Source organism: Dasypus novemcinctus, chromosome 23 (genome assembly GCF_030445035.2).
Source record: "Dasypus novemcinctus isolate mDasNov1 chromosome 23, mDasNov1.1.hap2, whole genome shotgun sequence".
Lineage (NCBI taxonomy): Eukaryota > Metazoa > Chordata > Mammalia > Cingulata > Dasypodidae > Dasypus > Dasypus novemcinctus.
In genome coordinates this window covers 19,728,539-20,016,896 of record NC_080695.1, presented here as the reverse complement: position 1 = coordinate 20,016,896, position 288,358 = coordinate 19,728,539, and the positions used below count along the sequence as shown (strand labels likewise).

The 288,358-nt window shown below is 47.9% G+C and overlaps 1 pseudogene; it reads left to right on the top strand.

Annotated features, from left to right (window-relative positions):
• Nucleotides 1–114,480: 114,480 nt before the first annotated feature.
• LOC101425844 (target of rapamycin complex 2 subunit MAPKAP1-like) lies at nt 114,481–281,919 on the top strand (annotated as a pseudogene).
• Nucleotides 281,920–288,358: the final 6,439 nt, after the last annotated feature.

The window sequence follows — 288,358 nt, the reverse complement described above, 5'->3', positions numbered from 1 at the left end:
GGTTTTGAGGTGAGAAGTCCAAATCAAGGTATCATCGAAGTGATGCTTTCTTCCTGAAAACCATTGTATTCTGGGGATGTCTGTCAGTAACCCTTTTTCCTTGGCCCCTCTGTCACATAGCAATGTACATGGCCAGCCTCTCTTGACCTCTCCCTTCTCTTCCGAGTGCCTCGATATGAGAAATAAGCATGTGAGTCATTAGGAGAAAATATTGGAAAATAAATTTATGATCTACTACAGGCAAGGATTTTTACAAAAAAATTTAAAATAGAAAAAATCCATAGGTTGAATAGTAAACATTTTAAGAATTTGGACAAAATTAAAAGCAATAGATTGGGAGAAAATATTTGCTGTCCATATAACCAATGAGGCTATATGATTCTACAAATCATTAAGAAAAGATAAACAGACCAAATACAAATATGAGCAAAGATAGAAAGATGCAATTCACAAAAGAGGAATAATCCTGAATAGCTAATAAACATAGGGAGCATCCTCATCTTCACTAGTGATCAGGGAATACAGATTAAAACAATGAGCTAAAACTGCACAATAGCAAACATTGCTGAGAATGTGGTGAAAGTTTACATGGAAAATTGAAATCCTGCTGGGGGAGCTGCAATATAATACAGCCCTTTGGAGAGCAGTTTGGCAATGTCTAGTAAATTTTAAACCTAATAATTTACTTCTAGATTCATACTAGAGAATATTTCTTATGGGAACACAGGGAGATATGCACAAGGGCTTTTTTAGCAGTCCTGTTAATAATAGCAATAAGTTAGAAAGAACCTAAATGCTCATCAAAAATGGAACGTCTGAATGAATTTGGCATGTCCATACACTGAATTACTACTAAACTTGTTCAAATGAATTTACTAAATTAAAAAATATTAATATAGACAGCTGCCAAAACCCAATCCATGAGTGAAAAGGAGTTTCAGAAAGATATATGAAATATGTACATCATAAAAGCATCGATGTAAATGTAAAAATATGCAAAATGTATTATAGAAGTAGGAGAATACCCTCCAAATTATGACAGTTTCTTTCTGAGGAAAGAGGAAAATGATATTAGGGTGGGATACAGATAGGACTTTAAACTTACCTCTATATTTTAATATCTAAAACAATTACGATAAGATCAATATTTGTTTATTATGGATGGTGGGTACATTGATGTTTGTTAAAGTATCCTCTGTATTTTCTTAATACTTGATTTTATTTTCGAAACTTAAAAATAGCAGGAGGGAAAGTTTATAAAATACATTTAGCTATTTTAAATGTATTTTCTAAAACATTTGCTTTCTGAGATTCACAAAGATAGAATCACTACAAAGATGCCAAAGAACTGAATCCCTTCTATACCTGTCAATTAAATGCTCAGCTTTTTTTTTTTTTAATCAAAATAAATCATGTTACTCAACTTTTCTTATTAGGAATTCAGGACATTGCTTACGAAAACCTGCCGCCGCTGCAAGAGCAATTTCATAAGCAAAAACTGGATATGTGAGAGGAGACAGGATGGACCTGGGGAAATGACAAGTTAAGATGTTCTGATGAATTGCAGTTTCATCTGGTGAGCTCACTCAGCTCTTGTTTTTGTGTTAGAAAGGGATTTCTAATAAATTATTCAGGATAAAGCATCTCTCCTTTCCAAAAAGGCTGCATGTTGGAGCCAGTCCATGCACTTAATCGTATGTAGTCTTAGGAAGGGGCATCAGAGTGAACAACTAATTGGTGCCTTGGCCAGACCCAGGGCAAAAAGCCTGTTTAAATGCAATCAATAGTCACGAAGTGGAAGACATGGGTTGCACAGAGTAGAACTAGGCAAAGTATAGATTTCCACTTACAAGTGAGCACGGAGCTAATAATTCACCCCAGATCGACCGGCGAGGTGAAGAGAGCCCTGGACTTTTCCATCAGACCCCCAAGAGGACTTTCTGTCGAACAACTCGTGTGTCCTCTCCTGCCGCACGCACACCCGAGGGGACCCAGAAAGAGGAAATGGACCTGGAGAAGAGATTCACCCGAGGCTGGGGGATGTGGTCAATTAGCACAGGTCAAGAGAGGATAGAGCCTGCCAGAACTGGAAGCAAATAGACAATCTGTTGTGTTTTTCTAAGTTGATGCTCACAAAGATTTCTCTGCTCTTTGTCTACTGCAAATAGCCAGTAGTGAAGTTTCCAAGGCATTTCCAAGCCCTCAGAACCTTATATAATATTGAAATGGTGTAGCAAAGCCCTGCGCCATCTATGGCCTTAGTGTCCGGAGACCCGAGTCCCAGCCCCAGCTCTGCCACCAATGAGCCTGGGGTATCTCTCTGGGATTCAGTCTTCTCACACTTAAAATGAGATGAAAATACCCAGCCTGCTTTCTCTAGTCTGTACCTCTTAAAGGGCCTTCAAAAATCTAAAGCAAGTATAGTGCAGTAAGTATTTTTTTTTAAATCCATTAAATGGCAAAAGCATTCTTCTTGCTTTAAAATTCTGGAGGGTTGAGACAAAAACAAAAACTCAAACATGCTTTCTCAAAATATAATATTTTAAAATATAAACCACCTGACCAGCAAAGCCATAGATCCATGACCAAATGCCCTGATCAAAGAAGAAGTTGGGGTGACTTGGGGGATGAGGTTTGCACAAAAGCAAATTAAATCTTTTTGACAAGTTGAGATCTTTACCAGACAATGAAAAATTTCCAAGCTGTTGCAACTGAGAACAGACATGAAACACTAGGCCCCATTCTAAACCAGCCATTAATAAATAGAATTGCTTTAGCGTGGAACTGGTTGGGATTGTCCTAAAGATGCTTAATAAACAGTGGTCAGATCAGAATTGAGGAACGCCTACTGAAGCAGAGAATGGATTAAAGGAAGGCTCAGTAGAACCTCCAGTAAAGCACAGGACTGCCTTTTCCACCTGACTTCCATCCTCACCACTGACGGGAACAATTTCAAACAGTGATGGATTTGTTCCTGAAAGTTAATGTATATTGGAGATTAGAGGACCATACGGTCCTGCAGTCACAGTTCAGTTCTATCCTTCTTGAACCATCTCCAGCCTCCTCCAAGGCCACGTTTGTGGTTTAGTGGATAGGGCTGGGACGTTCCTTTCTTTCTCTTACCTGCTTGTCCTCCCCTCTACACCCTGGGTGAGAAGTGTGCCTCCACCCTGCCGCGTGGCTGGACGCCGCGGTCTTTGACTCACCCGCCTCCCGAGCCCTGCCCCTGCCTTAACGTAGCACATCACCCGCCAGACACTGTCAGGCCTCAGAAGAGACAAGGAAAGCAAAACCCCAGCATGGGTCACGCCTAAAAGTAGGATCTCACCTCCGGGCGTGGGAGCCCCGAGTGCCATATTCCTGCCACATGGAGTTCTTTGGAAGACGGAGTTTTTCAAGGTGACTCTGCTTGGGTGACTGTATGTCCGTCTGTCTGCCGTCTCAGCCTGTTCTTTGTGGCTGCCCACAAGACGCACTCAGCTGCTCCAAGCGGAGCAGCCTGGTGACAGCATTCCTGGGAACCAAAGCCTGGGAGGTGACGACGCCGCAAAGATTCCCGCAGCCCCACCTGGCTGGGAATGCTACTTAGTGAATCTGAATCAGCGTCCATTTCAGGTACCAGGCAAATGGGGCTGAAGCTCAGGCTCCGTCCCCCAAATAGCACAGACCCGTCCTCAACGGTTACTGAGCACCCACAGGCGCTGGCCGTCTTGCAAGAAACAAACCTGGGGTCTGCAATTTCTACAGAAACTGAGGAATGATATATTATAGATGGGGATTTGTTTGCTGCTTTATTTATTTGAGTGTTTATTATTTATGCCTACCCTTTTTCTTGACAGTCTCTCAGGCACCTTTAAAAATATAAAAATAATGCCAAAGGAGAGAAAAACGGGGCGGAGGTGATGAATACACCTGAGGGATAGGACAGATATAAGGTTGTCTCACTAGCTATGAAGAGACAATGAATTTCATAAATAATGCGAAAGGGGAAGCCTAACCAGTTAACAATGTCTGTAAAAACAACAAACCGATTACTCGAGTAAAACGCTATTTTTTTCTTTATCCTGAAGTAAAGCGGACACTGTGCCACGTAATGAAACACAACCTCAACAGCTTCTTTACACTGGAAACTCCAAGGTGCTTCCTGGGGAGCGGGATCCTCCTGAGGGTCCATGGAAACCTTGGGGTCTCATTAGGAGTAAATGCAGTTCATGGGACAGCACAGCAAGGGGGCAACCGAAGCAGAAAGAGAATGAGTCTCTGGACTCCCAGTCCAGTGCTCTTCTCAAGTTGGGAACAAGGCTAGGACGAGCAGAACAAAGACAAGGGAAATAGTTCTTGAAGGGCAATGACTTTCTCACTGTGACCAGTCAAGGTCTGAGAAGGGAGAAGGGTTGAAACTCCAGCATCAAGGCCACAGTATTTAAGGAAAGACTCAAAAAGTGTTCTCAGCTGAAAAACTGAAGAGGCACAACTTTAAACTGCAACACGTGATTCCAAGCTGAATCCTTTGGCTAGGATGGGCATCATTGGGACATTTAGTGACACTTGAATGGGATGTGAGGATGAGACGTGTATCAATGTCAATTTCTGGTTTTAATGGGTGTATTGTGGTTCTTTGGAGAATGTCCTTGGTAGAGGAATATTCTGGAGCGATGGAGCATTGCTCTCAATTGTTCTAAATAAAAATACCACTTTTATTGTACTTCCACCTTTTCTGTATGTTTAAGATTTGTTTCAAAAAAATTTTAACAAAAAACCTCAGCTCAAAAATATTCATGAAATATTTTTTATTATGACCAAAAGATGGTGTCTTATAAGTGTTGGAGCTGGTGATGGAGAAGAAGCATCAGAAACACTGCAGGGGGAACGGCTGCTCACAGAGGTCTGTTTTAATCATGTAGAGGAGGATGGAGGCAGGAAGCCAATGCTAGTCCCCATTATTTTAATAAGTCCTGAGTCTAACAAACATAAAGTGGGTCAGTCCCTGCAAGCAGGAGAGCATTGTATCCCCCAGACTGCACAGATTTAAGTCAAGATTGATAGTAGACAGTCTAGCCAAAAACTACATGAACAGCTCCCATGTCCAGCACTTTCTATTCTGAAGATGTCCACAGCTTCACTGTGGCTATCTATCATCAAGGCCTGCTCTTTTTAGAGCAGAAGATGGAAGAGGCAGACATAGCTAACTCTGTTCTACCTCCTCCCCACCACCACCACTCTTCTTCCTGCCTTGAATGTAGATGATGGCTAGTGCTGCAGCAGCTACTCTGTACCTGGAGGGCAAAGCATAACAAATGGCACTGAGCTGAGCCTTGATATGGATGAGCCACAGAGCCAGCAGCCTTGGCTCTGGACTTCTTACTTGTGAAAATGGTGAAATGTTTATGCCTGAGACACCATAGTTAGGTTTTCTGTTACTTGCAGCTGAATGCATTCCTGGAACAGAAGAGTATGCATAAAGAAAAAATTTTTTAAAATAGTTTACATTCCTGTAGAGCGATTTTTTTTCCAAAATCAAAACCCTAACAAAATCACCACTTGCTTGAAAACCCTTCAGCGGCTCCCCTCATCTTCAAGAATGTGCCAAATGCTCCCATTGCTTGACCCTCCCCACCCAAGCACCTTCATATATCCCAGCCTCACCAAAGAACTTGTGTTTCCTTAATAGCCCATATATACCTTATTTTTTATTCTTCCAAAGTTCCTGCAGCACACAACCTTCTCTGCCTCTGGTAGCTTTGAAATTCTTATAGGTCCCTAAGACCCAGGTGAAGGGTAACTTCCTCCATGAAAACTTTCCTGCATTCTCAGGAATGTGTGCCACTCCATTCCCGGGCGGCACCGAGGCTGGCTTGCCCCAAGGCTGCAGACGCCTCACTGAACTGTGGTATTTCATTTGCCTGCCTGCCTCTCTTCCTAGGCAGTGGCTTTGCTTTACTCATCTTGGAATCCCCAGCACCTCTTAGAGGATCAAGCAGTGGCTATGCAGGGACTATTTGTTGAATGAATAAACAAACTAGTAAAAAATGTCTAAATACACCAAGACCCTGAAGCCAAGGCACTCTGTTTCGTGTGGGAGGAACCAAGGGCTAGATTACAGTTTGGAAACAAGCACATTTGGACATAAAGAAGATAACAGTTAAATGTCTGGGGTGATCACAGCTGGCTTCCTGGAGCCCTTCCTATTCTTCCCTCAGTACTTTTCAATTAAAATATAATTCATATATCATTTAAATCATGATTTCAAAATGTACAACTTAGTATTTTCACAAGGTTGGCAACCATCCACATTATCTAAGTCCTGAACATATTCATCACCCCCCAAAAAAATCTTGCACCTATTAGTAGCCACTCTTCATTCCTCCACCCCCACCCCCAGGCACTGATAACACCAATCTACTTTCTGTCACTTATGGATTTGTTTATTCTGGACATTTCCTATAGAATTATACAATGTATCTAGTTTTGTGCCTGACTTCCTTCACTCAGCATGTTTTCATGCTTCATCCACACTGCAGCATGTGACAGTACTTCATTCCTTCTTATGGCTGAACATTTTTCCAATGTATACCACAGTTTGCTTAACCATCCATCAGTTGATGGACATTTGGTTTGTTTCCACTTTGGGGTGGTTACAAATCATGCTTCTAGGGGAGTGGATTAGGCATTTATGGATTGGTGGGATAATTTGGGCCCTCTAAACTCCACTTTTCCTTTCAGAATTCTGAAAGTGTGGTAGTTTGACGTTCTGTGAGTCTTAGAAAAGATCATGTGCTTTGAACTAATCCATTCCTGTGTTTGTGGGATGCTTTGATTGCAGTAGATTCAGTTAAGGGACATTTTGATTAGATTGCTTTAGGGCCTTTGATTGGACTACGTCAGTGAGGTGTGACCCAGGTTAGGTCTCCACCCTCTTGCTGGAGTCTTACATAAACTGAGAACTGAAAGCAGAAACATGCAGAGAAAGGCAACTGCCATTTTTGCCCTGCCATGTGAGAAATTACTCCAGGATTGCCTATAGTCGCAGAAAGACAAAGAAGTCTCAAAAGGCTGAGAGAGAGGTCCCAGAGGCCAGAGACTGGAATCAGTGGAACACAGAGAGAGGCCCCCCGGAAGCTAAGCCCTAGGAGTGGCTTGAGGCTGACAGGGAAAGAGGCCTGGAGGAGAAGGTAGAGACCCGGATATGAGGCCGCCGTTTTATCTTGCCACATGACAGGAGTCCAGGATTAGCCTGCTGTCAGCCTTTGGCCAGAAAACATCTCTGATAATGCCTTGATTTGGCCTCAGAACTGTAAGCTTGGGAAGCAGACTTGGCCCAATGATAGGGCATCCGCCCACCACATGGGATGTCCGCAGTTCAAACCCCGGGCCTCCTTGACCCGTGTGGAGCTGGCCCATGCGCAGTGCTGATGCGTGCAAGGAGTGCCGTGCCACGCAGGGGTGTCCCCCATGTAGGGGAGCCCCATGCGCAAGGAGTGTGCCCTGTAAGGAGAGCCACCCAGTGTGAAAGAAAGTGCAGCCTGCCCAAGAAAGGAGCCACGCACACGGAGAGCTGACACAGCAAGATGATGCAACAGAAAGAAACACAGATTCCCGGTGCCGCTGATAAGGATAGAAGCAGTCACAGAAGAACACACAGTGAATGAACACAGAGAGCAGACAGCTGGGGGGGGAGGCAGAAAAAGGGGAGAGAAATAAATAAAATAATAATAATAATAATGCTTCTGTGAACACTTGCATATACGTTTTTCTTTTCTCCCTAGTTTCAGAGAGGTTGAGTTTCAAATTGTCTCTGAAATGTAAAACAAAGGTCCCAGCTTGAGTGTCAGCCCCAAGACATGAGGTACATGCAGCATTGGTGGGGTGGCCCTTCTCAGGGCAGTTGGAAGGTAGAAGCCACCTGGGAAAGAATAGCAGAATCTGGTCCCAGTGCAAGATCAGCTCAGAGAAGGAGGAGAAATAATGAACAGAGTCAGCCTTTGGCCACAGGCAGGCCCTGGCCAGGCCCCCGTTGGCTCTTCCCTGTGTCCCAGGGAGGGAGGTTGTCAGCATGGCTTTGCCTGGCATCAGGCAAGTCCACCTGGTGCTATGCTGTCCACCTAGAAGTCATCAGTGACAAAACTAAGTCCACTTCTCCCAAGTTGACATGTGAGACATGTGTAACTCTCGGTGTTTTCTGACTGTTGCTACAGGCATGGGGAAGGGTCAAATATGTAAGAGTCAAGCTGAGTGTCTCATAATCCAACTACTCACAAGGAGAAGAGAGAAGAGCCTTCCCAGGCTGTGTCAGTTAAAAGTGAGGGTCTCAGGCAGGGTAACTCCTCTCTTTCCTGATAATGTCTGATTAGCTGACTAGGAAGTGGATTGCAAGACCTTCAAAGCAGAAAGCAATCGCACATTGAGGACAGAGTTTTCCTCTTCCTTGCATGAGCCCTGTTGGGAATGTTCCCTCTTTTTCTCTCCGGGAATATTCACGCTCCACCTTTCATCATGCTTGGCCTGGCTTTCTTGATCAGTAAAAATGAACTAATCATCTGTTAGCCAAAATGGTCTTCTGTGAAGTTAACAAGGAACCATGCCTACCCAAAACACATTCTAGCACAGATATTAAAAATAAAAGGGTTCTGTGATCCTCTTTATGGAGGGTTCAGTAGGTCAGTACAGGGTGCCAGCAGCTTCCACCGGGAGAGTAGATGACCCTTCAGCACACATAACGAATCATCAATTCCAGGCGCTGGCTGCCCTGCGGCAGGTGTCAAGCCCGGGCCAGGTCTTCAGGAGCAATGGTTGTGATGTGAGATGTCAGCATCTGTGCACTCAGCTCAGACGTGGGCAAAACTCACCGCTGGGCGGTTGCCAGAACGGAGAAGACTTTGGCCCATAATAGCCACGTACCTGCCACCTTTGATAGCAGCAAATCCTGGAGACTTTGCCAGAGTGAGCCAAAGCCGAAAGAAGCAAACTGGCAGCTGACAGGTGGCTCTCCACATGTAGGACACCCTCTGTGGTTTCATACTTCTGCTTGGAAGCAACTCGAGAGTAGATAGGTTTCCTGCAACGGGTGAGGGAATGGCAGAGAATTGACTATTTGGGGCTATTGTTAGCATGACCTTCTTCATTCCTCCAGGCTGATGTGGTCCCAGAGAGGACAATTAGGGACCAATAAACTCAAGCCTCTGATCTTTATGTTTGTTTCTTCGTCATATATTAAGTTCTTGGCAAGGGCAAGACCACATCTCCGGTGGTTGACTATTAACATAACCCTATGTCTCAGCCCCCTCCTCCCTAAAACGAGCAGCCGGTAGGATGTTCTGGAACTTTAGATTCACACCCCACTTGAATTTCAAAATGTGTTTTGAAGCTCATGTCACATTGCCAACTCTTCCTATGGCCTTGTAGCAGGAAATATCACCATCATTTCATGAAAGTAAGGTCTTTTGGGCCCTAAATTGTCAGAAAACCAAAGTCTCTGAACACTTAGTAAATGTCCAAGGTCAAATATGCAGATATTGTAGTGGGACCTTGTGACAGAGGTACTTTTTGTTCGGGTCTGTGGGAAGCAGGTGCTGGAGCAAGGCTTTGGAGGACAGGGGTGGTGGTTCTGTCCCAGTGAAAGGGGCACCAGGAAATCTCCTTGGTTTCTCAAGGAAAGCCTAAATCCCAGCCACTGGAGAAGGTTCTCGCTATCCCTTGCAAGTGGAGTCCTCTCCATCACCTCTCCTCTCCTGCTATCCCCTTTCTACCTGCTCCCCTGTCCACTTAGACACAGTCCCCCAGAGGACAATAAGGTTAGTTGTAGGTCAGGCAACAAGTTTTATCTCACCAGGGAAGGGGGTGGGGTGCAATCGACCCATTTGTTAAGATCTAAAATTGTTCCCAAAATGCCAGGTGAGCACAAGTCTGGGAAGGTGGATGAGGCTCCGTCATGACAGATGACCCTTGAGCCCAGGATCAGCTTGGATGTGGGAGGTAGTGGGCAGGTGAGCAGGTGCTGAACTGCAGCAAACAAGCACCACAGCCAAGGCAGGAAACGCAGCCCAGCACCCCATTCCCAAACAGGGCCTGCTGGATGGGGCTCAGGTGCAGCATGATACACCCTCATTGCTCTCCCTGGCTGCTGTGGAAGTCAGAAACCAGAAGCCTGAAGTCCAGACTCCAGGGGTGGACTGAGACATAGCAATGAGCACCAAGATGAGGACCTGAGAAAAAAAGGCGGGGGCACTGTAAGTGCATAATATAATATATAGTCAACACCATAATCACAGATAGAATCATGTGTAATAAGAATTAAATTAGCATATATTTTTGAGCACTTTCTATTGTATTTTTTTGAAGATACATAGATCACAAAAAATGTTACATTAAAAAATACAAGAGGGGGCGGCAGACTTGGCCCAGTGGTTAGGGTGTCCATCTACCACATGGGAGGTCCACGGTTCAAACCCTGGGTCTCCTTGACCCGTGTGGAGCTGGCCCATGCGCAGTGCTGATGCACACAAGGAGTGCTGTGCCATGCAGGGGTGTCTCCCGCGTAGGGGAGCCCCACGCACAATGAGTGCGCCCCGTAAGGAGAGCCGCCCAGCGCGAAAGAAAGTGCAGCCTGCCCAGGAATGGTGCTGCACACACGGAGAACTGACACAACAAGATGATGCAACAAAAAGAAACACAGATTCCCAATGCCGCTGACAACAACAGAAGCAGACAAAAGAAGAAAATGCAGCAAATGGACACAGAGAACAGACAACTGGGGCGGGGTGGGGGGATAGAAACAAATAAAAAATAAATCTTTAAAAAGAAAATACAAGAGGTTCCCACATTCCCCACACCCCACCTCACCCCACTCCTCCCACATCAACAACCTCTTCCATCATTGTGGCACATTCATTGCATTTCGTGAATACATTTTGGGGCATTGCTGCACCGCATGGATTATATTTACATTGTAGTTTACACTCTCCCTCAGTTCATTCAGTGGGTTATGGCAGCATATATAATGTCCAGCATCTGTCCCTGCAATATCATTTAGGACAATTCCAAGTCCCAAAAATGCCTCCACATCACATCTCTTCTTCCCTCTTCCTGCCTGCAGCATCTACCGTGGCCACTTTCTCCAGATCAGTGCTACAGTTTCTTCCATTACTAGTCACAGTAGTTCTATAGTAGAATACCAGTAAGTCCACTCTAATCCATATTTTATTCCTCCATCCTGTGGGCCCTGGGATAATGATGTCCACTCCACATCTATATCGAGAGGGGTCTTAGATCCCATATGGCTGATGGAGGCGATTCTCCTGCTTGGAGTTGTAGGCACTCTCAGTTCCCTGGTGTGGTAGTTGACCATCTTCACCTCCCTGTTAGCTGACCTGGGTAAGATCAATGAACCAGAGAGTAGGAGATGCAACTCTGCTGAGGCTCAGGGCCAAGCTGGCACATGGACAGTCCAGAGATTCAAGTCTCCTGGGTATACACCAACCCCAGCACCAACCACAGGTTCAGTGGCTGAAGAGGCATGTGTAGAAAGGTGACATCTGAGTCCAACTTCATCATGCTCAGGAACACAAATTCCAAAGTAGGGCCCACTGACAAGGTACTGAACTTCAGAGCCATCTGCCATGACCTTAGAACCTGTGTGTCTCCATAACCCTCAGAAGCACCAGTACATGGGGTTGTATGTACTTTGGCTGTCACTGGGATCCTGCTGAGGCATGCGTATGCACAACCCCTCTGATGACCTCCCAACTCTTTTTTTGAAGACTCTTAACCATATAATCTCATTTGCCTTCACCATTTCCCCCTTTTTTATCTTACCATGGACCAGTTTTTAAAAAAAAGAAAAGAAGTGCTCACCTGCCAACATTTATGAACAATTGAACTAATGATTGCTCTTGTGCCCTCCCAATGCCACACTGTGATGCCATGAATCCTCCCCTTGGTAAGATCAAAGCTGTATGTGATTAAGCCTGTTTTGGCTGATTGCCTCCTCATTGAGGTACTTTGTGCCATCAAAGGGATCATTAGTCACCCATTCAAAATGAGCTTGAAGCCAGATGCTTGCACCATTTCTGCCAAAGCCCCCTGCCACCCTCACTGGCTTCTCTGCCTCCTAGGAGAATTGAGAGAGGCTATTCAGACAACATCACCTCCTTGCTGGGATGCTCTCAAGAAACCTCCAAATCAAAGTTTTGTTGGTTAAAGGGCACAGCCTTGAATACCACAGAAGGAATTATATGAGGACTCCACCAAGAAGGCAGCCGCACCCTGACATCATGGTCCAGCAGGAGCAGGTGTGGACAGCAAAGGTCCCTCATCTCCTAAGCAGCTGCCCTCCCCAAGCCTCCCTGCCTTTGGTCCACTCATCTGCTTATAATTGTTGGATGGCTTCTCCCTAGATGAGGTGACATCCAAGCTCACAATCCTTTACAATTTGACTCCATCTCTTCTTCTCCCACCTCTATCTGCACCATGACCTTTCCTCCATGATATCGAACCAATCTCCATTCCCCCAAACACACCCACTCTTAGGTCTCTTGGCCTTTGCAATGCTGTTCCTTTTGCCAAAGTCTATTTGACCTGCAAGACCAAGACCAAATAGCACCTCCTTTCTGCATTCCCAATGCACATCAGTCATGCTTCTATGACAGCATTAACCACTGTGGATTATCATTCATTTTCATGTCGGTTCCTGAGCCCCTCAAGGGAAGGGCTAGGTCTCATGTTTCTAGATTCTTCAGAAAAGCCTGGCACCAGGTCAAGTACAAATCCAATCAATGAATACTTGGACATAAACTGGATTTTGAGGGGTACATTATGGTTTACAAAGGGCGTCTGCACACAGCCCGTTGTGTAGCTGAGATGAATAGGTAGATGACACCTATCCCAGTGCTTCTAATCCCAAGACAGTCACTGTTTAGTTTGCTAAAGTTGTTAGAAGCAAAATACTAAAAATGGGTTGGCTTTTATAAAGAGAATTTATTAGGGTAAAAGCTTACAGTTCTTTTTTTTTTTTTAGATTTATTTATTTCTCTCCCCTCCCCCTCCCCCCCAGTTGTCTGCTCTCTGTGTCCATTCACTGTGTGCTCTCCTGTGACTGCTTCTATCCTTATCAGCAGCACCTGGAATCTGTGTTTCTTTTTGTTGCATCATCTTGTGTGTCAGCTCTCCGTGTGTGCAGCACATTTCCTGGGCAGGCTGCACTTTCTTTCACGCTGGGCGGCTCTCCTTGTGGGGCGCACTCCTTGTGCATGGGGCTCCCCTATGCGGGGGACACCCTTGCATGGCAGGGCACTCCTTTTGTGCATCAGCACTGTGCGTGGCCAGCTCCACATGAGTCAAGGAGGCCCAGGGTTTTAACTGCGGACATCCCATGCGGAAGGCAGACGTCCTATCATTGGGCCAAGTCTGCTTTCCAAGCTTACAGTTCTGAGGCCACCAAAATATCCAAATCAAGGCATTATCAGAGATGTTTTCTGGCCAAAGGCTGACAGCAGGCTAATCCTGGACTCCTGTCATGTGGCAAGATAAATCGGCGGCCTCATATCCGGGTCTCTACCTTCTCCTCCAGGCCTCTTTCCCTGTCAGCCTCAAGCCACTCCTAGGGCTTAGCTTCCGGGGGGCCTCTCTCTGTGTTCCACTGATTCCAGTCTCTGGCCTCTGGGACCTCTCTCTCAGCCTTTTGAGACTTCTTTGTCTTTCTGCGACTATAGGCAATCCTGGAGTAATTTCTCACATGGCAGGGTAAAAATGGCAGTTGCCTTCCTCTGTGTGTTTCTGCTTTCAGTTCTCAGTTTATGTAAGACTCCAGCAAGAGGGTGGAGACCTAACCTGGGTCACACCTCACTGACGTAGTCCAATCAAAGGCCCTAAAGCAATCTAATCAAAATGTCCCTTAACTGAATCTACTGCAATCAAAGCAACCCACAAACACAGGAATGGATTAGTTCAAAGCACATGATCTTTTCTAAGACTCACAGAACTTCAAACTATCACAGTTTCAGAATTCTGAAAGGAAAAGTGGAGTTTAGAGGGCCCAAATGGTCCCACCAATCAATAAATGCTTAATCTCTTACCAAATAAAAAGATGAGCTCAAAATGGACCAAGGAGCTAAATATGAGAGCTCCAACCACAAACTATTAGAAGAAAACAGAGGAGAGTCTTCATGACCTTGGATATGAAAAGACAAAAGTAAAAATAGATATAAATAAATAAATAAATAAATAAATAAATAAATAAATAAATAAATTTCTTCTCTGTGTTACCCTGCTGTGTGCTTTAGACTGAGCTAGGTAGTATGGGGAATTCAAGCAAGAACTTGCCTGTGAAAAGTTTACTTTCCATGACTAACATAAGCAAAACACTCCCAGATAAATATTTGGTAAATCACTTTTAACTTTTCTAAAGTTAAAAATAGTAGGAGAAGCTCTTTGCAAATTCTAAGTCCTAATACATTAGTGGATTGTGAAATCAGTGAAGTGAGTCATAACTAAAATTTTTAATGAAATGGCAGGTAATGAGATGGGCTAGAATAAGATAGGTTAGTGCACAGAAAACATCAGACTTAATGCAACAGAAGTAGTTGATATTGCATGAGTGTTTGGGATCTTAGGGTACTAAGTGCTTCTTACTATGGGGCTATGGCCAAAAACTTTGAAAGTCACTGTCCTAGAATTTGGAGATTAGTCACAGAATAATGTAATGGGAAAATTGGCCAAAATATCTTATATTAAAAATTTGTTCCCAAAGGGAATGGAGAAGAAAGGGAAAAAAAAAGAGAGAAAGTCAAGAGTGACCTATAATCAATGGTTAGAAAATTTTTCCTGCAATGGGTTGTCAGACATTTTAAGAACGAGATGCCTAATGCTCAGTTAGAGGTTGTTTTGCAGAAACAAGGAAGTCTTTTGATGTCTACTCACAACATACTCAGCCCATTGTTGACCAAAACCACATGTAAATCCACTCTGCAAATAAAACATAATCTATGTGCTTAAGCAACTTTCTATTGATTCAGGTGCATTATTTGTAGAACACAGACAAGACAACCTGAAAAGTAATCCAGTCACTATACAAAGGAAAAGGTGCTCACAGTTCTTCTAAGAATTTGCAAAGATCTTCAAGGATTTCGTGTAGTCATAGGGAGCTGACAGGAGTCTGAGCCAGTCTTTTCTAGGTCTCAAGAGTCTGGAGACCCCAGTCAATATCCAAGTCATCTGTGAGTGTTCACACTGCGTGGTAGTGGGGAGTGTGACTCTTAGTTTACAGGGACAGAAAGCTAAATGACATGTCACAGCCAGTCTTCCTTCTATCAGAGCCCCCTGAAGCCATCCAGACATCACCATTTACATTTGCAAAGGTGGAGGTGGTTCTGTGTCCTGTGGCTGCCATCTTCTCATCAGTTCTAGTCTTGAGGCCACACAGAATAAGTCTGATATGATACCCCTCTGTCTTAGTTTGCCAGGGCTGCTATGACAAATACACACTGGTTGGCTTTAAAAAAGGGAATATATTGGCTTGCAGTTTTGAAGGCTAGAAGTCCCAAATCAAGGAATCACCAGTCCATACTTTCTCCGGAGCCTGTAGCATTCTAGCACTGGCTTGTCTACAATCCTTGGGGTTCCTTGACTTGTAGGTACATCTCTGCTTCTGTCAATGGTAATCTCCTCTGGCTTCTCCTACTTCTGGCTTCTCCTTCCATGTCCAATTTCTTTCGCTTATAGGAAATTTGGCCCTTCTGGATTAAGGCCCATTCTCATCAGTTTGGCTGCATCTTAATATAATAATAGCATCTTCAAAGAGTCTATATACAAATGGGTTCTTCACCCATAGGACCATGTCTTTTGTAGGGCACGTGATTCAATCCCCAATCACCATCTCAGTGCTGAGTGCTCACTATTTGTCCCCTGCCCTGAGTCTTCTCTTTCCCTTACTAACAACCTCAATTCCCCCAAGCTCTTCTCAGAGAACATGGTTTTCATTCTCCTTCACCAACTGGATCATCCTTATCTAAACACCTCATCCATGGTTGCCTTGGTTGCCCTAAATTGACCATAACCCTCCAGTTATGGGTGGCTGCACACAGGAAACAGGAGCCCCAGCTGCCCCTGCTTTAGATGCTGTATTAAGGCAACCTGAGGTCTTAGGGATCATTGGGGCTGTTGGCAAGCATTGAGTTTGTCTAATTAAGCTTGTAGGAATTAAGAGGTTTATGCACGTTTCATCCAGCTGTGCACTGCTTTCAAAGCAAGAGATCCTCTTGCTAATTCAATATAAAGAGTCTGTATTTCCTCTGCAGATCCTAACAACAGAAAATGTGATTTCCTGTAGCTTATCCATTATAACAAAATTCCACCACAACAAAACAATTCAATGTTCCTGTGGCTATAATTGCGTTTTTGCTATTTTCACCCAATAACCAGTCTCATGGAACTTACTCCCTGGTCTGGGTTTTTGAGATTGTGATATTGATTGATATTCAGCTTCGTGAAACAGAATGGGCTGTAAGTCAGTCTGCCTGGGTTCAAAGCCTGGCTCCAGGTTTTACCAGCTCCATGATGTTTGGCAATTTACTTGACTTTGACCTTGATCTCTTGGTGCCTCTGTTTCTTCATCTATTAAGAAAGGACAATAAAATTAACTATTGAGTGCTGTGTGGTTTGAACGCAATAGTACACAGAACATGTTCAGTACAGAGCCTGGCCCCTGTGACTGGGCCATATGCAGGGTGACCATTTAATCTATTGCACAGACTGGGGTATTTGTGAGATTGAAAAGGAGCACTATTAAAAATCCCATAGAGAGACAGCATAAACTGAGAGGTATGGCTTCCCCACTTACATCTGTGGGCTGTAGTGAAGAAGAAAAGAGGAGGAGGAGGAGGAGGAGGAGAAGGAGGAGGCAGAGAGGACATTCTAGGTATCTGAGCTTTCATTTCCCAGTTATTAAAAGAAGATAATAATACCTACATTATATGGGTATTGAGAGGATTAGAGATAATCAACATAAATTGCCTAGTGCAGAGTTGTCGATAAACAGTAGGTATTTTAATATTATTTTTATGGTTTCCAGTCCAAAGCTCATTTCCTCCATGGTGCGCCCCTTCTGACATCATAAATGGGGGTGGGGATCCTGGTTCACCTCAGCACCACATCCACAGGCAACCAGTTAATAACCAAAGAGGAAAGAACAGCCAAGCAGAGAGAGTCAATCTGAGCCCTTTCTCAGCTCCAGTTGATGAATATAAACGATTTGAAAATTAAAAAGCCATTAGGCTATTAAAAATAGCTTCTAAGAACAATCTCTCAATAAATTATTTTCATGCTTAAAAACCCAACTGGAAAGAATATAAATGGTAATATAGGCCATCTGAAAAGTCAATAACCAGATATAATGGTCAATTTCCCTGATATTATTGTCTCATTAAGCAATTTTGCTTTAGTTGAAATTGCATTTAACTAAGTCAGTATCGTCTAAAAGTGATGTAAAACCAATTTTTTTGAGGTAAGGAGGAAAAAAAATAAAACTTTAGTACAAAGAAGAAGAGATTCTGATTTATGTTTTGTGCCACCTGGCTGAATTCCCCAAGTGCAATTTCAAGAACTACAAGGAAACACATCAAATGAGCTGGATGTTCAGGACCCAAGGGCCTTCTGGGGGGCAGCAGCTCTCTGCAGGCTTGTGTCCCTGGGAGACAGGGAAGTCCCTTTCTAATGCTCTGTCTTCTCAACATCTTACCCATGAAGTAAATGCCAGGGTCAGAGTGATCCTCTTTCGGTTCAGTCATTCTCAGGCTTTGAAAAGTTTTTAAAAATCCCAGTGCACAGGCCACCACTCCCCAGACCCATCAATTCAGAATCTTTGGGAGTGGGACACAAACTTCAGTCATTTTTAAAGCTCCCCAGGAGATTCCAGCATACTAATCATTTATGGAACTGACATTCAGCCAACCTTATACCCCTCCTGAGCTTAGCATCCCAAACTTACCATATCCAAACAGAACTCTCAATTCTCTCTCTGCAGCAGACACTCTTAATGCCTAACATCCACCCCCTTGCTAGTGGAATCCTGATTTTAGTTGGTCATCGACTCTTCCCTCAAGTGACTCAGGAATAAGTCCTGATGAAGAAATCGCATTCCCCTTGACAGTGATTGACTTAGAAAGAGTCACGTGACCCAATCCCAGCCAATGGGATAGGAGAGACAGCCTGCCAAAGGGCTGCTGGGAAAGGGATCCTCACTGGACAATAGAGATGCTCAGGAAGAAATGACCAATCTACTTATCGGTGCGTGATGTGCTTGCCAGTAAGGCCTGAAATGTTAACATCCATTTTGATAGGGTGTATATGTAGAAGGTATGGTCCAAATAAGTAGGGACACATTAAAGAAAGAAGTCGGAGCCATTGTTCATATTCCAGTTGCAAACAACAGGTATAAACCAGGACTTCCCAGGCAGCCAGAATAATTGGTGAACCTCACCTTATGGCCAGAAGGGGACCGAGTCTGAAGATCACAGAGAAAAAGCCAAAAAAACTAGGGTCCTAGATAACAGCATTGAGATGCTGAATTAGCCAACTCTGGGGCTTCCCTTTATCGAGTGAAGAAACAAATTACTGTTTAAACCAAATTGCATTGGGCTTTTATTACTTGCAATCCTGCAAACCTCCTCCTCTCCTCAGTTGCCCCATTTCAGCAAATGGCATCACCCCTACCTGGCTCTCTAAGCCCAGCCCCCACAGCAGCTAGTCCTGCCAACCTTGGATCCACCCATTCTTTTGCATTGCCTCAGGCACAGCCTAGCTGGTTTGCCAGCGCTACTATGACAAATTCCACACACTGATTGGCCTAACCAATGGAAATGTATCTCTTCATAGTTTCAAAGCTAGAGGTCCAAAATCCAGTCCGTGAGGCTGCACTCTGTCTCGGAAGTCTGTTGGGTTCTGGTGCTGGCTAACTTCAATCCTTGGAATTCCTTGGCTTGCCTCTTTGCCTCCCGCCACCTGGCAACCTCTCTGTTCTTGTGGCTTCTCTTCCAATTTCCACTGACTTCTGGTTTCTTCCTTACTGTGCCCAAATTTCTCCTTCTTATATAGGACTATAGTAACACAGCTTAAGAACCACCCTGGATTGGTTGGGCAACACCTAAACGGGATCTTAGAAGACCCTTTTCACAAATGAGTCCACACCGTAACTGATAATCTGTACTCAAAGAGGCCTATGTACAAATGGGTTCATACCCATAGGAATGCGGATTAAGATGCAGGGCTTGGCTTTGTTAGGGTACTCCATGCAATCCACTACAGCACCCTAGTTCAAACCAGAGGAATGTCTTACTAGGTCTCCTGACTCGTCTCCCTGCTTCCATCTTTGTGCTGTTCTAACTCTTCTCCTTGCAACAGCCAGAATGAACTTTAAAATAGAGGTTATCTCAGAGGCTCCAAAATTTTCTCAGTTCATGTCACTTTTAGTGTCCCAATAATATTTTTTTTTAAGATTTATTTTTTATTTATTTCTCTCCCTTCCACCAACCCCCCGCCCAAGTTGTCTGCTCTCTGTGTCCATTTGCTGTGTGTTCTTCTGTGACCGCTTCTATCCTTACCAGAGGCACCGGGAATCTGTGTTTCTTTCTGTTGCATCATCTTGTTGTGTCAGCTCTTCATGTGCGCGCCTCCTTTCTTGGGCAGGCTGTACTTTCTTTCGCACTGGGCGGCTCTCATTATGGGGCACACTCCTTGTGCGTGGGGCTCCCCTACACGGGGGACACTCCTGTGTGGCAGGGCACTCCTTGCGCCCATCAGCACTGCGCATGGGCCAGCTCCACACGGGTCAAGGAGGCCCAGGGTTTGACCCGCGGACCTCCCATGTGGTAGGCCGACGCCCTAGCCATTGGACTAAGTCCGCTTCCCCCAATGATGTTTTTACAGCACCCCTTAGCCAAAAGAAATACCTAATGGCTCCTTTTATTAAGTAGTTAGGACTAAATTTATGTCCTAACAATTTCATAGTAGCCCTTTGAAAAAAATAATACTCAAAAATGGAAAGGAAGAGTTAATATATTTATATCATTCCTAAATAACCACAATTACTTGCTAACAGGATTGTGTACCTGGTGGGCACTGCACAACGACTTTGACCTCAGATCAGTTTGGACCCCACCACTCTCATTTCCTAGACAATGTTGAGTTTTGCTTTATATTCCAGCAACTGCCAACCCTAATGACAGGCTCTCATTTATTTCCCTTGGGTGTAATCATAGCATGCAATTCTGCAGTGAATAATATTTACATAATCATCCCACTGTAAATGCTATTAGGTCTCAGTTTTTGTTTTTTTGTAATCAACCCATGGTCAAAATCTAGAAGGCTTATTTATGGTTTCAGAAGAAATACAAGGATTATAAAATAAACCCACATGTGCAAAAACGATGTAGGGAGAGGCGAGGGAAGGCAGCAGCATTAACCAACTAAATTGTTAGATCAAAAAATAGTTGTATACAACAGGAGGTGATAGTGGTAGGGTGATGTACAGGAATTCTGCACATTGTGCATGATTGTTTGTAAGCTCACAACTTCTCTAATTTTTAAAAAATGGGGAAAATAGTTGTGTAGGATTTCGTTGAAGGGTATGGCAAAAACCAATACTAAAAACTGGAAGCCAGATGAGCCTGGGTTTTGAGGCTAAGGATGGAAATGGGAAAAGATTTCCACTTTTCATTTCATATGTACTATTTTCTGTCCTTCGGAACTGCTTTTTTTTTTAACCAAAAGAATGTTATTTTTGTAAGGAAAATAAAATCATTTTTTTCCTTCCAGGTAGGCTTTTAATGCCTCCCTCCATAGGCCTGCTTTCCTTCCATCCTTCCTCCTGACAATCCAGTTTAGTGATGTTTTACTTTTGTTCTTGGCATGGTGCTTGGCAGCCAGGTCCCTGGGAAGAAAATATCGTAGGGTTTGTTCCCTACTGGTGCCACATGTCGTATGCTTCCTTTATGCAGGTCTCTGAAAATGTGGCTTCTAACTCCTCTAGCAACACCTTAGCTTCTGGAAGTCAGCCTGTGTCTTAAATCATATTTATACAGTTATTCGCCTCCATGCCCAGATTATGGCCACTCATAGAAGATACCCTATAAATATTTGTTTTCTGGCCCCAAGTCCATTTGGCTACCAACAGAGAGACTGAATGTTAGTGTCAGGGAACACAGATTTATTTATTTGTCTTCTCCACTAAACTGTACTCTCCTTGAAGGGCAGTGCTTGAATTTCATACATTCTTTAGTCTTTAGAGACCAACACATGCTAACCGACAAAACCATTTAATAATGGTTAGAATGAATAAATGAATGAGTGAACGGGTTTAGCAAGTTGGACAAAGAGCCATCTACAACCAAAACTCCTTGCTTCTGCTGCAGAAATTATCCACTGAACCATTTTATCTGTATTTACCACGTATTTAAAACCTACTGTATTTAAAGGAGAACTTTGCTAGAGACTTCCACCCCAAAGTCATGAAAAGCCTTCATTTAGATTTAAATGTGTCCAAAAAAAGAGAGAGACAGAGACAGAGAGAAAGAGAGAGAGGTTCTTAGTTTCTTTTGTTCTTTTGTTTTGATTGTATGTGGTCTTGTTTTTTCTCTGTTTCGCTTGCCTCAGTAACAATACTCACAATTTCAGGAGCAGCCAGGATGGCGCTCTCTCTCTCTCTCTCTCTCTCTCTTTCTCTCTCTCTCTCTCTCTGCCTCCCTCTCCCTGTTATGTTTCTTTCTCTCTCTGACACACATGTACACACATACACAATCCAAACACTCCATATCCATAACCAAAGCATCACTCGGCCTCTTGAATCCCATTCAAAGCCCCGAGGATCCATGAAGCTTCATTAAAGATTTCCTTTTTGCTGCACAGCTACAAGGTCTTCTCCGAGATGACCCCAAAACCCTTGAAATACTTCAGGCAGAAAGCTATTACCTGTTGAGTGCAGCACTGTCTACCTCTTAAAGGTCCTTCGACTTCCCAAGAGGGAGTATTCCACGTTGCCGCAGGAGTGACGGAAACTCGCAGTTACTGATGGACTCTATTAGCATATGGCCGTGAGCACGCTCCATCAGCTTTTTACACTCAAGTACGTCTCCTCAGCCAGGCCCGGGGCTTGCAGCAACATCCACCCTTTAGCTGTCAGATGCTGCCCCCTCATAAGCTCAGCTGAAGGGCTGGGAGGAGGGTCACTGGCAACCACCATTTCTCAAATGTGAGCTCTGCCAGGAGCTGCCCTGCAAGTCAAAGGAAGCTGAGGCTGTGCCCACACGCACAAAAGTGACCCAGAAAGCTGGGCCTGGCCCCTCGACAAGTCTGTGGAGGGGGCTCCTCATCAGTTCTGGCCGCCTCCTCATCTCCCACATTGGAGGAATTGGGAGTCCAGGGTCCCCTGTCTGTTCAGGGCCAAGTTTGGGGATGGTGGGGGGTGGTAGCTTAATCCATCCCTCAGCCAAGCAAACGATCATGTGAATTCAGAAGAAAAATGGTTGGCTTTGTCTCTTCTCCACTGCAGGTCCCAGCAACTAAATACAGTTCATAGGGTCTATGTGCAAAAAAGGAATGAGGCATAGGATCCCCACGATGTTAACCTACTCCTGGGACTCCTCCTCCCTGTGCACCCCCAGACTCCCAGGGTGCTGCAAATGACCATTCCCTTTGCCTGGCAGAGAGCATCCGCCCTTTCCCACAGTGCTTCCATCCTTGTGTCCCCTTCGCTTCCTCCAAATTTCCTACCTCTTCTTCTGTTATGGATGTCATCACTTCTGCCCTGCTTGATAGAGAGAGAACTCTGAGAGTTGGGGAAAAAGAAGAAGAGAAAAGAAGAGAAGAACCTCAGAGGTCCTTCCTTCCTGTGATTAAGCCTACAGGTTAAATACCTTAAAAATAGTCAGATGAGTTGCTTTGTGAAGATTTATCTTTTACAAACACATCCTTGAGCAGGCACAATACAGAGAGATGATGGGCAGAGAAATCACACCCAAACATATAAGCACTCAACTTATTATTATTATTATTCAAGTTTCAGCTATCTAATTATTTTTTAAAGATTTATTTATTTATATATTTCTCACCCCTTCCCTTCCCCCACCCCCGTCTTGTCTGCTCTCTGTGTCCATTCGCTGTGTGTGTTCTTCTGTGTCTGCTTGGGTTCTTGTCAGCAGCACTGGGAATCTATGTCTCTTTTTGTTGCGTCATCTTGCTGCATCAGCTCTTTGTGTGTGCAGCGCCACTCCTGGGCAGGCTGCACTTTTTTCACACGGGGCAGCTCTCCTTACGGGGTGCACTCCTTGCATGAGGAGTTCCCCTATGTGGGGGACACCCCTGCGTGGCACGGCACTCCTTTCGCACATCAGCACTGCACATGGGCCAGCTCACCACATGGGTCAGGAGACCCTGGGTTTGAACCCTGGACCTCCCATATAGCAGGCAGATGCTCTATCAGTTGAGCCAAATCTGCTTCCCATTATCTATCTAATTTTAATCCACAAAACAACTCTGCATTATCATCCCTATTTCAGAGATGAAGAAATAATACAGAGTGGACTGCAGTGTTCTATTGTCAATTATGGTAAACTGAGAACTAGCTTTCCCATAATCCCTTTTCTTACAGTTCTGAGCTAGAGATAGACAAAAGAAGAAGGTTTAGTAGAGAGTGAGGGGAGGAGGCATAAATGAAGTGAAGCAGGGGCCCTTGCTTCCAAGGGCCTTCAAGGTCAGACACAGTGACACCGAGATGCCCAGCAGGGTCCAGCTTTGTCTCACTCTCTTCCTGTCCATGTCCAGCTTTTCTTCCAAAAACCTGGCCCTGCTAACTACAGTGGCCCTGGTCCACCCCCAGATGCTTGGCTGCATACCACAGTGGTGGCAGCTCCCCATAAACCTCTCCATCAACTCCCCTTTGCTGGCCCACTTCAGCAGCTGAAGATGCCTGGCTTCCCCCCACCAGGGCTTCAGGACAGTTGGTTAATGACTTCTCAGATCCTCCAAATCCCTTTCTGGGTCTAAAATCTAATTCCTATAATATTCCCTTATTCCCAATATACCTAGTTCTACTTCCCACCTGACTGATAGAGAGAGATAAATTAGTATCCAAAGGCCACAGACCTAAGAAGTAGTAGAACCAGAAGTCAGGCATGCATGAAATCAGTGTCAAAGCAAAGGGTGGGACCAGGAACCACAAGACTCATATGGCCCTAGGGGCAGGTCAAAGAGAGCCCCTGGGGCTCCAGGCATGATGTCCAAATCTATGCCAACCTTCAGCTTGGGCACTGAAGGCCCTGGGTCTGAAGTGGCCTATCCAGTGGTAGCATCTAGTGGCCAGAGCCAGGGTGTGAGAGCCTTGAGTCTTGTCTGTGGACAATCATCCTATCTACCAGAAGACACTGCCCATGTCCAGGTCACAAGGTGCATCCTTCCTCTCACTCCATTTCCAGGGAAAGGGGCAGATCAGTTGTCAGAATCCAACCATGCAGGGCCACCATCTTCAGCTGAAATATGAAACACAGGAACTGAGCTTTGGAAAGCAGCAGCAGCTTCACATCAGGTCTGGGCAGCATGAGTCTTTCCAAACCCCACCCCACAGCTGTCAGTGAGCTGCCTGCCCTGATGAACATCACCTCAGGAACCAAGTTGAACCTTTGGGAGGAAACCTTAGTGACGCGCTTTGGAAGGGTGGGTGTGGGAAAGGTGGAGATGAAACCCTTGGTTTTTCAAAATCAGCGTCTTCTGAGCAGTACAGCACTATAATTAAAAGCTCAGATTCCTGAGACAAACAGAGCACAGTAGAAGGAAGACATGCATTGCTCACATGCATGGGCCTCCAGGCTTGCTTAGAGGTTCTCCTGGGTGGGTGTGGACCAGAGTGGATGTGAAGCTAGTCTCTATCAGGAATTCTAAGCAGGCACCTGCTTTTGCAAGCAAAACCCTTGAAAGTTGATGGCCTCCCTGTCTACCCAAGCTAGAAGGCCCCTACTCATCCCTCAGACCTGGGCTCAATCCAGTCTTGAGGATAAGAGAGTGCACTCTGGCACCTCTCTCACTGGCTTAGGAGCCCAGCTCAGCCTCTTCCTCTTGAGCCTATTTCCCCTCTTATAAAATGGTGACAGAAATAGTGTGGACCTCAGAGCTGTCCTGAGGATTAAGTAACTTAATAGTATTATAGGCTTAGAATATATGGGGCTTACTGTAAGGGTTTAATAAATGTTCGCTCTTACTAAGCACTTACTACTTTCCAGGCAAAGCTATATCAAACATAATCTTTGACCTGGAGTAACCCAAGGGCCAGTGTGGATGCCATCGGATGCACAGCAGTGGCTCTGGGGAAGGGCTGCATAGCCAGGCAGTCTATCTGCCCAGCTGGTCACCCAATGGCCACACTGTGCCAGCAGCCATGGCTGGACTCTGGCTCTGAGCCTTGGCCAGAGCTGATTGGACTCTGGTGGGCACCCATCTCATGCCAGTCATGGTGATAGGGAAGTAGAGAAAGCCAATCCACAAAAAGAGTGAAAAGAAGAAAACACAAGAACTGAGAACAGAAAGACACAGAGAAAGCCAGTCCTGACAGCTGTTCAATTTCCTCTTTGGTCTCTTCTTGGGGGCTGACTGAATTCCTGCTCTGAACTCTACTTGCACCTATATGTCTTTATAATAAAATTAGCTTTAGGTCTTAATCTAGCTCACGGGGGTTCCTACCACTTGAAACAAAAGACACCTAAAAAATGTACAGAAAAAAATGCAATGGCCAGGTGGCCTGGATACTATGTCTAAGACATAGTGGACAAAGCTTGAATGCTGTGGAGGTACAGAGGATGGGCCTTCCTTCACCTGACAAGGGAAGGAGGCTTTCTATTAATGTGACCACCCTACTGGGCTTTGTAGGATGCCTAGGAGTTGTCCAGCAGAAGGCACTTTCCAGGAGCAGGGACCAAGTTTTTAGCTTCTTTTGTCTCAGCAGATAAGAATGAGTTGACCAACAATGGGAAGGTTTTATCATTCTTGGGTTGAAACAAAAAACAATATGGTTAGACACAAAACCTACACCCAGTTGTCATGTTAAATTGAGCCAGGAATTTAGAGATGTCACTGTCCCTTTTTCAAAAGGAGTCCTCTAGTTTACTGCCAGTCGAGACCACATCTATTGATCCCAAAGCAAATCAACTCCACTGGCCTGTGCATCTTAATTCAGACACAGATACTGAAGGACTTTACCTCCTAATCATGACAATAGCATTTTGAGCTGCACAAATATTTGCTTTCTTCCTCCACACTCCACCAATTAATTCAAAGTAGAGAGGAACATTGCAATGCAGCAGGTTGAGTGAGCAAAATGTTATGTCTAGTGGGAGCTTCCAAGGGATGCCTGGAATTAAGAGATAGGTCTCATGGCCTGAAAATAGGGTGTTTTCCTCATATCCCAGGATGAGATAATGGTGAATCTTTCTTTAAAGTCAACAGTATATCATGATCCAATTTATCCTTGATACAAGAATCCCATAAATAATAATCATTTTCTCAGCCTAGCCCAAATCTCATCAGTCCATTGTGCCCTCTCTTGAGTTTCTTTTCTTTCTAATTTCCTCTGTTTTGCATTCTTCTTTCTCTGCTTTTGTTTTTCTTTTGCTCCAGCTCAGCTGGGGATCTAGTGGGAAAGCAACCTCCTGCCAAAAAAGAGGGAAAGGAAAACAGTGAAAGCACCCTCCATCTGCTGGTGACATCAGGGGAAGAGAGGATGAAAATAATAATAATGAGATAAAATTCCATTCCAGAATTGGTCTTGCTGCTGACAGTCCTCCTGGCTGGGTCAGGAAGCCCCATGTCCTCACCATGCTGAGCCAGGCACACGTGTGAGAAAGGCAGCCCAGCCTGGAAACACCGCCCTGGCAGTCAGCAGCTTGTATTAGTGTCGTCTGCAGGAAAATTACCCCTTCCGTCTGTATGTGCAATGAGGAATCTCAAAATATCCTCCCCAGAGAGAAGAGGAGTAGCAGCCCTTCAGGAAGATCACTGCTCCCTGCAGCCTGGAGCACCTCACTGGACACCACCAGAGTGCTCTGATCTTGGTCAGATGGTCTCCTATGATATCTGCTCTGTGCCAGGCCCTGGAGCAGTAGAGATGAGCAAGTCATGCCTTGGCCTGTGGACATAGGTTTGCAGAGAGGGCCTGTGAGGACACAGAATGGGGGTAGAGCATGCCATGCCATGGTCTGGGTCAGAAAATGCCTAGGAATGCAGCAAGTGAAGAAGGAGAGGAAGGATTCCAGGCAGAAGAAACCACCTGAGAAAAGTAAGGAGGCAAGACTACAACATGGTGTGCTGGAAAAAAGCAAGGCAATCAGAGAGTATCACCTGGCCCGGTGAGCCTGAAATGGAGTGGCCTGGAAGAGAATGGGGCCAGGCCCTATCCAATGTCCTTACAACACTTTATTCCCAAGCTGTTTAAAAATTAATCATGGGTTAGCGTGTGTGCATGATAAAATATAGACAACATAAAAATTCCCATTTTAACCACGTTCAAGTATACAATTCTTTGGTGTTAATTACATTGCAGGGCTGTGCTACCATCAGTGCCATCCGTTACCAAAATGTTTCCATCACCAAAAATAGAAACTCTGAACACATTAATCATTAAGACCATGGATTTTTTTTAACCTAGGCCTTGTGGTAGGAGCTGGGCATAGAGTAAGGAATAAGATATGGCCCCTGCCCTCATGCTAGGAAATCACCTGCTAGAGGAGGTTCAGAGCCTCCACAAAAACACCAGATGTCAATGGAGATTGCAAGGTATGTGCTAGATAGGTGCTGGAGGCTGATATTACTCCAGAGATTCAGAACCAAGAGGAAGTTCAGGACGTCATTGGCTGTTTCCAAGACAAACTCAACCTTGAAGTGCGGCTGAAGGACCAGAAGAGAAAGCCATATAGGGGCCCCCTTAGATGGAGGACAGTGAGAATAAAGATGCAGAGGTGAAAATGAGCGTGAAAATGAGCAGTGGCAAGACAATTCTGACTTCTTGAACCCACCTATGAAGCTTGGACTTGGAAAAGCTCAAAGTGGTTTAAGGGAAAGGCCTCAGGCCAGAGCAAAATAAGCGTCCATCCCTAGCCCTGCAGGCAGGAGTCAGATGCTTTAGCTAGCAGCCAAGTCAGCCTAGGAGGCCCTCCCCCTTGAGCAGCTCTATGTGCACAATACATAGAGGTGGCCACATAGAGGTGGTCGCTAATAAAATCAAGACGTGGCAGATAGCATTGGGGACACACAAAGTCACCTCAAGAGACAAAAGTTGCTTAGGCCAAAGGTAGAACAGGATGGCTTATCTGAAGCCCAATCAAGGATATTAGCATGGCCTATGAAAGAATGTCTCAATAAATACTGGTGTTCAGTATGGAAACAGGATGACCTTGCTCTCCAACCCTGTCCACTGGGAGGACATCCCAAAGTCAAGGACGTAATTAACATGATGAAATGGTCTGTGGGACATAATTTCCAAGATAGATGCATCAGACTGTCTATTCTTACACCATCCAAACATGGAGATGGCCTGGCCAAATCCCTCCTAAGGAGATGACTTCCTATGTAGGTCAGTTAGGAATTTTTTGTTCCCTGTAACAGAGAACTCAGGCCAAATTGGCTGAAGTGGCAAACGGGAATCTTTTGGCCCAGTGACTGTGAAGTCCAGGACAGGGCGGCCTCAGGCATGGCTGGGAGCAAGGGCTCACAGCTTTGTCATCAGGACCAGACCTAGCATGTGCCAGTGCCATGCCGGGGACTGGGGACAGAGGGGGGTTGAGGGCAAGCACAGTCTTGGCCCTAACAGAGCCTGATCTTTGCTTCCCAATATGCACTCTCTGTGCTGAGCTCAGCCTGGTCCTGGGGGTCCATCTTCACACAGGGCCCCTACTAACTGGAATCAGCCTGTGGGTTAAGCCAACCTGCCCTTCCTCCCTGAGATCCTACACTTAAATAGTTCTCACAGTGTGTTCTGGGCTGTATCAGTCAGGGTGAATGGAATTGCACACCCCAATTCATACACGGGCTTAATCTCAATCTGCATTCCTTTAGGTATGAATCCATCATACACAGGCTCCCTGGAAGATGTTCTTTTTAGTTGAGGTTTGACTCAACTGAATGAGAGTGGGTCTGAATCTGGGTTACTGGAGGCCTTCTAAAGAGGACCCAGAAGCAAGCAAGGAGAGGACATCGCCACGTGACAAGAGGAGGAATTCGAGCCAAGGGGCCCTAAGGATGGCAGCATGCAGGCCCCAGAGGTCTAAGCACCCTGAGAGGAAACCAGCCTTCTGGTCTCCAAAACCATGTGGCAATAGCTTCGCTGTTCAAGCCAGCCCATTGTGTGGAGCCTGTCGCAGCAGCCTGCCACTCATCCCACCCTCAGAATAGCCCCCCGGGAGCAGGGCCTGCAGCACCAACACCAGTTTACAAAGGAGGAAACAGAGGCAAGTTCACAACAAGCAGCAGATTGTTGATCTGGATTTGAACCCAGGCTGGCGGCTCCAGAGTTCTCTGTGCTGGATCCTTTAGCCAGTGTGTTCTCAGGGAGCCAGCCCAGCCCCACTGCTGAGTCCCCATCCCGTGTCTTCCAGCCACCACAGAAATATGGAACACAATAACAGGATTTTAGAGAAAATTACAGCGTTTTCTAAAGTGCTTTAGCTTTTTATCCAAACTCAAAGAGAAGAGCTAAAATGAATTAAATTATAATTGGACAATATGGCTTTTTGACTTGTAATTGTTATAATTAATTTACCATCGATATAATGCAAGGAGTTAAAAATAATGGATTGAAAATGGTTGAAAACCCATTGAAATGTAATGTGTACAAGTGAAATACTCATATTACATATAAAGTACTTAACCAAATATGACATACTCTAATAAATCTCTCTCTCTTATTCATTATGGGTTGCATGCCTTACAGTTCACAGTCAAGCTTATCAGTCAAGCATAAGAGCTGGCGCAATTGCTCTAGAAGTCCCTCTCAAGATCCTCTTTCGGCGTTAGAATGAATTTCACAACAAGTTGCTCTTTGAAAGCCTCTGCTCCTCATGCTTGGATGCCCATTCTCCCAGGCATGTTCTGTTCAGAGGGCATCAGAGGCTTTGGGCTCATTAGCCATGCACAGAAGTAACAGGGAGTCAGTGTGGTTGAGAAGTCTGTCTGGCATCAAACAGAGGTGGGTTCAAATCTCAGCACGGACTCCTGTAGCTGAATGACTTCTAGCCTCTCTAAACTGTAGTTTCTTGATTTAAATAAAAAATAGATAAGCGTATTATCTACTTAAATGTTGTGCAACTTTAGTGAAATAGGTAAAGCATTACACAGTGCTTGGTACATAGGAAACATTGTAATTCATTTTAAACGATTGGATGGATGGATGGATGGAAATAGATATAGATTTACAGATAAAGATACAAATAAATACTTGGTAGATTCCCAAACAAAATAAATGTTCTTAATCTTTTTTTTTTTTTTTTTTTTTTTTTGTCTTGAGCTATCACTTTTCTTGTCACGCTCTTTCCGGATCGATGTCCAGCAGCCTCCTGCTTTGTGGGTTCCCAAAACAGCTCACTCAGGAAGGATTTTGTCCCTACTCAGCCAGTTTTTTTGTTGCTATGTTTTGTTTTGTTTTGTTTTGTTGGTTTTTATAAAGAGTATTTATTTGGGATAGGAGCTTATAGATACCAGGCCATAAAGCATAAGTTTCTTCCCTCACCACAGTCTATTTTCACATGTTGGAGTAAGATGTCTGTACGGGTTCAGGCTTCCTGGGTACCTCTGGGCTCAGCTCCTATTTCCTCCACAAAGTCCGCTGTAGACTATGGGGCTCTCTAGGCTTTGCGTCTCTCCACAAGGTCAGCTGTAGACTATCAGGCAAACAGCACTGTCTCTTTCCCTGGGGCTCCAGCTTCAGCATCAAACTCCAACATTAAAAGCCCTCCAGCCATTTTTTTTTTTTGTAAGAGCAATGATATGGGTGCTCTGACTCTGCCGCGGTCTGGCCCGGTCTCTCTAAATGTTCTTAATCTTAATCCATGTTCCTGGGGATAAGAAGATGCTATTGTTAGTTAAGGTGTGGCCCCATTGAATCAGGGTGGGTCTTAATCTATCACTGGAGGATCTATAAAGAGAGTATGTTTGAATGCAGTCAGTCAGAGAAAGCCACCAGGGACCAAGGATGTCACACTGTGGCAGGAGACTGCCAGCACCAGAAAGCTACCAACTCCAGAGAAAGTACAGACTTGCTGACATCTTGATTTTGGACTCCTACCTCCCAAACTGTAAGCCAATAAATTCTATGGTTAAACCAACCCTTGAGTGGTATTTGTCATAGCAGCCTTGGCAAACAAAGACATTATATTATAATCTCCATCAATATCTACTAGAACTAAATTGCAAAATCTTTGCACATTTTTAGGAGTCCCAGCATTCTTCCCTCCCCAAAGGCTTCATGCTGGGAAACTCTGAGCCACTTCCTTCACCCTAAGCAACCCTTCCCCCCATGCCCTTTCACCCATTCTTCCCCCGCTTATACCTCTTCAACGTCCTCGGCCAGACATTCCAGTCCAGCTAGACCACAGTAGAAAGCTGGACTCATGGGGCACAGGGTGCAAGGAGCAAGATGGCACCTTGGAGAAACCATCCAGCAGGCTGGTTTAGGGCAGGCCTCCCTAAGGAAGCCAGAGAACAGAACAGAACACTGGGTGGATGGACTGGACTCTGGGCAAACGAAAATCAACATTTGGTGGGGAAAAGGAAAGTCAGGGCTGAATGGGAAAGCCATTCCTGATTTCCCAGGCATTCCAAACACAAGGCTGACAGCTGCCAAACTAGCTGCAGGCCCCATCTGCTGGGACTCAAATATGGCCTGCTGAGGCCCCAAAACGGAGGCCACAGCAAGAGGCGCTCTCTGCTGCTAACGGCCCAAAATAAATCCATCTGCCCCAGGTGGAGACTGAAAAAGGGGAAGCTCAGCCCCATGCTCTGTCCTAAAGGAGGGAGAGAGGGAAAGGAGGGATGGAGGGAAGGAACCAGCATAAATACAAGGCTGTTTCAAGAGCATGTGAGGACCACATTACCCTGGGAGCTGCGCAGTTAAGAGCTGCTGGAGGCTGTTATTTTTTGTTTAGGATTTACCATCAGCCAGGGAGATGCTGTTTTGCTCTGAACAAATCCACATTAAGATGAGAGAGATGTCTAGACACACTTAATCCAGAGAAATCCCTCTTTCTGAAAGGAAATCGCTCTCTGCTTGGTAAGGATATTGAGAGGCAGTTGTAAGGTAACATAAAAAGCATGGATTTCGGCATGACACAGGTCTATGCTCAAAACCCAGTTCCAGCACTTACTGGTTAACTTGTTCCAGGCAAGTTAGAATCTCTCTGAGTTAAGGTACTCTTATTATCAATGGGACTAGTCATATCAATCTCTCATGATTGGAGTTGGGATTATAATTATCTGTCAATATTCACTGAGATCCTACTGGGTGCCAGGAACATGCTGGAAACTCACACAAGGCAGTAAGATGAGGTTCTTGCCTTCAAAGAGTTCATAGTGTGGCATGGGACGGACAACTGGAAGTGTGCAAGTACCACCATGAGACATGTCAGGTACGTTAGTACATGTATCATCTACATGTATCTACATGTACAATACAGAGTCAATAAACACAGGCTGAGCCTGGAAGGACAGGCGAAAGCTCCTAGGGGAAGAAGCATCGAAAGGATTAAAGGATGAGTTGGCGTTTTCCTGGTAGACGAGGTGCCACAGGTCAACAAGATAGAAGGTCATTTCTCTCCTCTGTAACAGTCCAGGAAGGGTAGGCGGGATCTGTGCCCTGAGGTCCAGCAGGGTCCCAGGCCGTCACCTTCATCCTCGGGTTTGCAGGTGGTGAATCTCTACCTCTGCATTGGAGCCACGGGAGAGGGAGGCGGAAGAAGTCCAGGGCAAATGGCTTTAGGTTGGCGTCACTTCCACTCCTTACCCTACGGAGCTTAGTGACCACACGTAGGTTTACTCTGAGGTGGGCCAAGAGAAAGCTGGAAATGTGGGACTTGAGCTCGAGAGCCTGCAGGGGGAGAGGGATGGGTTTCTCTCGAGTTTCTTGAGCCTGACACACCAGCATCTCAGAATGGGGCTTCAGACCCTACCTGAGCACCAGGTCTGCAGAACCCCGGGCTTCTCGCGCAGTGCCATGGTGGCTGGTAAAGGCAGCAGTGACAAACAATGACAACAAAAAGGCATCCCTGGGTAAACCTCTGCTTGGATGCTTCCTAGTTATAAGACCTTGGATAAGTCACTGACTTGTCCTCTCTGAGACTTTGCCCCGCTCTGTAAAAACAGGTTGCGATGATGACGGAGACATAAATACACTATGCCAAGCGCTTGCTCATGATGAGTGTAATGAACGCTGCCTTCCCTTCCTTGTGACCGGGAGGGATCAAACTGGAATGTCTGAGTGAGACTAGGGTTCATAGAAAAGGCTCTGGGAGCCAATAGAGGCTCTCGCTCAGGGAGAAGGACACCGCAGCCAGAAGTTAGACTAGAAGGTCAAAACCACAAGCAGGCAGAAGTAACAAAAGCCAACGAGACTCTCCTTCTTTCAGCCAACATCACAGAGCACAGCAGCCAGACCTGGGCTTGGCACAGGAAACTGTGGGCTGGAGGACAAAGTGCCAGCACTGGAAAGGAAAAGTTCTGGGTTAGGTTCTAATTCTGTCCCCCATGGCTGGGCCACCTTTGAAGAGGCACTGGACCTCTCTGACCTTCAGTTTCTTTTTTAGTAAAATGTGAATAACGATACCTTAACTTGCTGGTTGATGAAAAATTTAAAAAAGGGCCTAAGTCTGAGCTGGCCACACAGTAGGTGCTCAATGTGTAGTAAGGATTATTACCATCATCGTTTTTATCACACAGCCCTTGTCTTCAGGGAGCTCACAGTCTGGTAGCAGAACCAGATACAAAAAAAAAATGTTTGAGACACAATGATAGGGGCAGGCCACAGACTTCAGATGCCCAGAGGGTCTGCTTCCTGACACTAAAGCTGGACTCACTAAGAGCCACTTGGACTCTTCTGCCACCCCAGGCACCTCAGAGTGTCCCCGCCTGGAGCCGGGAGCCCCAGGCAGGGTGGGGGCTGAGGAGCACCCGCTGCGCCCCACCCCCCAGCCTCGGACTGAGCTGAGCACAGCTCCCGGCACACGCGGGGGGGCCGGGAGCTGCTCCGAGCTGAGGTGCAGGATGCGGGCACCTCCTTGGCATGCAAGCTGTCCCCTTCGCCGGTGCCAGCAGCATCGCGGTGGCAGTGTCATATGGAACGGCGTTCGCCTCCTCCTCCCTCCTCCCTCCTCCCTCCCTAACGCCTGGCAAAAAGTTAACTGAGCTGCATTTCATTTTTCGTCCATATGCGCCTCAATTTCTGGTCAGAGGTATTACAAATCGCAGTCTGTCTCCACAGACCATTAAAGCAGACTCATTTCTCCTTCACTGTCAACACATTAGTTTCAATTGTTTGAGAGAATGTGCTAGGTGGTGTTCTCTTTTCATTCGAAAATAATTTCTTTTCTCGACTCTCCAATGACAGGATTCTCGGGTTAAAATGCTTCCTTCCGCCGCCCCCCGCCTCCCCACGCCCTCCTTCCAAGCGATTTAATCTGCCCAGGGAGGCGGGTGAGTTGTTTTGTAATCAAAGTTTGCAATCTAACAATTGGAAGAGAGATTAATTAAGGAAGAAAGGACTTGCTTTTTTTCTTGCGGGTTCAAATGCTTCTTTAATAAGAGGAATCAATGGAAATCAAAACAAGGGCTCGGGATCCCCGCGGCAGCCCACCCCAGCCCCCAGGCCTCTGCGATCGTGCCTCGCTGCTCAAGAGTGCTTGGCAATCTCTCCTCCGTAGCTTGCATCAGATGCCCTCCGAGAAATCAATCACCGCGTCCCAGCAGGGAGGAGATGGACAGAAGGAAGTTTAAACAGGATTTTTATAAATTTCATCAATACCAGCACAAAACAGAAGCAGGACAGCTTTATTGATTTAAACATTAAAATAACATGTGCTTTCTTTGCATTTTCCCAGAGGTGATAATGTTTCTTATTTTTAATCTAGATTGAAATCTCAGAGACTTTCCGCAAGCCCCTTGAGGTGATTACCAAAGATTAGTAATAACATGTCTAATTAGTGTAGAAAGACATAAAAATCAATGGCAGTGGGAAACGTTAGACTGACTGACAGCGCTCGGAGAAGAGCTCCGGGTCTCGGGGGAGGAGGCAGCTGCCTGGGCGCCCCCCAGGTCAGCTGACGCCCCCGGAAGGAAGCCAAGGGATTGTCAGAGGCTTGCCCGGTTCCCCGATGCCCTCTCCCTGAGCCTCTGATGTCTTTGTTGGAGGAATAATTTAAAAGACCCTGGCAGGAGGGCGGAGTCAGGCCCGCCGGCGCCCGCTCCTGGGGTCACTGGGCACCCAGGTTGCCCAGCCCTGGAGCGGCCGGAGGAGGCGCCCGGCCCCCGGCCCCCGGGAGGCCCTGACCCACCCAGGGAGAGCGGGTGGAGGTGAGGGCGGCCCTCGGCAGGAATCGATCGCTTCTGTTCCACCCACCCGGGAGGCGAGGGTGCCCTGCCTCTGCTCGGTGCCCCGCTCCTGCCCAGCCTCCACCCACTGCGCAGGGCCTTACAGGTGGGGAGAGGCAGGGGAGCCCCCCACACTCAAGACGGCACAGCCCCGAGGCTCTGCCCCCACTCTCAAGTCCTCCCTCCCCAAAGTCCACGGTGACTTCAAGGCCAGCCCCGCAAAGCCCCGAGGGAGAGTCTTCGTCCCATGCCCAAGAAGGCATTTTCTTAGAGCCTGTTTCCGCTTCGCTGGATGGAGAGGAGAGGGTGGCCCTGGGGGGAGGAGGGAGAGAGGAAAAGGAAGGGGGAGACACGGGGCACCCAAGGACAGTGCCACGCTGTAGCGCGCCCCGCGGGTTCTGCTGGTCAACAGCGCAGCACGATGCCCAGAGGAGGGAAGACGTCGTTCCGCCCAGGAGGCGGCGTGTGGAGAGGAGGTGGGCTTCCAGCTGGCCCTGGCACGATGGAGGCAGACCGTGCAAAGGTGAGGCGAGCGGGGTGGGGGCAGGCGGAAGAGTGGGGGGCCCGCGTGGCTAGAACAGGGCCGCCTCCCCGCCCTCCCCCTGCTCCCCGGCCCGCCCCACTGCCAGCCCGCCTCCAAGGCACGCCCCTCCCAGCGCGGCCCCCGCCGAGATCGCGGCCAATGGCAGTGCCCAGTCTTCATCTATGCGCTCTTGCTGCTGCACTTGACCCTGATGACCAGGCGCTCCACCTAGAAACTTCCTCCTTGATTTCTGTAACACCACAGTCTCTTGGACTCCCTTGCTTCTCTTGGTTTCCTCTCTGGAATTGTCTTCCTCGCTCCTGGGCATTCCCCAGGACCCCATCCTCAGCCAGCAGTGCCACTCTATCTGCGTAGTGCCTCTCAGACCCATTGCTTTGCCTCTATCTGTATCCGGATAAGTCCCTGTATTAGTTGGCCAAATGGGTGCTGATGCAAAGCACTGGAAATCTGTTGGCTTTTAGGAAAGGTACTTGTTTGGGTAAAAGCTTACAGTTACTAGGTTCTGAGGAGTCCAACTCAAGGTTGCTTTCACCAAAGTCAGTTGCCACATGTTTTGTTTTGTTTTTAAGATTTATTTTTATTTCTCTCCCCCCACCCCAGTTGCCTGTTCTCTGTGTCCATTTGCTGCGTGTCCTTGTTTTTGTCTGCTTCTGTTGTTGTCAGTGGCATGAATATCTGTGTTTCTTTTTGTTGCGTCATCTTGTTGTGTCAGCTCTCCATGTGTGGCAGCGCCATTCCTGGGCAGGCTGCACTCTCTTTCACACTGGGCGGCTCTCCTTACGGGGCGCACTCCTTGCACGTGGGGCTCCCCTACACGGGCGACACCCCTGCGTGGCATGGCATTCCTTGTGTGCATCAGCACTGTGCGTGGGCCAGCTCCACATGGGTCAAGGAGGCCCTGGGTTTGAACCGCAGACCTCCCATGTGGTAGGCGGATGCCCTATCCATTGGGCCAAGTCAGCTTCCCTGAGTTATATCTTACTGGCATAGCCCAATCAGAAGTCCTAAATTAATTTTATCAAATAAATTTAATCAGTGGCCCCTCAACTGTATTTAGCACAATCAAAGGGTATCGCACCCAGAGGAATAGATTAGTTTACAAATAATCTTTCTTTTTGGGGAATTCACAAAAATAATCTCAAAGCGGCACAGTCCCCCAAATCCCTTCACCAGCTCACGCCTCCCCCTTCCTCTCCAGACCCAGGTGCCAATGCTTCCTGGCATCTCTTCCAGGAGGTCCCACTGCAGGCACCAGCCACTCCAAGGGTCAAAGCCAAACTCATCTCTAGGCCGTATAAGCCCCTCCTCTGCTCAGGCGGCCTGCATCCAGCCCTTCACCCCTGCAGCATCCTGCATGTGTGCCCTCCGTGGGGCTCGTCACGGGTCCTTCTCTGCACCCCCACCCCAGCCTTGCTATTTGCCTACCACAGTGAAAGCCTCCGGTCCTCACCGCCTCTCCATCAGCCCCTCCAGGGTGGCTTCCATGGTGCTGAAGGTTCATCCTGAAACACAGGCCCGCTTGGGTTACTTTCCTCTTCGGTGTAAGTCGAGGCTCCCCGTTGCCTCCAAGATAAAGTCAAAACCCCGGAGGTTAGCACGCCGGGTTCCACGGGGCTCACCTCTGCCAGCTGCCACCACCTCAGCAGTCGCTGCTTCCCCAGACATATCCCAGCAGGTGGCCCACTCCTTGTACTGCTACAACATATTAAGCTGTTTCACTAATTCCTTTTTTATTTTTATTTTTAATGGAGAACCGACTGTGCCCTGGGCACTGGGAATATTGTCAACCTTGCAGATAAGTTCCTTGCCCTCTTGCAGCTCACAGACCAGTGTGGAGAAATGCAGATAAATAAAACGGAAAATAAAATATAGTGAGGTAAAATGCATCAGAGGTGCTGGAGAGACAGTTCCGGAAGCAAGTTAGAGGATCCTAATTCAGACCTGGGGCTGGCATCGCCAGAGCTTCAGGCTTGTGCTCCCTCTGAGAGAAACGCCTTCCTCTTCTCCCAGGTCAGCTGGTCCTTGCGGTCTCGAGGACACGCCTCAAAGGCTGGCCTCCAGGAGCCGTAGGAGCAGGTGAGGGAACCTCTTCCCCTGCTGTGCTTGTGACACCGGATACTCAGTTCCAGCACAGCCCGCGTCTCTCTCGCCCTCCTGCCCGGCCTCTGCCGCTAAACTTGCAACCAAGCACCCTGTCCTCCTTCTTTATTGTTCCTTAGAACCCAGCACAGAGCCCAGCACAAAGCAGGCACTTGATAAACATTTGCTGGAGAAGTGAATAAATCAAGTGTCATGGGACACAGTTGTTTTTCCTCTTTCTAAGAGAGTCAGGTCGGAATGTCATACTGGAAAAGTAGGTGTAGACGAAATGGCCCCGGGGATCTCTCTCCAGGGACGAGGCACAAGGGGCCCCATGGTCCAGCAGTTTGAAGGGTGGAGGGCCCAGGAACCGTCAGCCTGCAGGCACTGATCCTGACCAAAGCTTCCTGGGCAAACTGGGCCCCAGCAGGAGCTATGTGTGTGACCCGAAAAAGCCGAGCTCTAAGAACTACAACCCCAGGGAAGCAGGGTTGGAACGTCTTCTGCCAAATTGGGAACTGAGGGAGCGAATCCCCAGGGGTCTCCTGCTTGGAGCTGGACCGGCCTAACCTGTAAGGGAAGAAAGCCTGAGTGCCAACAGCGACACCATGTGGCCATGAGAAGCAACAGCAGGATCTGATCGGCTCCATGTTGGACTGTGATTCTCAAAACAGTCAGGAAAGGGACAAGCCTCAGGAGGGAGAGATTGACTTCCCGCAAACAAGGCATGGTGGTTCCTGGGGAAATAGGCCATATGTCTGTATTTGCACTTGGGGTTTGGGCACCGTGCGGCCAGGTTAACGTGTAGGACCTGTGGCTATGGGGCCATAGGAGGTGAGCAAAGGGCAGTGAAGATCCCTATATAGAGTTTAACTTTTGTTGTTTGTTTTTGACCCTTTAGCTTTAAATTAAATTCAGAATTATTGAAAAGTTGCAACAGTTGCAAGTAAATCCCATATGCCCTTACCCACTCTTCCCAAATAGTAACATCTTACACAACTTCAAAACGATCATCTAAATCGGGAATTCCAAATCATTACCATACTATGAGTTCATGCTACAGCCCTTATTCCAACATCTACTGTTGTTCCACGAGTGTTCTTCTTTTCCAGGATCCAGGCCAGACTCTCACATTTCATTTAGTCATTGTGTCCTAAGCCTCTTCCCAACTAGAACAACTTGCTAGGTTTTTCTTTGTCTTTCATACCTTGACGTTTTTCAAGAGTCCTGGCCGACTATTTGGAAGAATATCTCCAAGACTGGATTTGTATGACATTTACTCAGGTCTAAATTTAAGTCCTCAATCTTTAGGGCAAGAATATCTCAGAAGTTATGTTGCTCCCTTCTTATCATATCAGCAGCCACTTGGCATCAATGTCACTGTCACTGCAACTCAGAGCAGGGGATCTTAACGCTGCTCACTTGATAAAAGTGGTGACTGCTGGGTTTCTCCACTGCAATGTCACTATTTTTCCCTTCATAATTAAAAAGCTCAGGAAGGGTGAGGGAGACAAGACAGTTTGAGATTATATAAATATCATGTTTCTCATCATTCTTTCGCCTGCTAATTTCAGTGCTGATTTTTGTCTGAAACAGTTATTCCTGCTGTGTTTGCTTTATTTCTATCACTCGTTCTACATTTTATCACTGGAATTCTGCAATAAGGAAGAACTCTCTCTTGACCTGGGTTCATTTACTTATTTACTAGTTTATACCTGTGTGGACTCACAGATATTTCTGTTTATTCTATGTGTTATAATCCACCACTATCATGATTGATTGTTTTCCTCAACTTACCCCAGATTTGGTCACTGGGAGCTCCCTCAGACTGGCTCCTTCAACAGGCTTCCACCGTTTTTTTAAAGCTCTTTCTTACTATTTGGCATCACAAGATATTCTAGACTCATCTGTGCTTTCCCCACTCCAGCCCTCCAATCAGCCATCCCCAGAACATGTTTCCGTCCAATAACCCAGCCATCATAACGAGTGCAGAAGCACTTTGAAAGACCCTGTTTTGCATGTTTGTAATTGCTCCATCTGCACCACACAGTGTTCCACATTTGGTAACTGCTCAATAAATTGCCAGTTGTTTGATGAAAGAGCATCCGTGGCATTTATTTGTGGCAGTTACTCATTGGTTCCGTAAGACTCCTCCAAGCTCTAATCACATGCTAGGCTCTGTGCCAGTGGCTGAAGATAGAGATTCAACAAGCCTGCATCTCCCCTCCAAGAGCTCAGAAGAGGTGGAAAACAAGGAAGTCAGCATAATCCAAGCACCACTGAAAGGAAGACGCCAGAGGCCGTGGCGTCCAAAGGAGATCCAGACTACGTGCAGAGCTACCTAAAAGTGAGTTAAGCAACTCCAAAACTTCTCACCCATACCGAGGGTGAGAGTTAGAAATTAGGGAAAGATTTCTGAAGATAGTTTCTTTGGAGAGAGCCCTGATGTCAGTCCCAACCTCCTGCCTGCCAAGCGGAAAGCAGGCTGCCACTCAACCCTGTGCTAGTGTCAGGAGCATCGAGGAAAAGATTAGGAAAGGGCTTGAAGACTAACTGTCAACGTGTTGAGAATTCCACACCCTACAAAAGGCAGGAGTGTGAGGGGCTGTCCCCATCCTGAGCTTAGAATGGGGGACTTTGGGACTTCAACGGGATCTAGAAAAATGCTTAATATGTATGGTGGTTGGAAACTACATGTACCCCAGAAAAACATGTTCTTAAATGTAAGCCCTTCCTGTGGGTGGGAACCCATCGTAAGCAGGACCTTCTGATGAGGTGATTTCAGGTAAGGTGTGACCCACCTCGATCAAGAGGGGACAGAATCCTATTCCTGGGGTCCTTTGTAAGTGACTGAAATTCAGACAGAAAGAGAGAAAGTCATTGGAAAAAGAGGCTGGACATTGACAGAGCCTGGAAGAGAAGGGGACAGAGCAGGAGATGCTACCGTGTGCCTTGCCCTGTGCCAGCGGCCCGTCTTCAGGAAGAAAGTGACGCCTTGATGATGCCTTGATTTGGTCTTTTTCACAGGCTGAAACCACGAGTGAATCCATTCCCATTCTCTAACTCAAGTGGTCTCATGGTATTTGCTTGAGCAGCCTGGAAAGCTAAAACAATATATGTGTCCCCTAAATCGGAAGGCATAAAGGGCTGGTGTCCGTTTACTACCTGAGAAATAGAAAGGGTGAGTGATGCTGAGAGAAAACCAAGCCCCACGTGTGTCAGAACAAAGCACACCTGGGTGTTTCCCGTGGGCCAGGTGTGGTTTTCAGATCCTACCCCAGGGGGCCACGTGCAGAGGCCTCTTCTGAGAGAAGCTAGAGGCGTCCCTGGACGTACAGGGCCAGACCGAGTGCACAATAAGTCCAAGAAAATGGCACCACTCGTAGCCAGGGGACATGAGAGGTCTTTGGAAATGGGGTGAGGGTCTCTGGAGAATGAGAGAGCCCCCCAAAGGGTCCCCGAGAGAGAGAGCCCTTTAGACTCCATCAGGGAAGAGATGGTGACGCCACAGCCCAAGAGGGTCGCGCTACTGCCCCGTCACCTCCTCTCCCTTCTCAGGCCCTAGCCCCAAAGGGGTCGAAACTCTAGCTTAGTTAACGTCAGGGAGGAGGAAGAGAAGGAGCCAGAAGATGGGAGAAAGAGAACAAACGCCCCCTTCTCCGAACTTCCCGTCTGCCCGAGGCTGCGCGTGGGAACATGTAGCTTCGTGAACTTGAAGTCAGGCTGAGAGTGTCGACTCTTCCAGGGGACTGGGACTCTGTTTTCCAACTTAAAGCAACCCTGGGAACTTTTCTTCCCTATGAGCCACCTGCGGACCCAAGGCCTCCCCAGTGTTCATCCGTGGTCAGGGAAAGAGCTGGCCCCGCCTGCAGATTTCAGGGCGCAGTGGGGAGCTAAACATACAGTTGTTTTATGGACACCATCCATGACCGCTGTTACTTAAGCAAAGGCTGCTGCAGATACATGAGCAAAGGCACCGTGAGTGTGCAAAGGGAAGGACTTGAAACAAATCCCCTCATTTCCGGATGCCTCGGTGTCCTCATCTGAGAGCAGGACGAATTAAGGAGCCTGTATTTCTTAAAAACCCTTAAGAGGGTAACAAGTGAGAAGTGGAGCTAAGTTCTGGACTCTGGGCTAGGTCTCTTACCTATGTCACTTTATTTCATCTCTAGCTGAAAACAGAGAAATGTGGTTAGGTGCCAGCTAAAGCCGGATGAAAGGAAACCACTTGTCGCAGCAGATGCCTCCAGATCCGAAATCTCCATTTGTTGCTCAGCTGATGGGAAAGGAAGAACAAAAGACACAGAACTCCTGGATTCAAGCAGATTTCTCATAAATATATATATTCCCCCTTTCAGGAGCATTTCGTACCACCTGGCACTATTTCTCCTTTTAAACTTGGAAGTGTGCTTTTAAAGCTTTGAAAAACGTGTGGCTCGTGCTTGATTCCTTGGCAGGAAGGCAGTCCCGGGGCCCACCGTCTCCTGCAGCAGTTCTCTCCGGCTGAGGCAGCGCCGTAGCCCCCCTCATACACGTTCCCTTGCAAACCAAACCAGCAAAAGGCTCCCGACGAGCAGATGTTTCTGTTTAAGGCTGGTAGGAACGGCAGGGACCATTTTTCTCTCCACTGCTTTTCAAGTGCAGGAGGCAGCTGTTTGCCAGGTTCACGGACGGGATCCTAATGAGGTTCGTGGCTGAACTTGGCTTGGGAGCCAAGGGCCTGATGGACACCAGAATGAGGGAAAAGCTGGGGACGGGCCAGTCTGAAAGAGTCCGGACAAACGTCTCGTTTTCTGGGCTGGTGTTGGGGGTTTTTTAAAAAGCCTTCGATGGGAATTGCTCTCTTCTGATTTCTGCCAGGGGGTGTGGGTGCTGAGCAGAAAGGGAGGGCTGCCGCGTCTTTCCGGGTATTGTTTCCAGTCCAGAGCCATCGTCCCTTCCCAGCCAGGATGCTGCCCCGCGGCTCCTGGTGAGAATGAGCAGGAAAAGACCCGTCTGCAGCTGGGCACATGCTGCCTGCAGTTCCAGAACGTGGAGGGAGACCGGGACCCCGCCCGCCCCACGACCACCGCCCACCCCACGACCACCGCCCCCTCCACGACCACCGCCCCCTCCACGACCACCGCCCGCCCCACGACCACCGCCCCCTCCACGACCACCGCCCGCCCCACGACCACCGCCCCCTCCACGACCACCGCCCGCCCCACGACCACCGCCCCCTCCACGACCACCGCCCGCCCCACGACCACCGCCCCCTCCACGACCACCGCCCCCGCGCAGGGACGCCGCCCGGATCCCGCTCGGGCAGGGCTGCGCCAGCACGTCCCCCTGGCAGAGCCCTGGGAGATGAAGGCGCCCTGCGCGGAAAGCCGCCTCTGCGCCAATCCCCGAGTGTGGCCTTGTGCTCGGGCGGACTCGCGTTGGTAGCCTGCCTGCTCTGACCATTACGGTAACAGGAGACAAATGCTTAAGAACGAGTGTCTGATGTGGTTTCGGAGTGGGAAGATTAAAATGGGGAAAATTCCTGACCACTGACTTCAATTTTTCTAGAAACTGGAGAACGACTGCGATTTTCCTTTACACAGAAAGTTAAAGAAACAGACCTTTTCATTTTATAAGGAAAACCCCACAGGCTTGGAATAAAATCCATCTGTGACAAAAGGCACAGTAAATCCACTGTACAATCAAACAGCTTAATATTCGAGCCTTTCCGATGTGCACGTTTCGATAAGGGAGAGAGAGGGAATCAAAGAAAATAAAGAGCATTGCGTTTATTGGGTGACTAATACGGAACAGGCGCTTTGGCCCACACTACCCCGTTTCATGTGCACCACGATTCTAAGAGGGGATTTTATTACATGAATCTTGCAGATGTGAAAACGGAGGCTCAGAGAGGTTAAGAAACTTGCCTAAGATAATGCAGCTAATAAATAGTTGAGTTTGGGTTCTCCCTCTTTTTAATTAGATGACTTTTTCTAAATGTGCTTGTGTGAGTAATACCTATCAATGAAAAATACTGAATGCCCAGAAAAAAATTAAGTTACCCACCCTGCTCAAAGAGAACCCTCAAGAGCACCGCTCTGAACAATGCTGTCTTGTCCTGAGGTCAAAGGTCACCACATAAGTCCCAGCCATGCCCAGATCCAGGCTCCTGCGAGCCGAAGACTGTGCCCAGGTGACCCCATGTGGTTTAATTTCCAGATTTCTTCTTTGGTTCTTTGTGGACACTGTTAGTTAACTGAACCAACCCCCTGGATTTCTGGCCTTTTCCTAAGTCACCTTCCTTTGGCAGATCTAGGGGTGGTCATCTGATCCAATTCTGGTCAATGACATAGAAGTCCATGGGCAAGGCTCTAGTAAGTCTTATCTAAAAGGTCTGACTCAACTGGAACATGGGTATGGTGGTATAATCACAGCAGCTATCCTGTGATTATAAGGCAAAAAGAATGAGTACAAAAGGAGAGCCTGGATCCGTAATAACATTGCTGAGCTACCATAGCAGCCCTGAGCCACCTTACCCCAGAATGCTACGTGAGAAAAATACACTCCTATTTATTTGTGTTATACTTTATACACAATTTTCTGTTATTTGTGTAACCAAACCCATTCCTGATATGATCGTCATTTGGGGTCCTCATTCTGTAACAAGACTGGCTTTGCAGCATATAGGCCCCCCTTCCAGCACAGACTGGGGTGTGGCCTAATTCTTTTTTTCTTTTTTAATCGAAGTAAAATTCACCTAACAACAAATTAACCAGGAACCACTTTCAAGTGCACAATACAGTAGCATTTAGTAGATTCACAGTGTCACGCCACCATCACTTCCATCTAGCTCCAAGACATTTCTATCACCTCCAAAGGAAACCCCACACCCGTCAAGCAGCACCGCCCCATTCTCTCCTCTGCCCTCCCCCCGCCCCCGGAAACCATTACCCACTTTCTGTCTCTATGGATTTACTCTTCCGGAAGTTTCATATAAATGGAATCCTGCAATATGTGGCCTCTTGTGTCTGGCTTCTTTCATTTAGCCTGGTTTCAAGGTCCAACCATGTTGTGGCTTGGACCAGAACCTCATTCCTTTTCGTGGCTGCATGCTATTCCACTCTACGGAGGGACCACCGTTTATGTATCCACCCCTCTGCTGGCGGACCTTTGGGTTGTTTCTCCATTTGGGCTATGATGATTAATGCTGCTGTGACAATTTGTGTACAAGCAGTGGTGTGAAACACCCGTTTTCAATTATTTTATCCATCCGGGAATGGAATTGCTGGGGCAGGTGGAGACTCTTTAACATTTTGAGGAAAATGGCCTAACTCTCGGTAGCTCCTTTCCTTGAAATCCTGACACACGCCCTGAATGTCAAGCCTGGGACGAGGCCTCTGCTCCCCAGGAATGGGTGCCCCCGGGGGGGTTCTGGGGGGTCTGTGGTGGAGCTATCCCCCATCGCCATGCCCTCTCCCCAGTGTTCCCCAGGGCTTCCCCTCCAAGCCCAGGGGCTGGGCCTCGGTCGCTCTCTTGAGCAGCAGTCCCTGTTCTCCTGGAACCCAGCGTCCTTCAGGCTAAACCCCCTCTCCTGTTCCTCAGGGAACCGACAGAGCCCCGCAGACCAGAGAGGAAACGTCAGGGCAGCGAGGGAGGGCAGCACTCCCCACCCTCAGGGGTGGGGAGGCCAGTGGGGGTGTTAGGAGTTGGGGGGGGGGTCAGACAGGAGGTGGAGCCAGGGCAGGAGAGAGCCGGGTCCAGGGCGTGGCCCGGCTGATGAGCTCAGAGGAGCGCCGGCTTCCGGCTCACATGCTCTCAGCTGGACCAAGAGGCAGGAACCAGGACCGGGCAGAGGGGAGGACACGGGGACAAAGAGGAGGGTCAATGATGGGAGGCCCCGGTCAGCCACAGATGGACTTCCCGGGACACCGGGACCTTTCAGGGTGTCTTCAACTCCCCAGGGACGGGAAGAGTGCTTTATCACAACCAGAGATGTGAGTCCGGGCCTTGAGACGACTCTCCAGTCCCCCACCTGCAAACTGTGTTAGTACTCTGAGCAAGTTCGAACCCCAGCCCAGCTTTTAAACGAAAGAGCAATGAGAAGTTTCTGCTGCGAGTCAATACGCCAGGGCATTTTTCACAGCGTAGATGCCAGGGCTGCAGGCAGAGGTGTCCGCTTTACAGAATCCACGAGTGCTAGGAAAGAGTGTCACGATTCAGAAAAGGCTACCTGAGGGCAAGCATGCAAAAGTTTGGCTCTCAGACCTGGCCGCCTCTGAGGTCTGAGGTACGAAATACGCCTCCCTTGGTTGGCCCCTCGGGACGAGGTATGCACCTACGCCTCCCCGCAGGGGAAACTCACGCAAGCCCCCTCACACCACCTCCGTCTGGGCCAATCTCAGGGCCCCCTACCTCGTAAAGACACGCCTGCTCTCTTCCACCTATCAGCGAGCTATCCAGCTCAGCCCTCTCAAATTTACGCTCTCCCTAGTAACTACTGACCAGCCTAGTAGACGAGTTCTGCTTCTATGCCCTTATAAGGTAACGACAGCTAATCTAGCCTATCAGAACCCAATCACCCTCCACCAGTCCCCTCTCTTCATACTCTATAAAACTGCTTGTACTTCCTCAATAAAGTAGACCTGCGCCATCCGCCTCGTCTCCGCAGTTGTCCTTCGAGCCACTGTGCGTCCTCTCACGCCTGCGCCTCCCCACCCTGAGCCCCCTGTCTAGAGAAGCGGGGGCTCCTCACCTCAGCTACCCACATTTATGCATGAACTCAAATGGGCAAAAAATGAAAAACCCCCAGTTTCATCTTCTCTTTGTTTCCAAGGAGACTAGCAGTTTCGTCTCACTGTCATTTATTACTCTCAAGACCCCCAACCCCTCCTCCCAACCCCATAAAGAAATGTCGCTCCTCACTCCCTGGGAAGAGGCCTTGGAGCTCTGTTTTCCATTTCACAGAGTAGCAGAATCGCAGGCAGGAGGCCACCTGGCCCATCTCCCCCGCTGTGCAACTCATGAAGCTGTGCCCACAAGGTTAGGGGACTAGATCAAAGTCACATGGGAGGTGAGGATGGGCAAGGATCGGGCTTTTCCCACTGCATCTCGCTGCCTCTCTTCTTGCAGTTCAAAATGAGACTCCAAAGACAGGACTGGGTCACGGTGCACCCCAAAACCGGAGGCTCCTCCTTTGACCTTTGTTCACAGGACAACGACCAAAATTGTTCCCCAGTTTCCCACATGGTGCCGCATTCCCAGTCATGCTCCCCTCCACTGGCACACTGGTCTTTTCTCTCTCAGCGCCACCACCCACCTTATTCATTCCAGAAAGTCTGAAGCGGGAGGCGGGTCACTCCGAGCCTGGGGCCTGAAGCTGTAATTTAAAAGGTGCACATGAAGCTGTTGTGGTTCAACTGATAGAGCATCAGCTCACCATATGGAGTGTCCAGCGCTCAATATCCAGGGCCTCCTGGCTCGTGTGGTGAGCTGGCCCACGCACAGAGCTGCCGCATGCAAGGAGTACCGTGCCACGTGGGGTGTCCCCCACGTAGGGGTGCCCCATGCACAAGCAGTGTACCCCACAAGGAGAGCCGCCCACGCGAAAAAACCACAGCCCGCCCAGGAGTGGCACCGCTCAAGAGCTGACACAGCAAGGTGATGTAACAAAAAAAGCGACACAGTTTCCCGGTGCCGCATGACAAGAACGCAAGGAGACAAGGAAGAACACACAGTGAATGGACACAGAGAGCAGAAAATGGGGAAGTGCGGGGGAAGGGAATAAAAATAATAAATCTTTAAAAAAAAAAAAAAAAAGAAAGTATTTAGAGAGCACTGAGCTTGCCCCTGCCACGTGACACAAATGGCCGCACATAAAATCCTCCCGGGACCGCAGCGGTGGGTATGATGGGAGTGCCTGCTTGGTATTTGAGAAACTGAGGCACAGAGGTGGAAACACTTACCAACGTTCTCAGAGGTAAGCAGCAGCAGCACTCGAGCCCAGCCAGGCCCCCTGGGCCCAGGACTGCACACTGCCCACCACTCCAGAGCCCCGACACCACCCCTGCAGGAAAGAGGCTCGCCAGGTGAGGGAGGGGGGTGCAGTCACCCACCGCCATGTCCGCTTCCCACCACCCATTCTCAACTGCAGGGGAGCTGGCCCACTGAGCCCAGGGCCACTTCACAACCCCAAAAGGGTTCTTTGAGGACTTTTTAAAGACAAGAGAAAGATGGACTAAGAATGGGGGAACCCACAAAGGGAGGTGAGAATGACATTCGATGTCGCATTAAAGGCGTGTGCATGAGTCACCAGGACACTCTACCCCTCTCCCCACCCCTTCCCGATCTCAATGCCCGGTTAGTGGCTGGAACCAAGAGTCAGACAAATGTAGGTTCAAATCCGGCTCCAGCAACCAGTTATGAAGACAAAGCAGGCTAGGAGGGACATCGAGTGGGATTTGGGTATTAGCTTCCCATTCATTCCTCGGTCTAGAAGACATGAAAACCCTCAGCCAGCCGGGTCTCCTCTGTCCTCCCGCCTCATTTCATTGCATCGCCCACTTCTGCAGCTCCTTTACGAGGGCCCCAGGCTGTTCTCAGTCCACGCCAGGCCAGGCAGTGGGTTACTCTCTTGTATTAGGAATTTGTGACGATTGGCAGAAAAGTCTTACCACTTTGCTTTTCTGTGGGGTCCCACGTGCCCTACACACCCACTCCTTATCCCAGTGTTGCTAAGGAATTGCTTCTGCCCGAGGCACTCTGCGCAGGCCTCCTGCTAGTCCCTGCTCCAGCGCAAGCCGCTTTTCTCAAGGTGTGGCGCACTGGGCTTGCTTCCCGCACCCCCACAGCTCTGTGCTCTGCCCCAGCACCCCAGAGGGCCGTTTCCCCCCGCTATCCTAATCGGAGGTAAAAGCAGATGCCCTGACGTCGTTAGACAGGAGGACACGGTCATGCTTAGTATCACTACCGTCCTCCCTCCACACCCTATCAGTTCTAGAGGCATAAATAGTGAGTGACATCCTGCCCCATACTCTGAGGCCTCAACAACGTGTGCCCACGTACACTCCCGTGTGTGGGGCTAGACCACTGAGGAGTGAAAGGCCAAGTCAGCTCCCCCCGCTGAGAGCTCATCCAAGCCAACCCCCCGATCTGAAGCATGCCCGCAGAGACAAATAGCCAGGGTTGAGGGGAGCACCGGCTTCAGGCGCCGAATAAGTTTTACGAGGAAGAAACGATGATCCAGCGGTAGATCTCAAGTGAATGGGGCATGGCGCCTCCACGTGCTGGCAGTAATTGGCCAGGGAGCCTGCCCGATGCTCTCGAAACCCAGCAGAGGTGTTGCCAAGGCGATTCCTGGTTTTCATCTGTCCCTTGGAAGTATTAACAAGGTACACGGCTCGCAAACCCCTTTCCCTCCACAAAGACAGGTGCACGCATCTTCGCCCTTCCTACCCCCTCTCCCACCCCCCATCACGGCTCGCTCCCTGGCTCAGGCTCTTTCTCTTCAGCGTATTAACGCGCTCTTGACTCGCTCGTCTGAAATCCTCACTCTTAAGTAACTGTTAAGCTCAATTAACAATGAGTGAGAGTAGAAATCAACTCATGTGTTCTCCACTTGTTCCTGCAAACCCGGCTTCATCTATTACCCCCTCGTTCCTTCAAATCTCCGAGCAGTAGAAACTTTCCGCGGCGACGGGAAGGCTCCACCTCTGGGTGCTGGTTGCGATCCCACTGCTCAGCTGTCGCCCGTGGCCGCCATGTCGGTCCTGCCACCCCTGGTTGTCATCTCAGTCCTGCCCTATCACCGCGCTGCCACGTTCACGAACAGGACATCTCCTCTTGGTCACTCAAAGGGCTCGTCTGCTCTAATAACCAGGCGCTCGGGCTGGACCTTCTTCCAGCGGGCTCTGCGGAGGCTGGCAGTGAGGGGCAGTGCTCCCTGCGTCCCCTCCCTCCTCCTCCTCTCCTCACCGGCTACACTGTTCCTCCCTCCAGGGTCGGGAGGGAGCAGGCCGTGTAGACAAGCTCCCGCTGACCTGGCACGGCGGCCATCTCGGTGTGCCGCTGCCACCGGCTCTTCCTCTTCTGGATGTATTTGAACCCCCTCCTGTGGTCCCTCCTGCCAGCCTCCTGGAGCCTTTTAAGACAAACGCAGACAGACTTCGTGCCCCTGGGCAAGAGCTGGTCCTCAGAAACACAAGCCTTGGTGGAAAGGCGGCTCGCTGCCCCATCGCCAAGCTGCCACTCTTGCCCGCTGTGGTCTAGCAAGCTCAAGGGCACGTTCAAAGGTAAGGAGGTGACGTCCCGCCTCTCCAAACACTCCGTCTTGCCCACGGTAAAAGCAGAAATTCTTACAATGGCCCAAATACTGGTTCTCAGTCTTGGCTGCAGAGTGGACCCTCCTGGGAAATCTCTAAAATGCCGATTCCTGGATTCCAGACCCCAGACATTCTGACTCCATTAGTCTGAGGTGGGGCCTGAGCACCAGGATTTTAAAAGCTCGGGGTGGGGGGCTTAATGTGCCATGGAGGTTGAGGACCACTGGCTCACAGCCTGCCCTCTCTCGCTGCCCCATCTTCCCTGCCTCTTGCCCCTCTGCTCTCCCCTGGGCCAACTCTGCTCCAGCCACATGGCCTCTGTGCTCTGCTCAAGCCCTCCAGGCTTGCTTCAGCCACAGGACCTTTGAATGTGCTGTTCACTCGGCCTTGAATGCTGCTCCCGTAGTTCCGGCAGCTCCTTGTGGGCATGTTCCTCCTCACAGCGCCGTATTTAAACCAGAGCCCCCACCCACCCACTGACACCGCCCCTTCTCTGCTTTATTTACTGTAATTGACACAATTGATCCACAACATAGTTTGCTTATTTATATAGTTGGTTTTCTGCCTCCCTCCACTAGAATTCCACTAGAATTCTGTATCCTCCATACCTAGAACAGTATCACTACATAAGAGTAGTGCTCAACAGATCTTGCTCAAATAAATGATGGGAATACAAGAATGAATTTTCTCTAACAGAGACTACCATATTAATGATGGAATCCCAGCATCCAGCAAAATACCAAGGCCAGAGTAGACGAATGAATGAATGAATGAAGGGGCATGGTCCAGGCCTACCCTAGGGTTGCCAGGGACTGCCTTGGGTATGAAGGAGGTGATGGAGGGAAAGAGTGGTCCCACTGTAAGTCTTCAGAGAGCCAAATGGGTTCTGATGCAGTCCTTCATGCAACCCAACAAGCAAACACCCCAGGCAGCCCATCGGGCACAGGCAGTCAGCTGTCCCAAAGCTGATGAGTCTTGTTCAGTACCAGCCATGGCCCAACCACATGTCCTCTCATGGTCCCTGCAAGACATTCTTCATTGTCCCCTGGTGGCTACCCTTCCACCTATGTGGCTTCATCCTCTTGGTGAAACCTAATCAAAAGGTCCCACCTACAATATGTTCACACCAGGGAATGGAGTAGCTCTAAAGGCATGATTTTCTGGGATCCATAAAAGCCTCAAACTACCATATCCCCACCACCACCAGTTGAGAAGAAGAAACAGTTGAGAAGAAGAAACACCTAACACCTCTGAGATGGACGATGGCCCTAGGGACCCAGGAGCCGTTTGGGGCCAGCATTCATAGGTCTTGCAGGGATGGCTCCAGCACTTTTCTCCAATGATTTAGTTTGAAGTCTGAACTGCATCCCCCCAGGTTTTTAATAATCACCAATAGGGAAGTGGACTTGGCTCAATGCATAGGGCATCCACCTACAACATGGGAGGTCCAGGGTTCAAACCCAGGGCCTCCGGAACCATGTGGTGAGCTGGCCCACGCACAATGCTGATGCACGCAGAGGTGTCCCCCGTGTAGGGGAGCCCCACGCAAGGAGTGCACCCCATAAGGAGAGCCCCCCCACACACCATAAAAGCGCAGCCCGCCCAGGAGTGGCACCGCACACATGGAGAGCTGACGCAGCAAGATGATGCAACAAAAAGAGACACAGATTCCCGGTGCCACTGTCAAGAACACAAGCAGACACAGAAGAACACACAGTGAATGGACACAGACAGCAGACAACGGGGCGGGGGCGGGGGGGGGAAGGGAAATAAATAAATAAATCTTTAAAAATAATAATAATAATCCTTCTGAGGACATACTAAAGGAATGCACCCAGCAAACTGCTTTGCAAGGATGTCTCCATCTCTACACAGTTGCCCCAAGATAAATATTATTGCTGAAAACCCATTTACAAACAAAGACATGGTGTCTTGGAGAAGCCACAGAACACAGCTAGGCAGCTGCAGAGCTAATAAGAACGGAGCAGGGGTCTGAGCCTGCCATCTGATGCCAGGGCCTGAGCTCTTAAACACTGCACCCAGCATCCTGGAGGGGGGCCCTCAGCCCCTAGGAGCCAAACAATTAATTGTATAATGAAGGATTTAATCGCTGTCGGCCACTCCTTCCCCTAGAGGTCAAGAACCTCTTGTTCACTGCTGAATTTCCAGTATCTATTATTGAGCTGTTTACATAGTAAGTGCTCAGTAAATATTTAGGGAATGAATTCATTCAAAGGTAAATGGGAAAGAAGGTGGCTACACCTGGCACTTGCAGAGCTGAAGGGGCTCATTATCCCAGCTACCAGAGTTCAGCGTCTAGAACCAAGAGGAAGTGAAAACAGAAAAAGAAAAGAGGAAACCTGAAGACCACTGTCCAGCAGATGGCACAGGGCTGGCTAATTAGTTCCGGGACCTAAGGGAAACTGGGAGTTCCTGGGGCTGTCAGAGGAGTTCCTGGCCAGGCAAGTGGAATTCTGGAATGAGAGCAAGGGCCTTTCAAAGTGCAGAAAGGGCTGTGGCTCATGAGAAATGGAGCTTCATCCTCTTTAATTGTCCTGCTGCTTTTCCAGACAGAAAGAGGCCCCGGCTATGCCTTTCATAGGGTAAAATCTGTCTAATAACCTGTTACTGTACTCAGAAAATATCAGCTCTAAAGGCAACAGCATCCGTTCAATGTGGTTTTTATGAGACAGAGTTGAAAACTGGAAAGTCAGTGTCAGATCAATCGCATCCACAAAGCCCAAAGGTATGGTCGGGTATTTTGCCAATTAGGGAGAATGTAGCGGTGCAGGCTGCAAACACACAGAGACCCGTGTCCTTGCTGCCACACAGGGGCATCAGCTAACGTGAGCCGCGCCGCGTCTGCCACGCCTGCTGGGCCTGCCGCCTGCCTCCCCTTTATTTCCACCGAGGCGTCCAGCAAGCTTTCGGGTTGCAAGGGGCTTCCTGCACTGCTGTAAGTAAACGACCACGACCCTGTCCCTCGTTGTGGCCTGATGACAAGGAAAGCCAGACTGTGCTGGAGCCATATCCCCTCGGCTTCATCTAAGGAAAAGGGTGGTGAGTCACCACGTAATAGGGCATTATGATCCGGCAGAAATGAAGTGCACGTTTGTTCCCTCAGTCTTCTCTGAGCTTGGTCCTGGGGTCACAAAGATCAACCAAGCTGTCCCAAGAGTCTGGAGACAGACATACTCACAAACTTTGCAGGGCAGTTCAGTAAGAGTTATTTTTTGCCTGGTGTTGTGGGGATAACAGGAGAATTAGCGTCTGTCTCCACCTTCATGATTCTCCCTGGAGAAGGGGACATCTGAGTAGGGTCTTGCTGTGGGCAAGTGTGGGAAAGGGTATTCCAGGAAGAGGAATGGGATGAGTTCCTGGGACAGGGGTCCTCAGAGGAGATCCATGGTTTCTGTGTGGCTAGACCACTGAGGAGTGGAAAAGGACAGATGAAGATTTTCAAGGCGGGGGAGTGTTATGTGTTGAGGGACCTCCTTGGTCACATAAGCACAGTCACCAAGTTTGCCTGCTCATCAGATGAGCCATGACTCTGATTCTTATGAGAACTGCACTGTTCAGAATTCATAGCATTTTTAGAGCAGTGAGAGTCTTTTGAGATCATCCGAACAGCCCATGCATTTTATGGTTAAGGAAACTTAGGAACAGAGATGGTGAGTGACTTACTTACCAAAAGGTCACAAGCAATTTAGGATAGAGCCACCTCCCTTGATCCTGTGATGAGTCACTGAGTGTACAGACTACAGGGGAGGTTGCCAATTGGGAGCAAATTGTTGGACATGAAAATTATGCTCCAAATAAACCGTGATATCGCTAAGTGATACAATGGGAGGTTTTTATTACATTTTCATACTTTTCTATACGTTCAAAAGCAGTACAAATCGAGTTGAAAATATCTGTTTCCAGCAAAAATTTGACATCAACCAGAGTGGTAAGAAAAATTATTCCCCAGAGAAAATAATTGCTTCCTCTAAATTTGCTTCCAGCTGTCCCACCATGAACCTTTTCCATAGGTGGGAACACTCTGTGGGGACCTGTGTGGAGCCTGCTCTTCTAACGTCCCATGAGCATTTTCCCCATGCAGTCATCAGTTCTGTGCATTTCTTTGAATGCCTCCTGCATATCCCATGATCAGATGCTCCAGGGCTTACTTAAATATTCCTCCACCGTTGGGCACCTAGGTTGCTTCAAATGTCTCAAAATAAGTGCATTCATTTCCTAGAGCTGCCACAGCAAAGAACCACAAACAGGTGGCTTAAAACAATGGAAATGTATTCTCTCACAGTTCTGGAGGCAAGAAGTCCAAAACCAAAGTGTCAGCAAAGTGCTCCATCAGAAACCTACAGGGGAGACTCCTTCCCTGCCTCTTCCAGCGCCTGGTGTTTGCTGACCATCCGTGACCTTCCTTGGCTGCACCATTCCAAGCCCTGCCTCCCTTGTCCCATGGCCTTCTACCTGCAGACCTGTCTCTAGGGAGCTGCTCCTCTTCTCTTAAGGACACCAGTCATTGGATTTAGGGCCACCCTAGCCCAGAATGACCTCCTCTTAACTCAATCACATCTACAAAGACCCTCTTTCCAAATCAGTCACATTCACAGGTCCCAGGGGTAGTACCTGAGAACATCTTTTTGGGGAACACAAGTTCAATCTGCTACACTAAAGCTTCCGTGAACCTCTTTATATTTCTACTTATTTCCTTGGACTTAATTACTAGAGGTAATCTATGCTAAGGGTGAGTGGAATTATTCCCAAAGGAGTTAAAAGCATGGACAGTTTTAAGGCTCTTCATACGTATTGCCACGTTGATTTGGGGAGGGGGGTTTCCATGTATCTTCATTAAGGAACAGGGTTTCTCATCTGTCGCTCTTTTTTCTTGGCAACTGGTGTGGATTTTAGTTCCAGATCTGTTGACTTGAGGCAAGACCCCCTTCTCTGGCCCTCAATTTCCTCCACTGTGAGGGAGAGGAGGGGAGATGTTTTTTAGCTAAAATGTTTGATTCTATTCTCTATGACTAATATATTTGGAAGTCAAAGAGTCTATGCTATTATTTTGAGTCACTACACTTGAAAATGGCATTTGCCTCCGGTCTCCTCTCCTTCGACTCCCTTTTTATCAAGGTGAAGCCAGGTGCAAGAGGAAATCCACACATCTCTCCTCCACGCCCACACACAAATCGCATTTTCTGCCAGATTTAAAATGCGATAGTTACAGAGACATGCCTATTATTCGGGTTGAAGTGATGCTCTTACCCAGAAGTCTGGTCACCAATAGATAAAATTTATGAAGCCAAGCCAGAAACAAGGCAAAGAGAAAATGAGCATACACTCGAGGTGTCTGCAGTAATGAAATCACTTTTCAGTTTCACGTCCTTAAGAGTTCATGCTCATTTTCATCTCTCGATTTCTTCCCAAATCTGACACCCCAGTGACGGATGCTCCAATTACCATCTCCTTTCCCCCCTTGGCCCCATGTTATCTGATAAGTGCCAGGGCCTTTCTTTGCCCTGTGCACTTATTTTCCAATTACTGTGGGTAAACAGGAATGAGCAGGCAATTGAATTGGAGCTTTTAAATCATTTGATTTGGTCCCAAGCAAAATTTCAGAGATTGAGACATAAACTCTCATCCGCAGAAACGACTGGCATTGGGAGAGACTGCCTGAAAAAGCCCCCTTTTGCAAAGAGCAGTTTCTGCCGAGACATCTTTGCCCCAAGTGACTTCTCGTTCCATGTGTCTTGAGTCTGGCAGAGTGACGCCCTCATTTGTTTCAATTCTGAACTAGTGCCTATCAGCCTCTTTCAATCTCCATTAACAGGTTGGAAATTTATTTAGAAAGCCGACAGGTACTATTTGGGGGACTAATGACCACTGATTTATGAATATTGAGTAGCATTTCAATAATCGGAGGCAGAGTAATCGCTTGTGGCCGCCGCCAGTTCTCCCTGCCATTACAGTCTCCAGCAATCACTCAAAGCCTGTTAAATGGTTCTGATTTATGACCCTACCCTTTAGGGTCCACTCCATTTGCTCTCTCGGTGTGTAAATTCTAAAAATGCAATTCCCTCCACCTCCAGAGAGCCAATTTAAGTCAACATTATGCATGAGCCGAGAATGCGGGAATTCTCAGATCTCTTATTTCACTCATTAGATTTGCACCGAACATCTTGCAATTAAAATTTCATATAGATTTCTTCTTATGATTGGCATTTGGCCTTGATGAAATGAGTTCAAATTTGGTCTCTCAGAAGGTTTAGAAGGAGAGAGATGGGTCCAGACATTGTTTCGAGAGAGATGGTGATAGGGCACTAATACTTTGATTAGCATTTTGAAAGGACGCGTTGGCGAAGGGCCGTCTCTATGGCACAGATTAAAACATTGGGGAGCCAAGCCAAGAATGAGAAGCAATTCCAATCTGCTTTGAAAACTCTGCTCATGTGGTTTGGCAATCATGGTACAAGAGACCCGCAAACTCTTCAAGAAGCCTCACAACTCACGTGGCTCAAAGCCTCCGTGTCTCACACATGGAATCTGGTATCCAGAGAGGAGAGGACTTCCCCGGCATGGCCAAGGGGCGGTGCTGACAAATCATCTCTTCTTCCTTGGCTAATCTTGTGGCCAATGGAATATTAAAGAAAGTGGTGATCTGCCATCTCTATGGTGGCCTTCCGTATGCATTGACTGGATTGCTGTGTGAGTGAAAAATAAACAGATGGAGTTAAGCAACTGAAGCCCTGGGGCTGCTTTGGCAGTTAGGCTACCCTAACACCCCCAAAAGCACACAGTGGCTCAGTAAGACTACCCTTGACTAATGTATAATAGACTCAAGGACGCTCAGTGGGTCTGTTGGCCTACCCTTGACGAATATGTTACAGCCTCAAAGGCACACAGGGCTGTGCAGACTTTGCTGGAGGGAAATGGCAGTGTGTTAGAGGCTGCAGACCCGGTATTTCCTGGGTGGGGTTGGAGAGGTAGCTTAGCTTGGGCATGAAATTTTAAAATATCTTCCTCTTCACCCACAAGCTGCTGAGACCTAAGCCATTTTGAATACACAATAAAGGCAAAGCCGACATTCAGAACAGTTTTTCCCAGCCTAGCAGCCACTAATGTCTACCAGATAAAGAAGAAAAAAAATCAAGAAGAAAAAGCAGATAAAACACATTGCCTGGTAGAAAGAGCACTGAGATTCAAGTGAGAATGTCCAATTCTGGTCTCAGTCCTACCTCTTCGCATCTCGAATTGAGTTAATTCAACAGGAAAATAGGAATTTGAAAGCCCATTTCATGGGCCTCCCAAAAGAGTTCAATGAGATAGGACACGTGGAAGCATCTCCTCCACAGGGTCATCTCGCTGTCAATCAGAAAACATGAGTTGACCTGATTCTGCACCAGAACAACTGTCTCTTGTCTGGACTGAAGACATCAGCTAACCACAGAGCCAAGTTGGAGGCAAAACCGCATTTGGCTTCCTTACCTTCCTCCCCACTGGCCCAGGGGACACCCAAACCCAAACCCGCCTGTAGACAGCACTCAGTAGTTAGCCAACTGGCTTTACTGATTCATGGCCAACTGTTGTTTACTGTGTAGATTCCAAAAGCCAGGCAGAACTGCGCTGAGGACACAGGCAGAATTTTAATAGGCAAGGGCCCATCAGGCAGACAAAGCAGTGGGCAGACTCTCCAGCACTGACAGGTGGAGCCCTGCTCCCTGGGAAGAGGCGAAGGCTCAGCTTTCATGGGGCAAGCCTGTCTGCCTGAAACAGGAAACTTAAGTCCACGTATCCAGTAACAAAGCCAGCCCTGGGCAAGTCTGGGAAGGAAGCTGTGTATTTCCTTGGAGGATTTCTTCTCCATACCCAATGTCTCCTCTCTCTGGACCTCACCCATTCCTGACCTCTCCAAGCAAACTGGGATGTAATAACGGGGTAGAGGAGGAGGGCTGATTTATACATAAGGCAGGGCATACTGCTTACCACACCTCATTCATTCATTTCATTCAGTTGCTGATTCAGTGAGTGAGCATATGGTAGGTGCTTTCTGGGTGCCAGGCACATTTCTAGCCAGAGGAACATGGGATATATAGGGCAAATCCCTGCCCCCTGGTAGCTCAGTCTGGAAGGGGCAGCAGGCAGGGAGATAGACCTGCAAACAGATCAGAGTAATAAGATATTAAAGGTGGCAACTCACTATATGGACAGGGCCAGGTGGTCAGCCCCACCTGATGGGGGAAGCTCAAGGAGGGTCTCCTAAGAAACCTGTCTCTTAGGCTGAGTGGGAAGCAGTCACGAGGAAAGGGGTGCTGTGGGCAGAGGGAATAGTGCAAGTACAGGCACAGATGTGTGGAATGGTGTGGCCAGTTTGGGAAGCCACTGGTAACAATTCAGTAGGCCAGAGTGGTGGGGGGTGGGGGGAAGCTTCCATGAGAGACAAGGCCAGAGAGATGGGCAGAAGACAGGCCAGGGCTGGCTTCCTTTTGACCTTGGCTGGCAGCTGTACCCATGTTCCCCACCAGCATAGCTGTCGGCCCTGAATTAAAGAAGAACATATATCATGGCTTTGGAAAGAGGAGGCAAGGCAGAGCAGAACGTGTGTCACTAGGCTTTGGGGTCATGCAAAGATGCGCATCTTTGCAGGTTCCCTGTACCTTTGTAGGAAGAGAAGACACAAACACATTACATAGCCCTGGATGCCATTTACTCTGACCACAGCACTGTCCAGAATTATGATATGAAGGGCAAACATGGGTCTGGCTCCCAGGAAGCACCTTCAGGGGAGCTCTGGTTACTGGCTTACAGTTGGCAACATAGATGACCACAACCCATCAGCTCCATCAGCATGGTCTTGTAAAGCTGTGTTGTCCACATCAGCCTTCCTGTGACTAGCCTGCCCCACGTTAACCACGTGGCAAAATTCAGCAATTTGCATTGCATCAGCCTACCATGCTTTACGGAGCTATTCCATGCTGTCCTCCCAGTGACACTCATGAGCAGTTGAACTGGGGAACACAGAATTAAAAGGATAGTCATCTTCACCTGCATTCTGCAGCACCGTGGGCTCTTGGGTATTGTGTGGTGACATTCTCTCACTTGATTAAGCTCTGGTGGGCAGCTCACACATGCTCAAGTCATTCGTCTCCCAGTGGGGACTGTGAGAGCTCCCCTGGCCCACCTCCCTGTCTGTTGGTGATTCAGTCATGTCCCCATGAAGACATATTCAAGTCCTCATCTGCATTCCTGTGGGTGCAAACCCAAAAAATAGGACTTCTGAAGATGTTATTATTAAGTGCGCACTCATTTGCAAACAGGATCTTCAAAGATCGCAGTTAAATGAGGCCAAACCAATTCAGGCTGAGTCTTAATCCATATGGCTGCCATCCTTATAAAAGAGGAGATCTGGACAGACCTGCAGACATGGAGCTGGAGAAGAAGAAGCCAGAGAGAGTCCACCAAGAGAGGGAGCACTGCCACTACCCAAATGCTACGGACTTTGGAGAAAGCAAGGCCTTGCTGACACCTTGATTTCGGATTTCTAGCCTCCCAAATTGTAGGTGAATAAATTCCTATTTGTCATAGCAGCCCTGGCAGACTAAGACCCTGTCCATGACAGAGCTGTCTCTTCTCCATGTTATTAGTGCTTATCACCACCGTATGGACAGCTACTACTCTAATAATATTATTGCCATTGCAGCAATGATGTCTAGTGTTAACAAGTGCTGTGCTAAGCAGGTGAAGTGAGCAGGCATTGCCACCATTCCCATCTTACGGAAGAGGAAGCCGAGACTGAGAGAAGCTGCTCACCTGAAGCTCACAACCAGCGAGAGTCAGAGCTGAGACCCAACCTGGGCTTGTCGAATGCCAGCTCCCCCCAAAATCAGCACTGATGTGATAATTGCTAAATCCACCCTTGCAGACCCTCAGCAGAAGGAAGGCACGGCAGCATCCCCTACGTCGTCCACAAGAACTCCGTGTAAATGCCTGGGCTGAGAGAACCTCAGACAAGGCGCCCTCCTCGAGAGCGGGATCAGGCAGAGCTGGGCCTAAGCCACCCGCCTGCTGAGGAAACCTTCAGCAATTGTTTTCAAAGCTCAGTGGTCTTCCCTGTCTGGTTCCTTACGGACTCAAAGGAACAGTATGTGTGTGTTGTGTGTGTGTTAGAGAGAGAGAACAAGCGCAAGAGTGAGCAAACGAGAGAGAGAGAGAGAGAGAGAGAGAGAGAGAGAGAGAGAGAGGACACCCATTATTTCTATTTTTAAATAACATCTGGGGCCAGTTTTTAAAAATTGCAATGTGCCTCCCTCACTTATGGGGGTGTATTAGTCAGCCAAAGGGGTGCTGATGCAAAATACCAGAAATTGGTGGGTTTTTATAAAGGGTATTTATTTGGGGTAGGAGCTTACAGATACCAGGCCATGAAGCATAAATTACTTTCCTCACCAAAGTCCATTTCCATGTGTTGGAGCAAGATGGCTGCCAATGGCTGCCAGGGTTCAGGCTTCCTGGGTTCCTCTCTTCTCAGATCCTGCTTCTCTCTGGCCTCAGCTCCTCTAGTTTCTCCACAAGTTCAGCTGTAGACTATGAGGCCCTCTAAACTTTGCCTCCCTCCACAAGGCCAGCTGTAGACTATCAGGTAACCAGCTCTGTCTCTCTCCCTGGGGTTTCTGCCATGTCTAAGGAGCTGTCTCTATTCCTCTGTGTTCTTCTCCTGGCTCAGGTCCTCTCTTCCCGGGGCTAGTTTCTCTTTCCTCTATGTGCTGACTTCCTGGGGCTCCAGCTTAAGTCTCAGCATCAAACTCCAACATCAAAACTCCAACATCAGAAACCCTCAACTCTGTCCTTTGCCATGCCTTTTATCTGTGAGTCCCCACCCACCAAGGGGTGAGAACTCAATGCCCTAATGATATGACCCAATGAAAGCCCTAATCATAATTTAATCATGCTCAGGTACTGATGAGATTACAAACATAATCCAATATCTATTTTTGGAATTCATAGCCATATCAAACTGCTACAGGAGGACATACTCAGCTCTGAGCCACAAAATATTGGAGCATCTCAGAACATCTGTGATTATATTCCCCATCATGGGGTGCCACCCTTCACCCTTCATTGTGCCTTTAGCCCTGTTCATTCTAGATAATATCAAATCACATCATATCTTTACATACCAAGTACATACATAAATGTCAGGTACATACAAATATATCTCAGTGTCATATACATAATATCGGGTACACTGATCCACCAGGTACATATATCAGGTAGTTAGAATAATTATAAGTGCATTCCAAAAGGGCAGGGGTTCTAGCTTGTGCATCACTCTGTCCCCAGACCCCAGCAGAGTGCCAAATGCATAATAAATGCTCACCAAATATTTGTTGACTGAGATGCTCACATCCCAGAGGGGAGAGCTGGCATGCAAACAAGCAGTTCTGATGTGACCTGGTCCCTGCTATGAAAGAAGCACCAACAATGCATAAGATAAGAATGGACTACAGTGGAGAAGAATGAATTCACCTCAGGGCATCAGAAGGTGTTCTGGGAGGATGTGACAAGTGACTGTGGCTGTGGCTGTGGTGGTTTGAAACTGTATGTACCCCCAGAAAATCATGTTCTTACAGCTAATCCATTCCTGGGGGTGTAAACCTATTATAAGTAGGAACTTTTTTTTCTGCGGTATAAGGGCAGGGGAATGAACCCGGGACCCCCCATGTGGGAAGCCAGTGCTCAACCACTGAGCCACACCCACTCCCCTGAGTAGACCTTTTGATTTAGGTTACTTCAGTTGAGGCATAACCCAGGGTGGATCTTCATCTTCTTCCTGGATTCCTTTCTAAGAGAACGAAATTCAGAGAGAGCGAGAGAGAGAAAGCCACAGAAGCTAGAAGCTGAAGGCAACAAAATCCAGAAGAGAAGAGAGAGACCAGGAGGCACCGCCGTGTGACTTGCCGTGAGTCCAGGATGGCCCTCAGCTGGTCTCCGGGGAGAAAGTATTGCCTGATGATGCATTGGTTTGAACACTTTTCTCGGTCTCAAAACTGTAAGTTGTAAGCTAATCAATTCCCACTGTTAAAAGTCTACCCATTTTTGTGGCATCTGCTTTTGGCAGCCTGGCAGACTACAATGGACTGCCAAAGCATTTGCCTATGCAAAAGGGAAGGGGAGGCTACTCTGGGAAGGCACCCCACATGGAAAGGGTTTCCCTCCTGTAAATCTCGGGAGAGCTGGATCAGCATCGTCTGACCTGTGAAGCCCTAAGCAGTCCTTCCTTACACCACCAGGAGTGTCCTCTCCACTCCCACCACCTGCCCAGAACCTGCGAGCCTCAGGAGCTGTGAATTGCATGCTGCTCTGTAGGGCTTCCTAGTTTGGGGTTCTCAAAGTGGTTTACTGGACCCCCAGAAGGCTTCTGTGAACAAGTGATTCCATGGTCAAATGGTTTGGGGAAATGTAGCAAACAAGATCTCCTCTTGCAGCCGCCATGCACACCAGCTTAATAAGGAAGCTTCGGTTTGCCCAACGTGCTTTCCAAAATCATTTGTCGGCATGGCTTCTCCACTAACACTAATTCACATCTTGCTGTGCTCATGCTCCTTAGGATGCACAAAGGAAAATTCTGGCCTGATAGGTTCACAAACAACAAGAATGTAGGCTCGTGGAGGGTAGGATCTGCATTTGCAGTTTCTTCCATCCCATCCCCTCCCAGTGCCAAGAGCAGCACCAGATGGTGCAAACTGTTGCCTTGACAACCACCTCCAAGTTGCTATTTCAGGACTTTCTCTCCATCTTTGGAGCTGCAGGAAAGCAGCAAATGCCATAAGGCATTAGCCTGAGTGTGCAGGGTTTTTGGCATAGTGATGTTAATAACATTCAGCACATCTCATCAGCCAGGACTCCCCAAGACAGGTGAGACACAGATGCTGCCAGGGACACATCACCCGAGCTGTGCCCCCCAGAGCCCACTGCTAGCAGTAGTGCTCAATTCTCTTTTCTTCTTCCAGCTAATTTGGTAGGTGGGGGAGTGCCGACTCATTGTGTGTGGCCTGGTACTTCCAGATAGTACAACCTCTCTGGAGAGGACCTCGCATCTCCGCAGCACCATCTGCTTTGTCATTATGAACAGCTCCAGTGGGCTCACTGAGCACTTGGCACTGAAGCCCAAGGGTGGTGTGTGTGCGTCTCATTATAAGGAGAGCTCGATTTCCGCCGGGGCCCAAGGAAGGGAGGCATGGACGAGGCTTCCTCCCACCTGGGCTAAGTGCCAGAGGCAGTTCCCTCTGTCTGGAGCTTCACTGTCTCCTTCTGTGCCACAGTGAGCCCAAGGGCCTCACCTGGGGTGGAGAGAAGCCAAAATCTCTTCCCTAATAGCACCAACCTGCCAACAGTGCTAGAAGAAACAGACTTGGCCAATGAGAGAAGGGGGAATCTAGGGGCACATTGACTAGAAAGAGCCAGATTGTTGCCTTAGGACAGAGAATCAACGTCTGGACCAGATTTATCACAGGCCGCGTTTCTTTCTGCTGTGGTCTGCCTGGCATCTAGCACACAGTTGATGCCACGATGCGTGCTTGACACAGTTTTGCACTGCTTCATGACAAAGTGATCCCAAGACTTGGTGGCTTAAATGACAGCCATTTACTTTGCTCACAAATCTTCAATTTGGGAAGGGCATGGAGGGGTCATCTCTGCTCCATGGGCATAAACTGGAGCAGCTCCTCTGGGACTGGAGGTTCCACTTCCAAAATGGCGCCCAGTTATAGCCTGCAAATTGGCACTGGCTGTTGGCTGGTAGTTCAGCTGGGGGCTCAGATTCTTTCTAAAAGCGGGGAATGGAGACTGCCAGTCTCTTAAGACCTGGGCCCAGAAACTGGCACAACGTCACTTTCACACGGTCCACTGTTCAAGCCATCCCACAGCCCTCCTGGGCACAAATGGACGTGTCGCACTCAGCTACATCTTTCCATGGGAAAAGTTTCAAAGAATGTGTGTCATCTTTAAGCTACTACAAGGCTCGGCACTCAGGTGATTGATGGAAAAATCCCTTGCTTTGGTCCACGTGAGTACAAACTGTTCTGTCAGCAGTTAGCACCTCTCAGAAGGAAGGAAGGAAGAACTGACATTGACAAAAACCTGTTTGGGCCTTACACTATGGTTGGGTCTTTCAAAACATCATCTCCTTTACTTCTCTCAAGGACCCTGGGCAATAGAGATTTGCACCTTCATTTTACAGACGAGAAGACTGAGTTCAGAGAAGCTGAGAATCTCCAGGGCCACACAGCTAGTAATGGGTAGAGTCAGAACTTGAATGCAGCCTGCCTGGTTCCCAAAGCTCTGCCTATCCTACCTTGTTAGGGACATCACAATCTCACCAGAGTCAGAACACAGGTTTAGTTTATGTTGAGGCTGTCCACTCAGGACCCCTGGTAGCCCTTCTGAGAGGTGACTTCGACTATTCTGCAGGTATCGGGGCTTCTCTCTTCCCCTCACCCATGCTCCCCATTATTCTGGAGATACCTGCTGTGATTTCCTGTGCAAAAGCAAAAAATAGTTGCCACCTTTTCCCTGCTGGCCTCCAGGAATCAGGAAGCCTGCAGCAGCCTTGCTGTGCCCTTATACCCTCCCTGAGGCCTGCTGTACTAGCCTGGCTTCTGCTTCGGGGTCCCCGCTTGCCACTTCGGTTCTCATTCTCAGACTGGACCCTTTCCCTGAATGCCAACCTTCCTGCCCCAAGCCCCGAGACCCCTCCCAGCTCTTCCCAGCATCCTTCTGGGTTGGGGGTCTATTGTCTCAGCACCTGGCTAAGACCTCAAATGGACAGCATGCTGAAAGGATGCCTGCAGGCCTGGCATGCCACCTGCTGATGGAGGGACCCCACCATTTAGACTTACCTCCAGCTGAAGGCCTTTCCCAAAGATCCTCTGCCTCTGCCCATGTGTGTCAGCTCCCTCTGCCATACCTCTGCCCCTCCAGCCTCTTCTTCAAAGGTCTGCACTGCAGCCCTGTTAATGTCCCTAGGTTCCCCCCCCCCCCTGCCCCGCCATCAATCTAGACTCAGCATGCCTGCAGGGAGTGGCTAATGGGTAAGGGGAAGGAGGCAAACAACACATCCAAATGGAATGGTCAAAGCATTTCTGAGCTGCCGACACACAACCCCCAATCCCCACTCCACTCAATGCCCCCATCTCAGAGATTCCAATAGCTGCCTCATTGCACCAGCACTTCTTTCTCTCCTGAGTTTCCATCTTCTCCTTCTTAACGGCTCATCCTGCTTGGTTTATAGGCATCCTTAAGTCTACCTCATCTTACAGTCCCCTCCCTCTACTACATGTTCTCCTGCAACTTTCCCTTCAGAGCCCAAATTTTGGGAAGCATTATCTATGCTTGGAGTCCCCATTTCCAGCCTTGTCTTTCATCCTCAGGGCACTGCAGGCTGACCCCTCCACACGACTGAGGCCACTCACTTCAAATCACCAGAGACCACCCATTGCTTCACTCAACAGAGGAGCCTTTTTTTCTAGAACCCATGGACAGTGGTGACTGCCCTCCTTCACGAAAGCCCTCTTCCTTCCCTTCAATGCCAGGAATCTCATTCCAAAAGGTCAACCTGGTCACCCCATGCTGTGAGCCTTCTTCCCTTTGAGCCCCACGTTGGGCGCCAGTTGCTGCAATCAGCTCATAATAGGTTGTCTTGAAGGAAAGGCAATGCAGAACTTTACAAAAAAGGTCAGAGAGACACAAGAGAGGAGATAAAGAGAGGACCAGGGGACTCACAGCTTCTGGAACTGAGAGCCCCAACCCTAGTTTCCACCTCGTATTTATTGGAAACTACCAAGCAGCTGTTTGCTATTAGAACTGCAACATCATCTATAATAGGGCACGACTGCAGCATCTAACAACTGCAACATCTACAGAGAACAGGTGTAACATTTACAATAAGGAACAGGTAAGCCAGTTTCCCACAATCCCACTCCCAGTTTAACTCCATCTCTGGCTCCAGGGCAGACCATGGGAGAAATCCCTAGTTCTTCACAGCCTGGACCCTGGATTCCTCTCCAGCCTCATCTTTGCCCCCCACTCCTGGTGCATCTACCCTCCCTCACTCTTGCTGTGGCTTTTGCCTGGAAAGTCTTCCACCACCTCTCCAGCCCCTCTCCCCTGCCTTCACCTGGCTCGTCCTTACTCGTGTTCTCAGACTTGTTGCAATCTAGTAGCTGCCATATGCCTAGACACCTATCTCTCCCAGGACACCCAGACCCTCTGGGGCGGAAACAGCCCCTGGGTCCAGCCCTGCACTTGCTTGCATGGAGCAGACAGTCAATGAGGGTTTGGAAGTGTGAGTGGAAGGACTCCTGAGCGTGGAGAATCCCACGCAAATCCTGCAGGACCGGGGGCTTGCTGGGAAGACCCAGCAGCAAGAAAGAGAAATTGCTAGTGTCTCCCCCAATTCCAGCCACCTGAGGCTGACTGTCCCTTGATTTACTGTTGTCACACTGTCATTTTTCCTGGTACTATTGTGGGCTGGGAAGGGATCTAGCAGAAGATGTAGCAGAGAAAGTTGGTCAGCCCTGTCCTCTAGGGATGTCTGCTGAGTGGCCTTGTCACTCTGAGTTTGTTTTCTCTAGTCCAGCAACCCTGAGGAAAGCTGGGTGGCAGGAAAGGACAAAGCCTTCTCCCTGGGAGGGGACCAGGTGACTCTGTGCAAGTGCATCTCTCTCGGTCTCTCTCCCTCCTTCTCTTTCTTGCCCCAGCCATCTATCCCCGGGCCTGTTGGAGGCAGGGAGTCCATATGACTTGTGGGCCTTCATGGACAAGCCCAAGCTTGTCATACAATGACATACAATTGTTCATACAATGAGTCTTTAGTGTTTGTGGATTCTTAAAAGCAGGGACCCTTGGTCCCACTTTGCAATTGACCTGAGTTTCAAGGACATCCCCTCACTTCCTCAAAGTCACAGGGTTAATAAGTGGTAGGGAGGGGACCAGAACCAAGGTCATTTTGTTTCTAGAACCCCATACTCTCTCTAGTTCACCTCCTAAGCCATCCCTCATGTAACTGAAACAGCTCCGGTTTCTGCAGCCTCTGCCTTCAGTGAAGTCAGTTTAATAGCAATACTCAAATTACTAGTGCCCCTAATCTCCACTGGCTTACATGGACTCCCTTAAAGCGTTTTCCATCATATTCCTGAGGGGTTCCTCAGCAGTTTGGAGGGCTTAGAAGCAGATTACCACCAACCTCCTAATGAGTCATGTACTGCCACATCCAATTGTTCCATCACAACACCACAATTCTACTGGCCAAAGTGGACCTCTGGACAATCTTCCAAATCTAGGAGGAAGGAGGAAGGAGTACTTTGGAGTCAGACAGAGGAATATTTGAATCCCAGCTCTAACCATTCTCAGATGATGTTTTTTTCTTTTTATAAGCATTTGGTTTTATTACATGGAAGCAACTGAAAGTGGACTCCAGTGGAAAAGTGCACCCTGGCGTGATACAGTGGCCATTGCCCTGCCCCGCCTGCTCCAGCTCTGCCAGGATAGAGTGGCGACTTGGCCACTCCTTTGGAAAACAGAAGGCATTCAGGAATAGGTCAAGACATCTCAGGCATAATGTGTTTCTAACTGCTCATTCTTTATTGCGGTCATCTGCCAGTTGCACATGCAGGAAATAAATGCCCTTATTGGGAAGGAGGGGGGCAGTTTTTATAGCCAAGCATTCATGTGTGGCATTTGGCATATATCACATTCAAATAGAGAACTGTCATAGCATAGCTGTCCATTGCTAGGGAAGGGTTTGGGGTGTGGGGTCAGGGGACCCAGAGTCCCCTCTCTTGGTGAAGGAGGGCCCCATCCTCCTCACCAAGCTTCAGTTTCCTCTGTAAGATGGTTGGCTGTGACTGCAGTCATCACAGCTCCTTGCAGGACCAGCTCAAGGACTAAAGATCAGGCTTTCAAAGGACTGACACTGTGCCTTAGACTGGGTAGGCATTATGGAAACAAGAACTCTTCTTTTACGTTATTATTATTATTACCTTTATTGGTTCTGTTAAATGACAGGAAAGCAAACAGGGAGGCTTGGACTTTCTTCTTTTTTTAGCACATAACGTCGTCAGCCCAACAATGCATCGGGTATCAAGCCATCACGGCGCTATGCTGGCAGCTACTGCCCTGCATTTAGAACTGCAGTGTTCAGAAGCAGGAGGGATGGTGTGTACGCCTGTTAGGAGGTGTGAATGCCAGGAGCTGCTCCCACCCCTCGTGTCCCCGAAATCTGAGGCCCAAGAGTAGCTGTAAAGTACTGGCTGTGGATCCACTCCTGGCTCTTCCCCATCTGCAGTGATGACCAACTTCCAGCTCATCCCTGCCTTCCTCTCCTCTCTAGGGCAACTGATACCTGCGCCTTGCAGTTCTGCCTTTGGAACCCTCTGCTGATCACCTTTCTTTGCTCATGCCAATCCCACCCCACCACCACCACCGCCGCCACCCCCACTACCACCACCACCAGTATCCCCATTCTCCAAGTATTAGATACACTGGAGGAACATGAAAAATGAAGATTCCCATGCCTCCCAAAATGCAGATTGAATTAGAGTCTCCTGGGGTGCACCCTGGGGTCTGGTCTTAACAAGTTCCCTACGGCATGCTTAGGCACCCCAAAATTTAAGATCCACTTCTCTAAACCCTGTCTATCTTTCAAGACCTAGCTAAAATCTCACCTCCTTCAGGAAGCCCTCCCTGATTGCTCTAGTGATCTTTCCTTTCTCTGCATCAGAGAATAGGCAGTCTTAGTTGATAACAGGGCAGTAATCGACTACTTATGTCTGCCATGAGAGAAGGAATGGAAGAGTAATGTCTCCCAGGCCACACAGCTCTTATCCCCAGGCCAGGTGATCTCTATGGATCTTTCAGGCCTAACATTCTAGACGTCATGGGTGAGAGTCGAGGTGTGTGTGTGTGTGTGTGTGTGTGTGTGTGTGTGTGTGTGTGTGTCTCCCCTATGAGAATAGAGCATGAACTTACCTCTAGAGACCCATGCCCTATGTGTGTGTGTGTGTGTGTGTGTGTGTGTCCCCTATGAGAACAGAGAGAATAGAGCATGAACCTACCTCTAGAGACCCATGCCCTGGACCATCACTCTATCATTGTAGCATCATTTCTTCCTGTCTTACAGACTTTTTGGTTGTTTTGAATCTGATATGACAACACAAAATTTCCCCCAATATGTCATAATCAAATCCTTTCCCAGTTAGTGCTAGAGACAACCAGTTAAGTGAGGAATTCAACACATTAGCAAAGAAATATAAAAACCATTTTTATTTTTCCTCATTAGCGCAACAACTGTTACAGCCAAGCCACCCTTTTCCTCCTGGGTTGGAGGCTGTTTTTTAACAACTGTAATTCAATTCCGTCATTTTTGATCGGCTCCCCTTAATAGAACCACTGGGTGGCTGTTGTCAAGGCAGTCCTATTCATTATGCAGCTTTAACCTTGTATTTGAGGCTAAACTCTTCTCCTTCTCCCCGCCCACCCCTCTCGGTTCTCACTGAGATTGGAGACTCAAGTAATCGGGGGTGGGAAGGGTTTTGTTCTCTGGGTGGGCCACCACCACCCCCCTCTCTTGCTGCCAGGGTCCCCTTGCCAGCGGGCAGCCCTGGTGACCAGGTGGTGTTGGCATGATGGCCTAAGTGTGAGTACCCACTTGCCCGCCAGGCGCTGCGAAGCCAACAGCAGACAGTGGCCACCCTCCCACCCCAGCCCCAGGGGCTCCCTCCGCCCTCCCCCATTTCTCTACTTCCTCTCTCCCTCCTTGTCCAGGCAGCTCTGCCAGCCAGCAGCTGGTGGGGAGGAGAGACAAGTCCAGTCTCTGAATTAGCGGGGGCAGGTAGCTCCCATAGCCCTCACCACCCGGAAGGGCTACAGAAGGCAAGAACACCCACAAGACACATACCCCCCGGGGAAGTGGGTGCTCCTGGCCCAGGAACTCTCGGTTCTCCCAAAGGGCCCCTCCTTGTGGTTCTCATCCATTGTCCTGGGTGCCAGGGGATTGGGGAGGGGTAGAGCTGGTTCTGCTAACGGGAATTCTCAGCCACCTGCATGTGGGTAGCTGCCTCCACCTCTGCTCTCTGGATTTAGAATGCAGGGGCCTAATTAAGCACCTTTTGTTCTCATCTGTGACCTTAACAGCCAGTTCCAGGAAACAGGAAACCATCGCCCCTCTCCCACCCTCTTCCACCTGGTTAAGAGTTACCTCCCAGGTGATGAAGGGGGCAGGAGGAGCTGGAGGGGGAGGACGCTGCGGGAGGTCCAGGACAGCAGCTCGGAGCAGGCTGGGGCTGAAGCCAAAGGCGGCTCCCGGGGGATGGCTCATTTGCCGTGTCACCTGGGCCAGGGCATGGTGGGCAGCGGTTTGGCCTGCTTGTTAGTGTGGAGGGCTGTGGTGGATGGAATTAGCATCTCCAACCAGCTGGCTCTAAGGAGATGCCCCTCCACAGCATGGATGGACTCTTCCAACCACTTGGAGGTCTGAACAGCCAGAACTGAGGGTTTCAAGAATCAGGAGGATTTCTGCATCCACCCCGCACCTGCCTCCACCCTCCCGCTGGCGCCCCCTAGTGCTCAGCCTAAGGCTCAGCGTCACTCCTCCCAACACTTCCAGCCCCGCATCTGCCCGGCAGAAATCACACTGGCCAGCCCCATCAATCACATGAATCAATTCCTTATAATGAACCTCTTTCTGTGTATCCTGTTGTTTCTTTTCTCTTTGCTTGTTGACTGACACACCCTGTCAATTAGTCACAACCCACGGCAGCCTGGCCCAGGCGTCTCCCGGTTGCTACCCTGAGTCGGTGCCTATGGCGGAGAAGTGCAGACGTGAAGACGAAGCTCATAGGGAAGCAGACTTGGCCCAGTGGTTAGGGCGTCCGCCTACCACATGGGAGGTCCCTGGTTCAAATCCCGGGCCTCCTTGACCCAGGTGGAGCTGGCCCATGCGCAGTGCTGATGCGCGCAAGGAGTGCCCTGCCACGCAGGGGTGTCCCCCGCATAGGGGAGCCCCAAGTGCAAGGAGTGCGCCCCCATAAAGAGAGCCACCCAGCACTAAAGAAAGTGCAGCCTGCCCAGGAATGGTGCTGCACACAAGGAGAGCTGACACAGCAAGATGACGCAACAAAAAGAAACACAGATTCCCATGCCGCTGACAACAACAGAAGCGGACAAGAACACGCAGCAAATGGACACAGAGAACAGACAACTGAGGGGGGAAGGGGAGAGAAATAAATAAAATAAAATCTTTAAAAAAAAAAAAAAAGGACGAAGCTCATGTTCTTAACGTCCATGAATTAGCTGCTTCGGGGTTTGTCTCTCGCAGCCGCTTATAAAGTGGAAGTGCAGGAATAAAAAGCAGGCAGCCCACGAACCTGAGCCTGGCTTCTCTGGACAGTGACCTTGCTTCACCTGCTGTCCGTCAGTCCTGGAGAGTAGGTTGGGGTCCCCAGTTTCTTGAACCCAGAAGGCAGGCAGATCCTAACCTGGGCCTCCAGAAAGTTGAGAAGGGCTGAGCAGGTGCAAATGGCGATGAGAATGGCCAAGGCCAGGGGAACCCTGCAGTGAAGGCAGCAGGTGGTGCCTCCACAGGGCCACGGAAGCGGGGGGCTCTCACCGCCCCTTCCCTGACCGCCCCACACGCCCACCTGGACAGCGTGGCCATGACAGTGTTTGTGACCAGGACTTAAGTTCTCTCACGCACTCTCTCATCCTGTTGTGACAAACGCAGAGAGAGTGACCTCTCTCTTAACAGTCCTAAGTATTCATTCAGCAAAACCCCAGACACAACTCTCCTAAAGTTTATGTGAAGTTAGTAGGAATCCTATATCCCAAACGCATTGAACTTCTCTCCATTCCCTCAATTGTTCAGAAAGGTGGATTTAATCAAAATAAATGAACAAAAATCAATACATTTTCTTTATTCTCCCAAAAATCCTTTCACAATTGTATCAAAGCTATAAAATACATATGAATACATTTATGAAGAGAGGTACAGGACATATATGAGGAAAACTATAAATGTTTATTAAAATACATAAAAAAAATTTTGAACAAATGGAAATATATGGTATGTTCTTGGAATAGAAGGCTTTATATCATGAAATGTCAATGTTCCCAAAATTTAGTACATAATTTTAATGCAGTTCTACGTAGAATCCCCAACAAGGCGCTTTTGTTTGTTCATTTTAGTTTTTGGAATTGAATACATGTTTTAAAGAATAATCAATTGATTTTGGTCGAGGAATGAATAAATCAATGGAACACCATACAGAATTCACAATTAGATCCCTTTGTATATGAGAAGTTAATTTATGACAAGAATGACAGTTTAATTCAAAGGGAAATGAATGGATTAATTATAAATTGTGACGACAATCTCTTCAAGCTGGAAAAAAGGTTAAAATCGACATCCTGTATTATGTCCTATGCAAAAAACCTTCTAAATGTCTTTAAAACATAATTACAAAAACCAAAAATCTTGTAGAAAAATATAGGTGACCACATGTACAGTCTGGGAGTCAAAGTAAACCTCCTCACAACACTGGAAACCCCAAAACTATAAAATAAACACATACATATTTGACCTTATAAAATTAAAATCTTTGATGTGCAAGAAGAACCATAAGCAAATCAGGAGATGAAAAATAGATCTAGAAAAAGCATTTGTGATACAAATGCTAGACAAAGAGTTAATATCTACAACAAAGAACTCTTGGGAATTTATAAGAAAAAATAAACACAATATAAAAATGGAGTCAGTGACATACACCCAGACAATTCACAAACAAGTAAACCCACGTGGCTGGCAAATGATTGAAAAGAGGCTTGCTTTGGCTGCTAGTCAGAGAAATGCAAATTAAAGTTACAATGGGATATCACTTTACACCCATCAGAGTGGGTGAAACTAGAAAAACTAGTTTCTACTGCTGGCAGTGATGGTGTGTCCTCAGAGGTAAGGTGTTTCTAATTTTGGGAAAAGCAATCTGGTAACATCTATCACAAGATTTAAAATCCTATCTCCCTTGGGCAAGATTTCCACTCTGAGAAGGTAGGCCATGGAAATCAAAGCAGGTAATTGCTGCTTTCTTCACAAGAGCAAAAATCTGGACACAGAATGAAGGTCCTTAGAGGAGGCGCTAAATACAGTCAAGGTGAAGCGCAGCAGAGACCAGGAACTGAGGTGGCACGATTGACAGGGAGCCTCTCTCCACATCAGGGGGCCCCAGGATCGAATCCCGGTGAATCCTAGAGGAGAAAGATGAGAAGAGAAAACAAAAAGAGAAATAGATAGAGAAGATCATACAACGAAAGGACACAGACAGCAAAAAAAACAGTGGGGAGGGGGAAGGGGAATAAATACAAACATACATGCACCCATGACGGCCCAGCCACACCATGGAGCCGTTAAAAAGAGGTCAGAGTGGGAACTATTGTGATTAGCAAGGGAAGAAATTGTAGTATTGATATGGAGAAAGGGGCCACGGTCGCTGCTGATGGTAGGGAGATGGAAGAAGAGATATGATGCAGGTGCATTTTCAGGATTTGGAGTTGTCCTGGGTGATGCTGCAGGGACAGATGCTGAACATTGTGTGTCCTGCCATGGCCCACTGGGTGGAATGGGGGAGAGTGTAGACTACAATGTAGACCACTGTCCATGTGGTGCAGCTGTGCTCCAAAAGGTATTCACCAGGTGCAGTGAATGTCCCACAATGATGGAAGAGGTTGTTGTGGAAGAGGTGGGGTGTGGGGGGTGGGGGGTATATAGGGACCTCATATTTTTTAATGTAACATCTACAAGAAAATAAAGAAGAAGAAAAAAGAGCTCAGAGTAATTTCAGGTGGTTGGAGCAGTGCTTCTTCACTGTTTTTCTCATGATCACCTCCACCCAGGCTTCTTTTCCCTAATCACCCCCACTGCCCTATGACATGTTAATACCCCAAATATGCTGGAAACCCGTGTATGCTGTCAAGTAGGACTGCGCTTTGGAGGGCCACAGACCACTATAATATCTAAGATTTTTTCACCTCCCAAGAACCAATTTTTCCCCCTTCTTTACGTGCAATATTCACCCCATTAAGAAAGTGTGATCTGAACCAATCCAGTGTCCACATAGAAGAGGTGGCATTGGATTGGGAAAAGTGGACATAATGGACAAAGGGTATGGGGAAAGGCAGGAAGAGATGAGAGGTGGAGGCGTCTTAGGGACATGGAGCTGCCCTGGATGGTGCTTCAGAGGTAATCACCGGACATTGTAAATCCTCACAGGGCCTACATGATGGAATAGAGGAGAGTATGGGCCATGATGTGAACCAATGTATATGAGGTGCAGAGGTGCCCAAAGATGTACTTACCAAATCCAATGGATGTGTCATGATGATGGGAACGAGTGTTGTTGGGGGGGGGGGGGGAGAGGGGGGGGTGGGGGGGTGGGGTTGAATGGGACCTCACATATATATTTTTAATGTAATATTATTACAAAGTCAATAAAAAATAAAAAAATTAAAAAAAAAAAAAAAAAAAAAAAAAAAAAAAAGAAAGTGTGATCTGGAAGAATTTCCACAAGGAACTATAGCGTGATACAGAAAAGCATTTATAAAAAGATGCTATTGTTGGTAAAACAAGCAATGACTGGAAAAAGTCTATAAAGAATTAGCTAGATAGGAAAATATGGGAGCGTTTATAAGGGTTATAACATGGGGTTAGGGATGGGGGTGGGAGAAAAGGAATGATAGGATGGGGCAGGAGGAAAAAGGGGGTGAGGTAAGCAAGAAGGGGAGAGGGGCAAAGAGCTTAGGGGATTTTGAAGCATAGGCGTGATTACATTTGTGTCTTTTGCAAAGTTATGTGGCTATGCAAATAAAGAATGTAAATAAAAGTAATATATAATTTTTAAATGATGATGACTCATTTAAAATCCTTGACATTCCTTTAGAGAAATCCCACACATAGCTAACCTAAAGTCACTTACGGTCCCCCAGTGTCAATATCACTCCATTCCCAAGAGGCTGATCCTTTCAGACTCCATCCTTCTATGCAGCCTGTTTCCTTTGCCTCTGATCTGGATGGTGAACTCCTATACATCCTACAAGATCCATATAAAAGTTCATATCTTCAGTAAAGACTTCTTAAATTAATCACCTCTCCTCCTCTGGGTTCCGATGATATTTTTTGCATGTCCAGCCTCTAATAGTTACATATGTGGTTTAAATTATTTCTTTTCTTCTAGACTTCAGCCTCCCTTGAAGGCACAGGCTACATCTGATTTACCTTTTCATCCTCTCTAGCCTAGCCTCACCCAACTGTGACCACAAGGCAAGTGCTTAGCAAATATTTCCTCATTGGATGGGAAAATCCAAAATAAAGCTTCAACTCTACCACCTCAAAGCAGGAAGGGACAACCATGACAGCCTCCTCAGACGCTAACTCTTCCGCCTTCACAAGGCTCTTCAATGCTAACAAATTCACTTCATATTGAAAACGTCTTTAAAGGGGGTAATATGGCAAAACGTTATTAACTCCCTAATGGAAATCTAGAACTTTAAAGGTAATTAACAGGAGGGCCAAATGGCCCTTCCCAGCAAGTGTGCTGGAGCAAAGCAGCCGCGAAGGGACAGCTGGAGACTTAGCTTTGCAAGCAAAGTTGTCATCTGAGCACCTGGTGTAGCAAGGGGAGCACATCGAGTTGGCACAATGGGTGTCCTCCTCCACCAGCGTGGAGATGCCAGCAACCAGGGCTGGCAGATGCCACTCTGCCCTGCACGGAGAGCCCCCTTTTCAACAAGCAAACATTTCCATCACTATTTCATGCCCACATGCCACCCGGCGGGGGAGGAAGAGGTGCCCCTCTCAGGGTAAATGAACACGACCGAGGTGCCAGGCTGCACAGGAATCACTGGATCGTAGCCTTCCAGAGTCCAACCTGGTGGCGGGATTTTCTCTAGCTTCTGGCTGGCTGAGACCCTCGAGGGATGGCTGTGCACGAAGCCTCCCCTCCTTGCACAGGAGGAAGCAATTGTTAAGTGAGTACTCAGTGATAACATATGGTGTGGCAGCAGATGGCATCTATATTTAGAGGCCCTTTGGAGGGAGGATCCGTGCCACTTAGAACACAACACGGGCCAGGATAACAAGTCAAGTGAGCTGGCACCAACTACCTTCTCTGGCCCCTTTACCTGCCCCTCCTCCAGGCATGTGGCTCTTCTGGCTATTTTCCAAACACCCCAAGACCTCCATGCCACTAGACCTTCACACATGACCTTCTCTCTAAGGGGATAGCACTCTCACTCTCCTACTACTTCTTGTGCAAGCTCCTATTCACCTTCCAAACTCAATTCAAACACTACTTCTCAGAAAGTATCTACCCAAACTCTGGCCACAATAGAATGTGCCGCTTCCTGCAGTGTTGCTCTTACATTCTCTCCGTGCCTCTCATCTAGCTGGAGCTCCTTGGGCATCCAAACCGTGTCTTTCATTAGTTACCACCGTATTCCATCAAGTAGTCGTAGAGCCAGAGGGAAGAATCGCCAAGTGGCCAGGCTGCCTTTGCAACCTAAAACTGCACCAAAGATATAACAGATACAGACAAATATAATAACTGACTTAACAACAGAATGGCTTTATAAGCAAAGGGAAAGCTCTGGAGTCAGACTTAGGAATCCTGCGTTCTAGTCTTATTTCTGACACTAGCTTGTCATTTGACGTGGAGCAAATCACCTAACCTCTCCCTCAGTCTGAAGTTGGACCAGCTCACCTCTAGCTCTGAAAAGAAGCTAAGCCGTGGACAATACTTATGAAAAGAACTTTTGTGCTTCTACCCATACATTTATCCATACTCTAATTTATTGCACATTTCTTGAGTACCAATACCTTGCTAGGGAAATTAGAGGTTAGCATTTGAACAGGGTCTTGAACAAGGAGATTTAGAGATTAGAAAATAACACTTCCATAGAAATGGAATCCCTCAACTTCAAGGAATCTTCCCAACTCTTAAAATGTTATGATTTGCCATTCCAGACACAGAAAAGGACTTCCATGAAGCACATGTGGGTGGGAGAAGGAAAGAAGGAAGGCCCGGCAGTGGGTGCACAGTGGACAAAGGTCAGTGGTGGGAGAGCAAAGGGCTCACTGGGGAGGCATGGGTGAGTGTTCAATAAATCTTAGTGATTATTATCATCACTATCTCCTTTTTTTAAATTTAGAGAAACAACTCAGACTCTCACCCTAGTCTCTAAAAAAATGCTGGAGATAGTTTTACTTTCCATTCTAAGTATTTAAAAATATTTCGGGGAAGCGGATTTGGCTCAATGGATAGAGTGTCCACCTACCACATGGGTGGTCCAGGGTTCAAACCCAGGGCCTCCTGACCTGTGTGATGAGCTGGCCCACACGCAGTGCTGGTGCATGCAAGGAGTGCCGTGCCACACAGGGGTGTCCCCCATGTAGGGGAGCCCCATCCGGAAGGAGTGCGCCCCATAAGGAGAGCCGCCCAGCGTGAAAAAAGTGCAGCCTGCCCAGGAGTGGTGCCGCACACACGGAGAGCTGACACAACAAGATGATGCAACAACAAAAAAAGAGACACAGATTCCCACTCCGCTGACAGGAATATAAGCAGACACAGAAGAACACACAGCAAATGGACACAGAGAGCAGACAACTGGGGGTGGGGGACAGCGGGGAAGGGGAGAGAAATAAATAAAAATAAATAATCTTTAAAAAAATATATTTCAAATGAAAGCACAAGGTGCCTGCAGGGAAATGGAGGAAGATGGCACTTTGGCAGGGGTCGTGCATTCAAGGGGTTTTGTGGTTTTTTTTAAAGATTTATTTATTTATTTCTCTCCCCTTCCCTGCCCCCGGTTGTCTGTTCTCTGTGTCTATTTGCTGCGTCTTCTTTGTCCGCTTCTGTTGTTGTCAGCAGCACGGGAATCTGTGTTTTCTTTTTGTTGCATCATCTCGTGTCAGCTCTCCTTGTGTCAGCTCTCCATGTGTGCAGCGCCATTCTTGGGCAGACTGTACTTTCTTTTGCACTGGGTGACTCTCCTTACAGGGTGCACTCCTTGCATGTGGGGCTCCCCTAGTGGGGGACACCCCTGCATGGCACAGCACTCCTTGCGTGCATCAGCACTGTGCATGGGCCAGCTCTACACCGGTCAAGGAGGCCCGGGGTTTGAACCCTGGACCTCCTATGTGGTAGACGGACGCCCTAACCACTGGGCCAAGTCCGCCACCCCAAGGGGTTTAGATGTTATGCTGAGGAGTCTACTTAATTCAGTGGTGACGGGAAACCCGCAAAGCCTTCTGAGCAGATTTGTGTATGAAAGAACCTATTGGCTAATGCTTGGAACTGGACTGGAGTGGGTGATCCTGGAGGCAGAAATGTTTGGGAGGCCAAGGAAAGGGTCCTGGAGGCGAGCACCATGGTGGGATGGAGAGAAGGCAAGCGAAGTGTGTCCAGGGCTTGCTCAGCTCCCAGACACCTCAAGCCTAACCCCATTTCTATCTCTTTCTGAAATCACTGCATGCTAGGCCCAGCAGAAATACTGGTAATTTCTCTCTTTTTTTTTTTTTCTTTGTATGTGTGTGTTTTGTATGTGTGTGTTTTGATGATTTCATCAGATCCCAAATCCCAGGTAGAAATGAAAGAGCTTTAAATTCAATCATCAGGTGGACTGCGTCTCATCAGCCCCAATCTATTACCACCACCGCGGGAGCACATGTTCACACACACACACATGCACACGTGGCCTTTGTCTTTTCATGAGAAGCCAGAAAGTTGTGTAGCCTGTTATTTAGTTTAGAGAAGATCTATGGAGTTTAAATTGGAGGATTCAGACAAATTGCATTTGAAATTGAAAGAGGGTGAAGTAGTCAGATGTATCTTCAGTGTAGGAAGATAACTAGTGTATTCGATTGCTACCCTGCGCCTGTTTCATCCCTCGTTACTTAAAAGATCACAAGCTGGTTAACTCTAAATATCTCAATCTGGGCCACTGACAGGAAACTAAAGGATTCATCTGTAGAATTCTTTATTTTTCATTAAGATCCAGACTCTTTCCCAATGAATGACGATGATGTGTCTGAAAAGCAGGCTGAGCCCTCGTCCTCTTCCTACCCACTCAGCAGAGTCCATTCGGAAAACGGGCAGTTTAATTAGGTTTTGATGGGAGGGAAGCGAAGGGCAAGGATCTCAGAGAACAGCAAGTAAAGAGGATTTCCAGGCGACAGGCCTGCCCCGCTTAAAGAAGAAAAATAGAATGTCTGGGCATCTCTAAAAACTCTAGACTTGGAGTTCCTTGAGCATAGAAACAGGTTCCTAATGGCCTGCAATATCTGCAAGGATGTCTTGCTAACGATGAAACAGTTTATAAATATAAATATTATTGTTAGGTATATTATTACGATAAATATTATCAGGGATAGACCCTTAGAATGATAAGGCTCCAATTTTACCCAGGAAGCAGTCAAAAGGATTTCCTCCTATGGAATTTCACCATTTAACCCTAGACACCTACTTATAAATGACATGAATTTTAGACCTCCCAATATGTAAGATGTTCAAATATAAGCTTTACAGTACACTGAGACAACCCTGGGCTGGAATCCTGGCACAAACATTTCGTGGCTGTTTAACCTTTGCCAAGGGAGATAACCTCTCTGAGAGTTCTCATTTGCCAAGTGGTTTATTAATGGCAACTACATCCTCACTTGGTTATTCTGAGAATTAAATGAGATCATACATGTAAAATGTGGAACCTGGGTCCCAGCCTATAGTAAGTGTTCTACAAATCATAACAATTATTGCCATTACTATCTCCTTTTATTAAATTTAGAGAAACAACTCAGACTCTCTCCCTAGTCTCATAAAAAATAAAAGAAGCTGGAGATAGTTCTACTCTCAGTTCTAAGTGTTTAAAAATATTTCAAATGAGAGGGAGACTGATTGGAGGGGGTGGAGGAAGACTGCAGTATCTGGGAAGGAAAGATATCACAGATGGCCCATCAGGAACTTCACAGAGTGTCACATCCAGAGGTACCTGCCAGCTCAACCAGGGATGAATCTTCCATGAGGACCAGATGCTACTAATTGGCGAGGAATCCTGTGGCTGCCACCCAAAGAAGAGAACAAATTCTTTGTCACCACATGGTTGTTTTTTCCTTCCAAGTGGAATGTGTTAACTCTTTCAAGTAGTAGTACCAGCTTTGGTCTCCAAGAGCCCATCTCCACATTTAGAAAATTCTTGAGAAAGCTACTGGGGCATTTATTTAATTTATTCTGATTTGTTGTACAACAAGCACCTGCCACCTTATCTGACCTTTGAGACGCTGGTCCAGTGGGAGGCCTGCATTGATGACACCTTCCAAGTTGAACTTAAACTTGGCATTCCAGTGTAGAATTTGGAAGTCACTATTTCCACTTTCTGCCCATTGCTTCCCTATGTCGTTCTTCCTGTGTCCTTCTCTCCCTTCAAAACCGTAAGCACTTTCAAAGGCAAGGACTGGTCTTTGGCCCCTCTCAGGTGTTCCCAGGGCCTTGCCCAAGGCCTGCCACATGACTCAGCAACTAGATAAATATGATCTGGGCCCCCATTACATTTCCGGCATTTCCTGTCCCCTCAATTCCCATACCCCAAACTAATACCATCTGCTCCAACCTCATCAAACTATTTTTCATCTCTTAAATACATCATGCATTCCCACAAACTCATGCTTTTCTATACAGTCTTCTCTCTGTCTAGAGTCCTCTCCACAGCTTGGGCCAAACCACATAAAAGGAGAATGTTGTTGAGCAGGGGTGAGCAAACTATGGCCCATGAATCTGGCCCACTGCTTGTTTTTGTAAATAGCATTTTACTGGAATATATCCCAGTACATTTGTTTATGTATTGTCTATGGCTGCTTTCACATTGCAGTGGCAGAGTTGAGTAGTTACTACAGAGATTGTATGGTCCACCAAGTCGAAATTATTTACTTTCTGGCCCTTTATAGAAAAGGCTGCTACACCCTGTTGTAGAGGTGAAAGCACAGACTGAAGAGTGAGACAGGTTTCAATTTGAATTCTGACTCTGACAATGATACAAAGAGCAGTAGTGGGAAAATTTTTTAACCCCTCTGAATATTCCCTTTTAATAAAACCTATTTGTCAAGGTAATTACAGAGACAGAACAAAATAATAAGTGAAAAGTGTCCTCATGTAGTATATGGCAAAGGATATGTGGGCAACAAATATTTCCTCTTCTTTCCTTTTAAGTTTCTGATAACCTTCTTGAAAATCCACCTGCATTGGGGTGTGTTATTGGCCCCAATCCTTCACCACTCCTTATATCCACAACCTTTGCCATATGATTTTGAAGTTCCTCTCAATAAAATGGCACAATATATCTCCCCATCCCTTGCTTGGCATTGAGCTCAACCATGTGACTTGCTTGAGCCAACATAATAATGTAGAGGTGACAGTGTTGCAAGCCCAAGCCCTAGGACTCAAGAAACCTCATGAATTTCCAATTGGCCACCTGAGTCTCCAGCATATTCATGAGAACATACTCCAAGCCAACCGTTAGTCCCAGCAGGGCACAGCCATTTCACTTGAGCCCAGCCTAGATCAGCCAGGCCCCAGCCAACCCCAGGACACATAATTGAGCCCAGCCAAGATCATCAAAGCCACCCAGTCATGCTCAGCCCATGTCAACTAGCACCCAGCAGACCCACAGATCTTTGAGAATAAATGATTGTGTGCTTTAATCAGAAAGTTTGAGTACGTTGTTACATAGCAATTTTGTGTCAATGGCTAATTGATATACCAATATTCAATCTTCAAGACACAACTCAAATGCCACCTCATTTGGGTTCAGATCCTAACTTCTTTATTTACCAGCTATGATGCATTTGGCAAATTTTTTAACCTGAGTTTCTTTCTCTCTAAAATGAACAGGATAACACCACAGTATTGTTGTGAGACTAAGGTGAAGTCACTTAAGTAAGATGATACATCATAGATGCTCTGTCACTGTTGGGTATCTTTCCTCTTTCTCTTTTAAGAAGCCTACCTCGCAATGCTTCTCTTACCCCATTTCTTACTTCTCTCTCTGAAGAGCACTTATCACTAGATCTGCTACCCTCATTAATTTGTGTGGAGTTCTCAAAGAGTGGTAGCCATCAGAATAACCTGGAGACAATTTTAAGCGTTCCTATAAACACTCTCTGCTCCCATCCTGCTAAATCAGGATATCTATATCTTTGAATTCTCAAGGTTATTTTCACTCCCTGGAAAATTCTGTATCTCTTTTCTCATCTCATGAGAATATGTTATTGCTGCTAAATATCCATACACTACCAAACAGTTGAAAGCCCTAGAATGTAGGTAGAACCTTATGGCCATTTCTGGCCAATGGGATATGGGCAGAAGTGATGTAAGCTACATCCAGGCTTGGTCTTTAATTTACTTTTCAAGCTGCTAAAACAAATACCATAAAATAGGTTGGCTTAACAACAGGAATTTATTGGCTAGAAGGATTGCTTCCTCCAGGGGAAAATATCTTCTGGCTGGTCAGCAATCTTTGGGGTTCTTGGTTTTTCTGTCACATGACAATGCATATGGCAGTACCTCTTCCTTCCTCATCCAGGTTCCATGTATTTCCACCCTTTTGCTTCTCCTATGGCTACTCTCTGTGTGGCCTTCTCTATAAGTCCTCCAGTAATAGGATGAGACCCATCTCGATTAAGGGCCACACCTTAACTGCAGAAACTTCATCCAAAGATCTTATTCATAATGGGTTCACACTACAGGAATGGATTAAGATTAAGAACATGATTTTCTGAAGGTGCATAACTCCAAACCACTACAGTCCTTGAAAACATTGCGTGGCATTCTCCAGCTGTCTCTTCCCATTATGGAGACCAAGTATTCCATATGGTATAGTTTACAAGATAGAAGGAACCTAGATCCCCATGCAGAGAGAGAAATGTCATGGAAAACTGCAAGACCCTCATCAGACGATACCAGGAGCAGAAACAAAGTTTGATTCTGTCAAGCCACCAAGGTTTCAGGGTTTATATGTTATTGCAGCATAAAATAGCTTCTCTTATCTAAGGCACATCCTGATGACAGAAAAAAAACTATGAGTCACAAATTTAGCTAAATCCCATTTTCTACAAGCTGTATTCTCTGAAGGTTTGCTACTGACAAGTCATGGTGCAGGGCACATGGTTCATATAAAAATTTCACAATCCAGAAAAAGGGAGAATATATGCAAATATTTACAATGGACAGCACAATGAAAGTAACTGTCATTGTGTCATAAGGGAGAGACAAAAGTACTAATAGCAGCTTTCTAGCAGTGGAGTGTAACAGACAGACTGAAAAACCCAACTTCTACAAAATACTTTAGAATGCTGGATTAAAAAAAGAAAAAAAGTCTTCTTAAATGCACATTCTAGTAGTTTAGAAATCAAAGGAATCCTCTCAAAGTCAAAAAATGAAATGGAAGCAGAAATCCAGAAATGTAGTAGCAGATTCTCTGGTGTGTCTTTCAATAACCCCAGAATCCTGCACTTCCATTTCAATGGCCATGCGGGGAAAAGAAGACAAGCCAAAGCTCCATACAAATTAGGGAATAAAATCAGGGATCCTTGTAGAAAGCCAAGCCATCTTAGGGCTATACTTTCAGTGATGCAAGAACTAGAAGAGAAATCTCCCTTGCAAGGGGAGATGAAAAGGAAATCTGCCATCTAAGTTCTTCTCTCAGTAAAAGAGATAGCAGGGAAATGGGGATTAGTTTTTCCATCTCACTTGAGAAGTCCCAACCTCAAGTACACAGTCAAAGGGATTTAGGGACTGAATGTACACTATCTGATGGTCAAAACAAAGCCCAATTTGAGGATTTAGTTTAAAGTGTTCCTGAGTTGATAGTACCTCCTCGAAACTGGCAAAGGTCCCCAAGCAAACTGAAGCCAATATAAATTCTCTGAACACACTCTCAAACCAGACCTCCATGAATTGCCATAGATTTGTATTTGAATAAAACTCACAAAATTCATAAGGGAAAAAACCATGAAAATCAACAAAACCAAAATCAGCAGAAGCATAGCCATAAATATTTCATACATTTGAATGTTTAAATGCATAACACAAAATAAAAATGCTATAGGTAATATATATTTATGTGTATGTGCTTGCATGTGTATGAATAAAGAAATAAAGAGATTTGAAACTATTAGTAAAGGAACAAAAAATTACTAAAGACAAAGCAAAAAGAAAGATAAAGGAGCTTCTAGAAAAACTTAATAATTTAATAAGTGAACTTAAATATGAGAGGATGAAATGACTAACTAGAAACAGCTAAAGAAATAATTAACAAATTGGAAGGTAAATTTCAAGAAATTAACAGAATGCTTCCCAGAGAAGCAAAGAGACAAAAATATACACATAGCCAGTTAAAATATATGAGAAATAGAGTAAGACTCTAAAGTGACCCAAAAGTGCCTACACCCTGTGTAATCAATCCTCTCCCCTTGAGTATAAGCAGGACTTGTGACTTGCTTCTAACCAATGAAATATGGCAAAGGTGATAGTATTATATGATTGCACGTATGTGATTATGTTACAAATGACTGTGTGATGGTTTCAAACTGTATGGACCCCAGAAAAGTATGTTCTTAAAGTTAATCCATTTTAAGTAGGATCTTTGGGTGAGTAGGAGCTGAAGATGTGACCCACCTCATTCAGGATGAGTCTTAATCCCCTTGCTGAAATTCTTTATAAGAGAATGAATTTCAGACAAAAAAGAAAAGAGCTGTGGAGGCAAGGAGTTGGAGGCAATAAAACCAGAAGAGCAGGGGAAACCAGCAGATGCTGCCATGTGCCTTGCCACATGACAGAGGAGTCCAAGATTGCTGGCAGCTGGTCTTCAGGAAGAAAGCATTGGTTGAATGGGACCTCATATTTTTTTAATGTAATTTTTAAAAATAAATAAATAATTTTTTTAAAAAAAGGAAGAAAGCATTGCCTTGATGATACCTTGACTTGGGCATTTTTCTCAGCCTTGAAACTGTAAGCTTCTAAGTTAATAAATTACTACTGTGAAAGCTGACCCATTTCATGGTGTCTGCATTTAGGCAGCCTACCACACAAGAACAAACTATGGTCTAGACATTGGTCAAGACTATGGTCAAGACATTCATCTTGCTAGAAAACTCTCTCTCTCACCCTTCCTGGTTTTGAAGAAACAAGCTGCCATGTTATGAGTTGCCATATGAAAAAGCCATACAGAAAGGAACTGTGGGCAGCCTCTGGCCAAAAGCCTGCAGGAAACTGAACACTGCCAAAAGCCACATAGGCTTGGAAGTGGGTCCTTCTACAATCAAGTCTCAGATGAGACCACAGCATTGTTCAACATCTTGACTGTAGCCTTGCAGAGGACCCAGCTAAGTCTTGCTTTACTTCTGGTCTACAGAAAATGTGAAATAATAAATATACATTGTTTTAGCCTCTAAGTCTGGGCTAATATCATTGCACAGCAATATATAATGAATATATCACGTTTGATTGGAGTTTCAAAAGGAAATAATAGAACAAATTGGGCAAAGGCAATTTTCACTGAGAATATCCCAGAAAAGTTGAAATATTAGAAGAAGTCAATAACAAAAACAAATACTTAAAAATATATGGATGTGTTTGGATTTTAGAAGCTTTCAGTAATGATTACTTCCAATATAGGGGTTTAAAGAAGGATGCATGAAAGTATTTGGAACTGAGATGGTTAAGATTTCGGCACACCAAGGGGGAAGGGAAGTATGGTTCAGCCCAGTAGGCAGCATTAGCAGAGATCAGGGACAGATTTGGAACTCAGCAAGTAGTTTAGTGTGGCTAAAATACCATGGACGTCCAAACACCATAGGTAAGCCACAGGGCTATAGGAAATCAAGAACACCTTGGCAGGCTCTCTCTGGGAATACATGAAAAGCTATTTCCCCAATATAATATAGTTAGACTCGCTTATAAATCCCCTAATTGTGACTCTTTCAATTCTTTTATTTGAAAGTAATTTTCAATTTCCTTATTAGGTTTATTACTCAGAGACTGAAAGCCTTCGGATTGTGCAGATGCCGGCTAAGCCCTGAAATCCAGCAGGTTTGTGGCAACCCCACTCTCCAGTTCTTCAGGCTTGTCCCAACAACTAACAAAACAATGATGATGGACCAGCCCCATCCCAAAAGCAAGGAATAGGTTCAACTGCAAGCAAAACAATCCCATTCTTCTGCCCCATAATATCTATGTCCTTAGCCTGAAGCAGTCAGAATAAACATTACTCCAAATCCCTCAAGATTGAGAAATGAACAAAAATAAGGGGTTAGCATAGCAGCTTACTAAAGTGGATTTATTGTTATTATAGTGATTACTTTGTGTTAACTGAGTAACTTGTAACATCAATATAAAAATATTTTTTATAAAAGAAGTCTGAACTTCATTTGTTGGCCATGGAAAGCCATTGAATGTTCCTTGGCAAGGGAATGCTTTAGGAAAAGGGATGTGGCTACGGTGGGTTACATGAGTAGAAACGCAGAGGGACCCCTTCCATCCTATTCACCTTGAGTGTTTCTAACAAGGACACAGAATAAAAACAGAAATGTTCAGACTAGAATCGCGTCACACAGAGATTTCCATTAGAAAATGCTCCTGGACAGACTGAGCATCCTCTTTCTGGAGTTTAAAAGGAGAGTTAGGGAAGCGGATTTGGCTCAACTCATAGTGTGTCCGCCTACCACATGGGAGGTCCAGGGTTCAAACCCAGGGCCTCCTGGCCCATGTGGTGAGCTGGCCCATGCGCAGTGCTGATGTGCACAAGGAGTGCCGTGCCAAGCAGGGGTGTCCCCAGCATAGGAGCGCCCACACGCAAGGAGAGCACCCCATAAGGAGAGCCGCCCCGCACAAAAGAAGTGCAGCCCACCCAGGAGTGGCACCACACACATGGAGAGCTGACACAGCAAATGATGATGCAACAAAAAGAGACACAGATTCCCAGATACAGATTCCTGCTGACAGGAATGCAAACAGACACAGAAGAACATGCAGTGAATGGACAAAAAAGAAGACAATGGGGGGAGAGGGGGAAAGGGGAAAGAAATAAATAATTAAAAAAAAGAAAGGAAAGCTAACTGAGAGGCCAGGCTTCTGCCTCTTTCCTTGACATCTATGTCTTTGTGTTCCCTGCCTGCGCTCAACTCTCTTTTCTTCTGTTAACATTTCTCTGCCAGTGTCTTCAATAAGGGCCTTGCGGAATGCCCAGAGGAATATCAGACACATGGTTATCCCAGGAGACAAGAAGGAGGCCTAAACCCCAAAACAAGTAAGACAGTAGAAAAGTAAATACCCCAAAATCGGCCAGAGATCAGGAGGAGAGTCTCCTCAGGGACAGCAGTGGAGCCCCCTGTAGTGGAAAGAAAACCAACACGATGGTTAACTGTGTGTTCCAACTTGGTGAGGCTGTGGTGTCCAATTGTATGAATAAACACTGGCCTAGAGGTTTCTTTGAAGGTATTTCGTGGGTGGAATTAGCCACTACAATCAGTTGACCTTGAGTAAAGGAGACTACCCTCAATAATGTGGGTGGGCTGACACCAATCACGGGAAGACCTTGAGAGCGAAAAAACTGAGATTCCTGGAATAGAAAAATCTCTGACTCAAAACTACCACATCAACTCTTGCCAGAATTTCCAGCCTGCCTGCCCTACAGATTTTGGACTTACCATCCCCTACAATCACATGGGACAATTTCTTAAAATAAATCTCTTGCATATGCAGACGTATATATACACATATATGCATATACAGATATACAGATACATACATACAAATACATTACATTGGCTCTTTCTCTGGAGAACCTCGACTGATGCAAGGAACTAGGAATTGGAGGGTTACACAGTATCCAGAGAAGTGGCCTAAAGAAAAGGACAAAGAATTCAGACCCAGGTTCATAGGATACCCACACCTAGTCAAGGAGGATAACATCTGCCTCACAACCAGTGTCATTGATCTAGTTCAGCAGTGGCGTGGCTGCCCCAGCTGGCACTGGTCTGTCCCATTCTCCCTTGTGGCAACAAACAATAGACAGTACAAACAAATACAGCCCACAAGCAACTTGACAAAAATGCATAAAAATGTTCAAACCCAGTTTTATTTGACTTTGGTAGGACATCAATGCAGAACTGTCTAAGAAATAAAGTTAGTGAAAGTTGGAAATGCATTAGCCAAACTCTTTCAAAATGAAAAGAGAGAAAGAGATATCTCAGTTCAGAAGTGGCTAAGATCCAGAGTAAATAGTTTGACAAAATTCCCCTTTTCAGTTTCAGGCTTTTGTACTTTAATAATCTCCAGCCACGGACACAGTTCTTAGAAGGAAGACAAGGGCTCAGAATGAACACAAGGATAATGAATGTGAAATACTATTATATTTAATATGATAATATCATTAATGCAACCACAGTCAGAGATCAAGGACTTTTCAAATAATTATTTCTTGTTCCAACACACACCATGAAATGGGCTTTCTAAATCAGAATGACACATCCCCAACCTTTTCTTTATTAAGACAATTCTGTTTTATTTCTTGGATTTTGGCAGCCTAGGCAAGTTTTATAAATATTTAAGAGGAAAACTGGGGAGAGAGAGGGGATGTTGGATAATGCATGAATAGCAACCATTTGACTGGAACAGAGCTACATTTAGAACTAGCTTTAGAATCCTCCTGCCTTTAGTAACAAATTCTGCAAAGCCAGACAGCCTTATCACTCTGTGGGAAGATTAGAGGCCCCTGTAAGTACACTGAAAACGTGCATATCCATCTTGATTTGCAGTTTCCATTTTGTTGCCAGAATAAGGGGGAAAGTCATTGTTTGAAATATACTCGTTCAGTTCTGCCTGAATTGGGTCCTTCCGTTCGGCAGTAAAATTAGGCAAAATATTGATAACTTGCCCATTACTGGTCTCTCCAGGTGGTCCTTAATTGTGGGAACCAATGATCACCTGCAGAAACCACTGGCAGCCTTCATTTTGGTCTCCAAAGAAATTTATGAGCCCATGAAGCCCGTGCCCTCAGAAACCTTGGAAGACTCGTTACCCGTTCACAAGGAGTGACTGTGGTACAGCAGGGGCGGTTCCCTTACAAGGTGCCAGCCTCCTTAGTGGGTGTCAGAGCATTTTATACAAGTGTTTTTGCTGAATTCTGGGAAGGACCCATTAGCCTCCATGCACCTAGGTAGTTCTGTCCTCAGGGTGGTTGGATAGATTTTTTGAAGTAAACGCTTTCGTGAAATGACTCCCCAGTTGATCCTTCACAGTTGCCTAATTGCCAGAATAATCGGATCTAACCATTTACCTCCCGAAAGCACCACTCCTGACTTGATCGTTTAATTCTCAAAATGCCTGCGACTGATGGGAAAGTATGTTATTTTACTTGCAAAGCTGATTGCACATTATTTTCTGATTGCAGATTTATTTTGTTTGTGACAAAATGCTTCCCACTAATTGCTAAAATCTTCTTGTAGGAACTTGCAGTTGAACACCTCATTTATTAACCCACTGTAGTTTCTACCTAATCCCTGTTTTCATCTTTTGATTTATTTTAAACACCTATTTACCTGATCATTAGTCTTCATCAATACTGTCTGGAACCCACGAGCAGTCCCAGGGCTGTTTCTTCAAGGCAAACTATATTGTCAATGAAAGGAAACACTCAACCCTCAGCCCTGATGGCCACGCTTTTCTTCTGGAGGATTAGGGGCAGTGGCTAGGCTTGCTCAGCTGGACCCGTGACAAGGGAGGGAAAGCCATCGCATAAACCTTGTTGGCCAACAGAGAAATAAGAGTTCTGCATTTGCCTTTGGCCATCTAGAAAATTAAAACTTGCCAGATTCTTTTATCAAAAAGTCACAGGTGGACAAAGCAGTAAGATCCTGTTTAGAAAATAATCATTAAGTTTCAACAATTTCTGGATCGTGTGCTTTAAAGATATTGTGAGCTAATATTAAGCAGGAGGAAGATAAATATAGACTTATCAGATCAAAGAACACTAGTGACAGAAATGACCTGATATAGCTCATTTATTATACAAATAAGGAAATGAGGCACAGAGCGGTTGAGCAATTAGAGTAGATTCTTTGCTAATTAGGAGTGAGTTGGGGTTGGTTCCGCCCAGGTGCAGCTCAGTTATTGGAATTTAGGTTTCTATCTTCAAGGTTCCCTTTTAGTTACTTTGCAATTGAGATGGAAGGAAATAGTAGTGAGCATAAAATTTCATTTTTCTAGGGGCTTACGCACCATTACAGAAGATAATCAACTTTTCTTAAACATCCACCATGGAGATGACAGTTTGATTTCATGAATGCTGCTGAAGGTTAAAAAGCACATCACATTTGAGCTCAAAGACCTCTCTTAGAAGCTCCCTTTTATGGAGCTGTGTTAACAAATGTGAACCCGTGCCCGGCATCAGAGAACCTTCAACACTGCCTGTCCCCAACTCAAAGCCCTGCAGAGAGAGGGAACTTAGGTTCTGAGTGAATAAACCAGCATGTGACAGTTTCTCTTGGGCTTTCTTTTGAGGCAGTAATTCTCAGGAAAGTCCTTCTAACTGACTAATTTTCCCAGCTCTTCTTGGCCAAAGTTCATGTCAAGTTGACCTTAATTCATCGACCTTCCTGGATATGCTTCAAGCTCAACTACATTAACTCTTCCTTCCTGGTGGGCTCCTATACTCATTGCAAACCCCTTTTCTGGATTTGGCAGGGAATTGCCTATAATTACCTTTAATGTACTCCTGGAGCAAAGATATGCACATTAAGAGCCAAAATAGAAGGTTAACTACAAACTGTGCAGTAATGCAATTACCTCCCAATTATCCCTTTCAACACTTGGGGAATGAATAGGAGGCATTAAATCCAATTCTGCAGTACAGTCTCTGGTTATTGGAGGTGGGTGTGGAGGTGGGGAGAGGCAGGAGGTGGGAGAGAATTTCTTCAAGATAGCTTCCATAGATAACGAATGTCAGGAAATGCTGTAAATACCTTACTAGATTTATTCCAATTGGTATTTGATTTCTTTCAAATTCCTCTGGTTGCTATACCCTGCTGAAGGTGGACTGAAGTTAGCAGAGTATCCTGTATCTATATGATTAAGATCTACTCAGGAAGAAGATTTGGCTCAACTGATAGATTGTCCACCTACCACATGGGAGGTCCAGGGTTCAAACCCAGGGCCTCCTGACCCATGTGGTGAGCTGGCCCATGCACAGTGCTGATGCACGCAAGAGGTGCCGTACTACTCAGGGTGTCCCCTGCATAGGGGAGCTCCATGCACAAGGAGTGTGCCCCACAAGGAGAGCCACCCCACATGAAAAAAGTACAGCCTGCCCAGGAGGCACCGCACACATGGAGAGCTGACATAGCAAGATGACGCAACAAGAAGAGACACAGATTCCCGGTGCCACTGACAAGAATGCAAGCGGACACAAAAACACATACCGTGAATGGACAGAGAGAGCAGACAATGGGGGGAGGAGAGGGAAATAAAAAAATAAATCTTTTTTTAAAAAATCTACTCAGCAATGGCATAGTGCAAAGTGTCTGTAGAAGGGGGTACATTGGTCCCCAGAAGTGCCTGTCTGGGGATTAGCTAAACCTTCTGAGCCAAGCAGTTTATCAGACATTGGTCAGCCATTAAATTGTTCTTTGCTTGAGATGAGGTAGGGTACATATCAGGTTCATGTTGAGTTATACCCAAAAAGGACCCAACAAACCAGGGGGAGACCTGAAAAGGTGTTTAGCCAAGGTCATCTGATGTTAAAGCCAAGAGGAAAGGCCCTAGTGCAAAGAGAGATGGGGACAAGCATTTCCAAACTAAGTCTATCCAGAGAATGTTGACATTTCTCTTTAGCCAGAGCATAGTACAGGGCCAGGGTGATGACTTAAAGGAATCACAGCCATTTGTATGTTAGCTTTGCCGGTATTCACATCCCACTGATTCCACACGTGAGGTCAGCTACTCTTTATCAACGAGAATTTTATTAGTTGGTCAGGTGCAGCAAGTGAACCAGGATTCAAGGTATAGCCTTCAAATCTTAAATTTTCTCTTGTTCATTTTGGTTCAATTTAACAGAGCTCGTTTTTAATCTACATTATGTCATATGGGGTACTATTTGCTGTTGAAGTTTTCCATAGCTGCATAACAAACCATTCCAAAATTTAGTATCTTAAGAGAGCAATTTAGATATTATAATAATAACCAAGATGTTTAGGTAGAACTTTACTACCTATAGACTGACTTATGAAAGGAATAAGCATCTTGTGTTTCCAATCTAAGTAATATTGTAATACTTAATATGCCTTTTTAGATATTCCTACTCTCTCATTCTCATTAACCTGTCTACTGCTCCTAATAAATACTGCTTCTAATTGAAAGTCATTCCTTCAGGTCAAATAGAAAAACAGATTTCATTTGAGTGCCAACTCTGATTGGAAGTGGTTACCTGGAAAAAAGACATGGAGAATGGTTGTAAGACTACTGCATCTGGTTCAAAGTGATGTCTTGGATTTCTGTGTCCATTTCCTCCCACTGGGAGAGGATCCCCACGACAAGCCCCATTAACATTCTGCTTCACTCTGTCAACTGCACCTTCTGCCCCAAATTGACCCAACTTTACCCATTGTCACCACTACTTCCTTTGGGGGTCAACCCCACAGCCAGGTCAGGTTCCCTACCTGCTCCTTTCCCTTCATTTCCTCCCAAGAAGGAGAGGTCCCAGCATGCCTTCCACCAAGGAATGATGGCACCCAAGGGCTGGGTTCTAATGAGCTAATGATGATTAAGATAGAACTCTCAATTCCCATCAGGGGTAGGCTGACAATGGATGGGGAGCAGGGAGGTTACTCGAGGACACCCGCAATTGATCATAAGAAAGTGAGCAAATACTGGATCCAAACGAGAATGAGGACTAGGTAAGTCATATCAATCATCAGGGACCAGAAATAGGAGACAAGACCTACAGGTTAAGAGCCAGGTAAGAACCTTTAAACCCATCGCTATAAGCCATTCCCTAGTAAGGGACCATGACATTATATTGGGCTTCAAATTTCTGGGAGTTCTGGATCACAGAGTGTTTCAACAATGGCAATGGAGGGATACTGGTATGGGATACCAATGACAGGTGATATATGGCTGACAGGGAGCTGTACAGAACATATGTCCAGGGTGCATGGTAATGTTTGGATATACTCATAGTGGCAACAATTAAAAGCCACAGCAGGGGGGGTACTGGGTTCCTGGCCAGTGGTGCTCTGCCGTGGTCCCTAGAGGAGCAGCGACAGTCTCCCAGGTACAGCGGCGGGGACCGGGAGGGAGTGAGGGTTCAACAGTGAGCCCCTGATGTTAATGACTATGCTTGTGAGCTGATAAGCCTAAAATAAGAACAAGGCCTAGAGCAACATTGTGCCTGGGAATTTCCTCCTGTCAGCCTTCATGTTACTCAAATGTGGCCAGTCTCGAAGCCAAACTCAGCATGTAAATGCAATGCCTTCCCCCCAGCGTGGGACATGACACCCGGGGATGAGCCTCCCTGGCACCAAGGGACCACTATCAACTACCAACTGATGATGCAACTGGAAAATGACCTTATACGGAAGGTTCAATGCGGATCAGCAGAATATCCCTGTCTACATAAAATACCATGACTTTAAAATGCTGTTTGACCTAAAGTAAGGGGGAAATGGAAAGGAGAAATGAGTTTATATGGCTACCAGTTTCTAAAAAAGAGTCTGGAGGCTGGCAGAAGGATTGCCCTCATGCACAACTGAGCAGAGTCAGAGAGACAGATAAAGCAGATACAACCCCCAGATATTGGTTCCTTTGAGGGCTAAAGAGACCCATGGGAGTTATGGTCATGGCCGATGGGGTTAACTACCAGGGCAGATGGCCCCTCTTTGGAAATGGTGTTTATGTGTGATGAATCTGGACTCAGATGGGATCTTCCTTCATAAGACTTTCATGCTAATGTGCTGGAGGTGCAGTTAATGTTGGGGTTTAAGATATATTTAGGGGATTTGAATCTCTGGACTGACAATGTGATAGCCAGGTCCTGAGCCTCAACAGACTCCAGCACCTACAATCTGATTTATTGGACTTACCACACTTAGCTAAGATGGAGTTGAAGAAGGACAACCACCACACCATGGAGTCTAGAGTGATTACAACTGAAAGTGGGAGGATTGCATCCAGCATCCATGTGGAATCTGAGCCTCCTCTTGACATAGAGATGCAATGGACACAACCAATCCAATGTCCACATAGAAGAGGTGGCATTGGATTGGGAAAAGTGGACATGGTGGCTGATGGGTATGGGGAAAGGCAGGAAGAGATGAAAGGTGGAGGCGTCTTTGGGACATGGAGCTGCCCTGGATGGCGCTTCAGAGGCAATCACCGGACATTGTAAATCCTCACAGGGCCCACTGGATGGAATGGAGGAGAGTATGGGCCATGATGTGGACCATTGACTATGAGGTGCAGAGGTGCCCAAAGATGTACTTACCAAATCCAATGGATGTGTCATGATGATGGGAATGAGTGTTGCTGGGTGGGGGAGAGGTGGGGTGGGGGGTGGGGTTGAATGGGACCTCACATATATATTTTTAATGTAATATTATTACAAAGTCAATAAAAATTAAAAAAAATAAAAAAAAAAGAGCCAGGTAAGTGCCAGACTGAGTGGGAAGTGAGGAACAAAGGTGGAAGGAATGGAATGGATTCAGGGCTAAGGGGAACAGGGTTTGGGCAGCTGTAATGCCATCTTACCAGGCACCAAACGTGATGGTGAATAGTCAGCCTAGCCAACGGACAGGGGTGGAGGGGAGACAAGGGGCTATCAAAAGAGAAAAACTCAAAGGTGGGAGGGGCCTACCTGAGAAGGGAGAGGAACCGCTTGTTCCAAATAGGCCTCAACTTGACTGCAAAGAGCTGAGGCAGCCAGCAGCCATGCCCCCGCTTCAGATGGAAAGCTGCCCAGGCTCCACAGAGAGCTCTTCTGAACACAGCCCTGAGAAGCCGTGGCTGTGGCTGTCACAAAGCCAGCCATGCCCCAGATAAGCCTTTTTATAAGGCTGGTTGCTCCATTTTGTTTCACATAATTTATTGCTCGGTACATATCGATAATACAATTGTCAGCCCAGCAGACATTTTCCATTTTAATAGTTCGCATGAGATACCACATTATTGATCCTATGCCACTAAATAAAAAACTCATTTGTCAAGGGAACACGGAATGGCTTCTAATGGACACAGCCAAACACCTGCTACTGGTTAGGGAAGAAAAATAACCAGCCTACTGCAAGGATATTTGGAAACTGAAACAATGTGCCCTGTTTAGGCTTTAATGGGCCTTTCGAAAAAACAGGGAGAGGCCTTCTCCTAAAGTCCAGGAGCTGGGATTCTCACTGATTCCAGGTATAACTGTCACTGACTAGGCACCTTCTCGTGCCAGGCATTTTCATTTTATTCATGCTATCTTTATTAGTCTTCACCACAATCCTGTAACTCACATATTACTACATCAGGTAAGATGTTCTGGAAAGCTAGGCCCAGAACAGCCACACAAAAGTAGCTAATCATCATGGACATTTTGTTTTCCTCTTTGCAGAAGTCTCATGGTAGATGATTCCAGAGCTGGCACTGCTGTTTATTGATTTAAGGGCTCTGGGTCAACATCTCTGCCATTCTTTTGGCTTTTCTCACAGAATCACAAGACAGCCACCAGGTAAACAAGCAACAGTGTCTACCATTTTCAGATGAGGAACTCTGAGAGAGCTTGAGTGACTTGTCCAATGTTCCACAACTAGGAAAGAACAAAGACTCTGGAATATCTGCTTGATTTCAAGATGCGTTCTCTCACCGGGTCCATACCTGTCACTTTATCCAATACACCATAAAAGGAATATAAGCCCCTTTCAATGAATTTGTGAGTGTTTCCCTAAGTCACTAATTGATTTTTAACAGCTTAATTGAGGTATAAACTACATACAATAAAGTGCAACCTATTTGAAGTAAGATCTGGTAAGTTTGGACATACAGATATACTTGGGAAACCTTCACACCCTCCTTCCCTCTCCTCCAGCCCACCAGGCAACCATCGACCTGCTTTCTGTCACTCTGGGCTGGTTTGCATCTTTCAAAGTTTTATATAAATGAAATCATACAATATGTGCTCTTGCTTGTCTGGCTTCTTTTGCTCAACATAATTACTTTGAGATTCATTCATTTATGTTTGTGCATGCAACAATAGTGAATTCCTTTTGGTTGCTTAGTAGTTCACTGAATGGATATGCCAGTTTGTTTATCCTCTCACCTGTTGATGGACACTCTGGCAGTTTCCAATTTTTTGCCTATTACAAAGAAAACTACTTGAACATTCATGGACAAGTAAGCTATTTTACGGAGAAATATTTTCTCTTCTCCTTAGTAAATATCTAGAAATTGGCTGGCTGGATCACATGGTGGGTACATGCTTAAGTTTTGAAGAAACTGCCAAACTGTCACTAGCAAGGTGTGACAATCCTAGTTCCTCTGCATCTTCATCAACATTTGGTCTGGTCAGTCTTTTTTTTTACAGTAATTATAATGTGCATTTCCTTAATAATCAATGACGTTGAGCATCTTTGCATGTGTTTATTTCCCCAAGGACTAAAAAATTACAGGCTGAGCTGCAAGACAGCAAAAGCATTGATCTGGGGTCTTAGAATTGCAGTTTGGGAAGCACATATTCTGGTAGCAACCCAAACTGTGTACTGTCTTGGGGCTTCCAGGTAAGGGTTGTTTGTGAAGAATTACGGGTGGAAATTTTGGATTTTCCAAATGTTCTTCAAGTTAGGCAGTTTGCTGATTTCTTTATCCCTTAGTTGGTGCATGATGTCCAGATGTCCTTAGAAATGTTTTTACGTTGGTTTCTACAGACTTTGGCAGGTTGTGTTATCTTGGCTAAGATGTGCCAAGTGACTTCCTGTGAATGGCCTCCAGACTCCATTTTAAATCTCTTAGCCATAGTAACTCCATTTTGTTTTATTTCTTTTCTTACCGTTATATGTCTTATTTGATGAAGTGTCTATTCAGATCTTTTTTTTTTAACTTTTTAATTGGATTGGTACATTCTTAATGAGTTCTGAGAGTTCCTTATATATTCTAGATACTCACTCTTTATCAGATGTTTTCTCCTAGTCTGTGATTTGCATTTTCATTCTCTTAACAGTGTCTTTGTAAAAGTAGAAGTTTTTAAATTTGGATGACGCTTAACTTAGCAATTTTTAAAATAGATCCTGCGTTTGGTGTCGTACTTAAGAACTCTTTGCCTAACTCAGGGTCAAACATGACTTCAATAAGCCCCCACTCCACTGCCCTACCTTACAAGATCCTGGGGACCTCCCCAAATTCCAGGCCTGGGAAGAAGCAGTAGTCCCTAAGGCTCAATCATTTGAGCTCAAGGTCTGTCTCCATCCATCTCCCATCCTTAGTTTTCAATGATGCTTTTTCTTACCCACCTATACATCAGCAACAGGAGCAGACAGCCAGTGAAGTTGAGTCAAGACAGACTTCTTGAGAAAATATCCACTTTTATCTCCTAAAAAAGTCCACCTCAGTGGGCTCTACCATGCCTTTCACACATTTAAGAAGCTCCCATTCTCAAGTCCTGCTCCTCTACTTACAGCTTCTTGAGGAAATGCAGCATGAGTCTATGAAGACTAGAGTTACAAGAGGGATGTAACCCTATGTGTGCCCAAGCCATCTGGCATTTTTGTGTAAGAATATTAAGAATCAAAACAATAATAGGATTAAGATAGGTAATACAATCATATTAATAACCCTCTCTTCTTCAGCAACATCTAGTGTTAATTGACATACTTCATCCTTCATAATTTCTTCTAATACATTTGTGCTTTCACATTTTACTTTTACATCTTTGCTCCATCTAGAATTTATCATGGTGTAGACATGAAGGATGGAGCCAACATTTTTTTTCTCCCAATGGCTATCCAGTTGTCTCAACCCAATTTCTGAAACAATCCATTTTTCACACTGATTTGAATTCTTCCTTTTTTATTTAATAAATTCTTTCATGTATTTGAATCTACTTCTGAACTTTCTAGCCTGTTCTATTGACCCGACTGACTATCCACATGCAAGCCCCTTACTGATTTTATTACTGAGGCTTTAAAATATGTTTAATATCTGGCTAATCCACACATATTCTCTTTTTTTTTTTCCAGTACATTTTTTAAGGTTCCATTTGAGCTTTAGCATCATCTTGTCTAGTACCAAATTAGGAATCATTTAAAAAGACTACAAATTTCCACACTCCACTCCAGTCCTATTAAACAGGAAACTTCAAGGGAGAAGTCCAGGAATCTGTATTTTTAACAAGTGCCCCAGGCACCAAGCAACAGTCCGCACATGGGAACCACCAGCTTGGGAAAGCTGACACTCAAAATAGCCACGTGGCATTGCATCTAACCTGGTGACAGCTCAACACCATATGGTGGCCTCATATGGAGGAAGCGATGGATCGCTGGGAACTTGTGCAACACCTGACAACTGGTAACACTCAGTGCACACAAATGAATGGACCAAAGAATAAACCCAGAGAAAGAACTGGCACTTCTCATGGAAAGGGTCGGCTGGGAAATACTTTACCAACTCAGACACCATTGCAGAGAGACCTACAGAGTAGAGAGAAGTGAAAAAAGAGCTGGCCTTCACTGAAGGGGTGGGGAAAGCCAAGACATGGGAAGCCAAAAAGGTCAAGAATGAGGTAAATTGGCACATGGGGAGATCCCAACTGTCAGGAAGACAGCATATCCCAAAGATAATTCTCATATCCATGTTCTTGTGCTTGTCTTAATGGTTTAGATAGATGCCACAGCCTCAGGCTTGGATGAAGGAAGAGAAAGAAGAGTTAAAGGGGCTGTAGGAAGTGCAGAGTTCCTACTAGGCCTAATTAGTCACTGCCAGGACTGGCCTCCAGGAGGAAGCCGGGGCAGAAGCCTTTCAGTCCTCCTGGGACGAGGTGGTTTCTGCTTTGGGGAAGGGGTGATCATCCCAGTAGCGTAGAGCCTGGGGACTTCTTGATAAGGTTGGTTTTTAGAAAAGTACTCAGAATAAAGGGGATTTTCTTACTCTTTCTCTTTGTGTCTCCCTCTGTCCATAAGGAAAATAAAATTCCTGCTCAACCTCTTATCCACACGAGAAGAATGCAGTATTTGAGGGAACATATCATCAGTTCTTCTCCCTACCCTATTATTAGTTCCTGCCCATGGAAAGGTCTGATAATTAGAAAGTGGGTCTTCCATGGGATGGAGCAGACATTGACCCTCAGCAGCAGAGGCCCAGAGACAGAAGAAAAGACAAGCAGTGGAGGGAGGCAGGCGTGGACAAACCGGGACATGCTATATCTGAGAAGTTGGCCTGCAAGTCACCCATCTCACAGAAATATTTGGGAGTGTGCTGACATTGCTTTGCATCCCCTTTTTGTACCAGCTGGCCAAGCAGGCATTTGGCCAAAGTCACTAAAGTATGGGGAAGGAAGGGCACAAAGAGGTGTACCAGAATGGTATGGAAACCTCTCAGAGAATGGCAAAGCCAAGCTGCTGCTATACTTTTTTATTTTGTTTTGCATGCGAAGGTCAGCCCAGCTGGGAGGAAAGGGAGAAATTGAGATTAGAGTGCTTATTTATCCAAAAGGCAATCTTTTCGTGCCTTGAAAAATCTTCCTACCATGCAGATGGAATCAGCAGCAGCTTCATGCCTTCATGGGGGCGTGGGTGTCTGGGAAGCTTGAACCGCCATCTGGAAACTTGCTATGTTGTCTCCTGCTTTAAGTAACAGCCTCCATAAGTTCCCATACTCTTTGCCATTAAAGAAATCCTGCATCCTCTTGTTGTGTACATTGGCATCTTTCCATTAACCACGTCACTACTCCATTGGGACAATCACACAGGAAGAGAGGACACTAGTGCCTCGGCTTGTTCTCTCTCTGTAACCGTAATCCTGTGGGTTGTAGATTCCTCCCAGTTGGGGGCACCATTAATTCCTACCAGCAAGGCCTAGATTCATCTGGGCAGGTAAACTGGTAGGAGTAGAGTGTGGTCCAGGAAACTACATAGTGGACTGGGGGCTACTGTAGTTTTAATCAGTCAATCTTAAAATGTGGTCTGGTCTCCAGAGCAACTATTAGAATCACCCAGGGAATTTATTAAAAATGCAAATCCTCATACTCTACCCAGAACAACTGAATCAGGAACTCTGGGAATGGACTTAGCAACGGGTATTTTAACAAGCCCTCCAGATGATTCTGATGTACACTCAAGTTTGACAACACTCATCTTGATATTGCAGTAGATATTTGTTCCTAAGTTCCCCCATGGATTCAGGAAATTCCTTATCCATGGCCAGTCCAACCAGATCCACCCTGTGGTGTGCTGGACAGGTCCCCACTGGCAAAGTCCACACCTCCATGTTCAAAGTGTCAATGGAGGAAGCAGCCTAATATGGGACTGTGAGCATGAACAGCATGAGCTTTGGGTAAGGAGTCATTATTGCTCAAGTGAGGAATGAGGGAGAGAACAGAGTCCCTGGAGCTCTGGCCAGTTCATTACCACTTGCAGGGACAGACCTTTCTATTCTACCTTCAGGATGAGAAAAGTAAAATCAGAAGCTACAATGGACCAAAAACACTCATCCCTTGATGGAGTCCAGACCTCCCAAAAACCTGATGAGCAGATTAGGAGATCCAAGTAGTCTTTGGAAAGAAAAAGCATCATCTACCATCCTTCAGTCTATACTTTCACAGCTGGAGAAAATTAAACCAAGAGGCTGCTTAGAAAGAGGACAGAGAGAAGTGTGCAGCATTTTATAGCTTATGAAGACACAAGAAGAGCTAGGATTGGCTGAGGACTTATTAGCTACCAAGCACCATGACTCTCATATTCTCTCCTGTTATCCTCACCTCTTAATGCTGTGGAATGTAAACTATTACCCCCATTTTACAGAGAAAGTAACTGAGGCATAGAAAGGTTAAAGAATTACCTCAAAGTCACACAAATAGAAAATGTTGAAACCAAAATTTGAACCACAGTGTGTCTGACACCAACTCTCCTGCCTCCCTCTTTTTTCCTTAAAAAATAATTTAAATGTACTTAGTGAGTATGTGTGGGGGGGGAGAGGTTTGCAGATCACAATTCTTCACAAATAATCCTTCTTGCTGCCACTCTAATATCTTGAGGTAAACTCTCCCCAAGGGCGTGTGAGGAAGCAGAAAGTGAGTCACTGCTACCCTTGATTTGGAGCGTGAATGGGGCTGGGTCAGACTAGGTAGACCAGATGACTCTTAAAATGTTGTTGGGTCAGCATGGTTTGGGTGTTTTGAAGTGAGCTGGGTAGGCAACCTTTACATCTAGAGGCATGAAAATCACAAGAGCAAACCCTGACAAAGAAGGGCATCCTCCTCCTTTATTAAATCATTTGAAGTATAATTACATTCAGCATGTAACTAGAGAAGAAAATGTTGTCCCTCCATGTGATTCTGGGCTCTTGACAGTGATGAAATGTTCAACCTGTGAGCAATTATTTAAATATTCAGCATGCTGTGTGCATGACTAGATCAGGACTGTAATCAGAATCATGGGAACATGGAATTTTGGAATGAAAGGGACATTAGAAGGCATATAATTCAATCCCTTGATTTTTACACATGTGGAAATGGAGGTCCAAAGAGGCTCTATTTTCCAAAGATCTCTCTGGGAGACAAGCCCAAGTCCCCAGATTCCAAGCCAGGTATTGTTTGACAGAAAAGTCCTGGGAAGAGCTGAACTCTTACTGCTGGCTCACTGTTTGAGCTGATGCAATCATCTTATAATTGAATGCAAACAAAGGTTTGCCAAATAGATGTCTAAATCACAAGTTACACAGCTATGACTCTGTTCTCAAGAATTTATAAAATACCCCAAGGATGGAATCCACCAAACCAATAATGCCTAATTTTTACAAAATCTTAGCTACCTGAAATATGTCATGAAAAATAAACCATTTAAATGCCTTTTCATTTCACAAAAATCTGTCTGCATATCTTAATAAATCATTCTTTCCCATTTCTCTACATTTCCATTCTTGTAACTTCTGGTTTATGTGCATTTGATAGAATGCTAGTTGAAATTCTCTAGATATAATCCTGACAAAGAAGAAAAGGAAAAAGAAAGATGATCATTGTTCAACCCTTCTGAGCTCAAAACACACAGAATTTTCATTGGAGGTGTTGTGTGTTTGTTCAGAAATCAACACGTGGACTTGTTAATTAAGTTAATCAAAATAAGGGCCTTGATTTATTTTAGCAGAGGTGCATCAGCTCTGCCTTAAAAGGTGCACCAAAGATGTTTTTTTTAAATAATGACTGTGTTGCTCAGGGTGTAGTAAAATGGACATGCCTATATACTGCTAATGGAAGTATAAGCTGGCATGCATACATCAAAGCACTAATACGAGAGCAGGGGAAGCGGATGTGGCTCAAGTGATAAGGCCTCTGCCTACGATATGAAAGGACCCGGATTCTATCCCTGGGGCCTCCTGGTGAAAAAGAAGAAGAGAAAGCATGCCTGCCTGGCAAGCCAGTGCCAGTATGGCAAACCGAGTGCCCATGCGGCGAGCCGAGTGTCCACATGGGTGCCCATGCAGTGAACTAAGTGCCCACGTGGTGAGTCAAGTGCCCAACTGGCACGTGGTGAGTCGAGTGCCCGTGCAAGTGCCTGTGTGGCAAGCCAAGTGCCCACATGAGTGCCCACATGGCAAGCCAAGTGCCCTCGTGCGGAACCAAGGGCCCTCATGAGCCGAGTGCCTGTGCAGCAAAGCCGAGTGCCTGCATAGTGAGCCAGTGCCTACACAAGTGAGTCACACAGCAAGGTGATGATGAAACAAAAGAGAGGCAAAGGGGAGAGTCAGGGTGAAGCACAGCAGAGACCGGGAACTGAGGTGGTGCAATTGACAGGGAACCTCTCTCCTCATCAGAGGTCCCCAGGATCAAATCCCAGTGAATCTTAGAGGAGAAAGAGGAGAAGAGAAGACAAAAAGAGAGATAGATATAGAAGATCATATAGTGAAAGGACACAGACAGCAAAAACAGCGGGGGTGGGGGGAGGAGAGGGGAGATAAGGGGAGGGGAGCGGAGAGGAAAAATAAGTTTAAAAAAAAAGCTAGAGCAGCATTTATCAAAGAAGATCTTTTGGAAGAGGTGGACTTTAAGCCAAGTCTCAAAAAAGATTATGGACTTGGAGGAGAGGGTGAGAGTCGAGGTCAAAATGGAGGGAGGCAGAATCCAAAGACGATTGGCTAGATGTAGACTGTTAAGGAAGAAAGAGCACAGTGCCTAGTCTGAAAAGAATTCTGTCATATCTATTTAGTTTGTCATAAATAATCATTATTAAACAGCACGTTAGTTCCAGACATTATTTTCAATAGGTGGGCACTTTTAATACCATTATTCAAATGTGGCACATGTGTCTTAGAAGAGAAAGGTCTACTGTGGTTTCTGAGAATCAGAGTCACAGGAACTGTGGGTCCTAGGGGGTGGGATCTCTAACCAATGGCAACAGCCCCTGGGGAGGTGGAAGGTGCCTCTCCAAGGACCCCTCAAGACAACCTGATGCTCATAAACATGTGAGTGCCTGCAAATGCCGGCAGCAGGAGCTGTGGCACCATAGAACGGTATTGGCAGGGTACAGTGGATATGAAACCAGGATCTAAAATCCTCTTGCTTATAGCTGGGAGACCCAGCAAGTCTCTTGCATTAGTTTCCTATGACTGCTGTACACCAATGTCCATGACTTGAAACAATACAAATTTATTTTCTTGCAGTTCTGGAGACCAGGTGCCTGAAATGGATCTAACTGGGCTAAAATCAAGGTAAGGGTGTCAGCAGGACTGTGTTCACTTTGGGGACTCTCTTCCCAGCTTCCAGAAGCCACCTACATTACTTGGCTCTTGGCCCCTTCTTCCATCTTCAAAGCCGGCAGGGTAGCATCTTCAAATTTCTCTGTGTCTTCCAGCAACACATCTCTTTCTCTCTTAAGTTTAATCAAAGATGACATTAAAAAGTAGAGGATTATTGCATGAGTTGGTGGATGATTGGAAAGGGTTGGCATAAGCAAGAAAAGGAAAAGAAGGTCAAAGAGAGGAAAGAGCTGACATTGTTTAATCATAATGCCTATCAATGGTGTACCCAGTTTCCTTTAAGGCATCTCATTTGATCCAATAATCTTAAGATGAGTCTATCTTTATTTTTCAATTTCAAAAATCATGGTTAGAAGAAATCGAGAAATTTTCCGTCACCCTGAAGCCCATTAAGGGTCAGAAACTCATTCCAGACTGTGTTCTCTAACCTAGCAGGCAAAGATTAGCTTTTCTGAAAGCTATGTCAGTATAGGGACTTATATTAAAGTTTCTCATTCACCAAATCCTCAGTCTTTCTCACTCCTCCTCTTGCAGAGCATTGATCCCAGATCCTAAACCTCTGTCTTAGGGACTGGAGATGTGCACCCCACCTGTAGGGACTGTCCAACTTTATCCTCAGGGTGGCACCTACTTCACCCATCAGGATCTTAGGGGTTGATGAGTCTAACGATCGTCCATTCATTCTCCTTCCTAGCTTTGTTGTGTTATCACGCGTCTATATTTTCACTCAATTTATTGATGAATACATTAAACAGGGCCAAAACAATTTGTATATAATTTTGCGAGGTGGATAGGGCAATAATTATCATCTGATAATATCATTTGAGAGACAGCTCGAGGTCAGGTCAACGTAGCCTTTACCAGGCTGATATCAGGATAACTTGAAAACATGAAAAATGTAGATGCTGAGACCCCATTGCCAAAGATTCTGATCTGGAAGATGTGAGATAACGATCTGTCTCCTTACTCAACACCGCCAGGGAATTTGGATGCCGATGGGTGGTGTGTGGACAAGGCACTGGGAAACCACAGCGCAGAACCTTGTTCCTCAGAGTGTGGGCCTGGACCAGCAATGTTCACATCACCTGGAAACAGGTGAGAAATACAGACTCAGGCTCCATCCCAGACTTACTGAATCAAAATCTGCATTTTAAGATCCTCCGAATTCAGATGCATGGTAAAGTTTATGGAGCACAGGCGCAGAGCGGTCTTTTCAAATTTTGTTTCACATTAAAATCACCTAGAGAGCTTTCAGTCATTGGTATTTTTTTAAAAAACTGACTAGGGTAATTCTAATATGAAACCAAGTTTTGAAAACCACGAGTGGTAGAAAGATGGAGAGAGGAGGGGGTAAATCAGTCAGGTTTGGAAACCTCTGGGTTGAGGGATTGGCATAAGTTACAAAAAAGCCAGTGGCCAAGACTCAAGCTCTGGCACATAAATTCAGCGTGGTTTCTTTCTTCCATCTGGTGGAGCCAACAAAGAGCAGGTGCTGGGCAAGACTAAGGCTCTCGAGGTGGTCCTGCCTTACTGAGGAAGTTGCATCAATTGAAAGGCGAGACTGGGAAATAGGCAGCCGTCTGCCTTCATATGTCATCACTGAAAATTTCATGATATTTGAGTGGCTTTAAGGTAGCTGGCAAGCTTTCCCTCGTAAACCTTTTTTGAAAATATGAGTGCTTAACCACAGAAAGCCTTTAATTTCCCTCTTCTCCTTATTCAGAGTGAGGGTGCCTCTCTGGCAGTGGTGAGTGTGCCTCTGGCTCGTCCATCCACCTTGACAAGGTTTCTGTGACAGCATCTCTTGTCCACACATAACCAAATCTGGCGAGACTGTCATTCGCTTTGACAAACTGACAAGACAGTGGTGTCAATCTCCCCAGTCGGTGAGGAACTGACAAAATCTAAGGGTCACTATGAATCCAATCATTATTGTATTCAGCTGCTGACAGCTGATAAAGCATCCCTTCAATGATCCAAAGCCGACACATTTTTCACCTAAACTGGCCTGAGAAATATGTAAAGGCAACTGACGCATGTGTGTATTTCACATGGGATATGACAGGCCCTGCCAAGAGTTTTGAAGAGTCTTCTCGCTGTTGGTGATGAAGCGGCCAGGACCATCCCTGCCCCTCCCCTCCTTGGGCTCCCAGGTTACGTGCCGAGATGCGTGAGTTGCCCTGATTCACAGATTCACGGGATATCCCAACTGAGAGGACCCATAGAGACCCTTTAACCCCACTCTGGAAAGGGAAAGTAACACCCAAGGACACTCAAGGATAGAGATCTTACTGCCAACAGATACAACTAAAAATAATCATGGACATAGGTCGCAGTTTCGGCCACATCACATCAACAACGTAGTAAGTGATTCTCAGCCCTACTTGCTCACTAGAATCCTCTAGGAACTTTAGAAAAATAAATAAACTCTGTATTTTGAAATAACTTCACACTTACAGGAAAGTTGAAAAAAATAATACAAAACCCATAGAGAACTCCCACATACCCCCCACCCAGATACCCAGCTCCACCAATGCTTAATATTTTGCCACATTTGTCCCATCATTCTATCCATCCATCCATCTACCCACCCACTCACCTAAATCATCCATCTATTCATCTATTTTCTAAACACATGAAAGTAGGTTGTATACATCATGCTCCTTGAACACATAATACTTTCATATGCTTTCAACCACTAGGAGTTTTAGGAAGTGTTAGTGACTAGATCTGGTACCTGGAGATTCTGATTTTATTGGTCTAGTGCAGGTCCGACATTCCATATTTTTAATAGCTCCCCAGGGGATTGAAATGTGCAGCCAGGGTTGAGAAGCCTCTGGAGCCTGATTTCCTGGGTTCAAACCTTGGCTCCACCACTTAATAGCTATATAAACTTGAGCAAGTTACTTAATTTCTCTGGGCTTCAGTTTCATTGTCAGTAAAATCAAGAGTGACGATAGTAATACTTTCCTCATAGGATTGTCACAAGGCTAAATGAGATTTTAGATATAAGGCACCTGGCATGTTCGCAGATATAGAGTTCATGGTCAATAGATGCTAGCTACTTGTATTATTTTCAGAAAAAGACAGAGAGACTTGAAGAGATTTGACCAAATCCTGCAACACTGAACTGCCCTTCAGGGTCTTTTTTCTGACATGGGATAGAAGAGAGAAGTAAAAAGTAGCTTTAACATTTTGGGCCTAAGTAACTAGAAGAATGCTTTGTTCTGCTTCACTTTGTCTTATTGTTCAATCCTTACAGCATTCCCATTATACAGATATAAACACTGAGCTCAGAGAGGTTAAGTAACTTGCATAAGATGAGAAGATCTTAGGGAGCAGTCAATCAAAGATTCTATCACCCGTATGTCTAGTTCTCGCTCTCTCATGCAGAGTCCCCAGGTGGATTTGAGTCTGGTCTGAAAGAAGGGGAAGACTATGGTTGAGAAGAAGTGAAAGGAAAGACACGCCAGTTGGTGCATGGGGATCGTGGGGATGAGAGGTTGACTTGACAGTCCTTTTTTTTTTTTAAAGATTTATTTTATTTATTTCTCTCCCCTTCCCCCCCCCCCCCAGCCCCCGTTGTCTGTTCTCTGTGTCCATTTGTTGTGTGTTCTTTTGTCCCCTTCTGTTGTTGTTAGTAGCAGGGGAATCTGTGTTTCTTTTTGTTGCCTCATCTTGTTGTGTCAGCTCTCCGTGTGGGCAGCACCATTCCTGGGCAGGCTGCACTTTCTTTCGCACTGGGCAGCTCTCCTTACGGGGTGCACTGCTTGCACGTGGAGCTCCCCTACGCAGGGGCACCCCTGTATGGCAAGGCACTCCTTGCACGCATCAGCACTGCACATGGGCCAGCTCCACACAGACTCGACAGTCCTTTTGTGCCTTAAAAGTCTAGGGTTCCATGAAGGAGAGAGTGTTGCACTGGGACAACAAGCAGACTGGCCAGGCTGGAGGAGAGGGTCCTCATGCAGACAGAAGCAGGACGTGAACTAGAGGACACACTAATGGAGGGGCTGCAAGGCCAGCAGACCTAGGAGTCTGGGGGGTACACTGTAGGGTAACTAATGTGTATCTCTGCCAAAAATCCCTATTAAATTCTGTTTAAATGTGTTATGTTACATGATGCTTACTGTAAGGATCCCGAATGTGAGAAGTTATATAGCACAAATGATCTGATTTCCTCAACAAATAAATTTCAAGAAAAATGAAAAAGATGACGGGGAGTACCTAAAGATTAAGAGACCAAATGTGCTGTGTGGGCTTTGACGGGATCCTGATTCAAACAAACTAAAACACACACATACACACATTTAAGAAATAGTCTGGGAAAGGTGGGTGCTGACCGGATATTGGATGAACGAGTGAATCCTTCAAGTACGTTAAAGACGAGTATGCAGCTAGAAGGAGGTAAGTCATACATCTGAACTATTATAACACAAAGGTAAGGAGTAATACGAGTTCCAGAGGAAAAAAACACATAAAACACTGGCAGTTCTGAGGAAGGAGTAAATGTCAGAACAAGGAAGATGTTGGCTCACATTGACTGAGCATCTTCTGAGCACAATCTGTGCCAAGCCCTGCCCTGGAGCCTTTTATAGACAGTAGTGGCTTTCAAACTCATCTTGGCATATCCTGGGGGCTCCTTAGAGCCCTGCCCAGGCCACCTCGTAGCAGAGGTTCCCACTGCACAGCAGGACACCTGGTGCAACCAGAATGGCTTGCCTCTTTGAGTCTCCTTGGAAGTTTTCAGCCAAGGGAAAGTATATGACTGAAAAGAAACTTGAAAACCTTGATCTGTGGGTATTCCAGTTATCTTCCCTCAACAAGCTGCCCCCAGCTCTTTCAGAAGACAGAGTTTATCTTCGACTTTGCTCAAAGTAGAAGAAAGCCTGCTTCTGTGAGCTGAGCTCAGATCCCAGCCAACCGCAGTTCAGCTGAAAGGCCTGCACGTAAGTCACTCGAAGCACATAAAATTAAAGTGTTGCACTATCTACTTTGCCTTATTAAAAAGGACACTGGCACAGATAAATTTTATTGCACTAAATCTCTTCATTAAAAAATGGTAATCGTATATCTACACGGTAAATCTGATGATTATAAATTGTTTCTACTCTTTATGGGACTGGTGAGAAAGACATAATTCAGAGCCAAAAGGAAGCACGAGGCGTATGGATCCTTCTATAGGAAGGAAGGTCCTGGAATCTTGTCTCCAAATGGGAGAGACCTCCTAAGGAAACTGGAATTTTGGAAGCACAAATAGGCCCTTAAAGCTTAGACCTCTATATCACAGACATGGCAAGGCAGGTGGGACGTGGCAGAGGCTCTTGCCCTCATGCCCACCACCACATGAACCCTTACTTCAGAGAACCAGGGCCAAAGCCACCAAGCAGCAAGCCCCTCACTTCCAGATAGGATCTGCTCCCTTAGCCACCCATTGCTGATCTGCTTTCCCATACCCACCCCCACTGGGAACCAAAACAGTGGGAGCCGCCATTTTGTTCAACATGAGAAGCTGCCCTCCTGGTTGGCACTGATTGTGCCAGGAGGAAGCACCTGATTGAAGCTTGGCCAATCACAGTCTTTTCCCCAGACCCCACCCACTAGCCATGTTGGATTGGTCCAAGGATGGGTAACTGATTCGAATTAGGCCAGTAAAAATTGTTCCCTCAGAATTTAGAAAGGAAACTGAGCAGGCCAGTGTTTTTCTAGTGGCTGAGGCTGGAGGATATAAGGCTCTGAAACGCAGTCACTCTGTTGACTGGAGAGGGGAAGGAAAGAGAATGAGGGGCAAAAATGAAGCAGATGCACAGGAAGGAGCAGGGATGAAGACAGCGTTCTAGTAGCAGATGAGTCCAGGTCGAAGCACTTTTGGAAACCCAGCTGCATTGTTGTCCTTGAGGGCTGTCCCTGTGCTGGATTTCTGTTTTCAGTTGGCGTTCAGGTTGGGTTTCTCCACTCAGAACCAAAAGGGTCCAGAATAACTCACTGCAGTAAAAAAGCCAATTTAGCTTTGATGGACCCAGCATTGCCAAACATTTCTGGCCACTGAACCCTTTTTCATATTCATTAGATAGCTAGTTTACTAAATGGTTGCCTCTTCTATCACCCTCCCTTAGAATTTCTATGCCCTTCTAGGAAATGCACTTTGGGAAATGAAATGCTGTCTTAAAAAGAGTGAACAGCTTCCCAAAAAATTACCTGGCCAAAAATGAGACATGTCTGTGCAAGTGTATTTCATGGACGGGAGCACTGAGAACAACAGGCTGTAGGCTGCTACTGGCAGCAGAAGAATTAGACAATTTTTAATTATCTGGGAATACAATCACTTTCTCTTACTTAAGGGACCAGATAATGGGAGCAAGATAAAATTCTGCTAGTTGTGAAGAGCTGCGTGAGATAAACGCTTGCCACTCACTGGAAATGTGGCGAGAAGCTGGGCACATCAATTTGCCTCCCAGCCTAAGATCTAAGAAGAAAATTCTAGCAGAACAAGAGCAGCCTATGAGGGAGATGAAAGAGAATCTATATACCTATCAGCTAGCAAACACTGATCCTGGAAAAAAATCTCTTTGCGCAAGAATGAGTGTATTCAGAAAAAAAGAATTCAACACTGGGTCTATAAAAATGATATAACTATAATAATTAACAAACATTAATTTAGAAAACAAACAAAATATAATAATTGACAAGCCTGAAAACTTTTGCCCTAGGTGTGCAGAGGGCATTCTCACCTAAGAAATGGACTGAAGCCAGGAAACAGAAGAAATGTTTAGACTGCACCTGTTTCATGTTCTTAATTTTTTTTTAATTTAAGAAAAACTTTAAAAAGCAAGTTTTGAATGATGAAATGAGAAATCAGAAGTGTAGACTCAGATGAAAAAGGAGCTGACAGAGATAAGAAGAAAGTAAATGGAAGCTAAGAAAACAGCAGCAGAACGAAAATCCACACTGGATGCACCAAAAAGCAAAAATCAACCACTGGGAAAATAGATGAGATAGAAATTACTCACCAGGTGAACTGAGTAAAGCTGGGTGGGGGTGAGGAAGCACAAAGAGATGACATTAGGAGAGAAGATGAAACACACAAAGGCTAACACTCCATATTTAATCTTTAGGAGCATTGCTAATCCAAAGACTATTCTAGATTAAATGAAGGGAAAATAAGAATCAGTGATTTAGTAGGGACCATTATCCTGTGCTTGAAAACAAATCTGGGGAACCAGACTTGGCCCAGGGGTTAGGGCGTCCGTCTACCACATGGGCGGTCCGTGGTTCAAACCCCGGGCCTCCTTGACCCATGTGGAGCTGGCCCATGCGCAGTGCTGATGTGTGCATGGAGTGCTGTGCCACGTAGGGGTGTCCCCCGTGTAGGGGAGCCCCGCGGGTGCGCCCCGTAAGGAGAGCCACCCAGCACGAAAGAAAGTGCAGCCTGCCCAGGGATGGCGCCGCACACACGGAGAGCTGACACAACAAGACGATGCAACAAAAAGAAACACAGATTCCCGGTGCCGCTGATAAGGATAGAAATGGTCACAGAAGAACACACAACGAATGGACACAGAGAGCAGACAACTGGGGGAGTGGGGGAAGGGGAGAGGAACAAAAAATAAATAAATCTTAAAAAAAAAAAAGAAAAAGAAAACAAATCTGTGCATGGAAATCAAAAGGACTCACTGTTTTAGGTAAAGTTATGAGAAGAGACCAAAGAAGACATATTTTAGGGACATATTTCAATATCAGGGTTGGAGAAAACTGCTGCAAGAATCTAAGCCAAAAGTGAAACATAATGGCAGGTCACTTAAAAAAAGAAGTAAAATGAAGTGAACCCCTGCTTCTACCAATACAAACAGAGAAGAAAATGAAGCAATGTCTGCAGAATGTGGAGGGGAATATCTGTCACCCAAGAATTTTTGGATGAACCCAGATGCTGCAGACTTTAACCAAAGCTATAATCCTAACAGATAAATCAAACTTAACAGAGTAATCAAAAGTAAGGACTCGAGCAGAGAAGCAAGCACTGACACTATGAACCGGAGAGTTGTGTAAATTATCGGTATAAATGGTAACTAAATAAATGCCCAAGCCGACAGTGGTCCCCAAAAGTCAGGATATAATTGTAAAAAGTGTCAATATTAAGAAAAACGTGTCTTACAATGCACCCAGATTATATTGGCCTGGCCTAGAAAGTTAAGCACGGAGGACAATGAATTAGTCCCCATTTCAAAAAGAAGAGTAAAATGTTATTGTGCCCCTCCTGCCTTTAATAATGATAGAAGGGAAGCGGACTTGGCCTAATGGATGAGGCATCCGCCTACCACATGGGAGGTCCGTGATTCAAACCCGGGCCTCCTTGACCAGTGTGGGGCTGGCCCATGTGCAGTGCTGATGCGCGCAAGGAGTGCCCTGCCACGCAGGGGTGTCCCCCGTGTAGGGGAGCCCCACGTGCAAGGAGTGTGCCCCGTAAGGAGAGCTGCCCAGCATGAAAGAAAGTACAGCCTATCCAGGAATGGTGTCACACACACACAGAGCTGACACAACAAGATGACGCAACAAAAAGAAACACAGATTTATTCCCGGTGCCACTGATAAGGATAGAAGCGATCACAGAAGAACACACAGCGAATGGATACAGAGAGCAGACAATGGGGGGGACAATGGGGGGGGGTGGGGAAGGGGAGAGAGAAATAAATAAATACATATTTTTGAAAAAAAAATTATAGAAAATGTATGTGCAAATGTGTTTTTGAAAATGTAAAGTTAGTCACTTATTAAAATTAAATATTGGCTGCATATTATCTACTTCAAAAAGAGAAAAGCAAAAGTTGGTTCATAGCTGAGGGCTGCAGAATTCTGTTCTCAGTAGGGAGGTGGCAGCAGATGATGGGGGTGCAAAGGCAGGCCTAGGAAGCAGCAGCTGAACCAGGAGAAGTATGTCCCCAAGATCTCAAGAATGTGAAGCTGGAGGCAGCGACCAGGAAGCACAGGGGTAGAGCCAGGTTCCCCCATCAGGACCATGCCCCAGGCCAGCCCAACCCATTGTGCAAAGAGCTTCAGGACAGGGTTGCTCCAGCTGCTGGCTCATTTGCTCACCCACCAGCCTACCCGCAAGCCTGGCACCCCCCTCACTCCTCTGTGTTCCATGACAACAGTAAGGCCTTTGTTCAGGTCATCTGGTAGCATCCATTTCCAGGCCCTTCCAGAATAGGAGACTGCTGTAGCCTGTCATCTGAATTAGGAAGACTCAGGGTCAGTTACACAGCTGGTATGACACAGTGCAGGACTCAAACCTAGATGAGTCTGTGAAAAAAATTTGAGAGGCACTGTCTGTACCAGCATCCCTTTAACTAGATCTTGGCACATGGTATGAAAGTCCGTGAAACAATATGAAGACTTAAGGAAAGTGGCCCACAGAAAGAATGGCCTTAGACAATCCACCCCATCATCCTAGCTCCCATTCAATGGTTCATATTTGAGAGTAACGTGTAGCCAATGATGGCACAGGAGTGTGTCAGATGGTTCTCATTGATCTTGATGTTGACCTAGAAAAGAGTCATCCTGATGGGTGGATCACAAATTCAGGGATGCAATGATAAGACTCAGGGCTATGTATGTATCAAAGATTAGAACAGCTCCGGAAAGAGAGACAGAAATAGATCAAATGCAAAAATATGTGGTGGAAAGAGAAATTCTAAGCCATCAGCCTAGGATATAAAGTCACTGCTTGAAAAAGAGTCCTTCAAAGAAAGTCCTCGAAGTTCCAGAAAGCAGTCAATAGTAACTGTCCTCAGGAAGCAGATGTGGCTCCAGTGACAGGGCCTCCACCTACCATATGGGAGGACCTGGGTTCGATCCCTGGGTCCTTCTGTTGAAAAAGAAGAGAAAGTGTGCCCACATGGCCAGCCAGTGCCCATACAGGCGAGTCACACAGGAAGATGATGACGCATCAAAAAAGAGAGACGGAGGGGAGAATCAAGGTGAAGCACAGCAAAGACTGGGAACAGAGGTGACGCAAAATTGACAGGGAACCTCTCTCCACATCAGGGATCCCCAGGATCGAATCCTGGTGAATCCTAGAGGAGAAAACATGAGAAGAGAAGACAAAAAGAGAAATACATACAGAAGATCACAAGGCAAATGGACACAGATGGCAAAAACAGTGGGAAGGGAGGAGGGGAAGGGGGAGAATGAATGAATGAATGAATGAATCTAAAAAAAAAAAAAGTAACTGTCCTCCTGGAGCAGGACTTTCTACAGCTTTCTCCAGCTACCCCATTCATGAGAATTCCAGATGGTCAGGGAGGTACACTCACAACCAACAAGACCAACATCTACCCCCACTCCCACACTAAGCCAGGACAGACAGACTGCTGCCAATGACCAGCTCCAGATGTAGGGCCTTATCAGGCTTATCTGTTGGCAGCACAGGTGCTGGAGGTCAATGACAACATAGTGCCTTCTGCCTGTATATGGCTGAGGATGTTAGGGAAATGAAGCAAAATCCCCCCACCCCACACACACCCGGATTCTAACTCACCCATTCATAAATTTGGATTCAGGACACTGGCCCTGGTTGAAAAATTGTTCGTCTCCTGATCTGACAGCCAAAGAATTGCTCTTTGTTCAAATAAGCGCTGCTTGTGGACTCTCCCTTATTCAGGAGGACAGTGCAGAGGCGCCATGAAGGAAATCTCGCCAACAACAGTGACAAGAAGGGAAGGATCCTAGAAACTTCCAGGCCTGAAGAAGCAGAACAAGCAACATTGCAGTGGACCCAGAGAGCAACTTAGAGAGCCAGAACTCAGGGAAATTCTGCCTGCTCCGTGAGAATGGTTCAAGGGCATGGGGATTTTTAAGAAGGATTTGCAAACTGACATAGCTAGAGAACAACATATGCTCAGCAGCCTCCAAACAAGTCATTTTGAAGTCAGTGTGATCCACAGACAGTGATTTACTACTGACACACAGGTGTCCCTGTAGACCAGGTAAAGACAGACCCTGTGATGACCCAGAAAGCCACACTAAGTTTTGGATTAAGCAGAAACCCACCTCAGTTGATTCTGATCTGCTCTGTCACTGGCAGGGAAAAAAGACCCAGACACACAGGACTTACACTCATGAATCAAAACAATCACAATGCAAACACCTCTATTTGAATCTGATGCAACGAAACTGGGCTTGAGGCTTACTACATCCTGGAATCTCAAGCAAGCAACTGCCCGGCCCAACTCTTTTGCTCAGAAACAGAAAACTGAACAGATGTGCACACTTCAGCTCCAGAAGGGGAAGAAATCAGGGTAGCAATGACACTGGCCTCCAGCCTATATCTGTTGCCATAGTTCAGATCTTGCTGGGAGGCTCTAGAACCCATCCTGCCCCACAGTCCTGCAGAGAGAGGCCAGCCTTTGGCTCAGAGGCACAGGGCTGGTGGGCTCTTAGGGGATTTGTGAGGGTGGCACCCCCTATGATGGGGCTGGGGACATTTCCATAGGACCAAAGCCCAAGTGGCAGTGGCTTTGATTAGCAGTGCCCAGGGGCCAGACCACCAGGCAGGCAGAGGAGCCACATGCTTAGCCCAGCCATCTTCACTGCCCAACGACCCTGCCCCAGGATGCACAGTCACACCCAGGCATTTCTGTGCAACTTGATCACATTTCTTAAAGCAAAGAGCACAGATGCACATTTCCTTTTTTCCGCCTTTTGATAAACTGATATACTCTTTAAAAATCACAGCAGGGAGCAGATGTGGTTCAAGCAGTTGAGCACCCGACACCCACATGGAAGGTCCTGGGTTTGGTTCCCAGTGCCTCCTAAAGAAGACAAGTAAACAGTGAGCAGACAATGAGCAGGCATAGAGCAAAAAAAAAAAAAAAAGGAGACAATAAGCAAAAACAATGAGCAGGCATCTAACAAAAACAATGAGCAGACAACAAGCAAAAACAATGAGCAAACAATGAGCAATAAAAACAACACACAAAACAACTAGCTAAAGCAAATGAGCAAGGAGCAGATGTGGCTCAAGCAGTTGAGTGCCTGCCTCTCACATGGGAGGTCCTGGGTTTGGTTCCTGATGCAAAAATGAGCAAAAACAATAAACAAACAGACAAGGGAGCCATCTCAGGGTAGGGAAGGAATCATGCCGAAGAAAATGTGGGTCATAAGGTAAAATAATGAAGTGTGAATGACAGTATGCACTAAATAACATAAAGTAAAACCAAACATATTAGTTATAATAATAAGCAAACATGGGTTAAATTGTCCATTTTTTTTTTTTAAGATTTTTATTTTTATTTATTTAATTCCCCTCCCCTCCCCCGGTTGTCTGTTCTTGGTGTCTATTTGCTGCGTCTTGTTTCTTTGTCTGCTTCTGTTGTCGTCTGCGGCACGGGAAGTGTGGGCGGCGCCATTCCTCGGCAGGCTGCTCCCTCCTTCGCGCTGGGCGGCTCTCCCCATGGGTGCACTCCTTGCGCGTGGGGCTCCCCTACGCGGCGGACACCCCTGTGTAGCAGGGCACTCCTTGCGCGCATCAGCACTGCGCATGGGCCAGCTCCACACGGGTCAAGGAGGTCCGGGGCTTGAATCGCGGACCTCCCATGTGGTAGACGGACGCCCTAACCACTGGGCCAAAGTCCGTTTCCCAAATTGTCCATTTTTTAAAACACTGATCCAATTTAATTAGCACTATGTTGAAGGACACCAAATGCTTAAAATTTACCTTTTCTCTCCAGATTAAATTCCAGAATACAGATTTCCAAGTTATATAATACTCATAATAATTTTTATTGTTTACTTATTTTTCTTGTTAGCATATATCAGAGATACAGATGCATGTGTAAAAATACATGCTAGGCATCTTTTAAAGAAAAAAATATCTTACAAACTCCCAGGTAACCACAACCAGATGAACAATATACATTGCCAGTATTCATTAATAAATAATTTATACACATTCAGATCAAAAATTAGAAGGGGTGGGAAGCAGATGTGGCTCAAGCAATTGAGCTCCCACCTACCACATGAGAGCCCCCAGCTGGGTTGCCGGTGCCTCCTGGAGAAGACGAAGAAGACAGCAACTGAAGTAATGGGCTCACGCAGCAAGTTGACACAACAAAAATGATGCAGTGAGATGATGCAATCAAGAAACACAATGAGGAAACACAATGAGAGACACAACAAGCAGAGAGTGGAGGTGGCTCAGGTGGTTAGGTGCCTCTCTCCCATGCAGGAGGCCTCAAGTTCAGTTCCCAGTGCCTCCTAAAGAAAAGACAAGCAGACAGCGAGTGGAAAACAATGGAGGAGGGGGGAGAAATAAGTAAATAAAAACAATAAATTAATCTTTAAAAATAAATAGAAAGGGGCAACTTGTAAGCAATGTATACAAATAAAACATTTTAACAATCAACCATCCTTATGGCCACTAAAGTTTTTCCTAATCTCCAACCACTTAAGCCCTTTCTCCAGGTCCCCAGCAGCTTGGAGGTAAGTGGTTTCACATCCCAGGTTTTCAACATCATGCCTCTCTAGTTAACAGGTTCTTTTGAAGTTTGGAAATTGGAAGGAATGTTCGAATTTAGTCACTCTACCCAACTCATGACTAGGGGTAAAACAATCAAGCAATTTAGGAGTGTAGAGAGATTTAGTAGTATCTCTTCTCTAAATTTTGGTTGAATCAATAGTACCAAATGGATTTCTCCTTTTTTGGTCTGTCAGCTGCCATTCTCCCAGGGTGCAAACTTAGCACCCAGCTCTTAAGCTACGTGTTAAAGCATCTGCATGAATATATTAAAACTGGAGATTCCTTGGATCTGGGGACAGACAGTATACTTCGTTTTGGTTGAGCTTAATAAGAAAAATAGATTCATAAATATTTCAGTTGAAAGGCTGAAAAAATGAAAGAATTAAGGGGACAAATGGTTGTTGTCCTTGGAACGCTGTGTTGTCAGTGGGATTCCTGGCATCAGAAAGTGAGAAAATGTAGACAAAACACCATGCGGTGTGCAAACATACTTGTCAAATTCACAGAGCCAGATAAAGCTATTCCTGCAGTTTATCTGTCCCAAGTGGATTGAATGCTAGCAGAGATTTGAAGAGTTTGTTGAGTTTACAATTTTCATTGTTAAATTTGATAAAAAGGAGAAACATGGGGAAAACAAAATGAAGAAAGAGGAGGTCAGAGCTGAAAAGGAGCTCAGAGATTTCGTTCAATCTTCCCATTTGGCAGATGAGAATGAAACCTAAGTAACTAATACAACTCACCCAAAATCCTTTCAAAAAAAGAAAAAACATGGATTTTATTAACAACAGGGGAAAGGGAAATGGGGCAATTAACCAAAGTCAGCTCTCCTGAGCTCTCTCTCCCCATCCACATTGTGGACCACAGTGGTCAGAGGTGAGCTGGAGGTGGGAGTGGATGCCTTCCAAAACCTATCTTCCCCATCATCTGCCACTGATCTGGTCTCTTAGCAATTTTAAACTTTTGTTCTATCCATTATTGCCACCTGACAACCCACCCCAGAACTTAGAAGCTTAAAATAACAACCCTTTCTTTTGCTCAGGGGCCTGCAATTTGGGCAGGACTCAGCTGTTAAGCCTCGATGGCCAGGAACTCTCAAGGTTCGATGGCTCCTTGGCTGGCAGTTGATGCGGGCTGTTGGCTGGGACCACAGCTGGGGCTGTTGCCCTGTGCTTGTGTCCTAGCTGCTTGCTGTAACTGACCTCCAAAAACAAATGTCCCAAGAGGATGATTGTACTGTATCGCTTTTTACAACAACATCAGAGTCACGTCTTCCATAGCACAGGTAACCCAGAGAGGGGAGTGGGGGTACAGACCCCGCCCCTCAATGAAAGGAGTGTCAGTGTTACATTACGCACTTGTGAGATGAGAGATCTTACTGAGGCCACCTCGGAAAATATAACTTGCCACTACACAAGACAGAGATAGTCACCTGAGGGGCTGCATGGAAAGGGCAGCCTCCCCTTTTTCTAGGCTAATTTGGAATATCAGGTCCGGGGCTGGAGGAGATAGATTTTGAAAGAATATAATTAATGCTAAGATATAATTTCATATTTGGAAAACACAAAGACTGAGGTCATAAGACAGACCTCAGTAATTTAATCAGGTTTTCTTGACTGGCAGGAGTAGGCAGACAACACTATTTAATTCTCACCCAGACTGTAGGAGGAAAGCCCCTTAATGAGCCATATTGTTTTAGTTCCTAGCTGCTAAATCAAATACCATACAATGGGTTGGCTTAAACAATGGGAAGTTCTTGGCTCTTGGTTTTGAGAGTAGGAGAAGTCCAAAATGGAGGCATCAGCGAGACGGTGGCATTCAGGCACTGGCTGTGGGAGACCCTGGGTCCTTGGCTTTTCTGTCACATGGCAAAGCAAATACTGGCATCTTCTCCTTTCTTTTCTGAGTTCTGTTGACTTCTGGCTTCTGGCTACTCCCCATGACTTCCCTCTCCATCTGACTCTCACTCTTCTTATAAAGGACCCCATAATCTGGATTAAAGCCCAACCTGATTCCCTTAGGCCACACCTTAACTGAAGTCACATCATGAAGAGATGCAGTTTACCATGGGTCCACACCCACTGGAATGCAGATCAAAACCAAGAACGAGTCCAAACTGGTGTACACAATTCAATCCACCAAACGTATCCAAATGGGAGATCTGAGATTTTTTTTAAGGTTGAAAACAGAGAGTATGGGCTTTAAAAACTTTGAAATTTACTGGCTACAGACTTTGTCTTGCAACAGAACTTGAATCTCCCAGAAAGACTAGTGCATATATCCTGATCAATTACACGCTCTTCAGTAAGAATGAATTTGTCACATCCTTTTATAAAATGAGACTTAAGTGACTGTTCCTAAACATGTCCAGACGCTGAGTTTGTGGGTAGGAGAGACATTGCTGGAAAGAGAAATCGGAATAATAACAAAACAATTAACTCCCTCATCATTTTTCTCAGGGCCAGTTCTGCCTACAAAGGTTATTGGCCCTAGTTGGGCCCGTGCAGCTGCTTCTTGCGCTAGTAACCAGTCCTTCCAGAGTGTTCTGAGACTCAGAGAGTCAGAAGAGACCAGCAAGCTGGAGGGGCCTTTATGGATGAAACAGGAATGGTGAGTGACACACATGCCACAATGTCCGCTTCAGGGTCACGGCAGGCATTACGAACTGATCGAAGCACTCTCCCTGCTGAGTCCAGACAGCCTTAGGATCTGCCTCAACAACCCTCCTGACAGCCAGCCTCCAGCGCGTCTGATTTAGTGCAGCAGTTCTCACAATCGCCATGTGTAGGTGGGAAAGGGAGGGGTATTTTCACAGTCTTTGCAGATCACTGTGGATATTCTTCTTTAATACTACCTCAAATGCAACCAGTGATAGATTTTTGCAGTGTGAAATCTGAAACCATATTATGACCTTTTCATACATTGTCTGCCTTGCACTTCAAATAGATCCTTTACCGGAGCGTGACTTTGTAGCGCCACGCGTCGGTCATTTGGAATATATTGGCTCCCAGAATTATACAGATCTTCCAGATGCAGACACACTTTGTTATAAAATGTCAAAAAATAGGATTCGTTAATTTCACCACCAATCTCATCAGAAAAGTCTTCAAGTACTGGCAAACTGTCGGGTTCATGGTGATGGACACAAGTTTTCCAGAATTCTCATACTCAGTTAAAAGCTTAAATTTTCTCATTGGTAACAAAACAACTGTGAGCTGTTTTACTTGAAGTAGCAGGCTCACTTTGTGCATTTCCAAGAAAATGTGTGCCGTAGTGTGTGTGTCAGTTGCTCTTTCAAGTGAAAATGAAGCTCCATGAGAAAAGCTGCTAGTTCCGTTTACAACTCAATCATTCAAGCACCTTTCCTCAAGACAACCTCATACTTGAGTATGTGTGCTTCCCATTTTACCACACAGAATAGCAGAAAGCTATGTACTCAAGGGGCAAGGTTTCATAAAATCAATATTTGATTTTATGCTTCACTAAGGGCATTCTTAAGTGAAACTGACTTTGTTTTTTAACCACGAATACAAGATGGTAAAGAATGCAATGAAACCCGTCCAGGTGAATGCCACTGCTAAGGCACCATTTCTTTGGCACCTTCAGTGCAATTGTCAACACAATGAAAATGGAAAATACCATCTTAGTATAACTGAAACAGTACTGACCTCATAGACCTCCTGAGAACATCTCGGGGAACCTCAGGGTTCCATGGACCACACTTTGAGGACCTAACTGATCTAGCATATCCTTTCATTTAGCAGATAAAAAAACTAGGGCCAAGAGAGAAGGAATAACTACTCCTAGCTCCAGCATTTTCTTGTCGAGTATCCCAAGTAGGGTTCCCCAGGAAGCAGATTCTAAGTTGGAGCTCAGTCTACAGGATATTTTTCAGGGGTGCTCTCCCTTCCACACGTGAGAAGGATGAGGAAGGAAACAATGGTGGCTGGGAGAAGTGGAGCTGCAATGCAGACCCCACAGCAGCCTTGGCTCAATATTCTGAGGCGGAAATGACTGTGGTGGTTTGAAGCTGTATATTCCTCCATTTAATCCATCCCTGTGGGTGTAGACCCATTGTAAGTAGGGTCTTCTGATGAGTTTACTTCAGCTAAGGTATGACCGACCTCAATCAGGAAGGGTGTTGATCCTATGACAAGTACTTTATGAACAGAATGAAGTTCAGACACAGAGAGAGCCAGAGAAAGCAAGTTGCTGAGCATCAGTGGAACCCAGAGGTGAAGGGAGAGACCGGGAGATGCCACCACATGCCTTGCCACGTGACAAGCTGAGGACCCAGGATCACCAGCAGCCAGCCCCAGCACATCATCTTGGGCAAGAAAGCATGACCTTGATGACACCTTGATCTGGACTTTCTTCTGGCCTTGAAACAGTGAGCAAATGAATTCCTATTACTTAAACCTGACCCATGTCATGGTATTTGCTTGAGCAGCCTAGGAAATGGACACGATGACCTTCAAAGTTGTGCTAGGTTGGACCAACATGGCTTGGTCTTCCTATTCCTGTATCGATCAGTTGCAGAAGGTGTGGAGACGTCCCAGGAAGGACATGACCTTGGCCGAGGAGGCTGTCTGCAGCAGGTGCAGTTCTTGAAGGAGCCAACCACAAGGGGCTTTCTGCTGACAGCTCTCCCAGCACCTGGGCAACAAGTCCTTCCTTGAAGGGGACCTGGGCAGCCTGCCCCCTGCTGCCACACTCTGTGACCATCAGCAAGTAAATCTGTTTCGGATGAGCCTTGATTTTCTCATCAATAAATTGCTTCCCAGGGTAGTTCAAGGATGAAGTACACTGAGTGTGAAAATCTGACAAAAGGTTCCTTATCCATGGACTCCAGCTTCCCCTTGGTGGCACAGCGGGACTGTGACCAGCAGGTTTGGGCCCAGGGCCCCTGCCTTCTGCTCACTCTCCCTCCCTGTTTTGCATTTGCCCCCGTGCACAGTGCTCTAACTAATGAGACTGAGAAAAAGTAGGGCATGCTCAGGGCAGCTTCACTGCTAAGGGCTTCTTGCTGCAAATTTGTTTACACTGAAAATGTTCTGCCCTCGAAATCAACAGGCTCCGGCTTTTGCCTGATACTCAGAGGCTGAAGGATTTCATTTGACTCCACTTCAAAACCATCTCATGCTTCCAAGGTATCCCCAGTTTCCCTGGGACCTGGATAAATATTCTATTTGCTTGCACAAAAGCCTCTGAGAATGACTCAATGTTCGACACAATAGGTGACTTAATCTGCAGCCTGGGTTAAGTGAGGGCACCACCGGGCAGCACAATGCAGATGGCCCACGCTCCCAGGAGGCTGGAGACGGACAAAAGCCCGGGGTGGCTCCGCTGGGCCCCGGATGGTGCTCAAGCCCATGTGCCCAAGTGAAGGTGTTCTGTTTTCCAGGCTGCCGCACCCCCTCCCCCATGTTCCCAATCCACCTTGCACCTAGCCACTGGGTCACCCTTCTGAAACACACCCCTAACGTCATTCCACCTCTAAAACTGCTGGCTCCCTCTCGGTCTACTGCACTGAGGTCAAACTCAGGCCAGCCATCGTCCTCTCACCTCTAGCGTGATCCGCTCCCTCCAGCGCAGGGCAGCCACCACCCAGGGCCCCGTGGCTGCTCACGCTGCTCCTGTTGTAGAATTTGAGAGAAGTTCAATTATTTGAGTATAGAGAGGCCAGGACTCAGGAATGATTTTGAGAAGGAAAAATGGTTTATTGACGGCCGGCCGGACTCGGGACCGAGCCCCGAACAAGATTTTCAAACGTCTTTTATACAGAGAGGAAAGGCCAAATGGTCCCTTTGTTTTAGTTCTCAATAGGCTTCAATTAGCATATATATCTTTCACATCTTAGGTAAGCTTTTAGCATGGACTCCAGATATTCTAGATAAGCTTTTAGCATATTTACTTTTTGCATTTCCCCTAAATACTTAAAGTTTATAGCCCTTGCATTGTTAAACTGTTTCTTGGGACTGGAGCCTGTTGCCATTGTTCCTAAGGGCAGGACTGCAGCCTCTTACCGTTCCACACCCACAGCCTTCAGCTTAGGTTATCTCTGAAGAGACAAAGAGCCTTCCACCCGTAGCCCACATCACTCCCCCACCCAGAAATCGTCCCCACTCGGTCCTTCAAGGCCCAGCTCAGATGATCTCCTCCGAGAAGCTCTGCTGCTCATGCCAGCGCCATCCTCTGGGCTCTTTTTGCTCAAATTATCTGAGCCACACCACTGGGAACTTAATTCTATATCCTCTCAGACACGCACCTTTGCCTCCTGTGATATGATCAGTTCAGTGATTCTCCGAGGTATTGGCATGTTCCGAGTTCTGAGCTGAGCAAGAGGTGCCAACCTCAGCCCAGTGGCTCCTCTGTCCTGTGAGAACTGACGTCGGAGCCCCACACTCTGCAGCTGTATCCCCAAACAAGCAGGCACCATCCTCAGGGGACATCCCCAAATGCCTGGGCGTGAGGGGCAGTGCGGGCTGGAGGCAAGCCCCAGTTATGGAGCCTGCAGGTTGTGGGGGGCGTGCCACTGCCTTCCACCCGCCAGTTTACTCCCCTGTCCACCTGGATCCTCCCTATTTCACACCAAAAGGCAGGCCCCTCCTCCACCTATGGATAAACGCACAGCTGAATACAGAGCTAAGGAACAAATAGACTGTGTGCCAGCGGTGTCCTGAGCACAGGGAGGGAAAGAACACACCAAATTCTAACCAGTGTGGGAAGACGATAGTGCTTCTATTATCCCCATTTGATAGGTAAGGAAACCGAGCCCGAGAGCATCCAATAAGTAGAAGGGCCAAGAGTTGAACTCAGGTGAGTCTAATTCCAGAGTCCCAGATCTCGAAAATAATTATTATCACACTTAAATTAGCAGGTAATGTATCCAAGCATAGTGTATTAGGACCGTGCTAAGTATGTGCCAAGGATTATCCCATTTGTCCCCCGCACAAGAACCCTGTGAGAGAGGGCCATTACACCCATTCCACAGATGGGAAACTGAGTCTGAGAGTGGTTTCCTTGCTCAAGGTCTCAGAGATAAGCAGATTCAAACCCCGGGCACCCAGAGGCAAAATGCCTAACTCATGAGCTCTGACACCTTCCCTGTAGCTCTCCAGAAATCAGACCCTGGCAGAGCTGCCTCCTTTCCAAAAGTCACCTGTGTCCCAGGGTAAAAGCCTGGCTGGCGGCAGGATCCGAATTGCCGATGGCACCTTCTGAGTTCGTGGGAAACGACGGTCTTGCCCCGAAGACTGGCTTGTTCTGGTGGGCCAGCTGGTGGCAGAGCCCAGCCCAGCCAGATCCAAAGGATGACGCCCACATCCGGGTCTTCCCAGCCGCCCAGGGCCCTCAGCTTGGCCAGGCTGTAAGGCACGACAGTGACCAGTGACGACAGTGACGGTGGTTCTAGGCTGACCTGCCCCTTGTTGATGGATTAGGCTCGCCCTCATGTGTGTCCACTGTCGTGACGGGAGCCACTGGGCTTGGCAAGGCTCCAGAGCAGGCCTGTGGAGTCTAGACTCGAGGGCCCTCTGCCTTATCCCTCTGGCCCTCAGTGCCCGCTTGCTAAATGAGGATTAGATGAGGACGTGGGCACAGGGACACTGTGTCCCTTCTAGAAGCTCAGAAAACGGCAGCTGTAATGCTCCACAGCTGTGGCTATCAGCCCTATGGCAGGCTGCCTCAATGATTCCCAGCTTCCTCTGGGATCCCAGAGGGGACCTGGGCAGACCCAACCCCCACCCCAGCCCCAGACTGGACCTCGGCTTTTCCACGCTCCCCCCCCCCCCTCAGCTGAATTTCCATTTTGAAAGAGTGCTCCCCAGCTCCGCCTGCCAGGGCCCTCATTCGTGCCTGGAGTCTGCTTTGAGGGTTTCATCTGGACATAATCAGTGTGCTAAGTGGAGGCAGAGACTAATGCTCTGTTACAATTTTCCTACGTACCTCATTTATCCTAATGCGGAGCTAATGCGATCTTTAAAACGTTAATATTGTAATATGTATCTCAATTAGCTCGCCGCAGCCCCACTGGAGCGGAGGCGGCCGGCAGGGTGACGGTGGGCGGCAGAGCAGCCACCCTGGGCTGGGGGTCACAGCCACCCCGGAGGCCCTGCAGGGGAGGGGGAGCCAGCCCTGGCACGCAGCGCCGGGAAGTGCAGCTCAGGAGGCTTCCCGCTTAGAAGACACTTCCGTTAGCAACAGCCTCAAGGTCCTTCTGTCCTTCCAGGAAATCTTCCTCCAACCCTTCGCAGCAAAATATCCTAAAGCCAGTGCTTCCAAAAATTGCATTTTAATACCAGAAACATTCCAAGCAGGGAGGCGGCCGCGGTGCACACCCAGGGTCCAGGGTGGTTTCCGGGTTAGTCTCTGGAGCTCTGGAGGGGCGTAAGGGAGAGGGAACGGGGGGGGGGGGGGGGGGGGGGGGGGGGGGGGGGGGCAGGTGGTTTGAGAGGAGGGGAGATGAAGTGTGTTTCTCTCTTCTCTAAATGCACACACATATTACTGCCTTTATTTTCCCATAACCGCTTACTCAAAGCAAAGCTTCATTACTTGAAAAAAAAAAAACACTGGAGCCTCCTAACAATAGTACGTAATTACTTCACAAATGGTTCTGCGGAGTAATTATGCCATTAGTTGAAATGCCTTCTATTACGAGGGTTTCTCTCCCTCCCCTCTGCCTTTCCTTGGGGTTAGGGAAAGAGGGGGCACACGGGAACTGAGTGATCGTGACCCCGGCTCTCACACAGGATGCTCGGCCCCCCTGCTGTGGAACCGCTGCTGCTAGGGAATGGGGAAGGCAGGACAGAGGCTGAGCACCTCAGGAAAGGAGATCACCGGTCAGCTGCAGGAGAAGGCATATCTGGCAGCTGCCTCTGAGGATTTCTGGCCACATCAGGTGGAGAACAGGGGCCTCGGAACCATCTGCAGCTTTACTAACTGGATCGCAGGACTGGCTGTAGGCAGTGCAAAGGTTGCCCTGTGCCAGGATTAATCTACCCAAGTTGGAAGAGCTGTGGTTCCTGCAAATCCTGATGGAAGGGGAAAGAGGCTCAGATGGCTTTGGATGGTACCCACCTGCTCTGGGTCAGGGCCCGTGCTTGCCACCTCACTGACATTAGCTGGTTCCCCACACTGTGTCTATTGGCCCCATTTTTTTTTTTTTATTGACTTTGTAATAATATTACATTAAAAATATATATGTGAGGTCCCATTCAACCCCACCCCCCCACCCCCCCCTCTCCCCCCCCCAACAACACTCGTTCCCATCATCATGACACATCCACTGGATTTGGTAAGTACATCTCTGGGCACCTCTGCACCTCATAGACAATGGTTCACATCATGGCCCATACTCTCCTCCATTCCATCCAGTGGGCCCTGTGAGGATTTACAATGTCCGGTGATTACCTCTGAAGCACCATCCAGGGCAGCTCCATGCCCCAAAGACGCCTCCACCTCTCATCTCTTCCTGCCTTTCCCCATACCCATCGTCCACCATGTCCACTTTTCCCAATCCAATGCCACCTCTTCTATGTGGACATTGGATTGGTTGTGTCCATTGCACCTCTATGTCAAAAGGAGGCTCAGATTCCACATGGATGCTGGATGCAATCCTCCCATTTTCAGCTGTAATCACTCTAGGCTCCATGGTGTGGTGGTTGTCCTTCTTCAACTCCATCTTAGCTGAGTGTGGTAAGTCCAATAAATCAGATTGTAGGTGCTGGAGTCTGTTGAGGCTCAGGACCTGGCTATCACTTTGTCAGTCCAGAGATTCAATTCCCCTAAATATATCTTAAACCCCAACGTTAACTGCACCTCCAGCACATTAGCATGAAAGTCTTATGAAGGGAGATCCCATCTGAGTCCAGATTCATCACACATAAACACCATTTCCAAAGAGGGGCCATCTGCCCTGGTAGTTAACCCCATCGGCCATGACCATAACTCTCATGGGTCTCTTTAGCCTTCAAAGGAACCAATATCTGGGGGTTGTATCTGCTTTATCTGTCTCTCTGACTCTGCTCAGTTGTGCATGAGGGCAATCCTTCTGCCAGCCTCCAGACTCTTTTTTAGAAACTCGTAGCCATATAAACTCATTTCTCCTTTCCATTTCCCCCTTACTATAGGTCAAACAGCATTTTAAAGTCATGGTATTTTCTGTAGACATGGATATTCTGCTGATCCGCATTGAACCTTCCGTATAAGGTCCTTTTCCAGTTGCATCATCAGTTGGTATTTGATAGTGGTCCCTCGTTGCCAGGGAGGCTCATCCCCGGGTGTCATGTCCCACGCTGGGGGGAAGGCATTGCATTTACATGCTGAGTTTGGCTTCGAGACTGGCCACATTTGAGTAACATGAAGGCTGACAGGAGGAAATTCCCAGGCACAATGTTGCTCTAGGCCTTGTTCTTATTTTAGGTTTATCAGCTCACAAGCATAGTCATTAGCCTCAGGGGCTCACTGTTGAACCCTCACTCCCTCCCGGTCCCCGCCGCTGTACCTGGGAGACTGTCGCTGCTCCCCTAGGGACCACGACAGAGCACCACTGTATTGGCCCCATTTTGCAGGTAAGAAACTGAGGCTCAAGAAAATCAAATCACCGCCTAAAGCCACACAGTTGGGAGGCTGCAGTGCCAAGATGAATGCACAGATCAGTCAGCCTCCAGAGTTCTTCTTCCCTTTACAAAACTCTGCATGACCCTGAGGCCTCAAAAGCATGGGTTGGTCCTGGGTTCCGTGTATCCTAAACCATTACTGGACCTTGACTGAGCAATTTCCCTTCCCAGTGCCTCACTTGTCTCATCTGCAAAACGGAGCTGATGGTACTGATGGTAACTGTTGAAATAAAGGAACACATCAGTATTAGGGTGAAGGAATTCATTAACTAATGAATTACTAAATGAATTCTTAAGAGGCTTTGCAGCTGGCTGCCTTCTGCACACTTAGATCAAGGCAGGCAGAGTAAAACCTGATCTGAGAGGGAAGTGGATTCGGCTCAACTGATACAGCATCAGCCTACCACATGGGAGGTCCAGGGTTCAAAGCTAGGGCCTCCTGGCCCATGTGGTGAGCTGGCCCACGTGCAGTGCTGATGCGCAAGGAGTGCCCTGCCATGCAGGGGTGTCCCCTGCATAGGGGAGCCCCACGCACAAGGAGTGCACCTTGCGAGGAGAGCTGCCCCACGTAAAGAAAGCACAGCCTGCCCAGGAGTGGCACCGCACACACGGAGAGCTGATGCAGCAAGATGACGCAACAAAAAGAGACACAGATTCCCATGCGGCTGACAAGAATACAAGCAGACTCAGAAGAACACACAGCGAATGGACATAGAGAGCAGACAACTGGGGGGGGGGAGGGGGAGAGAAATAAATAAACTTATTTTTCAAAAAAAACCCTGATCTGAGACACCAACATTCCAGCCTCAAATCCTGACAAATAGAAGCAGAAGCAGATTTCCCCTCTGGGTGACGAATGATGGCTTTTATAATTTGGGGAGCTACTTAAAACTACATGTTGCAGTACATAATTTTTTTTTATTTCTAGATTTAAATGTATGCAGTCAATATACAAAAGATGAGTCTATTCTATGACCGCTAAATCTGGTGCATCCTTACCTTGCCGTGAATTGGCTGATTGATTTTGGATGGTTGCACTCCTGGAGTTGAGATAGGTGGGTAGGTACAAAACCACCTGGAGAAAGAATCCCTCTCACCTACACATACACCCTCTCCCAAAATTATTTATTTCCACATCCAGGTATTCTTCACCCACCCCCCACCCAAACCACAACCATTTTTAAGTCAGCAATTAAAGATTCATTCGGCATAAACCTCCTGCTCTCTGACATCCCCACCAAAGGGGAAGAATTCCTGCGCTCTCCAGCGGCCCCCTACCATCTTGTGGGAAGCCACTGCTTGGAAGGACTAGGGTGGGGGAGAGAGGAGGGGCAAGCAAGCGTGGAGACTGTAGCTCTCACCAGGTAACCGGTGACCGGCCACGCCTGGGGCAGAGGTCACCTAAGGGCAAGGGAGAAGCCAGATGATCTGGCCTGCCCTCTGCCCCTGGGCAGCCCCTGAGAACCCGGATGAACAAGGCATCCTGTTTTCCCGTTCAACTGCCCCTGTACCAGCAGAGTTAAAGAGACATCGTAATCAGGAGCTTGCTCATTTCAGACTTTTGTGTCCCACCTGCCCACCCCAAAAATTCTGTTTCTGGGGTCAAAGGGGGCCCTGACATGTGCATTTTAAACAAGGAGGTGGTGACGCAGTTGCAAATGATGCGAGAAAAACTGCTCCCCCCACACCCTCCTCTCCAGCAACTCATTGCATCGTCTTCATTTTTCTTTTCAGCCTTTTCACCGCCCCCTAAGAGCAATCACGTTCAAGGCAATTGAGCAAACGTTTACCGACTGTGGAAGGCATTGGGAGAGTCTTCAACAGGAGCTGGCAGGTGCACCAGACAGCAGCCTGGCCCCAAGGATCCTGGAAGGCAAGGCAGGCCTGGGACAGGTCCCGAGGGAGCCCCGAAAAGCTCACCGGCGGCAGCTCCTTCAGAAGGAGGAGTTGGTGTTCCATCAGGAAGAGAGCAGGTGGCGTCACAGGTGGTGGAATTTGAACTGAGCCCAGAGCGATGTTTTGGAACCAGGGTTGGGCAGGAGTGGTTCCTGGGTGAACTCACACTAGCTGCTTCCTTTCCCAGGAGCAATTTTGTTCAATTGACACCTACCTCTTCATAAGTTCTTCAGTGGGTCCCCCCAATTCCGTCGGGTTTTCCTTCTGCTGCAGCGCTCTGCAACCCCATCCGAGGGCCACCCAATCTGGCTTCTGTGCTCCACCTGAGGCTGTGAGCACAGCGCCCAAGACCAGGGCCCTCAGTGCTGCTTCCCCACCACCTGTTGGCCTTGACCAGCTCCCCTTTCCCCTTGGCTGCTGTATTAAACTTCTGTCCTCTCTGGGGTGTATCTTCTGTCCATCAGGATGCAACCCACCCACAACACCACAGAGAAAGCGCTCAAGCCAGTTTGGGAACTCCTAGGGTGTCACCTTCTAGCCTCTTGCCCACCCTTCCCTCAGTGCTGGGATCCCTTAACTCCAGAGCCTGACTCCCACTTCTTAGGCTGAAGGCAGCAAGCTCATGGGACCTGGTGAATTTCAGTCTAGGAGGAGCCATCCCTCTTCCCACGGCCCCTGGCTCGCCTCACTCTTAGCAGGATCCCACTCATCACAGTTTATAAAGAAAGCACTTCATTCCAGATGGAAACTCCCTTAATTCCACCCACGCCGCTCTAGCTTCTCCCTGCCCCCTATCAACGACTTCACGTGTGTATTCACCTAAACTTGCCACCTCCTTTCCTCCAATCACCCAAGAAGAAGCGAGCCCCCACCTTGTAAAAGCTCACCCCACCCCCAGCCTAACTGGGCTCCCTGCCGCTAGCTTCTCACCCTCATATCCAGCCCCCAGGCTGTTGCTTTTCAAAGGATAGTGGAGGAGCCCCTCCATCTGCACCCACTGAGATGCTTTTTAAAATGCAGATTCCTGGGCCACCCACTGGATCTATGTCTTAGGTGGACAGGGCTGCTGTAACAAAGTATCACAAGCTCAAACAAGGGAAAGCTATTCTCTTATGGTTCTGGAAGCTTAGAGTCTAAAATCCAGGTGCTGGTAGGCCATGCTTCCTCCTAAAGGGGAGAAGCCACTCCCTGCTCTCACCTGGCTTCAGGTGGGTAGTGGGCAATCCAGGGTGTTCCTTGGCGGGGGCAGCATCACTCAATCTCAGCCTCTGTCACATGGCCTTCCCTCCGAGTCCAAATTCCCTCTTCTCAGAAGGACATCGGTTATAGTGAATGAGGGTCCAGCCTAATACAGTTTGACCTCATATCTCCAAAGACTTATTTACAAATAGATTCACATTCACAGGACCAAGGAGGAGAACTTGAACGTGTCTTTTTGTCAACATGATTCAATCCATAACAAATTACTGAACCAGAACCTCAGTAGGTAGCGCACAGGCATCTGAATTTTGACAAGTATCCAGTAATCTTTTCTAAATCACAAACCGTACCTGGACACAGACCCCTTCCCCCACCCCACCATGACGTCAAACCCTTCTATAGACAAAGGGATAAAGTCGACCAATTCCAGCCTCATCACCATCTCCCCAACTCTTAAAATCAATCCTGCTGGACTGAACCCCAAAAGACAAAATACCATGCAGTTTCCTCTCTGCCAGAGTGTTCTTCCCACTTCCTTCCCATGGCTCTTCCACACCTTGACACACTCACACATCTTGCAAGCACATCCAGCCACATGTGTATAGACCTCGAGCACATAATTTTCCATATATGCCTGGATCTCTGTGAGATTTCTAGCATTGCCTGGTGCCTTCTGAGTGCCAGAAACTGGTCATCCTTAGCCTGCACCTTGCCGCTCCCAATAGCAGTACCAGAGAGTTGCTCCCTCCTTCTGGAAACTCTTTCTTTCTTTGACCCCCATCCAGGTCCCTCCCACCCACCCATTCCTCTATGGTCAGCCTCCCTGCGACCATCGTGCTCCAGACCTCAACCGCTGCCCCTTCTTGGACCCCTCAGCCTCACTCACTGGACCACTGCGTTCAAGTCCCATGGCTTTAACACTCCCTGCAATCTGAAAATTCCCAGGTATGTATGTCCCATCCAGACCTTTCCCCCACAAGCCAGACTCACATGCCTAACTGCCATCTTAGACACTCAATACATATGTGTTAAGTGTAAAATAAACTGGGATAAAGTCTTTCCAAAAATCTTTTTATTCCTTACTCACACAATGAGGTCAACTAACTTATCAGAGACCATACAGCAATGAGCGGCAAAGCAGGGATTCAAATCCAAGATGGCCAGGTGTCAGAGCCCAAGTTTGTTTCACCAAACTGATTTAACTGAGGTCCATGTCACCTGCATTGTCCTAGGGCCCAGGACAGGACCTAGGCTATATTACAGATGATAAAGGTTATCTATTGCTACATAACAAATAGCCCCAAAATTATCATTGGCTTAAAAGAATGATATTTATTGTCTCCCAGTTTATGTGGACCAGGAATTTCCAGGTACAGCATAGCTGGAGCCTCTTCCTTAAGGAATCTCACAGGCTAAAATCAAGGTATCAGCTGGGGCTGTGTCATCTCAAGGCCAAACTGATGGAGAATTCACCTCCAAGTGCTCTCCCATGGCTGTGGGCAGCATTCGGTTCCTCCAAGGCTGTTGGGCTAAGGAACTCAACTTCTCCCTGTCTGATGGCAGAGGTCACCCTTGGTCCTAGGCTTTTGGGCCTCCCCATGGGGCAGCTCACAACATGGCAACTGTTTTCCATCAGCAAGAACAAGTAGAGGCCAAGAGAGACTGTGAGAAACACAGAAGCCATGTTCTCCTTGTAAGCCAGTCTCAGAAGTGAAATCCTATCTCCTTTGCCATATTATACTCTGTAGGAGCAAGTGACTATGTCCAACCTATTGTCAAGAGCTGCAGATTAGCAAAGGTATATATGCCAGGAGGTGGGGAGGTAGAACCTGCCTCCCACACAGCTCTCCACACATAATACGTGAACCAGTAGTCTGGTATCCACTGTACTTATTCCTTAATTGTTTTTCACACTCATTTCTCCCCCACCAGACTGTGGGCTTCCTGGAAGCAGAGACATTCATCACTAGAATATTCCTAGCACCAAACATTGGACCTGCCCCAAGACATGGTAGGGGCCAACTCAATAGTTATTGAGTAAATGAATAAATAAATGAATGAATGGGAAGCAGATAATGTTTCTCTGTGTCAAAGGGGGTAATTACTTCTGAAATCTGTATCAACTAGGAAAGCATCACAACAGGTCATTATGTGTCTGTGATTAAACGGTTTCGCCTCCAGCTAGCCCAATCTTAACTATCGATCAGAAAACTAAACACTTGTTTATTTAAGGTGGGGGGGCAGCTGGGAGAGGCAGCAGCAGCATCTGTATACAAGAATTTGTGGAACAAGTCAGATGTCTGGTGAGTAATTTTCACGCCATTTAGTAAGACCCAAGAGGTACATTTGTTTCAATCACTTTGATCAGAACTAAAAACAACCTCAAAACATGCTGCCTACTGCAGCCTCTACCTGACAGGTGTGGAGAGAGCTATTATATTGTCTCTCTGCATCCCCAGCAGTGATTAATGAAAGCCAACATGACTATCAATGTGAGACAAGGCTTCTGCATGGGGCAGGGCAAGGAGCAGAGTCAAGCAAAAGGACCTCTGCAGGGACTCTGGGGAATGGTGTGTGCTGATGCCGGAGCCGGAGTCCCTGGTTGGGAGAAGAAACGAGGCCCAAGGCCAGAGTCTTAATTGGGGTCTTGCCAGACCACATGCCAATTTCTCAAAACACGAATCAGGCAATCGGGTCTGCTATTTGCCCTCGTGTGAAGCACGGCAAAATTAACGCTGGAAAGCCAATCGTGGGCAGAAAATAATTACAGGCAGAGCGTGTGCCTGCATTACTATCTCAGCATAACAGAGCACTTTCTGTATTTTCATGGAAAGAGTTGTGGGCTGAGACTCAGGAGACCCATGTTCGAATCCTCTCCCTACCCCTTCCCAGGTCTGGGACCCAAAGGGATCTTGTTGTGCCTCAGTCTCTCCAGCTAAAAAATAGGGATGATGGTCCTCACAGTGTGATGGCACTGGGGACATGTCATATTATAATGTCTGTGAGAAAGCCCGAACAGTGCCCAACTTGTCAAAGGTTCTCCAAACACAGCTGGTTGCATTAGTCAAACTTAGCCTTGGCTTGGGGAGTAGTTTGACAAAGATTCCTAAAAAAATAATCATCTGACCGAGTGACCAGAGAGAAATCAGTATGTGTGTTCTACAGAGCTGTCATTTAGCCCTGTCTCTGTGGCTTCTTGAGCTATCTCCTCGGCCGTGTGCATGTGCACATGTGTGCATACACACCTTTGAGCGTATGTGTGTGTGTGCTTGAATCCTAGGCCTCCAGATTTCTTACATTGTCAAAGACTTTGATAAAGGGTATGCGTTCAGTACAAATAAAAGCAGGCCAGTTGACAGTCCATTTTTCTACATTGAAAATCATCTATACACACCTACCACCCATGGGTGAGCTTATGTAATGTTTATGTAACGTAATGTAATGCTTCTATAATGTAATGTAATGTTTCTGATGGCAGGGGACCAAGTTCAAATCCCTGCTCTGCCACTCTCCTTGTGTGACCTTGGCAAATTACTTAACCTCTGTGCCTTAATTTCCACATCTGTGAAGAAGAGATCGTCCTGGGCCCCTGGCTCATTATGAGGATTTGATGAACCAGCCTGTCAGGGGCTTTGCATGGGGTCACAGCACATGGCAGTGTCCTGGTCCTAGCACAGCCATGTTCTGCTCTGCTTGGATGGTTCCGGAAGGCAGAACACTGTCTCCTCTTTCCCACGTGCATCCCTGGGGAGAGTGATTTCATCTGGCATGCAATGGACAATCAATACGCCTTAGTAGATGAAAACGAATTAATGAATAAATGCAAAGGATTGCACCTACTGTAATGGAGTCCATTGAGAAAGAAAAAAAAAATCCATGTATTAAACCTTCTCAGAAGCAATATATATTCATTTACATATCATTCCACAAGCAGAATTATTCCTTCTACTCAGTTCATGTTTTACTGATTTCTTTCCCATTCATTGTTTCAATTAATCCTCTGATATAATATTGATAAATATATCAGGGATTATTACTTTTATTTTAAAGATGAGGAAACAAACCAAAGAAATTGAGAAGATTTTTCCAGGCACCTCCAGACCAGGGCTTTGGATTTCAAGGGCCCCCTTGGGAGTAGAGGTGACGTGTACTTAGATCTATATGTTGAGATGTGAATAATAAATACAGACCTCTGCACAGATGTCTGTCAGGTGGCTACCACTCTGAGGGGATTGCTGGGGTGCACTGCCTTTTGCTCCCAAAGCTGAACTGGGCTGACACCAAAAACTAGAACACGGCGGAAGTAATTTTAAAGGCAGCAGGGCAAGCCTCCTGGGGGAGGGTGTGGGAATTAGGGTCTCAGGAAGTTGTAAGCCCAGGAGAAGGCAAGTGAGCCTGGAATTCTAGTGTCAGGATTGGTAGAAGCCTGAGTCGGTGAAGCACCCTGTGATGGTAAATGAACATAGCCTGAGAGCCAGGGCCCGTGCCAGACACCAAGGATGCCAAGATAGATGTGAAACGGTCCTCCGTTCCTGCAGCCCTGAGCTCATGGGCAGAGCAGCAGATCACAGAGTTGTGCAACAGGGTGAGGCCAGGCTGAGACGGGGAGGCACAAGGGAGTGGACATCCCAGCCCCGGGGAACGGGAAAGCGGTGGCTCCGTTATTGAATGTGCCATCTCCATTAATGCTTTGTGTGCGTCCCCGGCCTCTCCAACTGGGGTGTGAATTCTGTTTGCTGTCCCAGCCTGGGTATCTCACGCAAGGCAGGAACAAAACAAGGGCTCCATGGCCGTTGTCGAACGAATCCAACAAGAAAAAGATTCTGATGCCACTAATTTTCCATCTCTCTGTATTATTGCATCTAATCATCACAGCTACCCATAAGGTGGTAGGATGGTCTCCATTAACAGCAAATAAACGGAAGCTCAAAGAGGCTCAGTGATTTGCCCAAAGTCACACAGCCAGGAAGCAAAAGAGCTTGCAAAAGAAAATAAAACATCAAGACAAAAACAACTGAGTGCTCCAGAGCACTTTGCACCGGGCCTCAATTCAGTGAGACCCACACTTCTTGCAAACCTCGTTTTGCTGATCACAGATGCCTTCTAAGAGTATCTGTCAGGAAGAAACTTTTGGAAATCGATCCATTCTCTCTGCCGGCTGTTTGAATAGTCTCATGCCAGTGGGGGCTGCACAGTTCCCAGAGCGGGGAGAAGGCTGGTACAGGAGCCGTGTCCTGGGCGGTCTGCGGGGAGCCCCCTCCCCTATCTGGCAGAGGCGAGCCTGCTGCCCACAGGACCCCTCCAGGACACATGGCCCCGGAGCAGCCTGCCGCTCTCTTCTGACCACCCCTAACACGAAACCCTCAGAAAATGTTTCTTTTCTCATCTTGTCAAAATCCACCTCCTGCGGGCCTGGGCAGCTGTCAGGGTGATCTATGACCCGCAGGCAGGCCTGGCATATGAGCTAAATTGCCTGAGTCACTAGCGATGATAGAGTCATTCTGCAGGAAATTGGAAATCAATTCTTGTCATCCCTGCACAGAACTCCTTTATCCAGAGTTCCAGCTCACCGTGTAATGCATCCAAGACGGACTTGAAAGCCGTTACAACGAGAGAAAGGTCCATGTGTGTGTGCGCGCGCATCCCAAAAAAACCACATCTGCATTCAAGAAGGGCTCAAGGCTCCTTAGACTGCATCCAGAGGATGGAGATGGCGTGTCCGAGAGCCAGCTGAGGGCATTGGCTGTGCATCTGCCGCCTGGTCTACTTGAGGATGAGAAGGGATCAACTCCGGGAGCTCTCCCTGGAGCCCGTGGCTCGTACCCTCGCATCGAAGAGCAGTGTTGACAATCCTCTTCACACAGCACTTTGACATCCCCCAGGAGTTTCTAAGTGTGTCATCCCCCTCGACCACACCAAGGGCTTTGGTTTGCTTTGGGGTTTTGTTGAGTTTCGCTTGCTTTGTTTGCTTCTTCGTTTTGCAAGGTCAAGAGAGGTATCCAAAGCATCTGCGTTCCCATTCTGATTCTTTTACCTGCAGATACTTACATGTAGGATCTCTGAAAATGCTGAGTTTTCCCCTGGACCTCGTTTTTCTATATTTTCCATAAAATGTAGAAAGTAGTACACAGCGCAGAGTTACGACGAGTCGTGTAACTGAGGTCAGACGTGGAGAAATCCTCGTGCTGCGACACCACAACTTGCTCACTAATCTTTATGTAGCCACTTAGCTATTAGACAAATAAGAAAACCGAGCCCCCCAGGAGTTAAATGACTTGACAAAAACAAGTTCTTGTGAACAATAAGAGAAATAACTAACCTTTACCTTAGGTTTATAAAACATTTACTCGTTCACTATGCATTTTGAAATAAGGATCTAAGAAGTCAGTTTGCTCCTTCTCCTAAAGAAGAGGTTTAGAGAGCTTGAGGGAATGGCTCACAAACTGGGGATCAGTGGCCTCAGCCTTCTTCTCCCCTGGGACTCACTCCTAGTTTTCAGAGAAACTCTGGGTACCCCAACGTCACTCTCACTTTTCTTATTGGTTCTATAAGATAAGCTGTATAAGCTCTAGAGAATTCTGAATATTACAGAGTCACGCTAGCGAATCCTCCTCGATGGCCGCTAACAGGCACCCAGGCCACAGTTACCATTTTCCCACCCTCCACGGCTTGGCTCAAGTGCCTGTCTCTCCCAGGAAGTCCCCTGATTTTGCCAACCCTCAAAGAGCTCTCAAAATCATCACCTTGGACTGACAATATGATAGCCAGGCCCTGAGCCTCAACAGACTTCAGCTTCTACACTCTGATTTATTGGACTTGCCCCACTCAGCTAAGATGGAGTTGAAGAAGGACAACCACCACACCATGGAGCCTAGAGTGCCTACAACTGAAAGCAGGAGGATTGCATCCAGTATCCATGTGGAATCTAAGCCCCCTCTTGACATAGATGTGGAATGGACACAACCAATCCAAGGTCCACAGAGAAAAGGTGGCATTGGTGTGGGAAAAGAGGCCATGGTGGCTGATGGGTATGGGGAATGGGAGGAAGAGATGAGATGTGGAGGCACCTTTGGGACTTGGAGTTGCCCTGGATGGTGCTTCAGGGGCAATCACCAGACATTGTAAACCCTCCCAGGGCCCACTGGATGGAACGTGGGAGAGTATGGGCCATGATGTGGACCATTGACCATGAGGTGCAGAGATGCCCAGAGACGTACTTACCAAATGCAATGGATGTGTCATGATGATGGGAGTGAGTGTTGCTGGGGGGGGAGTGGTGGGGTGGGGGTGGTGGGGTTGAATGGGACCTCATATTTTTTGAATGTAATATTTTTACAAAATGAATAAAATTTAAAAAAAAAAATCATCACCTTGCCTGTACCCTTTATTTGGCACCGTTTCCTGCCCTTTATCCATTTTCTTCCTATTGGTAAATCTTGCCTCCCCAGTCAGACTGCAAATCCCTTGAGGGACGGGGCCTCCCACTCTCCCCTGACTGTCCAGGTACTGTGCTAGGGATTGGGACCACCAAGAGACACTGAGAAATCTTGGATGAGGATGGGCTTGGTGGTAATGAAGTGTTTCCCCTCCTCAATAGTTTTAGGTCTAAGGGAGAGACCAAGGTTAAAATCACAAACATGGCAGATCACCTCCTGACTCCTCACAGAGCTACTCACCGAGTTCTGCAGGCTGCTGGGGTCTCAGCAACAAAAGGGAAGATCCAAATGCAATCAACTGTAAACCAACTGACCCTGGAAGGGCCAACCAGTAGAAGGATCCAGGACCGTGGTGAGCTAAATCATGGTTCAAGAGTGGATGGAGACCCAAGGGAACCCATCCAGGGACCAGGATCCTGCTGAGCAAGGCCAGGCAGCAGCAGAGGTCTAAACCAGAAGAAGCATCTTCATCATCTCAGGCCTCAGCCCATCGCCCCATATATGAGAGAAGTCTAAGGGCAAATCCCACCACTCCACCTTCCTCTTCTGCCCTCTTCTGGGCAAGCTGATAAGAAAGTCCAGGTGCTCCCTGCTTTGGCAATTTCCAAAACCATGCAAAGTCCCAGGAATTCTCAGCCTGGTTCCAAACCCTGGCCATCATAAAACTCCAAGCTAGTGTCCTTTCCCTGCTTACGCCATTCCTGGGCCAGCTTGGGAGCCTACCTTGCTCTCCCCAGAAAGCCTTATTTTGTGAGTAATAAATCTTTCCAAACTCTCTTGGTGTGTGTGTGCCATCATCAGTTTCAATATCTGAAACAAATTTTGGTGGGAGGTCCATCTCATCTTCAAAGTGGGACTACAATAGCTAGCAAGAACCAGGTAAGGTGTTTGACCCCCACAAACAAGCTGGGATTTGGGGTTCAAGACTATGATTCTAGCTGGGATGACCTGGAGCAGAGGTCAGGAAAGACTAAGCTCCAGAAGCTACATGAGAACCAGGGTTCCCACAAGACCAATGCCAGAGCCTCTCATCTGGTGTCAGGCTGAACTCATGCAACCTCAGAGCTGGCCTACAGGTAGAGGCACCCAGGTTCCACCTGGGAGGGGCCAAGGAAAGCAGGGGCTGATTTGGAGCAACATGTTAATGTGAAGAAATTCTCCTTCTAGGGGAAAACCTTGGCACGGCCACAGCCATGTGGTAAGATTTGGAACAAAGCATTTGAGTAACACGCTGAGCAGAAACTGTAGACTGGCTTCCCCAAAACCATCCCCGGTCCTGTGATTCTGGCCTTCCACTTAGAGGCTGGAAAGCTGGAAAGAAAAGAAAAAAAAACCTCTACCTTTAGGTTCCTCTTCAGCTAGGGGTGACACAGTGACCTAGTTTGGACAAGGAGATATAAAGAGAAATTTACCGGAGAAATCATCCCCTCCAAGTTGAAAAACCAAAGCCCAGTATGGAGCTTTCACCTCTTCCTCCTTCTTCCTGCCTGGAATGCAGGTGCAAAGCAGGGAGGTAAAGCAGCCACATTAGGATCACAAGGATGAAAGGGCCACTTAAGAATGATGGAGTAGAAAATCCCTGGGTTGCTCTCCTTGGAACTTCTGGATATGTGAGAAAAAATAAACTTTTGCTTGGTGAAGCCATGTAGTTGGCTTTCTCACACTCTCAGGTAAATACCTTCCTAACTGGCACATCATCAAAGCTAAAGGAGAAATCCATAGATGGCTGGATTGAGAGCAGAGTCTTTAGCATCAGACAGACCTGAGACTGTGTCCCTCCCACCTCTGGTTTTTCAAAGGCTGAGTAGACTCAGGCATGTTACTAATCTTTAACTCTTAGTTTCTTAATCTCAAAAATAAATATGATAATGCCCACTTCAAAGAGTGGTTCCTAGACTTAAATGCAGGAAAGTTGTGAAGCACCTGGTCGAAGGCCTGGCATGAGGTAGGTCCTCAGTAAATTCTGGGCATTTCTGTTAAGCTCATTGTTTCAACAAGGTCAACATTCCATTTTCCTCGAATGAACAATTATGAAGAAGTTAATCATGCTTCTTCTTTTTCTACATGTCAACCATTTTGGCAATTTTGTGCTGCCATCATGTGCGTGTTCTGAGGTCATTGGGTCACATACCTGAGTCTCTAAAGACATACTTGGAGAGAGAATGGAAGTGGCAGCTGTTGTCCTTGCTTAATATTAAGAGCAGAGACAGATCTCGAAAAGGGCTTCAAGCACATCTCAAAAGGAATGTCAGGATCAAGTCCTGTGTTCTTAACAATGGTGGAGAACTGGGCCAGTTTTACATTGAGAAAGCAGAGCAGACAATCTAGGGGGCAAAATATCAGAGGCATCTGAGAATCCTTTCCCCAGCCCCCTCTCCATAAAATTCCTCTAACAGATGATGGAAGCTTTCATTCCATAATGAGCAATGAGCTTCAAATGCGGATCCACCTGGGACGGAGGACACCTAAACCTAAATTCTCTTTCAAGTATAGATGACTGGTATCAAGGTGTTTCCAGAAAGCAGAGTTTCAGAGGCATGGAGGAAGGGAGGAAACGAGAGTGCATCAAGAGGAGGCCAGAAGCCCCATTGACAAACTTGGTGAAGGTCACAATTTTGGCACGAGTTGGTCTTCAGTATGGGTCCAATACTAATTGCTGAAGAATATGTTCTGTCCTTGTAACACTTTCAAGGCCTGAGACTCACCCTTTCCTCCCTACCCAGAGATCACCAGCCAACTGGAAGCCAAAAGAGCCACTAGAGTCCGCCAGTTTGGGGTCCAGAAACCTCCAGAATACTTGGGTCGCAGAGGAGCCTTGGGACCATCACAATAAGGCTTGCCCACAGGACTCACATCCAAGACTACCCACAGCTGGCTGCGTGGTGAGGTCCACTGGGACCTGCTGACTCATCAGGAAGATGGGGCTGGAGCAGAGAGTGCACACTGAGAAGAAAAATGACATTCAAGTGCTGTTGTCCCACCCATGATGAACAGTGGCCAATGGCTGCCCAAGCTCTGACCCATCAGACCAGCCTCTCATCCCTCCTTTGGGAAAGAGTGAAAATGGGGAAAGCAGAAATCCTCTATAGAGCAGGAATGTGGGTACACACGCACACCATTTAAGCATGCTCTCATTTGATCTTGCCAACAATCCTGTGAAATAATTTGGGCAAATATTAGTACCCCAATTAACGGGTGATACCACTGAGGCTCAGAGTGTTTAAATAACTTGGCCAAACTCAACCCAAGTAGTAACTGCAGACTCAGGCTCTTGCTCAGACGTCTACTCGCTGCTTATCCACATAATTGGCCTAAATAATTCCCATATGCTCCACTTAGAGCGTCTTGAGGCCACCTTGCCCTTCGATGGCAGCCAGGAGATCTTAAAATGTTTATATTTTAAAGCGTGGAGATATTTTCAATAGTTCCTGCCTCTGTAAGCCTTCTCCTCTGGATGAAAAGAATCTGGCTGGCAAGTCTGCCCCACAGATGGCCACAGCTAAATGCCTAACAGCTTCAGTCCTTCATTTGATGGCAAGTGATGAAGAGAAAGAAAGAAACTTTTAAACAGGAAGAGGCCTGCCTGGCTTCAGCACATTCTTTTGTGTCAATATTCAAGATGTGTGCGATGCTGCCTCTCCATAATTTTTAGTGTGTTATTCCCTAGGATCTTTTGAAGTTTCTCTTATGGAGAAAACATTTTCCTAAGTTATTGGCTTTAAAAAAAAAAAAATCAAAATGTGGGAGCCTTATGATCTGAGCTCTCACAGCTGCTAAATACTTGTGCAGAAGTGGTAGCCAGGTCCATAAGAGCTTTTCCCTGCTCTCCAGCAGAAAAAAAAAGCAAAGTGCCCTGTGACCCAGCTGCCACTGCCCCTTTGTCCAGGGGAGAAGGACACTCTCACTGCTGGAGACCAAGAAGAAAAGGGCTGAGGACGAAGCCCCACCCCCTTCGTGGTAAAGACAGGATTCATTTGAGCATCGAGGCATTCAGAGTTTCCTCTGAACATGCCTCCCTACCTCTCTCCTTTCCTTCAAACACTCACTTTCTTGCACCCAATTGCACAAATAATCTTTCTCAAATGCCATTTCTGGGCCACCACTCTCTTCTTCAAGAAACTTCCAGGACTCTCAGTTGCCCATTACTCCCTGGCCCTGGCCCAGAGCACCCTCCACTTGCCTCCTCTTGGAACCCACTGCTCACATCTCCTTGAGGGCTCAATCCCACATGGCCTCCGGGCCTCGGCCTCAGGGACTTCCTGCTCCTGTCCACCTGCCACTCTCAGCTGCTGACTCCCCAGCCCTGGGCTTCCTCCACCATCTTGTTTATGAAAAGAAGTCTTTGGCTTCGGAGCCAGGCAGACCTGAGTTCAAATCTCACCTCTGCCCCTTAATGGCACAGTTTTGTGCCCAATACATGGGGGGCCTCGTACTAAGTCAGCGTAAACGCTCCTAAGCCCTGTCGTCCATGCACCTGGAGAGAGACAGCGTATGAACTCCTGTCATGGGAACTTGTTGGCTCCTCCTGTCATTAAAGTTGATTAAGTGCATCTATATACGGTTTTTTTTTCTTTCTTTTTTCTTTTTTAAAGATACCTAAATCACACAAGATGTTACATTAAAAAATATAAGAGGTTCCCATATACCCCACTTCCCACACCCCCCACTTTTCCCACATCAACAACTTCTTTCATTGGTGTGGTACATTCATTGCATTTGATGAATACACTTTGGAGCACTGCTGCACAGCATGGATTATGGTTTATGTTGTAGTTTACACTCTCTCCCAGTCCATTCCGTGGGTTATGGCAGGATATATAACATATACATATTTTTTAAGATTCACAAGCAATCTCCCACGAAGGAGCCTACCCTAACACACCTGACGTCTTTCTTAAACCCTCTTCCTTTCTTCCTAACAACTGCAAGAGAAGGGGCTTGCTGTGATTTCCTGCCAGTCCTTCCCTGGGCAATTCTTTGCTCCTTTGCTTTGTGTCCCCTACAGTAGCTGAGCATCTCCATCCTCAGTCAAGGCAGTTTTGCCTCAGAGCACACTGAGGCCATAACTGTGCTGAACAGAGAGAGAAAAAAGGAACATGAGGGCGAGGGTGGGTGTGTAGGGCAGGCCTGGGGCTTAGGGATCACACCGCAGAGGCTGCTCCTAGGCTAGGCTCCAAGATCATCGTTGAAGGCTGGCTTGGCCCCAACAGGGATGTCCCAGCAGGCAGGCTGGAAGGGCCCCAGGATAAGCCCAGTTTGGGAAAGTAAACAAGTGAATGAACAAAGGAATGGATGGCCAAACTCTGGATCTTTCTAATCAGAGTAACCGCTTCCTACCTCTGAACAGCACAGAGATATGTCCAACCAACCAAATATTATCCATGTAACTTGAAATGCGAAGGTCAAGGTCCTCCATTTACTTCCGCCTAGATACCCCAGGGTATAGGGTGTCTTGAAGAGGACTACAGGATGAGAGAAAGAACCATGAAGACCACTTCAAGGAGAAGCCAGGAAGCCAGGATGTTCAGAGCCTCGCCCCCGACCCCACCAGAGGCCAGCAGGCCACGTCACCAGCTCCGTGGGGGATGGTGAGCTCAGACCCCCTGGGCTGAGGCTGGGGTCAGCATCCAAAAGATACACAAGGTGATCAGTGTGTGAAGCAGGAGCTGATGTCAAGAAAGAATCTGGCGGAACAGGTGGAGCTCGTGGCTGAGCGCCTACTTCACATGTAAAAGGTCCTGGGTTCAATTCCCAGAATCTCCTAAAAGAAATGAGCAAAAACAGACTCTGAAAGTGGACACAGCTCCCAGAGCAACCTAACTCCAGATCACGCCATTCGCCAGGAAGGTGCCTTCAATTTCATTTCATAGCCCAGTTTAGCAGGTGGTAAGAGCTGTGGTTTTCCCCTTTCTTCCGTTAACAGACTTTATCTTGCTTTCAAAGAAACACCCAGATGGGGCAGCTCCCAACCCCTGTCTTCAGGAGGGGTTAGGACACTAGGGCCTGTATAATTAGACTACCCCACCCCCTCACTGCAGTGATTGGTTGGCATTAGGTCACATGACCAGAGTTCAACCAATGGGAGGCATCCCTGGGACTTTGGCTGGATCCGAGGGGGAAAAGGTATTCTCTTTGCACTAGAATTCTGAACAGCACTGTGCTGTTCAGAAGTAGGAAGTGGTTACTCTGATTAGGAGGACCACTTTTAAAGAGAGCCTGAAGCCCACAGGAGAAAAAGATTTGGGAAACGAAAAAGGGAGAGACTCCTGAAGATGTCAAATAAACCCTGGATCCAACTATACCTGAAGAACTTGCCTGGGATATGAGCCAAGAGCTACCTTTTGTCTGTATAATTCAGGTTTCTGTTACTTACAACTAAAATCCCTCTGACACATACAACCAGGTTAAGGGCTCAGGGCCAGGCTGAGGTTCACTCTTCAAGTGCCTTGTCTTCAGGTATGAGGGACCCCACAAAACCGGGGCCAAGGAGCTCATGGCACCTCCCAGGCTACAGTCTCAAGGCACAATGAATAAGAGCCAGAATTTGGCATCAGACACGCTATGTTCAAGACTCCATCCGCTCCTTACCAGCTGCATGGCATGGGCTGGCTAATCCATCACTCAGCCTGGGCCTTCATTTTCTGTCTGCAAAAACGATCATAATAACATCTACCTTGTAGGTTTGGGGGCAGTTTTAACAAGATAGGGAATGTAAAGGACTTGATGCTGCATCTGGCACACAGCAGGAGTTTGATCAACGTTAGCAATTTTTGCGTCGCCATGGTTTATCTGCCCTCGCGAGTTTAGCACAGCAAACAGGAACGGCATTGATTATTGAAATATGTGCACAAAAGCCCTCGAAAATGGCATTTCCACTGATGGTTTCCATCTTCTCCCAGGCTTTTTTTTTTCTTTTTTAATCAGAGCTGCTACATACCAATCAAAAAACCCAGAAGAATCAAAAAGGAAGAGAGAAAAATCAGAGACGCAAGGGCAGTGGTGAGGCTGGGACCCGGGGAGGGCACCCAGAACTGCCTCCTCCTGTGGGGGGGGGGTTTGGGCATCAGAGATGCTCTCTCATCCCTGGAGAGAGTCCTTGCTCTCTGCGTGTGACGACTGCAAGGCTGGGTTTCAGTGTCTCTCTGTCCCTGCTCCAACGCAGAGGCACCAACACTGGGCTAGAAATCTGGAAGCCGAGGCCCACACCTGGGGCTAATCCAGCCTCTTTCGCAGGTGGCTTCTCTAAACTGGGTTTCAATTTCCCCATCTGTAAAGTGGGACTGCAATTCAATGGTCTCCAATGTCTCCCCCCAGATAGAAGTCCTGGTGTCTGCCAATTTATAGAGACCAGCCTTACATAGGGGTCCCACTTCTTATGTCCAAAATAATGCTCCATGCTTATAGAATTATAGAATCATAAAATTGAAATTGACTGCAGTTTTCAGGGAAAAATCAGTTTGCCCAGTCTTGATAACTTGGTCTCACGGAATGAGAAATTTAGCGATAAATGAACCAACGTCAAACAAATGGTGATTATGCTGATTGTTTATATTGATTTTAAGGAAAGCAATCAGTGTGCTCTGTAATATGGCAAACATAAGGAGAGCCATAGGTTCATTGGGTTTCTTTAAATTGGGGGGGGGGGGAATGGCATCCATCTTTCTTCCAGGCGCCCAGGAAAAGCCTTATATACAGAGGAGACACTGTTTGAAGGACTCAGTGGGCAACTCAACCTAGGGACTCATGAACTCACACACCCACCTGCATTGCAGGTCACGCTCTTTAAAATATTTTAATTAGTTGCCCGTCTCGCTGTTAATGTGCTATTTTAAAATAGTCATAGAGTCACAGAAAGTTGCAAAAGAAAATGTACAAGGAGGTCTGACACCCTGTACCCAGTATTCCTCTAGGGTAACATTTTGCCAAATAATAGTGCGATATCACGACCAGAAAACTGACCTTGGAACAATCCACAGAACTTATTCACATTTCACCAGGAAGTGGTGGTATTCGTAGTAACAATCCAAATGCTTCCTCCTGCGCTCCCACTAGGTCTTCTTCACTGGACTCTAGCTTCAGCCTGCTGCCGAGGGGCAGGTTCTCAGGGAGAGGAGAAACCACGAGGTGGTATGGTTTTCAGCATTCGGTCCCAGAACCCACCAGCCTCTACATCACCTGGAAACTTATTAAAGATGCAAATTCTCAGGCCACACCCTCCACCTCCTGGGGTGGGTCCAGCAATGTGTGAACAAGCCCTTCTAGTGATTCTGGCAAGCACTAAATTTTGGGAATGACTAATCTAGTCTAGAGCCATACCATTCAATACGATAGCCACTGTCACTATTTAAATTTAAGTTAGAGAAAATTAAAGAAGATTTGAAAGGCAGGTCCTCTATCATACTAGCCACATTTCAAATGCTCACGTGGCTAGTGGCTACCATATTGGAAAGTGCAGAACTAGAACATTTCCTTCCCTGTGCAAAGGTCCGTTGGACAGCAGTGGTCTAGTCCCAGCCTAGCTTCTCAATGTATGGGCCACAGACCCCACACCTGGGAGCTTCTTAGACATGCAGAATCTCCCACCCTGCACCAGAACTTCAGAATCAGAACCTGCAGTTTAACAACATCCCCAGGTAATTGGAATGCACCTTAAAGTCTGAGACGAACTGTGCCTTAGTTTGCCAGAGCTGCTATGACAAATATCACACAGCAGGTTGGCTTAACAACAGAAGTATGCTCATGACTTGAGTGGCCACACATCCCAAATCAAGGCATCAGCAAGGCAGTGCTTTCTTCCAGATTTGGTAGTGTTGTAACAGTTTGCCGCAATCCGAGGCGCTACTTGGCTTGCATGGCTGCTTCCCCTCCCTTTAAAATCTCCCATTAAAATCTCTCTCTCTCTCTCTTTCTCTCTCTCTCTCCCCCCCCCACCCCCACCCCGTGTGAAGCTGGCCCATGCACAGTGCTGATGCGAGCAAGGAGTGCCTGCCACACAGGGGTGTCTCCGTAAGGAGAGCCGCCCAACGCTAAAGAAAGCGCAGGCTGCCCAAGAATGGCGCCGCACACACGGAGAGCTGACACAAGATGACGCAACAAAAAGAAACACAGATTCCCGTGCCGCTGACAACAGAAGTGGACAAAGAAGACACAGCAAATAGACACACAGAACAGACAAACGGGGTGGGGGGAAGGGGAGAAAAATAAATAAATAAATAAATCTTTTTTTAAAATCCCTCTCTCGCTCACTCTCTCGCTCACTCTCTCGCTCTCTCTCTCTCTCTTTCTCTCTCTCGATCTCTCTCGATCTCTCACATGCGCTCATTTGCTTTTCGGGTTTCCTCTGACTTCTGGCTTTTGGAGCCTCTGGCTTCTGGTGCCTGTCCCTGTGGCTTTCTCACTATACGGCCCCCAATCATATGATAAAGGCCCATGCTGGTCGAGTGGGGCCATATCGAAATAGAACCTTAGATGATCCTAGTCACAAATGAGCCCACACTTAAATGCCAGTACATCTTCAAAGAGTTCAATTTACAAATGGGTTCACACCCACAGGAATGCAGATTAAGAAAAGAACAGATCTTTGTTCCAATCTACCACATAATGGGTTGCATTATTGGGAAAAGAACTGAGATGCTTTAGAACATCTCACATAGTGTATAACAGCACAGCATTTGCCACCAACCATAATGATACTGCGACACAATCCAAGTCCACCAGCGTGAGGACAAAACACCACGACAACCTTCACAAAAACCAACATTACTATTACTGCACATCCAAGCAACACAATGGCTCCCAAACAGCTCAACACTGCAGTCGACACAAGTAAGGAGCATTACAGCCTCAAAAGGACAACCATATTGCTGTTACCATACGAACAAGGTTATGGCTACCTACAATACAGCATCACAGTTGCCAGAAGTTACAACATTATTGAGTTTCATATCATAGCACCTTCTTGCTGGCCACCTCCACAACTAGGGTTACAAAATGGACTTGAGAAAGGGAACATCCCCAGGAATCTGTACTACCAGAGGGAGAAACCCTCCAGGACTTACTGCCACAAAGCTTTCAATGACTGATGGGGTTTACCAAGTTGTCTGTAAGATATCTGATTCCCAACAATGCTGAAATTGACATTCGTGATCAGGGGTCCTGAGTTGCCATGGAAAGTCTCCTTGTCAATGACCCCCAATCCCAGACAGAGCCTTCACTTGGCATCTTACAGAAGGAGGACCCACGATGAGACTGCCGCCCTCCCACCAGGAAGTGCTGGTCACCTCCAAATCCAGCTCTAACCACAACATTCGCTAGTAAGAGCATCTCAGGATTGCTGCACACAGATCATCCATTAGCAGACATGGTCTAAGGGAGGCTCCTGACAAGGTCGTTAATGGCAAAGCATTGCAGTGATGTCTTTTACGAGGCTACTCTAGAAGCTAATAAAATATTAGCAATATTGTGGTTTGTTGGATTTTCCGTACTTTGGTGGCTTGTTGGCTGCACTCCCAAAGATGGCCCATTGTGAAGATAATAACATCAATTAACCCCTGCATTATCTTCATGATAAGACTGTGACTCTTCATGAGCCAGCTGCTGGCAGGTTTGCAGCTTTGAGGGTCCAGGCACTGGCAGGTGCTCCTGAGGCCACTAGTCTCAGACCCATAATTATAAATCACCCTAGACTGGAAGCTCCAAACTGTAAGCTTCCACTCTCATTCCGAGACAGACCCCAAATCTTAGTTTTGCTGATTCATGAACGAAATCAAAGACTTTACCGCAGCCCTCAAGTAAACCTGAAATGAATGCATGTTTTCTCTTCACCTTCAGCCTGGCCATCAAAGCCAACTTTGGGAAAGGCACAGTGCTACAGAAGGCACTCTGGACTGTTCAGAGGCTGGCTCAACAACTTGGCCTCAATTTTCTCAATTAAAAAAGGAGGGTAAAAGAAATAGTTTCAGATACTATGACTGTATAGTGAATTACCCCAAAACTTAGTCATGAAAAATACCCATTTGTTATGCTTACAGATTCTGTAGTCAGAAATCTGGTCAAGCAGACCAAGGAGAGTTTATCTTTGTCCCATGGTGTCTGAGGCTACAGCTGGGAGACTCAAAACAGCTGAGCCTGGAACAGCTGGGGCTCTTCCAGCTTTCCTCGTTATTTCTATGTGGTCTCACCTTGTGATTTCTTTTGTATAGAAGCTTCAGGATAACTGGATTTCTTGGGTTCCCAAAGCATCTGTTACAAGAGGGAAGCTTTATTGCTTGTATGACCCAACCTTGGAAGTCACTCAGCATCACTTTTAAGGCATCCTATTGACTAGGCAATTACAAAGATCTTTCCAGGTTCACTGGAAGGGAGCACAGACACCCACCTCTGGTGGAGGACTGCCATTATCACATTGTGAGAAGAGCATGGAGATAGGATATGTACTGGTGGCACCATCTTTGGAAAAGACAATCTATCAAGTAATATCTTTCCTAAAGAGTTGATACAACGATTAAGCAACATGACAGTTGTAAAATCACTTTGGGAAATGAAAAGTGATGCACGTGAGTATTGTTTATTCATTCCACAGATAGTGACCAAGTCCCTGCTTTGTTCTAGACACCACAGGAGGCACTCAAATACCACCATCTAGTTGGGAGATGGATGTGAACCCAGGTATTTCTAACCCAAGGGGGAGTGTGATCGAGATGACTGCTCTAGAAGAGGGATAAATAAAGAGCTCTTGGAGCCAAGCCCAGTGTATATGCTCATTGCCTGATCCTCTTCCCACCCCAGTGTGGGACACGACTCCCATGAATGGGCCTCCCTGGCACCAAGGGATTACTACTAAGTGCTAACCAGCAATGCATTTGGAAAAAGACCTTGACCAAATGGGGGAAATACTAAATACAAATGAGTTTTTATGGCTAAGAGATTTCAAAGTGAGGTGGGAGGTAATTCTAGAGGTTATTCACATCTCAGGAAGATCTCATTGACTGCCACAGTAAATACTGCCTCAAGCAGGGATGCTCCTGAGGGCTCTAGAGACATCTTGTCATTATAGGCACTGCAGACAACCCCAGGAAATCAGCACCCAGTCTGAGGGTTATACCTTGAAATATATGTTAAATTATTTCCCCAATATAAGACTCACTTATAATTTTCCTACACATGTTTCTTCTGCCCCTTCTATTTTAGCCTATAATTAGCACTATACCCACTAAATATATGTCCCAGAGACTTAAACCTTTGGTCTCTTCATATACCAATTGAGCCCTGAATCTTGCAGCCAACACCAACACTCCAGTTCATCAGACTTACCACCCAAGACAACTAACAAAAGGATGATGATGGACAACACCCATCCCAAAAAACAGAGATTATCTAAAACAGCAAGAAAGACAGTTCAGTCCATCTGCCCCATGGGATCTAAGCCCCCTCACAATCAGAAGCAGAGTAGGAATCAGCATCCCAAAATCCTCAAGACTGAGGAATGAACAAACGTAAGTAGGGAATGCAACTGTGGACCAAAGTAAAATTATTATTATTATTATAGTAATGGAAGACCTTGCAGTATTGATATAAAGACAATGGTCACTAGTGTTTCTGAGGGGAGGGAGAGGGAAGAACAGGTGTAACATGGGGCATTTTAGGGACATTGGAATTGTCATGCATGATATTGCAATGACAGATACAGACCATTGTACATTTTGTCAAAACCTATAAAATTGTGCAGTGCAAAGTGGAAACCATAATGTAAACTATAGACCATGGATAGCAGCAATGCTTCAAAATGTATCCTCATCAATTGTAACAAATACGACACATGAATGAAAGATGTTGTTAATTGGGGAAAATGTGGAAAGGGGAGGAGATGGAGTGTTTAGGAATTCCCTATATTTTTAATGTTTCAATGTAGCATTTATGTATTCTAAAGCTTCTTTAAAAATAAAGGGAAAAAGGCACTAGGAAGGAACTAAGGATGAACAGATGGACAGACAAGGATAACCTGAGTGAAAGGTCATTGCAAACTGTTAAGTGCTGATATTCTGGTGGTAGCAATAATGGTGGCAATAATCTTGGAATGGACTATAGGAAGAACTTATATTCACTTTATTGATTTTTTTTTCTTTTTCCTCTTGAGGAACCTTACTCTATCCCTTCCCCAAATCTGAAATTCATTCATTCAATTGGTTGATCATTAATTTATTCCTCAGCTATTTAGGGAGGATCTATTACATGCCAGGCATTATGGGAAACCACAAGATGAACAAGACATGGTCTCTGCCCTCCAGGGGGTTTGAAACGAAGACCTTAAATAACTGCCACAAAGTGGGTACAAAAAAATTAAAGCCGGAAAATCCACCACTGCCAGCCCCCGCCTCTCTCCCACTGCTTCCTGCAGTTCCTCCGTGGGGGAAGCAGACTGTTCCGAAGGCCCTAAGGCAAGAGAGCCCCGCAGTCCCCCAGGGGCCAGCCCCAGGCACCTGGGCCGCCTTGCAGTTCCCTTGGGGCTCCTCTCAAGCCCCCTGCTCTTCTCAGGCCTGGCCTCCTCGAACAAGACCCCCACTTCTGCCTCCAGGCCCTGCTTCCCCACCATTTGAGGGTTAATATTTTCTAATGTTCCCTGCAGAGCTTGAAGCTCAGCTGTTATTGCCATTTGGAAATTGCTTGTTCAAATTGCTCTGCTCCCTCTTAGAAACAACCACAGTGCCATCCTCTGGTGGAAGCCCTGGATTCTACTTGCTGACTGCTGCTCTCTGCATTTGGGGATGGCTCTAAATGATTCCTGGGGCACCTTCCAAAGCACTCCCTCCCTCCCCCCACCATGACCTCACTAGTTTCGTGCAGCAGGTGTCAGGAGGGAGGTTCTCACCTATATCCCCACCTTGGGATTTCTGGAATGATGGGAAAGTCACCAAGAAGCCTGGACCTCAAAGGAATAAGAGATGAGCAGGTGCTCAGGCCCCAGGATGTAGGAATTAAATAATCCTGCGGCCATCCTTTTGGCCAGCAGGGAGCTTGCCCTGCAGTAGCAGAGTGGAGGGGGCTGGTCCCTGAGAGGTGGGTTCACTGGCCAGAGAAGAGAAGCAGAAAGTCAAGGGACCAGGGGTCCAGATTGCATTTGCGCTTTCTACCCAGGAAAAAATAATTAAGAAAATAACAGAAATTTATGTGTGCATGTAATACATGTTTCTGCCTGATATTTTCTCTATGAGCACATTTTATTATGAGCATATGATAATGAGTTTCTAGATTTGTTCATTCATCTGTTCATTCAAACTTACTTTTTTAGCACCTACTATGTGCCAGGCACTAATCTAGGTGCTGAGAATACAAAGTAGGCCAAAACTCCTGCCTTCGTGGTGTTTACATCCTAGTGGAAAGATATAAACAACAAATAAACATGTAAGTAAAATGCATAGTAGGTCAGGAAATACAAAGAAAACTAAAGCAACAAAAGGCAATAAGGATTGATGGGGTTGACACAATTGTAAATTGGGTGTTCAAGGAAAGTCTGAAGATGATATCTGAGGAAAGACCTAGAGATGTTGAGGAAACAAACCACTGGCTTCTGGAGGAAGGGAATTTCAAGCAGAGGAAACAGCATCAGGAAGGCATTGAGGAACATGGAGGAGGCTAATGTGGCTGGAACAGAGCAAGTGAAGAAAAGAGTCACGGGAAAAGAAGTCAGAGAGATGAAAGGCTCCAAATTCTTTACGAACTAGACCATTGCACAGAACTTGGCTTAACTCTGATGCAAGAGGGAGTCCCTGCAGAGCGTTGAGGACATGACCTGGCTTACATTTCAACCTGAAAGCCCACTCTGGCTACTTTTTGTAAGTAGAAGGTAGGGAGACCTTGGTAGAAACCAGTAGAGTAGTTAAGAGGTTATTTCAATAACCCAACTTGAAGAAGGTGATAGTAGTGGGGTCGATGAGAAGTGGCAGGATTCAGGATAGGTGGGGAAGTTGGAGCCAAGTATTGAGGTTGCTGAGAGATCAGATGCAGTATGCAAGAGAAAGGGAGTAGTTAAGGAGGACGCCACAGCTTTTAGAGTGAGCAGCTGCAAGGCTGGGGTTGCCATTTGTTGAGATAAGGATGGCCACAGAAGGAGAAAGATAGAAAGTCCAGTGTTGAAATGTTAAAATCTACAACAGATGCCAATTTAACTCATGCACAACCACTTGGTTGGGAAATCTCCTGTTCAGGCACTACACAAACACTGGCCTGGAGGATGTGACCCTGAGGGTTTTCAGAAAGGAATCTGTGGGTGCTTAGAAGAGCCTAGCCATGGGTTGAAGCCCTGAGAGAGAGAAGGCTTGCATCAATGTCAGCCAGTTTTGAGACATGACAGGAGAGCAGGTCAGGGGAGCAAGAGCAGGAGCAGCCAAAGGGAAAGATGAGGAGTATGTCCAAGGGACACATTGGATGGAACCTGTATCATACATATTTTGGAATACCCCCTTCTCACTAGATCTTTCTTCACCCACAACGCCCAACACCCTAAATATGTTTTATTCCAAGAGGCTTAATTTCCCTTCCCCGCCCCCCCCACACACACACACACAACTATCCCCAGTGACCGCAATTGATTGGACCAGAAATATGGAGACTCCCTGACCCGAGGACAGAAAAGCCTTGACATCCCCATAACCAATCAAAAACTCTCTCCTAAGAATTTGAAATAACAGACTTTTGACAGAATAGGCAGATTCTGGAACAGAAACTTGTCAAGTAGAAAGAAAGCATGGCGGGAACCCATGTTGGGCCACATGCAAGAGAAAGAAAGAGAGGACGATGGATGAGAGAGAGCAGTGGTGCTGACACACAAAGATGAGCAGAAATAAGAGTGATCCCGTCAGACTTGAGAGATGGAGAGAGAAGCCTCAGTCCCTGGCTCTCCAGATCTGTTTCGATGCAGGACTGCCATGTTGCCCAATTCGGAGGCCTCCATGCACATTATAGTCTGTGTGAATGGCGTCTCTGGGGTTGTTCAGTGCTCAGTGTGGCCAGCTGTAGTTCGCTGTTGTGACTGGATGTCCATGACTTTGCCCATTGTATCCCCATAGTGATCCTTTCCCTTGAGCTATCAAATGGGTTTCTGTTTCTTTTTGGAAGAAAGCTTTGACCAAAAACAGAGACTCGGGAGGCAAAGCCATAGCGTTGGCTATGCACTGCCTTGACCCACCTCCAAGACAACCAGGATCTCTGCATTGCACAACTCCAGGGGACATCACTCAACTTAATTGATCAAGGACCTGAGAAACAGGAGTACATTATTTGCTACTGGGCGGAGGTTTGATCATCTTCTTTTGATGGAATTTATGATCATGGTCTCCTCCATATGTATGCAGTATTGGGGCATTATAGACCTCACTAGGCAACTGGAAACTGGTTTCGTAAGGAGTTCAGCATCCACTAGGTGAGGGAATTTAGATTCAGAGCTTGAGTGGCTGGTGGGTCCCATACCTGGGATTGCCTAATTCCTGCATAAACTGCCCATCCCTTTAAGTAAACTCATCTTTGTACATCTCACATTTTCTTTGGCTCTCACCATCTTTGCCCCGGAGAGAAACAGTGTGATCCAGAAGAAAGACAATTAATTGACAGGCTATAAACTACCCTTAGCGCTAAGCAGACAGAGACCACTGGTTAAGGATGTTTGATAATCATGTCCTTCCATCTTCTTCACTCTCCAGCTGCCCAGAATGTAAGGTTTCCCACTTTTAAATCTCCAATTTATCTATATGACAGCTCATGAAAAAGATTTTTAACAGCCTTCCTTATATTTATTCACATTTTACATACTTTCTACATTTTGGATAAAATATGCTCCCCAAAAGAAATTCCTTAATTTATTCTAAGAACACTGGAAAGTCCATTGTTTACATACTCATTAGTTTCCTGAATATCAGAGTCTCCTCCTCCTCTCCAGCCTGCCACCGATAAATCAAATAATTTAATGCTATTTTTAATAAATGGAAAAATCAGAGCCATTCAAATGCTGTGGCAGGAGGCATGTGTTTGATGGAGGTAACGTTTTCCTCAACAAGATACATTTCCATTTCCTAGGGTTATTATTAGAAACAGAAATTGAGCAGTATATTGATGGAATCAAACTACATCACATTGTTGAAAACAAAGAAAAAATAAATGCTCCTAAGGGCAGGACAAGTGTTACCTGGAATTCAGGGATATGAAGTTCCCGGTTAGGGGCTTTCAGAGAGGGTCTCCAGACCCTCCACAGCAGCTTCCCTTGGGGACATGTGGGAGAGGCATATTTTCAGGCCCCACCCCAAACCTACTGTCTCAGGAACACTGGGATTCCATATTCACAAGCTCTACAGGTGATTCTGATGCACAGTCGAGTTTGAGAACCCTTGGTCTTCTAGACACTGGCACTCTTTAAAAAGTGGCCACTGCTTAAGGAAGGCAGATTGAACCGAGGACTGGGGGAGAGTGTAAACTATAATGTGGACCATTGACCATGTGGTGCAGCAGTGCTCAGAGATGTATTCACCAAGTGCAATGAATGTCCCGTGATGACGGAGGAGGTTGTTGTTATGGGAGGAGTGGGGTGAGGGGGGTGGGGGGTATATGCGGACCTCATTTTTTTTAATGTAACATTAAAAATAAATAAATAAAGACAAAAAAATTTTTTTATAAAGCAACATTACTTTCTCCTAAGAACGGAGCCTGCTTCTAAGTGGGGGGTCCTGATAGCAGCAAAATCCTACCTATATTGTGGCTCAGTAGCATCATTCTTTCAAAATCATAGACAAAATTCCTATACTGTGCCAGGAAGTAAGAATCTGAAGCAGAATAAGAGTGGTCCTTGTCTTTAGGGCTCCCAGTTTTGTTAGGAAGAGCCAGAGAACACCTTGAAGGAGCAGGAGGAAGAGTGAGAATCACCTGCTGGGCAAGGAGAAGTGCAATGAACAAAGAGACAAGGTCATTAAATTGTGTGACTTCCAGGGAATAGTGAGAAGGGTGTGATAGGCTTTGTTACTTTACAACCATGCTCCAGGCTGGGCAAAGGGTATTATTAGTCTGTGCAGAAGAAGAATGAGAGGGGGTCCTAATTATGGCCCAGGATCAGTACCTGAAGCAGTCTACATGCCTTCCCTCTGCCCAGAAAGGATCGCAAAGGATCACAGCCTCATTAAACATTTAGATTTTCTTTTATAATGTTCCTGTTAGTCATTTCCCACCTCTTAGGATGAGGTGCTCACTGCATTGCAAGGTAACTTGTTCTGTCTCAGAGTAGGCTCTCACTCCATTTACTCCACGGCTGTGGTGATTTGGAACCATGCACCCCAGGAAAACATATTTTTAATCTTAATCCATTCCTGTGGGTGTGAATCCATTGTAAGTAGGACCTTTTGATGAGATTACTTTAGTTAAGGTATAGCCCAACTCAGTTAGGATGGGTCTTAATCCTTTTACTAGAGTCCTTTATAAGCAGAATGAAATAGCGAGAAAGCCCCAGGAAGCAAGAATCTGAAGGTCAACAGAACCCATAAGAGAGGGGAGAGAACCGGAGAGGCTGCCACATGCATTGCCATGTAACAGAGGAGCCCAGGGCCAAGGATTACCAGCAGCCAGCCCCAGTGCTTCAGTCTTTGGGAGGAAAGCATTGCCTTGAGGATGCCTTGATTTGACCTTGATTTGGACTCTTCTAGGCCTCAAAGCTGTAGTCATTCAATTCCCATGGTGTAAGCTAACCTATTACATGGTATTAGCTTGAGCAGCCAAGGAAACTAAAACAATGAACTGCCATCTCCACCCTCTGCTTGCCTCTTCAAAATCTGTTGTTTCCAAACCAAATGCCCATCAGACTGGTCCTATACCCTGGTACATTGCTCAGCAACAAGAAGGACTAAACAATTGATAGACTCCACAGCACAGAGGAAGCTCCAAATCATTAGACTTCACTAAAGAAACCAGACATAAAGGACCACACTGTGTGATGCCATTTATGTGAAATTCTAGAACATGCGAAAGAAACCAGAACAGTGGTTGTCTGGGGCCAAGATGGAGCAAGAGGGAACATTTGGGACTAAGGGAAATGTTCTAAAGCTTGATTGGGGCTGTGGTTACACAGGTTCATACACATGCAAAAATTCATCAAACCGTATATTTTAAATGAGTACACTTTACTGTGTGCAAATGAAACCTCAATAGAGTACCAAAAAATCTGTTGCTTCAACTTGACATTGGGGCTTCAGGGTTCAGGCTGATACATGAGACAAGATCTTAACATGACACTCCCTCTGGTGCCAAATTCCTTGATCTTTGTACAGTCAACCATGTCGATGCTTGAGGAGAAAGCTGGGCATATGTACTGGGTTGAGCTGTATCCTCCCAAAATTCCATGTCCACCCAGAATGTGGCCTTATGTGGGAATAGAGTATTTGCAGATTTAATCAAGTTAAGATAAGGTCATACTGGATTAGGGTGGGACTTAAGTCCAATATGACTGGTGTCTTTCCAAGAAGAGAGAAATTTGGGCACAGACACACAAATACACAGTGAAGAAAGCCATGTGAAGATGGAGGCAAAGATTGGAGTTATGCTGCCACAAGCCAAGGGAAGCCAGGAATTGCCCGCCACTTTTAGAAGCTAGAAGAGCCAAGGAAGAATTCTTTCCTAGAGCCTTTGGAGGGACCATGGCCCTGCTGACTCCTTGATTCTGGACTTCTAGATCAGGAGAGAATAAATTTCTGTTGTTTTAGGATCAAGTTTGTGGCACAGCAATGCAAGGAAACTAATTCAATGTGTAAAAGTGAAACCAGCTGTTTTAATGGAAGGTTCCTCTGGAATGGCTCAAAACTCTTGCCACTCCCAGCCAGTTCCTAGGACCTCTGAATTCAGAAGACCAGATAGATGCTTGACAGGGACCCCACACAGAGAGAGATGAGCAAAATCATGGGAGAGTGTATTAGTGTCCTATTGTTGCTGTAGCAAATTACCACAAACTTCATGGCTTAAAACATCAGAAATGCAAGGAGCAGTTGTAGCTCAGTGGCTGAGCAGCTGCTTGCCATGTACAAGGTACCAGGTTCAATCCCTGGTCCCTCCTTAAAAAAAAAAAAAGGAAAAGAAAAGAAAAATCAGAAATGTGTTCTGTTACAGTTCTGGAAGCTAGAATAAAATGAGTCTTACAGAGGTAAAATCAAGATATCAGTAAGTCTGCACTCCCTCCAGAGACTAGGGGAGAATCCCTTTCCTTGATGGCTGCCAGCATTCCTTGGCTCCTGTCTCTTCCTCCATCTCCAAGGCCAATGCCATAGCATCTTCTCTCTGATTCTACTTTCCTCTGCTTCTGACACAAGGCCCTCCTCTCTTCTGTGTCAAGTCTTCCTCTGCCTCCTTCTTATAAGGGCACATGTGATTGTACTTGGGACCCACCAGGATGATCCATGATTATCACTTTATCTCAAGGTCCTTATTCACATCTACAAAGTCCTTTTTAGACCAAAGAAGGTACCGTTTACAGGTTCCAGGGATTAGGATGTAGGCATCTTTTGGGGATCCATTATTCAGCCTACCACAGGGATAGAATGAAAATGAGAACCATAGGAGCAACATCTTATCCCGGACAGGGAGACTTCTCAGCACACCTCCCAGATGGTCCTCCAGCTCCACCATCTACTACCTGAGTAGCTTTGGGTCAGTTACATAACCTCACTTGGCTTAGGTTCTTAATCTGTAAAATGGGCATAATAATAACTCCTGACTGACAGGGTCATTATTAGGATTAAAGTTGCCAATATATATATAAAGTGCATAGCAGAGTGCCAGCAAATAGTAAACCAGATACCTGCATTACTTATCATCGTCACCCATCATCACCATCATCATCACCCAGTCTTGGTTAATCCTCGAGCCTAATGATTAGAGCTGGAAACACTACTGTTTTAGTTCACTAAAGTTGCTGAGAGCAATATACCAGAAATGGGTTGGCTTTTACAATGGGAATTTATTAGGTTAAAAGCTTACAGTTCTGAGGCTGTGAAAGTATCCAAATCAAGGCCTCATCAGAGATGTTTTCTCACCAAACTGCAATTGTGGGCAATCAGGCACATGGTGGCATCTGCTCGTCTCTCCTCTCTCCTCTGGACCTCATCGTTTCAATTCCCGGCTAAAGTAGCTTCCTTGGCTCCTGGGGACTTCTCTTTCAGCTTCTGGATTCCTCTCGGTCTCTGCGGTTTTTTCCTGGATCTGTGATATTTTATTCCTCCATTTATAAAGGACTCCAGAAAAGGATTAAAATCCAACCTGGGTCCTGCAGTCTAATCAAAGACCCTTAGCTGAAGCGATTTAATCAAAAGGCTCAACCTACATAGGTTTACATGCACAGGAATGGGTTGGCTTTAAGAACAGGATTTTCTGGGGTCCACCCAGCTTTAAACTCTCACAACTAGGCTATATGAAAACACCAGAATGACAATATCTGATCACATTGAATTAAAAATATATATATAACTAAATATATTTCCTTCACTTTAATCCAACCCCATTATTTATTTGAAGCATGACTATCTTCTACAAAATGGTTACCAGAGCATGTTTGAACACATGCCCTGGTGAGGAGCTGACTACTCTCCCCCCGCAGAGAGCTCATTCCAACTGTCAGATCTAGCAGTCTGGCTCTAGAGCTTTAATATTTCTCAATTGCAAGAATACCCCTGACCTCATATGATGGGATCACTTCCTTTGGTTAGAATAAAATTGGAAAATAGGCCATTAATTGTGCCTTCTCCGTCCTCTCCTATGCCCAGGGAAAATTCTTTGCTACTCCTCCCACTAAGAGGTGGAGCCTAATCCCACTCCCCTTGAATCTGGGCTGGCTGTAGTGGCTTGTTTGAGCAGTAGAATGCAGCAGAAGCAGCTCCCACCTGGGTCCCTTGAAACAGTCCCTCTTGGAACCCAGCCATCACCTGCAAGGAAGTCTGAAAAGCCCCAGGACCGACCCATGTGGAGAGGAGCTGAGCCCTCTGGCTGATAGCACCAGCTGAGCTCCCAGCTGACAGCAGCACCAGCCACATGAGGGCACCATCTTGAAAGTGGAGACTCTCCAGCTCCCAGTCCACCCCGGCTGGTTCTATGTTACACAGAGATAAGCCGTCTCCAGCAAGCCCAGCTCAGATTTCAAATCCATGGGCAAAATAGATAATTATCATTGTCTTAGGCTTCTAAATTTGGGGGTAATTTGTTGTACAGTAATAAATATCGGAAATATCCTAACTTCCCCCTTAACTGAGAAGCAACATGAATTCAATTGATGTGGGTTGGTGTTAGAAATTAAATACTATCCTACAGTTGGTTAGAAAAGTCTTCTTAATGGTGAGGCACAACCTAGCTCTCATTAACATCAGTTATCCAATCAACAAACACTTATAAGTACCCACCATGTGCAGACCCTATGCTAGAAACTACAGAAGACAGAGAAGATGAACCAGCCATTTCCTCAAGGAGTTATGTTCTAATGGAATACATCTGAGCCCTCCCCAAACAAGGCCATGTGTTAAATGAGAAAAGAAGCATTATAAAGTTCTAAGAAATCCCAGAGAAAATAGAAACGTCCTCTGCTTAGTGTGTGTGTGGGGGGGGGAGTTGGCAGTGATCCAACTCCAGAGGGATGAAAAAGATTTAGCTAGAAGAGTGAGTGAGGGATGGGGAATGGGGGGAAAGTAGATGGTGGGTCCCTGAAAGGACCAGCGCTTACAGGGATTGGTTAGCAGGCTAAAGTGGCTAGAACAGAGGATGGAGCTATGAGGCTGGGAAACAAGGTTGGGTAACCTCGAAAAAGACCTTATAAGCCAAGTTAAGATTTGAAATTGATCTTGAGATGAATGGAGAGCCAATGAGGAGTTTAAGCAAGGGCGGAGCAGAGGCAGATTTGCATTTCAGAGGCTGCAATGACAGGCTCAATCTTTTCAATAGCTTGGTCAGGAAATGAGGTCGTCCAAAATAGGGCAGTGGAGTTGTAGAACATATTTCTTTGGAAAATTTACAAGACCCAATTGGAGGTCAATTAATTGGGTGAGGCGAGAGGTCTGTCAAGGATGAGCCCAGCTCTTTGGGGGAGGCGGGGTCTGAGGGCAAGGAATAGCAAAGGCTTGTTTGGTCCATTTAGGACAGTTCTGACATGGCCCTTGGGACAACACAAACCCTGACTCCATTTCAAAGGCAGGCATAATGGCTCAAGCTTCTTGCACGGGTGAAGGTCATTGGCTGGAGCATCCCAATAGCCTACTCTCCTCGTCTCATCTTTCCCAATAGGATTGGAATCTTCATCTGACCCACGGGGGCAAGTGTTTTCGCCTATACCCCAGGCCAGGAAAAGACAGACTCTGTTAAGGTCTTTGATATCTTTTTAAATGCCTTTTTATTGATTATAACATCAGCATATGGTGTTGAAAACATTTGAACATACATAAAAATATGAAGAAGAATATTAAAAAATCATTCATAATCCCATTTCCCGGAAAGAAGATTCAAGTTTTTCTCTATTCCTATGTATTTGCTTTATCTGGTTAATATTGCATTATGAGCATTTTTCTAGGTCTCTTATATTTCATGGAAAATGGTGGAATAGAGTCCAACATGACTGTACCTAAATTAAGTAGTTAGTCTTCTGTAATTGGACATTTATGTTGTTTTTGTGTTGTTTGTTTTTGCTATTCTAAAACTCCGTGTCAAGCATATTTCTGCATAAATCTTGGATGTCCATTTTTAATGATTTTTTTTTTAGATTTATTTATTTATTTCTCCCCACCACCCCACCCCACCTGCTCCTTGTTGTTTTGTGTTCTCAGTCTGCTTTCTGTGTCCATTCACTGCATGTTCTTCTGTATCTGCTTGTCTTCTCTTTAGGCGGAACCCGAAACCGATCCTGCTACCCTCTGGAGTGGGAGAGAGGTGTTCAATCTCTTGTGCCACCTCAACTGCCTGGTCTCCTGCATCTCTTTATTGTCTTTCCTCCGTGTCGCTTTTTGTTGCCTCATTTTGCTGTACCAGCTCTCCACATGGGCCAGCACACTGCGTGGGTCAGCACTCCACATGGGCCAGCTCCCCACTCAGGCCATCTCTCTGCTCAGGCCAGCTCACCTCGCAGACCAGCTCGCCTTCACCAGGAGGGCCCAGATATCGAACCCTGGACCTCCCATATGTAGATGGGAGCCCAACCATTTGAGCCGTATCTGCTTCCTTCTTATGATTTCTTTAACACAAATTACTGGAAGAGATCAAGGGTTAAACTATTTAAACATGTTTAAGGTTTTTGATATTTATAACAAAGTTCCTCCTGAGAGATGAAAAGATGGGTTTGTCAGGTCCTCTTGCTTTCTACCCTCCCCTAGTTGACTACGAAGAAAAATACGTGGCCACAGGTTTCAGAGCCTGAAGTTTCTGGAAGACATTTACTGCCTTTGTCTTGGTGGAAATTTGAAACTCTTTCCTTCCCAGTGATTTACAACCAGCCTGGGCCGGCTCAGTTGCTGCAAATGCTGTCATCGCAGGCTGTCGACCAAAATGGAAAGAAACCACCCGGGTCAGTCGGCCTCCAAGCAAGCACTGGGGAACAGTGGCTGCTCTCTTCTGCTTCCAAAGGAACATGCTGTTTTAATAACACCCAAGAATGCCTTTGTGAAGTCCTTCTGCTCTCCAGAACTTTCCTGTCAAGTCTGGGGCCCAGCCTGCTTATCCTCTGGGGTTTCTTTCTTGAAATTTAATGCCTGGCTGGCCAAGTCCTTGGCTGCCAGCACTGCCATGTCCCAAACCCTGGGCAAGGAGCTTGGGGCTTGCTAATCAACAGGCATCCAAAGGGTGTGAAGAGTGTGCACTGGCCCAGTCTGTGGAATCCCTGACAAGGGCTGGCTGGAGGGCCGGGGGGGGGGGGGGGGGGGCCGGCAGCGGCATTGTCCTCAAACCCAGACTCACTGCTTGATAGGAGTAGGGGAGGAGAGAGGTAGGGTGATTTTAAGCCCAATTAAGTAGCTATCATTCCAAAGTAGTCCTGTTCAGGCCCTAAGAGGAGGGCATTGCTCTAGGTATGCTCAGAGACCTGAATCATGGACTCATCCAGAAGGAGAATTTGCATAGGGAGGGGTCTCTGTTCTCTGGACAGGAGCATGCACTTCATTTCAGAGATAGGCCCCCAAAGGGTGGCTGGTAGGCAATGGCACAGCTAAGCTGAAGCAGGTAATGTGTTTCTGGGGTGGGGGGAGGGGGGACCGGCTGTGTTGAAGATGAGAGACCAAGACAAGGGGTAATGTCTTTGTCTCAAGCTTTGACCCAAGCCAGATAATTATGTTTTATTTTAGGAAGATCACTCTGGCAGCAATGAGGAGCGCTGCAGAGGGCAAGACTTTGAGGCTGTGGGGTCACTTAGGAAGATGCTACAGTCATTGGGGAGAGAGGAATTCGGGGCCAACCCACAGAAGGAGCAGAAGAGATGAAGAGAAGTGGAAAAATTCAAGAGAGATCAAGGAGGCAGACTAAGAGGACTTGATGATTGTGGGATATTAAGGTGGGGACATCTAATAGGTTCCAATTTCCTCAACTAACAACAATAAGAGTACCTGCCCCACAGGAATTTTTTGAGGCTCAAATCCAATGGTACATGCAAATGGCTTAGAACAGTATCTGGCTTAGTCAGGCTCATTAACGATAGGTCCAAAAATAGTATTATTTACAGCAATGTCATTATACAATCTTGCAGGTCAAGGCCGAAAATATAGTCAGAAATCAACATGCAGAAGGCAGTTAAAGTCATGGGAATGGACGTGCTTGGCCAAGGTAAATGTGCAGTGGGAAGACTGGAGAATGAGGTGAAGGAGCTGCTCAGGAGAGATTTATGGAAAAGAAGAGAGAAAACAGCTCAAAGGAACAAGGTGAGAATGTGTTACAAAAGCCAAGAGGGAAACATGTTTTGAGGAGGAAAAGGTCTCCAGTTTTGCAGATGGGTCAAGAAAAATGAAAACTGATCAGTGTCCTTTGGATATAGCCACAAACAGGCACAGGGATCTTGGCAAGATATTTCCAATGGTGAAGGTGAGACTGCAGTGAATGGAAAGAACAAGATCATGCATGAAGGATGTTCATCCCATATTATACAACTAAGTGCCCAACAATAGAAGATTAAACACTTGTCTCAGCGGTCCAGGGCTGCTCTGACAAATACCACACTATGGTTGGTTTAAACAACAGGAGTTTATTGGCTCATGGTTTTAGAGGCTGGAAGTCCAACGTCAAGGTCTTAAAGGGTTACCTTCTCCTGGAGGCTGCAGTGCTCCAGCAATCCTCTGTCACATAGTGTCTCTCCCTCTCCCTCCCTCTCTCTCTCTCTTTCTCTCTTTCTTTCTCTTTTTCTCCCCCACCCTCCACCGACTTCTGGCTTCTTCTGACTGACTATAAAGACTCCAGTCGTATGGATTAAGGCCCACCCCGATTCAATGTGGCCTCATCTAGATGGGATCTTCAAAGATCCTATTCACAAATGAGTCCACACCACTCTAATAATGAGATTTTTCAAAGATCCTATTTACAAATGGGTTCCTACCCATGGAAACATGGATTAAGACCTGAACATGAATCAATCACCAACAACTTATTAAGGTATGACTCTGTACTTTTCTTCCTAGCCTCACGTAACAATAATTATAAATGGATTAACAGTGAACAAGAGAAGACAAAAAAATGCAGCATGAAAGTAAGGCAGAATAATTTTTTTAAATGCCAATCATAATAATAAATAAATAAATAACAGCCAAGTGGAAAATGACTGAGGCCTCAACTTAAGAGGTCAAGAAAAATATTCATATTTCAAGGGCTGGCAAATATAATGGAAAAGAAATACAAGTCAGATGTGGCCCCAAATATGAAATGGTGGTCAATGCTGCTTTGGGACTTTGCAGCAATGGTAATGGTAAAACCCGGGCAATGCAAATTCTCGTGGGATTTTAGGGCTCTCTGTTATGATTTTATACAGTTCCTCACTGTCCTGGTTGCTCCATGAGTATGGGGACCTCACCATCTTGTCCTCTTTGATATTTGCAGAGTCTGGCCAACCTCAAAGGATAAGCAGAGTATGTGAAAGTATGGAAGGTTATATGATGCCGCATAAATGGAAAAACCAAGTAATGGTGGTGTGCAATCTGAATTAGAATTGCAACCCTCTAAAAATGTGCACAGGAAAAAAATTAATTAAAATGTTGAGTATATTATAAAGGTGGATTTATTGCTTTATTTTCTTTTCCTAATTTTTTATGCCAGGTTTAACCTACCTTTGTAACATTAAAACACAAAAGAGAGAAAGAAGGAAGAGGGGGAGTGAGAGTAGACAGATGGGGATAGGAAGGAAGAGTTAATGAAGGGTGAATCTGTGAGGTCACCACTCTAGGAGAGGCAAACTCTAGTCCACTCCAACTCAGAGAAACATTCAGAAAGCTCCTCAAATTATCCTAGAAGGACAGGAGGATGAGGTCCTTTTCCACCAGTTCCCACCCCCATTGGCCAAATAATGTAACCTAATCAAGGGAGTGACCACCCATTATTTTGGCTATATTCTATGGGTTGGAAGCAAGTCATAGGTTCCACCTGGACTCAAGGAGAGGGGATCATACAAAGGTGTGGCTCATTGGGGCCACTGTAGGGTGTGTCCAAAATACTAGATCAGGGCTTCTCAACCCTGGGTTCTCATAAAAAATCACTTGGGAACCTTTTCCAAAAGCCAGCACCCAGGACATGCTGCAGAGGTTTGGATTTCATTGTCCTGACAGGGAGGGACCTGGGCATCAATATTTTTTAAAGGTCTCAGGTGATTCTAGTGTTGCAGCCAGAGATGAGAACCACTGACCTGGGAAGTGGGGAAGGAAATGGACTTCCTCAGGGGGAGAAGCCTCAGTCCCAGCTGTGAGTCTCACCAGGACCTTCTCAGGTCAAAGGCAATCTTTATTTCTCAGCCCCTCAGAAATAACCACCCCCAACTTCTCATTGCATTAAAACTCGACCTTTTTCTCCAGGAGCTGGGCTCCTGCTCCTCTCCTTTGCCCCCTCCCCCAGCCCTTTTCCATCTGGCCCACAACTTTCCAAAGTTCCACACCTCACTGGTCACTGACTCTATAATCTTCTCTTCTGCCATTATTCTCATCATCATTTTCTTTTCTCACTTTCTTTTTGCCTCTCACCTCTTATATCAATCAGAGTTGAATCAGAAAATCAGAACTACTATGAGATGAATATAATAAGGAATTTATTATAGGGATTTGAGCCCATGTAATTGTAACAACCAGTTACAAAGTCTATATGAGGCTATGTTTCTGTATCTGAGGCAGGAGCCTACAGTCCACAGGACAAGAAGTCAGGAAGGACAGATGGATATAGACAGGGGAGAGCCAGGACAAGCTGCAGTCTGAGAGGCTGAACAGGAATCTGGAAAAATGGCCTGGAACCCACACTGGTTTCTCATGGGCTCTAAATTGCCAACTTCACTGATGAAGCTGATCTGCAGGAGAATGATGTCTTTTATCACAAAGTCAAACAGACAGCTGGCCCCAGGATCCGAGGAGCTGAGGCCAGTTAGGTGAGCCAGAGATCAGCAACACCACTGAGCTGTAACAAGCCTGTCCCCTGCACCAACCCTCCGTGCAAATCAAAACCACTCCTGCTGCTTCATGGCCACCTTCCACATCTCATATAAAATGTCCCTTGAGACCCAGGATAACCCAGAACTATGTCAGTACGGTAGATTGAATCATGCCTCCACCCCTAGGACATGTTGAAGTCCAAATCCCCAGCCATCCTTAGTAAGATCTTTAAAGATCCTACTGAAATGAGACCAATCTGAATCAGGGTGAACATTCATCCAATATGACTGGAGTCCACATAAGCAGAGGGGGAAATGGAAGGAAAAAGACTACCATGTGAGGGAGGCATTGCCGGCAAGCCACCACCACAGCACCACAGACTTCAGAGAAAGCATGGCCTGCCAATACCTTGATATTGAACTTCCAACCTCCCAAACCATGAGCCAATAAACCTCTGTTGCTTCAGCCAACCCATCAGGGGTATTTCTTACAGCAGCCCTGGCAAACTAACACAGTAGGAAAGAGGAGTCTAGGAAGTGTAGTTGCAGCTTAGCTACATCAACAGTACAAAGCCACCGTATCTCCCCACTTGCTCTCTCTTTCCCAGTTCTCTTCTCCTTCTTTCTTTTTTCTTTTTTTTCCTGTAGATGTCCAAAGGCATTTCCAGGTATGATGGTTTATTCCTATGTGAATCTAAATATTTACTTAGGAAATTTGGATGCTCAACTTTGTGCTTGTACTGTGGAGGGAAAAAGAGGGAAAGGACCAAAGTGGGGGGACCCTATTTGGTACAGTTAGTTGGGGGGGAAACCCAGAGTGAAAGTCAAGTCTTTACCTTGTCACCCAGGCCAAAAAGTGATAAAGGAGCCTGCAGTGTCCAAGCCCCATTGACCGCCTCTCTGAACCCCCACTCATCCCTCATTACTTCGCTCATAAAGACCCACGCAGGAAAGAACTTTCCTTGGGTCTTTCAAAATCAGGACAATTCTCCTGACCAAAGGATGGACAATATTTTCTTTATGCTTATATTTCTTTATGCTTATAACTTTTGCTAGAGAAGTCCAACTTGGTTCCTAAAACACCCAAAGAGACTCTTCTCTGAGAAAATGTAAGATTATATACACACTGCACATCAGACCTTGCAGAGCTACTAGAGCCTTGAGTAACAAATGAGGACACTGAATCCCTGAAGAGTCAAATGACTTGTCCACGACCACTCAGCCAGGGAGCAAGAGATTCAAATTTCTAACTCAAGCTTCTTGGCTCCTGGCCAGAGATCTTCCTTCTCTGCCAAGATACTTTGTGAAATAATGACTCAGAAAAGTAATGTGGTTTGATTTCATCCCCCAGGGATAGCCTTAGTCAATTAAGGCTTATTAGTGGAAGCTCCCCAAAGGGGCCTTATGGGTTAATGCTTAAGTCAAGGAAAGGTTGTTGAGTCCCCTTTGGTGAGGTCAAAGCTCCTGTTAGCTGGAGGAGAACCACAAACATTGACACACAGAACCAATTTACCCAACAAACCAGTCCCCCCTCCACGTGGGAGATTTGCCACAACCCACGCCTGCCAAGCCAGGCAGCCGTCTGTGAGATCTAGAGTGGACATTACTTTGAAATGAGGATAACACCTCAGGAGAATGAAAGATCCTAGGAGGAATCATTTGGGATTTGGGGCCTTCCATAGAATCCACTGGCTTCTTAGTTCAAGCAGTTAACAGAAGGTTTGAAGATAAAACAGCCAGCCACCACACTATTCTGCACAGCCAAAAAGAGTCTTCAGGGGTTCATCTGGAGCAAATCAGTCTCGCTGGAGTGAAAAACAGCATATGTCAGAACATGCCAGTGGCCCCGGGAAACTCGAGCCCTGCCGCCCTCGACTCTGCCCTCACAAATCACCTTGCACAAATCACTCACTAGCACAAGGCAGCCTCTTGGCTCCTGCTTTCCTACAGACCGGAGGTCCATCGTGGCTGCAAAACAGATTTACGATATGGATAAGAACCCCAGAATCTCCTCAGAGGGCCATTATCCAGGTTACCAGGCTCCAGGTCAAAGACTCAGAGGCTCATAGGACATCAGAGCTTAAGTGGTCCATTGGGGTCTTCTGGCCCAACAACACCACTTTATGGATGAGAAGACTGAGGCCCTGAGTTAGCAAGTCTGATCTGAGGCTTTGACAGTGACCATCACCAGAGCCAGCCTTGGAAAAATTAAGACCGCAGTGAGGTTTGCCTCTGTCTTTCTCTTCTATAACAAGCCAGAAATGAGTGGAGAGATAGATGAATAGTTAGAAGGACAGGTGGATGAATGGATGGATAGATGATAGATAGATAGATAGATAGATAGATAGATAGATAGATAGATAGATAGATGTAAGTAGGTAAGTAGGTACATAGATATAGATGGAAGGAAGAAAAGAAGGAAGGAAAGAAGAAAGAGAGGGGAGGAGGAAGAAGGGAGGGACAGACTATCAGATGGATAGATGAATGGATAGATAGATGGATAAAAAGATGGATGATTGATAGATGGATAAACAGACAAACAGATGGACAGACAGATGAATAAATGGATGGAAGGATAGACAAATGGAAAATGAGAGAAAGATTGAGAGGAAAAATGAGAAAGAGACAGAGGGACAGACAGAGATAAATGGAAAGAAAGAAGGGAGGGAGGGAGAGAGGGATGGGGGAATAAACCAGGGCATTCAGCTTCTTATTGTTAGCCCATGGGGAGCACTGGTAACTCTCTGGGCCTCCCTGTGTCTCGCATTACCTTGTCACCCGGGTTGAAGGTGTTCCAGGGGCCTGCTGTTGACCCTCCCCCATTGGCTGCTAGCCTGCGCCAACAACGTCAGTCCCAGGACCCCTCACTCCACCCCACTCTACCTAAGGATTGCTTTAGCAACAGCCCATGCAGAAACTGAGTTTGCCTTGTCTTTGGAACTTGCCAGAGCTTGATTTCCACATAGACTTGTTCTCCCTCAACCATTTCCCAGACAAATCACACCAACTTGACCACGTCAGCCAAGTCCAGGTCTCTCTGAATTTCTCCAGCTTCTACCTCCCATGAGCAGCTTACATGTCGGACTTGCTCCTGGTGCAGGTCATATTGGCAGGCCAATATCAGAGACCGATCCATAGACTTTGTCATCGGACAGATGTGGGCTCCCACACTGACAGTCAGTTACCAACAGGGTGACTTAGAGGAACTATGTAATCCCTTATCTAAAAATGGGGGGGCATAATACCAGTGTTGTTAGGAGGAATGACTAAATATATAAAGCATTTAGTACAGATCTGGGCACATAAAAAGGGCTTGACAAATGGAAGATAATTTTATTAAAGCACCCAGCACAGTGACACAGAGAGATTGTCAGTTCACGGCAGCCATGATCATTATGTAGTATATTACCAAAGAGCGCGACCTTCATGATCAAGACCTCTTCTTAACTTCCTCAGCTCCACTGGTCCTTGTGTGGGTCTAGGACTCACACAATCCCTTCTGATAGATTGGCTGTTGGTTGATAGATTATTTTCTCCAGGATGCACCATCTGGGTTTTCTTTGCAGCAAAATGGACAACTTTGCAAAGCCCATGGGTTATGAATTTCTCCAAAAGAGCACAGTTTTGACCTCATGGCCAACCTCCCTGCAAATCATTATGTATGTAATTGTGCTCCAACTTGCCATGACTGTTTTGTACAACCACAATAGTCTGACAGGACCCCGGGCATCTCATGGCAAGCTCTGGAAACATATCTCAGGGGTACACATGCCAAGACAAAGAGGTGAGACGGAAGGATAGAGGCACACAGAAGTCTTCCCAAAGCATCTTCATCCATGACCAGGCTGACGTCATTAATGCATTTTAATCTAGAGGACCATGCAAATACATCCCCCATTCCTCCTCCTCAAAAGAACTCATCTTATTTTGCCTTTTTAAATGATTTTGTTTCTGATTGAACCTCTCATATACACCCATTGTGAAAAAAATTGGGAAAATTCAGAAAAGTGTAACAAAGAAAATGGCAGTTAGGCACAAGCCTAATACCAAAAGAAGTCACTAGCCTTTCACATGGTGGATCTCTAGGACAGCACCCAGACCAGCAGCAACAGCAGCACCCGGGAGATTCCTAGAAATGCAGATGCTTGGGCTGCCCCCAGACCTGCTGGCTCAGAGACTCTGTTTTAACAAGCCCCCCAGGGGGATTCTGAGCCACACTCGAATTTGAGAACCACTGTTGGAGAGTTTCCCATCTTTTGTCTAGGCGTTTTAACACAATTGATTTCATTCTTTGGGTACACTTTTATTTTTTTTATTATTTTCCCCCAACGTTATATCGAAAAATCCTTCCAGATTTTTAATAAACATCCTGTCTAAGATCTGTATAACACCAAATCCTGTGGTTGTGCCACTGCTGACTTAACCAGAATTAATTTCCAAACACCTTCAGGCAGATTTCCAAGCTCCATCTACCCAAATGGATTCTGCAAATTTCCCACAGCATGGAGTAGAAGCAGAAAGCATGGCTAGTGACCCCTGCTCAGATGCAAGGGGATTTTGTTTAAAAGGAATGGTCATGACCCAAAACAGGTCCATGTGGCTCAGGAGAGAGGGTACTGACTGGAAGTCCACATAATGGACTGTGGCCTTGAGAAGCCCCTAGCCCTCTCTGGACACAGGTCTGACCAGTGAGGGACTTGACCCTTCATCGTTCAAAGATCTTATTCAGTTGAGTTCTAGGCACTTTTCATTGGCTGTCACCAGGCAGTACCTGCCAATCTCATCATCTCAAGTAGCACAGCTAACACCAGCAGACAAAGCCATTCTGTTGTTCTCTCACTCAACCTCCCTCTGCTTATCTTCCCACCAGACACCTACTTCAGTCACCTCCATCATCAAAAAGAGGGTGCATCCACCAAGGTTCTCCAGAGAAAGAGGATCAGTAGGGGATATGTGCATGTGTATGTATATGTAGCTATACAGGTATGTGTCTATAGGTGTATGTTATAGGTATATGCAGGTATGTGTATGTATGGTGTAGGGGAGTGTGCAGGGGTAGAGGTGTGCAAAGAGATTGATTTCAAGGACTTAGCTCACACAGTTATGTCAAGTCCAAATTCTGGAGGGTAGGCAGGCAGGCTGGAAACTCAGGCAGGATTTGAGACTGTAGTCTTGAAGTAGAACTGCTTCTTCTCCAGGAAACCTCAGGTTTTGTTCTTCAGGTCTACAGCTGATTGGTTGAGGCCCACCCACATCACCAAGGGCAATCGCTGTTATTTAAAGGCAACTGATTATAGATGTAACCACATCTACAAAACACCTGCACAGTAACACCTAGATGCACACTTGATTAAATAACTGGGTACTGTCACCTAGCCAGGTTGGCACATAAGATGAACTATCATCACTGAGCAGCAACCTGCCTGTAAGGTATGTGAGGTATGTCCAAGGTCTGACCAAGCCCTAGCTGCTGGGGGCTGAGAAAGAACCATGGCCAACGGCCAAGGCCATGTCCTCATGGTCAACATCAGGCAGTTTCGCCTCCCCAAACACTGAGCAGTCTTGGGGAAGTCAGCTTTATCTTGGAGCATCGAAAGGCTGACCCTCCATCCATCCACATTCCACGATGTCACCCGGCCTGGGACCACTGCCCACTGATCTGGAAAACAAGGTGCAGAGCCCCTGCCATGCCCCTCCCAGAGTTCTGGCTCTGAAGAGGAAGGGCTAGTGCTTCCTGTCCCTTCCTCCCTTATCCATTTTCAGCTACCAACTCCAGCCAAGATGCCTTCCCCCAGTCTCCACCTGTCCATCCATGCCCATCCCCTTCCTGACCTTTTGCCCCAGCAAGGACCCTTCAACAGCCCCTTCTCTTTATCAGGAAACTTCTTCATTTCCATGAATGCTTCCTGGAATTCTTCCCTGGCCTACTTAACTTCACTGAAACCCTCAGCATCCCATGTCCCTCAAAAGTCTCCCAACAGCAGTCTACTCAATCTCCAGTAGCTCCAGTCTTCTTGGGCCAGAAGCTAGAAGTCAGCACATATCACTGGTTCCCCACTTTTGCTTCCAGGCTGGGATTCTCCAACCTTAACTCAAGCACTTATACCATCTGGTCATACCCACACCCCTCGATAGCTGGTCCCCAGAATTCCTGTCCACCCCAGCTCCTGCTCTCCTCCTGTGCCAGTTCCATGACTCTACTTATGACCTTCTCAGAGTTCAGTGACCTTCTGCACCCCAGTGACTGTCTTCTCCATCCACTTTGTCTACCCACAGCTGAGGTCACATTCTGATCCTAATCACTGGCAACCTCAGAAATCATAAGCTCTTAAAACTGCCTACTTAATCTATCTTCTCTTGTCCCTTTACTTTGCACCGAACCTTCCCTTTTAACCTCAGCACTCCCAGCATCACCCTCTTTGTCCAGAGCCTGGCTCTAGGGTTGTCTCCAGCCTGTTTCTCCCACATCCTTCATTTCAACTCTGCTTGAACCAGTAGCCTTAGTCCATGCACCCCTTGACTTCTGGCCTCCCTGGTTTTCCCTAATGTAGAATCTAACCCTCCATTGTCTGTTCTCAGCAGTCTCCCAAGCTGCAGTATCAGGAGGGGAAGAAATGCCAAAAGTTGGCCAACTGTCCCAATCTGATGCAGTCTGACCTCAACTGAAACCTCAGCCCAAACTACTCCTCAGGCATTTGGTGTAACTACATTTCATTCCCTTGGCCCTCCGCCAATACCTCTTCAAAATTTCACTTATTTTCTACAAACACCAGCCCTATCCCTACCCCCTCACTCTTACAGGAGGCCCTGGCCATTCAAAGTGACCTGCCTCCCCTTCAACTCCAGACACACCTATTTCCATGTCTATTCCTACCTCCTCTTCTGCCTCTCTGGACAAGCAACCCTCTTCTATCAACAGCAACCCTCCCACATGACAGGAACCCATTATGGCAGATCATATTTTCCAAAATCAGCCACAGCAATGTTTCTGTCCCTGCATGCTCTTCCAGACCCTCGCCAATCACCCAGCATGAGATGGAGTCTATCTACCCTCCCCTGGAATCTGGGTAGACCTGGGTCACCACGCCCCCAAGAGAAAAGAGAGAAAGTAACTCTCTGTGATGTCTACGGGTAGGTCATAGAAGGAGATGCAGCTTTTGTCTGGCTTCCAGTGTGTGCACGTTTGGAGCATGTAATAAGTCCAGCTTTGCTGAAGGTTCCAAGCCCAAGAGACAACATGCAGAGAAGAAACTGGTGTCCAGGAGCCGAACTGTTCCAGCCCCAGCTGATGGCATCATCCCAGCCCAGGGGTCAGACATGCAGCTGAGGAAACCTTCAACATGACCCCAGCCCCAGTCACCATCTGACTGCAGCCAAGTGGGAAACCTTAGTGAGAATGCCTAACGAAGCGAAGCTGACCCCAGAACCAGGAGAGAAATAGTAATATGGCTACTGCTGGTTTTAACCACTGAGTTTTGAGTGATTTGTTATGCAGCATTAGATAGCTCAACACTTGCCTCCTGCCCATTTCCCAAAGCCCAGCTCCATCAGCCATCCGTCCTGGCCCTCACAGCTGCAGTTTCCCACTTTCTATGACTTTTCTCCTCACGTGGAAAGTAGAAAATGGTTTCGCCCACATTTTCTAGCATTCCTTCCCTCAACCCTCCTAACCTCCAGCTGGGCCCTCTTCATCTCCCCTACATTCCCAAATGCTTGAACTACATGCATACATCTTCTGATTTTTCATGGCTTACCCATTCACCAGCTCCTGCAGTCTGGCTTCTACTCCCTCCATGCCAAACAACTCACCCAAAGGTCCCTGATGACTTTTCAATCATCTCGTTCAGCAGCGACTGCCCTGTTCTTTTATTATTTGCTCTGAAGACAATATTCAATGGGATTAGTCAGTCATTCATTCAGTCAACATTGAGAAGACCCCTTTTCCTCCATAGTGGCCGAGCCTCACACCAGGGCTCATGGAACCAGCTGGCTTTCAGTCTCCCATTCAGTCTTTGTCACAGCTACACACTGGATGCAGCAGCCCTGGTCCCCACCATGGGCCAGGTTCTGTACTCAGAGCTAGGAACATTAAAATGACTAAGAAGCCATCAGGCTTTTAAATTAAATTGCAATCCCTTTGGAGGTTAATGGTGCCTCCATCTACATCCACGTAAAATCCCTGGGATGTGTGAATGGGTCTTGGCCAAAGTAAGTTAAAGATCTTGAGATGAGATCATCCTGGAGTATCTGAGTGGGCCCTAAGCCCAACGTCCCTTTAAGAAACACACAGAAGAGAACAGACAGAAGAGAGAGAGGCCATGTATCCACGGAGGCAGAGACTAGAAGGATGTGGCCTCAACCAAGGAATGCCAGGCACCACCAAAGCTAGAAGAGGCAAGGAAGGATTCTCTCCTAGAGCCTTTGCAATGAGCACCTCCCTGCTAACACCTTGATTTCAGACTCGTGGTCACCAGAACTGCAGACAATAAATGTCTCCTGTTTTAAGCCACCAAGTTTATGGTAGTTTCTTCTAGCAGCCTTGGGAAATGAGTACAAATCGTCTAGTGTGAGACGCAGAATGTTTTTTAAAAATTACAAAACAATGTGGAAGGCACAATGATAAAGCTATGAATGAGGTGCAAGGGGACCCCAAGGAAGGTGGCACCCACCCCTAGGGGAGAGATTGGGGGGGGTGCCCAAGACAGATGAACTTTGAGCAAGGCCCTGGGGCATTGGGGGGGTGCACCAGGCAGTAATGGAGAGAGAGATCATCCAGGCAGAACGAGCAGCAGAGCTGAAGCGTGGAGTTGTGGAAAGGGCCTGCTGGCGTACAGGACAGTATGTGAGGCTCAGGCCCTGAAACCAGCACTGCCAAGGCCCTGGGTGCAGGCTAAGGTGTTTGGCATTGTTGTGTGGGGTAGCTCGGGCTGTGTGCTGGGAGTTGGGCAGGCACGTTTTGGTGCCACTACGGCGGTCCAGGGGAAAAGGGATAGTGAGGTCCAAGAACAGGGGAAGAGGGAGAGAGCTTTCTACCAGAAACTGACCACTGACTCCTGATGGGGCTAAGGCAAATGAGAAAGGGCATCCAGTAGGACATCCTGGTTTGTTTTCTCAAATATCTGTGCCATTCTTTAGGAGTATTCAGGAAGATAGCAAACTTGGGGGAGGCAGAAAGATTCCTTTGACTTTGCTGTAAAGCAACTGCCCTTTCTCTGTCCCTGCCCTCAGACCTGCCTCCTCACCTTCTCCAACCCCAATGACTGCCCTCCCCCAGTCATTCATTCAAGGGACGGCTTAGCTGAGAGCTATTACTCTGTGAAGGTTTAGCCGTCCATGGCTTCACATGCTCGCACTCCATTTGAGAGCTTCACAGAGACCAGTGAGAGCTTCACAGAAGCCAGTGAGACTTGAGTTTTCAAGGGAGAGGACAGTTAGGAGGAGGGGAAGGAACTTGATTTATGGAGCAGAGGCACCTAACCCAGTGACCTTGGCTACAGCAGCCACCACCAGAATGGGGTTTCTGGATCTGCATTTTAACCTGGAAGGCTCTGGGCAGAGCAAAAGAAGATGCAAGGCAGAGGTTCTTAGATGATAGGTGCACCAGAATCACCTACAGGGCTTGTTTAAACAGATCGCTTGGCCCCTCTGTCTGGGGCAGATCCCAAATTTGCATATCCAGCAGTTTTCCCAGTAATGTTGATGTTGCAGATCACAGCACTTAGAGAAGAAGCACTAGAAAGGATGGTTGGCCATGGGGGAATTCTCTCTCCATGCTTTCAGCATAAATTCAGTCTTATTTGTTGTTCTCTCCTCAGTGTCTGGCACATAATAGGTCCTCAATAAAGACTTGTTGAATTAACAACCTGTCTTAGTTTGTCAGAGCTGCTATAACAAATAGCACACAATGGGTTTTGGTTTAAACAACAGGAAAGTGTTGGCTCATGGTTTGTTTGGTTTTTTTAAAAGATTTATTTATTTATTTATTTCTATCCCCTTCCACGCCCTACCCCAGTTGTCTATTCTCTGTGTCTATTTGCTGCATGTTCTTCTTTGTCCACTTCTGTTGTTGTCAGCAGCCTGGGAATCTGTGTCTCTCTTTGTTGCGTCATCTTGTTGTGTCAGCTCTCCGTGTGTGTGGCGTCATTCCTGGGCAGGCTGCACTTTCTTTCGCACTGGGCAGCTCTCCTTACGGGGGGCACTCCTTGTGCGTGGGGCTCCCCTACGCAGGGGACACCCCTGTGTGGCAGGGCACTCCTTGCGCGCATCAGCACTGCTCATGGGCCAGCTGCACACGGGTCAAGGAGGCCTGGGGTGTGAACCGTGGACCTTCCATGTGGTAGATGGACGCCCTAACCGCTGGGCCAATCCGCTTCTTGGCTTATGGTTTTGAGGCTAGAAGAAGTCCAAAATCAAGCCATCAGCAAGGCTTGCTTTCTTCCCAAACACTGCCGTGCTCTGGCACTGGCTGCAGGCACTCCTGGGGGATCCTTGGCTTTCCCATCCCCAGGCAATGTCCTCTCCATTCTAGTTTCTGTGACTCAGGTTCCCTTTATAAGGCCTCTAGGAATCCAGAATATGGTCCACCCTGCTTTGGTTGGCCCCGACTTAACTAAAAATAACGTCTTCAAAAGATCCTATTTACAATGGGTTCACTCCCACGGGCATGCAGTTTAAGAGCATTGGGGTCTAAATTAGGGTACATAATTCGACCTACCACACAACCCTAAATAGGAAAACAAAGGTCCAAAAGCCCAAGACAAAACCCTTTTCCTTCGGATGACAAAAGGCAATTTTGAGGCACAGGACCAGTTCCCCAATCCATTTTTTACTCCTCAGCTCCTGTCACTGGGCTCAGTGCAAAGAATATAAAGCATCCCCCACCCCACCCCCCAACCCTTCCACCCTCCCCCCTGAGCCAGGAGCCGCCTCATTGACATGCAGCCCTCACAGCTGCAGGGCTTACTTCTGGATCACTGAGAAATGGGTCCGATTTGAAAATGTCAGGATCTCGTTAGCAATTCCAATGGCCGCAGCGGTAATTACGCCTTTTCATGTTTCAGCGTGTTACACCGCATCAAAACTGACACAGAGGCCTGGTTTTATAATATCACGGCCTGGAAATAAATGTCCAAGATGATATGAAAATGTACTAGGAAGAGATTAATAACTGTTCTTCTAGGAAGAAAGATAGCCCTTTTCAACCAGTATATTATATATATTTTTCCCTCTTAAAAAAAGCCTCTCTGATAGCATCTCTCCTTGAGGGGAACTGAATTATATTATCACTCACAGGCTGTAATCAGTTCTGTCAGCTGCAGGGCTGAGCTGCTAAAGGCAGAGGGAGGGAGTGGAGGCATTGCAGGAAGGCAGCTCAAAGAGGCAGACCTTGGAAGTTATATCCCACCCCATCCCCAGCCCAGAATTTTTCTTCTTGGATTAGGTGGAACCAGTATCTGCCAATTTATGAGCACATCCTTGCAAGGTGGGAGAGCTGGATGGGAGCAACCTGGCATCTATTGTCCCACGAGAGACCTTGTCTGGCCCCCTCAGAAAGCTTTCTTCTCTGATAACAGCCAGGACTGTCTCTCTTATGGATCAGTCCAGGATCAATGCTGGGAGATGCTGGCCCAAGGATGGAGTCCAACGACAACCATTTACTGCATATATCCCATGAGCAGAGGCCGCTGCCTTTCAAGATTTCACAGTCCAGCTGGGTAGGTCAGAAAAGGGGGCCTGCCACGTGCTGGGGCTGGGCTGGGCACATCAGATGCATTCTCTCATCTAATTCCCTCAACAGTCCTGGGAGGGTGGCATAATTGTCCCCCATTTTACAGATTAGGAAACTGAGGTTCAGGGATTTGGTCACTTTTCCAAGGCCAGACAGGTAAAAAATTGCAACGTCTGGAGTTAAACCAGGTCCTTCTGATTTCAAAGGCCTCTCTCTTCCTGTCCTCCATGTGGTTTCCAAGGTGGCAAATGCTAAGTGGCACAAGGGGCCCAAGACAGGGAGCAGCAGGCTAGCTGGGGGCAGCAGACTTCAAGGAAAAATCACAGCCAGAGCCAGCTGGGGGGAAAAAGTCAGATTAAAATGACACAGCAGCATTGCTCCAGCCAGCCCTCAACAAAGGCAGTGGAAGAGATTTAAATGCTTCCTCAGAGCTGCAGAGGACAGTTGAAGGGCTGCATTTACTGGGCAGGGGCTAAGACAAGAAAGCGCAGCTTTGGCAAACCATGGAAAAAGCTCCTGGTACCCTTCCTGGCCCCTACCTTCTGCCCTACCCAGGGCACTTTGGAGTCCACGGTGCTCCCTCTGTGGGTCCCAGCTGGGAAAGACTGACCTGGGAAACTCCTCTCTCTGGTGTGTCCCCCCTCCCAGAGTTTGCCCTCCAGGCAAAAGCAACTTGAGACATGGAAAGCAGTATAAGGAACAACTGAGATAGCCTGGGGCAAAGGCTAACCCACTTTAAGTACCACACTGGAAGACCAAGGAGAGGCATGCAAGTTCCTCTAAATAGGAGAACTCCCAGAAAGAAAAATAAATACATAAATAGCAGGGGAACTCCTAAGGCCACTAGCAATCACAAGCCCAGGACAAACACAGGCCCAGAAAAGACAGGGAACACTCTGCACTTTGCATTCACTTTAGGCTGACCTTCTTAATTAGAGTGCTCAACTTTGAAGGAGAGCACCAGCCAATGCAAAGTCAATTGTAAAGACAGCTTAGGTGGGCTTGGTTTTGTTATCTCCTGACACTAAAGAAAATCTGTGTCATATCACTAGCAGCATACAAACTCAAGACACAGACATCTCAGGGAATAAATCCTAGCATTAATATTTTAAAATATTAAAATGTACAGTGTACAAGAAAAGATTACAAGACAATGAAACAAGAAATGATCACCCAGCCAAAGGAAGAATATGAAAGTACAGAAAACCAATGAAGAAGGCCAGACTGTGAACATACAAGAAAAGACTTTTTTAAAAATATACTCAAGGAGATAAAGGAAAATACAGAATAAGAACTAAAGGACATCAGGAAAACAATCAATATGCTCAAGGACATGAAAAAAATACAGGGAAAGAACTAAAGAATATCAAGAAAGCAATGAATGAACAATATGAGAATCTCAATAAAGAGATAGAAATATTTAAAGGGAACCAAACTGCACTACCTGAATTGAAGGCCACAATAACTGAAGTGAAGAATTCCCAGGAAGGTTTCACCAGCAGATCAGAACTGGCAGAAGAAAGAACCAGTGAACTCAAAAACAAGGCAATTGAAATAGCCTGGCTGAGGAGGAGAAAGAACAAAGAGCTATGAAAAGCAAAAATAGCCCAAGAGCCCTGTGGGACACCATCAAACATACCAATATAGGCAGTATGGGAGTCCCAGAAGGAAAAGAAAGAGAGAAGGGGAAGAAATAATGACAGAAAACTTACCAAACACAGCAAAAGACATGACTATGCATCTCTAAGAAGCCCAGAGAACACCAAACATGATAACCTTAAAGAAAAATGTACCCCATCACATAATAATCAAAAGAGTTGATTGCAAAGGACAAGGAGTTATGAAAGCTGCAAGAGAAAAGCACTGTCTCATGTACTAAGGAGTCCAAATTAGATTAAGAGCTGATTTCTCATCAGAAACCACAGAGGCAAGAAAGCAGTGGGAACAGTCCCTAATTCATTCTATGAGGCCAACATCACCCTCATAACAAAGCCAGATAAAAAGAAAATTAAAGGCGGCGGACTTGGCCCAGTGGTTAGGGTGTCCATCTACCACATGGGAGGTCCACGGTTCAAACCCCGGGCCTCCTTAACCCGTGTGGAGCTGGCCCACTTGCAGTGCTGATGCTCACAAGGAGTGCCCTGCCACACAGGGGTGTCCCCCGCATAGGGGAGCCCCATGCGCATGGAGTGCGCCCCCTAAGGAGAGCCGCCCAGCATGAAAGAAAGTGCAGCCTGCCCAGGAATGGTGCCGCACACACGGAGAGCTGACACAACAAGATGACACAACGAAAAGAAACACAAATTCCCGTGCTGCTGACAACAACAGAAGTGGACAAAGAAGATGCAGCAAATAGACACAGAGAACAGACAACCAGGGTGGGGGGTGGGAAGAGGAGAGAAATAAATAAATAAATAAATCTTAAAAAAAAAAGATATGTGTTAAAAAAAAAAAGAAAAGAAAACTACAGACTTATCTCTTATAAATGTAAATGCAGAAATCCTCAACAAAATACTAGTGAACTGTATCCAACAGCACATTAAATTATGCATCATGATCAAGTGGGATTTATTCCAGGCATTCAAAGGTGGTACAACATAAGAAAATCAATTAACATGATTCACATTAATAGAATGAAGGGGAAAAAATACTTGATCATCTAAATTAATGAAGAAAAGGCATTTGACAACATCCAGCAGCCCACCTTGATAAAAACACATTTAGAAAACTATAAACAGAATGAAACTTCCTCAACGTTTTAAAGGACATATATGAAAACCCACAGCAATGCATAATAAATGGTGAAGGCTGAAAATTTTCCCTCTAAGATCAGGAACAAGACAAGGATGCCCACTGTCATCTCCATTATTAAACATTGTCCTGGAAGTTCTAGCCAGAGCAATTAGGCAAGAAAAATAAATAAAAGGCATTCAAATTGGACAGGAAGAAGTAAAACTTTCCCTATTTGCAGACTACTTGATCCTATATTCAGAAAATACTGAAAAATCTACAACAAAGCTCCTGGAGCTAATAAATGAATAATATTGCTAAATAAGAAGTATTGCTAAAGAAATCAAAGAGGACCTAAATAAATGGAAGGACATTCTATGTTCATGGATTGGATGATGAAATATTAAGATGTAAATTCTACCCAAAGCAATTTACAGACTCAACTCAATCACAATCAAAATTCCAACAAACTTCTTTACAGAATGGAAAAGCCAATCATCAAATTTATTTGGAGGATAAGAAGTCCCAAATAGCTAGCACCACCTTGAAGAAGATGAACAAACTTGGAGGACTTACACTGCCCAATCTTAAAAACTTAATACAGGGAAGCAGAAGTGGCTCAAGTGGTTGGGTTCCCATTTACCATAAAGGAGGTTCAGGATTCAATGCCCAGGACCTCCTGGTGAAGGCAAGCTGGTCTACATGGCAAGCTGGCCCACACAGAGTGCCAGCCCACATAGGAGTGCCACCCCACACAGGAGTGCTGGCTGACACAGAGAGCTGGCACAGCAAGATGATGCAACAGAAAGAGACACAGAGGAGCAGAACAGGGAGCTGAGGTGGCACAAGAGAATAATCACCTCTCTCCCACTCCAAAGGTCCCAGGATCAGTTCCCAGATTCGCCTAATGAGAATACAAGCAGACACAGAAGAATATGCAGCAAATGGACACAAAAGCAGACAATGGAGGGAGGGGGGAGAAATAAATAAATAAATCTTTTTTTAAAAACCTTAATACAAAGCTACAGTAATTAAAACAGCATGGTAGTGGCACAAGGACACACATGTAGACCAATGGAATTGAATTGAGAGTTCAGAAAATCAACCCTCATATTTATAGTCTACTGATTTTTGAAAAGGGGGCAAAGACCACTCAATTGGGAAAATATACTGTTCAGCAAATGGTCCTGGGAAAACTGGATGTCCATATGCAAAAGAATGAAGGTGGACCCCTACCACATATCATATACAAAAGCCAACCCAAAATTGATCAAAGGTCTAAATGTAAGAGCCAGAATTATAAAACTCCTAGAAGAAAACATAGGGAAGCTTCTTCAGGACTTTGTATTAGGCAGGAGTTTCTTAGACTTTAAAGCATAAGCAACAAAGTAAAAAAATAGACAAATGGGGCCTCATCAAAACTAAGAACTTTTTTTTTTTTTTTTAAAGATTTATTTTTATTTATTTAATTCCCCTCCCCTCCACCGGTTGTCTGTTTTCTGTGTCTTTTTTTTTTTTGCTGCGTCTTGTTTCTTTGTCTGCTTCTGTTGTCATCAGCGGCACGGGAAGTGTGGGCGGCGCCATTCCTCGGCAGGCTGCTCCCTCCTTCGCGCTGGGCGGCTCTCCTTATGGGTGCACTCCTTGCGCGTGGGGCTCCCCTACGCGGGGGACACCCCTGTGTGGCAGGGCACTCCTTGCGCGCATCAGCACTGTGCATGGGCCAGCTCCACGCGGGTTAAGGAGGCCCGGGGCTTGAACCGCGGGCCTCCCATATGGTAGACGGACGCCCTAACCACTGGGCCAAAGTCCGTTTCCCAAAACTAAGAACTTTTATGCCTCAAAGGACTTTATCATGAAAGTAAAATAATCTACACAATTGGAGAATACATTTGGAAACTACATATCCGTAAGGATTTAATATCCAGAGTGTGTAAAGAAATCCTTCAATGCAATAATAAAAAGATAAACAATCCAATTAAAAATGGGCAAAAGGCTTGAATATACATTGCTCCAAAGAAGATAAACAAATGGAGGCAAAAAAAGCACATGAAAAGATGCTCAATTAACCCTTAGGGAAATTCAAGTCAAAACACAATGAGGCGGCGGACTTGGCCCAGTGGTTAGGGCATCCACCTACCACATGGGAGGTCCACGGTTCAAACCCCGGACCTCCTTAACCCATGTGGAGCTGGCCCACACACAGTGCTTATGCACGCAAGGAGTGCCATGCCACGTAGGGGTGTCCCCCACATAGGGGAGTCCCACGCGCATGGAATGCACCCCCTAAGGAGAGCTGCCCAGCACGAAAGAAAGTGCAGCCTGCCCAGGAATGGTGCTGCACACACGGAGAGCTGACACAACAAGATGATGCAATAAAAAGAAACACAGATTCCTGGGCTGCTGACAACAACAGAAACGGACAAAGAAGAAGACAGCAGCAAATAGACACAGAGAACAGACAACCGGGGTGGGGGGGGGAAGGGGAGAGAAATAAATAAATAAATATTTTAAAAAACACACACACACAATGGGATACCATTTCATACCCACTAGAATGGCTAGTATTAAAAAAAAAAAAACAGAAAATTTCAAGTATTAGAAAGGATGTGGAAAAATTAGTGAAACACTCATTCATTGTTCATGGGAATGTAAAACAGCAGAACCACTATGAAAGACATTTTGGCAGTTCCTCAAAAAGTCAAGTATAGAATTGCCATATGTCCCAGCAGCCAACTCCTAGGTATATACCCAAAAGAATTGAACACAGGGACTCAAACAGATATTTGAATAGCATTATTCAGAGCAACATTATAAATAATGCCAAAAGATGAAAGCAACCCAGGTGTCCATCAACCAATGAATGGATAAACAAATTGCAGTATATACACACACTGAAATATTATTCAGCCCTAAAAGGGAATAAAGTGCCAATATGTGCGACAATGTGGCTGAACCTTGAAGACATCATGTTGAGTGAAATAAGCCAGAAACAAAAGGACAATATTCTGTGATCTCACTGGTGTTAAATAATTAGAATGAGAAAACTCACAGAGTCAGAATACAGAATATAGGTTTTCAGGAGGTGGGAAGGGGGGTAAGGAATAGGGAGTTAAGGCATTTTAAAATGTATAGAATTTCTGCTTGGGTTGATGGGAAAGTTTTGGTAATGGATGGTTGTAATGATAGCACAACATAGTGAACATAATTAACAGCACCGAATTACGTATTTGAAAGTGTTTAAAAGGGGACATTTTAGGCTATATATATGTTACTAACATAAAAATTTTAAACTCTATGGAACGGTATAGCACAAACAGTGAACTCTAAGATAAGCCATGTACTATAGCTAACAGTACAATCATAAAACTATGCTTTCATTAGTTGTAACAAATATACCGCACGAATGAAAGATGTTAGTGTAGCATATGGAAACCCTGTATTTTACACGTTTGTTTTTTTCTGAAAACCCACAACTTCTCTAATCTCTAATTTAAAAAATGGTGAAATGGCGGTGGGAGGGTGGGAGGTGTGGTTATAAAAGGGCAATAGAGAGAAGTGGATGTGGCTCAACCAGTTGGATGCCTGCCTACCGCATGGGAAGTCCCAGGTTCAGGTCCCAGTGCCTCCTAAAAGACAATGAGCAGACGGTCCCCACAGCAAGAAGCACAGGCCCCAAGCCAGCAGATGCCGCAGCCTGTGGGGAACGGACGTGGCTCAGGCCATGGGGCGCTCACCTCTTAGGTGGAAGGTCCCAGGTTTGGTTCCCGGTGCCTCCTGGAGAAGATGAGCAACCAGTGAACAGACAGATGAGAGAACCATCTGGGGGAAAAGGGGAATAAAGAAAAATAAAGTAAATAAATAAATCTTCTTTTAAAAGGGGGTGGGGGTGGCAACACAAAGGATCCTTGTGGTGCTGCTGTCTGTGGTGGTGGATACAGGAACTTACACCTGAAAAAAATCACATAGAATTAAGTACCAAACCCCCACAAACACTAGCATGTAAAACTGGGGAAATCCATATACGCTCAGTGGAGTGTATCAAGGTCAAGTCCCTGGTTATAATAATATACTATAGTTTTGCAAGATGTTCCCATTGAGAAAAACTGGGTAAAGAGTATACCTGATCTCTGTATGGTTTCTCACACGTTCATGTGAATCTACAATTACTCCAAAATAAAAACGTTAAATTTTTTTAAATGATAAAATGGGGAAAGCCTTCCGGGCAAGGAAAATCACAGAGCCAATGGCTTGGAGGTGGGAATGGACTTGGTTTGCATGGAAATTTCGTCTGGATGGAAACAGAATTTCACTTAGTAACGGTTGAAGTGATTGCCCATGCTGGAAGATAGTGACCGTGCCTTCTTCCTCTTATAAGCCCACCAGCTCCTGGTGCAAAGACTGGCAGATTTGCTTGTTTGTGTGTCAGCTCCCAGAGGGTGCGAAGTAGCCATGTAACCAGTATATGGGGTGACACCGTGCAAGAGCTGAGGTTTAGTCACACGAACCTGGGTTCACACCTTGCCTCTGTCACATCATTCTTTGCCCTTGCGAAAGCATTTTACCTCTCTGAGACCTTATTTGATCATCTGGAAAATGGAAATAATCATGCCTTCCCACTGAATTAGGGGGATTCCAGGAGAAAATATCTGTAAAGCCCATAGCAGAGAACCCGGCAGTGGCTGGCGCTCAGCAAACAGCAACCATTTTCAGCATCAGTCTGGTGACTCACTGGGATGGGGTGATGCGAGGACACTGAAGGACAGAAGGGGGGGCTGGTTCTGGGCACATCTACGGCAAATGTGGCAGAGGAAGGTGAGACTATGTGGGGCACCCCTTACTGGGAGCTCTGTCTGGAGCCCACCAGGAACTGTCAAGAACAAACCCCAAGAGTTCTCAACCTTCTGCTTCAAATAAGAAAAGAGATCTGAGACCAGGGGTTAAGACCATCAAATGGAAAGAAGAGAGACGAAGGGGAGGCCAACTCTGCAAGGGACCATGAGTAGCTCTGCCCAGGACATTGGTTCAAGGTCACGGAGAACTCCAAGCATGTTGATGGCTGACATTAAATGTTATCCTGGGGAAGCGGCTGTGGCTCAAGCAATTGAGCCCCCATTTACCATACGGAGGAGGCAGGTTTGATCCCCGGGACCTCCCAGTGAGAAAAGAAAACGGGCGTCCCAGACAAGGGCAGAGAGACACAGGCCCCCGCGTGGCGAAGCAACGCATGGAAAAAAAGACGATGACGCAACCAGATAGAAAAACAGGTTATCCTGACCCCAGGGGAACTTACTCCAAAGGCCCCGGCTCTCATAGCCCCTTCGGTTTATTAAGTCTCTGGGCATCCACCAGGCACCTTAGGAAAGTTAGGAAAGGAACCCCAATGGGCCCTTGTTCTTGCTGGGTTTGGTTCTGCAAAAACACACCCTGACACACGCACACACTCCGTCCTGCTTCCAGGGTCTTTGCTCACACTTCCATTTCCAGCCTCAAATTACCCTGTGGGATGGACACACACCACGTTTCTAACCATGGCCTTAAGTTTCCCCTCATTTAAGATCCTGATTTCCCACCCTCTCCCCTCTATATTGCCTCAGTCGGCCCTCAATAAACCCTATTTCCAGGACATCCTGGTTTCAGAACTCTTTACCTTAGCTCCAGACCTTCATGGATATCCCCACTGGCCCCGTTAGCAAAAGCCATACAAAGAAGAGGTTAGACCAACAAGTATGGTTAAATCCTAGAAGTCCACGTGGGCAGGAGACTGTGAGCAGCTTGGAATCTCAGTTGCAAGGCATGGTGGGGTTGGGGAGAGGGGAGAGGGTCCAAGGTTAAACACTTAAGTGATTCTAACAGTAGGGCCTTGACTCTCTCCCAAGGGCGGGGGAAGCCTGATGACCCAGCCAGACGTGAGTCAATCCCTGGGCCCCTGTCCACATGTCCATGACCTCCAAACATAGGCACTGCCCTGAAACAGGTCCTCCCGGGCCCTCCCGGGGAGGGCCACCTTCCCCCACCCCAGTCCTTGGACTGTGCGGCAAGGGACCAGGGGGCGCTGATGAGATCCCAGGCTGATTGCCTCGTTTTCACTGCCGAGCTGGGACTTGCCGTGTGGAAGGCGGAACATGGCGCTGAAGATGGATCCTCTCTAAAGCAAACCAGCAATCTTCCAAAGTCGGGAATCGGCAAGATTAATGAAGCCGATTACTGCCAGCTGCTTAAAGGAACTTGAAGGCTTTCACTGTCAGTGCATTTATGATGACAGAGTAATTAGAACTAATTAAGAAAAAATGAAGCTGAGAACGGCTCCGTCAATTCATTTTGGATGCGCCTCAAGTTGCCGCAGGCTGTCTCCAGAGTCACCGAGGAAACCCTCAGGTAAACAGCTCTGTGTCCCCTGGTCCCCCAGTTTGGCTGAGCCAGGGCAGGGACGTGGGGGAGCTACTTCCAGCCTGGCTCTGTGAACCCAACGAAGCTCACCAGGACTCACTGTGGAAGGAGGCTTAGGTGAATCCCAATTCTCCCTCTATCTTGTCTACATGAGACCTAGGAACTCTTCAAAAGAACTTCTCTTTTTAAGCATGCATGTGCGGTGAGCAGAGGTTAGCCAAGAGACACCGCCCTTAGTGAGTTGTTACCCAGCAAAGATTAACAGAAAAGCTGCATCTTCATTGGACACCTCCATCCCGAGGCACAAATCAATAACACATGCTGCAAGGGGACAGGCTAACGATGGTGGTCACATAACAGGTAGCTTTGCTCAGGGCTGATGGTGTGCTCCGGAAGCTCCAGCTGCCATTTTGGAACAGAGACACACATTTCCAAAGAGGCTGGCCGGGACAGGAGAGAGTCAGTGGTCTGGAACAGAAAGGAGATACGTGCTGTGTCCTGAATCCCAGATGCTGGAAAGCAGATGGACTGACAGCTGAGAGCGCCTGATGCTCCTGAGTGCAGCTGCCAGTCTCTGCCCCAGTCTTCCCGGAGTTGTTCGAGAAAGCTCTTCTATATCCTCAGCCTTATCCATAGGTTGACAAGAAGAACATGTGCATAGGAAGATAAGGGGGGCCCTAGCGAGCTCCCAGACCCCACACCCACTGTTGGCTTTCTGGTCCCTGAAACTTGCTATCAAGAACTAAACCCTTTGCACCACCAGGAGCAGTCCAGGGAGGGGGCATGAGAAGCAAACTCCTGACTCAAAAGGAAAGGGTGAGACCCCAAGCCCCGGGTCCTGCCACATCCTCATCCCTCCACAGTAGGTCTGGCAAAGGCGCAGCCAGGGGGACTGGGGACAGGGCAGAGGACTGCGGGCTGGGAGCCAGGCAGGTGTTCATCCCAAATGGAATAAACAAAGAGCAAACTCTGAAACCCATTCTGGAAAGATCCACCCTGCCAGACGGATGCAATATGGGCCTCTCGACCAGTCCGGTCGGTCTGTCTGTGTGCTCTCCAGGGCAGGCGAGGGTGAAAATCAACACGAGCTCGTAAATGCAGAAATCAGACTCTTCTCCCACAGGCCAAGAAAAGCACTAATTCTGCTGCCCCAGCAGGCACCCGCTGCCTCCACGGCCGGTCCTTCTGCCTCTGGGGCCAATTCGTTCACCTGTAAAGTGACAAAGCAGTTCCAGGTGACTTCAGTTCCACTCCAGTTCTAAAAGCCTCAATGGGTCGAAGGTTCTGTATCCAACCTAAGTACTTTCGTGTCAGTGGAGTCACAGGAAAAAAAAGTCCCACCTCTACAAGATCCAGTGGATACATTTCTTGGTTTAAAAAGAGCCATTCCTTCTGGAAAACAAATGGCCTCCCTGGTCCATACCTTAATTCAGGCATCACACCGAGAACACATTTTCAGGGCCACGAGTGAAATGCGAGTCCGATTAAAATATGTAAGCTAGTTCTTTTTCTTCAGAGTGTCTCAAAGTCTAAATACGTACACATATCTGGCGTTTTCTCGGGATCACGATGAGGTTTTCCACATGCATTGTCTGGGCTTGAGTTTTATTGGATCAATACCAGCTGTGGATTGTGTAATGAGAAAAAAATGAGGGAAAAAAATCTGGTGTGCTATTCTTTCCTTATGGTTTCTACATCTTTTTTTATTTCTTTAGTCATCTTAAACACACAGTACTGGTTTTGTAGTCTATTTCAGTCTGTTGCTCTGTTATCTCAAGTGCTTTTTATCTCCCTAGAAGGATTAAAGATCTTTATTGGGTATCACAGTTGATGCCTTACCCTGAGACTGGAGTTGCTGAGATTCCAGGGGAAATTGTGAAGCAGACCAGGCACAAGGCTGACACTCCCTTCATGTTGAAGATGAAGACTAGACCAGCTCTGGTGAGTGTTTGGTAAGCAGGAGACAAAACTAATATATTAGCAAGTTAAAGGCTCCTGGATCTTATCCTCAGAAACCAGTTCATCTGCAGTAGGCATGTATCAGTTAGGGGACAGTCTGAGCTGCTGTAACAAAGAGACCCCAAAACACATATCTTTCACATAACAATCAGGGGTGGCAGTCCAGGGCTGAGGGGTGGCTCTGCCATCTTTAACATGCAGCTTCTCTCTCTGGGTCCAAAGTGGCTGTGCCAGATCCTGCCATTACATCTGCATCTGAGCCTGTGGGGAGCAGGAAGAGCAAGTCAACTGCATACCTATTTCTTTTAAGATTTTGTGACAGAGACTGCTAACTATCCATCAAAATCTGTTCTCCCCTTATTGGGGGATATTATATTGGCCAGCCCCCTTGCACGTGGCTATCGCCATGTGACAAAATTCTCCCCAATGGAATGTAGGTCCAAGTGGAAGATTAGGAAAGAGGATTATACGGGCCAGATATGGAAATGGTATGCATGAATTCGGCTCCATATCACTGCCTGGAGCTTGGTCACATGGCCTCACAAGGGAAATGTAATCTAGATGTGTGTCCTGCCACAGGCCCCCTCCGCCTTCATCACTAAAATGTCCCCTCCAAAAAATAAACGGGGGTGGCAGGGTAGGGGGAAGGAAGCTATGCTCTGCTAGACCCTATGCATATATTAACATATTTAATTCTGTTTTGTAGGAATAAGAACCCCACTTTGCACATGCGGCTCAGAGAGCTTAGGAATTTGCCCAAAGTCACACACTTACAAAGTGCCACAATACAGACACAGTCCTGCAGTATCCTCCAGGTTCTTCCTCTGCAAAGCCCCTTTTGCCTGCCCCAAAGGGCTGCTTCGCCCTCTGCAATGGCCCAAGCACGCTAACTCAGCTGACGGGCCCTGGAGCCCAAGGCTGATCCTATGAAGATCACCCCTTGGAAGATGGCTTTTCTTTCCCAACAGAGGCGGGAAGATGATCCAGGAAGGGAGCTGGCACTGAGTCACTGCCTACAGGGGACACAGGTCCAGAACCTGTGCAGAGCCCAGGAACCGGGGGCTGATGATGGGAAGGGCCTGGAAGGGCAGGGGACAGAGGCTGGGTGTGTTCACAGTGGCAGATGACGGGGACGGGAGCCGGTCTCTGGCACAGGTCCCCAAAACCACCTCTTCCTCCTCTCAACCCAAATCCCCTCACACGCAGTCGCAATCCAAGCCCTCGCCGGCCCTGGGCCCCAGCAGCCTGTGCTGAGCGTGTGGCTGCCCTAAAGGGACCACCTCCTGATTCTGAAAGGCCATGAGCTCTACATGGGCATGGCATGGCAGTCCTCCCTGAAGCCCGGCCTAGAAAAGCCTGAAAGGGGATCATTTATTCATTCTTTACTTTTTTCAGGAGAGGCCTTGGGCCAACTAATGAACCTATATGTGCCTTAGTTTCCTCATCTGCAGAATGGGGACAGTAGCACCTACTAGTACCAGGAGACACTTGGGAAGTCCTGCATCTCAGGCTTACAGGCTTTGGGGCATGTGACAACACTGCAAAGGGAGTCGCTTAATAAATTGTCTCCTTGTCTCCAGTGTTCCCCGGCCAAGGTGCCTCAGAGCCTCGGATGTTTTGCGCCACACCATGATTTATCCTCGTTATATTGAGGGAAGGAAATGCGAGCATTAAATACTTTGCAGGATTCCTTTATCTTGTGCTTTAACTTGAAAAATCGTGCACGCTTGCTGCTTTGTCATATTCTTATTAGGGATTAGATGAAGCCCTTCTCCTAGGATTCTAGGATTCCAAAAGAGGAAGGAAAGCTGTAATTAGATCCCCCCCCCTCTGAGCCAGCACAGACTGAAGGCAGGGTCCAGCTGCCCCTTCCCTGGGGAGTGGTAGCCAAGTTGTGCTCCCCGAGCTGGCCCATGGACAAAACTCTTCCTCTCTGTTCCCCTCCACTACTTGGGGGGATAAAACCTCACCCAGTGAAGGACTGATAAACCAGGGAGAGTATGATCTCATTCATAGTATGATCTTGAGTAGCAAATAAAAGGGACTTTTTTAAAGCCTCTTTCGTCTGACATCTGCATCTGGGTTCTCATCTTTGGCTCATTACCTTATTAAAAAAAAAAAAAAAAACCAAGACACTAATTAGTGCTGGGCAAAGCGATGGGGTCTCCCTGCTCTCTGGTCAGGAGGTCCCAAAGCCACCCTAGATGCAGTTGTGAGGACTCGATGAGTGGTGCGTGCAAAGTGCTTGGAAGGGGCCTCCCCAGAAAAGTACGCAAAGGTGAGCAAGTGTGTTATTCACTCAATGTGCACTGGATGCTGGCTATGGCCCAGGGTCCCTGCCCTGAGGATGACCCCATGACGCTGTGTTAAAGGAAACCCCAAGGGAGCTGGGGCTCCAAGAAGGTCAGAAAACATTCCCCAGGGTAATGCCCCTGATGAGTAGGAATCAGGCAGAAGAATGCCAGGAGAGAACATTCCAGGTGGAGAGAATGACCTGGGCAAAGACCCAGAAGTGATGGAGCACTTTGGGGGAAAGGTGGGTGTTTGAAAAGAGCTCGAGCAAAAAGCACGGGTAGAAGTGAGGATGGGCCTTAGATGAGGTCACCAAGCACCAAAGGAGAAAAGGGGAGAGCTTTTCAAGAAGGGAAGGGGTGTTGGTGAAAAGGAACCTGGGATTGGGAAGAAGCAAGGGGGATAAAAGGAATAGCAGACCTGGAGATGGTTTTTTTTTCCCCAAGCAACCTTTTCTAAAAGAGGCCAGAGGACTTCCTTCCCAGCTGTTGGGCTGAGGGCTGCTGAGGTGGGATGACAGCCAAGGACTCTGAACATACCAGAAAATCTGACCAGCATTCAATAAAGGCATCAGTTCTTGCAAATAAAAGAAGCCTGAGAGTTGGCCCAAGTTTGGTGCAATGGCTCAGCCATGTCATCAAAGACATGGTTCTGTCTTCCTACTCTGCCATCCCAGGTGTTCTTCGCTTTCTGTTCTTGGGTTTTCTGCCTCATGGTCACAAGAGGGCTGCTGAAGCACCATACAACCGCATTCAACTCAGGAAAGGTGCCTTCTTCCTGTAGCATCCCTTTTTTTTAAGGGAGAAACTCTCAAAAACCCCCAGCAAGTTGTCAAGGGTAGGTCTCACATCCACACCTAGAGCAATCTGATCTAGAGAACTCAAGGTTCATCTTTTGAATCAGGGGCAGATTTATCTTCCTTGAGCCTATTGCTGTCTTCCTGAAAAATGAAAACTGAGACCTGTTGGCACAGAAGGAGTGGGCAGGGATGGCTGCTGAGGGGGGTATTCCTGCTGGAACTAAAGCTTTGACTCCCTGGGCATCAGGGGGATTAAAACAGCCCCCCGCAGGCCAGGAGGAGGCCTCCTTTCAGAAACAGGGGGCCAGAACATAGCGACAAAGAAATGGGTTCCGAGCAGGGATGGGCCTGGCATCTAGCGCCGGCAGAAGATTCCAGCCAACTCACCCTCCCAGGACCACATTTGTTTTTCAGTAACTTTGGAATAAAAGTCTTGGCGGTGGCCTCGTCTCTTTAGCCTTTCCTCATGGTGGCTCTTACCTTGAGTCTGTCTTATCCATTGGAGGTCAAGTTCAGCCACTGCCCCAGGGCGGGACCATGCCTGCCTCCTGGGGTGGCACAATGCCTGTCCCCAAACGTGCTGCCGCGTCAGGGCAGGGCCTGGGGCATGGGGCAGGGAGCAGTGCCTGCCAGTCTGGAGGTCTCTGACCCCAGGTGGGCAATGGGCATTTTGTCTCGGGCACAAAGCCATAGAAGATCTAACAGCTCCCTGCTAGACAACAAGTGGGACCCTCTCTCCTCTGTAGGGCTGTCCTTCAGCTGGAAGCCCAGAGCTGGATGCTCCACGCATACCACCTTGGTCTGGTGGCTTAGCCTCTCAGGGCCTCAGTTTCCTCACCTGTAAAATGGGGCGATTCCTAAGTATATAGAGACTATAGGGTTGCTGTGAAGACTGAATAGATTTGTATGTAGAAAGTGCATAGAACAGAGCCTATCTCACAGAAAGCTCGCTTTTATAATTGTGTTACTATTATCATTGTCCTCTCTGTCCTCTCTTATATAATGCTCTGGCAGAGGTGCGCTGGGGGTTCTTGGCCCCAGTTCACAAATGAAGAAACCGAGGCCAGGAGAGGTAAGGGGCTTGTTCATACGAGTTGGTGGTAACCTAGTGTGGAAAGCAGGACGTCAGGAACCTAAACTGGAGCATTTTTCCTGCACTGCATGGCCTCCTCCTTCCAAATAGAGGTCAACCTCGAATAACACATTTATAGTGACGTCTCTACCAGCAGTTATGTCTGACTGGCCCAGCTGCCTGGTGGCTGCTGCTTACCAGCTGTGTGACCTTAGGAACCTTACTTAACCACTCTGTGCCCAACTTCCCTCCTGTGTAAAATGGGCTTAGTGGGAGTGATTATCTCATAGGGTTGCTGGAGTTGATTCTAAATGAGTTAATCTAATAGGATTCTAATGAGTTAATCTGGCATGGGGGAAAGACCCTCTATTACTAGCATTATTATTACAATTGTATCATATCTGGGTTTACTTCTATGGAATCACCATTTCAAAGCTGGAATTTTAGAAGGTAATGATGATGAAAGCAATAACATAATAGCTACCATATATCAGTCGCAATAAGCAGCAGGCAGGGGACCAAGGGCTTTACATGTTTTATCTCATCGACTCTCGGGAGATGCTGTGCTCTCAAAATGGTCTCGGTTTTTAAAAGGCCAAGAGGATTTTCAGGCAGGTCCCAGCTAGGCAACATGTAAGGAACACGCTGGATAAAATCAAAGTCAAACGCCACTGCTCGAAAATGAAAGAAGCCAGACACAAAGAGGACACAGATTCTGGGATTCCATTGATATGAAATCTCAGAACAGGTAAATCCATGGAGACGGAATGCAGCTTGGGGGTTGGCAGGGGCAGGGGGAAGGGCAGTGGGCAGCGCCCACTTCAGGAGGGCAGGATTTCTGTCTGGCGTGATGAATATGTTCTAGAACTAGATAACGGTGACGGCTGTCCAAGATTGTGAAGGTATCAAATTCGTACAACATCTACCAGATGCCGGAGATTCGTACACTTTTAGAGGGTCGTTTTTATGTTATGTGTATTTTACCACAACAAAAAAGAAAAAGCGTCAATTAGAACTGGCGCTAAATGTATGGAAGGGGACAGCAGGTGTAGAGACCAGAGCATGGCTTGGACTCAGGGAAAGGCTTGCACCCTTCCCGCCCCCCAACCCCACGTCTGCAGCTCTCACCTGCCCGTGGCAGGGCTGGGAGAGAAGCATCTTGAACTGCTGCCTCTTGCTCCTAAGCAGAGGTGGTAGCAGCCCCTGTGACCTGAGACGCACACAGCCAGGCCCTCGCAGACAGGATTCTCGCGACAAGCCCTGCACGCTTCATGTCTTGAGGCCCTCATTCCTGCCCCAGCGTGTTCCTAAAGCAAACCTGCTCCCCCCGCCCCCCAGAAAGTCAATCAGCCCGCCCTTATTCCACCTTTTTCCTTCTCACTCCCACATTTTCCTGTAATGTGTTCCCTTCGGAGCAGAGCGCACAGTAGGCCTGCAGAAAAGACCTGTGGCTCAGGAAAAGAGAGGGGGATAGGCTGGGAGAATGGCAAAACACAAACAAAAGGTTTTCCTATCATCGAAGGCAGCTCAGATAAGCCTAACGAAGTCCTGCAGCCTCAGAAGGAGAAATCTTTAACCCAATTATGTCAAACCCCACTGGATACATTTGATCCGGGAAAAATATCATCTCTGGCAATCATAAAGAATATTAAGGTATTAGCAGCCGCCGTTTTAGAATTGCATTGGAAGGGGAGATGGAAATAATTGCACATCAGTTGCTCAAAAATCAGCAGTAAAAGAAATTTACATTAGTGTATAAATTACCCTCCCAGCAATATAAATTAGGATTTTATATCTTCTAATGACAACAGTACAGGCCCTGGCTGTGCTAAGCAGAGATTTCTTGGAGGAGGCAGTGGCTGTGCTCCAGCAGGCACCTGGACTCCAGAGCTCAACTCTGGGAGCAGGAGTGATTTGCGTCTCCCTGTCACCCGCCTGGAAGCCTGGCCCTGCTGGAAGATTCTCCGCCTCAGCAAAGCAGGAGAGGCCTGCAGACCTTTCCAAAGCCCAGCCCTGGCTCCACAGAGGACAAAGTGTAATTTGGCTCCCTCGCCCCAGCACAGGCACACACAGGCCTCCAGACACCGCTCTCGGAAATAAAAGGCTCTGGCTGTGCTTGGAAATCTGTTACCTTACCAGGACTTTTGTTACAAACCTTTGGGGGCCGGAGCCTTAGTTCTTCTGTACTGTTCACCCTCAACAGTTTAGAGGCACGGAGGACCTGTGCTGGAAGGGCCAGCAGGAAACATCCAGGAGACGCTTAGAGCTGGGGAGACTAGGCCAAGGGCCGGGGGGCTGCTCTCCCTGTGGCAGGTGACAGATGGCCATGGCAACCTCATCTCACAAGACAGGCAGGGGCTGGGGTGCAGAGGGCTGCCACTTGCTTCCGAGAAGCTGGTGGGTCCACACGCTCAGATAATGGTGAGAGCTCCTTCCCCTCCCCCTCCCCTCCCCCTCCCCTCTCCCTCCCCTCCCCTCCCCTCCCCCCTCCCCTCCCTTCCCTTCCCCCTTCCCCTCCCTCTCATCTCTCTCTAACCTGTCCCTTCTCTCCCTGACTCTGTCCCTCCTTCTTTCTCTCCCTCCCCCTCCCTGTCTCTCTCACAACATCTTTTAGGTCTGTACACCTAAAAGTGCTAAGTGTCAGCTTCTTTCTCTCCTATTATATAAATTGACTTTTTCCATTCAGCCAAGGAAAAAGGCTGCCAAAAGCGCTGCACTCACTTCATCTCAGATAACCAACTCCTGAGAGACTTAAAAAAAACAACCAGAGCTGTTTTCTCACCCAGTCCCAGAAATGTACTCTGATTGGCTCTTCTTGGTCACATGCCCACACCCTGGACTAATCACACGTGTGAAGGAAATGGCTTATCGTGACTGGCTAGGCTTGGGTCACATGTTTGCCATGGCAGTTGGGGTGGGTGATGGGGAAAGTGGTGGATTTACAGTCACGCCAAAACCCCAGGAGAAAGGGAGAAGAGCAGTTTCCCCAAAGGGAACTGGAATACTCTTTGTTCAAGGGGTCCCCAGAAACCAGTGATGAAGCCAAAGCCCAGACCTCCACCCTGGCCCGTGGCCCCACGCGCTTTGCCTGTGCCGTGCCCCAGCGAGGGCCACTAAGTGTGGGGCAGGGGTTGTGTTGTGGGCTTTCTGGTGGGATCAGTGGTACTAAAGGGTTAAAGTGAACCCCTGGACTCATAGACGCATGGACTCTTTAAGAAAGAAGGACACACAGTGTTCAAGCAGGCCCCAAGATGAGGAATGGGGGGCAGCCAACGTCACACAAAGTGGGCAGCTAAGGTAGGACCAAAACTCACATCTGCAGGCTGCCTCCCAGTGCCTTTCCAGCATCCCGCCCACAAAAGAGAGATGGCATCTAAAGTGGCTCTGCCACCTGCCATCCTCCCTGAACTGTGTGTTCCCAATTTAACCTGTAGCCCCTCTCCCTGCCTCGCCCTGGGGCCCTGGGAGCCTAAATGGAGCTCCCTGAAGTGGAGGATCTGGGCCAGTGAATAATCCAGAACTATGACCTCTTGCTTCCACCATGTTGGGTTCTTATATTCCCAGTCAGATTGGAATCCCCTTTAGGAATCCAAGGCAACTAGAGGATTGCAGGGAAAGTATGCCCAGGAAGCAAGAAGACGTGGATTCAGTGCCCCTTTTGCTGGTCCAAGCTGTGAGAGCATCCTCAGTGTCTCCATCCTCAAACTGGAGGTTTCCCAGGGCCGAGCTGGGGAGCGAGGAGATGACTTGGGCTGCCTTGAAGGCGCTGGGCAAATGGGAGGCGGAGGCCAAGTCTTACCCTCTCTCAATTCCCCACAGGCTGAGAACCAGCCCCCGGCTGCCTGGCTAATTGATTCATGTAGAGCTTAGGTTTCCACAAGGACATTTCCTGACGATAAAATCCCCTGGAGAATGAAATGTTATGTGTCACTTGTCAACAAAGCCCAGCACTTTTCAGTGAAATAAGCATCTGATTCTGGAAAAACTTAATTAAAACTACTGTTGGCATTCAAGTGATTTACACCATCATCCCCAACCTTCCCCGGGAGATTCCCTGGGGAGACACCAATTATCTCCCAGGGAGGTTGTGAAATTCTCAAAATACTCCTCTAAACAACATGCATCTTTAATTCATTTTAACTAATTTTTTTCCTTAATCAGAGACTGCAGCACTTTTCCAGGAAAAGCTCCCAAGTTTGGAGCAAAGTGATACCTAAAAGAAATGGGGGGGAGCCAATGTGGCTCAGTGGTTGAGCGCCGGTTTCCCACATAGGAGGTCCTGGGTTCAATGCCCAGCCCCAGTACCTAAAAAAAAAAAAAAATACAAAATACTTTGGGGAAGTGGATTTGGCTCAATGGCTAGAGCATCCGCCTACCACATGGGAGGCCCAAGTTTCAAACCCAAGGCCACCTGACCTGTGTGTGGTGAGCTGCCCCACGTGCAGTGCTGATGTGCGCAAGGAGTGCCGTGCCATACAGGGGTGTTCCCCGCATAGGGGAGCCCCACGCACAAGGAGTGCGCCCTGCAAGGAGAGCTGCCCTGTGTGACAAAAGCGCAGCCTGCCCAGGAGTGGGGCCACACACACGGAGAGCTGACACAGCAAGATGACGCAACAAAAAGAGACACAGATTCCCGGTGCTGCTGACAAGAACACAAGCAGACAGAGAAGAACACGCAGCAAATGGACACAGAGAGCAGACAACTGGGGGTTGGGGAGAGAAGGGGAGAGAAATAAATAAATAATAAATCTTTTAAAAATAAAATAAAATAAAAATAATAGAAATAGGAGGTTCTGGCAAACAGACCCAGGAGGCACGGAGTTAAAGTCCAGTGTTTCATGTTTCAACAATGGCCCGTTGCAAGTCAGCTATGTGCTAGTCACTGGGCGAGACCCCAGGCCTGTCCTTTTCCCCCAGACTTCAGAGGAAATGGGCCTTGGAATTGGAGACAAAAGTTGGAGCTCTTGGTAGTCTCAGTTCCCAGCAACACCCTCTGTCCAGGCAGAGCCTGGATTATCAGCCTCTTACATGAATCCAGAACTGGCAAACACCCTAACAGGAAAAGTGGCTGCAGCTCATCAGCCCACCTCTCCCATCCTCTACTCTCTGGAATCTCATTCCTTCTAGTCCTGTTGCTTCCACAGTTCTCTCATCCTTCAATAGATAATTTTTGGTTTTTAGTCATTCTCAGCAAGATGGTTGACCTGCTACGTATTATTCCCTTCTCCCCAAACGTGGAGACTCAAAGTATTTATCAGTGCCCAAGAAATACAGTCCTGGGTGATATGAGGTAAATCCATCCATGCATTCATTCCGCAAAAACGATTATGTAACAGTTGATCTCTCTGGGCCCATCATTTTGTGGGATAAAGGGCACCTCCCCATCTGACAGTAAACATCAAGCCCCTCAGTTGTTACAAAAGATTGAGCCTCCGTCCTCCTCGCTACAGCGGAACTGGTTCTTTTTTTTTTTTTAATATGCTTTTTTATTTTCTTTTAAAAAGAAACTTAGATTACAAAATGTTACATTAAAAATATAGGGGATTTCCATGCACCCCGCTCCCTAGTCCTCCCACCTTTTCCCACATCAACAACATCCTTCATTAGTGTGGTGTATTTGCCACAATTGAACACATCTTGGAGCATTGCCACTAAGCATGGATTATAGTTTACATTGTAGTTTACACTCTACCCTGCACATTTTTGTAAGTTATGATAAGATATACAATGGCCAGTATCTGTCATTGTAATGTCATTCAGGACAATTTCCAAGTCCCAAAAATGCCCCCAAAATACAGCTCTTTTTCCCTCTCCCTCTCCTCAGAACCTCTAGTGGTCACTGCTTCCACATCAATGATAAGAGTTTTTCCATTGCTAGGATCACAATAAGTCTATAGTAGAATATCATTAAGTTTACTCAGGATTCTAGGCTGGTGATGCCCACTCCACCTCTAATTGAGAAGCGGCTTAGATCCATGGGGCAGATGGAAGGGACTATCTTGCTTGCAGTTGCAGACTCTCTTTGTTCCTTGAGATGGTTGTTGGCAAACATCTCCTTGTTCATTGTTCTGGGTGAGTCCAGTGAACTGGAGAGTAAGTTGTGCAACTCTGTTGAGATTCGGAGCCCAGTTGGTACATGGACAGCCCAAAGACTGTCTCTTAGACAAACACCTATCAACTCTAGTACTAACTATAGGTACAAATAGAAGGGGCAGAAGAGCCATGTGTAGGGAAACCACCACTGAGTCCAACTCCTTCACCCTGGGGAGCATAAATTCCAATGTAAGGCCCACTGGCAAGACACCAAAATCCTGAGTTGTCTGCCCTGCCTATAGTGTCTGGATGTCTCCAGAGCCCTCAGAGCCAGTTCTTCTGCTCTTGTTTTTACAGTTTAAGTAGCATTTTGCCCTTTGTGATCCTATTTCTTTTCTAATCTGCCTTCAAGGCTGTCTGTGACCTGGTTTCATCTGGATAAATAAATCAGTGTGCAGAAATGGTAAATTCTGGCATTTAAGTGAGCCTATCTATTTCTGTGACCATGACAGACATCACTAATCAATCATGAGACTTTTTCCTTCTGAGCACAGTCCACACAGTGCTCTAGTCAGTCACTACCAATTGATCACAGAAAGCAAGCAACAGAAACATGAGTCCTTTCAGGTTTTGCCTTGACTGTCATAGACAAACCCCTCTGGAAAGGGCATGGCCTGGAGTCCTCAAGTATACGCAGTGCCTGCAACAGGAAGAAGGCAGATACCCTGGCTGTGGACATCTCTGGGACTGGTGCTAGCTCTTCCCCTTCCTACCCATGTGACCTTGGCAAGTCTCTTTGGAGAGCCAGCTTCCTCATCTGTAAAATGAGCAGAGTAACAGTACCCACAGGGATGGTGAAGATTTAATGAAATAAAATTTAATGAAATGATATTCAGCAGCACCCCCGATGGTCTATGGCACGAGGAATTCTGTAAATTTCCTGAAACGCTGACTTGAACCACATGACCCCTAGCCTCTGCAGCCTCACTGTTCGGTTTTGTGGTTGCTTTTAGATACATGAGCTTTCTTGGTCCTCACAACTACCCTATAGGGTAGATACTAGTATTCCCATTCAACAGGAGTAAAAACTTAGCAAATTGTCCATGACCTTGAGAACACAGTCTTGAGAATGTATAAGGTAGTTGTTATAACCACAGATGCTAGAGGCAGAGCATCTGGTTTCAAATCCCAGCGCCCCACTTTTTAGTTATATAACCTTGAGCTGGTTACTTGAACTCTATCCATAAAACAGGAATTATAACAATACCTACCTCATGGGGTTAATATGAGAGTTCATGTGAAGCACTGAGAAGAGTGCTTAGTGCAGTAAGCATTCTACTTGCAATTAAGGTCTAAGGGCTATGTTTTCAATCACCTCTCATAGGAAACCAATGACAGGTAGAAAGCCCACTGCCTTCTCTCCTCCTACACAGGATCTCAGTAAAATTTTGCCCAAGTCACCTGATTCCTATGAATTTCCTCCAGTCCTAAAGCCAGAGTGCTGTGCATAGGCTGCTCTGTTTAATGCTCAGCCATGTTCTCACACTGACAAACACTGGATTAGCTGAAGTCCACAGACTCATCAGAGTCTACACTGGACCTCGACTGCAAGGAAGACAAAAGGCCTCAGCCTCCTCTCCTTTCCCCACTCGCCCCAGGCCCCAGCTGCTATTCTCATCTGCTAGGCCACAATCCCTCAATTGTTCAAATGTCATCGTGGAACCAGGCTGCCAGCTCCAGAGGGCTAATAGAATATTCCTGGATGCATAACTGAGAGCCTCTGGCAAGATTTCATATACCAGCCAAGGACCCTGGGCCAGCCCCACTGAAGGTCCCTTTCTGCAGCTCCCAGCACCAACTTGAGGGAGCTCTAGCTACTGCCTACTCCTTTTCTAGCTCTTCCAGTACCTGGGATCACTGGAGGCAGAGCAAGTCTCTCCCACACTTGCTTCCCTGCGCCCAGAGCATGATGGATAGCAACGGAAACCCAGGGGCAGGAGAGTAGTCTGCAACCCCCTCTCTGCTGGACCCAAGAAGTCCTAAAGAGGTGAAACTGAACTAGATCTGGTCAGTTCTTACCTTCCCTCCCAGGCTTTGATCTCCAAAAGGGCAATAACCCTTCTTCTGCCCCTTCATCTCACCATAGACATAGGACCTACTTGTACCAAAGGAGCTCAAGAAATGCTACATGGATGGACGGATGGATGGTAGTGTGGATGGATGAATGAGCTATTGAGTGAATGAGAAAATAAATAGGAAAATGAATGAAATATCTGTGTCCAGACATTTGTCTTTGAGTATGACTAGGTTTCCTACCCTCTTTCAGTCTTCTCTCCTAGGCAATAAAACAGTTCAGCCCTAAATAAAAGGACTTTGAGACTTCAAGGGCCTCGTGTGTGAGCGAGTTAGACTCAGGGGGCCAACTAGGGGGACCCAGGCCCTCCAACCACATCATGAGGTCCTGTGAGGAGCTGCTCTTGCGGGGGGTGGGGCAGCCTTTCCAGGTGGCGACAGCCCTGGGTCTGATCCTGTCAACTCTACCAGGGACCCCGTGACCTCCACTCAGACCCTGGAGCTCCACAGAGAACCTTCCTGAGTTGCCAGAAGCAGGAACCCCAAAGTCATGACTTCCTGGGGACCCCGGCCCTGCCCCAAGCTAGGGCTTCCTCACCCACCAAAACACTGGCCCCGGTTTGAAGAGACAGTCTAGCTCGCGTCTCCAGCCCTGCTTTTCCCATGGCCCAGCCAGCTCTGTAGGGTTAAGGAGGCACATTCAGGAAAACTCATGTAAAATGTCCCTTTATAGGATTCCAGTCATGCCCAAAAAGGAAACAGAGGAAGTAGGATACACCGAGATGAAGCGTTCAAGCTCCAGAGTCAAAAAAAAGGACCCAGTGCAGCGCCTCTCTCACTAGCTACGTGACCTTGGGCAAGTTAACTAAACCGTGCCTCAGTGTCCCTATCTAAGAAAGGGGTATAATTTCCACCTCATCAGGCTCTTTGAGGGATAAATGGTACGGTGTATGGAAAGCCCCACAGGGAAACACCTGCACATAGTGGGTCTCCACAGACAGTGGCTGCACTGGGAGTGGTGGGATGAAGATAGCGACAGTATAGTTCCTGCTGGGGGAGCAATCCAGCCTGAACCCAAATCACAGTAATAAAAGGAAGAATGTGGCACTGGACGGAAAGGGGGCAGGGTGGGTTCAGAGGAGGGGGGCCACGAGCTCCTAACGGAAGAGGTTCCGAGCCTCCTCCCTCCTCCACTTCTGGCCTCTCTTCTCTAGCCTTCTTCTCCCCCAGCCTTCGTGAAATCCCAGGAAACGGACAGGGCGTGGGGAGGAGACACGGCCATGCCTGGGTTGACTGGAGAGGAAGAGAGTCTCGGGCCCCACAACCAAGTACCTCAAACTGGGTGGCTCCAAACAACAGAAACGGGTTGTCTCGCGGTTCTAGAGGCCAGAGGTGCCCAAGCAAGGCGTCGGCAGGGCCGCAAGTCCTTTGAAACCTTCCGGGAGAACCCTTCCTGCCTTGCCGTGAGCCTGAGGGTCTGTTGGCTTGGAGCTACAGCACTCCAGTCTCTGCCTCTGCCCTCTTCCCATGGCCGTCTCCCCAGGGTCTGTGCCCCCATCTCCTCCTGACAAGGACACCAGTGCTATTGGATCAGGGCCCCTCTATTCCAGCGTGGCCTCATCTTAACCCATCACATCTTCGAAGACCCTATTTCCAAATCAAATCACAGCCACAGGATGGGGGGTTAGGACTTGAACGTGTCTCTGGGAGGAGACACAATTCACCCCAAGACAGATCGCTTTTGCTCAACCCAAGCAGAGGATAAAGGGCCCCTGGCCCTCGGCCTCGGCTTGCACCAGCACCTGCAACAGCCCTTTATTAAATCTGCAGACGAGGGACGCCGTGGGAAGACAGCCGAGGAGTGCCGAATCCGAAAGACAAATGTTCCAAGAGCAGAACGCAGTCCTCCCCCCTCCCAGCCCCGTGACAGCGCTCGGGCGGAAGATCTATTCCAGGCGAGATCTATTCCATGACAAATCCCCCCCAGAGTAAAACTCCCTTTAAGTGTTAATAGCAGAATCCATAAGAAAAAAATGGATTCCTGTGAACAGAGCACATTCCTGAGGGCCCACTTTGCTTCTTGCTGTGTAGTTATGCCCCTCGGAGGAAGGCTGTCTGCCCATCAATTTCTTGTTCCCAGAGAGCAGAGGGGCTGAGTTTGACAGAACAGGACAAACATCTTTCAACCAGGCAGGCAAATGGGAAAAGGGGGCGGGGGAGTAGCCAATAGCCAGCACCGTGCCGAGCCTCCAGCATCCATGCAAAGCACAGTGGGTCCAAGAGGCCTGGTTTGAAAACCCCCAACCCATTTCTCCACCAGCTCCGTGGCCTTAGACAGATCAGTCCTGCTCTCTGCCTGGGTCTCCTCAGTTTCCAAAGGGGAATAACGATACCCACTCATAGGTTTTCTTAGGCACAAAATAGAAAGACGCATATTCAGATTCCTGACCCAGAGGAGATGATCAGTACCTGCGTCTTGACCCCATAGATCACTGGGAAAGCTCAGTGCTTCCCCACTCCATTCCCACATTGGAAACATTGGGAAATGCCTGGGCCCCACAATCACAGAGTCTGAGGCAGAGCCCAGGCCTCTGCATTTCCACAGAACTCTCCAGGAGCAGCCAGGTGGTGAAAACATCAAGACAGTGCTGAGGGCTGACCAGAAATGATGAGCTGGAGGTAGGGCGGGGGTGGGGTGGCCAAAAACAGGGGTGGGTGGGTCTGTAGGTTTCTTTACCTTTCGGCACTCTAGAAAAACCACATCATCCTTTCAAACTAAGCCTTTTTCGCTAAGCTGGCTAAGATGCCTGCCTCCGTGCTCGGAACGCTGCTGCAGTATTGGCTGATTGGTGCAAAGTCCTAGGATGGCAGCTCCCAAACTCAAACACACAGCAGCATGGGGGGTGCGGGCACTGACTTGTTAAAACACAGACCACTAGGCCCCACCCTCAGAGTGTCTGATTCAGCAGGTCTGGGGTGCTGCGTAAGAATTTGCATTTCTAACAAGTTCCCAGTTGGCAGTGATGACGCTGGTCCTTGGAACGCGCTGTTTCAGTTCAACAAAGGAGCCAGGACCTGTTAGCTGAACCCTGCTCAGAAAGCCACTCTGCCAGAATATCCCTCCTTCATATCCACCCCACAGCCTCCATTTCCTCCATTCAAAATCTGTTTGGGGAGTGGGCGTGGCTCAGTGGTTGAGCCCCTGGTTGGCATGTATGAGGTCCTGGGTTCAATCCCCAGTACCTCCTTTTAAAAAAATTAAATTATGGGGGGTGCAGCACCCCCAGAACCATTCTCTGTCCTCTGTCTGACTCTTTGTTCTGGAGGGGCTGCCGTCATGGACAGACTCTTAGGCTCTCGTGTCAACCAGCGTCAGGTCGCTAGAAGGCACTGGCAGGAACCAAATGACTGGAGCAGAGGGAGGCTGGGTGTGTCTCTCCTGCTCACTCCCTGCTTCACAGCCCATCTCTGGCATCAAGACTCCACCTCTCAGGCAGGGCGGGTCCCTGAGGGCCTCCCTAGCTGCCGTGTGCTCTCTTGACTCTGTCTACTGCTCTGGAAGTGGTCCTCTCATTGAAGTATCTGATTTTGAACCATCTACTGGAAATGGTACCCATGGATTGTCAATCAATCATTCACACCTGCATTTGACTTCGTTCCTGCACTTTGGAAACACCCTGGGAGTCTTTGAAACCACACTAGTGCCTGGGCCCCACACGCAGAAATCCTGATTTAATTGGTCTGGAGTACAGCTTGCACATCAGGAATTGGAACAGCTCCCTGAGTAGTTCTGGCTCCAGATAAGGTGGAGTACACACACTTTGCCCTATTCCTCCTATCAAGTACAGCTAAAAACCTTGGTCATTATATACAAAACAAGCAGGAGACTTTGAAAGATGGAGAGAAAAAAGGCAGACCAGGTAGGGCCCCAAGGAACCATTCAGTGGTGAGATGCCGGGGTTTTCTTTTTGCCTCATATTTCCCAGACTGGGTGCTAAAGAAACTGGGTAACTTGGAAACCCCAATGAACTGAGTGAAAATGAAACACAACATATCAAAATGTAAAGGATACAGCTAAAGATGAGTTGAGAGGGAAATTCATAGCACTAAAGGCTTGCATTAGAAAAGAATTTTAAAAAGGGGAAAAAAGCTATTCTATGTCACTTAATTTGCTATTTCCACCATAATAAATTTTATACACACACTTAAAAAAAAGTCTAAAATCAATAATCTATCTTCTACTTTAAGAAACTAAAAAAAGAAGAGTAAAATAAATACAAAGCAAACAAAACAAGATAAAGCATAAAGGGAAGAGCAGAAATCAATGAAACTGAAAACCAAAAAACAAATTAGAGAAAAATAATTAAAACAAAAAGCTAGTCCTTTGAAAAGTTCAATAAAACTGGCAAACCATTAGCAAGTTAGATGAAGGAAAAAGAGATATACAATTTCAGGAATGAAACAGAGGACATCATCTCTTGAACCTGCAGGTACTAAAAAGATAAGAAGGGAACACTAAAAACAGCTCTACACTCATAAATTTGACAACTTAGATGAAATGGACCAATTCTTCAAAAAGTACAAACTACCACAACTCACCCAATATGAAACAGATCATTCAAATAGCCCTGAAACCATTAAAGAATTGAATTTGTAATTTCTAAATACTTAAAATAGAAACCTCCAGGCCCAGATGATTTCACTGGAGAATTCTGCTATGCATTTAAAGTCTACACAATCTCTTCCAGAAAACAGAAGAGGATCAGGGTTCGATGCCCAGGACCTCCTGGTAAGGGCGAGCTGGCCCACGCAGTGAGCTGGCCCACATAGAGTGCTGGCCCACACGGGAATGCCAACCTGTGTGGGAAAGCCGCCCGCGCAAGAGTGCCAACCTACACGGAGAGCTGGTGCAGAAAGATGACACAAGAGACATAGAGGAGAGATAATAAGAAGATGTAGCATAACAGAGAGCTGAGGTGGCTCAAGAAAATGATCATCTCTCTTCTATTCGGGTAGATCTCAGGATCAGTTCCTGGAGCCGCCTGCTGAAAATTCAAGCAGACACAGAAGAACACACAGTGAATGGACACGGGGGGGGAGGGGGGGAGGCGACAGGAGGGGGGATAAATAAAAATAAATCTTAAAAAAAAAAAGAATTATACCCCTGACTAAGATTTCTTCAAGGGATACAAGGCTGGTTCAATATTTTAAAACCACTCAGTATAATCCATTCTCAACAGGCTAAAGAAGAAAAATCATATGGCCATGTCAACTGATGTCTAAAAACATTTGGTAAAATTAACACTCATTCATGATAATTAAAAAAAACAAACTCTCAGAAAACAAGAAATGAAGGAGAACTTCCTCAACTTGATAAAGAACATCTACAAAACACCTACAGCTAGCATACAGCTAACAGGGAATCGAAGATATAAACAAATGGAGAAACATACTCTGTTCATGGATTTGAAATCTCCACATAATAAAGATGCACTTCCCCCCAAATTGATATTTAGATTTAACGCAATTCCTATCAAAACCCAGCCAGATTTTTCTTCATGCAGACATGACACAAAAGTATGATCCATAAAAGAAAAAAGAAATAAATAAATTGGATTTCATCAAAATTTGAAACTTTTGCCCCGCTAAAAACCCTGTCAAGGGGATGAAAAGACAAGCTGCAGACTGGGGTTAAGGAGATGGGGGCAACCTGGTGAGTAGGAGAATGGGGAGACCAGGGGGTGTCGCGACGTGGGAAGTGACGAATGAGCCCTGGAGACACAGCCGCCGTCGCTGCCGCTGGGCCAGGCCCGCAGCGCGCACCTTACACAGCCTGTGGTCGAGAGTGGCTCCTGCCAGTCTTCTCTGCTACCAGCGTTGGAAAGCTTTGATTTATGTCGCAGGTGTCCCTCGGGATGACCGGCAACAGGGAAAAACCCCAGGCCATACAAAAGAAGCCGGTAGTCTGCAGAGAGGCTTACATGGCCCCGTAAATAACCGTCTCGCTGCAGATGGATGGGGAAGGGGCAGGGCGGCGCCTGCAGCCCAGGAGCCCAGCGGGCGTGGAGTGGGCGTGAGCCCAGACGCCCCCGTGAGCCTCAGCTCCGCCAAGGGAAAGATGCAGTAAAGCCCCACGCAGATGTGCTGTGAGGCTCAGTGATTCCAGGGCGACGCTGTGCACACACGTTGTCACTCTCCCGGGAGCAGGACGGGCACTGAACGTTTAGGCAAGGCTCACCGCTGCTCCAAGCAGGTACACATTTTAACTCACTGAATTTTCCCAAACTGGAAACCCCACTGGGCACAAAAAAAAAAATCCCAAGGAAAGCTTGCTCTCTTTAGAGCAGGGGTTCTTACCCCGAGGGGTCCATGGAAATATTTCAGGAGGTCTGTGAGCTTGAGTTGAAAAAAAATCAACTTACTATCTTTATTTTCTCTGACCTCTAACTGAAATCTAGCATTTCCTTCATTTATGAATGTATGCAATAAATAAATTACAGTAGTATTCCTTTCATCTGGCTGGCAAAGGGGTCCATGGAACAAATAAGGTTAAGAACCCCTGCGCTAGAGACTTTTCTTAATTCCATTTTACAAATGAGGAGATGGATGCACAGAAAGTGGAAGAAACGCTCCGAGTTCACACAAGTAGGAGGTGATAAGATCAGGATTTGAACCCAGGCATTCTGGCTTCAGAACCCAGTCAGCTTTTTTTTTTCTTTTGGTTTTTATAAAGGGTATTTATTTGGGGTAGGAGCTTACAGTTTCCAGGCCATAAAGTGCAAATTACTTCCCTCACCAAAGTCTATAGCCACGTGTTGGAGCAAGATGGCTGCAACATCTGCCAGGGTTCAGGCTTCCTGGGTTCCAATCTTCCTGAGCCTTGCCTTTCTCTGGGATCAGCTCCTCTGTTTCTCCATAGGGCCAGCTGTAGACTATCAGGTGAATGACTGGTCTCTCTTCCCCGGGCCTCTTCTCTGTCTAATTGAGCCTTCTCTCTGCTCCTCTATGTGCTTACTTCCCAGGCTCCAGCATTAAAAATTCCCCCAGTCAGCTTTTAAAGCCAGAGACCCAAGGCTGCTCCTTGCTTCATGGAACCCAGACCCACAAACACACATAAATGACGTACGTAGAGTTTACCTTACCGTCCCCATCATCCACAGGGAAGGAGGCAGCAAGGTGATGGCCTGTGATCTCACTTCCATCACTGGGTAACTGTATGTCCTTGTGTTGGGCCCAGCATGTGCAGTAGGGCAGGTTGTCTACTGCACAAAGTCACCCATCCAAGAGTGCAAGAAGGGGATGAGATATAGCCTGCTTTCTGCTCACCAACCCTGGGCCCCTGACATGGGGCTATGTCTACCTGAAGGGGGATTTTTCTAATTCTTGTAGGAATTAGGAAATGATCTTATTTAAAGCAGGTTCTGGGAGTGGATGTGGCTCAAGCAGTTGAGTGCCTGCCTCCTGGGTTCAGTTCCCAGTGCCTCATAAAGAAGATAAACAAACAATGAGCAGACAATGAGCAAAAACAAACAAGCAGTTCCATTTACAATTTAAATATAAAACAATTAATAAAGATGAAAGGAGATTAGTTGTTATATAAGTAGGAGGAAGGAATGCTAAGGGGTTTGGAGTATTTCTTTTTGGAGTAATGAAATTGTTCTAAAATTTTTAAGTTGCTGAATGAAAAACACTGTGATTATATCAAAAACCATTGATTATACACTTTGGATAGACTAGCCAGAAATAACAGCTATGTACAGTGAGGGAAGCATAGAGAGATTTAGAGGTGAGGAATTTTCTTGTTTGTCTGTTTTTTGCTTCTTATTATTGAGATAATGAAAATAATTTCTTTATTATTAGTGAAATAAAAATAATGATTGTAGTGATGAATGCACAACTATGTGATTATACAAAATACCATTGATTGTACATCTTGATTTGTATGCTTTTTTTTTTTAATCTCTCTCCCCTTCCCCACCATTGTCTGCTCTCTGTGTCCATTTGCTGTGTGTTCTTCTGTGTTCGCTTGCATTATCCAGTGGCACTGGGAAACTGCATCTCTTTTTTGTTGCGTCATCTTGCTGCATCAGCTCTCTGTGTGTGCGGCACCACTCCTGGGTGGGCTGCACTTTTCTCATGTGGGGCAGCTCTCCTTGTGGGGCACACTCCTTGTGCATGGGGCTCCCCTACACAGGGACACCTCTGCATGGCACAGCACTCCCTGCACGCCACAGCACCGCGCATGGGCCAGCTTACCACACAGGTCAGGAGGCCCTGCAGATTGAACCCTAGACCCTCCAAATGGTAGAAGGATGCTCTATCCAATGAGCCACATCCACTTCCCTGTATGCTTTATTAATACAGATCAATAAAATTGATTTTTTTAAAAATTAGCAGGAAGCTGACTTGGCTCAATGGTTAGAGTGGCTACCTACCACATGGGGGGTCCAGGGTTCAAACCCTGGGCCTCCTTGACCCGTGTGGAGCTGGCCCACGTGCAGTGCTGATGCATGCAAGGAGTGCTGTGCCACGCAGGGGTGTCCCCCATGTAGGGGAGCCCCACACGCAAGGAGTGCACCCTGTAAGGAGAGCCGCACAGTGCGAAAGGAAGCTCAGCATGTCCAGGAATGGTGCTGCACACACGGAGAGCTGACACAGCAAGATGACGCAACAAAAACAGACATAGATTCCCGATGCCGCTGATAAGAATAGAAGCAGACACAAAGAACACACACGAATGGACACAGAGAACAAACAACTAGGGCAGAGGGGAGGGGGAAGGAGAGAGAAATAAATAAAGATAAATCTTTTTTAAAAATTAAAATAAAACTAAAAAAAGAGCAGAAAGCAGACGTGGCTCAGGCAATTAAGTGCCTGCCTCCCACTTGGGAGGTCCTGGGTTCAGTTCCTAGTGCCTCCTAAAGAAAAAGAAAAAAAGGAAGAAAAAGCAGACAACGAGCAAAAACAGCAAGCAAACAGACAAGGGAGCCATCTCAGGGCGAGGAGGGAAGGACGTTCTCTTTTCTAGTTCTCAGTTTCCATGTCTACCACATGATGGAGTTCTGTTTAGATGAGCTCTGAGTTCCTTATAGCTTTAAAATTCTGGCTCAACAATGAATCCCTTTGTGGGCCCGCAGGCTACATTTCAAGCCCTCTTGGCCATAGGGCTGCTCTTAGAGGCTTTCTGGAACTAAATCCCCAGTCATCTGCTCCCTCTCACACCCGAGGCTCCAACTGAGCTGTGCATATTGATCGCACAACTTTCTCCTGGCCCTTCCTCCCCCGGCTGCACAGAGCGGCCCCACTTTCAATATTTTGCTCATTGTCTCAGACGTGCAGGGAGGAAAAGTGCATAAAGACTCCTGCTGGCACGAAAAACAGAAACATCTGCCGGCGTCTGTGGGCAGCTGGTTGTGGGTGTGCGAAGGCAAAGACGTCTGCTCTGAATCAGCGCCCGCTCAGGCCTGCACACAGCTCTGCAGGCAATAAACCTTCCCTGGGGGGGCTGCATGCAGTAGGCATGCCTTGGCCAGGCTTCAGAGGACCTTGTGGAAAGAGCGAGAAGTGGCTCAGAGTGGGAGCATTACCGCCCTCACCCTCTGAGCACCGACGAGCATCCTGGTTTCTAGCCAGCACCGGAGTGTGTTAGCCATTCCGTCTCTCCTTCCCTTCTTCCACAAACATTGACCCAGCTCCTCCCCAGCCATCAGTCCATGGGTTCTGCCCCAAATCCGGGACCCACACAGTGGTGTATATCATCAAATACCTGCTGAGCACACTGGGAGGGCTGCTATAGTTTTACGAACCGCCAAGTAGCACCAGCGTTGAACACACTTCACCCGGGAGTCTTGATGGATCAAGAATGTGGGTTAGGGAATCCAGCTAAACTGGCTGCAAAGACCAACTCTGCCTGTTGGGAATTATGAGACCTAACTATCTTCACCCCATAACCACTCTTCACTGGGTTGATGTGGGGATCCCAGACAGAGTGCACCAGTCACTCACACGCCTCCTCGGTGCTTCCAGTCGGGCTGCAAGGGCGATGTGGCACCAGAAGCTTTCCCATTTGTGCCCAGCTCAGCCTGCCATTTTTCATGTCTTTGTCATCCTTGGCCACTGCCCAGACCCAAACCTCTCCCATTACCCAGCCCCACCTAGGCCGCCTCTCCAATAACCCACAGCCTCCCAGGCTCCGGAGTCCTCATGATGAAGAAAACTTGCTCCCTGAGATCCTCAGTGTCCTCACTGGATGCTCCAGTTACCTCCTCTTTTTTTTTTTTTTTTTTTTTATTTCTCTCCTGCGACCCCGTTGTCTGCTCTCTGTCCATTCGCTGTGTGTTCTTCTGTATCCACTTGTATTCTTGTAAGCGGCACCCGGAATCTGTGTCTCTTTTTGTTGCATCATCTTGCTGCGTCAGCTCTCCGTGTGTGCAGCGCCACTCCTGGGCAGGCTGCACTTTCTTCACACGGGGTAGCTCTCCTTTCGGGGCGCACTCCTTGCGTGTAGGGCTCCCATATGTGGGAACGCCCCTACGTGGCAGGGCACTCCTTGCACATACCAGCACTGCGCATGGGCCAGCTGCACACGAGTCAAGGAGGTCCAGGGTTCGAACCCTGGACCTCCCATGTGGTAGGCGGACACCCTAACCACTGGGCCAAATCCACTTCCCCAGTTACCTCCTCTTAACTCCAACCCTACAAACAGGAAAAGGGTTTCAATAGCAGTGTGGCCAGCAGTATCAAATGGCCCCAAGAAGCCAAATAATAAAGAGACAGGAAAGTATACTTTGGATTTAACAACTAGGAGGCCAGTGGTGATCCCACTGGAGAGAGCGTCAGTGGAGCAAGAGGAAAAGAAGCCACTTTGCTGTGAGTTGAGTTGTGAGTGGGAGATGAGCTGGAGAGGGGAAATGTAGATAGGGTTTTCCAGGTTTAATGAGAAGGAAAGGGGTGGGTCAAAGGGGCCAGCAGAAGCTGCAGAATAGAGAGAGGTACCTTAGAGAGAACTCTGTGTCCTAAGGAATGTTCTCTCTAACCCTAGGCTAATAGAGTCCAGTAGTGCATAGACTGCATCTGCTACAAGTCATAGTTTGAAGATACCTTATATAGCCAGCCTAGCACACTCCTTTTACAGGCAAGGAAACTCAAGACCAGAGAGGACAAGTACCCAGCCCGATGTCACAGAGCAAGTGAGGGGCAAGACCACAAAGAATGGATTCCCCTGGCTTCCAGACCACTGACCTTGGTTATCTCCTAGTGCTGGGCAAATCAAACACCATGAAGTACAATAATCTCATACAAATGTAGGAATATCATAAACATGAGACAGGTCTGGCAAGAGCCTCTTTGCGGAAGGAATGGGAGAGAATTGAAGAATGGGAAAGGAATGGCTCCAGCACCATGAGCTTGAGTCCTTGGAGGGAAGATATAATTCAGACTGCAGCACAGTGGCAGTGTCGCTCAGAACCGTCGCCTGCTGGGTCTCCTAGAACACCTCTCTCCTCTCCTTCCCCTTGTCTACATCCCTCCCATCACCAAGGCAAAGCCAAGCCTCCCTCCCAGGAACTTCTCATACCTGCTGCCCACAGAGACCACCCTTTGTTTGCTCTCTTGCTTTGGCGGTTGGCTGCCTCCCCCAGCCAGCTCACAGGGCCAGGTCACGTCCCTTTCAGCTCCACTCCCCACCCCTCCCTGCCCTGGGCAGGTGCCCTGGCATCCAAGGCCCTCTGTGAGCATGATGAGCCATCCCCTGACCTCACCTTCTGCTCCAGGCCAAGCAACCAAGGGCCCCCTTAAAATGGGCCAATTAGGAAGAAGACTTTCTGCCTCCTTGGGCTGCACAGAGAAGACTGGGTGTTCATGGCCACCATATGTGACATCAGTCTCTGGTCCATGCCCTGTGGAAGCAAGAACTGGAGCCTTCCCTATGTTGTCAGCATCTCGGTGACCTCCCCTTGTGCTCTCTTTCCCCACCTGGCCGTGTTGTCTTTGAGTGGCTTTTCTACCCCAGACCACAAATGGGAAGGACTGATGATCAAAGACCCCTATGCCTCTCCTGTGCTGGGCCCCAGAACGGGAGCTTTGGTTTCCCTGCTGAGGTTTCTATTCTAGAAGTCATACGCCATTCGCAGCCTCCCTGAACACCTGGTCTGAGAAAAACAACACTGGGCCGGGGTAGGTGAACATGTGGGTCCCTCTAACGTTCTTGGCCACACCCCACCTTGGACCATAGGCTCGGGAATCAGCCAGCCCCTCCTGTCTGTGCCACCTGCCTGGGTTCCACCTGGACCAGGTAAACTAAAATCACAATCCTTCCTACTCCCGAGCATCCCCTCGCCTCTCTCTTTCGCATTCTGAACTCTCTGCAGTACAAAATGGTAGGAAGGATCAAGGGCAATTCACAAGGAAATCTACAAGGGGGTCTCTAAAGGTGGATGAAGCTGCTGCTCATCACAGGGTTGCACTTGATTTACCATCATTTTAATATCTTGGCAGGTGAAGGGCACCCTCGTAAAGCATCGCCACAGCCTTTAAATGGAGGGAACGCGTGTCTCTTGTGCCAGGGCAATAAAAACCCGTTCTCTGATCTGCAGCCCAAGAGGAAATCGTCAGCAGACGTTGAGAGCGTTAATACAAATTGAATAAGGTTCTTTCCTATCCCACTGAGCAAACCACTTCACAGCCATTAACACGCAGGTATTTAAATAAACTCGCCTATCCATTAAGAGCGGTGGCCGGAGAGTGGCTGCCGCAGCAGGCAGAGGAGGGGGTTGTATGACAAGGGGGCCTTTTCGAATACCCCTTCCAAGAGGCCCAGCAGCATGAGTAGCTCGGCTGGCAGCCTCCAGCTATGCACATCTTCAAGATCTGCCTCAGGGAAGCAGACTTGGCGCAGTGGTTAGGGCGTCGGTCTACCACACGGGAGGTCCGAGGTTCAAACCCCGGGCCTCCTTGACCCGTGTGGAGCTGGCCCACGCGCAGTGCTGATGCGCACAAGGAGTGCCCTGCCACACAGGGGTGTCCCCACGTAGGCGAGCCCCACGCACAACGAGTGCACCCCGTAAGGAGAGCCATCCAGCACAAAAGAAAGTGCAGCCTGCCCAGGAATGGCGCCGCACACACGGAGAGCTGACACAACAAGATGACGCAACAAAAAGAAACACAGATTCCTGTGCCACTGACAACAACAGAAGCGGATGAAGAAGACGCAGCAAATAGACACAGAGAACAGACAACAGGGGAAGGGGAGAGAAATAAAATAAATAAATCTTAAAAAAAAAAAAGGTCTGCCTCAGCCAAGGCCATGCCCTTCCCAGGCAGCCCACACCTGGCGATGGAGTCTGGTGGGGGGAGGGTGGAAGTAAAGGCCCTTCCGTTTTGGCCCTACAGGGCACTCTGAAGAGAAGGGCGACTCTGACGCTGGGGTGTCCACCTTCGTGGGTCTACTTCACCAGTCAACCTCTTCCTCTGCCCCAAGCTTCTTCCTCCACCTTCCTTCCACAAGTATGATCCCCAATAAACATCTTGCACCCTGAACTCCATCTCAGCATCTCCTTCTGCAGCATCAGTCAGATGGAGGATGCAGCAAAGGAGCCGCAAGCCGTGGCTGGTAACAAGGGAGGGTCACCATGCCACAAGCCTGTCCATCTCTGGAGGGATTTGCCATTTCACCTCAAGAAGCGTGGCCCCAAGAAAGGCGCAAGACACACGGGCCATGCCAGGGAACAGAGAGGCCAGGCTGACCTCCAATGCCAGTGACAGTCCCCCATGGGATGTTGGGAGTGCGAAGCAGGCAGGACAAATGGGAACGGCAAGAAGAGGAGTCGCTTGGGAGGGAAAGCTGAATTCAGTTCTGATTAAATGGACTCTGGTGTGGAGGGGAAGGGAAGGCGTGAAAGTCTAGGGGGTGGGTGGAGAAATGGGTCTGGAATTCTGAGCAGCAGTCTGTGCTCCAGAGGTAGGTCTGCAGGTATTAGCGTGTTGATGGTGCCGTTGAGAGCATCTGAGCACAGGAGCCCACTGGGGAGTGTGAAAGTGAGAGGGAAGATGTGGTCCAGGGACAGGACATGAGGGATGGCAGCAAAGGACAAATGGGTTCCAACCAGGAGGCTCTGGCAGATCCAGAGGAGAGAGAAATCCCTGGAGTGGGGTGGTCATCCAAGATGGCCCCAAAGAGAAAAGCCTTAAGCTGAGCCTGGAGGGACAGAGGACAGACCACGTGACGATGGAGGGACAGAGGACAGACCACGTGACGATGGGGCAGGTGTCATCAGGAGGTAAAGTTGGAAGGCACAAAAGAGAGAAGGATAATCTGGGGTCATCTCCCAAGAAGATGGGAGGGGCTGTGCCATAATAGGAAGGCCATTTCCTCCATGGCGACAGAAAAGGAGAAGGACAGGATACACGCTTGGCAAACAGAAGAGGTTCAAGGATTCTACATCCTTGGATGTAGTGGGAAGTGGACGTGGCTCAACTGATAGAGCATCCGCCTACCAAATAGGAGGTCCAGGGTTTGATACCCAGGGCCTCCTGACCCACATGGTGAGCTGGCCCACGCGCAGTGCTGCCACGCACAAGGAGTGCCATGCCACACAGGGGTGTCCCCACGTAGGGGAACCCCACACGCAAGGAGCGTGCCCCGCAAGGAGAGTCACCCCACGCAAAAAAAGTGCAGCCTGCCCAGGAGTGGTGCCGCACACACGGAGAGCTGACGCAGCGAGGTGACGCAACAAAAAAAAGCGACACAGTTTCCCAGTGCCACTGAGAATGCCGGCAGATACAGAAGAACACACAGTGAATGGACACAGAGAGCGGACAATGGGGGGAAGGGGAAAGAAATAAATCTTAAAAAAAAAAAAAAAAAGAATTCTACTTAAATGACCCTGGGCAGGTTAAGCGGAGGGATGTGGGCATCCCAAGCCGTGGCACCAAGTAGAGGCCGAGCCCCTGGGAAGGGGAGGAGAAGCCCTGTTTACCGTCCAAGAGGGCACCTTTTTATTAGACACAGGTGTGTTTCTTGACGATTTCACACAATACTAGGCCCACCCCTTTACCCACTTATAAATAACTACCATGTTTCCCACTCGGCAATGCTCTGCTTACTCGCCAGGCTTAGAGCGGGGCTCACGGAAAAACCAACTGTGTTCGAGGGAAAAGACAAGGACGTGGAGCCCCCAGGTCTGGCTCTCCCACTCCCCCGTGTGCTCGGACCTCGCCTCACTACGTGGGGTTCTTCGCCACCAATGTCCTCCTCGCCAAGTATCTTCAGGATCCGAGATGAAGTGAGGAAAGCGCTTGCTGCCGTGCCTGCCGCTTGGTAGGTTCTAAACAAGCCGTAGCTATTTTTGTGATTGGGGGAAATTTCGCATTTCAAAATGCAGCAGCCAACACTGGGTTTCTTGTGAAAGCATTGCCCAAGAACTGAACTGCTACTCGCTGCATCAGCTTAAACCTTTTGGGTTGGAGAGCCGTCAAATGCGCTTCATATGTTGGAGGGAACACAATTTGACCCATGAGGTGTGCAGACAGATGCACCAAGAAATGGCAGCATAAAGTACTTATACTCCAGCCCATCTGCGGTTGCCTCAGACCCCCCTCGCCAGCTGGCACTCTGCAGAAGAAGTCTGCCATCGCAGAAGCAAGATCATTTTAGTAATATGGAAGGGTATAAGGTGCCAAATGCCTTCTCGTTGTATTTCATTTTTATTCTCAAGATAACCTTGCTGAGTAATTGATAGTATCCTAATTTTTACAGATAGGGAAATAGAAGCTCAGAGACATTAAGCACATTGCCCATGGCCACACAGCAGTGAGTGGTAGGACTTGGATTTACACTCACCTTTTGGAACCTGGGGATCTGAGCATGCCAATACACTGCAAGGCTTTCCACCCTCATTGTCCCTTGTCTTGCAATGGCCCCACGACTCTGCTTCCCTTCCCCTTCCTTGCACTCTTCCCTTTCTATAAAACCTCCCTCAAATGCCCCTTTACTATGTCCCTCCATGGCTCTACTCTGAAGCCTTAGCTCCTCCATATACCTCCCGATGTCTGGTCTACAGTCGAATCCAGCCGCCCTCCGTATTAGTCTCCTATTGCCGCTGAAACAAACGACCGCAAATTTGGTGGTTTAAAACAATCAAAATGGATTACCTTACAGTTCTGGAGGTCAGAAGTCTGGAACGCAGCCACAGGGCTGCATTCCCTCTGGCAGCTCTAGGGAAGGATCTGTTTCCTTGCCTTTTCCAGCTTCTAGGGGCTGCCAACATCCTTTGGTTCATGGCCCCTTCCTCCATCTTCAAAGCCAGCACTCACAGCTCCCCAACCCTGCTTCCACTGTCACGTCATCTTCTCGGACTCTGACCCTCCTGCCTCCCTCTCATAAGGGTCCTTGTAATCACATTGGGCCCACCCAAATAATCCAGATGAATCTCCCTAGCTCAGGTTCTGCAAAGTCCTCTTTCCCATATAAAATAACAACAGATTCCAGAAACTAGGATGTGAACACAGTTGGTAGGCCATTATTGTACCTTCCCCATCTACCTCCTTAAACTGTCTTTTCTGCAACAGATGTAGATGATATGGTCTGAACTCTGATGTATCCACTTTTCTATCAGAACTTCCTTTCCTTTCTGAGCCATTTCTACCTGACAGCTGAAACATTAATCTTGTTGCTTCTGGGTATTCTAGTCACTTCTGATTTAAGCCAAGTCTTTGGGGACACAGCTGTTGAGTTAAAGACAAAGATTGCTACCTTTGACAGTGTTCGCTTTCCTCTCTGAGCTCCTCCTTTTCTCAAGGGCCTTCATCCCCCTTCCTCCTGGCCCTGCTCCTGCCTTCGCACAGCTCCACATGGGAACACCACCCAGCAGTGGCAGGGGAGGAGACAGGGGGATCTGCTTCTGAGATTGAGGCCACGTCAATGGGCTTTCTTGGACTGGCCCACTTCTGTGGAGGCTGGTTTGCTCATGGATTGTTCTCTTGGCACAGGGAGTCTGTTAAGCCCCGGCCAGCGGGGCAGGGAACGGGGGCTCGTGACTGAGTGGAGGAGAATGGTGAGACAGGAGAAGCGAGGAATGACAGCGAGACAGGGTGAGGATCAAGCTGCAAAATTTTATTGCAAGAACAAAGCATTTATACTCTTGGGAAGGGGAGGGGTAGTGGGAGGGATGGCGGTTAGGGATTGGCTATTGCTGTTGCTGGGGGAAGTGGCAGGGTTTAGGGATTGGTGGCTGCTGTTGCTGGGGTGGAGGGCAGACTTCAATTTTGCGCCTTGCGCCTGCGCATTACTGTGTTAGCCTGGGCAGTGGCTGGAACAGAGAACAAAGGAGCAGGGAGGGAGAAGAACCAGGAAATGGGCTCCGCTCTGGCGGCCATGCCATTGGTGTTGCTGATCTCAGTGTATGCCCGCACCAATTGTCCCCAACAGGAGTCCAGAGACAACTCTATGAAGTGGCAGAGACGAGGCAAATGGGACCCACCTGGACCACTCTCACTGCCACCATGTGGGTAAGGCAAAGAACACGGCAAAAGTTACATCCTTTTGCCCTCCCAACACCAGCAAGTGATCCAACCTTGTAGGTAAAGTCCTTTTGCTCCTCTGGATAACTTCTTAGAGGGCTGGCAAGTCAATGCATGCCTCTGGTATTCCTATGGTTTACTCTTTGCCCAGAAGACACTGTCACTTTTTCTTTGGCCCCTCCCTTTTGGCTCTGACTTTTGGCCTCATCATTCCCAACATCCCCTTCTGCCCAACAATGCTGGATGTTGCTCCTGATTCGAGCACTCGGCCTCTCAAGTCCCGGGGATCAGAGCCTCCCCCAGGATCTAAAGAAGATTCTCTGTGGAGGCTTCTGCCCCTCTACACAGAACAGAAAGGAGTAGAACATCATTATTACTTCCTTGTTGATCACTCTTCTCCCGACTCTCTCTCTCCTCTTCCCCCATTCCCTTACCTTTGCAATGGAAGAACTGGGCAATGGGAGAATGGGGTTTGGAAAAACAGATTCTCCTGGCATGCATCTACTTTCCAATCTCCCTGCTTGCTGTTCCCCACACCAACTTTGAACCTAGAGTGGTTCACATGACGGGGTTCATTTGTCTGCATGGTAGCTTCTCCACATTAATCTACGAAGTTGCAGCTTGGAGGCCAGGTGACAGAAGGGGTCAGCCTGTGGCCCAGAATGGTAGAAAGAAAAAGGGGATAACAGCCATAAAGAATGAGAGTGCTTTGCCCTCCAAAGGCACTAAAATTAATCACTGGCCTCTTGATGTATAAAATTAATTAATCGTTGTGCATGTCCATGCCCCAGCCCCATGGCTAGACTATTTCCCATCCTGATTTCCCCATACAGACTTGGCCTAGGGCTGAGCATCCCATAGGCATTCGTGGACATCGTGGGCCCAAGGAGAGAGGAATGAGGAGAGAGGAATGAAAGGGTGAGTGAGTGGCAGGGACCCACACTCTTAGACTGTTGGTTTCCTTTGGACTCTGAATCCAGGACGAGGGCAAACGCCAGTGGAGCCTCCCTGGCCTCATGTCCCCCCCTCCGAATAATTGAGGCGATTATTTTCCTATCCTGCACAACAATGCTTCCCAACTGGAGTGCACACAGATGACCTGAGGTCTCATTTAAATGACTCAGTGGGCCTGGGAAGAGGATGAAACTCTGCATTGCTCACAGGTGCGCAGCCGATGCCGATGCCGCAGGCCACGCCTAGCCTTGGAGGAGCAGGAGTGGCCAGGCAAGTCTCCACATTTGCCCCGATTCCTGCTGCACACCCCACTGCTGGGAGGTGGACCCTATCACCCCCAAAATCACAGCCATTACAGCCCTGGTAGAGTGAAGCTTGGCAAGTTTGTTCCTCTCTTGTATAAGATTCAGAGAGATGGGTTAGAATCACATTAAATAAAATGTAAAACTTAACCTTCAAATTCATGCCCCATCTCCTAACCATGCCCCATTTATCATTCCACTCCCTTCTCCTGACTTGCAGTAGAGGGTGTGCTGACCCATTAACACATATACAGACATGCATATGCACATGCACAGGCACACACATCATGTGTGCATGTATGCACACAATGCAATGCACATGCATGTAAACACACATGCATGTGCGCGCATGTGACCAAATGCACGCACTTGCATGCACACACCCTTGCCACAGTTTTCCCCCTTCCTGTTTCTCACTGCTTGGCTCTTGCTCTTGGCCCTCCGTCCACATCCCCTGCCCCCACTCATCTTCTTCTTCTGGTTGCTCCGTGGCCACATTGTGGCCGATCAGGGTCCTCAAGCTTGACCAGACAGTTCCAGGTCAGGGTTCAAAGGGAATCAGCAAGAGTGACGGTGACAAGGCAAGAGCACAGCCAGCCCAGGATGTGCTTCCTTTGTGCAAATTAGATAAAGGTGCCCCCTAAGGGCAAACGTGGCCTCCCACAGGGGCACATGCCACTGCAGGTCCCCCCTTGGCTGGGCCTGGGCTGGGGAAGGCGTCTGGTCTCAGTCCCTTGTTTCATGGCCCTGTCCTTCAGCGACCCCAAAAACACCATCTCCATGAAGAAAAGCTAAGCTTTCGGGGACGAGGTTAATCAAGCTTGCAATCCTGAAGCAACAGAGAATCGAGGCAGCAAAACTGGAAGGAAAAAATTAAACTTTGTCCTTGAAGCATATTTATCAGCACCAGAGAAAAGAATTGCTTCCTCCATGCCCCAACCAGCAAGGGCGGAGAGGGGGTGGAGAGAGAGGGGGGGCCCACGACCCCAGGCAGCACTCAGTAAACCCCCTGGAGAATGAGGAAACGTCTCCCATTCCGGGAAATCAACTTCTCCCTGAAACATCCTACCACAAGAACTCCTGCCAGCTCGGTCCACAGCACAAACACCCAGCAGCTTCTTAGGAAGCTTGGCAACTCAAAGAACTGTCTCCTCTCTAGCTCCGTCTCTCCTTGGCCAATGTCTCTTGGGCCCATTTCCCTTGGCTTCCCCCAGACATCCCAGCTTCGTTTCCCTTCTGCTATGACAAATCCCACACCATGGGTTGGATTAAACAGCGGGATTTTATTGGTTCAGAGTTTTGAGGCTAGGAGAGGTTCAAAATCAAGGTCTTGGCAAGGAGATGTTTCTTCCCAAAGTCTGTAACTTTCCGGTGCTGCCTTGCCAGCAATCCTTGGCTTTCCCATCACATGGTGATGTCCTCTCCTTCTTCTCAGGTTTCATTGACTTCTGGCTTCTGGATCTTTCCTTTGGATTTCTCTCACTTTGGCTTCTGGTTGCTTTCTCTTTATCAGTATTCTGGTTTAGGACCCAACTTCATTCAGTTGGGCCACACCTTAATTAAAATAACATCGTCAAGATGTACAATGGGGTCACACCCACAGGAATATAGATCAAGACCAAGAGCATGTCTAATTGGGGTACAAAATTCAATCTGCCACACATATGTTGTGGTTACTGAGAGGAGTTGGGTTGGCACTATGTGGAAACAGGAATAGGCACACTTAAATTCCTTTGCAGAAGAACCGAGTCAGTTCCAATGTTCTGACATTAGACTCTATCAGTCAGGGTAGGACAGGTTGTGCTGCAGTAACCACCTCAAAGCTCAGTAAAATAAAACACCATTTAACTTTTCCTTTCTTGCTTGCTTCATGTCCAGTGTGGGTCAGCAGGAGGTTCTATTCTGTGTCACACTCATTCCAGGGGCCAGGCTGATGGGGCAGCCACCATCTCAGACTTTGTTGGGCACAGTGGTAGGGAAAAAGTAAATGGCAACATGGGCACTGGCTTGTGAAACTTCTCAAAGTAGCATGCAAAATACCACGTATGTTTCACTCGCCAGAGGAAGTCAATGGACAAGCCTCACTTTTCACATGGGAGGAGAAGAGCAATCCTATCATGCTCCCAGAAGGAGAGGGAGCCAGAACATTCATGAGGAGCCCTACTGACCACTACAGCAAGGAATAAGAAGAAAAGAGAGGAGAGGAAAGGGGAGGGGAGGGGAGGGGAGGAGAGAGAATGGAGGAGGGAAGGAGAGGAGAGAGGAGACAGGAGAAGAGAAATGCCCAGTTTCCTAGAGCTGATTTGTCACCTAAAGAAATCTCTAGGATGACTGAAGAAAATAGAGCCTTTTGCCGTTGTTCTGGCTCTGTTGGAAAGTTATAAGGCCGGGTGTCCCAAGAAGGTTCTGCTGCCTTCCCCTCTCAGAGGCCACCACAGGCTGCTACCCAGTCCTTCCGCCTGATTCACCTTGTCTGTCTCCTTCTCACTCCTGGAGGCCCCTTGAGCCCACCGAATGTCTTTCTGGGGAATCTCATTCCACGCGCTGGCAGTGTGCTCACTTCCCCCGTCAGATCCTGGAGGCAGCCTTATAAATAAGGCCTGGATTCTTTCTTGCCGGAGCAGGCAGGAGGCTTGCACCCAGGATGTCCTCACCGGCACTGTAGTCATATTTTTATAAAATCTGTGCATGGAGTTTTGTAGGCAGGTCTCTTTGCAGCCAGGGCCCTTCTCCCTCTGGGGGAGCTCTCAGGCTGCATGATAATCTGGAAACAGAACAGATTGTTCAATGACCTTACCCACTGCTGATGACTCATTTGCAAGGACTGCTCTGACAGGTCTGGCCTTGTCTCCGGGTGAGCCAGGCCCTGTGGTGGGGATGTTGGCGCGGGACCCCCCAGGGCTAGGCAGGTGTCCTCAACCCCGCAACTTCTCTGGGCCTTTACCAGAGGCAGCCAAGGCGCAGTGAGCTCTTCATATATTCACAGTCAAGGCCCAGGGAAAAGCAGAGACCAACCCTCAGACTCAATACTACTGCACAGAGGAGGAGGATGTATGCATGGGGGATGGGGGGAGGGGTTGCGGGGCAGGAAGGAAGTTACCATGGAGATGCACGACAAGGCATCCCCAAGGCTAGGAGTCCAGGAAGACATCGCCAGTGTTAGCCAGTTTGTCCAGTTGCCACCCCCCACCTAGGTAAGGAAGTGGATAACTGCACTTCTCAGCAACCTTAGAGTTGATCAGGGCCATGTTCTAGGGACTGCTTCTTCTAGGCAGTGAGCTTGAGAAGAACAGACAGGTTTGCGGGTTTGCTTTCAGGTCAAGACAGGAAAGCTGGCACTCCAGCTGACCCACACTGGACACTTGCCGCTCCAGCTAGCTCCTCTCCGCCCTGCCCCCCAGCTCCATCCACTTCCATCCCTGGATCATAAAGGAGGCCTCAGGTTGAGATGGAGCCACAGACGCAATCCTGAAGCCCTGCATGGAGGAGAGCTGACCTGGAGAGTCGCACGAATCCTCAGTGAACTTAGCGTGAGCAAGAAATAAATCTTTGTGGGTTAAGCCCCTGAGATATCAGAGTCACTTGTTAGCATGGCAGGCATAACCTGACTTATCTTGGCCCATACTGCCCTTAATGCCTGGCCTGGGTGGGCAGCTGAGAGTCAAGACACCTACCCAAGGTAGAGACGACCTGGACCCAGCTCTGAATTGCATCGTTAGAATCAGAGACCAAGACTGAACACAAGGGACAGCCTTGGCCCAAAAGCCTTTCCTCTGCTTTCCTGTGAACCTGAGTACACAGCTTACCTGACGCTCTTTCCCTATGTCTGGTAGATCATTCTAAGACTAGATTTTGGTTGTTCAGAGATACCAAAGTAGGGACAAACCCAAATTGTAGGACCCGGTTCTCTTTCCCGCATTCTTTTTCTGCAGAGAGGCTGCTCCCCCGACTCCCATCCCACCAGAGAAAAGTTCCAAACTTCAGGCCATGACCCAAAAAGCATTTAGTGGTCACAGCCAGCAATTTTTGGAATCGAATGGAACGGATCAGAGTGTTTTACATGCAGTAAGGATAAGTATTTCCTGCGTTTTTGTTTAGTTTCCCAAGTATTTATATGACATGTGAGCCCATAAATGTAAACACAAATTGTATTTCTCACTCTCTGGATCATGGTCAAAATGGCTCCAGGAAACTGCACACAGGTCCACCAGCAGGTGAGTGAACAAATAGAATGTAGCACATTCACTCAATGTGATGCTACCCAGCAGCAAGAAGGAATGCTCTACTGATATATTTAACAATATGCATGAATTTCAAAATCACACGCTGAAAAAAAGAAGCTGGGCATGAAAAAAACATATGCCATAGGATCCTATTTGTATGAAATTCTAGAACAAGAAAATCCATTTCGGGTGACAGGAAGCAAATGGGTGGGTGTCCAGGGTGGGTGGGGGGCACAGATCAACTGCAAAGAGGCATGAGGGAACTTCTGGGGAGACAGAAAGGTTCTGTGTCTTGACTGGGTGGTTGTTACATGGGGGTGTGCGTCTGTCAAATCTCATCAAACCACAGAGGTGAAGTTTACGATATGTACATTATATCTCAAAGCTGCTATTTAAAGTTCTTTAGGGAAGCGGACTTGGCCCAGTGGTTAGGGCGTCCGTCTACGACATGGGAGGTCCGCGGTTCAAACCCCAGGTCTCCTTGACCCATGTGGAGCTGGCCCATGTGCAGTGCTGATGCGTGCAAGGAGTCCCCCACGTAGGGGAGCCCCACACACAAGGAGTATGCCTCATATGGAGAGCTGCCCAGCGCAAAAGAAAGTGCAGCCTGCCCAGGAATGGCACCGCACACACGGAGAGCTGACACAACAAGATGACGCAACAAAAAGAAACACAGATTCCTGTGCCGCTGACACCAACAGAAGCAGACAAAGAAGAACATGCAGCAAATAGACACAGAGAACAGACAACTGGGGGGGAGAGGAAGGGGAGAGAAATAAATAAAAATAAATCTTTAAAATAAAAATAAATAAAGTTCTTTAATAAAGAACGTCAGGGCCTTTGACTCGGGCCACATAGAGAAGCAGGGAGGAAAACCTGCCCAGGCTTGAGCACAGTGTCCTGGGCCTCAAACACACCACTTTTAGCCTGTACAGCCTTTTGATGTGGGTATTCTCTTTCTCATTTTAAAGAAAAAGAAACTGTATCTCAGAAAGTTCACTTACCCAAAATCACACAGCCTGTCTGTCCCTGTCTGAGCCTAAAGCCAGTGCTCTTCCCGCTGCCCCCAGGCCAACCTATGAGACCCAAATTTCTGGAAGCTCAGGCTTTAACAGGTTTGCTGTAATTTTATTTGTTGTCCAATATCATGGACATTCTGGGGGGCTTGTAAATAAAGATAGCTGCTAGGCTCTCAGCTCTGCAGATGAACAAGCTTTTGATAGCCTCTCCTCCAGTGTGGTAAAAGCTGTTTATGGTACTGGGGATAAAAGTCCTTGGAAGAAGCCTCCCCTGCCTCCCAGCTGCATTTGTGAGTCAGAGAAAAATGTCTGCACTCCTCGAGTGAATTCCTCTTGTGTATGAGAATATGAGGTGGCGCAGCTGGAAAATAAACTAGAGAGAAGACATATGAAGTATGAAGAAATAACAGAAAAAAAAGAAAAGAAAAGAAAAGTAAGCAGGAAAGAGAAGAAACTGCAAGAAAAGATCCACAGCAAGTATGGTCCTTCTTGTAGCAGCTGAGGTGAGGATTATTGTGTGGTGACTGGTCTGGCTCAGAGACTTGCTGAAAGGACATGTTTCCCTGAGCAGATGGGCCCTCAGTTCTGGCCAGTGGTGTCTAAGAAGCTAGAGACCTGTTCATCTCGCAGGAGAAGAAGTCTGCCTCCTCAAGAAAGGTTGGGACACCAGCTCCTTGGGCGGGGCCCATCACATCTGGACAGAGTCCTTGGCACTGGCTGCCAAGAGCTGATGGGAGTGCTGGCTCAGGGGTCACACAGAGGTGGAAGACCCCCAGGGCTGAGCCCGGCTGGAAAGGGTGTTGGTCTTGGGTGCTTGGAATCCGAAGGAACCGTGAACTGTCTTTGTTGTAGTTTGGGTCGCCCAGAAGCCAAGACCGTGACAAGGATTGGAATGCAAGTAGCTTATTTGGGAGGTGATCCTGGAAAACTGGTGGGGGGTAGGGAAGCAAGGCAGGGAAGGCAAAGCAGCCAAGAAGGGTGAGTTTTCAGGTCGATTGTCGGGGTGGGCGACAGAGCCTATTGCTGCTGGGGTCCCCTGGGAGACGGCGTAAAAGACACTTCTCAGAGTTTTCCCATCTGAGAGGTGAGAAAGCTGGGGTATTTTCCTCTAACTCCCACCTTCATTGGCGAGGGTTGCTGGAGGGTTGGGGGGTAATTCTCCAGCACATCTGGACTTTTGGCCTGCCCAGAGAAAGCCCAAAGAAACGATGCTGGCAGTCGGAAGTCCAGCTAGTACGTGGAAACGGTAAGTGCCCAGGAGGCATGTGGAGGTAACTGGTGGTCCCAATGAAGCCGCTCCTGGAAGAGACCAGCAAGTGCATTTGTCATCATCCTAGTTCACTGGGTGTAGGGTGAGATCCCTCAAGATTGTGAAGACTTCGAAGCCAGCGACCACTCACTGTTCATGCCTTTATCTCAGCACCCTGCACAGAACAGATTCCCAATAAAGCTTTCTTGAATCAACACAGGCCTTCTTGCATGCAGGCTCCTGCCCATCGCCAGCTTCTGTTACCGAAGCAAAATTACTGCCAGCTGCTGCCACATTCCGGGTCCCTCCGCAGTCAGTAAACCAATGTGAGGGGCTTGTAATGAGCTCACCGCATCCGGTCCAGCCTCCGGGGGCCAGCGCACCCCACTCGCCCAGCACACGGCGGTGGCTGAAGGGCGCAGAGGTGCACTTGGCCTGCGTGGCAGAAGAAGGCTCTGAGCCCCTTCTGTTCTCCGTTAGGCTCCCGACTCCCCGAGATTCACCTGGCAATCGCAGGAGGGTCCACGGGCTTGCGGCAGCTTTGTCCAAGGATCAGTGTCACAGACAGAGGATCTAGAGGCTGACCCCAAGAGCACCGTGGGCACCTGCGAGTTTCTGCACTGGCCCCACGTCAGGCAGATGTATGAGCAGAGGGGTCTCACCCTGAGAGCTGGGTGATCCCCGCTCACCTCAAAACCAGCCCTGCACTGTGCGTGGACCCCTCCGGAGGCCCTCCGCGTGTCCCACCCTGGGTTACGATGGGACGGGAGCAAGGAGTATTGACAGAGGAGATTTCTTCCACCTGCCCCTCTTGCTGCCTCTCCTGCCACATGAAGAAGACGCTTTGGCAACTGGTTCTAGGAGGTTCTGAGATGAGGGGGTCTGAGGGGGTGGGGAGGAGAGGGTGGAGGCACCGGTGGAAGAAACTAAGTGGCTCTACATAATCAAGAGCTATGGGAAGGGAGGACCATGGAGGAAAGCCACACACCAGGTCTAAAGAGGAGACCGCTGGGGTTTGGCAGGGGCTGGCTGGGTCCTGGATCTGCCCTGGGAAATGGACAGGGGGCTGGAAAGTGTGGAAATTGGGACCTCTGACGTTCTCCACAATGTGTAAGTTGCAATTACCTTTTAATTTCCTCCTAAGGGGTTGTATTCGGGGTAGAGACTTGGCCACCCGGCCCCAGCATCTGGTTAGGCGGCAGCAGTGCCGAGGCGGGAGTCGCACGCCAGCAGCGGGGTCTCCTCCACGGAGGAGCCACGTCCCACCTGGGTCCCGAGAGCCCAAGGCCGGGGCCCCTGAGCGCAGGGGCCATGTTCACGGTCCCTCCGACCTGTGAGTGTGTGTCCTCGTGCAACCTGGGTATCCAGGGAGCAAAGCGCCCTTCCCGGTTCCCCGGGGGGACCCCCAGTCTCCTTGGCTCCTTAGGGTAACTTGAGCTTCAAGCCCGTGCTGTTCTCCTCCAGGAGAGGTTTACACGGGCCTGCTGTGGACCCAGATGGAAAGGCCCCAGGAGCGTCAAGAGGTTCCTTGCCCACAGGCATCCGGGGGGCACAGGCTCTGCCAGGGGTGGCTGTGCCCCGTCCAGGGAAGGAGGCCCCACACCACGTGGAAGAGGACGGCCGAGCCCAGGGATGCAGCTCTTGGCCCAGCCTTGAGCTCCCCAAACCCCACCCCAGGCCACGCTCCAACGCTCCCTCCTGCTGGATGGACTCTATTTCCCTCTTTCCAACTCCCCACAGAACCCTTAGCCACTTCCTCCAGCCTGTGGATGAGCCACTGGGGACTCTGGCTCTGGCTCTGGGGACTCTCTCCCACCTCCTCAGTTTGCATCCACTTCTCCCTGAGCTCCTTTTAGATCCCTGCTTCAAAGGACTGTTTGGGAGCTACACTGACCTCAGATGTGAGCTTTGGTCCCCCTTTATTCCTTTCCCTCAGCAGTGGGGCCAGTCCAGCCTCCTCCCTGCCCGGTAGGGACTCTTGGGAGAGAAGCCAGGAACAGCGTTCCGGCCCGCCCTCCCAGCGCCGAGCTTCCTCTAACTTCTTCACTACGGGCCTGCCCTGGCCTGGCCCAGAGGCCCCTCTTGGGCCTTCCCCTCAGGCCGCGTTGGCAAGACACAGCCACGGGCGCGAGGCCCTTCCTTGAGAGAGACACGCCACGGCCACCCAGGAGCCTCTTGACAGAAAGACGGTGGGCCTCAAACAGAGGCCACGGCAACAAAGCTGACCTGCTTTCTCCTCACTTCCCGGGCTTCTCTGCTTCTCCTTTACCTCGATTCTAAGACAAGGTCCACAGTCACACACAAAACCAATGAAGTGCAGCTCAAAGGTATGGCTCGAGACGTCAGTGCTATCCCAGGGCACAACGGCAGAAGCGGCATTTTTAAAGGGGTCCAGAGTTCATGAAATACCAAAAAATAAATAAAAAATAAAAAATATTATATTCAGTTCAAATGCTAAACTTTCCAAACATAGACAAAACCTCAAGAAAGCATAAATATATATATGACACCTAAATGTAAACGTGTATTATCATTGTAGTATAAATTATTAGCAGATGGAATTCATTAAAATAGAGGATCCATCCAAAGAAAAGAAAATTAAACCTGAAAGTGAAAAGGAATTCTGACTAGCTATGACAAAATTGGAAGAAACTAGTGAAAAGCTAAATTGCCTCAAAATATTTCCCTCTGAACTTCAAATAATCCTATATTCCTTTCCTGTGTATATTATAACAAAGTTCCCAAACAGGATGGTCTGACCAAGCAGAATTTTCTTCTCTCACAGTTCTGGTGACTGAGTCTGAAATCAAAATCTCAGAAGAGCCACGCTCCCTCTGAAATTCTAGGAAACAATCTGTTCCATGCCTCTCTCCAGCTTCTGGTCAGCAATCCTCGGAGGCCCTCGCTTGTAGACACACTACTCCAACCTCTGCCTCCATCGTCACATGACATTCTTGCCCCTTTGTGTCACTGTGTCCAATTTCCCTCTTCTTATCAGGACACCAGTCATGTTGGGTTCAGGGCCCACCCTAACCCAGTATGCCCTCATCTTAACTAATTACATTTGCAAAGACCCTATTTCCAAATAACGTCACATTCTGGGGCCCCACCTGGACATGAATTCTAGGGTATACTATTCAACCCAATACAAATCCCATCTCTTATGTGATCATCTTGAGAGCACTTGAAGAGTTGTATATTGCTTGGTGAGGACTTCAATCTTCAATTGCATAATATTTGATCGATTACTATGGGGGCTGAAGAGAGACAATTCGCTCTTTTTCTTCCTTTGCCTTCTTTTCTTTAATACATATTTTTTATTGGAGATGTTGCGAACTTACAAAACAATCATGCATATTGTGCAGAATTCCCATACAGCACCTCTCCACCTACACCTTATATTGTTGTGGAATATTTGTTACAGATTATGAAAGAATGTCATCAGACTATTACCACCAACTATGGTCCACAGTGTACATTTGGTATAGTTTTCCATACCCCCTATTATTAACACCCTGTACTAGTATTGTACATATGTCATAGTTTCATGAGAGAACACTCTCATATTTGTTCTGTCAACCCTAGTCCATCTTCTACCACATGGTTCCCTGTGTTATATAGTCTCATGCCTTGTACAGACTATCCAAAATGTAAACTCAGTGGCTCTCACTGTCATCACAGACTTGTGTAGTCATTGCCTCAGTAAATATTTTAACATTTTCCTTAGTCCATAAGAAAAAATCCTATACCACCCTATTTTACCCTTAGCGATGATGTAATACCTTCTTTAACACTGATGCAAGAATATTACAATATTACTGTTAACTACAGTCCATAAAGTTACATTGATCGTCTTTTTCCCATGCATCACCATATTCTTACCATTTACATTTGTTCTAGTTCATAGAAGAATATTCTTGCATTTGCGTGTCTACCAATCCCCATTCACCTCCAGGTTCACTATGTTATTCAGCATGATTCTCTAACTTTCCTTCAACTGACATTTATATCCCTAGACTACCCCTTTCAGGCACAACCCCACTTATAAACTAATAGTGTTAGTTATATGCACTATAATGTGCTACCATCAACTCTATCCATTTCCCCACTTTTATAGTCAAGCTAATTGAAATTCTACTTGCATTCAGCATCAGTAACCCTTCTCAGCCCTCATCTTAGGGAGATGTCATTTTTGACACAAGGATGGTCTGTCCAGGCCATCTTTCTTCTTTAGCTCCATCATGTACCAGTGGAGACGCCAGAACAAAGTTACTACATCAGCTTCAACACTGTCATGGTCATAATCCACTAGTGACCATGAAAGTCTTTCATGGAGAAAGCCTTATTCTTGCAGTCGAAGCTTTGCCAATGCACAACCATGCCTTGGGGGATTCTTCTGACCTGTACAGGGCTGAACCTAGCGAAGCTTGCAGACTGTACTTGGTTGGTCTTTTTGAATAAATTGAATATTTGGGTCACTAATCATGATCTCAAAAGGTAAATGATTCAAAGTTTCATCATTTTAAAGACCACAAAATATTGGTATTTCACTAACAAAATAACCTGTATTTCAGCCCTGAGGAATAGCGTGGTATACCAGAAGACCGGAACCCTGAAGGGCAGGTCAATGTCAGTCTTTGAGGTAGCTGTGGTGTGGTCACAGAGAAGGGCAGCCTCATTTGGATCCTGGGGTGTGGATTATCTCTGCTCATCTCCCAGAGCTCAAGTGCTTCAGCCCACACGCCCTGGAGCCTGCCAGTCTACACAGCATGTTTGTGCATGTTAGAAATGGCACCCCTTGTCAGCAGACCCAGCACCAACTACACATAGCCTGGTGACAGAGGGCATCTTTGGGCAAAGAAAAAGGCCCTGGTAGAAGCTGGCCTATGTCTTGGCCAGCAAAGAACATACCAGAAATCTAGCCCAATTCCTCCTTTCCCCGCTTACCTTTGCTCAGTGCACGAACCATACAACCATCTGGGATGGGCCTGCACAGTACTTCCTCCAAGCAGCACCTCCAGAATCTGACCTAAGGATCCTCTTCCTTGATGCTTCTGGGTCTGCTATCCTCCAACTGTCCCCTGCTCTGTTTCTGACATTTCCTCCTGCTAAATCCTTTGGTTCAAATCGTCTGGCCCCCTAGAGATCAGCACCCCCACTCCCACCACCCACCACCACCACTCAAATTCTACCTTGGAATGTGTATGTATGAAAGAAACAAACAAACCTAATGTACAGAGAGATTCAGGTACATTCGTTTTCACTCGCAGGCCTTCTTTGTCTTTAGGGCTTTTCCTCCTTGGAGGACACCTGGGTGCTTGCCCTCCTCCCAGCAGCCCTCCATCCACACACTCAGATTTATTGGAAAATGCTTCAGTCCCTAGGCCTCATGTTGTATAAAGTGTTTGGAGCAGCAAAAATTTAGAACCATTTCCCAGCACTAAAAGGAGAAGGCTAACTTTGGCTGGAGTTATTACACTGATATGAAGTATCTGCTCTGGCCCACCACAGTGAGTCTCCTTTCAATTTTTCATCTCAGTGGAAACATCATTTTAATATTGGAAAATAAACCCTTTCTCATTTTTGTTTTTGTTTTTTTGAAGAAAGGGCATCGAGAAAGAAAAATAATTGCTAGCATCCAACCTGTTTATGACTTTGTGGCTCCCCAGAAAAGCTTCCTAGAGAATTTTGCTTTTCCTCCCCAGCTCCAAACTAAAATCTGTCTTGCATGAAGTGCTGCAGCTCTGTCATTTCTTGGGAGAGGAAAACCATCCTCGTGCTCCCGTGCTCCTGTCCCCCACTCTCACCAGAAGATGGATCAATGTCACCACCATTGCTCACATGTCATCGGTGCTGGCAGGTACTGCCATGAGCACGGCAGTGGGGCGGCCATCCCACCGGCACCATCAGCTGTTGTTTTGCATGTTCCCAGCTGGGATGTCGCATACAACAGAAGGAGGCAGCAGGGAAGAGCCCCGAACAAGCAAGGAGCGTCACACAGAGGATGATCTCAAACCCATCCCTTTGCCTCTCACCTCCGGCTTACCCCGGAGATTCCCAGACCCCCTTCACTCCCTCCCATGGCCCACACACATGAAAACTGAAATCTGCCTTTGAACCTCCTCATTCATTCATTCCATCATTCAATCGATATTTATGGAGCCCTGCTATGTGCTAGGCACTTTGCTGAGTGCTGGGAAGGAGCCCCAAGTCAGACAGGTTCCTGCTTTGAGGGAGCTCTTAGAAAGGACCCTAAGAGTCTCCATGAGCTGGCCTTCCCAGACCCTGCCACTTCCCACCACCTGGAGCCACCTACAGTCTCCCCACCCAGCAGGCTGGTTTACACCCTCGAGGTTCACACACTCTGCTCTGCCTGACATGCCCTTTCTGCTTCCTTCTCCTGGCTGCCTCCTGCCATGGTTTAAGATTCAGCTCAGGGGTTACCTCCTAAAGGGGCCTATTCCTGATGGGTGGATGGGTGGGTGGATGGTTGGGTAGATGGATGGATGGGTGGATGGATGGATGGGTGGATGAATGGGTGAATAGATGGGTGGATGGGTGGATGGATGGATTTGTGGATGGGTGGATGGGTAGATGGGTGAATGGATGGGTAGGTGTATGGGTAGGTGGATGGGGGATGGATAAATGGATGGAAGGAGAAAGGGAGGAAGAATGAAAGAAGAAAGGAAGGGAAAGAGAGGCAGGGATAGAAAGAGAAGCCTGGAGAAACCAGAAAAGACAAGGAAGCAGATTCTTCTCTAGAGCCTCCAGAAGGAATGCCGTACTGCCAACATCTTGATTTTAGAGCTTCTGGCCTCCAGAACTGAAGCTAATAAATGGTGTTATTTTAAGCCACTACGTTTGCGGTCATTGGTTACAGTAGCACCAGGAAACCAGTACGGCATGTGCTGGCACTCACTACAAGCCAGGCACAGTGCCCGGTGCTTTGGCTGTATCATTCATTCATGTTCACAAGAGCCTTCTGAGGGCGCAAGAATATTATCCCCATTGTACTGAAGAGGAAACTGTGGTCCAGGCAGTGGGTCCCTTACCCAGAGTGGAGGTGGGATCAGAACCGAGCAGCCTCTGCCAATGCAGGCACCACCTCTAGAGGGGCCAGCATCTGCAGAAGGGAGCTGCCTTTCGGAGAGGGGTTCCCAGGCAGCTGTTCCCTGGAGGAAGGCCCCTCGCAGAGCTCAGCTTTGACCATCAGGGGCAGCTCCTCCACCTCCTGCATAGATTTCCTAATCTTTCTGAAGCTTAGCTCCCCTTTGTGTAAAATCAGAACCCAACCTCCCAGATCTGGGTTCAGGGCTTAAAGAGGTAGCGTGTGCATGTGCCCGGCTCACTGTGATGCTCTAATTATTACTGAAGGAGGCGTTCGAGCTGGGTTTGAAGAAGAAGAGATTCAGGCACAGGGAAGGGAAAGACGGGCTTTGTCATAGGATGGAAACTGTCCCTTCACAAGCATCTTGCCTCAAAAAGCCCAAAGTGCGTTGGAAATGGGAGGTCAGAATTTTAACCAGAGGCCAGGCCTTAAAAGGCTCACCAGTGGCTGAGCGAAGGGGGGCACCCTGATGGGGTAAATCACTAGGCTCTCAGGAAGCCTCTCAGCTCTCCATAAGCCAGGCCCAGGAGGGGCCATCTCTCGGGACACAGCAGGGCTCTGCCCAGACCACCTGCTTCGTAACAATGAACATAAAAACAACCATGGGCCCTCGTTGAAAGAGAACAAGTTTCCAATGTTTTGGAAAATCTGAGAGAGCAAAGTGGGGGAGAGGAGGCAATTCGGAGATTGTTTTCTGCAGGAAGTGGTCCCCACCGCTAGGACTGGGTGGACAAAACTGGGGAGTGCTGGGCTCCTGAAGAGGCTGCTCAGTGTTAGACCCCAAGAAAGGGAGTACAATGCTAGCCCACCAAGGAGGGAAGCTCAGTGCTAGATCCTAAGGGGGGAGCTCAGCGCTAGACCACCAAGAAGGGGCAGTCAGTGCTAGACCACCAGCAGGAGCTCAGTGAGCTAGACCACCAGGAAGGGGCTGCCAGACCAGTGCTGGACCGCAGAGGACAGGCCACAAGTTTGATGCTGGGGCTACAGAAAAGGGACTGCTCAGCTGGTGCGGAGGCCACTGGGGCTTAAAGCACATCACTGATGGAACACTACCACAGATACTTCCAGAGAAGAAGAGCTATAGCTTCTCCTTTCCTCCTGCCTTCTGATTTCCATCATGTCTCCTCTCAGCAGAACCATCAGGAAACCAGAGCCTGAGAAATCAAGTTTGCAGACTCCCACCCCAGCATGACAGAACGGAACCCAGAAGGGCGGTGCTGGGCTGAGAAACAACGGGCACCACGAGCTGCTCTGGGAGGGGCACGTGGATAAGACCAGACCTGCCTCTCCAAGAGCGCACTGTCCAGTCTGAAAGAGGAGACCCACCCACATGAAAGAGTAATGGGACAAGGCAAGGTAAGTCTCATGCCCATGGGATATCAGAGGAAAGGAGGCCTGTGGGCAGTAGCGGTTTGGGAAAACTTCCAAAGAAATGTGGAGTTTGAGTCAAAACCAGGAAATTGGGAAGATACGGGTGTTCTAGGAATGGGGAACAAAATATGCCAAATATGCAAAGATTCCAAGAAATCTGGAATGTATGTCCATCATTGATCTTACTATGTCCCCAACAACGTACTTCCTCCCTTTAGGGAAGAATGTGCCTTTCCTAATGAATTTGGGTTGGTCTTCAGGATTTGTCTTGAAAGTGAAAGTTATCGATTCCCAGTGGTGTCCCCACCCACTTCACTGAGCATAGCATGGCCCTGATGGTGACTGCTCCTTCAGCAGGGCCTGCTCTCTCTCCCGGGAGTCCTCACTGAGCACACTCCCAGGAGAAGGGCTGGGCAGATGGTGCTTCCCATGTGGTAACACAGCCAGTTACAAGAAAACTCATGGAGCCAAGTCTGTAGCACCCCAGTTAACCCACGGCTCTCCCATAACATGGGAGCTTGAGGATGTGTGTTACCAAGCGAGATCTGACCAATACAATCTCAAAAGACTTTTGTATCAGTTCCTCCTACTATGAGATTTCTCCCTAATAAAGACAGGGTCAGCAAAGAGACTTGCCCCTTTATTTCTGTCTTAAATGTGGTTTTGTGATGACATATTGCCTGGAGCCATGACAGCCATCTTGCAACTACAAGGTTAGACACATAAATAGTGAAAGACTGACACATTAAAGAGTGGACAAAGAGAAAGGACCCAGATCCTTACAATGTTGTTGAGCTTCTGCAGCAACCCTGGAATTGCCAGCCTCCAAACTCCTTGGTACATGAGAGCAATAAACACCTTTGTCACTTAAGCCATCACTAACAGACTTTTCCAACATAACAGCAAGCATCCTAAGTTACTCACACAGTAAGAGCTGAAGCAATGGGGCAGGGATACAGCCAGGAATGAGAATGGGGGCTCAGAGCCAGGAGGTGATCCAGACAGGGGTGCAGATAGCAGAGTTTGATTTTCATGAAGTCCCAGCATGGGCTAACAGAAGGCCCAAAAGAGGAAGAAGCAGCCCTTTGGTCTTGGAATTAAACATGCTGGGGCATAAGCAAAGTACCCTCCTGGAGGCAGGCCTTTCGCAAAGCCCACTTGTCAGCCAGGCCCTTGTGGGGAAAATGGGCTCGTAAATGTGTGAAAGGAAGAGGATGAGCTAAAGTGCTGGCAGGCCACCCGCAGTCGACTTAAATACGCATGGCCCATTCGCAGTAGCCAAAGTAGAGACAACCCAAGTGTCCAATGGTTGATGAATGGACAAACTGCGGTCTATCCACACAATGGAATACTACTCGGCCACAAGAAGGAATGAAATTCTGTTTCGTGCTACAATATGGATGAGCTTTGAAGGCATCATGGGGAGTGAAAGAAGCCAGACACAAAAGGACAAATATTGTGTGATTTCACTTACTTGAAATATCCAGAATAGGGAAAGCTATAGAGACAGAAAGTCGGTTAGTGGTGGCCAGGCGCTGGGAGAATGGGGGAGTTGGGTGGTGATGGCTAAAGGGTGTGGGGCTTCTTTTATGGGTAGTGAAATGTTTTAAAGGTTACTGTGGCGAGAGATGCACAACCTTGTGAAAATGCTAAAAGCCATCTAGTTGTGTACTTTCTCGACGAGTGAACTGTGTGATAGGTGATTGTATCTCAATAAAGCTGTTAAAAAAGAAATAAGCATGGTGTATGAGCCCAGTCCTCCACTGGAGCCCCCGTCAGTGTGAGCCTTTCTCAAGCTACTCCTCAGCTGAACCTTAAAATATCCCGTTGAGCATCTGTAAGATCACCCAAATCGCAGGGCAGTTCTGGTCTCCCCCGCAAACCCAGCGCCTTCGATTCAGAGCTAGCCATGATGTTCAGGAGCTGCAAAGGAGAAACTGGGTCCCACCGCCAGCTCCCATCCATCCTACACAGGCACCAAAACGCCAGCTTCTGTGTAGGAGACACAATGTCCACTGAGTCTCCTACACACAGCCAGCCCAGCCTGCTTCTGTTGCAGAAATAGCAACCCACGTCAAAGAGAAGGGACGTGCCCAAAGGCACACAGCTGGTTAGTGGAGAGCCAGAGCCACCACCCGGGGAGGATGAGGCACGGAAAGCTCTGTGGTCAGATCACAGAGTTAAGATTACACTCATTGTGGGGGAGGAGGGGAATCCACTCCTCTACACAGCTAGAGCTTGCAAAGCCTTAACCTTGGAAGTCAGCCAACGTCATTTGCCGCTGACATAGGGCAAGGAGCAGGGCACGGGCAGCTGTCAGTCAAGGTCTCCGCCCTCACCACTGCCTCGGGCTGTCTGTGGCCACTAATGAGAACAGACAAGTTTACATTCAGAGGAGGGTGCCTCTGGGCTGGCACTGGATCTGACTCTCTCCCGTGAGACTGCACTGAGCATGCTCCCAGGAGAAGGGCTGGCCAGATGGTGCTTCCCACGCAGTAACAGCCTGCTACAACCAGAGTCGTTTCAAAGCACTTTGCCAGTGCTGTTCCCAGAACAGGGTGGGCTCTCCCGATCTTTTATTACATGGGGGGAGAAAGAAAGTGAAGCTAGGCAAGTATTTGTGGAGTGTCTTCTTTGTGCAGAGTTTTGCAAAAGGATCTTGTAACGATAAGACTGTCCACAATTACCTGGAACATCGGGTGAACGTGCGATGCAAGCGACACTTGTGGGTAAGCGGGAGGGAGGCCGCGGGTCTCAAGGTGGGAGGCCTGGGCTCTTGGCCCAACCCTCCCCTGCCTCACCGCCCGAGCAGGCCCTCGCCCTGGCCTGGCCTCGTCCCACCTGCAGCCTGGAGGCTGGGCCCTGGCTCCCCTCAGCTCTCTCCCTCTCGGCTCCAAGGACGGCCCACCTCTGTGAAACAGAAGTCTCTTCCCGGGGCCTTCTGACTCCTTGTCTCCTGCGAAGAGCTAGTGACCCACACCACGCCGCCAGGGTGGAGGGGAGGCAGGAGACCCCTTCCTGCGCGCTGGCTGCACGGGGGCCAGGCCGGGGCTCCAGCCGCGGGGGCGGGGCAGACCGGCTCAGCCGTGGGGGCTCCGCCTGGCGTCCAGGGCCTGGTCTGGTTGGGAGAAGGGGGGCGAGAGCTTCAGGGCCCACCCCAGGGGCAGCTCTGGGAACTGGGGCAGGAGGAACTGTAGGGAGGCAGACGCTCGGGGAGTGAGGGAGAGCCACACCTCCCTGGCCCGTGGGGGGTGCCCCAGAAAGCCAGCTCCCCCGAGGGGCCGCAGGAAGGCGCTTCACCCCCTTGCTGCCTTCAAGACCTCGTTCGACCTCGGGGGACCTCCTCTCGGGAAGGTGGCAGGCTTTGAGGAGGGCTCCTGCCTGCCGGAGGAGCTGTCACACCTCGAACTCGGGGCCCTCCCTGAAGGAGAACCCCCACCCTCTCAGGAATGCCTGGCTCAGAAGGAGGACGCTCAACCAGGGAAGACCCCTACTCCGCCCCATCAGACCCCCACCTCCCCAGGCCAACTTCAGGCCAAGGCCAACGTGTCCCCACCCACGGGAAGACGTCAGGCTGAGGGCACAAGTCACGGAAGAAAGCGGGGTCCACAATTCAGCTGGCGGCTGCCCTTCTCCGGCTAGAGAGTTCTGTTTAGGGACAGGGGTTTCCCGTAAGTCACAGTCTTAGCCACATTCTAGTGCGCATGACATGATGAACCCAAAACTCCCACGTGCTATGGCTCAAAATCCCACATCTCTATAGGGGACCGGTGAAGGCAAGAAGAGAAGGATGGCTGTCCCAGAGAGGACGTCTTCTCTCTGCTTCTCCTGGCCAAATGCTGCCCACCCTAGGATGCCTCTGAGTCCCCTTCCTCCGTGAAGTCTGCCCAGGTCACTCCCATCCACGGTGCACTGTCCCTGCTTGGACATCCTCAGGTCTTTCTCTAGAAGAGACATCACCCCAGGCCTTCTGGTGGGTTGTTATTATCATTTAACTTCTGCTGGGTTTACATACCAGGAGGTGATGGAAACCACCCAGATGAGCTGTGTAGACTGAGTCCTGGCAGTGCCAACATCTTGTGCCCAAGTTACTCACTTTCTCCTCAGCTTCGGTCTTCTTTTCTGTGAAAATGGGGATAAGAGCTTCCTGCTTTGCCAAATAATTTTGAAGAACACACAGGAGGGGCTCTGTAAGTCTCTGTTTTGTGATGGATCTCCATTTAAATCCCTAACAAAGCAAGCAATGCTCACCCCCACCCCCTGGCACAGCTGAGGTTCCCAGGGCCTCCTGGCTGCCCCAAATATGTATGTTGAAGGGGGTCAGGGCCAAAGAGCCAGGACCTACTGGTCCTTCTCTGTCCCTGACACCACAGGGCATTTCTGGAGCATCCTCCAGGGTAACTCACAGCACAATTTGTGTCTCCATTCCAGGGTCTGCTCCCACCTGGCCAAGGGCTCCATTTCTACTCCCTATGAGCTCCCAGTGGAAGCCAGCTGGGGGCCTAGCACAAAGACCCCCTAGCCCACATTTTCTGGTTGCTTCCCAGTCTCTTCTTTTCTATAGCTCCCCTCTCTCCCCCTTGACCTCCTCCACCTCACCTTCCTCTCCCAGGTCCTTTCTCGGTCTCCCATTGCTGGGATGTCTCTGTTTGCCCCACACCTGTTTATCTCGCCCTCTTTCTCCTTGTACCACTCCCATTCATCGCTCCTCCTTATGTTTTTCTGGGTTTGTATTCCAGCTCTGCTACTTATGCTCTCTGGGACTGTGGGAAAGCTATTTTATCTCTCCACCCTCCCATCTGGAAGAGGAGGATAAACACTACCTCATGGATATGTCACTGTGCTCCAGCCACCCTGGCCTATTCACTCTTCATTTCTCAAACAGACCAAGCATGTACCTGCCTCAGGGCCTTTGCACCTCCTGTTTCCTCTGCCTAAAAGACTCCCTCCTCATTTGATGCAGGACATGCCTTGTCTAAAACAGTGTCTCAACAACCCACCACTCTCCACACCTCCACCTTGCTTCCTTTTCCTCCCTAGTGCTGATCTCTGCCTGATGGTATGTTATAGATCTATTGGGCATCTCTCCAATGTCTGCCTCCCAACTAGAGCATATACTCCATGAGGGCAGGACTTTGACTGTCTTGTCCATTGCTGTATCCCTGACACCTCAAACACGGCAGGGCAACACAGTAGGCACCCAATGAATACCTGTGGAAGGGGTGTTGAATTGTGTCTGCCATTGCCTAGCTCAGTGCATGGCACATAATAATGTGCCCAGTAAGTTAGAGGTAAGGATGATGATGATGATGATGATCCAATCCTGTGAAAACTAAAGGTCCCAGGAGCATCCCCAGAGAAATGGCATCTACCCAACAGGTGGGTGAGGAGGAGACCTTTCAACCCCTCCCCTGGATTCGCCTAACGGAGACCTCAGAGGAGCCACCCCAACGGGATCCAGGATCCAGACTAAAGAGAGATGTTCGAATATAACCTGTGACCTAGGAGGGGGAGCCAGCCCAAGAGGTGAACCCAGATTCAGCCTAAGAGGCTCATCCCCAGGGTGACAAATCACCCAGCCAGGATCATCTGGGGACACCCCCAGCCCCTGCAGAGAGGTCTCTGGTCCCCTTTGCCCCTCGGGCTGGGCCTCCCCTACCGGCGCCAGCTTGGCCACTGCAGCTAAAGGAGTGGAGCCCGCCGGTCCCTCGGGGCCAGTCCCAGGGAGCAGGGAAGGAACACAACAGCTCAAGTCCAGAGACCAACTGCTGCCAAGTGTCGCTGGGAAGGCACTCGTCTCCGCTGCTCACCAGCCACGCAAACACTGACGAGGTTTCCCTATGGCTCCAATGATGAGGACGTGAGAGCCAAATCTGCACCCCCTCGCCAACCCCCCCCCCATTAGCTTGCATCCCTGCATGTTGTCCTTTTCATTCCCACCTCATATTTCTCTTCTACTTTTATTTTCCCTCTGTCATGATTCATTTTTCTCTACTTTTTTATTTTAATGTGCTGTTGTCATTTCATTAGCCGCCTCAGGTATTTTGGGAATGAGATCGGGAATAAATAAATAAACCAGCAAATAAATAACAGCTAACGATAATAGCCAGCGTTCTCTGAGCCTTCTCCTATGGGACGACACTGAACTAAGCTCAACTCTTCTCACGTATTAACTCACTGAAGTTTCGCAAGACCCACACAACAAACGTAGCACGGGGCCTGCTCTTAAATGGACTTTCTAGATCAAGAAACCACAGAAGAGGGAGACTCCAGAACTTCCCCACGGCCAGCAGTCTACGTAGGTCCTCGGTGTAAACGTGGTCAGGCAGCTCCCATCTCATCCACACCAGGCTGGACTCCAGCGCCCATGACACAAATAAGAAGCGACCACTGAGCTCCTCTGGCCACCGCTGTTGATTGAGACAACGTCCAAGAATCCATCCCCCAAGATTTCAGAGCAGGTAGTTGGGAGGAGAAGTCGGAACGAGAGAGTTTGCCGTGAGCCGGAGATGCAAGTAAGTTCCTGGGATTCAGACACTGCAAATGCATCAACCCGAGCGGGAATATTAATATTTGCTATGATAAGCACGTTGCAAATGAGGGCTGCAGAAAACTAATTTAGCTGTATCCTGTCTTCCATCCAATCATGTTTGCATTAGCCGAGCTGTGCATCACAGGCCTGCCTTGGAAATGGCTCTAACAGCCTCCCAAAGCCCTCTTAGCGCCCCTGCCTTCCACACGCCGTGCCAGCCAGGGCCACACTGCCGCAGAGGCAGGGCAGGACATCCGGGCCTCCTAACTGGCAATGCGGAGCAAGGCGATCACGTTTCATTCAGCCCAGAGACGCAAAGGCTCCTAAGCCCCGAGGAAAATGTGAAGTGCCTTTCAAGTGTCTGATTTCAAGGGTCAAGCTCCAGCTTTCCAGAGGTGGCTTCTCGTCCATCCAAATCCAGGTCCCCCAGGGCCTGGTGGCACGTCATGGAATCTGCCGAGAGGTAGCCCAGGTGGGGCTTAGCTGGAGTTGTCAAATCCCCTGGACTCCCCAGGCCTTCCCCGGAGGCCCGCCCCGCCTCCATCTCACACGCACATGTCACATGTGCACATGCATGCATGCACACATACAGCAGATGCACACACAACATGCACACACATGGGTCCACATGGAAACATGCAAACACCATGTGCGTGCATGCACGTACACACACAGCGCGCGCACACACACACTTTCCCCCTCTGACCTCCCTCTGTCCACAAAAGCTCTGGAAAGTGTAAGTACTAATTGATCTGCCCAAGTTCATGGTAAAGAGCTCAGGCTGAAGGGATCAGACCGAGCTCTGAAAGACATGTGGGGAAAATACACATAGATCATGTCTTCCTAATACCAGAAATCACCAGCCTCTAAGGGACATGGAATTCTTAGCTGGAAATAGATCAGAAAATAATGCCAGAGGGAAGAGAGTTCCAGGTATACGCAAATCCTCTCCAGCTGGAGTGCAGCTGGTGCTGAATTAGGCGGAGAGGGTGAGTCAGAGCTAGAAGCATGCTCAGCTATTTTCCAGACCACTGGCTCCTTTTACAAATGAGGAAACTGAGTCTCAGAGGCCCATCAGCTGCTGTCTGCAGGCAGGCCAGTGAGTAGCCTCCTCACACCCAGAATCCCCATACCTCCAAGATCTTCCAGAAGCTTCTTTCTAGGACCCTCTACACACTTCTTCATATATTCAAGTCACAGAGCCTGACAGGGAGCAAAGAAGAGGCTTCTTCCCCAAGAGAGAAGAGCCCTGGGCCAGACAACTCATGCCCCACTGTGGGCCTCAGTTTCCCCTCTGTGAAAGGGGAGAGTCAGACTGAGCTCCTGCCCAGTTTTGTTGCACCGTGACCTCTAAATTCCATGCAGCCAGCGAACCTGTGATACGCATGAAGTTGGTCCCTCATTGCCCATTTCTGGACTTGCTCCCCCATCCCACTCTTGCTTCAGAAGAGGAGCCTAGAGTTCTCATACAATCCCAGTTTCTCAGCTCATGGAGAGGGAAAATAACTCACAGTAAAGTATCAGACACTAGAGCCTGAAGAGGGCAATGCTGAACCTAGTCGAATGATGGGAAGTGGCAAAGCCAGGCCATCTGACCCCCAGCTCTTGCCGGTCACCTCCACAGCCGGAGGGCTGCAATGGGCCTCACGCTGACACCTGTGTCCCTACCCCTCTGCTTGTCCTGTCCTCCTGCCTCAGCCTCCTGGGACCATGTCTTATACCACTGAAGGGCCCCCCCACCAAAACAGCACATCCTTGGATGTTGCCTTAATGACCACAACTTGCCGTTTGTGCCCGAGACACCTCTGATGTGCCGGCTCTTTGCCACGACTCATCCAACCCTAACTGCTATGCCAGCCCCAGTAGTGATCCTCCCGACGAGCATCTGGACCCAAGGAGGGACCATCCAATGAGCCTCACCCCTCACACCCAGTGGCACAACACACCTCTGGCCTCCTGACATGGGCTTCCCTGTTGACATGGGATCCCCAAGACCCTGAGCATGGCTGGGCCCCATGCTTGGACCACCTGGGGTGGGGATAATTGTCACCAGGTGGGGCAAGACTGACCAACAGGAGCCAGTGGCACGTTCTTCTCCTGTGGACCATTCTGAGAAGGAGGACACTGTGCCCACTCCACCCTAAGACCAAGCAGTCGTGCATGCTCGTTACCCAGCAGCGGCCAGCGCAGCAGCGTCCTCAAGGCAATTCTCCCCCCTCCCTCCTCACCACCCTGGTTCTTTACCCCCTCTCCTTGGGGTGACACTCCCTCCTAAAGCAGGAGCACATGAGCCTTCACCTCAGGCTCTGCTCTCCAGGGAACCCAGGCTGAGGTCCTCCACTGACTCATCCATCATCTCCACAGTCACAGGACATCAATCGAGCACCTACTACCTGCCAGGCACAGGGCTTGGTTCTGTAGACACCAAGAACAACAGCACGTGGTCCTGTGCTCGAGGGGTTGGCAGAGCAGAGTGGAAGAGACACACAAGGAAATCATTCAAAGAGAAGCTGTGATACCAAAGGCTGTGCTCCTGCTGGGAATCTCAACAGAACGAGAGTCAGGGGACAGGCTGGGGGTGGAGAGCCCTCCCCAGACCCCTGAGTTATCACCCCTGCTTGACCGACTCTCCTGCCCCCAGCTCTGTAAAGCCCCATCACATCCTGCCACTGCTTCGCCTCCTGCAAGGACACTGGTCCATTCCCAGAAGAGCAGCTTTGGGGTCACGAGCAGCTCCCAGCATCAAGTTTGTTTTCAAACTCAAAGGTTTTGGAAATTTTGCTCAGTTGGCTGCAATTGGCAAATCTAATTGTAGCATCCGAACTAGCCCAGTGGGCGAGTCGAGGTGCCAGGGCTGAGGGCAGCAAAAGAGAATCACCACTTCCTGGGCAGCCCCGACGTGCCGAGTGCTTCCCAAATTGGTCATCTTGCCCCTCCCCGCAGTCCTGAGAGCCAGAGCTCACCAGCCACCCTTTCCGTGCCCAGGGGCTGAGCAGCCGCACCAGGTATTGCCCAAGGAGTGAGGCATGAGGCTGAGGTCTGATCACGCTCGGCCCCTAGACAGCCAGGTTAGAGAGGCAACGGCCCCTTCCCTCGTGGGCAGACGGACGCCCAGGAGAGGAGCCACAGAGAAAACGAAGCAGCAGAACGTGTGCAGATGCCGCGCACCGGCAACCATTTTGCCAAGAAGTGGAAAGCCACGCTTTGTGGTTCCCGGCAGACGCAGCAGGAGGAGGGAGAAAGACGGAGGCCAGAGACCAGAGCACGTGGTTCCCCCTTGGGGCTGGAGAGGGGGCACGGAAGCATTCCCGCAGGCATGGAGAGCTGGGAGGAATGGGGAGCTTGGGGCGCACTGAGGACGCGTAGGAGGCGCTGGGGGCGTCACCCCTGGAGCACCTCCACGTGGTGGAGTCGTGCGCATGGCAGCGCCCGTGCTGGACACGAGGTGGGCAAGCCGAGGGCCAGAAGGCAGAGCTGCCCTGGGGTTGGTGCAAATGCAGTGACCGGGGGCAGATGGCCAAATCCAGGCCTTGCAGCCTGCGACCCTCCCGAGGAGGCGGCCCCTGCCTCCCCAGTGTGGGCGCAGCCCGGGACCCAAGCCTGCCCGCCACCCCACCCCACGGCGCCCAGCCCTGAACCCAAGGCCCTCCTGCCGCCACGGCCGGCTCGGCTCGGGGTGACCGTGAGGCCGACTTCCAGGGACGGTCCTCATGCGTGTTGTCTGCTGGCGCCGTTCACCCTCACAGTGGGAGGAAAACACCACCCCCTCCCCTGGGCCCACACAACACCGCACCCGGGACACCCAGCTACCAGCCAGGGGGAGGGCAGGAAAGAGACTAGCACTGCTCCAAAGGGGCCCGATGCTTTAACCTAGGAGGGAAAACTGCGACGTGGACGTTTTGTTTGGCTTCCCCGCACACCCCAGCCCGGGCCACCCAGGACTCAGAGACCTGTGAGGAAGCTCAGGTCTGCTTTTGCCAGACCTTCCAGGACAACTGCCTCTGGGTGTCCCAGCGCCACCTCGATCTCAGCAGCTCTGTGGCCCCAGGCTACGGCCCCAGAGTCTTCCCCGGGATTCTCCCTCTTCTCTCCTAACACCTGCTCCCCGCGGCCCCGCCCCCTGCCCGGGGCTGGCATCTGTCCCGCCTGAGTGGCCTCCTCCAGCCGCTCTCCTCCCAGGCAGCTCCCCTCCGACACTGGAGCAGTGTTCCCAAAGCCTCCCCTGGACAGCGTCACTCCCGCGTGGCAGTCCTGACGTGGCTGGCCCTCAGCTTTCCAGACGCAGGGTGCACCCCCCCACCTCGTGGGGACCCCCGCTCAGCGCTCGCACTCTTGGACCGTCTCTCTCAGCACCAGGCCCTCTGCCAGGAGCGCCCCATCCCCTCCTCCAGAAAGGGCCTCCGTCCTCCAGCTGTGCCTCCCCGTGGGGCCAGGTGGCACTTGGCACTCTTAGAGGAAACGCCTCTGGGGGGACGCTGGGTAGCTGTTGGTCCTCTGAGTCCCTGCAAGTCCCCTCTCCTGGACAAGGGAGGCCCTGGCTTGGCCCGGCGGCACCCTGGTTCCCTCCGCTAACACCTGTCCCACTGCACTGTCATCTGCTTTACTTCCCAGTGTCTCCCACCCAACTGGGAGAGCCCTGAGGCCAGGGACCAGGCCCCAGACAGAGCCCGGCTCACAGGAGGTTGTCAGTAAATAATGTCTGTTCATTTTATTACGATTATGATTATTCTACCTCCAAGAAAGGAGAAGCACTTCCTCTTCAGACAGAGCATGTTGGGATCTTTTTTCTCTGGTTCAACTCTAGGCTAAGGGGTGGAATTTCCAAACCATCCCCAGAGATACTGGGAAGATGCTAGCCTCAGAAAAGATAGGATCGGCAAAGTCAAACTTCCCCTCCAAGCAGAGTGACCGTTTAAGTGATCGCCCCAGCTGGGACACATCTGAGAGAGAAGGGGACGCTGTGAGTAATTGTCCAGGGTGACAGCTGTAAACACAAACCGTCATGGGCAAACGTGGATGTGTGGTTGTCCCACCTGAAAAAATGGCAGGACGTGAGGATGTGGGGAAATTGGAATTCTTGTACATTGCTGGTGGGAATGCAAAATGGAGCCACCCCTGGGGAAAACAGTCTGGCGGCTCCTCAAGAAATTAAACAGAGAACCCAGTCATTCCTCTCCTAGGAATGGACTCAAAAGAACTGAAAACGGGGACTGGAACCGAAGCTCATTCACCCCTGTTTGTCGCAGCATAATTCACAATAGCCTAAAGGTGGAAGCAGCCCAAGTGTCCATCAACAGATAAATGGATAAACGAGATGTAGTCTATCAATAGAAGAATATTCAGCCAATAAAAGGAATGATGTCCTCATACTTGCAACAACCTGGATGAATCTTGAAGACAACATGTTGAATGAAATAAGTCAGACACAAAAGAACAGTTACTGGATGATTTCCCTTACAGGAAATAGCTGGAATATGCAAATCCATAGAGGCGGAAAGTAGATTAGAGGTCCAGGGACCAGAGGGAGGGGGGATGGGGCGTTATTGGGTACAGAGTTTGTGTTTAGGGTGATGGAGAAGTTTGGTCATGAATGGTGGTGATGGTAGCACAATGTTGAAGGTAAAGAATACTACTGAACTGTATATTTAAAAGCAGTTAGGAGAAGTTTTATGTTATGTATATCCACCACAATAAAGTGTGGGGGGGGGGGAGTACCAATAAAGGGAAAAACAAACCAGGTGAGGAAGCAGGTGCACACTTGTGGTCATGCAGGCCGTGCAGAGCTGAGTTGCCCACGCGGCCCCCCACTCAGGTGGAAATGAAACAGAGCAGCGCCGGGGTGATGTTCCAGCATGGCTAGGCCACAGCACAGAAGGGACAGGTGGCGCTCGCCAACAGAGGCTGCTCTCTGGACACAAAGGAGATAATCCTGGAGTACTGAGGATTTCCCTGGCAAAGCCAAAGGATTTCCTGAAGTCAGCTGTCTTCCCAAAAGTCCCGGCAGGAGGGAGCGAGCCTGCTGCTCTGCAGGTGAGGAGCTCAGCCCTGGCACCAGCCAGGTGTCCTCAGGCTGACACAGCGGCCCTGCAGGATTCTGCCAAGAGCATCTGCTTGGCCACCGGGCGAGGCATATAACCCTGGAGTCTTATTAGCAACAAGGGTTTAGAAGGAATGTGCTTGTCACATTCTCATTACAGCAAAGAGAGGGCGTGCATCGAGTCCACCCAAGGCCACATATAGAACACTGGGTGGGGCAAGACTGACCAACAGGAGCCAGTAGCACGTTCTTCTCCCTTCCTCTCCCATGGGCCATTTTGAGAAGGAGGACACTGTACCCGCTCCAACCCAAGACCAAGCAGTCGTGCACGCTTGTTACCCAGCAGTGGTCTGTGCAGCAGCGTCGTCAAAGCAGCTCTCCCCTCTTCCTTCCTCACCGCCCTGGTCCCTCAGCCCCATTCCTTGGGGTGACGGTCCCTCCTAAAGCAGGTGCACATGGGCCTTCGCCTCAGGCTCTGCTCTCCCGGGTACCCAGGCTGAGATCCTCCATTGACTCATCCATCATCTCTGCATTCACAGGGCCTTGATCGAGCATCTACTACCTGCCAGGCACAGGGCTTGGTTCTGCAGATGCCAGGATCAACAGCACGTGGTCCTGTGCTGGAGGGGCTGGTGGAGCAGAGCGGAGGAGGCACAGCAGGGAAATCATTCAAAGAGAAGCTGATGATGCCAAACGCTGTGTTACTGCTCAGACTCCCACCAGAATGAGAGTCAGGGGAGGAGGCAGGCGGGAGCAGAGCAGCCTCTCCAGACCCCTGAGTCATCGTTCTTACTTGACCGGCCCCCATTCCCAAGCTCCACCCAGGACTGTGATTTAAAGGGCCCATAAAGCCCTATCACACCATTAAGGCTGAGGGTGTGAGATTTTACCCGGACCCGTGATCCCAGAAAACAGCGTTGGCTTGGAGGTCCCCCACCCTTTGTGTTACTGACCAAGGCAGCCTTAACGTCGCCTTAGCTTGACTAAACTTTAGATGGGCTTCTCCTTGACTCTAGGCCCTTCGACTCCCTCGCCTTGGCCCTTCCAGAAGCCAGACAGAACACAGCCCACCTGGTGACCACAGTAAACTCATATTGTGGGCAAACCCCATTGCTTGACCTCCCCATCCAGTATGTTCCCACTTGCTCATCCCTGTCCTTAAAATCCCTCCTGTCCCCGGCTCTGGTGGAGCTGAGCTATCTCCCTTCTATGGGAGCCATCTAGCCTCCCTCTAGCTCAATGGCCTCTGGCCTCCCTCTATCACAACGGCCCTCTGGCCTCCCTCTACCACAACAGCCCTCTGGCCTCCCTCTACCACAATGGCCCTCTGGCCTCCCTCTATCATAACGGCCCTCTGGCCTCCCTCTACCACAACGGCCCTCTGGCCTCCCTCTATCACAACGGCCCTCTGGCCTCCCTCTATCACAACGGCCCTCTGGCCTCCCTCTATCACAATGGCCCTCTGGTTTCCCACTTTCTCTTACAATGGGTTTCTGGTCTTCCTCTCCTCTCTCTTCCATGTCACTTTGAGTAAAGTCATCCTTGCCCGTGTAACGTTTTCCTGTGCAGTTTTTTTCTTTGACAAGGCTCATCTTCATAAGAATGATGGTAAATATTTACAAGAGTCTCTGGGTTAACGAACAGCCAAGATAGCAGGAGGTGGAGGGGAATCTGAAACCGTGGAGCTGGAACTGTGTGCCCTAGTTTTTCCATCTATAAAATGGGGTTGAAGATAATAACTGTACCTATCTGCCCCCAAAGAATAAGTGAGATGGGGAAGCGGATGTGGCTCAAGCAATTGGGCTCCCGTCTACCACATGGGAGGCCCCAGGTTTGATTCCCGGGACCTCCTGGTGAAGGCAAGCTGGCCCATGCCACTGCAGAGAGCTGACAGCCCATGCCACAGAGCGCTGAGAGCAGACAGAGAGCACAAACAATGAGCGGGAGGGAAGGGATAAATAAATAAAACAAACGAGATGATGAAAGTGCTTAATCCAGGACTAGTACCTAACAGGTACCCAATAAATATAAGCTGTTGTTATAAACCCATGTGTTCCCCAACACACACACACAAATCAGACCGTGGCACCACCGGAGAATAAAATCCACCCTCTTTACCCCACAGGCCCTGCTACTTCTTTGACTTTATTAAATACTATTCACCCCTCTTCACTGTGCGCCAGCCACTCAGGTCTGGCTTTGGTTCACAAAAGTCAAGTCCATTCCTGCCTCAGGGCCTTTGCACTCACTGTTCTCTCCATCTTCCCCCAGATTGCCACATGACCAACTTCTCATCTATCAGGTCATACCTCAGACAGTACCTCCTCCCTGCACAATCTAAAGTAATTTCTGCCTCCCCTCCCTGCTCCTCTCTGTAACCTTACTCTCATTTTATTTTCTTCACAGCACTGTCACCATTTGAAAAAGGCTGCTTGGTTGGTTGGTCTGCTGCTGTAACAGCTGGCCCCCCACTCGACTGTGAAGTCCTTACAAGCTGATTCTGGGCTGCTCTTGTTTGCTGCTGCGTCCCCCGCACCTGGAATGGTGCCTGGCACATACTGCACCCTCAATAAACACGGCCCACCCGGACAGAAACAGACATACACGCACACAGAACTGCTGGGAGTTCTGTCTGACATAGCAGGGCAGACAGACTGAGGACAGGGAGGAACAGCCATCAGCCCCCTGATCTGCTGCAAGGGGTGGAGGAAGGAGGCAAGAGCCAACATCCCTTCCCACCGCGAGCCCTGGACTCGGGACACCCAGCCTTTCCTGATGAGGGCGGGTGGCCGCAGAAGGGCTGGGGACGAGCTAAACCCCAGCGAAGGCTCTGCGGGGGAACATTCCAGCTTCACCGACAAAGATCTTAACTGAAAAACTATTCCCCTTCCCCTCTGCCCACCCGGCCCAGCAACACCCCCGTGGAGCCCGTCGTTTGTTCCACTGATTGTGGCCTTTGCCTTCCAAAGCTCCAGGTCCTCGCTGAGGCCGGGGTGTGCCCACCTGGCCCTCTGCTGCTTTGGGGACCTGGGATAATGATTTTTCTGCCAACTACCAGGAATTGAGACCCAACACTGTGCCCAGCCAGTTTCACGAGCAATCGTGTTCGATCCTCCCCCAAATCGCGGAGGGGTGCCGTGATGCAAGGGGGGCAGTCAAGTCCCCCCACCACCAGCTAAACCAGGAGCAGGCCCGAAGCCAGTGAGCCTGACAGCGGCTCACGGGCTCAGGGTCTCGGGCTGAGCGGTGTCAGGCCACTGGCTCTGGGGCTAAGCAAAGCGGAGGAGCCTCCACTCCCATCCCCACCGCAAAAGCCCTTCCCCCGCGGCAGAGCGGCCTCACCGGCCCGCGGCCCCACGCCACCCCACCCCCATCCGGGAGACTGCGAGCAAGGGGCCTGCGAAAGTATCCCACGTGGCGAGAGAGACCCCTGGTGGCTGTCGGAAGTCTCCGGCTGCTTGCTCTCCCCTCCGCCCAGCCTACCTTTGCTTCCAGCTCCAGGACCACCTCCCCAGAAGGCCCCCCCAGGGACCCCTCTTACCCGGAAACACACCTCCCCGCGGAATCACATTTTCTCGCACACGCGGGGGGATTCATCGTGTGAGAAGGCACCCATTCTTGCCCTTTGGCTGGAATGGACTACTTTTAACTTCCCCTAGCATAGTCAGAAATGTGAATTAATGATGTGAGTGCCATCTACCCTGTCCGCGGGAACGTGATTGGATTCCCCTTGATTCACTCACACACACACACAGAGCAGCCCCTCCCAGGCTGCTCCCTCGTGCTCCCACTTACTGAGGGGCAGGGGAAATGCCACACAGAGAGGCTGGAGAAAGCTCTTTACCAGGAATTCCACTGTTTTCCCTCCAACACCTAATGCCATAGACCCCAAAAAAAAAAGATCTGGGGGGGGTGTGGCCCCAGAATTTCGGATCTTTGTACAAGGTATAGCTTTTTCCCCATTCAAAGCAAGAGGGGGAAAAGATCTCTCTCATTCCCCTTCCGTGTAAAGTCTCATCCACAACCACCTTCTAGGTAAAGTCCTATCAGCGTGGAAATGTTCTGGAACGAGATAGCAGGGATGGCTGCATGACCTCGTGAATATGCTAAAAACCCCTGGAGTGTACCCTTTAAAAGAGGGAATTTTATTGCATGTGACTTATATCTCAATTATTTTTTAATGGGAGAAAAAAAGATCTCAGGGGAAGAAAGAAATCCAAGGCTAGGAAGAGTTTAAAACCCCAGGGCTGGATGATCTCAAGGCCCCTCCCCGCCCAGGCAGCCTCGGGGTTCTCTGGGTGATTAATGGGGGACCACTGCCACCTAGTGTTCTCAGGGCTCAACAGCAAGAAAAGGGGGTGGCAGGTGAAGGAGAAGGACTTAGGGAGGCGCTGGAGAGGGCCAGAGGCCATGCCAGCCTAGGGCCCCTCCCGGAATTACTCAGTGGCAGGGCGTGGTTGCTAGAAGCAAGTCGGTGCCCATTTGGGGGCAGGTGGGAGCATAACACTTCAGTGAGATTTGATCCCAAATGGGGACAGCTCTCGGCCCAGAGACCACCTGGCCCAGCTGGACCCATGGGTCACTAACCCACCCTTTCTAGGCCTGGGCTGCCCACCCAGTCAGGTGAGGACTGGCACCCAGCCACCCAGCTCCAGCAGATCATTCCCTGAAGGAACCCAGGCCCAGGGCACCAGAACGTAGCTTTTTGTGTATGGGAGGAGCCTGAAATCAGGCCTGTTTGTTTTACGTGTGTATATAAAATGTTGCTTTATTAGAGAAGTTATGGGTTTACAGAACAATCCTGCATAAAATACAGGATTCCCATAGACCACCCTGTTATTACTTGCATTGGTGTGAAACAGTTGTTACAATTGATGAAAGCATGTTTTCGTAATTGTACTAATAACTAGAGTCCACGGTTTAAATTAGGGTTCACTGTGTACTTCCATGGATTTTTTTTAATTTTTATATAGTTGCCATATCTACAACCTAATATTTCTCCTTTTAATCACATTCAGATATAGGTTTCAATACTGCCAATTATGTTCACAGTGTTGTGCTACCATCACCACCATCCGTTACCAAAACATTTCCTTCACTCCAAACAGGTACCCCCACTTCTCCTGGGGGAGCCGGGAGCAGGGTCACAGGACAGTCCCAGAGCAGGACCAGGCCGAGCTCCCCCTCCCCATCCCCACCGCACTCCCCTCTAGTCTAGATTCTGACTGAGTTGCTTCTTCTAATTAAGAAATCGGGTTTTGATATTTGCAACTGGTTGACTTTTTCTTTTAAGACTGTGAGCAGAAGACACCACATGACTTATGTATTACTCCTGCCAAAAATACATCACCTGTTTGGAAAACATCAGACAACCCCAAATTGAGGGACATTCTACAAAACAACCAGCCTACCTTTCTCAAAAATATCAGGATCAAGAAAGACAAAGAATGAAGGACTGTTCAAGACCAAAGGGAAGTAAAGAGACAGGGCAACCAAAGCAGCAGGTGATCTCGGGCTGAATCCACGACCTAATTTTTTTAAAGCTGCGGAGCCGGTTCGGGCCGAGGACCTCCAGTCCCCACCCTCGAGCCCCTGGAGACCGGATGCCCTCCCAGGGGCTTGCAGGTCTGACCTGGGTGGGGTGGGCCAGGCTGCAGCCGAAGCCCCGGCCTCCGACGTTCTCTCCCCTTTGCCTGCCCGTCGCAGTCGCTTCCACTGTCCCAGGAGAAGGTGACCTCCTCCTGGCCTTCCCCACTCCACAGAAGGTCCAGCATGCCAGGCCACCCAAGGGGGAGCCAGGAGCAGGTCACAGGTCAGTCCCAGACCAGATCAGGTGGCGTCCCAGCCGTGCCTCCAGCCCCCGGGTGAGCTTTCTGCGACTTTGCCTCCGGTGTCCCAGGTTCCTTACGTGTACGGTGGGGCCTGAGAGACGGCAGGTGGCAGAGCGCCTGGGCAGAGAAGCCCGTGGAGGAGCCGTGGGCCTGAGCAGCCCTTGTGGGGAGCAGGAAGAGTGAGGGGAGACAGAAGTGAAAGGGCACACAGCAGCCAGAGTCATCAGCACTCCTTCCTCTGCCGCAGCAAAGCTTAGCAACACTCGTGCTTTAGGCAGAAAAGCCAGGCAGGAAACAGCTACTGTGCATCCTGTCACAAGAATTCATGTCCAACAGGGGCGGGGTCCATGCCCCTGAAGATAATGGGACAGAGAAGGACACCCTGGCCACCTCCCTGGAAAGCAGGGGAGCAAAAGGCAAGAAACGACGCCATCGCAGGTCTTGCAGCCTGAGCCCCGGGGAATTCCCAGGGGCTGGTGTTTGACACGTGGGCTATGAAGATCTGCAGGGGATTGAACACCCATAACTTCCTCCCAGAGGTCTTGCCCCACACAGCAAGACTACTTGACACTCACAGCCTGGGGGCTCCACGTAACATGGCTGGATGGAGGCTTAAACAACTGCGTGTGAAGATCCGCTGTCGTAGGTGCCACAGGGTCTGACACATTGAAAAAGCTGTTTTAGTAGGTGGCTGAATGAGTGATGAATGAACAGACTAATTCTCTGGGGAGAGGGATCGAGCAAGAGAGGGACGAGGGAGGGCTGCCGTAGCCCAGAGTCTGGGTTATGTGCCCCAACTCTGGAGCCTCACTGCCCAGTGTTCAAAGCTTGGCTCGGCTACTGTCGTTTTTTTACCTCATCTATAAACTGGGTACCACTTCCCAAAGTCCTGGGGAGGAGTGAAGGAAGAAGTGAGTGTTAGCGAAGCACACAGAATGGTACGTGCTGAACAAATAAAGGGCTAGGGGTACACATTTATGTTAGTTCAGGTACCTAGTAATAAATAGTAAGTTCCTCACTTTCATATTAGCTTCTAAAGTCCCAGGCCTCAATCTCCCTATGTCTCATGCCTCACCACACCTCTCTCCTCACCATACCTTACACCTCTCACCTCATACTTCACCACACTTCACACCTCATCACACCTCAAACCTCACCACACTTCACACCTCACCACACTTCACACCTCACCACACCTCACACCTCACCACACTACACACCTCACCACATCTCACACCTCACAGCACCACACCTCACAGCTCACCATACCTCACAGCTCACCATACCTCACAGCTCACAACACCTGACCAAACCTCACACTTCACCACACCTCACCACAACTCACACCTCAAACCTCACTATACTTCACACCTCACCACACCTCACACCTCACCATATTTCACACCTCCCCATAGCAGGGGCTCATCACAGGCACATCAAAACACTCTCCAAAGTCAATGAGCATGCAGCCTGTTACATTTATGTGTTGCAATAGAAAACAAATGAAATACTGAGATTCTGATCTACCGCAAAAAGGCTTTTCTCCAACAAACACTCTGAATGTCTACTCTGTGCCAGCCCCAGTCAAGATGCTGAGAGAGCCAGGAAGCCCCAGACCACAAGAAGCTCCACTCCAGGTTGTTTTTGCTCTTTACAGGATTTAGCTCTCCCCACTGCCACACCAGCCCCTTTGCATCCCTCTTTTACCTCCAGCCTCTGTCTCAGGCACCTCTGAATGGTATGTAGAGAGATCTGGCTGAGGGAAGTAAGAGAGTTCACAAAAAGGACAGTTCATTTTGGCCAACCCATCAGAATGGATGCTGGCCATACATATCTGGGGCCACACCCGTGCCCCCTAGGTGAGTTGGCCCCAGATGGGACCCAGGGCAATACTGGGCCATCAGAAACATTCATCTCTTCCTTCCCTTTCACCTGGATTCCATCACAGGGCCCTAAGACAGGTGACAAAACTAATGTCCCAAATTCCCTCCCCACCAGCCCTTCCCCAGACCCCATTCAGGAGGTCATGATGGTGGTGGCCGCCCACCCAGGGTGTCCTTAGAGCAGGTGCAAGACCTTCTGACTTGTTGCTGGAAGGGTTCAGGCAGCAGAAATTTCAGGAGGTGGCAGAGACGAACTGTGATTTTTGTGTCTGGGCACCTGGGAACCCCAGGCTGGAAACATCCTTTCTCAAAGATAACTCAGCACCCAGGCGAACATCACCACTTCCCACCAGCCCAGAGTGCTCAGTCAACTGATAAATGTTGATTAAACCACCACTAACTTACCTCCCCCAGGCCATTTCCTCAATTCCCACCATGGTACAGTCACCCCAAATCTTCTTTGTTTCCAGGTCCCAACAGATCTGTGGGTCCAGCCCATGTGGTTTCTGGCCACACTGAGTTTCAAATCCATCCAAGTATGACCAGTTCTGTGTGGCCCACCTCTCCCCCACAGCCTGTACCCAGACACTTGTCACACTCTCCTGCCTGCTGCCTACTGATGCCTCCAGGCTCGGGGATCCCTGCCACTTCAAATTTTAGTACTCCGGGCTAGAAACTGGGAGGTTGGCCCAAGACCTTCTGTCTCACCCCACCCTGCCTCCAATCAACCATCCAAAGTCTTGCTGATTTCGTCTCTTCAATTGCTCCCCAAACTGCCTCTCCCTGCCATCCCTGCTGCCACTGGCCTCGTGCAAGTCTTCCCCATCCTTCACACCAATCTGGCACCCCTGCTGCCGCCCAGTTGCCTTGCCTCCAAGATGCTGACAGTAAGACCCAACGGAAGCACACCTCTGACCCTGTCGTTCTAACGCTTTCTTCAGAAACATTCAACCTGGCCCCAGCGCTGGCACCAAAATGGCGACAAAACTCCCCACCCCAGGGCGCTCAAGATGGTCCTTTCTTATGAAGGAAGAAAAAACTTAGAACCTCTCTGTATTTATTTCTTTGGGGCATATTTTGCCATAGCATAATGGTTGAAGAATTCATATAAACAAAGAACATGCACAGATTGGGTGAGCCTGGTAGATTTTTCCATGTCTAGGTTTGCATAGTCAGAGCAGTCTGGAGATCACGGGCCACAGGGTGAAGTCCAGGGGCCTAGCCAGTGTGGAAGGTCCTCTGAGCTGAGCCCTTGGCGCTGTCCTGACCCCACCCACATGCCACCCATTCTTGCCTGACTTCTCTACACTCCCATGCATGCTCGTGTTGATTGTGCCTGGGATTGCACCCACCTTGGGAGATGAGCCGTCCACTTTGCTTTTGTTTTGTTTTCACAAAAAGTGACATCCCGGCAGCTCACGGGTCTGTAGCACTTCCACTTGGTAAAGCACCTTTATGCTCATTATCTTATTTATTCTCACAGTCCCACAGCTAGATGGGTCAGAACTATCATCCCCATCTTCCAAATGAAGGAACAAAGAGTGTAAGAAATTGTCCCCACGGGTCCAGAGTTTCTGTTTGGGATGATGAAAATGGTCTAGAAATAAAGAGTTGTGAAAGGTACACAACATTGCCAGTGTACTTAATGTCATTGAAGTGTACACTTAAAAAGGGTTAAAACGGTGTTACGTTTTATTTTAAAAATGATTTTAAAAAAAGAAAAAATTGGGAAGTGGACATGGCCCAACTGATAGAGCATCCATCTACCATATGGGAGGTCCAGGGTTCAAACCCAGGGCCTCCTGGCCCATGTGGTGAGCTGGCCCACATACAGCACTGCCGCGCACAAGGAGTGCCATGCCACGCGGGAGTGTTCCCCATGTAAGGGAGCCCCACGCACAAGAAGTGTGCCCCGTAAGGAAAGCAACCCTGTGCAAAAAAAGCGCAGCCCACCCAGGAGTGGCACCACACACACGGAACAAGATGACACAAAAGAGACACAGATTCTCAGTGCCACTGAGAATGCAAGAGGCACAAAAGAACACACAGCAAATGAACTCAGAGAGCAGACAATGGGGGCAGGGGGGGGAGGTAAGGGGAAATAAATAAATAAAATAAATCTTTAAAAAAAAGAAGAAATTGTCCAAGGTCACAGCCAAGGTGGTAGCAGAGCCATGACTATATCTGAGACTAGAATTTTCATTTCCTGACAGGTCATCCCAGATTTTCCCATGAACTACAGGGTCCCCAAGGGCCCTCCTAAAAGGGCTCCAAAGAGAAAAGAGGGGTGCGTCTAGCATGATGGTGAACTTTGACCTTCAACAGTCTTTCTCTTTCTAACCACAAGGACCTCCCGTGGTGGTCCCACAGCCCAGTGCCACCAGTGAAGGCAAGGAGGGAAAGAGCAAGCAGCCCCAGAAGTCTTTCCCTCACGGGCAGCCAAGGAGATGTGCTGCTCAGACCCTCCCATATAGAACTTGCTGGCCAGCTGCGAGGAAAGCTAGCAGCTGACAGCCCTCAGCACTTAGGATCTGCCGCAGCGCTCAAGCCTAGGCCACATTCTTCCTAGGCAGCCCCCAGTCTTGACTGAGCTGGGCAGAAATTGCAGGGCCTGGCCATTTCTGCCCATTGTGGGACTCCTCGAAGGACAGTGTTGGCTCCAGTACTTCCCACTGGGTTGGCCAAGATCTGCAGTGGGGCCGGAGGCATTCCCTGCCCAATCCTACTTCCTTCCCTCTCCTCTCAAGCCCATGCCATGTTCTGAAGGCATTCCTTGTGCAATCTGTGCCCGCCTTTATCTTTCACAGGCAACGCCACCCATAAACCTCTTGCACATCAAACTCTATCTCAGTGTCTGCTTCCTGGGGTCCCAACAGAACCCAAGAAAGTATTAAAATTCTCTCTTTCAGGACACTGAGACTCAAGGTATTGGATCCAACTCATCCAGTGACGGAGGCAGATGTCAAACTCCAGTCTGTCTGAATCTGAAATCAGCAACTCCTCCCCTCTAATAGGCTACCCCGGAAAAGAGAGAAAGGTCAAGGACAAACCCATACTCAGGGTTAACATGGATCCAGGGGTAGGGAAGCTCCCCAAGTCTAGAGGAGGAAACCCTAACATCGCCAGCCTCCCCCAGTCAGGGGCAGAAGTCACTTCAGGCCTCCTACCTCCTTGGGATTCAAATCCCCACCAGTGGACCTGAGTACACCTGAGGTCAGCACCAGCCCCAGCAGGCGGCAATCGACACCATCCATAGCTCCCTACCACTGCTCACCAGTTCCCTGGGAGGAGCGGAGGAGAGAAAACTGGACCAGAGTCAGGAAAGCTGGGTCGGAGTCTAGCACAGCCACCTGTTATCTGTGTGACCGTGGACCTCCCTTTTCTCCTCTATAAAAGAGGAGACTGGCCTAGGGGGTGCTACAAGTTCCTTCCAACCTTACAACGATAACTCTTTCCAGTTGATTGACCTGCCTCGCCCCTCCTGACCCACCCAGCCTCACCCCCCAGAGTGACATCAAAGATAGGCACTCTTTATTCCTGCCATCTTACCTTCTATTGCCAAGCTACCGTTTCTAAAAGCCCAAATCAGGACAGTTTTATTTTCAAATGTGTGTATTTATTTCTGTGGGGAGAAAACTTTCAAAGCTATCATGATATCTGGAACCCTCATACATTGCTGGTGAAAATATAAAATGGTGCAGCCACTGTGGAAAACAATTTGGCAGTTCCTCAAGAAATTAAGCATAGAATTACCAAATGACTAAGAAATTCTACCCCTAAGTATATGCCCAAAAGAACTGAAAACAGGTGTTCAAACAAACCTTTATACAAGAATGTTCATAACAACATTATTCACAGTAGCCAAAGTTTGGAAACAACCCAAGTGTCCATCAGTAGAAGAATGGAAAAACAAAATGTTGTCTATCCAGACAATGGAAGATTATTCAGCTATAAAGAGGGTGTTCTGAAACAGGCTATAACTCAGATGAACTTTGAGACATCATGTTGCGTAAAATAAGCCAGGCACAAAAGGATAAATATTGTATGATTCCAATTATATGGAATACCTAGAGTATGAAAATTCATAGAAGCAGAAAGTAGATTACAGGTTACCACGGGCTGGGGGTGGGGGACAGTATTAAGAGTGTGGGGACTGGGAAATTAATGCTCAATGGGTACCAAGTTTCTTCTGTTTGGGGTGATGGAAAGGTTTTGGTAATGAATGGTGGTGATGGCAGCACAATATTGTGAACATTCATAATATAACTGAATTGTACAGTTAAAATTACTTAAAATGGGAAATTTTATGCTATATATATGTTACCACAAAATAATTTTTAGAAAAAAAATCCAATTGCCTGCACCACGGAATGTGACCAGAATTGAGCAAGCAGGATAAAAATAATAAAAGCACTGCTGGGAGATAGGGGCTGCATCAGCAGGCAAGCTGGGCCCTGGGATTCCTCCAGGAGGGCTCTCGTATCTGCTCTTGCCACCCTCAGCTGGGCCCCTTGGTTTAGAACTCCAGCCTAGGGGTCTCTGACCACTGGAACACTGCCCAGGGCCTTTGCAATTTTGAGGAGAGGACGCTAACAGTGGGGCAGGAAGGGCCAAGGACCAGACCCTCTCTTGGTCCCAGCAGCTCTTTGGCCAACTTGGGAGGAACTCTGGGAACAAGACAAGGAATGACCTGAGAAGCCATTTGCCCCCCACGGCCCGTCTCTCGGCCCTCACGCACTTGCACACACACACATGCACACGAGTCCTAACTCCTAACCAACAAGCCTGCTTAGTGACCCCACCCCCAGCCCCAGCAGGCAGGATGCCACTTGACCCCTGCACCTTGTCTCTCACTGGGTCAAGGAGTCTGGGTAGCCCTATCCTCCCCAGGAAGGAAGGGCAGTGGGATGGTCTCTAACGATCTCTCAAGGCATTTTACAGCTTCCGGTGGCTTGGAGTTATGCACCCTGGAAAAACCTGTTCTTAACCGTCACCCATTCCTGTGGGTGTGAACCCATTGGTGAAGCTGTTTTTAGCAAAGGTGTGACCCAAAAGAATCAGGGTGGGTCTTAATCCTGTAACTGGAGACCTTCTAGAGAAGGTCACAGAGAGAAGCCACCCGGAGAAGAAAGAAGCCGGACGTCAGTGGAACCCGGAAGAGAAAGGAGAAGACGCCACCATGTGCGTTAACACGTGACAGAAAATCAAGGACCAAGGGTCCCCAGCAGGCAGCCCCCAGAAGCCACAGTCTTCGGGGGGAAAAACATCACCTTGCTGATGCCTCAATTTTGGACTTCTAGCTTCAAAACCTTGAGCCAACAAATTTCCCATTGTTAAGCCAACCCATTGTATGAGCTTTGTTTTAGCAGCCAGGAAACCAAATCATGGCTGAAACAGAACTTCCCACCTCACCTGGGACTCACCTGAAACCTGAGCCCTGATTTCCAGAGCTGAGTACCTATCATGGATAAACACCTCCCAGCACAGCCCAGAACTCGGTCTCAGCCCAGCTCAGGCACCAGAACCGCCCAGGCCAGATACCAGCTAAGCCCCACCCACTGCCCCACCCAACCCAGAATCAGACCAGGAGGCCAGTTCATCCGAGGACAAGCAGGACTGGTCCTGCCAGTCCAAACCAGCCTGAGTGGCCCACTCCAGCATCCAGAGCTCAGGCTAGCCCATCAACCAGCCCACCCCTTGAGTCTTACAGGGCCAGACCTGGGCTCAGACCGCCCAGTGAAGAGTTTGGCCTTCAACACCCTGACTTGCAGGCTCCAGCAGACATGAGTTTTCACAATGTCCAGACACCAACGTCACTGTCTAGTCACAGCTCATGACTGTGGCCCCAGCAGGGCTCAGCAGCAGAGGTCTCCTGCAGCTTGCTGGCCCTGGGGACAGCAGCCACTGCCCAACCACAGGATCATAGGGACAAAGGCTGCAATTTTGAGGCCCAGGGCAAGCACCCTAAAATTCCACTCTTCCAGCCCTTATCACAATATTTTAAACACTTAAGTACCTGCATTAAAGGCCTTTCTGACTGAAATACCTGGAGTGCGGGAATACCAATTCACTACAATGAGAGCCTAGCCAAGAGAAAAAGGGCTTTTAGGCCCCTCAGCCAGAATGAAATACTTGGGATAATTTTGAGACCAAAAATAAATGTGACTGTGGACTTGTCTTTTTCTTTTTTTTAACAAATAGAGCCCTCCAGAGGGCTTTGGAAAATACCAGGGGAAGTGGGAAACGGCTGTGGCTCAATCAGTTGGGCTCCCGTCTACCATATGGGAGTCCCTGGGTTCACGTCCCGGGGCCTCCTTGTGAAGGTATGCTCGCCCACACGCCACGGAGAGCCATCCAACCCACAAGGGCCACGGAGTGCCACCCGGCCCACAAGTGCCGCGTAGAGCTGACTCAGGAAGGTGATGCAACAAAAAGGAAGACAAGTAAAAACATGGAAGAGCACACAACAAATGGACACAGAGAGCAGACAACAAGCAAGTCGCAAGGGGGAGGGATGAAATAAAAATAAATATAGACACATAGAAGAACACACAGTGAATGGACACAGAGAGCAGACAGCAAGCAAACTGTGGGGGGGGGGGGAGAATAAAAATAAAAATATCAGGGGAGATAAAGAAGTACATAGGAAATCTTTTTTAATTCCCTTCTCTAGGCCATTAAATTCTTCAAAAGAGTAAATCTTTTCCTAAAGGGAGAAGGAGAAAAAAACCCATTTCTTATTTATTTATTGAGTGCTTACTACTCATACCATGAGTAGTTCTTGAGAATCCACTCTATGCTAAGCATCGTGCTAGGACAATTATAAAAGTTATAAAGTGTTCATGATAAAGTGCTCTATTACTCATTTTAGAGTTTTCTTTTCACACATTTTTGATACATGGCATAAATATGTATATATTTGTTTCAAACTGCTAATCAGCTCCTTAATACTATAAAATTAAGACATCTTTTTCTCCTTTGTGATATCTGCTTTAGCACATTATATTCTATTAAATATTTGGCTCTAATTTGAGTATAACTACTGAAGCTAATATGTTTAGTAGCTTCCAATGCTCTTTCTAAAATACTCTTCTGTGTGTTGGCTTTTGTGAGGTTATGCTGTATAACAACCCCCACATCTCAGTGGCTTACAACTGCAAAAGTCAACTGTGGCAGCTGCAGGTCAGCTTCTGCGGGGCTGCTCCAAAGCATCTTCTCACTCCTGCACCCAAGTTGAAGAGCCAGCCCCAACCTGCAACATGCTATGCTCATACCAGAGGGAAAAGAGCAAGAAGACTATTAAGAACTCACAATGTCTCCTAAAGCTTCTGTCCAGTTGTGATATATGTCCCAGACACTTCCATGGCCAAGCTCAGTGTCAACGGGTCTGGGGTATATATTCCTCCCCCAAGAAGGCAGGCAGTTCACATGGCAATGGATGGGATATATGATTCTCTTACAGAAAGGCAGAGTGTATCACTGGGAACAAAACTCCTCCAGGTGAATTTTTAATTCTTTTGTCAAAAATCTACTAAAAATGCTCTTGGGATTTCTAGTTAAAATTATCCTAAATGTAGAAATTAACTTGGAAATTATACACTATAGTCTTTAATCTCCCAACCAAGAAACATAGCATTTCCCTCCATTAATTCAAGACACATGATCTTTTCATAAATATCCTGACTCTCTCATTCCTTTTGGTATATGTGTGACCCCCATGAATATTGTCATTTCTTCCATGTAGATTAAAAAGCTAAATATAAACATATCAAACAATAGGGCTTTTAAAAATAATATTAGGTATCACTTTTTTGATGGCGCTGTAACTTTCCAAGCAAAGAAAAAGACACAGATGAGAACTTCAGTTTAAAACACATAAAGGACCTGAAAGTAGTGTAATTAAAATTTAAAGAGAACTGCTGGAGTCAATAATTGCTTCAAATATGACTGTCAATGAGGTAATTTCCAAGTCTTACAGCTAATATACATGGGGAGGGGGGCAGAGAGGGAAAAGGTAGGGGAAGGGGAAAGAGGAAACTCAATTCACACAGAAGGGAATACTTATTTTTAAGTGGTAGTCAAAGAAATGCAAATTTAAATTACAAAAAAAGACTCATTTATACATTGGGAATGAGCACAGAAGGCTTTTCATTGCAGTAGTCAATATTAGTGAGACTGCAGGAGAAAAAGAAGCTCACACAGTGTGATTGAGGACTGCGGGAAACTAGCCCTTTGAGAAACATTTTGACAATGCACATCAAGAGGCTCAAAAATGCTCAGACTGTTGACCAACAGTCCCACTTCTATGAACATGGACTATGGAAATTATTCAAAAGAAGAAGGAAAACGTTTTAAAACAATAGTAGGGAGCAAAGGTGGGTCAAGGGACTAGACACCTCCCTCCCACATCAGAGGTCCCCAGTTCAGCTCCCAGTGCCTCCCAAAGAAACAAGGAAGATGAACAGACACAGTAAGTGAAAAAAAAACAAGGGGGAGAAGAGAAATAAATAAATATTTGGGAAACAGATGTGGCTCAAGCAATTGGGCTCCTATCTACCTTATAGGAGGCCCAGGGTTCAATTTCCAGGGCTTCCTGGTGAAGGCAAGCTGACCTGAGCAGAGAACCAGCCCGTGCAGAGTGTGGGTCCACATGGAGAGCTGGCACAGCAAGATGATGCAACAAAAAGAGACACAGGGGAGAGACAATAAGAAACACAGCAGACCAGGGAGCTGAGGTGGAGCAAGAGATCGAGCACCTCTCTCCCACTCTGTAAGGTCCCAGGATTGGTTCCTGGTGCTGCCTAAAGAGAAGACAAGCAGACACAGGAGAACACACGGGAAGCAGGCAGCGAGCACAAAGCAATGGGTACGGGAGGGAGGGGGGGGGATAAATAAATAAATCTTTGGGAAAAAAATAGCCACTGCACTTTTATTTATGAAATCTGAATCTCTGGACTGACCATGTGATAGCCAGGCCCTGAGCCTCAACAGACTTGCAACTCCTACACTCTGGTTTATAGGACTTACCCCACTCAATTAACATGGAGGTGAAGAAGGTCAACCACCACACCAGGGGGCCAAGAGTGCCTACAACTGGAAGCAGGAGAATTGCATCCAGCATCCATGTGGAATCTAAGCCCCCTTTTGATATAGATGTGGAGTGGACACAACCATTCTAAGGTCCACAGGATGGAGGAATAGAGTGTGGATTAGAGTGGGCTTACTGATATTCTATTCATGAACTATTGTGATTAGTAATCGAAGAAAATGTGGCATTGGTGTGGAGAAAGTGGCCATGGTGGCTGCTGGGGGTAGGGAGTGGGAGGAAGAGATGTGATGTGGGGGCGTTTTCGGGGGTTGGAGTTGTCCTGGGTGGTGCTGCAGGGACAGTTACCGGACATTGTATGTCCTCCCATGGCCCACTGGGTGGACTGTGGGAGAGTGTGGGCTATGATGTGGACCATTGACCATGAGGTGCAGCGGTGTTCAGAGATGTATTCACCAAATGCAATGAATGTCTCATGATGATGGAGGAGGTTGTTGTTATGGGCAGAGGAGTGGGGTGAGAGAGGTGGGGGGTATATGGGGACCTCATGTTTTTTTAATGTAACATTAAAAAAATAAAGGCCAAAAAAAAAGATAGTATTGTTGAAAGAGTTGATGTTTTTGTTTCAAACAAAAAAAAGAACGGACTCAGATTCCGTCTGTGCCTCCTTCCTGCCTTGGTCACCTCTCCACATTCTCTCGGCTCTCTCTCTCCTCTCTAATCCTCTGTACAGTCGCACACTCACCCTGCAGGCTGTTGGAGGGCTTGAATAAAACGTCTGTATACAATTGTTTTGTAAACTCAATACCAAAGACAGTTTTATTATTTTATCATCAAAGGGAAGATTTGGAAACAGGCCATACAGCAGACAATAGGGAAAACATTAAGCAAATTATAATACATCCCGGGAGTATCCTGCAGCCTTCATTATCACGAAGATAATGGAGCAACCTGAAAGAACACTCCTGAATTTTCGAGCAGAAAACAAAATGCTGTTACAACAATGTAAAAATGATGCAGATGAACAAGAACAAGGAAGAAAGATGAAAAAAATAAAAGAAAATGAGGATGACCTGTTTTAGAGTAGAAGAATTACAGGCAATCTTTCTCTCTTTTACTCCTTTATTATTGTTATGATTTGTTTGTGCAATAAAGAAAAATCAGGAGTGGGGAGAACCCCTACTGACTTGTTGTTTTTTTCTTTTTTCTTTTTTGGGGCCGGGGAATGAATCCCGGTATGCAGGAAGACAGCGCTCAACCCCTGAGCCACATCGGCTCCCCTGAGTTGGTTTATCTTTGTTTGTTTACTTGTTGTTTTGTTTTGTTTTGTTTTTAGGAGGCATCAGAAACCGAATCCAGAACCTTCCATGTGGGAAGCAGGCACTCAACTTCTTGAGCCACATCCGCTGCCCTGATCCTCATCCACCCCTGGAGTTTCATCAGTCGCCTCCTCCTGTCTACTGAGGTAAGTGTGTGTTTCGTTATCTTTCCTGTGGATGTGATGGATTGTGGGAACGGCTTCCCTTCCCTTCTCCCAGCCTTGGTCCCCTGGGTGAACATCTACTAGAACAGAGTGTTTTCCATTTAATTCCATTCTGAAAACTTGTGCTCAGTGGCTACTTGGTACCAAGGTATCTTCAACTAAGACAGAAAGAGACTAATGGGGATGTAGCTTGGTGGGGTGAGGGCCTTGGATGTGGGGAAGGGCCTATGGGGTAAAGGGGGAGGAGGGACTGGCAAAGAGAAAGACCAGAGTGGGCTGCTGGGAGTCACGGGTGAGAGGGTAGCACAGGGCTTGGCACCTGTTGGGTGCTCAATAAATATTGGTTGAATTGAACTGAATTGAACAGAGGAGTCTCCTGCTCATTCCCCCTCCTTCCCACTCCAGCCCAGGGTCAAAGGTAAGCCCTGGCCCTCCTGGGGAGCCCCTCCTCTTTCTCCCAGCATCCCGCCTCACCAAGGCCTAGCCAAGCTCAGGCATCTGCTCCCTGCTTCTCACTTCTAGAAAGTATGCCCTTCCTGTCCCCTGTACACGTCCAGGGACCATATCTGATGAATGAAAATTCTGGACTTGGGATGAATAGACAAAGAATATTTTTCAACCTGTAAAGTTTATTTGTTTAAAAAAAAAAAAGAGGATCCCACAAAGAAACAAGGAACAATCACGATTGGGTTTAGATTTAAGGAACCACTTTCACTGAAAAGAACAAAACTACAGGAAAAGAATATAAAATTCTGGGGGGTTAAAAAACAACAGCAAGCATTCCAGCTTTGGGTTTGTTGTCATTCATCCTCCACAGAAGCTGGAACTGCTTCTTCCCCGCCCCCGCTTTTGTCTGAAGAGCCCGTCGTGATCGATAATTGCTTATTCTTCTTAATGTTTTCAAATATCTCTTGGCAAGCCACAGGAGCAATTCATTTGGCCAATCGGGAGATTTCCCAGTCCATGTTTGTTGTGAGCTGCTGCTATCTCCCTACCATACTGTGGGGAAATGTTTGCCTAGAGATAGTCACCTTTCTTTAAAAAAAGAAAAGAAAAGAAAAAAATCCTCTAATTGCTAGGCTTGCAATAGGTTTTCTTTTCCTGGCCTTGTTACTCGTTTTTTATGCTAAAATAAAATTCTTTAGCAGAAGAATTTAAAACATGCTTCAAGCAGTTTCACAATCCAAGGCAAACTGGAAAGATGGGCCACCCGTGTCCCTTTCAAGCCTGGTGGCAGCTGGGCCTTGCTCAGCCAGGGCTGTGGCTTTTATGCCAGGCACGTTCTCCTGAGTTTGCTATTCAAAACTGCACCCCATGTGCTGATATCCAGGTGTGGGCCTCTGCAAGTCACAGGATGGATGCCTGTAGTTCTGTGACATACGTATTTTACTTACAATGGTTATTGACTTTGTTCAGTAGGTATGTATTTTCCAAAACAGAATTTCTGGGCATTCTGATAGTATGTAGAGCAGCAGAGTAAAGAGAGAGAATATTTGAAATCAGGAAGCCTTCTCAGAAGATCTGATACACAAGATGGTAAGAAACCCAGATTCTGGCTCCTATCTTTGGGCATAAGGAGTACCTGGGGACAAAATGGCAGATGGAGATAATGCCGCATCCACTTCTTTCTACATTAGGGCAGAGCCATTGGTTGGAAGAGCCAACATAAGATTCCAGATAGAATTGAACCAGAGAAACTCCTTCTTTGCTCTCTCCTGGGGCTGAAATGATATGACATGGCAGAAAGTCTTCTCCCTGTAAGACAGACCCCTGTGAAGAAGCTGGAGGTCAGAGAGAGACCCAGGAGAGAGGAGCAAAACTGGTTCCTCAGGGTAGGTTTGGTTGGAGACTTAAAACAAAGGGCCCATTCCAGTTAGCTACTGCTGCATAACAAACAACCCCTAATTTAATGGCTTAAGCAACTTTGTTTCTTAACTCCTGATTCTGAAATGCGGGCAGGGCTTGACCCAGATTGCTCATCTTGGCTCCACTTGGCATCCACTAGAGCAGCTCAAAGTCTGGGGTTCACTAACATACCTGGAGTTCACAGGAAGACTCACTCACATATCTGGCAATGGGTATTGGCTATCAGCTGGGACCCCAAATGGGGCTGTGGAAAGAACACCTAAACTTGACTTCTCCCTGTTACTGCTTAACTTCCTCAAAACATGGGCCTGGGTTGCGAGAGTGAGCATCCCAAGAGAGAGCCAGGTGGAAGCTAAGGGACCTTTTCTAATCACCTCACCTCTTGATGGGGAAGTGGCAAGGATCTGGAAGAACATGTGGGACCAGAAGTATTGTAGAGGCCCTATATGGAAAAGACACACGCTACAGAGCCCTTGAGGTTTCCATGCAGTTCCGCCCAGCTCCTAGGAGAGGGGAATGCAGACTGTTGGGAGTCAGTAATTCAGGAGTATGGGGTCACTGCTGCCAAGGATTCCCAGCCTTCAGGCTATGGCAATAAGCTAGTCAGGTGGAGGTCTAGGGCAGAACAAGGAAGCCGCCACCCAGGAGACCTGGCAGGCAAGTCCCATCTCCTCTCCCGACTCTGTTAGTCCTTATGGCCATATCCAACTTCTCTCCCTGTCATCCCCCAATGTCTGTCTCCCCAAGTCTCTCCCTGGGCACGTGGTTCCAAACTCCTCTCTCTCTAAGACCTTCCAATAATTCCCCCCAAATCAGCTTTCTCCTTTCACTCCCACTCTTCCCACATACCCCAATCCAATCCCTCCCTTCTCCACCATCTTTTTTCTCACCCCACAAGTTGCAGGGTTTGGATTCAACCAAAGATATTGGGGGCCACGGAATAGTAGCATTAAAGTTTTGTTCCTCCTGTTGAGTGAGGGTTACTGTGGTTACCTATTTGTTATTTTATAGACTTCATGCATGTCTAAGATACTTGATGATAACTTATAGTTTAAAGATACTGGTGGGCTATCCACTCCTAATCCCGGAGGCTTGGACCACACCCCAGCCTTCTCCTTACAGAGCCATGGAAAGTCAGCGAGAATTTCGGCTGGTCCCTCCCTGCCACAGCTGCTCTCTGAAGTCCCTGGCATCCACCGGGCCTGGTACCAGGCAGCCGTATTAGTACTGCCTTGATGGCCATGGTGGATTAAACCAGCTGGACCCATTCAGGTTCTTTTTGGCAGGTCTTTGGAATTAGAACCGAAGGGCAGCGCCATTGCTTGCCACATAATGGGCAGATTTAGGAACTACAGATGGAGCGTGCCCAGAAAACTGGCTGCAGAGAAAGATAAGAATGAGGCTGACGTGTAGAGAGGCTGAGGTCAGCACTGCCCAGGTCCTAGTTCCAGTGCTTTCCTTGTATCTAGCTTCTTTCATGCCCTGGGATTTTGGGAGACATTCCAATAATATAAAAATTTTGGTTTTCTGCTTAATCTGGTGTGAGCAGGGCTCTGGCATTGCCCAGCTCCAGGGAGACCATTCACAGACCCTTCACTATAAATGTCACCTCCGGAGAGGAGGATGCTGTTCAGGTGGAATACAAAACAAATGGCAGCCCCTGGAGTTGTACAACAGGCTGGTTCATTAGAGGTCCTGCAGATGGCCTGAGTCATCCTGTTGGATCAATGGTGAAAGCCGGCACTGTGGGGGGAACACGCAAAACACACACCCAGGTATTCAGTCTCCCACCTGTCAAGTGAGGCACTGCTATGGATGGCCCCCAGGCCCCTCCCAGCCCTGGAGATGATTTCTGCAGTGGGACACTGAGTCCCTCCCTGCCCCTTTATTTCCACTCCTCTAGACTCATTTGCCTGGGACAGCAGAATGGAATTGAGAAGTCTGGTGGCTGCTTCCCCAGGCTCCTTTTTCTCTCCCCACTTAGAATTAGCATTAGGCTTAAGGCTTGGGTTAGGATTAAGTTTAAGATAAGGCTGAGGGTTCTATTTTGACTTGGGGTTCGGTTTAGTGTCAGGGGTAGGGGTAATCTTAGGGCAAGGGCTAGGTTTAGGGTTACAGTTAGGTTGTCAAGGCTAGGATTAGGTTAAAGTTAGGTTAGGGCTGTTGCTAGGTCTTGGGCTAGGGTTAGGGTTAGGGTTAGTATCAGTCTCGGGATGAGGGTCATGGCTACTGCTCCTTTTAAGGTTATGTGTAGACTTATTCTTAGGAGTAAGCGTACACCTGGGTGCCTTTGTTTGCCTGAAGACCCAGCATCTCCTTGTTCTGTCCTTTCTGGCTGTTTTTAACCAGTCACCTTTGCATGCTCTTCTTCTGCACACCCTATATATGAGGGTCCCTCCAACCTCTTTCCACCCTCATCTCTTTCACAGGGTCTCTAGCCCATATAATGCCTGATGCCAGCAAGCCTCCTTCAAGATACTTCACTTGCTTCTGTCTTCCAGAAAACTGCCTCTCTTTCTTGTTATAATTTACTCACAGCAAATGCACAGATCTGATGACTGCACTCCAATCAGTTCTGACAAATGCCGATGCTCATGTACCCTGCACTTCTCTCAAGGCACAGAATGTTCCATCACCCCAGAAATTTGCCTCGTGTCTCTCGCCCATACATCTTAACCCCAGAAGTAACCACCAATTTGATTCTTATCACTGTAGATTAGTTTTGCTTCTTCTAGCACTTAATATAAATGAAATCACACATTAAATACTCTTTTGTGTAAGTCTTCTTTCCAACAGCCTAAGGTTTTTGAGATTTATTCATGTTGTTATATGCTACTGACTTTTTTAGTACAAGGCTTATATTCTGATTTTTTAGTACAAGATGCTTTATCACTATCTGCTAAAGCCTGTCACAATAAATGTACAAATCTACCCAGTCTACAGTGTGAGCTCTGACCTCTGTTCTCATACAGTATGTTTTGCTAAGCAATTTCAAGTCTTAGATGATTTCTACACTTATATTTGCCTTGAATAAATAAAAGGGGACCCATAATAATTTATTCCAACCATGGTATCTGAGAAGAGACCTACTGTCAGCCCCTTCTCCATTATCCTATCCCATCTGCTCCAGGAAGAATTGGAATAGAATGTGACAGATAAAGAAGGGGAAAAGATTTTCCCAAATAAGTGTGGGGACAAGTACCTTTCCAGAAGCAAAGAACCTGGTCTACAGTGGCCTGATATGATGGAATGCTGGATAAGGAATTAGGAATAATGAATAATGAATTTTACACCCAGCTTGGCTTGGCAGCTTCAGGCCAATCACTTAACCTCTCTGTGCCTCAATTCCTCATCTGTAGAATGTGGATAATATACTTGTCATAGTAACAATAACTAGTATTCATATATTGCACAAGAGAACAAATGAGACCCAGAAAATAGTAGGAGCCTGGTAAAAGTTCAATGACTGTAATCAAAAGTGCACTGTAAACTGTAAAATGCCGTTGAAGCCCTTGGCTGGGCCACAGGAACAGGTTGCACCATCACGCCTCGGGAATCTTGCAAGGTTGGCTCCTTAGGATGAGTCGTTCTCAGGCCTTCCCTAATCTGCATGGTCAGCACAAGAGTGTTTCCCAAACCTGTCCCTGCCCACTCAGAAGCTCCAGGCCTGGGCCTCTCCGCTTGCTGAGTTGAGGTTGCCCCAGGGATCCTGATGAGCCCATCTGTGCACAGCACTGGGGAGCTACTGGCCATTGGGGGAGGATGGACATTGTGTAGTCAGTAGGAGGGGAGCAGTTCCCAGACAGCAGCTGTCCCTGGGTCTGTGCTTTTGTTTATTAATGCATCTCATTACCTTTCAAAGGTGGGCTGACCGGGGGGGTGGGCGTGATGATGACTATCCTACAGGACTGATGGAGAAAGTATCCACCATTACCACAGGACACTCTTACCCAGAGTGGCAAGGAAAGCACACAGAGAACTGCTGCGATGGAGAAGTCAGTGCTCACCAAACATTCTATATGGCCCCCCTAGATTTCCCAGCCTCCCTTGCGAACAGGCTGAAGCCATGTTGCTACTTGGGCCAACAGACTGTAAGCAGAAATCACACGTGTCACTTCCAGGTCGGCACAGTTAAAGCCAGTGTACCTCATCCATCCTTCTCCTTTTGCAGAGACCAAGATGACATGTTCTCATCATCCTTCAATGTGGGACTGGAGAGCCCTGGAGTCTGGGTCCCTGGAGCAGAGAGAGCCTTCTGCCAGCTCTCATTGGGTTATTACATGAGTGAGGAACAAACTTTTGTTGCACTACACCACTGAGTTTCAAGGTTTTTTGTCACAGCAGTTAGCACTAAATTATCCTAATGCAACTACATATCTTGTATCTTCTACTTATTTCCAAAAGTCTCTCCAAGGGAAGCGGACTTGGCCCAGTGGTTAGGGCGTCCGTCTACCACATGGGAGGTCCACGGTTCAAACCCCAGGCCTCCTTGACCCGTGTGGAGCTGGCCCATGCGCAGTGCTGATGCGCGCAAGGAGTGCCCTGCCACGCAGGGGTGTCCCCCGTGTAGGGGAGCCCCATGTGCAAGGAGTGCACCCCGTAAGGAGAGCCGCCCAGTGCAAAAAAATGCAACCTGTCCAAGAATGGCGCCGCACACACAGAGAGCTGACACAACAAGATGATGCAACAAAAAAAAAAAGAAACACAGATTCCAAAAGTCTTTCTGAAACTGAAATGCTCTGAATGAAGAAACTGAGGATGTTTAGCAGACTTGATAACAACCAGCAAGAATTCCCAAGGGAATGACCAAGTCTACCTTCTAAAATCTTGCAACAACTCTGAAAAAGTCCATCTGAATGTTCAACCCCAGTAAGTTTTAAGATGCCTCCATGGTAGAGACCCCTCGGAGGTTAGCTGTAACCCAAAGCTGAGCAATTGACCACCCATTCAGCCCCTGTGACTGTACGTCATAAACATTTTATGGACCTGTTCAATGGCAAAGTGGTACAGGCAATTAACTTTCATCACGGCTTTATTGTGGCAAGATGTTGCAAGCTGGAGCCATGTGTCAAGTTCAGGAAGCTCGGCTGCCCAAAACCAGAGGGGTCCCCATCGTGGCAGCTGCTCAGCTCAAATCAGCAGCTCATGGCTAATGGTCCGCTCCAGTGTTGCCCACAGTTAGCTGGCACTGAGCCCTGAGGCTTCATTCCTCCAGCAAAGGTTGTGGAAAACGCTGGACTGAACCCTCCCTCCTCAGGGCACGGAGTGCTGTCGAATCCTCCCCCAGATGGTTGTGCTGGTAGTAAGAATCTGGGAGGGCAACCTGCCTGATCTCATCCCGTGCCTACTAGAGCCCCTCTTCCTGTGACTACCCATGCAATTTAACCCCAAACGTGGCATCTGTGGGGTAACAGCTATAGAGAATGACAAAGAGAGGGGAAAAAAACAGAGGATTGCATCCCTGAGTGACTGAAAAGAGGGGGGTGGGCAGGTTGGCTCATGCCCCTTCCCAGTACAGAGTTATTTGCATGGAGCTGCGTTTCCCTGGCAACAGTCACCGATTGGTTCCCATCCGTCCACCAGCTGACTTGGGTCCTGACCAGTCTTCTCAGTCCCCCTGCCAGAATGAAGCATTCAGAGGGGGCTGGAAGACCCCGCTCGAGCCCCAGCCCTCCCCTCTAATCTCTAAAGCCAGATTATGGCTTTTAGAGGCTCTAAGTATTGATATGGCAATGCCAAGTCCACTCCCCGACCATCAGCACCCAAGTCACTGCAAAATGTTATTTCTCAAAATGAGGCAAAACTTACATTGATGCTGAAATTATAATAGCCCCTTTCTCGATTTTTCTCGAGCTTGAGCTCCTCTCTGTCTCTTCGTGTGTTTGCATGGATGCACACATGTGTGGTTGTGTGTGTGGGGGGGTGTAAGTAGGGGTGCCCCTCCTTTGCCAGGTCCCTAAATCTGTCTTCATCACCCCTGAGGCTTCTTCCCCGGTGGAGAGCCCCAGACAGGCTCTACCTCTCCAGGGAAACCGGGGAAAAGCCATTTGGTTTGGGGGTGTGTCCTGGAGGACCCCAGTAGCCTGAGGGCAGGGCCATGCATGCCCAGCGGACGGCATACAGGGTGGGCCGTGGAGGCAGGATGCCCACAGGAACTGGACACGAGGAGGAAGGTCCAGGGTCAGACCAGCCAGACCAGGAGCCAGGCTGAGGTCAAGGGTCAGGAGCTGCCCCCACCCCCCGCCCCCACCGTCACCATAATGAGCCCCTATGATGTGCCAGGCCCTGTGTCAGGTGGTTGGCCTTCACCATCCCTTTAGTCCACACAGCAATCCCTATATACTCTTTTTTTATATATATTTATTTATTCCCGCTCCCCCCCAATGTGTGCACTCATCTTTTTTTAGGAAGCACTAGGAACCTAACCTGGGGCCTCCCGTGCGGTAGGCAGCCTCCAGCTCCTTGAGCCACATCTGCTTCCCATCGCTATATGCTCTTGTCCTCAAGTTACATGTGAGGAATGGAAGTTCAGAAAGGTCAAGTGACTTTTCCAAGGTTACTAGGAAGTGGGGAGTGACTGCCTCACTTTAAAGCCCTGCTCTTTCTGCTAAGTCACACTGCCTCCAGGGAGTAACAAATCAGGTGTCAGAAGCACAGGACTAAGCAGAGACAGGTGCCAAGGGGACCACAGTCAAAGAGGACTCAGGGTAGCAGGAGGGTCCAGAATAAAGACCTTGAAGGCTCTTCGCGGTCAGGCCCAGGGGCCTCTGGGAGGGAGTGCTGGGCCCCAAGCAGGGGGCTCCTGAACCTGGGCAGGTGGACAGGTGGGAACTGGACGCATCACCTCTTGCCGGAAAAACTCTAAGTTCCAACAAAATAGAATCCTCTTTCTCAGTGTGTCACCCCTTCTGGTCTTCCATTGTCCCCAAGCACAAAATGGCGGTAGTGGGCAACCCACACCCATGTCCCGGGTCCGTCACAATAAAGAAATGTATTTCCCGAAGTCACCAAAGGCCCTGGAGCTTCTTGGGGGCTCTGAAAACAAAGGTGCTTAAAAGGCAGAGCAGCCTCAAAGAGTCGCATATGTTCAAGGTTTCAATGTGCATTTTTCAAATCAAAGCTCTAGGAAATGTTAAAAAAAGAACAATTGGTTTTCCTGGGGGAAATGACTGGAGTGCATGATCGATGCTAAATTAGCTGTGGGGGACTGGCTGCTCTGCAGCTCATCCTAAGCAAATCCAGCACTCTCTTTTATTAACAGTTTGTGATGATTCCACTTAGTTATTCATTGTGCTGACTTTTTTTTTTTTGAAGAAACAGATCACAAAAAAGTGTTGCATTAAAAAATATAAGAGGTTCCCATATACCCCACACCCCAACCCCCCACTCCTCCCACATCAGCAACCTCTTTCATCAGTGTGGCACATTGATCGCATTTGGTGAATACATTTTGGAGCACTGCAGCTCTGCATGGATTACAGTTTACATTGTAGTTTTGCACCGCCTTTATTTACTTTGTGCAAGACCAGAACCCAGGCCCATGAATTCAGACTCTTCACTTCTCTCCCTCAAGAAGAGGTGCGATGGAGTTGGACTCAGATATGACCTTTCTACACATGCCTCTTCCGTCAGTTTTACTGAACCTGTGGTTGGGGCTAGGGTTGGTGTATACTCAGGAGACTTGAATCTCTGGACTGTCCATGTGTCAGCTGGGTCCTGAGCCTCAGCAGAGTTGTAACTCCTATTCTCTGGTTCGTTGGACTTACCCAGGTCAGTTAACAGGGAGGTGAAGATGGTCAACCACCACACCAAGGAACTGAGAGTGCCTACGATTGCAAGTAGAAGAATTGCATCCATCATCCATGTGGAATCTAAGACCCCCCTTGATCTAGAGGTGGAGTGGACATCACCATCCCAGGGTCCACAGGATGGAGGAATAAAATATGGATTAGAGTAGACTTACTGATACCTACTATGAAACTATTGTGACTAGCAATGGAAGAAATTATAGCATTAATGTGGAGAAAGTGGCCACCATAGTTGCTGGGGACAGGGAGAGGAAAGAAGAAATGTGATGTGGGGGCATTTTGGGGACTTGGAGTTGTCATGAATGATGTTGCAGGGACAGATGCTGGACATTATATACCCTGCCATAACCCACTGGATGGACTGCGGGAGAGTGTAAACTACAACGTGGACTGTTATCAGGCGGTGCCCGGGGGGTGTCCGCCAAGTGCAATGAGAGTGCTGCGGTGGTGGGGAGGGTTGTTGACGTGGGAGGAGTGGGGTGAGGGGGTGTGGGGGGACCTCTTATATTTTTTTAATGTAACATTATAAATAAATAAAGAGATCGTGGGGGGAAAAAATAAAAGTCAAAAAGAAAAAAAGAAAAAGAAGAGATCTGACCCAAAGAATTGAAAGAGGAGAGTTGAACAGATACCTATAAAGGCAAGCTCATTGCAACATTGTTCATAAGAGCCAAAACAACCCAAGCGTCCATCAGCAGATGAATGAATGGAGAAGCAAAATGCAGTACAGTGGAATATTATTCAGTCATGCCTGCTGCAACGTGGATGAACCCCAAGGAGATTATGCCGAGGGAAAGAAGCCAGGCACAAAAGGACAGCTACTCTACAGTACTCCACTTACAGGGAATATCTAGAATAAGCAAATTCATAGAGACAGAAAGTATATTACAGATGATCAGGGGAAGGGGGAATGGGGATTTAATGCTTAATGGATTCAAAGTTTCCATTTGGGGGGACAAAAACGTTTTAGCAATGGAAGGGGACAATAACAACACGATATTGTAAAAGTATTTAATGGCATCGAATTGCACACTTAAAAATGGTTAAAACGTGGTTATGATAGATAGATATAACCACGATAAAAAATAAAAATGAAGAAGTAGGCAGCTCTGCCCTGACTCTGCCCCAGGACGCTGAGCGTGAACACTTGTTGATGGGCCAACGCTGCGCTGCCAGCATGAGCTCGTTCAACTCTCACCGTAATTCTACGAGATAGGGAGAGAACATCTCTATCTTAACGGTGGAAACCGAGATGTGGTGAAGGTAAGGACCCGCCCAGTGACCCCCGGCTCCTGCGTGGTGAAGCCAAGCTGGGGACCCAGCCCTGAGAGCCTCGTCCTGCGCTGTCCCACCCGTGAGCGAGGCGTGCAGGACGACAACCCGCCAGTGGAGAGGAAGCGCCTCACGGGCCGGGATCAGGCAATGGGTGCTCTTCCAACTCCTGCAGAGACTGGCTCAGAGCGTGGTTGCTTCGGGGCGCGAGGCGAATTTCCTTTGTCTTCGACCTGTTCAGACAGTTGACCTGTTCAGACTCAACTGTCAACCCGGGGAGACATCGGGGAGCGCAGCGCAGGAAAAGCGGACTCTTCCGCTTGCTATCTGGGAGCAAGCCCCTTCCCTGCTCCCGGTCTCCGTCTCCCCAGATATGAAATGGAGGGGCTGGACTAGATGGGGGGTTCTCAAATCCCCAGGAGGACCTGTTGAAGCCCAGATGCAGCTCCACCCGCAGAGAACTGGGCTGGGGAGGGGGGCAGAATTTGCATTTCTGGCGAGTTCCAATGTGCAGCCCTCCCCCATGAAGCTCCAGCCCCTATCTTCTCCTCCCGAAGACTCAAAGGAGGATGGAGGAGAGGCTAGAGGTTCTCAGCAGGTTTGCTCCTGTCACTGCTTGACCTCCACCAACAGCCGTGGCCGAGCGCAGGGCCCAGGAGGGCTCTCCCGAGCACCAGGGACCCGATGCCCAGGCGCTGGCCAGAAGCGAGAGGCCCTGGGAACAGGTACCCGCAAACACGGCCAAGATCAAGACGGGCCCTCCTTGCCCGGCAGCCCCTCCACCCCCGCCGGAGCTCCTCCTGGGACCCTGGGACCTGCTTGCTTGGAGACGGAACGTTCCAGCAGCTGGCCTCGGGCTCGCTTCCTGCACGCCGGCTGATCTGTCCTCACCCGGCTCCTGGCTTGTCCTCGCTCCCAGCGCACCAGTTTAAGTAAACGGGCCAACTGTGAAGCAAGATGCAAATACAGGCTGTTTTGGTTTTTGAGGGGTTTTTTTTGGGGGGGGGGCATTATTATTATTGAAGTCTTTTAGGAAAAACAAGCCATTCTTAAGAAACTCATGCAGGGAGAAGGTGGGGCGGCCACAGGAGGGGCGAAGTCATCAGCTGTTGAAATGAAGAGGGCAAGTTCGCAATCAAGTTCAAGGAAAGGGGGCCCCCACCAGCTCAGCTCTCATTCCTAGGAGAAAGCTCTGGGCAGCCCCCCTCTGGGATGCAGAGAGGGGGCCCAGGTGGGGAGGGAGAGGGAAGGGGAACGAGTCCTACAGGGGCAAGTGGGGTGGGGAGCGGGAAGGACAAGGCCAAGAGCAACTGGAGAGCCGTGAGAAAGCAGCTTCCTGAGGCCCAGAGACATGGCAGGTGGACACACCTTCAGGGGTGGTCAGGAAAATGGACAAAGGACCAAGGAGGAGAAGGACAATGGAGGAGAGCTCTGGGCTCCAGGCGCTGGGCGGCTCCTGCCCCAGCTGCCTCTCCCCACGGCACATGGGCGGTGGGGGCCTCCCACACCCTCCACAGGTTCAGCCTGACCTGAGCTAGGCCAGCCCCCCAGGCTTGCCTGGGGCCCCTCGGCTGCAGGCCTGCCTGGGCCCGAGCCTGCTACACACCCTGGCTAAGAGCGCTGGCTCTGCCTTCTTCCCAGGAGCCTGAGTCCCCTTCATAGCAACTGCCCCTGGCCCACCCCTGGAGCCCCCCAAGCTTGGGGTCCTGCTTCTTCCCTGCCAGTGGACATCCCCAGGGTTACCTGCCCACCTGAATTTTCTTTTTCTATCAAAATGTCTATTTATTCAAACAGGTATTGCAAGTGCAAGTACGAAATACAGAGAGATGAGGGATTATCGAATCTTGGCTCTTTGCCTGGAGGTAGCCCGCATTCCCATCCGGGTGTGTACTTCTTCTCCCTGATTTCTCAATAAACCCTTTTTACTGGCCTGAAAAAGAAAAGGAAAAACAAGTGAATCTTCCTCTCCTATTTCACAGTCTCCTGTGGTTTCCAGTTACTTGAGAACACTTCCCGAGATGGTTCCGCATGTACAGAAAGTCTGTGTGTGTGTAGATGATTTTTTAAGCAAATGATAATGCTGTTTATGTTATTCGGCACCTTGTTTTTTCACTAACAATATATCTTGGAAATCAGCTCCTGCAGGAAGGCTTCCTCATTTTTAATGGCTGCATAGACCGTAATTTGCATCATGACTTTACCTTAGGTGGATGGTCGGGTTGTTTACTTTTTTTTATTATTATTATTATTACAAGCAAAGCTGCAATAAATGTCCTACATCCTGTCACTTCTTCCATGTTTTAGGACATCTGTATTACAAAACCCAGAAATCGAGTTGCATGTGCGTTTTTAATTTGAGTGGCTACTGCCAGATTGAGCCGCCTTGTCACTGCACCAACATGCGCTGGCACGAGAGAGCCAAACCCGTGTGTCATCCAACTTGCTGGTCCTTGTCTAAAACACTGGATTTTCAGAGTGTCTCCCAGGCCTGGGCTCCATGTGATGGCTAATTTCATGTGTCCACTTGGCTGGGTCATGATGTCCTGTTGTTTGGTCCAGCAAGCACTGGTCTGATGGTTCCTACAAGAGTATTTTGTGGATTTAAATGATGGGTCAGTTGATTGCATCTGTGGCTGATTGCGTTTGCAGTCAACAAAGGAGATTGTCTTCAACAATACAAGAAGCCTCAGCTAATCGGTTGGAGGCCTTAAAGTGAGAACTGAGGATTTCAGCAGGGAGAATTTCTATCTCGCCTTTGGGGAACCCACTTCTCCTGGGGAATTCAACGTCACCCTCATGAGAGTTTCCAACTGGCAGCCAGCCCTACAGAATTTGGACCTGCCAATCCCCATGGCCACATGAGCCATTTCCCGGAATCAATAGTAAATCTATATATATATATGCATCTACACACAGCTCCTGCCGCTTCTAAGTACCCTGACTAATCCAGCCTCTGTACCCAGTGCTGAGCATCCCCCAAGGCTGACCGGCTCCAGGCTGTGCTAGCTGCCGCCCCTGCCATCTCCGACCTAGACCCCTACACGTTCCCCCTACCAGACCGGACTTCACATCCCCCCCAATGCAGCAGGCAGAGAAGCCAGGCCAGAACAACAGCATCGGTGCAAGAGCTTGGGGAATTCAGAAGCAAAGCCGAGGGGCGAATGACTTCAAGCACATCTGTCCATGAGCTTTGACCTGCTTGGACTCGCAGAGCGCCTGCGCGGTGGCGTGGAAGCCCCATCAACTTCTCCAGATCCACACTAGGAAAACCTTGCACTACTCAGGGACCCACTTGATCGTTGGTGAGTAATTCACTTTTTGTAAGCACTGCCATCATAAAAGCACAGAGCAGCCCCCGGGACCCAGGAAATATTATTTGCCAGCCTGGCGAAAGCTTTCCGTAAGGGGCTTACGGAGCATTACCACTCCACCCCGAGATCCTGCAGGGAGGAATAAATACTCGGCCGCCGGCAGGCCGTGTCTGCGCTGCCAGTACGTCCTGCTGTAAGTGGAGTAAACAGCAGCTGGGAAGTGATGCTCGGGGCTGGGAGAGCATCTTTCAGCCTCCCTCCACCCAGAAACCTCCCAGAGCCCTGGAGCCCCACTGCTAGTTAGCTCTTCTTGTTATTGTTGTTTTTTGACAGTTTTATTGAGGTGTAGTTGACATGCAATAAACTGCACTAAAGTGTACAATTTAATTAGTCTTGACACACGTATACACCACAGTCCAGAAAGCAAACATAATCCATTACCCCTAAAAGTTTCCTCAAGATCCATTAGAGCCCTCCTTCCTGGCCCTTCCTACACCCAGCCCTTGTCCCCAGCCTGCTTTCGGACACTAGAGATTAGTTTGCATTCTTCTAGAGTTTTCTGTAAATAGCATCATTCAGTATTTACTCTCCTTTGTCCGGTTACTTTCACTTAGCGTAATTATTTTGAAGTTCATCCATATTGTTGCATACATATAGCAATAGTTCGTTCCTTTTCAGTGCTGAGTAGTATTCCATTGTAAGATTAAACTGCAGTCCAGTTCTCAGTTCACCAGCTGGTGGACGTTTGAGCTGTGTCCAGTTAGGGGCAAATAAAGCTGCTATAAACACTTGCGTGCAAGTCAGTGTGTACCCATATACTTCCTTTCCTCTTGTGCTAATTCCTCAGTGCGGCTTGGCTGAATCCTATGTCAGGTGTGTGTTTAGGCTTTTAAGGAGCTGCCAAGCTGTTTTTCCAAAGGCCTTCTGCCATTTTACATTCCCACCAGCAGTGCCCGGTTTTCCACATCCTCGCCAGTACTGGTTTTGTTATTGACCTGCCATTAGCGCCTCACTTCTCTGCAGCTAGACACTTGGTCTATCTCCAAAAGAAATCCAGAAACACTTCAACAGCTTTTCACAGGCCGGGAGCGTGAGGCCCCAGCTCTGAAGGGTTCTGCAGGGGTGTTGCCTATTGGAGGCTGGGGTACGGGTTCCCGTGTCACTGGCTCTTTAGACCAGCACATCCCTCCTCTCAGACCTTGCACACACTCTCAAACTCAGCCGAGCATCGGTCACCGAAGGCGGCTCCAGCTCAGCCCTGCCTCCTCCCAGGTTTTTCTGTTTTGTTTTGTTTCTCTCTCTTTACTTTTTTTAAATGTTACATTCAAAAAATATGAGGTCCCCATATATCCTCCCCCCACCCCACTCCTCCCACATCGACACCCTCTTTCATCATCATGGGACGTTCATTGCATTTGGTGAATACCTTTTGGAGCACTGCTGCACCACATGGACAGTGGTCTACATTGCAGTCTACACTCTCCCCTAGTCCACCCAGTGGGCCATGGCAGGACATACAGTGTCCAGCATCTGTCCCTGCAGCACCACCCAGGACAATCTAAGACCTGAAAATGCCCCCAGATCACATCTCTTCTTCCCTCTCCCTACCCTCAGCTGCTACCGTGGCCACTTTCTCCACGTCAATGCTACAATCTCTCCCATCACTAATCACAATAGTTCCACAGCAGATCATCAGTCAGTCCACTCTAGTCCACACTCTATTCCTCCACCTTGGCCCACGGTCCCGCTGAGTTTGGCCCTGGTGCCTGCAGCCTCCAGGACCCCTCACCCCCGCCTCAGAGTTCCTTCCCCTCCGGTCCTCGCTGGCCTGCGCCCTCAGCCTTTCAGAACCCCAAATGCACCCTGGCCCCCCGCCAGGGCCGTCGGGCCAGCTCTGCCCACCCTGTTCCCCTCAACCGCTTAGAAGAAAGGGCCGGTGACAGAGGGAGCTGAAGCCCGCTCCACCCAGCGCTCAAGTAGCTTAGAACAAGGCCCCGTTCTTAGCCAGGGAACCTCCTGCCCCTGCCCGGCCCTGCCCTGCGGTCCTGGCGCTTCCGCGGGGCCTGAGGACTGTCTGAGAATCTCAGACACCACAGGGTCTAGAAACCATCCCCTCCAGGGCTTCTCAGGACCCCGAAAGAGTTCATGATGGGGCTGCACCAGAGGACGCCAGAGCCTCGTCCACCCAGGCTTGCCTCACCTCCAGAGGTAACCCCGACTCACGCCTTTGGGGGAGCCCGCTAGAAAAGCACTGAGGCCATGCTCTCGGGCAGGCAGAATGCTGAGATGGCCCCAAGATTCCTGCCTCTGATGCGCACGCCCCGGGTGATCGGCTCTCCTGAAGGTGACTACGATGGGACAGTCGCTCCCCTGATGTCCTGCTGACTTTAAGAAAGAGAGACGAGCCTCGATGGGCCCGACCCCTTCAGGTGAGCCCTTCACGGGGACCAGCTTTTCCTGGCAAGAGAGACAGGAAGTGTGTGAAGGTCTACGGGAGGGGGAGATGTCATGTGACGAGGACCTGAGCGTGGGTCCAGGAGCTGAGAAGAGGCCCCGGCTGATGACCAGCAAGACAACGGGGTCCTCGGTTCTACAACTGCGGGCAAACGGATTCCACCCACCGTGCGAGGGGGCTCGGCAGCAGATCCCACTCCAGCTGCGCCTCCGGACGAGAAGCAGCCAACCAACACCTTGGTGTCAGCCTCACGAGACCCTGAACAGGGGGCCCCGCCGAGCCCTGAGCCGTGGAAATGTGAGACAGTAGATGGGCGTTGGCGGAAGCCCCCGAGCTTGTAAGGATGGGTCACACAATCAGCAGAATGCGACCGCGTCTTCTCTCTGCCCAGGCAGGACACCCAGCCCCCTGGCCTTTTGCCTTCCCACCGTGCCTCCAAAGGGGGTTGCTCCAACTCTCTCAGTGACCTCTGGCAAGCCCTTCCCCTCCCACCTGAAGTCACACAGCTTCAAAGGGGACCAGGATCCAATGCCAGGCGGTCTGGGCTCAGAGCCCACAGGCCCAAAGGCTCTGCTGTGCGGCTTCTCTCCCAAGTGTTTTTTCTGAGCCCGTGTGGGGAGGGGGCTTGGCGCTCACTGTTCTGCCCCTCCCAGAGCCCACCAGGGGACATACCCCAGGCGAGGATTTAGTTTCAGCCTTTAGGCCTCAGATCAGGCCATTCACACAAGTCAAACTGAAGCAGGAGGATATCGCTGACTATCCAAAAGAAGCAGACCTTGCTCTGGGACCTCGTTGCTATGAGGGAGATAATCCCAGCTTCAGGAAGTACCAGGGCATGGGTTCTTTATTCATTTTCAGATTGAGCACTATTACTTTACCCGGATGCATGTCCACCCCTGATCTGCCGGACCTGTGACCTCCCCCGGCACAAGATCTCCAGGCAGCAAGAGCGACGAGATGCCTCCCGGGGGAAAAGGAAAGTGGGCACGTCCTCCCCTGGGAGAGTCCCACTGGTGACTCGAGCACAGCTCTGCAGCAGCTGCACTTGGGCTCGAAGGCAGGATCCAAGGTGCCAGAGTGACAGAAAGTTAAAAGCAAGGGCTTCTCCTACAAACCCAGGCCAGGGCCCGGGGACCGGGAGAGCCAGGCGGCCACTGCTTCCTGCACCCGGCAGAGTCAAGGCCTGGTCTTCGGAGTCAAGGAGATTTCCACGAGTCCAGATGGAAGGAAAATCCTCATTTCTAAAACCCCAGGACCCTCTGCTGTAAGCCTCCCAAACACACCCTCAGCGATGACCTTGGAACACCCGCAGCTGACTCAGACCGCCCGTTCCCTGCAGGTCCACTTCACGACTTTTTTTTTTTTTTTAAGATTTATTTTTTTATTTATTTAATTCCCCTCCCCTCCCCTGGTTGTCTGTTTTCTGTGTCTCTTTGCTGCGTCTTGTTTCTTCATCCGCTTCTGTTGTCATCAGCAGCACGGGAAGTGTGGGCGGCGCCATTCCTCGGGAGGCTGCTCCGTCCTTCGCGCTGGGCGGCTCTCCTTATGGGTGCACTCCTTGCGCGTGGGGCTCCCCTACGCGGGGGCACCCCTGCGTGGCAGGGCACTCCTTGCACGCATCAGCACTGCGCATGGGCCAGCTCCACACGGGTCAAGGAGGCCCGGGGCTTGAACCGCGGACCTCCCATGTGGTAGACGGACGCCCTAACCACTGGGCCAAAGTCCGTTTCCTGACTTCACGACTTTTAACAGGCAACAGAGCAACCTCAGGACAGACCTGCCAAGGGTTGGAGGGACCTGCACAGGTTCTACCAGCTCCACTTCTGGAAGGCAGACCCCTCTCAGCGGTCCTTCCCTTCCCTTCTGTTTTCTGAGCAAGGTGTGGTTTCTCTACACCTGTGGGGGCTCACCTACGCCAGAGGCAAGGCTGCAGGAGTGAGGTGCTCAGAGCTGCGCAGCCCCGAGGACAGAGGTCCACGGTCCTCAGCTGGCTGGACGTCTGGGCTAGAACTGACCCCCTTTGCCCACAACCGTGACCCCTCTTTGGGAATGAAATCTGCTACTACCAGGTTGTAGGGAAGAGAAAGTAGACAGCTAGCAGGGTAAGCTGACCAAACCAGAAGCCAGGCTGGGAGTAGGAACCAGACGACATCAGATGTGGTTCAAATCCCAGGCACAGAGCCAATCTGGAGGTTGGGACCACATGGCCAAGAGCAGGCAATGCAGGAATCAAGATAAACATACAGGACCTCGTGTGTGGGAAGCCGGCGCTCAACCCCTGAGCCACGGAGGCTTCCCTGAGTTGGCTTTCTCTTTTGTTTTGCTTGTTGTTTGTTTTTGTTTTTTCAGGAGGCACCAGGAACCAAACCCGGGACCTCCCATGTGGGAGGGAGACACTCAACTTCTGCTCCCCAATAAATGATATTTTGATGTACTTTTATACAGGTCAAAAGCAATGCCAAAAAATCCATGGCAACAAAATATCAACAGAATCAGGATTACCGATTTTTTCCTTTCGCCTCAGGCACAGCACTGTCACTAAACGCTGTCACACTCTTTCCATCCGCTGCGGCCCCCTGCCCAGTCCTCACCGTCACCCAACAACGCTTCCATCACCTCTCCCTGCTGCGCTTCCCCCCTCCCGCCTGCCCACCCCTGGCCGAGAAAGCGGCCTGGCGGTGGCCCGGCAGGTGCACGCAGGAGCAGTGAAGCGGCTCTACGAGCTAGGGCAGCCCCTGTCGAGAGGGAGCCAGGCTGGGTGCGGGGCTCCGAGAAGAGAGCATGAAACCCGGAGAGAGGAAATCCAGCCCAGAGCCCGGGAGTGCCCCCCCCCCCCGCCCACCTCTCTTCCCTTATCCCCCAAATGGGCATAAATCACGGCCATGCACCCGAAGGACTCGCAGGACGTGACAAAGTTGGGGGGAGGGGGGACGAAGGAGAAGCAAAACCAAATTCATCACCAGCCACGGCCAACAGACGCCCTGCGGTTTCCATTCCGGTCCGCTGAGATTCTTGTTTTTTCCTGTTTTATGCCATTTTTTGTGTTTGTTTCTTTTTTATTGTCAATTGAAAAAGAACTTTTTAAAAATGGAGCTTGGAGTCGCCTTTCCAATACTATTTGCAAAATGTTAAATCTTCAAGTAGCCTCTGAAAGATAAGCGAGATCTCAGACAGTGTCCCGTCGGACAAAATTACTTAACTCTGTGTCCTGGCTATTGAAGGTGGAAAACAAAATAAAGAGCTCAAGAATGAGGAAGGGGTAGGAAAGAGAAACTGACAAAAAGTCCTAAAACCAATAAAATATGGAGTTTAGTCTAGATTGCCTTGCTGATGTGGTGATAAAGCATACCAATTTCAGAACCCTTGAATAAGAAAATATGCCATGTCAACAATTTAATCATAATAGTTTTTAAATTTTAAAACCCTGTTTAAATCAACAATAACTGGGTAATAATGGGGAAGGGGGAGATAAAAGCATGCTGAATTTTTCATCAGGTGGAGGAAAGTCAGTAGAGTGTTTTGTTTACGACTTCGATGAAGAAAGAAACATAGGCTCATATCTGTTCTTGTTTTTTTAACCATAAAGCAACCACCAGGATATATATGTCTTATGATGTAGATATAAAAGCAAAGATAGAGGTGGCGGACTTGGCCCAGTGGTTAGGGCGTCTGTCTACCACATGGGAGGTCCGCGGTTCAAACCTCCTTGACCCGTGTGCAGCTGGCCCATGTGCAGTGCTGATGCGTGCAAGGAGTGCCGTGCCACCCAGGGGTGTCCCCCATGTAGGGGAGCCCCAAGCACAAGGAGTGCTCCCCGTAAGGAGAGCCGCCCAGCGCGAAAGAAGGTGCAGCCTGCCCAGGAATGGCGCTGCACACACGGAGAGCTGACACAACAAGATGACACAACAAAAAGAGACACAGATTCCTGGTGCCGCTGACAACAACAGAAGCGGACAAAGAAATAAGACGCAACACAGAGAACAGACAACCGGGGTGGGGGGGGGGCGGAGAGAAATAAATAAATAAATAAACCTTAAAAAAAGAAAGCAATGATAGCATAATGTATGAGGAAAAAGAAAAGAATAAGAAAAAAACTAGAGAACATGATAAAAGAAGGTATAAAAATAATCTACTCTTTATATATGATTAAGTGCAAAAAACAGGTTACGAAAACAAATTTA